The 288,358-nt window shown below is 39.4% G+C and overlaps 3 protein-coding genes across 5 annotated transcripts in view; all 3 read left to right on the forward strand.

Annotated features, from left to right (window-relative positions):
- Positions 1 to 2,127: 2,127 nt before the first annotated feature.
- On the forward strand, positions 2,128 to 30,409 carry TRDMT1 (tRNA aspartic acid methyltransferase 1). 2 transcript variants are annotated; one of them, XM_066552742.1, is made up of 11 exons: positions 2,128 to 2,222; positions 10,239 to 10,348; positions 11,985 to 12,061; positions 13,543 to 13,614; positions 16,981 to 17,046; positions 18,487 to 18,556; positions 19,852 to 19,935; positions 20,438 to 20,805; positions 24,751 to 24,808; positions 25,829 to 25,958; positions 29,775 to 30,409. In XM_066552742.1, exons 1-11 carry the CDS (start codon positions 2,159 to 2,161, stop codon positions 29,873 to 29,875), a joined length of 1,200 nt encoding a protein of 399 aa, XP_066408839.1. In that variant the 5' UTR covers positions 2,128 to 2,158; the 3' UTR covers positions 29,876 to 30,409. The 2 variants fall into 2 exon arrangements, with proteins under 2 accessions (XP_066408839.1, XP_066408848.1); XM_066552751.1 differs by lacking the exon at positions 2,128 to 2,222 and adding an exon at positions 9,619 to 9,722.
- Positions 30,410 to 38,478: 8,069 nt separating this feature from the next.
- On the forward strand, positions 38,479 to 182,784 carry CUBN (cubilin). The gene is made up of 67 exons (XM_066562336.1): positions 38,479 to 38,612; positions 38,763 to 38,892; positions 39,220 to 39,312; positions 40,302 to 40,340; positions 41,111 to 41,212; positions 42,101 to 42,204; positions 45,753 to 45,879; positions 47,339 to 47,507; positions 48,239 to 48,370; positions 49,722 to 49,817; positions 50,345 to 50,466; positions 52,616 to 52,802; positions 54,525 to 54,643; positions 56,139 to 56,370; positions 57,587 to 57,768; positions 58,569 to 58,731; positions 58,923 to 59,113; positions 62,104 to 62,260; positions 63,029 to 63,207; positions 63,674 to 63,836; positions 64,118 to 64,334; positions 65,346 to 65,476; positions 73,443 to 73,629; positions 77,196 to 77,356; positions 77,881 to 78,062; positions 78,736 to 78,892; positions 81,409 to 81,596; positions 94,632 to 94,791; positions 102,788 to 102,969; positions 109,371 to 109,545; positions 111,131 to 111,312; positions 116,584 to 116,740; positions 118,431 to 118,547; positions 120,808 to 120,921; positions 122,522 to 122,650; positions 122,933 to 123,065; positions 125,943 to 126,148; positions 127,060 to 127,241; positions 128,940 to 129,129; positions 129,668 to 129,865; positions 130,198 to 130,344; positions 131,197 to 131,387; positions 131,676 to 131,859; positions 133,182 to 133,356; positions 134,380 to 134,558; positions 136,399 to 136,608; positions 136,910 to 137,050; positions 137,453 to 137,634; positions 140,368 to 140,539; positions 141,464 to 141,670; positions 144,717 to 144,866; positions 145,714 to 145,835; positions 147,510 to 147,735; positions 149,705 to 149,892; positions 152,113 to 152,269; positions 153,500 to 153,649; positions 160,601 to 160,801; positions 163,062 to 163,191; positions 164,096 to 164,313; positions 174,392 to 174,606; positions 175,599 to 175,761; positions 176,200 to 176,408; positions 177,054 to 177,201; positions 177,319 to 177,500; positions 178,597 to 178,762; positions 180,558 to 180,793; positions 182,508 to 182,784. The coding sequence occupies exons 1-67, from the start codon at positions 38,494 to 38,496 to the stop codon at positions 182,613 to 182,615; spliced, it is 10,911 nt and encodes a 3,636-aa protein (XP_066418433.1). The 5' UTR covers positions 38,479 to 38,493; the 3' UTR covers positions 182,616 to 182,784.
- Positions 182,785 to 189,205: 6,421 nt separating this feature from the next.
- Positions 189,206 to 288,358, forward strand: part of RSU1 (Ras suppressor protein 1) — a 102,168-nt gene continuing 3,015 nt past the window's right edge. Inside the window, exons 1-8 of one of the 2 annotated variants that reach the window (XM_066562457.1) lie at positions 189,206 to 189,312; positions 189,639 to 189,750; positions 196,627 to 196,677; positions 210,945 to 211,065; positions 214,510 to 214,628; positions 216,111 to 216,193; positions 216,461 to 216,575; positions 229,525 to 229,657. In XM_066562457.1, coding sequence (XP_066418554.1) covers positions 189,642 to 189,750; positions 196,627 to 196,677; positions 210,945 to 211,065; positions 214,510 to 214,628; positions 216,111 to 216,193; positions 216,461 to 216,575; positions 229,525 to 229,657 — 731 coding nt within the window. In that variant the 5' untranslated portion in view covers positions 189,206 to 189,312; positions 189,639 to 189,641. Of the gene's footprint in view, positions 189,347 to 189,638; positions 189,751 to 196,626; positions 196,678 to 210,944; positions 211,066 to 214,509; positions 214,629 to 216,110; positions 216,194 to 216,460; positions 216,576 to 229,524; positions 229,658 to 288,358 lie in introns of both variants that reach the window. The other variant, XM_066562538.1, reaches the window with a different exon arrangement.

A 288,358-nucleotide genomic window follows, 5' to 3' on the forward strand; every position in this document is an offset into this window, starting at 1 on the left:
AAAAATGAGCACTGCTGTTAAAAAATGAACACTAGGGAAGTTTCGGTGTTCCCCTTCTTTACAAGAGGAAGCCAATAAAATCCCAATCTAGATTATTAATTTATTTGTTGCCAGAAAGGAGGTATGTTGATCATATTCTCCAGTTTACTATGCTGGAAGAGGAAGTAGGTGGAGGATTTCCCCTGAGCTGGGAATATTCTACTGCCACCAACCAGCACTGCAGAGACATCTCTGCTGCTTTTTCTGTCTGACTCCACTTTTCCTATGTATGAATGGCAAAAATACCTTGGAGTCAGGGAAAGAAGGAGGAAAAGCAGGTCTCAGCCCTGTCTTCCTGTCTGCTATTAATCACTCCAGGTACTGGGCAGCTCCAGATACATGAACTGTTTCTGGCTGACTACAGCTCTCACTCTTCACAGTACCTAGCATTGCTGTCATCTGTAGCTTATGGGAATAGTAAAACAAGAAACTCAAACTCATTCATCAGCTTTACTGATTTCAATAGTCTAAAAGTTGCTTTTTTTTTTTTTAATTTTCATCTTGCATCTATATTTTGAAGGGGTTCTACTAAAGTGTATCTTCTTAGCTGATAACAGCCTTGCTCTTTGTAACCCATCTTCAACATCTGGCGAAGGGGCTATGGGAGAAAAGGGGCCACCTTCAACATCTTGATCAATTTTCTTCATGGCCTTCAGCATCTTTGTCCCATGACTCATTTCTCCAGCAAGCACATTTCTAGTTTTGTTGTGCCATGCAATTCCATTTTCTCAGTTCTCCATCAACCTCCAATGCAGGAAACCTGCATGCAGCTGGTTGCATTGCCTGCTGCTCTCCTCTGGTGTCTCAGCTGCTGCACTTCCTTTCATGTGACAGACTTGGACTTCTTGTTTTAGTCACCTTCCATGTTTGACAATTACAGCAGCAGCCCCAGACTCTGATAATGAAGATCCACAAATGAATGACAGGTGAATGACAGCACTCTTTTGAAAAAACTGGCAGGGACTGATATTTTTACTTTGAAATTTTGTTTCTAATTCCACTGTTTTCCCCAGGTCATGCATCCTGTATTTTGGAGGAGTGCATTGAAAGGCAGCAGATTTACCTCTTTTTGCCCTCCAGTTTCTGCTAAAAATTCTTCCTCCACTGTAAGTCAAGAGGTGGGAGCTACTATGACATGCTGTATGAGGCAGCTTCTAAGGAAAAAAGAACTATTCCTTAAACCCACCTTGTTTTTGACAGATTTCTTACAACAATATAATTAAATCAAGAAACTAGTGGAGAAACATGTTCAGCTTTGGTTTGGTTGATTTTTAATTTTTTTTTAAGTGTTTCATCTTCAATTTACAATCTGAATCTGCAAACTGAGGCATAGGTGAATGTCTGCTTGACTGTGGTGGGTAACCCATGTAACAGTCTGTGACGTATTTACTCTGGTTTATATATACATATATACATATATATATATACATACATGTATATATGTATATATACATATATATACACATAGGCATATGCACACACACATACACACACACACATACACACACACACACACACACACACACACACATAACATATATATATATATATATATATAAATATATATGAACTATTTGTTTAAAAAACCGGACACTTTATGGGGCAACAGTGTCATTGAGTAGTCTCTTCCTTCTCAGTTTAGCAAGAAGCGTTGGGGCGAATAAGAGCAGTTTCATCAGTTATTTCCTTCTTTCCTGTGCGAGCTTTGAAAGGGCTTCTCGAAAACGGGCCAGCACACATATCCCCCCTCATGAGGAGCAGGCCCGCTGCCACCCCGCACAGCCACCCTCTGCCTGCGCCGCCCGCACCTCTCTGGCCTGACCGACCCCCGCGGGGTCGCGGCGGACAGCGGGTCCCTCTCCCGCCCCTCACTGCCAGGAGGGCGCAGGTGGCAGAGCCGCCCCAAGGACACCTCAGGGGGCGGCAGGGCCGGCTGAGCCGGGGGCGGCCTCGTTCTACGGGGCCGATCCCGCCCGTGGTTCCCCGAGCGACCGCCAAGCCCAAGCCGCCGCCGCCACCGCCGCTCCGGGGCGGCGCAGGCCGGGGCGGGGGGAACAAAAGAGCGGCGGAACGGGCGGGCGGCGCTCGGGGAGGCGCCGGGCGGGCCGGCGGGCCGAGCATGGCGTCGCTGCGGGTGCTGGAGCTGTACAGCGGCATCGGGGGCATGCACCAGGCCCTCAGAGGTACCAGCGCGTCCCGCGGGGCTACGTGCTGCCCGCCCCGCCCGGGACACCCCGCCCTCGGGGGCTCCGGCTTCTCCGGGGGGGTGGCAGTGCAGGGTGCCCCTCTGCTCGATAGGGCGGGCGAAGGTGGCTCCTTTTCTCCCATTGCCCCTTCGCCAGCCCGGCGTGTGGCACCAGGAGCACGTTGGGACAGAAATTAGGGATCCCTGCTCCTTGTTGGGCCCAGGCAGCCGCTTCTGGAGAGGCCGTGATTTTGTGTTTGTTGTTCTGTGCTCTGTGTAATACAGAGGCACCCCTGCTGCAGACGGGATGGGGATCGCTGGGATGCCCAGGACGATAACCACATGAGCCAAGGTTTCCCACTGGCATGCACGTGGACTTGGTTTTCATAGGCCATAGTTAGGTGAACAGCTGAGCCATCCTCCAAAATGGGCGAGCCTGACCATCTGAGGCTGGTGTAGCATTTTATAAACATGAACATGAAATGTGGAATTTGAGCTGATATAGAGAGTTCACACCAGCCCATGCTCCCAGGTGAGTTTTTGATCAGGCACAAGGAACCCTGGAGCTCAATTTGCTGAATTGTTGAGGCACGGCCTGGGTGACCTTCAGCAGGTCCTGTAGACTCTGTGAATTGGCTTCCCCAAATTAAAAATTGAGTTTGGGCTATTGATTTCCGTTGTAAAGTACCCTGGACCTTATTACTTTGAAGTCCATGTTTCAACACACATTAGTATAACTTATGATAATCACCATAATAATTTTAACTGTAGCTACAATCCTTGACATCTTTCAGTCTTCAGGAGCATTTGCAGAGAGCATTGTCATAAAAACATCACGTGGAAACTTGCCTTATCTTGCTATTTTTCCAGGGAGCTATGGAATATTAAGAGTATGCTTACAGAGTGAAATCTGTTTAGCATCATTTATTTACTTAAAACACAGAGTTGTCAGAGTGGGATTTTTCCTCCTATCTCTTTTTTGCTTGAATGTGTCTAAGTGCTTTATTTATGAGCATAAATATATAAAATGTATTTTAATGTATTTATTATGTATGTATAAATACACAACAAAATAGATTCCTACATTGTTCATAACTACCTGTTTTGAGGATGTATTTTCCTTATTTCCAGACACATTCTTAGAATATTAAGAGGCAAGTATAGCTTTGTCTGGAACTGCACATTTTTGAGTTTTTGTAGAGTGAAAATAGTGTTTTATGCCTTGTGTATAGTGTACACACTAATGGTAACATTACTTTTCTGGTAGCCAGATTCCTGAAGTGTTGGCAAACTATCCATGTTTGTTGTATTGTAGACAATTTCCAGATTTTCCACTTTCCATAGAAAGTGGACTGGTTCCTGAAAGTTAGCCTCCACCATGGTTCCTTCACTCTTTACTGAATTACCTAGCTGTGTTCTTGCCATAATAATGGATGTCTTGGGGCAGTTCAGCAGTGTGCTGCAATGTTGAGTAAATTATAATGCTAGATGTGATCCTGTGTTTCCACCTGTGAAAACATCACTTGCAACTCAGTAAATACTTAGAAGGGTGGGAATGTTGGGAATGCCTCATTAGATTATCAGAAGACTGTAAACTTTTATCCAAAAGATACCCAGAATTAGTGATGCCCCAGTGGATAGTTACTACAGATATGAAGCCTTGAAATCATGTCACCCAGTGGCGTAGTTTGGAGGCTGAAGGACTTAACTAAACCCGTTGTATTTTTTCCTGAAAAGGTGAATTTACTTCCATGTTTACTGTTTCTGAGCTTGCTGAACACAACTGATTCAGTGTCAGTCTTTGGTGTAATTTCTGTTCTTATGGGTTTGCATTTGACTGAAGAAATTTCAGTAGGTATGAACAGTGAGACTGAGATTTTTCTGTAGTGGTGTCAGCCAAAGCAGATAAAGGGACTGTAAGTAAGGACGTTTAATTTATTGTTTGTTTAAATGACCCTAATTAGTTCAAAATGGTCAGGTACCAATTGAAATTTGCAAAGTGGATAGACACAAAGCTATTTGCATTACAGTTGGTGTAATAGTTTTCAGTCTGGGTGCTTATGTTTCTGGGAGGCATATGGGAGTTCAGCCCATAAGCATCATGTTGTCTCAGGAAATGTCCAAACCATTCACTTCTAGATGCAAATCTTGTTTAAGAGTCTTGTTAAAGTAACAGTCAGGCAATTTGATTAAAAGGTGTCCTACAAAATTTGCACTAAGTATTTAATAACAGGTTATTATATAAAACTGTTTTGATGAATTGGATTTCATTTGGGAGCAGAGATATACTTGGCCATTTGATAATTTCCACTGGCTTTTAAAGTCCTTTGGACATCTGGATTCAGTTTTCTTACACAGTTTATGAAGGAACAAAGTCAAGGGGCATTGAAGTGTTTGCTTTTACATGCAAATAAAAGAGAAAAGAAGTGAATGTTCCTCTGTAAGTACTTTAATAATGTGTTTCTTATATGTTTTTGGCCTATATGTGTACATGAAACCATGCTGTTTGAAAAAGTCTCTGATCCTATCCTCCATTTAGCCAGTGGCAGATTGTTCAGCATCTTCTTTTAAATTGTGTATAGAAATATTAGAAGGGTTGTGGGGTTTTTTTCCATATAAATATGAAGTTTGAAAGAAAGGCCTCTATTGTTCCAGTGTTTCCATAAACCAGATGCACAACAGATGAGGATTATGTATAATAACATGTTATCTTAGTATGGTTTCCAGTGAATCTATAAGCTAAGAAAAATAGGAATATGTAGAAAACAGAGGGAGCATGTGGTATTTCATTGGCCGCATCCTGGGAAAGCCTTTTTCTACAAAAGGGATTCTGCAATTCTTGCAGGCTAGTTCCTGGCCATGTAATGGGTCAATTATGGTTAACTCAGCTGGTCCAACTTTTCTGTGAAATTGCCAGTGTTTCAATTGGCAAATAGGTATTTCTCAGGAAATCTGATGCTGACTTTTGTACCTTGATGCCCTTCTTGGCTGTGATCTTTCAAAAACTTTGTTATAGGATAGCTTGCAGGATGAAGATGGTTGTTGTTGGCAGCTGTCATTAACGTAGAATGCATTTGGTATCAAATAGAATGCAATTGGTTTTGAGATTGTCTTTGCCTACAGTAAAAAATAATTGAATTTTCAATATTGATGGAAGTTTATAGTCTCTTGTGTTTCTCTGTAAAGATTACATAGAAGTGTTGAGTATATAGTTTCATAATTGAATCGCATTCTTTTTGACAATAGAGAGAAGGCTGTTTCTGAACTTAGGTTTCAGTCTAAAGCTGAAAAAGAAAAATCTTGGGGATTGCCTAGCTCTGTGTTGGTACTTCAGCTGTAGATATATCAGCACATGTAGAATTTCTGGTTTTAGGTTTTGAATGCTTTATAATAATATTTTAACACCAAAGACCTTTTGATATCTATATCTTTTGATAAAGATACCATCAAAAGATGGTAAAGTTGAGCTTAGTTAAAGCCAGAAATCAGGGAGTCTCTTCATATTCACACTCTTGTAAGATTGAGACAGCTAGGGGATGAAAGGGCATTTCTTTCTTCTTCCCACTCTGTAACCTGAGCCTTTTGGGATTTATAAAGATTGATATTTAAGTCAAATATGTGTAAATCTATGATACTTTTTGTGTGTGTGAGTGAGTGAGTGAATTTGTTCTTTATAAAGTGCAGAGTTTCTGCAGTGAAAAATAGTGTTTTATTTTTAGAAAATCTATGGCTACATATTCATTTCCTTAGCAACTTTCCATGAAACAAACAACCTGCTTTCCTCCTTCCCAACCAAAACAAACCTAAACTGGCTTGTTAATTTAGGCAGTTTTCCCATGAAAACTGGTTTCCATGTCTCTGCCACAAGCATTTGTAATCTGCCTGGTCCCTGAAAAAAAATCCTCTTGCATGAAACACTAAAGGACATATTCTAAAAAATACCATAAATTTGCAGTGATGAAGTTGGTGATATTTTTCCTCTGCAATTGTTATATTTCAATTTTGCAGAGTAACAACTTTTGTCTCTTGTTCTCTGTTATGCATGTCCATTCACTTTATTTGATTGGCTCTGTGAATTGCACAGCTCAGTAAACTGGTGTGTGTATTTACACTGGGCAGAACTATCCCACCAGGAGAGGCAAAGGAGACAAAACTGGCTTTGACATTCAGCACAATGCAAAACAAAAATATTGCTGGTTTGAGCGAGTTTTTACACCTAAACTCAATTTAATGCTTCTCCAAAATATAGCTCTTTGTAGCACGGGATGGTACCAGTTGTGGCATAGTGTAAGTTTATAAAGTTTCTATGGCTTAACATGATTGAATCCTTTACAAATAGCGCAGTGAAAAGAGTTGCTAAGTGTCCTGCAGGAACCCAGTATCAAGTTTACTGATAGTTGTGTTCACTGTAGCCATGGACAGTTCAGCCTAATCATTTCAGCCAAGAGCTGACACTCAGAAATTAAGTCTTTGCTCTCTGTTTTAAAAGGAAACAGGACTGACAAAACTTGTGACTAATCTTCCCTTTTCCATCTGTTTCCACATACCTGTCAGAAAAGATAATTGTTCTGGCTCCTATTTTCCAATATACTGAAATCCACCAAACTGCCCTTGCTGTAACACAGTGTATTTCATGTGTTCTGTTGACATTGATGACTCTATTGCAAAAGTACAGGAGTGAATATAAACAGATCTATGTTAATTTTAAGGTCTGCAGAAACACATGACAAAGGAATCAATTCTAAAGAGGAAAAGGACAGATATTGTAATGTCAGAAATTTTATTTCTGGCATTTGAAGGTGACATTCTTTGGGTTTACTTTTTCAAATCAGAAGCTAATGCACACATCCTGTCTTTCTTTGTTTCGAATGCATCTCCTTCCAATCCTTACAGCAGTGTCCCTTTCCCTCAAAAATGACAACTCCATACTGAAAGGGATTGTAAGCATTGTATATTCAATAAAGGAGAGAACAGGGACTCAAAGTTTGATTGCTGCCTCTTTAGGCAATTTAAGTAACAGTTAAAGAGTTTCTGCTATCTGGGTCCAAGAGGTTTGAAGCTTTAAGTGTGAAATCAGTACATTACTAATAGGATGATACAAATTTGATTTCACCTGCTTTCAGCCAAGAGAAAATATTGCAATCTAGTCTGCCTAAAAATAAGTCATAACACCTCCCTCAGTAACTTCCTCACCATATCTGTAGCTTCCATTTGAACTATGTCATCTGCTCAGAAATGAAAAGTGTCAGTTCAAAAACTGGTGTTGAGGAATCCTGCAAATCATGTATTCCAGCAGCCAGTTAGTTTCACTTAGGAAATGTGTATTATTTTTTCTTTAGTCTGAATAAAATGATGCTGTTTCCTGCATTGTCATAATTCTCTTAAATATCTGTGTTTTGGAGATTGGATGTACTTATTTAAGGGGGATAAAAAAAATCTCCAGAGCTGTGTCTGTTTCTGTATTGAAGCTTTGCTATGTATTTTGGGGAGTTGATTTAACATCCCACCAAGTCAGCGATTCCTGAGTTGGTTTTGTGCCTTTTGTCAGTGGGGATAGTTAAACACAGTCTTGATTCTGTTTTTCTCAGATTCTGCTTTCAGGCTTTTTTTATGATGCATTCCTTATAGTAATTTTCAGGTAGTAAATGTAATTGCTATAGGAAAGCAGAATATCACAGTTTGACATAAAGTTATTTAACTTTCAGGAGAAGTTCTTTAAAAATGTTGCATTTTCACATTGTTTGAAATTTAGACAAGCTTTTCTTTGTTAGGTTAGATGTGTGAGAGCTGCTTGTCTGCTCGAGCTCCTTCATGCGTTTTCAGGGCATATCCACACAAATATGCTTAATCAGCTTTTAGGGGGAGTCTGTTCTCTAACAGGAATTCCCAAGTGAGCTGCAACTTTTAAATGAAAAGGAGGAGAAGCTTTGAAAAAGTTATCAGGTCTTTGAATTAGGAAGAGGGGATCTCAGGTGGAATACTTCAGAAAAAGTTCCTGTCCTTTTTCCATGCTGGTTTACATCTCTGGTTTAGACTGAACATTGTATTGCAAGGGGATTCTATAGGTTACTATTAGCTGTGTGCTCTCTTCCATATCTCCGGGCTTTTGGGCCTGTCTTTTCTTGTATGTATGCAGGGAGATATTGAATGGATGGCAGTAAAAAAACAAGTGTCTGAATCATGAGTTGTGAGAGAAAGCACACAGCTTGCCTTCCCAATTGCCCTTTTAAAACTATGTATTAATTTAGATAATAATTTGAGGGTCTTGATTTTGTTAATTTTATTTTTCTTCTGCAGTACCTGGAAAACACAGTAAGAGTTAGCTTGTTAGGACAATGTGTTTAAGGAGTGAGTGAGAAAAGTGATCTCTTTAACAGTATTGGAAGTTTGCTCCTGTTACTTAGATGCTGCAGCTTTGTTTTAGGAAGATGGAAGTGTTGGTTCTTGAGCACATTTTTAAATTGAGATATTCATCCAGCTTTATTTTCACGCTAGGTGTCAGTGTTAACTTACCTGTTCTGTAATCTCAGGTGTAGTCACGCTATTGTCCTTGTGGATACACCTGTATTTAGTTCTCAGTTACAACTTTTGGTCAAAAGGTCAAGACAGTAATGGCAAACAATGATTTGTATGCTGACCCTTAATGGTCTGTAAGTATTTATCTTGTGAAAAACCTTATCTTTTTGCCCTTGATTGCATCAAGTAAACCTGGAACAACCAGCTTGGGCCTTGTTAAAATGTCTGCTACAATCTTTTCAATACCCAGATTTCTCTTTCATCTTAGTTTTGACTAAGACAGCCTTGAAAACCCAAAAGATAGTAGATGGATGGTAACTGCATTATTCAAAATTAAATCCACTGGGATCATCCCAGTTGGGCTTTCATCCTCTCAAACTGTAAATAATTAGCTGACTAGCAGTAATTCATGCAGTATCTCATAAGGTCATTTGTTAATGTGTTACTTGAGTATATTGTGAGATTATTCAAAGGCATGTGGCTATTTGCCTTGTTTCTTTTGGTTTAGAAAAGTTTTTTTAAAGTTGCCTGTGTTTCATCTGAGGCTTTGTAATGCTGACCATAATGTAAATATCCTGATGGTTGATATTGATCTTGGGTATCAGGAGGTAGGGTCAGTTCTCTCCCTGCAGCTGTGACAGTGACCACAGCCTGTTGTCTTGGATAAAAAGCCTCAGTGAAGGTATTGTGTTTAGTAATAATAAATAGTGTGACATGATGAGCAATGGCGTAAACACTGCTCTTTTTATCTCTTTAGCTTCTGTAGAACCTATTACTCTCTTACTTTATAAATTAGCAGTTGTTTATTTATATTCTTTTTAGTGTATTTTTATTTCAGGGTTTTAGCTGTGAGTTTGTTACACTGTCCTCTCTTCAATAACACCTCTGTCCAAGAGAGGAGAAGCTGCCAAGTTTGGTATTTTCGGACCTTTAACTCAAAGGAGGCAGCTGTTGAGTTTGAGGCCTAAGGCTTTACTGAAATGTAAGCATAAATGTTTTTCAGACAGCTTAAATTTTTATTGGAAGAGTAGACATATATCAAATATATTTGTGCTATTTTTTCATAATGAGAAGTAGTACACCTCTAAAATAACACACTTATTTCTTGTAACTTGTCAGAGGATAAGGCAGTGGCAGTGGGGCTTGGCAGGATTGACTTAGGATTCCTGTAGCCAGGAACTTGCTGCCACAGTGACCTGCACAGAGGTGGAAATGTTGTAGAGGTGCACCCTATTTGGAATTTTTTAATCTACTTTAATTATCTACTTTTTTATCTACTTTAGCTTCCATTTTTGGATATGTAAAGAAGGGAAGTATTGCCCATATGATTAGAAAAACAGTATGTTTTTATACAAAGTTTCAAAGACAACACAGCAGAATTTGATTGTGTAATTTGCCTTTTGTTTTTTAGCGATGCTGTAACACAGCTGAGCAAATATATTTTTCTAAGAGTAGTAAAGAGAAGCTAGAGTTTTGAAATTATTTTTTTTAATTTTAGAAAGCTGCACATATGCAGAAGTTGTAGCTGCTGTTGATGTGAATACTCTTGCCAATGATGTTTATAAGCACAACTTTCCCAGCACACCGTTATGGGCAAAGACTATTGAGGTGAGTAATTAAGGTGTTTTTTACTGTAGTCTGGCATTTTTAAGATGTGAGTTGCTTTCACTGTCTTTATTAGTAACAAGAGAAACAGAAATATTTATGTTATTATGAATAAAGCAGTTTTACAATAACTATGATTGCTTGTGCTGTTTGGTTGTTGAAGTAAACGGGATTTCATACTGCAGGCTTTTCTAGAAAGTCTTGCCTACTGCATGAAGAAAGGTTATATAAATGTCAAGAGGAATGCTTACCATCAATAAAGGAATGTCAAAAATCATATTTTTAGATTAAAAAATATTTTCATGTACTTCGAAAAAATTTAATTAAATTACTTGGGGGCATGCCTTTGTTTTGAAGTTATAGTTGGGCTCAGAGAAACACAACAAAATATATTGAACTGAACACTCTTGAATCTTTTTTAATGGGCTCAGTAGATGAAATGTTTTAGGAATTCTGTCACTTGCCAAATTATTTGAAAAATAACTAAGTAAAATTGGATTAAAGTTGTCTGTTTTAATAGATGAGAGGCAAGCTAGGCATGGAGTTTTGCTTGGATTGAGTTAGAAATTACTGTATACTTCTTAATCTTCTTTTACAGTTTTACAACATGACAGTAAAAGATACTGTGTCTGTTTTAAGACAGCAGCTTAAGTAAGAGTTAATTAGGTGGCTAAAGGTTAAATGCTTATTCAGCACTCAGTAATAACTGGCTAAGTGATAGTTTTGTAATGGAAAAAGAAGATTAATCTTTGCCTGTATCATTTTATAGGAGACAAGAGCAGATTATTAGTCGGTGACACCTTTTTCAAATATAATGGAAAAAACCAGCAGCTTTTGTCTAGTTTTCTGAGGGTAGCTACATTACATTTGCTGTATAGGTATCCCTCAAAATATGTAAGGAGTGATTTCTTTGTCCAAGTCATAGTTACTTGATCATTGTCCTTCTTTACTCCTGGCCCCTTAATGTGTTGATCTTCTAGTGTTGGTGAAAACTTAGTTTAGATGAATTTCTACCTGTGTAATTAATTCCTACCACAGACCTAATTCTTTCTTTTCTAAGCAGGATTGTCTTTGTAGAGAGTTTCAGCCATACAATATCTTTGACTAATTTGTATAGGGGAAAAACTATGAAATAAACTTTTTAAGGTGCATTGCCAATGAGCCCCTAAGAACTAAACCCCATAGTTTGGATCCATAAAAATTATCATATTTACACTTGAGCTACTTTTCTTCTCGGATGTTTTTACACATATTTTGAGTATGTGAACACTGGTTTTGATGCACTAAGACTTCATATCTGAGTAATGATACTTTATTTTCAGGAGAAATAACAGGTGAGTATCTACTGAAAGAACCACTGCACACCTCAAAGAATGAGCAGATAAAAACCTCAAGATTATGTATAGATGCTAACCTTATTAGTGTTTTGTTTCATATGAAGCAGTGAATGCATATTTACGTTTTATGGTTTGCCAAGGTAGAAAAGATTTTGAAATTACTAGGTCAAATGAGAGATTAGGTAGTTTTTTGCTAAATGAAACATACTGGAAGTAAGAGGGCTAGTTTGATCTGAGAGATGGCTTGGGAATTTCATACAATTCACAGCACTCAACATTCTTCTATTTTTTTCTGTTTTCAGGGCATAACACTGAAAGAATTTGACAGATTATCTTTTGATATGATTTTGATGAGTCCTCCCTGTCAGCCTTTTACAAGGTAGGTACAGCACACTTGGGAAAAAAAAATGCAGTTATTGCTGTATATGGCACTTTTATACTCTATGTGGTCAAAGGAGAAATGTTATCAAGACATAGTGACACTGTGTGGGTGATCTGTGTATCTTTCTCTTCCTAAGCAAATGTTTTGTAGCTCTGTTCACCATGGTGTTTACTGAAGTGAAAGAAAAGCAGCAATTTGCATCTTAATTGTTGATCACATTTCTTGCATATGTATATATTAATTCAGTTTAAGTTTATTAAGCTTCTTACAGCACCAATTTTGTGAACTGTATTATTCCTCTACTAGTGAAATTTAGTGTTTGGGAGTCCTGCCTTTCCTTTTAGATTTCAATCTAATATTTTCCTGGGGCATGTCCAGAAGGAGGATTGGAATTTCTCAGTTCTGCCTGAGACTTAAGAGTATAATCTGATTTTATTTGTACTTTGAAAATTGCACATGCACACAGACAGCTTATTCTGAAGAATATTTCTATTTTAGCCAAGACCAGAAGGATAATGGCTTTGAAATGATTTTGTGGATGATAAAGAGAAATATCTTGCTGATTAAGGACTGAATTTACTGACATGTTATTTGTAAGATTAATTTGTAATTCATCTCATTTGACAGCAGTGACCAGTGGGATAAGATTCTAGTAACTGCACTCATGCAAAGTAGTAGCTTCATGAAAAAAGTCTGTTGATGGTGATAATAATGATTGTGTAAGAAAGTATATCTCGCTAAATGTTCTAAGACTGAGAAGAAAGTGGTGCTGATCTGTACAAATGAATAAGTGCAAACCTATGATGTATATAGGAAACATTTCAGATTTTTTTTTCTTTATAATATGATGAAAAGAAAAATCTGTGTATGACTGATTAATTTAGATACATGTTAAAGCTCTTCTACAAAGCTTTTATTCTTTTTTTATGAGCTAATACAAGTATAAGCTAGGGAAACACAGGCCTGGAATCATTATCATTTTTGTAACCTACATAATCTTTCCAGTTTAGTGTTACAAAATTGATTCCAAAGTTATTCATGTGGGGCTCCATCCTGCTAAATGGTGAACAATGAGGCTTTAATTCATAGAAATAATTTAATATATTCAGTGCAAAGTAGCAGGGTATTCCCAGAAACCCAGTGGGGGTTTTTTGTTCATTCAGAGCCAAGTATGTTCAAAGGCTTTGCTGGACAAGACTAGAATGCTAAAGCCTTTGCAGACTGGGGAGTGGATTTCATTACTTAATGCTTCAATTTTAACTTTGCAGTGAGCTGATGGATTCCAGGGGCAGACTTTCATTCCTTAGAGCATCTCTCAGGACACTGCCTCTGTGAGCACGTCCTCCTGTCTGGATGTGATGCCTTTACAGAATTCTCTTTCAAAACTTAAAGCAAAGTGTCGGCATTCAGTAGAAAAATGTAACTCAAATGTCAGCATGCTCTGAGTAATACACCAGTGTTTCTTTATTCTTTTTTAGAATTGGCCTGCAAGGTGATGTGTCTGATCCACGGACCAAGAGCTTTCTCTATATCCTTGATATTCTCCCAAGGTATAAATGAACTTCTACCTCCATGGTAAAGCCCCTTTTGTAAATAGGCTTTGTTGTAACTAGGTCTTCTCTATTTCCATGAGACAAGATATCTGTAATGTTTTAGAGGGATACTGTTGGTGTTGTGTTGTATTCTGTATTTCTTTTCACATGATCATATGTAACTTACATATACTTGTATTTACTAATGCTGTGATCACTTCATTGGTGCTGTATATGCTTTCATTGTCTGGTTTCCTTTTCATTGCATGTCTGTTTAAACTGTGCCTACACAATAAATGAAAAGAAAGAGTTCTTTTCAGTTCAACATCACATTTGTATTGATTTCACATAGAAACAGGAGTAAGTAATATAGTAGTTTGTCTATTGGTCTCATGGAAACATGAAAGGTTTTTAAAATATTGGGTTACAAAAGCTTAGATTCAACATATAGTCATCTTTTGAAGAGGTACCATTTGAAAATTGGTTTAAGTGTGCTATTGACTGTACAATGCAATGCATCTTGCAGCCATTTCTTTCTTAAAGTCTCTGTTCTTTTTGGTGCTGCCTCTAGATATCTTGGGGCAGATTGTGTATTTTTGGTTTGTAGTACAATCTCTTGTTTGGAGTAGTAGTACTAAAGAATTTGAATAGCACTGCATTGTCTGGACAGTGTCCTTGAATTCATCTGTCATTTTTTGCCTGGTCAGATCCCAGTTCCTAATAAAACAGCCATAATTATTTGTTTTATTGGCAGTCTTGCTTCACCCGGAGACTAGGACAGTTGTTACCTATATATTCTTCCATTAGTTCATCTTGCTATCAGGGTTGGAGAAGGACAGATGAATGTTTGGTGTCTCTTTTACTCTTCTTTTTTTTTTTTTTATGAATGCTTTCAACCCAGAAGGAAGCCAGTTCCAAAAAGCCTTTCTTTCAAACTGCTGTTAGCACTGGGAGAAAAGAGTGTTAATCCTTGTTCTGGAAACTTTATGCAGCCAACAACATTGAATGGAACTGTTTCTTTGCCCTTGTCATGAGCAGAGAGAGAGCGATGACACCGAAGGGCTGAGTGGCTTGGCAGGGCCATACTACATAAGAAATCTGTGGCAGACAACACAGAACAAAACACAGATTCTGTAGCCCAGTAAGTTAGACAATTCCTAGGTAAAAAAGAATGGGTATTACTACTCCCCTGCTTCTGTCAGAGACACAAAATTAGGGAGAAAATATGGGTTGTTTAGAAGTTGCAAAGGATGTCTTTTGTGGTACAAGAAATGTAACACAGGTTTCAAACTGATCTGTTAAAATGAAAATGAAACTAGGCAAATACTGAGTAAGTTAATAATTTGTCAGAATAACAGTATCTTCCATATCCTTAAAGGCATCGTGACCTGGGGATTCCTTTCCATTAAACTGAAATATGGTTAAGAGGCTGGCTGCTTTGGGACATAATAGTGCATTAATATGGAAATACTGCTTCCCAATTGGTGTGGACATAGCTGGATAAACAGCAGGTTTTCCTTCTCAAAACCAAAGCTTTAGACACTCCAGGACCTATATTTTTATCATGACGATGCAAAGGACCTGGGCTTGGCTGTCTCACTTTTATCTCAACACCCCAGGAGACACTGCTAATGTCCCTTATCTCCCTGGGGAGGGTTCTTGAAACAGCACCTACTCTAAGTAGTCACTAGAAGGTTCAACATGATGGCTTCTGTAGAGTTTCTCAATTCCGGTGGATTTGTGTTTTGCTAAGATAGCACCTATGTGTTTTTTTTATATGATACATTTCTGAGACATTGAGTGTAGAGTACTTCAGCCTCAAAAAAGGAAATTCTTAATGTAGAAATTATCCCTTTACATTCTAAATTGCTATGGCACGCATGCAGTTTATGAAAAGTGTAAAATAATTTCTCATACCTTAGATGTACTTACCTTTGTTCAGTCTTTTAGAATGAAATATTGATGAAATGAGACTCAGAGGTAGCCTGGGATGGCAAGTATTAGAAATGGAAAGGACAATTTCAAGATCAGGAAAGACATGGGGAATCCTTGGAGCACCCAGCCAGCAAAGTCCAACCCAAATGGTCCAGATACTATTTGTTTATTGTGTCCAAGCCATAACCTGGCAAAATCCAATGCTAAAACATCAAAGTGCTGCTTTTACAGAAACATTTTTAATGTTAATACCTATCAAATACTTAACACTTCCTTTTTGTACAGTGATTACTTGCCTTGTGATCTGTCCATCCCCTATGAGTGCTTGCATTTCAGGCTGTGTTCTGGATTCATTGATGAAAAAGAAGTTTCATAGTAGTCAATGATGGAGAGTGTGGGTAGACATATCAGCAGATATATTCTCCATTCCTCTGCAAGGCTGATGCTGCTTTTGTCAGTTTAGTATTAGTTTTTCACTATTATCTTTAGTATTGTTAAGTTTGGCATAGTTTCTTGTGAGATGCATTGGTTCTTTTACTTCATATGATGTTTTTAATTGGTGGTAATTAAAAATGTGCTGAAACAAATTCTGCTGTGATTTGTTCCAATGGAAGTCCAAAGTCACTAACTTCAATAAGCATGAAGCTGCTGTCTGGGGGCATTAATATTCTACTTCTGTGTGTTCTGAGATCCCAGTGTGTGACAGACATTGTGTGTCTACATTAGCCGTATTAGAGAATTAATCAGTGCTACAGAATGTTCCCAGAGACTTGAATCTGAATCATCTATGCTTCTAAATTGCTGGAAGAGTCCCTGGCACAGTTTGGGCATGCTCATTTCTCCAGAGATTTAATATGCTGTTTTTGGAATGTGCCTATTTACAGACCTTTGCACTGATCCTGCTAAAGCTGAGACACCTCCTCCCCCCATCAAAAGGAAAAAGTCAAGTTTAGAAAATAGAGAATATCTGAAGTTTGAACTCTAAATATGTTGTGTTTCTTAAATCAGTTAAATAAATACTGGTTCTGATGTGTTATCATTAAGGTTTATGTGACATTTTGACATTGATTTCAGGTACAAGCACTTGAAAACAGCATTTTTATGGCTAAGTAGCAATTGGTTTTCCCCCAACAATTATATTTCCTATTATACACTGAATCTGTTTAATAAAATTACTGTGTTTTAGGAAATGAAGAGTGACAAACATTTTCAAAAGTACATGCATGGAGTACAAGAGGGTACAGCTGTTCATCCCCCATAGGTGGGGTTTGTGGTTTTTACCAGCAGTCCACATTTTTTAATTCAGTTGATTTTTTAAGGATGCTGAACTTTAACAGCTAGCATGATGTGGAAATACTTTGATCTTTCTGCTAGCTAACCAGATCTGTGGATGAATATAATGTACTTTATGTCTTGTTACACTGATTTGCTTTTTTTTTTTCCTTGTAGGCTTCAGAAGCTTCCAAAATACCTACTTTTAGAAAATGTTAAAGGATTTGAATCCTCTTCTGCAAGGTAAACTGTAATTTATATATGCAGTTTTTAGTTTGCAAAAAGGATTTATTCTTTAGAAGGAGGACGGATTTATTTTTTAGAAGGGATTTTTATTTCCTAGAATTGGAGTTAACAAAATAGCTTGAGATGGGACAGGAATTAAAATCTTAGGTTGTGAAAAAAACTTGATAGATAACTGGTTATGTCTCTAAGTAGATAAAATACAACAGTATTTTATTTTTAATTTTATTTGATGAGTATTTGATTTGATTTTATTTGATGATCATGTTTGCTTTAGAAAAGATCAGAATTACTTTTCAAAGAAAACTAATAATAGGGGTAATAACTAATAATAAGGGGTTCATTCATGGCAGGATCCCATGGTATCTTGTGTTATGGTCACAGAATAGTCCAGGGGCTTTCTTGAGTGCCTTTGTTGATAGTAGATTATCCCTGGTTCAGGGCTGCCATCGAATGGTCCAGAGATGCAGTAAGAAGGTCGTATTTGGTTGTGGTATGAAATGTGAAAGAGGAAAGGTGTCACTGCAATTATCTAATGACAGGAGCACTCTCTCTTGTGATCAAAGCAAGAGGGAGTTGCTATCCTCCTCCTCAGTTCTCACTGGATCTCTCTGTGTGCTCCTTTAAGCACCAGCTGCCACCCTGCATATCATGCTCCTAATCAATATGGCAGGCAGCTGGGAGACATGCTCAGCTCTCTCACTGGTCTTCTCTTGTAGCCCCTGGGATTCCGTAGGCTGTGCCTTGCTGGCCAGGGCTTGGGACAAGCTGTACTTCAGAAAACACCCCAGTTAGGACATTTGTTTTCTCTTACGACACCTGAGATGCAGTCTGACATACAATGCTGGGTACAGGTCACAGCTCCTGCCTTTTGTATAGTTCTAGCCTAGCTCAGTCTGCGTGGAATACAGAAGAAAAGTATTTTTAAGATTATTTCCCTTACAGTCTCTTTCCATTGTTTATAAAGCACAGTCCCACCTCACTTTTATAATCAAAGCCACTGATTTTTGTCATCCCTCGATTTAGCCTCTTTGTTAGGCTTAGCCGGTGCTGGGTATGTGAGCAGAAGGAAGTAGTGAGCTATTTGTAGTGGTTTTAATCTCCTGTTTTATGATTCCCAATAAAGAGAGTATCTTGCCCTCTAATTAGTTTCCCTGTTGACACACCACAATTACTTTCCTAGAGATGGGATGTTTTTTGAAGAGGCATTTGCACTGTAGTAAGAGTGAGGTGCATTTGAATGTATAATAGTCTCTAACACTGAACTTCGTATGTTGTCTCTCAAATTCAGTAATGGATGACAGATCAATAATTTGCTGTCCAATTATTTCAATGAATGTTTTGGGAAATATGATGTTGAATTTAATTTATGTTTATTTAGGATTAAAGAAGGGGCTAAAGACTATGTGAAGGGAGTAATTGCTTTTTGATTCCTTTCAGAAATGAACTTTTGCAAACACTAGCAACATGTGGATTTAAATATCAGGAATTTCTCTTGTCTCCAACATGTGTGAGTACTAAAATTGCTCTAATATTGTTTAATCGTTAAAAGTGCACTGAGTCCAAGAACATTTGAAAATTCTGTTCTGTATTAGAAAAGATTGTCATGCCCGAAGCTGAAGATACACTTGAATGAGAAAACCAACTGACATGACTTCTGATTTCTCATACTGATATAATTGTATTGCTGTTTGTGTTCAGATCCTAGTCCCATATTGCTTTGCTGCCATTTGATATTTTTAAGAAGGCATGAATTTCCACTGTAACCAGGAAGGTGGTTTTCCCTGCAGGAGCCCCATTGCTTCAGAAGTGCTGTGCCTCTGGATTTCCCAGCACAGAAAATGTGACTGTTTCTTGTGGGAGAAGGAGCTTTGTTTCCGTGTTACCCTGGCAACTGAAAAAAGTTTGAGAGAGATTTCAGATTGTGCAACACTAACTGGAATCAGTGAAGTACCATAAATATTTGAGAAAAGCTACTAGAATGTAGCTTGAAAACCAATTGTGGTGGATTTATTTAATTGTTAGGTGTCTATAATTCCTTGTTTAAAAAGGCAAAAGAGACTTTTTTGCTTTTAACAGAAAACAGATAGTACCTGTCCCAAGAAATCGTGAGGCATGTAAATTTTTCTTCTTGCATCACATAAAATTTTGTTTACATTCATATTCATTTACAGAGAAGGTCAAAACTATGAGATACAGAGAATAATTGCTCACTTGGATCTTTGGAAGTGCCTAGGTATGGAAGTTACGAGTGTGTAGGTATTGTCAACTAATACATAGGGAATAGCCTGGAAAAAAGGAGGCTTCAGAGTGACCTAATTGCAGCCTTCCAGTACCTGATGGGAGACTACAAGAAAGACAGAGAGGGACTTTTTACAAGAGTCTGCAGTGACAGGACAAGTGGGAATGGATTTAAACTTAGGGGTAGTATTAGAGTAGAATCAGGAGGAAGTTCTTTGTGATGAGGATGGTGCGGCACTGAAGGTTGTGCAGAGAAGCTGTGGATGCCCCATCCCTGGAAGTGTTCAAGGCTAGGTTGGATGAGGCTCTGAGCAACCTGGTCTAGTGGAAGGTGTCCTTGCCCACAGCAGGGGGCTTGGAGCTAGATGACCTTTGAGGTTCCTTCCAACACAAACCATTTTATGAATCTTTGATTCCGTAAATACTGATATCTCTGAAGTCATAAAATTTATTAGTGTGTCATAGTTCTGTTACTGCATGTAATGGCAGACAACTTGTATGATGCTATAGACCACTTTTTCTCTACTATCACATGGACTAAAGACTTCTGAATTTTGATTACAGCTTGGCATTCCCAATTCTAGGCTGCGGTATTTTCTAATTGCAAAGCTTCACCAAGAACCATTTTCCTTTCAAGCTCCTGGTCAAGTGAGTCTATGCATATTACTTGAATTTGCTTCATTTCATGAAGATTGAGGGTTAAATTTTCAGTTTAGTGGTGTATGTTGATAAATGGAGAAGAATGAGTGATTCCAACAGAAAAGTTAAATTCTGTCTTCTTTTTTGAGCCTGGATATTGAGCTTTGTAAGGACGGATGTGAATGTCTGTGGCTTAGATGGCTTTACATAGTTGGGAGATGTGTTTTCTAGCCTGATAGTAGGCTAGAAAATATGTCATACTGCTATATTTGTTACACACTTGGAAAGGACTTTTTGCAAAGGCAATTATTTGAAGCTATTCTGACATCATTGCCAATAGGTCAACTAATCTTGATGCTACTACTTTTGAAGTCTTCATGAAAATAACATTTAAATGGTATTGTGAGCATCTCAGAAGGAATTCTTACTCTCTGTATGGTTGTTTAGTCTTACTCTCCGTCAACTTGTTTATTAAATACAGTTCTTTAATTTTGTCATAATTTCCTCTTAGATATTGACAAGATTCCCAGATCAGGATCCAGAAGATTTACTTAAGGAAAAAGTTGCTGACAAAGTGGGTGAAACCAGTTCTTTGTCCTCTGAGGAGAAGAATGTGGATCCAAACATTGGTCCAGATTGCAGCAGCAAGAAGAGTTTACCAAAAGGGGCCTTTCTGTTTAAGCTTGAAACAGTAGAAGAGATGGAAAGAAAACATAATCAGGATAATGATTCCTCTATTCAAATGCTACAAGACTTCTTGGAAGAGGAAAATGAAGAAATGAGTCAATATTTCTTACCACCAAAGTCCTTACTGCGCTATGCTCTCTTGTTAGACATTGTTAAACCCACCTGCCGGAGATCCACGTGCTTTACAAAAGGGTAAGGTGCCAAGAAAATATCTTGCTAAATCCTGTCCTGAAATTTTAAGTGTATTTTCTTGCTTGTGTCCTGTAAAATCACAGAGAGGTGTTTTATCCAAAAATCCTAGGCCTTTGAAAGAAATCTCCTTATATAGTGTGCTTGCTGGTGCAGTGGAATGCCTGCATGAGAATCTGTCTGGCAGAACATCATGTGCCCACTCCAAAAAGGCATTCACAAAAGACAGTTGCCATTTGTTGTTGACCTTCATAGAAGCTTAATTACCCCTGCGGAAATATGGTTCCAGTAGACTGGTATAGTGCTGATTCATTAATGAATTGCTTTATATTGCTCAATGAAGTCACAAAGTGTCATGCATGACAGATCCATTCCTCATTAAATCTGTCTCTAGTGTACATTTTATTGATTTCTTGGATTTTTCAGCTATGTAGATCAGAATAGCTGGGGATTGTCATGAAACCAGTTAGGTTGCTGCGTTACAAATCATATTTGATGGAGCAGAACATCGGTGCTTCTCTGTCTAGTAGTTTTCTGATTTGTACTTTGCAATTTTAAGTTTGACTTCTAGAAGTTGGTGAGTGTTCTGAAACACTGTGGACAACTGGTCAGGAGCTTTTCCACTGAATGCATTTGTATTGAAGCATTCCAGTTGGAGCGGAGCCTGCAAATTTGTGGGAATTTTTAATATTGATAATTTTTTCTTATTGGATTGGTTTTTTGAGTTTGCTGAGTGTTTCAATAAAATGTCTTGGATGATGAGTTAAAGCTAATTGTAACTTTTTTTTTAATTAGGAGAAATTAGACTGCCAGATTGACAGAATTCCTGCAATTTTTTTTTTATTTTGAAGGCTTAGACAATAAAGAAGAAAAAGAATTTCAAAAGTTTGAAGTTTGTGCAATGGGAAAGGGCTTCCCTCAGCTCACATATGTATGTGCTTTTTCTGCCCTTGCTCTTTTGAGCTGGGGGGAGGGGAGGTCAGCAACTCATGAAATATCTTTCTTAACTAGAATAGTCAAAAAAACCTTAGCCAGAATGGTGTCTGATGTGTTTTCTGTATGCCTTAAGTGTCAAGGAAAGTAATTGGCCACTTGTGGTTTCTCTAGCATATGTCATAGTAGTTTGTGATCATGTTTATCAAAATCACACTGCAGGAGGCTCCTGAGTAGTTAAAATCAAGTCTCTGTACATAGTGGTGGGAAATCTGACACCGGAGGAAGGTGTGTCTTAGCCTTCTGCTGATATGGAGGTAGTTGTGGGGATAGTTGTGCCTCATTTACCATCTTAGTTCTGTTTTTCAAGAGCCTTTGGGAAGGAAGGTTGCCAACATGTTTCTCAACATAATCATCTCATTTACAGCTCTGCATTAAGAGAAGGTTTATAATTACATCTCATTAAAGTCACTTTCTGAGGCCAGAAATAAGTCCCTGCTGTATCTGTTCCAGAAGTTCTGGTTTTATATTTCTCTGAAGCATGAGATCTAGGAAAAAGACCCCTGAATGGGGTGGAGCAGCACTCTGGGTAGTACAGAGAATCCCTCTGCTGCTGTGCCTGTCTGGTGTCTTTCTTGTAAGTTGCACTGACCATCAGCTTTGAGAGTGGGAGAAAAATTTCCCTCTTTTCTCTTTGGTTTTCAGGTATTTCTGGCAAGGTATTTCTATCATGTGATAGAAATAATCTGGGTATGCCTTCTCTAGTCCTTTCTAATTCAGGGACCTCAAACACAGATAGTTCATCAGTGATTTTTGCCATACCAGTATGTCTTTTGAAAAGCTTTGGTGGAGTATACAGCAAAATGTAATGACCTGTAATGCTTGAGAGATCAAGCAGGTAATTCTATGTGCCCTTCTGACACTGACTTCCTGGGCACTTAGTGAATGATTGCTGAGGTCCGTGAGGCTACCAACACCATGGTTTCTATTTGGAGTGTGTTTGTGGTGGCTGAAGTTGAGTATTTTAAAGGACAGAGGAAATGAAAATCATATCTGACTTCTCTAGATGTAGTCGTTCTGGACATACTTTAAATTTTTGCTATGCTATTGACAAGAGAAGTGATACCTTTCAAAATTGTGCAAATATCAATCACAGAAGAGTTTTCATGCTTTGTGGAAATTACTTTTTGTCAGTCATAATATATGACACAATATACCCATGAAATGAAAAGAGCTTTTTTTAAAAGCTTACAGAAATAAAAGAGGCAGGGAATCTTGAATCAGATGAAAATCGAAGACTGTAATTTCTTAAGCCAACTTCTTTCATTGTGACTTGTAATGAAACTTGTAATGAATCTTGTCAGAAAATCAATACATCATTTTTTTACTGTGACAAAATTTAATTATGTTCCAGGTCTAAGGTAGGAATGCTAACTTTTCTGTAGTCAGCACTTTCAATAATAATAAATAACAATCCAGCTAATATTACATTAGCCATATGCCCACATTTGTAATAAAAAGCCAACACGCACACTCACACACACACATGGCCTTCTATGCACACAGACACCAACTGGATTTTGTTTTGGGGGGGAGGAATTCTGTACTCTAGTTATTTAGACAGGAATATTTATTTTTGCCAATAGAACACTTCAATACCACTCTAAATTTTACCCCTAAATTTGTTGATTTTGGCTCAGTTATATTAAACTGAAATATTACCAGATGCTATAGAAGAGGAAGAGGATGAGGATTCCTCAGTGCCGTGTGTGTTACATCGTTAAACTTTGTGTTAGGGAATTTGCAGAATTAAAGTTTAAACCAATTAAAGATGATGTATTTACAAAACAGATTCCACATGTATTTAATCTGTAACAGTGTTCAGGTGTTCTGATTCTGAGGATGATTTGTAACCACTTTGTTTTAAAACGAGCGCTGCTCTGGCTGTTATTGGCAGAACTAATTGTAGCTTTTTCAGCTGAGGATGAAATACTCAAGATTGAGTCATTCTGGGTCATTGTGCTGAAGAGAGAGTATTCTTTTATTCACTGTGGAATTAGAGAGGCTTGAAACATAACTTGTGCCATGCTTTAGGAATGGGTCCCAAGTGGAACAAAAGACCTCTATTGTTGTTACCAATTGTCTTTACAGTTGTACAGATAAAACTAGAGAAGAGTGTCTGTTAACAATTGATGCAGACCACATCTCTCCAATGCTGGGGATCTTCTGAAGTTCCTCTGCAGGGCAAAGCCATCTGTTGCCTTGACTCACTCTCTTTCTGTTCAGAATGTTCAAACTGCCATAGTTAGACCAACAGAGCATGTTTCTGAAAGCCCATAATTATATTTAAATGATAGCCTTGAAGAGACAGCAGAGTAAACATGTTAAGCAATCAACCACAAAGCATGCAGAATAGCTATCAGTGGTTTCAGAATGCAAGTTTACTTACTGTTTACTTGGATTTAAATTTCTTTCTTTCTTTCTTTCTTTCTTTGCTCTGCATAGATGCCTGGCCATCACCCTTCCTTCAGTGGAAAATTCACAAGCAACCAGAAGTTAAACCTGACTGAACCACTTTGTTTCTAATGCTTTCACATGAAAGCTGGAGGCTCACACTAGTGGTCTTCCTTTTAATAAGGAGAGCTAATTTGAACCTCTGGGATCATTTGACCTATAACACATTTTCCCCTAATGTAAAATTGGTTTAGGCAATGTAGATGGTTTTTTTGGTGGTCCTGTGCTTGAATTCCTTGGCTTTGTTCCCACATATAAGACACTAGTGTTGATAAACCCTTGAGCACTGAGGGTGGACTCATCCCCAGAGAGCACATTCAGAGGGTACTGCACTCCAGGGGTTAGCAGAGTTTATAAGAAGGCTTTCTGTTTTATCTATCCAGGAGCCTGTTTGTTCGTCAAGGGAAAGAAACATAAGTAACCTACCTGCACCTTTGCAATTGTCAATGCTATGAAATACAGTGAAAATATTAATTTAAGATTGTTATTGTTGTTGTTAAGGTATGGACACTATGTAGAAGGGACTGGCTCTGTTCTGCAGACAGCAGTAGATGTACAGGTAAGTGTGTAGTCTGACATATTAGAATGACTTGTTTTAAAACTTGAGACTTGTTTCAAAGCTTGGGGTTTTTTCTGACTTCTCCTTTGTTATTCTGAATATTATAAGAAAAAAATCGTTTAAATGTACATTTTATGGCAACTGAGTTTCCAGTTTGTGTTCCTAGACAGAAGTTTGTTTAGACCAAAATTATATCAGTGTCTCTCTGCGAGCAGAATATGAGTTGCTATTATTTTTATCTGTCATGTCATACAGAATTTTCACAGAGGTATGTGAAAACGTTAAAAATTACTAGTTCTATGGAGAACCTACAGTACAGTGTTATGAATCAAGGGCTGGTTTTTATATGCATATAATTCAGTAAATATTGTCAGATGTTTAACATTTTTGAATTTCAAAATTATTTATCTGTGAAGAGTATTTTGGAAAGTTCTACTATTGATAGACTTGTAGAATAGGTTCATGACAAGTAGTATTTGGGCCTTGGGGAAGGTAATAAATGTACTGGTTAATCAGCATTCAAAGATACTTTTCACAAAGCCTGTGTTGTACACAAGCCTTTCCTCCTGCACTTCTGTGCTGTTCACTAATATTATAGGGCATTTCTAAGCATAAGAGGAATGCAGCTCTGGAATTCAGGATAATCTCAAAGTGGGAGTATTAAAACAGCTGCATCCACACAGCTTAATTTGTATGAGTGGTCTGTTACTGAGTTATACTGAGTCACTGTCCTTTGTCATTAACAAATGTTTGCTCTTTGATTGCCCCATTAAGTATTGGTATAGCTTGGAACTGGAGGAAGAAATTACGAATATCCTCATGGCAACATTGATTTCTTTCTTGCGAGTCCATGTGTTGAGATGTTGGCTGCAAAACCAGAATGCAAATGACACTTTCAAGCAAAATATGCTTTGTCTTTGTCACTTTGATAATTAAGGAAATATTCTATTAAGATGTGACTGTAAATTTTATATATTTTGCCTGCATCAGTCAGATTTCTTGGTTTTATATTCTTCATAGCTTGAATCAGTGTTTAAACACATTGATGAGTTACCAGAAGAAGAGAAGCTTATGAAATTGTCAACATTAAAACTGAGGTACTTTACCCCAAGAGAAATAGCAAATCTTCATGGATTCCCTTTGGAATTTGGTATGTGCTACAAAATACACACTTCTACATTGTTCTTCAGAAATGTCAATGTATTTTTTTTACTGGGACTAATCTAATCTTTTTATTTTGCATATTTTTCAGACCGCTTAGTTCTTATGATTAATTGATTCTTGTTGTTTGGTTAACTTTGAATTTCTCTAAATTTCCACTAGTTTTTTCATGTATTGTAAGAGCCAGCTTCTGTGATGAGGTTTATCTTCATAAGCTAATAAGAAGCTTTTGGCATGCAGCATGCTCTGTTAGTGAAGCGCAATGAAGGAATACCTTTGTTTAAAGCTGGAACTATTTATTCAGCAGCCAGTGTTACTCACAACTGTGGTAAATCAACATATCCTGCTAGCTTAGGAAGTCTGTTTGTGGTTCTCAGTGTTTGAGCTGCTTGCTTTCTCTCTTCCACACATTTACAGCTGCTGACAGGGAATTTCAGATGATATAGATAGTTCTCTGTTGAGGAGGAACCAATCTATGAAGCCATCTCTATTTTCTAGAAAGGGCAGCCCTTGGTGAGGCACATAATTTTCTAAGTGGTTGTTTTTTTGAAGGATTCAAGGAACAAGACTCAGCAGTATCAGTACACTGGATACACATCAACAAGAATTAAATCTGAAGTAAATTCATCAGTATTCTCCTTGTAAAAAAGAGCAAGCATGAAAGTGTAGCTGTTACTATCTGCTAAGAAACTGTCCTGCTGACATCACATCAGATCAATTTATTGTCACTCAGCAAGAAAAGCATCCATGGAATCATGGAGGGGTTTGTGTTTGATGAGACCTTAAAGATCATTTATTTCCAGCCCCCTTCCACTAGACCAGATTGCTCGAAGAATAAGACAGCACTGACCTTGTTATATTTTGCTTTGACTTCCTCAGTGACTGAGAAATGTGACTTGTTTCTATGTATTTCTTTCTTTCAAAATTCTAGTTTATTTTTTCATTTATTGCTTGTTACATTCAAAATTGCTACATTTGGAGAACATGATCAAGGTTTCACAGTGAAACTAGAGTTGCCAGCACTAAGCTTACATGTTTATGAGTATTTGCAAGTGTGTGCTGTGTTGTTACATACCAACATGCCATGTTTTTTCGTAGCCTCTCTTCTTAAATGGATCTGTTCTATTTGCCTTTTAGCCCAGCTCTGTTTCATATTTATGTAGGCTGATGTCAAGATACTTGAACTTAACAGAGCTAGATTGGGCTTGTATAGGCTTATCATGCTGCTCAAGGTCTCTTTTGAGCATAAAATTGCCCATTTTCTCTTTTTTAAAATGGAGCTGGAGTTTTTCCACTGTTAAATCAGTCTCTGTGACATAACTGAGAGGTGCAATAGGGTTAATGTTGCTTGTATTTTACAAAGGGAGAACTGAGACAATGGAGAGATTTGTATTTGGAAGACTCCATTACAAGCTCTGGATTTTTTTTTGAAAGTGGATATATTTATGGCTGCAGCAAAGGGTGTTGCCCTCACAGCATTTGTCCCATGCTAAACTTCAAGTAATTATTGTGAAATATGGTATTTTCAGAGCAAAATGTGTTACAAGTTCTGTGCTACTGTGTTCTGTAGTGACAGCAACATTTAGGCTGAAATGTTCAAAACCAGGGAGCTTAGAATTGTACCCACTGTAAATATGCTATTGGTCCAAGAAACTGAGGGAACTCAAAGCTGAAAACTATGTGAACAGACTGTCAGCAGCTTTGTAACAGATGCTGTTACTAGTGCAGCTACAGTATCATCAGAAGAAACATGATTGTCTAAATGGTTCTGCATTTTAAGAAGTTGATGGCATTTTCTAATATGTGAGGTCCAGAGTTAAAGTCATTGTTCGTTCTTAACATGACCAGATTTATTTGTGCTTTTAACATCAAAATGGATAAATAGTAATTGCACTATAGTTCAGTGAAATACTGCAGTCATTTGTCTTAGTCACTCTGGTGGGTCCCACAGCAATATCATTAAAAGTGAACAGAGCGTTCTTGCACCTGTGACCTGCTTTCATGAGAGTGATGTCAGGATGTGTTTTCCATTTTTCTTATTAGCAATGCATGCAAGCTTTTAGGAAACAAAAGCCAGCATGGTGGGGAAGTATGTGCTGTTAAGACCTCAATGTCCTCAGGTTCTGTGTGTGACATAAATGCTACAGTGAGAGCTGTGCAGCAAGTGCCAGCGTACTGGAAGTTGTTGAATCTGACCTTCTGATGTGGCCACTCTGGAGCCAAGAAAGTAGAAAATGCAAGAAAATGTTAACAGTCAGAGGGAGGAGGCTTGGGATAAAGGAAACCACAAGTTCTGGAAATTAATTTTTGGCTTTGGGTTGCCAAAAGGTAGTAGGAGAAATTCTGACATTTTCAAGATTCAGATAGTTTTCTTGAGCTCTAAGTGCATGTGTGTGTGTGGATAAATACAAATTTATTTCCATGTATGCTTTTAAAATGCCTTTATTCTGTACCTTATCCATCAATGGAATGGGAAAACTCCAACTAAGGAAGTGTGTGTGGGAGTGCAAGTGATTGCTCCAAAGACAGAAGAACAGTTGCCCAAATGTGAGTGCCAGGAAGCTGGGCAGAGTGGATGGAGCTGGCAGAAGATGTGTTTATCAAAGCAGTCCACATTTGAGGCATTAGTAACTGGCAGAGAAGGATGGAACAACTCCTCCCAGACACCACCTCCTCCTCAGAGCCTCCTTTGGCTCAATAACTGTACAACCACATTCTCTCCTCAGCTCTCTCTGGAACAGATTTTTTTCTGAAGAGCTGTGAAACTTCAGAGCATACATATCACTACTTGCACTCACAGTGTGCTTGTGCATCTGAGCTAATTGGGGTGGTGATGACCTCTGAGTCAAAGTTAGGTGTTTCTTCTTAGCGAATGATGAAATAATTGAATGTGGCCAGGTTTCAGCAGTTTACTATATGACCCTAACAGTTAAGTCACTACTGCTGTTCATCTTTTACTCAGGTTGAAGCAAATGTACTTTACCTCACAGTTGGAGTAAGGTAAGAGTGCAAACAAGGACAGAGCAGACCAACTGGCTGCTTGAAACTGCTTCACTCTCAGAAGCCTGGTAGTCAGTACACAGCACAGCCCTTTCACAATACCTGGGCTGGTGTCATTTTTGCTGGCTCTTCCTTCTTTCTGCCAGGCCATGCATTTACTAGGGGAAGGACATTTCTGATGCTGTCTGTATTTCTGAGAGTGTTTAATGGGGTCAGCATTGAATTACATGGAAAATTGTTCAACTGCTTGATCACTCACTGAATAAGCCTTGCTCATTGTTTAATCTGTATGGGTGGTATATTGCACTGAGAGATGGGATTTGCCTGAGCTGTTCAAGGGGATCATGTGGGAAGAACAATATAAAGCTTATTGAGATGTAGTTTAGTCCATCTGCAGAATTGTTGCATTTTCTTTCTGATATGGTCATGTTCTTCTGTGGATGTTATCTAGAGTAGCAGTTGTGCAGGGATTTAGTGCCACTGCCCCTCCCTGAGACTGCTGGATGTTTTGAGCTCACTGAAGGGAAGGCAGATCAGCAATAGTTACACAACAGAGGAATGTTTTGAAGCTTCTTGTGAAACCTTAGAGATGGCAGTATTGATAATAGAGGAACTGATACAAATCCAGTGAATTGCTTGTGAATTGGTTTTGTAACCTTGTGAATTTTTAGGGGGCTGGAGGGAGGGTGAATCCGCTGCAATCTGTGATAACTGCACTAAGAAATGTTCCCAGAAAAGAAAAATTAGACTAAAAAGTAGGAGCAAGCCCAGACTAGTGATATTGCACTATATGTTTTTGTTTTAGGTTTTCCTGAAAAGGTAACATTAAAGCAACGCTATCGTCTTCTTGGAAACAGCCTCAACGTACATGTGGTGGCAAAATTGATCTCCATTCTACTTGAATAATTTAGAACCTGAAACTGATGCATATGGACTGGTGACAGAGAATACTTCCATCTTTTAGGAGAAAGCTGATGGAACCTGGACAAATACCAGAGCTTACCAAGATACTTGTCCAGACATTTTGCTGAATGATTTTTATATATTTTTAATAACTTGCATTCATGATGGATTTAAACTGTATAGGTGTTTTATTTAAAAGGCAGTTTACAGGACTTACTTGCTTTATTTAAATGTTCTTTTTAGTTTGCAGAATGAAAAATAGTGCACCTGCAAATACTTCAATGGGAAAGGATAAAATTATTTTATTTTACTATATTTTATTTTTTATCTTAAAACCATTTTCTCAGTACTGTGTGAAACTGTGTCAAAGCTGTTTCAATTAGGTGCAGAGATCAAGTTCTATGTGTAAAATGTCTTCATCTTTAAATGTAAGTAATCCATTCTGAAAAGATTTACTGTATATATGATCTGAAATTTTGATGTGATTTTTTTAGCTCATGAAACTAATAAATTCAGTATTTTATATACAAATTTTAAGATGTAGTATTGTTCTTTATGGTTGTCTCACCTTCTTTAAATACTTGCAGGATTCTGGAACCCAACTGTGTTTGTCTGGAATGATTTGTTTTGTTGCAGCTGAATGAAAATATTTCAATATTTTCACATGCCTGACAATAACTTCGCTGTTTCTCTTCTCATATAATTCAGGATAAGATCATTGCTCCTTACCAAAGACCTACATGTAAAAGACATTAAAAAAAAATTAAAGTTCCATGTTTAGGTTCCTGTGACATAAGAACTGGAGAAAAACTATATGGGCTTCTTCTGAAAATTTCTTCACAAATCTTGGTGGTAGTGCTGGGGTTAGGAGTGTGTGTTGAGGTGAAACCACTGCATGTGGCCATCCCGAGTGCCACTGCTGCACAGTGCCTCGTAGAGCTGGACTCTGGGTTTGTAATCAACCTTGTGAGTTCAGAACCTCTGAAATTATAGAGAAAATGATGGGAAAACTGAAAGCCTTCTAAAGAATCATGTTGTTATCTTGGGATTTTCCCATTGCTATCTAGATTAAAAACAGCTTGAATGAGGAAGAGTTGAGATGATACTTAGCAAGCATCCTTAGGGAGATTATGTGCCCGAAGACAGAAGGATTTTGTAGTTGATCGTAGTTCCTGCGCACCTAAACAGTGAGCTAAAGTTGCCAGTCCTGAAAATGTATGAGTTTTCTTCCCCCTCTTCCCCCCACCCATGGGATGACACAGGAACAGTCTTGGTATGTTCCATTTGGGTTTGGTAGTGCAGGACAAAGTGAAGACCACAGAGAGATACTGTAGCTATTTTCATTTGCTGTAGTCCTGAAAACAATTTAAAAATAAATTTATGTAGATAAATTCACACAGCTTTATCTTGTGCTGGGTCCTGCATGTCTTCTTCAGTCTTGATTTGCATGTTGCTTGTGGACTGTTAAACCAGGAAAAGCTTGGGTTGACCTACTTCAGCCTGTCTGATTCTCCAGGAGCATATTGACCACTTGGGCTGTTCCAGCTGTAAAAGAGAAATGGAAATGGTTTCTCCTGAAAGTGCTCTGGACAAAGCCCTAGAGAGGGTGAGGTTGGCCTTTGTCCTCACCTGGTCACTTGTACTACTGAAATGGCAAAAAAGCACTGCTGTGCTGGCTACTAAACTGCAAAGAGCAGGTGTGGTTTTGACAGTGAACCTTGGTTACCTGTACCCACAATGTTTAGTGTGTAGATTTATCAGCCAGATCAATAACTAGTATCTGTATGGTCTTGTTCTTGGGAGAAATGTGGTGGTATGAAGACCTATTGCCATCCAATATGTTCCAAATATTGGTATGAAAACAAAGGATACCTATTTGATATATAAATTGGAATTTCCTTCTGCTAATTCATGTAAATAGTTTATTCATTCTGCTTCACTGTAGTAATACTTGGAAAAATATTACTATTAACAATTAATCTTCAATTCCTTTATGTGCAGAACAGAAATTAATGCTTTATATGTCACTTGTAAATTAGCAATGTTGAAATGTAAGTTGAAATGTACCTAGCTGCACCTAAAACTGATACAGTAATACAGAGCCTGTTACATATGGACAGTGAATTTTAATTCAATTTGATTGTGAAGACTGAATCTGTTTGCTAACTTGAGCTATTTCTGAAGGGAAAAAAAAAAGAACTAATTCAGAGTTGTTTATTCATATTTGTGTATTTTACCCCTGCTAACCCTGTAATACTGGTGCAGCTAAATTGAGTGACTGCTGCTTATCCCCTTGGTTTGTTATTAATAGCCTGGTTTACTGAGTGCTGTTGGGTTGTACCTGCTTGACCTGACTTGATGATCATGTTGCTTCCTTTTCCAAGCAGTCTCCTAATCCTAAGTGCTTTGCAGCGTACATCATGGCTGTACTTTGCAACTTCAGCTTAAGCATTTTCACAGCAATGAAATGTGATTACAAAAGCAGCTGAAAGGTGAAGAAGTAAAATCTGGAAAACAGCTTTGGAAAGGGAGGGAGATTCCCAGAATCTGATTTTTTAATTTGTACCTCATTCATTTGCACATCTTAATTACATTTCATTATCTGAGTGAGCTTATGTGGTTGTGTTCCCTTAAATTTGAGAATTTCCACTGAGAAAAAGGCTGTCATATTTGGTGGTATTATATTTATGTAGTCATTTTTGAAGCTTGCAGATTGACTTACAAAAATCTTCCCTATACCAGCTTGTTTTTATCTGAGTTAGTCTGGTGTTTCCCTATACTCATGAAGAAACCTGTTTAGTGGCAAAATTACTGAAATACCATTTTTTAATACAGTGAGTTTGAGTAGTTTTTGATGCTTGCAGTGGAGGTGCATCCTTCCATGGAGTGAATGTGAGGCTCCTGCCCAGAGCCTTTATCTCACATTTGACTGATAGGAGACTTATAAGGATTTGCTGGAATCTCTGTGTTACAGTCTGGGAGAACATTGATTGGTGATGGCTATTTCTTAAATTTAAACTAGGGAAAGACCATTTTGGTTTTGACAGAGACATTTCAATAGAAACCTGAACAGGCCCAAGGCTTCAGTGACTATACAATTTGTTTTAGCAGTTGTCACACATTTCTGAAATCAGTGGAAAATTTAGAAAATATTTGTTGCATCTCAAGGATGAATTATTCAATTCTCAGCTCCTCCTTTGGCTCCTCTTATTGCTGTTCATACTAAAGTTTAACACTTGAATTCTTGTATAAGTACTGAATTATATTTATTTTCCTTAGCAGTTTAATATATTTTGTTTCCTATGTGTTTACAACCACTTAAGTGTTGTATTTTTTCTGCATATTTTTTAAAGAATATGACATATTAGTGAGGATTTAGAGGAGATTAAGTAATAATTGCTTCAGAGCACTAGCATTTCTGAACAGTCTTATGTAAATATTGTATAAAATTGGACTGATCAAAGAAATACTCAAGGAAAAATAATGTGAAACCATGAAAAAGTAGACATAGAGCCCAAAATTAATTCCAGTAGCTATTTTCTCTTTGCCTGTACAAATATGAGTAGTGTAGTGTTACAACCTCATTAGGGGAAGTTTATGAAATACTGAGTAGTGATAGTATGTCAATTTAAATATTATTGTGAAGAGCAGGACAAGATTTGTGTTACTTTTGTCTTTAGTAAATTGTAAGGTTTGGGGAATTTATATAGCCATTAAAGAAAAGAAATAGGGGCCCAAGAGGGCCAGGCAGCCATCTGTGAAGGAAAGACAACTGGATTGTTCTCTTTGACTTTCTTCCACCTGCTCCTGTTGACAGTGAGAGGAAGCTGGATGAGGAACCTTCTCAGGTAAGATCTCTGGTGAAACAAGAAGCAGAGTTGGAAGGGTTTAAATCAACTGGAACACAACATTTTTAGTGAGAGAGTTGCTGGATGTCAGATGGCCATGCCGGTTGGATGCCCTTCACTGGGATTTGGGAAATTGCAGCAAAAAAGTTCCTGAAATCTCCTCCAGGGATGAATGTGTCTGATTTTAGATGCAGGAATCCCAGCTTCAGTGAGAGCATGTTTGTCTTGTGCTTTTGTCCATGCACTGGGCTGTTTTAATTCAAATAGTTCTAAATTGCCACCTGGCACTTGGAAGCAAAGGATGTTGATGGTACTGATACAGTTTCTCACATGTGGATAGCAATAAATAGTTTTGATTAGTTCAAATGTTTGCTTATTTTGCATGGTGACAGAATGGCCAGTACTTGTAACCACAGCCTCAAGGCCCAGCAAACGTTTTACAGACATAGCTCAGACTGAGCTTCTTGGTGAGAGCCAGCAGTACAGAACAGAATGAATCTGAGGGAGATTGTGCAGCCAGGTCCATTCATGGCTTATGGGTTATTTAGTGGAGAAGGGTTGCTATGCAAATGGAAGTCCCTAAAACTAACTGCAGTGTATGTTAAAAGGACTGGAATAATCGATAGAAAAGAATAAAGCCAATACAACCTAGTGGGAGCTTTTCAATAACTTAATTGCAAAAAAGAATGAAATGGAGAATAGGAAGCATCAAAGTGGTTTATAGAAACAACAATGTGTAGGAAGAAAAACCAGAAAGACAGAAGAACTAAAATAAAAGTCTCATATGGGAATTAAAAAACGAATGTGTTAAATCTTACTTGCAATAAAGGAATCCAGGGAGAATTTGGACAGTAGATCAATTTCAGCTTAAGTAGTTGACTAAATCAAGACTCTTATCTTTGTCATTTGCTATTAAAAACTGAAAAACTCAATTTCCTGGCCAGGTAGTTTAACTTAATTAGCAGGTAAATTATGAACGTCATCAACTGTGTTGAGGAAGCAGAATTTTAAACAGGTGGCAGAGGGCAGAATGCTGAAAAGAAAAAGAAATCCTTAAGGAGGGGTGTGAGAAATGGCTTGCAGCAGCTGCAGCTCCTGGGGAAGGTGCTGTGGCCGTAAAACTCTCAAGGCACTCATGAAGAGAGGGAAAGACTGATGATAGGTGCTTATGGATAAGGAACAGCAAGGGGAATGTTACTTTTCAGAGTCACCCATGTTTGATGTAAACCCCATGGTTGCTGGTCCATTTCGCAGGGTCTGCTGCTAACTTAGTGCTTGGTTGTTCTCAGAGCTGTTAGGACACATGGGAAATGCTGAGTTCAATATGGAGCTGGCTTTACACCATGAATTTCCACAGTTATAAGGAGGTAACAGTTTGACTTCATATGTTGTGTGTCACTTTTGAACTCTAGAGTATTATTAGAAGGAGGAAAGATGAAGGAGGATCCAGGGAAGTGAAATAGAAGTACAGGGAGATATGAGCACAGCTGAGGGAAAACTTCTGTAAATGTGTTCTACTTGGTATCCAGAAATTGACTGGATTTTGAATTATTTGCAAATATTTAAGTGATAACATTGAATAGCAGGGATTATTTAATTTTTTTTTCATCTTAAGGGGGAAAAAAAGATTATTTTTTAATCTTCCATTAAAAACTAACCAGGTTTGAATTCACTCCAGTGGCTGCTCTTCCTCCATTTAAACAGGTAACATTGTCAAAAACTCTCATCATGTCCATGCATTTGAGTAACTTCCTAGGAGTAATTAATGTGTATTGAATTTTTGTGTCATGATTTGAATCAACTCTTGTCTTCTACACCAGCATCTTTGCATTGTAGGCGCATACTGCTGGAGAAATAGAGGAATGCCACTATTTCATTTCACAGTGCTACATGAGATGGTGGTAAATTGTAGTCCCTGCTAGTACAGGATGAACTTCAACCAGAATTAGAGACAAACACTCCATTACTCTTGCCAAATCTGCACAAAACCTATGCTCTTTAGAGCTGTTTTTTGAGCCTTCATCTTAGGGAGGTAATGAATGACCTGTCCCAGGAGGAGAGGTTCATGCCAGCTCTTCTTGTTAGAAAGAACAGCCCCTATTCTTGTGCCAGAAATTTGTATGTTTTCCATTATGTTCCTCCAAAAATTATGTCTCAATTCAATATATTACAGTAAAATTAGAAGGTGTGGACCTACTTCTGTCCTTAAGAAGGTTTATAGATTTCTCAATTTGGCCAGCCTGAGGTGCATTCACTAGGAATAAAGACTAAATTAACTAAAATCTGGAAGGTCTAATGAAATGGAAAATAGTGTGTCATGCAAATAGGTGGGTGTCCAACCCTCTCTTTCCATCCTATAATCAGTGCATAGTCAAAATCAGCTGGTCCTCAGGCCAACCATTTTCTAAGCTATAAAGCCTGCGGGAAGAGAAGGTGAATTTCTTCTTGTTCCTTGCATTACCAGCCTTGTCTTCATCCTTAATGGTTTATTGCTCACTGATTATTGGTTTATTGGATTTAATTAGTTGGAAAGGGAAGCCTGAATTGAAGGCTGACAGGCAGCAGAGAGGGGCAGTGCACACTCAGCATGCAAAAGAAATGCAGAGGGGAAAGGATGGATTTTGTGGGCCACAGCCAAAGGCCAGGATGGAAGCTGTAAGCATACAATGGACTTTGTGAAATTAAGTTCCTGGAGTACACAGACATTCAGCCAGCCTGCTATGGAGTGTGGGTGTAGTTGGCCTGGAGTTTATTCAAGTTGACATCCAACTGACAGCTACACAAACTCAGTAAACTGTTAAAACAAAAGGAAAATCAAAACAAAAAGAGAAAAAATCCCCACCAGACAGACTTCAAAATCAACAGGAAGAATGTTAATGAGCAGCAGTTTAATGGACAGTGCCGGGATACCCAGAGGCAGAAGGTGTCTGATCAACTAGACAGAAATATTGATAATTTGTCCATGCTGTCCTATTCCTGCCCAGAGGTTCCAGAGCAAAAAGCATAATAGTAAATATAAAAACTGTGGAGGGACAGATTCTCCGTTGATATATAAAAACATAGCTCACTCATGTGGATTGAATGGAGCAGTCATATGTCCTACAACACAATTCTGTATTTTTATGGAAATATTGTCCCTCATGTTGGTAAAGGACATCACATGGAAAATTTTCCTTATGTTTCTCTGTTCTGGCAGGAACAGCTGATAGACTCCCTGCTGCAGAGCAGGTGAATATACCCAGAGCTGTCCTTGTCCTTCCTCACCAGTAGGCACATGGGATGGGCTCAGGAGGAGCTTCACTGCTGCCCTTCCAGGTCCCTCAGCAGCAGCAGTGACTGTTGGGTTACCTCCATCACAGCCAGTGGGAGCACAGGGAACGTGGTCAGCAGGCTGGTGCTGCTCTGAATTCCAAGGTAAGTTCATGATAACACTGAAAATAAAATATAATGCAAATCTAGTTTTTGGGGAAATGGTGGGATACACAGCTGATACAGCCTAAACATTATGGTGTTCACAGTGAAGATCAGGTGATCTGCGGCAGCACCACAAATATTAGCTGTCCTGATTTCACATCCATGTCCTCAGTGTGCTTCTGTCTCTTTTTGAGATGACATTAGTATTTTTTGTCACTGCATTCAATTTCTTCCCAGGTTGTTTTGAGCTCATAATGCTTCCATCTGTGAAAGCTGTAGAGTTCATTCAATCCCCCAGCTCCAGGGAAGGTTCCACATATCTGTGGGACATCTGTAGGTGACAAGTACAAACTGGAGCAGAAAGAAAGACTGGGTAGGGTTAGGAAGTGCAGGAGCTCCATGGCTTCCAGGAAGGTCTGGTGCTTAAAGGATGCTGGTGTTACCTACAAGCAAGAGCAGCTACAACTTTTGCTACTCTTCTTAGTAGAGTTTTGAAATGTGAGCAACCTGAATAAGATGTCTACTAAGCAAAAACGAAAATCAAAACCAATAGTGGTGGACCTGGATGTCAGGAAGCTCCTAGCATGAGGAAAGAAAACACACAGAGAGCTCCTCTAAGCAGGAAGAACAAAGCACAGCAAAGTCTTGTGTAAGGGAAATATGGAGACTGGCAAAAGCAGAGGGGAGATGGGACACGGAATGTCTCATGGCTTTCAGCAGCAGCAGCCTGAGCCTCAGCATCTGGGGACTGAGTCACCCTTGAGTCAGAGCAGCCGTATTCGGTTAAAATTGTACTTTGCTGTTGTAATCCATGGCGTGCTGCTCAGTACTGCTGACTTGTTTGTGTCATCTGCCCAGTAAATTACTGACTGGAACCTTCTCTTTCAATACAAATATTCCTTGCCAGCCACTATGGGTTTTACATTTGGGGTAGGGGATTTTTTTGGTAACAATTTAGGTCCTTTAGTGCTGCCAAATAATCTTTCCTTCGCTCTTGTGATGCAGCACGTGGGAGAGCACTTTCTGCAGATTACAAGGTGCTCAGGGACACAGGGGTGCTCAGCTGTACAAAGGGCAAAGACATAGTGATAAAATACAGGCAGATTCCATTTAATGATCTCTCAAAGCTCCTGAACCCAAAAGACAAAAGGAGAAACATGCATTTAATGTCTAGGGGATTTACATGTTGTCAATCTTTAATTAAGGTGTCTGAGATAAAGTTCACCCTTGCAAGACAAGGCAGCAGAATGGGCACCTTGTGAACCAGGAGCTGTGTGAGAGCAAAGGGCACCTGGGCTCACAACAGCCCAGTCTAGCACTGAGGTTTCACTTCAAGCTCAGGAGGGCTGGAGGAGAGCAATGCCTTGGGCTCCTGCTGCTCCTCAGCTTGCGGTTGTGCTGCTATTGCTTACTGGATTGAGCTGTGACCCAAACCACCATGAAAACAAGAGGCAGAAAAGAGCCACTTATGATGAGCAGTAAGTACCATTGCTTGCAAATGCATTTGTTGGGATGTGGCCTGTAAGTGCTGGTAATGGGGGCAGAGTGGCTTTACTACAGCTCTATTTTACTTACTCTTTGGCAGATATGTGTGACTAATTTTTATTTTTTTTCCCAATACACAACAGGCCTCGTTTATCCTCCGAGCAGGGTAATTTAGTGTTCTATGCTGGCTCCAGCAAAAATATTGAATTTAGAACTGGACCACTGGGGAAAGTAAAAATTAATGAAGAAGACCTTACAGAACTTTTTAGTCAGGTGATATAGTTATCTTATATATATTTTCTCTTAATATATTTTCATTTTCAGTTCTACATAATAATGGTTAAATTGTTTTTACAAGTGTTTTATGTGTTCTGTATTTTATTTTATATTATCTATATCAGCAGTCTAATATGAAAGTAAACCATTGCAGACTTGTAATCATGTCATCACAAAAGATAATGAAAAGATTAAATTGTGTATGTATAAGAGCTCTCTGTATTTAAGTAGACTTTATAATAGTAAAGTTATGCAAGGACTAAACTTTCCTAAGCTTTGAAAAGTCAAAGTTTGTTTCACATTATCTCTGTTGTTTAACTTTAGGTTAGAGAGAGTAGCACAGAGATTCAAGAACTTAAAAAAGGCAGTGGTGCTTTGCAGAATGTATCCCAGCAGATTACTCTGCTGACCTCCAAGGTGAGCCAAACCTTCATGTTATACTCCTCCAGCATTCCCACGTTTCTATTCCTCACACTAATATTAAACAATCTGTTTCATTTTAGTATTTCTGCACCCAGTTTAGGGAACTGGAGCAGAGTCCCTATTTAATATCAGCCTGGAGTGTTTAATTTTGAGATACTTATTCAGTAGCTATGTAGACAATTGAAATATTTCTGTAAATCTCCCCAAAATTTCCAGTTACTGTGATTCTTCTTTGTTCATTGTCAGCATCTGTATTGACTATGTCCTCTAATATTTGTGAATAAATTCTGGAAATTAACCATATATGTTTTCATAGTTGCTACACAGACATCCCATTCCATAGATAAATTGGGCTATAGGGGTTTGCAGTGGAAAGATAAGACCAGCACAATAGTTTTGTCATTTCCCTAATCCTGAATTCTTTTTTTTTCCATGAAAAAAATGTTAAAAGATTGCCTGATTTAAGTGTCTTTTGTTACAGTGTTTCCACAAGTTCCTTATAGGAAAATATTTTTAGAGTGTAAGAGACCTTCCTCTAGGGAAATTGGGCTAATATGAATCCATCACATTCTCTGATTCAGAGTCAGTTTGCTGTTTGTGGTTACAACCCACTGAGATGTGGAGATCTTTTCCTGGCTTTCAGTGCTCTGTCCCAGACCTCTGTCCTTGTCACACATGTGAGGACCAGAGCATTCCCACAGAAATATTCACATTCTTGATTTTCAGCACCTGAATAAATCTTTGCAAGACAGAGTCTTGCCTTGTGGATCCAAGCTGGGACATATTTGAGCTGTCATTTTCTGAACAGCCAAACCCACCAAAATCTCAGTGAATGGGGCCTCATTTGGATCTGTCACCTGGTTTCACGTACCAGTTATTCTCTTTTTTCAGAGAAAAGTATTTTGTGAGTTTACCAGTGTCTAGCAAGTACCTCTGTGGTCAGTCTCATACTAAGCACAATGTAATTCACATTTCTTTTGCAGATCCTGAGTCTCGATAACAAACTTCAAAGCTTTCAGCAGGTAAGTAAATGGGAAGCAAACTAGAGATCAGAAAGAAAATCTCAGCCCCAAGTGAATAAAGTGAGGTTTCAATGATTAAACAGCTAAATGATTTCTTTCTTCTCATGCATTCCTCAGGAAAACTTTTTTTGGTAACAGAAGGTAAAAAAAAGCACCAAGATTTGTGGAGGAGGTGATATGCCTTCTTACAAAATATAAACTGTGTAGGAGACTGCATTTCTTAACAGAAAAACATTCTCTTGTACATTCAAGAGCAACAAGCTGATACCAAGGAGAAGTAAACTTTCCCTTCACTGGTCTGTCAAGATAAAGACCAGAAACTCAAACTGGATTTTTATTGTACTGGAACTAACTAAGTTTCAGCTGTCGCCTGCTTCTCCAGTGAGCTTGTGACAAGCCTCACCGTCAGGTGCCAGTAAAAGCAATTGTCAGATTAGATACCCATGGAATCAAAAAGACAAGATAACCTTCCATCTAGACTCCCAGTCTGCTGCTGAAGAACAGTCTCTATTAATATTTAATTTTTACAGGTCTTTTCTCATCCTAGTGCTTGGCCATTCTGTGCATGAGCAATCACAGCAACATTATTTTGTACAGGGATAAGCAAAATAGCTCAAAACTTTTACAAATCAGCCTTGCTGAAAAAAATGGAGGGCAGTTAAAGAAAGAATTTGGGGGAAGAGAAAAAAGAATGTTTGTCTTGAAAATAAATGCTAATGGAACATGAGCTAAGCAGAAACCTCATTTTCTGCTATTTTCTGGCATTTCAGGACATCCAGAGGAGAGCCTGCAGTAGTAACCCCTGTAAGAACTCAGGGACCTGTGTAAACTCATTGGATGGCTTCTTTTGCCTCTGTCCCAGCAACTGGCAGGTGAGTCTTTACCCTCCTCAACTACAGAGTGTGTATTTCATCTGTAAGGCTGCATCTAGCTCAGGGTGATTGCCATGCAGCACAGCATTTTGGTTTGTTCAGGGTAGAGTGAGCAACACTGAAAGCAGAGCAGCAGTGTCACTCATTGGTTGTTTGCTTCTCAACAATATCAACATATATGTGTAACAAAAGAAGCCCAAAGCATTGGGCCAGACCCTGCACTGTTACATGCAGGCAGTGGCCCATGAAGTCAGTGATTCTTGGCAGTTCCCACAGCAGAGAATTAGTCTGGTTTTTGCTGAGCACTGAACTGAACTGCATGCCTTGCTGTTGACCTTACACAAGGCTAGAGAGAGGCTGGGGGAAGGGATGGGTAGTTATTCAGTCTTAAACAAGTAAGACAAACTGGGGGTGTAAGTAATCAGTGCCATTCTGGATTTTTTAAATCCAGAGACTTTTTACTAGGAAATGCTTTAATGGTGCTATTATGTGCACCAGAGATGGGAATGTTATATTGTCTCCTCAAAGGATTTAAACTTAAAAGTTATCCCAGCAAGATTTGGGTCAAAATTTATGGGCTTTCCTGATAGAAACAGTTTATAAGAAAATTTTCTGAGTCTTTTTCTAGTTGGAAAGTGAGGGGTTGACAAAAATGTGCTGTTCATATGCTTTCTACATTTGAGATATTTTATCCCCATCTGACTGATAGCAAGGGTCACAGAAACACAGCTGAAAAATAAACTTTTGTTATTGTGTTTCATAAGAGAATCCGTGTTGATAACAGCCCATGGTTTGTATATCTTTGAAAACTATATTAAACATTGGGTCCATGGTTTGCTTCATTTCTCAGTTATTTGGAAAATAAACTGGTTTTCCATTTCATCTTAGGGCCCCCTGTGCGCAGTGGATGTTAATGAATGCCAGATTTTTGCTGGAACAGCATTAGGCTGCCAGAATGGAGCCACTTGTGTGAACACGCCAGGCAGCTACAGGTAACTTCTCAAAACTAGACACAAATATCCCGTGTAGAATACTCTGCTGGTTTTGTACCCCATATCATGTCTGCAGCACAAGTTCTAGAATTAAGTCTGTTTAATATCTGTGCACTATAATTCTTTGCAGTCTGGGAACAGATAAAATCCTTACTGCACTGTACACTGAGCCCACTGCAGACGCAGAAAGGCCTCCACAGCCATTGCCTGCTGTGACACAAGAGGAGCAGCAGGAGCCAGATCCATCACACAGCCACGCTCGGGGGAAGGCTGCAAACTGAGGACTGGCTCCAGTGACCCAGCCCCCTGTTGTAGGGGCAGCTGCTTTAATGGAAATTTCCTGCACCATGGGGTGTAGCTGGGGCCGTGAGAGGCCCATGCTGGGCTGTGACCAGCACTCACCAACATGCCCACAGAGTACAGCCATGTTACCATCCCTCTGCTATCACCCACCTCTTGAGATCAAAGGGAGATGAAGGAGGTGATCACCCTTGATCACTGGTGTTCCCAGCATGCTCGTTTGGTCAGAGCAGGGTGCTAATAACATCAAGATAATGGGTGCAATCCCCATGCAGCCCATTCACTAAGGCTTGGACTGGATGATCCCTGTGGGTCCTTTCCTACTCAGAATATTCTGAAAATCAGAAACAGTTTTGTGAAATGCCTTCATCCCCCCCAAAAACAAAGGCACTGGTGAGACAGCAGCAGAGCAAGGAATGCACAGTGCTGCCAGGCAGAAAGGGAGGAGAAATGCTGTCTGCAACCAAGGGGGTGCCTGGGCTGCCTCTCTGCTGGGCCCCACACACGAGGCCTCTGGAGCATATTCTTCTCTGGCTGTGCCCAGCTCCTTAGGAAACATGTTCTTGCTTACAGGGCAAGCCAGCCTGAACATTTTGTGTCTCATTCTCCAAAATGTCAAATAATCTGCCAAATAAATAACTCTCACATATAATACAAAGCTCCCCTGTGCAATGGGAACACGCACGCTGGAGAGCACGCCTCAGCTTTCTGCAAAGTATTCTGTCTCCTGCTTCAGCATAGAAATCTTAGCCCCCACAAATATTTGCTTGATGTAACACTGGCTTATAGTGCTTTGTCAGTTCTTGGAGGAACCTCAAACAAAGGAAGTTCTCCTGTAGTGCTCCTCATGCTTGAACATTAACACACAGTCTGCTGAGGTGTCACTTCTGCGTGATGCCTCCTGTAAGCTTTAATTTTATTTTAAAGGATGTTTCTAGCTTGTCCGCAACAAATATTTGTCAAGAAAACAACAAAGCAATCTGCCTTTATTTGTTTCCTATTGTGCTCAGAGAAGTACAGGTGTGTGACTAAATTCTGCTGTTCTCACAAGTGTTGTCATTGTGTTAATACAGTCATGATTCCCTAGGTTCTTCCCTGGTGTACTGCTTGCCCTCCTTGGTATTTGCTGAATCAATGCTTCATGGAATGAACTAAGACCTCTTCATAAGTCATTGAAACCTTAATATTACTGCTTTTACATCACACACTCAGGATTATTACATAGTCCCTTCCCAAGTCCATTGTACTATCTTTAGTGTCCCTTATTGGCTTACTTCTGAGTGCTCCACAAATGCTAAATCCATCCCCAGGCAGAGCATGACATCTCTTTTCTGCAGTTGGGAGGACATTGCTGCTAAGATTTCTGGGACTCAACAGCCCGGGTCACCCTACTAATGCTCTGGCATAGTCCACCATTGTGGACTGCAGAGAAAGAAAAGGGTAATATCTGACTTTCCATAGCCTGCAGAAATAATACCAGGTGATTGGAAGTACTGGATTAGGTACCATGAAATGGAGCATAATGCAATCTTCATCCTTTGTTCATTTTCTTTATCTGCATGGTTTTCCTGTAACTCAGGAAAGCTGAAATACGAGGGAAAAAAGCAGGTATCCAGAAACACCTTCCTCAATCAAAATTTCAAGGGGACACTGGATCAGTTGGATCAAAGGCTGTGAAAGTCCCCAAGTCTATCAGACTTCTGTGTCACAACCAAAATAACAGAGGCCTCATCACGACATGCCATGGCTCATGTGATGGAACCACAGCAGTGCCAAGCAGCAGTGCATCACAATTTGGCTGAAGTGCCTTGAGTGTGACCTACTTCTGGAAGCTCTTCTCTGAGAAACTTCAGATGGGTAGCAGATTAATCTTTGCCAGAGTAGACAGGAGACAGTGCCATTGTTCTCCTCCTTTGGAGACAGTTGGATTGCCTTCTGTGTCCTTTGAAGTTGAACATGAAGTTCTGAATGTACTTTAGACGTATAAAAGTCATCTGGTTCCCTGACCTGCTGCCTCTGTGCTTGCCCATGCTGAGCTGCTGCACTGATGGGAAGGTGCTGTTCTGCTTGCTGTCTCTTACAATAATGAACATGCTGTCTTGCACTGCAGACTGCAGTTAAGCATTAAGCTGTTGTGGGGTTTTGAAGCCTAAGTTCATGTGGGTTGCTTGTCCTGGGTGCACTCTTTAGTTACCTGCAATTGACTTATCAAACTGCAATTTCAGCTGAGCATGTGACAGGGTGGAAGGGACAGCAGCAGCTTATTTTATATAAATTGCTTCAAGGTCCAGGTCAGCTGCACTAGAATACCCTGATTTCAGTTCCAGACAAATGCTTTTACAGAGCACTTTTCCTTAGGCAGCTGAAAAGCAATCCAAGAAGGGTGCATACCTACCATATGTCTCTGCAAGCCGCAGACATTGCAGCACATAACTTGAATGCAAATAAGAGTCTCACTGTCATTTTATTGAGAAGATAGTGATCTGAGAGGAGGTTTTCTGTGAATTTATATCTCTTTCAGCTGTATTTCAGAGCCTCACATTTTGTCTATGTGGAAATAAAGAGCCAGTGAAAAGGGAAACATTATCTGACGGCTCAGAAGTTCCCAGTTTCAGTTCCACCACATATGTATAATGCTGTAGCTAAGCTCTGCCCTATAAATAACAATGTGATGCATGTGGCAGCTTTCAAACCAGATCCTCCCAGTAGAATGCCTTCTTTCAACCCACTGCTTTGTTCTTCCCACCCCACCAACCCCAAATGCCACCTCTTGCCCACTACATCCCTAAAAGCTGAGGTGCTGCTGAGACAGCAGCTGCCCATTGTTGCGGTGTGGGGATGAAAGTACCAGTCATGGCATTTCTGCACATGGCATCATATGATGGTCTTGACTGAAAAAGGAAGTTTAGGTGCTCTTTGAGTGAAGTGGGGTTTCCATGCTCATATTCTATTTAAGTCTTATGTTAGACTTTTCTTTTTTTCTGGATTTGTGCTTATGAATGTAAAAAAAGGTGGTAGATTTTTCCATAGGGCCAGACAGTCATGAATATACACGAGTCTCAAATGGTTCTTGAGTCTCTGCTGAACGGGAGATTTGCCTCTCTGCATGATTATTAGCAGGATTGTCATAGTAAGTAAATAGATGTATCTTGTAAGGAACACCCCATAAAGTGGAGAATGGAAATGAACAATCTTTAACAGTGGTAGAAAGACAAAATGTTGATTTTTCTTTCCACTTTCACTATTAGCTGCTCCTGTACTCCAGAAACCTATGGGCGTCACTGTGACTTGAAATTTGATGACTGCCAGGAAGGATCTGAGAGCCTCTGTGAGCATGGCCTCTGCGTGGATGAAGAAAGGGATCAGCCCAACAGGGTAAGGAAGAATGTATAAACCTCAGCACTCAGCACACAGCACAGCATGAATAAGCAGCAAATTCTGCTGAGTTTGACAAAACTGCATAGCATGGACTGCTGCTGAAAACAACAAGAAAGGCCACTGTACAACATAACAGCCTCTCTGTTGTACCAAGGGTGGCAGAAAGAATCAGAAATGTCTGATGTCTTGTTAGAGGTACTTGTCACAGTATTAGATCTACTAATACGTCCATAGCAAGTTAGGAATATTTTTTTTATAAGCTGAAGTCTTATTTGAAATACAATATTCTTACTGTTCATTATTTTGGGAGTTCTAAGTTGCTACAGTATTTTACTGCTTAAATGACTGAGAAGGACTAATACCATGAATCTTATTTTTCCTGGGAAAAGTGGCACATTTGTAGCACATTAGTGCCAGGGGCCTGGAAGCTGCCAGGGCTGCATGGTGACTGTGTGGCTGCTGCTCATCCTTGGTGCTCCTCAGTGTCAGCTGGATGTGGGTCTGACTCCAGGCCCAATCTTTCCAAGCATCTGCACTGGATGGATGCTAGCACACACTTGAATGCTCTTCTGGAGCAAGCCAGCTCATTCCATTTAGGTGAGAATCTGGGTACAGGGTGTTCACTCCAAAGGGACAGATGGACCATGCCAGCTTTGGCTCTTTCCACTCAGAGCAGCCCTCCAAAACCACCCAGCCAAGCTTGTGCTCCTTAATACTCCTATATGCCCATGCACCATTCCAGTCACAGCACTTTTTTTTTTGAGCTTTGCTATAAATTATTTCTTTGCTTAATTTTTAGAAGTTTCAAAATTCATCACTTATTTTCTGCCCATTTTTTGTTGAGAAAGCTTTTCAAAAGGGTTCAATGTTGGCTTAACAGTGTCCGTTCCTGTGACAATCAACAATAAAGCTCCCATTAACTTTAATTGGACGAAAGCTAGATAAATGCTGAAATCTGACCATTAGTAAAGTTTACTAGAGAGAAAACTGTTTTCCTAAAAGAAATCATGTATTTGCATTTTAATGTCAGTGCTGCACATTGCATAGACTACTGAATAATTTGATTAAAAGAAAACAGCCAAGATGATTTCAGGTTGCTTACAATGATCTCTTTGCCCTGGTTAAAAAGAAAGTTGATGACTTTTAATTATGGTTTTGTAGAGCTCATAATTAATCTTATTTTTCTCTGGGAGCTTTGGGGTAAATTACAGATGTCTTTTATGAACATAATGAATGAGCCTGAGTTGCTTCCATAATCTGAAAAAGCAAATTCAGAGGAAGAAATAGACTGGGAAAACTACTGAAGCAACTTACAAAACAAAACATACAAGCCATGTAATGCTCTGAAAGCTTTCTTGTTATAGTTTGAAAGTCATTTTATGAAATTAACTCCTCTTGCCTTTTTCTTGACTACTGCAAATGCCTTAAACATGCACTGTGGTGTTTTCTGTGGCAGCCCAAGTACCACTGTATCTGTGATGCTGGCTGGATGTCCCCTCCTGGCAGCCCTGCCTGCAGCGCTGATATAAATGAGTGCAACCTCCCCAATCCTCCGTGTTCACAGGATCCACCTGTGCAGTGCTACAACACTCCAGGCTCCTACAGATGTGGTCCCTGCCCCACAGGTATCTCGTCCTTCCATGCTCTCAGGTTGGATGGGGTGGCAGAGGTGCTACTGCCCGTGTATCATAAGCACAGACACAGGATGCAGCTCTATGAAATGCTTTGATCTGTGTTCTAGGGAATAAATGCAAGTTGTGTTTTATATAGGTAACACAGGCAGTGGAGTCTAATGCATGATTTATCTCATCCTAAACTGAGCATCTAAATAGGTCTCATGTCCACAGGTACCTTCATGTCCATCACGTCCTGTCACCTTCACATAATTTGTCTGCAGTACTTTTATGTCTGTATGTTTCCTGCCCTAAGGCAATATAAAAATCTGATTGTTCCCTCAGACCATATAACCTATGATTACTCTTCCTGAGCTGGGCAGGTGGTGTCTATAGGAAAAGTTTTTAAAGTATTTAAGTGAAGTTGCAATAAAGCTTTGCTGCAAAATGTATGTATACATGCACCTCACTGGAACTGCACCCTCTTTAGGTAAAAGTGTGTTTGAATCTGAAATATCCAGAATACAGTTAAAATAAAACATTCTTGTACTCATCTCCACTCTGTTGTGTTTGAAACCTAATTTTCAGACTGGTATGAATTTTAATCAGTTATGAGAGAGACAGGTCTACCCTTGTGCTAATGAAGTGCAATTCAGTTGTATTCTATGAAAAGATTTGGTGAAAGAGGAAACCAAAAAGGCCAGGCATTTTCTTTCTGATGTCTTTTCTGTGCTGCTTTTTAGGCTGGCAAGGAAATGGCTACACTTGCCAAGACATTGATGAATGTGCAAGTAATAATGGAGGCTGCTCAACTGTACCTATGGTCCAATGCATCAACACAGTTGGATCATTCCGCTGTGGGCTCTGTCCTCCAGGTAAAATGGGTTTCTTGCTGATAATACTATGGAAGGGCTTAAAAGATGAAGATTCAACACATACAAGCCTGTTTTGGTGTAGATTTAAGAAGCTGAAAATTGGTTTTATAGAAATATCACATACACAATACTGTAATACAGAATGCAGAGTCCAAATATATTCAAATTGCTTCAAATAGTTCAGCTATTAATGAACTTTGTATAGAGTATGCCTCTACAGAGGATCCTCTGAAATGGGTTTCTCTTGTACTAGGAAGCTGTTTTCAGTATTATAGCCTTGATTTGGTGAAGTACCTCCTTTACAAGATCATTAATGGGAAACAAGGATTGCATAATTATGGTAGTAATTTCATTGTCTGTATTAATTGAAGGAGTATCCTGTGTGCCATAAATCACAGACTGTATTGTCTGCAGTAAAAAAGCCTTGATAATTGTCACGCTCTGAATGCTGTCTGAGGAGGCAGCGTTTCCACTGCAGTACAGCTCAAGCAGTGGAAGTTGCAACTTAAGTCTTTATAATCTATGCTTTATGATTTAAAATGCTTTCTGAAATGTATGGGATCAATACTAGAAATATAGCAGGAAAAAGTCTTTCTAAGTGACTTTTTGATTGCTATTTAAATGGCAGGTAGGGAAGACTCCCAGTTACTGAGTGCTGAAGGGATATCACCATGCTGGAAATGTGGCCTCAGACAAGTTTTGGTGACGTCAGCTCTGGCCATAAGGAGCTGTGCTGCAGGGCTTTGGTCCTCCTGAACGTCCTGAGAGGATCTGGGTGTTGTGTTTGAGATTCAAGTGCTGTTCTGGTGTGCAGGAGGAAAAAGTCTGGATGTGGTTAGGGCTGACTGGGTGCAGATGTGTTGGGAGGGCAACACATGGTAGCTGAGAGACACAGGCTTCTATGGCCTCACTGACTTTACCTATATTTAAAATACACTAATATATCTTTTTTTTCTGCAACTGTGGAAGGATTTATTTACAGTCAGAATCCATCCCTGCCTGCAATGAAGGAGGCACAATAAATATGCAGGTTTTACTTCAGCAGCTATCTCAATTCTTTCTTTTTAACTGCAGAAGACTGATTTTACACCATGAATTAGTATTATATGCTAATTAGTATTAGTATTTGCTAATAAGTATTAGTAATTAGTATTAGTATTATTAATTAGTATTACTAATACTAATTAGTATTAGTATATGCTAATTAGTATTATATGCTAATTAGTATTATATGCTAGTATATAGTATTATAGTATTATATAGTATATCATGCTCACCAGTTGATTATTTTACTGTCAATTCTCAAAGAAAATGGTTTTTTACAGACTAACTGAGATTTACCTCTGAACAGGTTATGAGGGAGATGGACAAACATGTACCCAGGTTGATATCTGCTCAATAAATAATGGAGGGTGCCATCCTTTGGCTACTTGTACCTCAGCTCCAGGTATGATGTTTTCTTAAAGACTGTGAGGTAATATCAGCGTGAATATAATATCTCATGGAGGACCTGGTTAGGATAAACCCACTTTATAGAAACATATCTAGATTGCAGCCCCTTTGCCATAGTCAGCTTTGCCTCATGCGAATGATTTATATACAGGCAGGTTAGCTAAAGCCAGCAGACTTTTTCACAAACACTGACAGAAGTAGATTTAGGCTCCACCAAAAAGAAGACTTTATGCTAAAACTGTAGAGATGTTCACCGTTTCTCTTTGATGCAGTTTTCCGATTATAGAGCTGCTTTTAATATTCCCCTTCCCACAAAATACCCTACAACTACCCCACCAAGGGTGACCTTGGGCTCTCAGGTACCCATAGCAAGACAACACTAAAAACAATTTCCATGTTCAAACTGGGCACTGACCAGGGAAAGTGTCAAAAGATCAATTTAGAATAATATTAAGATTCTCCTTCAAAATGTCAAGGACATTTACAGACATTGGTATTATGTTCTATGTCTTATCTCCCAAGGGCCCATGGCATTGTGTTCCTGCACATCTGGGTTCACTGGAAGTGGATATGGGCCGAATGGGTGCTCTCCTCTCAGTGACATCTGTCAGCTGCAAAACCCCTGTGCCAATGGGCAGTGCCTGGTAAGTGCTGGGCTCCTCACACGCAGTGACAGCACTGTGCAGTTAGAACAAGCCAGGGAGCCTTGCTGAGGCTGAAGGCTGAGTGCACACATACTGCTGGGAATGAGGCAAAGTCAGTGGGGACTGCAAGGTCAAAGGATATACCTGAGGAAAGCAAAGTGAGTTTCAGGGCACATAAGCCATTTCCTTGTGTGTGAAGTAGAGGTAGCAATCTTGGCACTAATGGCCTGAGAAATTGTGTTTGGTAGCCCACACTAACCAATGGAATGCTTGTGCTGATGGGAGAGAACTGTTCTTGGTGGCACAGGAAAGTAATTTACCACCCTGGATCATGGAGAATTACCCATGATAAAGGCACCAGTACCTCTGCTGCCCTTCAGACTGTTAATATCCAGCAGAGTTAGTTAGGAGTTCCTAGTCTGATTTTGTGAGAGCACTCCTAGAGTCTCAGGCTGTTTATATGAATGTGGAAAGGGTGTTTCAAAGGAATTGGTTGCACTGATGGTAACCAAGTCTTTTTGACCTAAACTGATTGGTGGGATGAATTCATTCTCATGCACAGTGAACATTTAGTTTATCCTCATGGACCCTATGAAGGCTTTTTTGGCTTCCTGAGTGAGGTGTGCTGTGCCCTGGAAAGTCCATGCTGCACACCTGGGGGTTTTGTTGTGGAAGATATTTAGGATGGTGATTTTGCCAAAATATTTACAAATGCTAATTCTTTTATTCCAGTAGAGTTTTTTCCCATTTATCCCCATTAGGCTGCAGATGTCCTCACTTTGGTTGTCCCTGAAGGCACAGAGAAAATGAGACATAAAATATGGATTTGGCAATGTTAGGTTAATAACTGGATTTGATGATCTTAAGGCTCTTTTCCAAGCTAAATGTTTCTACGATTCCATGGTGTATTACCTCTTGCTTTTTCAATTTTCTGTGTGAACTGTGACAGTCCTCTCACACTCCACTCCTGACCAGCATTCCTTGCTCCCTATTCTGTAGGTATCTACTGAATACTGTCTTCACTCATATTTAGAGATTTATAGCCCTATTTATAGGGCTTGTTTTGCCCAGATCTTATGTACTTTTTCTGACTCTTTAGTTCATTTTAGTCAGTTTATTAAAAGGTATGACATCTTCCCCTAAATATTCTAACATACAACAGTGGGCAATCATGGCTACAAAGTACCTGAAGATAATAAAACAGATATTTAAGTAATATGACTACAGAAGCATCTAATAAAATAGAGAAACAGCAGAGCTATATTTGGCCAGCATCATGATAGAGGAAATAAGTAATTAAGTATCAGGCAATGCAGATCAGAAAACACCTTCTAAAATAATATTCAGAGCCCTAAATACACATCAAAACCCTCTTCCATTATACTGAAAATCTCTTTGGGACACAGAGGACATGAATAGATAACAGAAAAACAAATAGAGAATGCAATACACTGATTGCATGTCATCAGAGATGGGATTGTAGCTCGTACCTGGGACCATTGCTGATACATTGTGTCTATAAAACAAGAGATACAAGGATTGTGTCTATAAAACAAGAGATATAAGGAAAGAGAACATATGAAATTAAACCAGTTACAGATATGGAAAGACTTGATTATATGGAGTAGTACAGGTTGTGACAATGGAAATAGAAAAGAGACATACAGAAAAAGGAATAAAGCTGAAAAGGTGATGAAATTGTTCCCCTTTAACATTCCTCAGGATGAAAATGAAAGTTAACAGCGCACATAACTGCAGCACAGACTTCCTGGAGAAAGGTCTTGAGAGAAATTACTCATAAACCAGTTATCTTGCCTTGCTATTTATAAGGTTTAGGTAATTTGATTGACTTGATTCTAGCATGATCAAACAGTTTTCTGAATGGCTAAAAGGGATTTTAGCCATTCAGATTTGGATCTTCAAGAAAGTAATTTGAAAGAGCTCTGCTAAGAAATAACTTAAAAACCCAAAGAGATAATCTAATTAGGCTTTATGCTTATTTTGGTATTCACTAGTGACCATCAAGATTTTATTTCTTTACTCCAATATTTCCTCACAAAATAAGTGTAAACTTCAGTCTTTCTCCTGACTCCATTGATTTCATTAGGTATTCATGCTCATTGTTTATTTGATTTCTTTGTATCCGTAGGCAATGATCTCTGGCTATTTCTGCCTGTGTAATGCAGGCTGGACAGGCCCTAATTGTACAGAGAACATTGATGAATGTATCAGCAACCCGTGTCAGAATGGGGGCACCTGCACTGATGGGGTCAATGGCTACTCCTGCGAGTGCACCAGCGCCTGGACAGGACCGCAGTGCCAGACTGCCCAGCAAGGTACAGCCAGAGCCTCCCCCTCCTTCCCTGGGAAATGGGACAGCAGGCTTCAGCCAGTGGGTGCTTGGTGCATGGCATTGACATGTGAATAACCACTGAGTTATGATGTGAAAAACAGCCCTGTGTTTGGTAGATTAGAGGTCCCAACCAAATTCCCTCCATGTCAGAGTTTTCCATGAGCTTTGTTTACAGCTGTTTTGTTCAGCAGTAGGAATGCAACAAGCTGATCTGCAGGCCCACTGGCCTTGGCTAGATGCCAGACATCCTAAAATCAGATCTCTGTTCCCGAAAAAGTTGTCTGGAAAGCTGGTTGGGAAAGAGGATCCAGTATAAGGAGAACAAAAGAATATATTGATGATTCTCTTTTGTGCATATTATTTCAACTGTTATGAAGCCGAAAGGTCCTGACGTTGTTAGTCAAGAGGAAAAGCCAGAAAAGGTTTTCAAACAGAAATGTAATGAAAGAAATGCTAGGCATGAAAATGGGGGAATCTCAGTTTTATACTGACTGCAAGGTTTTCCCTTTTCCTCCTAATATAATTTCTTCTGTTTGTTTGACAACCTTTTTTGCCCTTAATTTTAATTAAACAAGCTCAGGATAGCATTCCAGTGAGTCCAGTGTCCCTGTGACAAGAGTGGCTCATTTTTACTCTAGACTGCTAAGAAGAAAGCAAATTACATTTTAATGTAATACAGTATGTAAAACTTCCACTGATGCCCTGTGAAATCTTTTAGAACTATTTTAGGCTTTTTTCTATTTTCCTGAAGTATCTAACTAGTATTTTTTATTATGATTAATTATTAATATTTTATTATTAAGTCCACAGGGGGAAAAATTTATTTTTAGCCATTCATAATGAAGGGACAGAAGCCCAGTTTTTTATGCAGTAAGGAATCATACTGTACCACCTGTTCTTTTAGTTTTTAATGAAGGAAAAAATAATGTATTTTCTTTCATGATCATTTTGAATCAGGTTGAAAAAAGGTGAGATATTTTAGACAGACATTTCAAATAAAATTATATTATTTTTACCACTTCTTGAAACAAAATAGTTTGGTGAGAATTGGCTATTTCTTTAGAATCAGTTCAATGTTAGTCTACGAGTGCTTGGTGCACACTAGCTGTATATGCCTTGCATTTTGGCTGCTTTACATATTTTTCTGTAACTGTTTGGGGTTCTCAGTTCCCATGCATTGAATGGTTCAGTGAGAGAAGAGACCATGGTGTGTCATGAGAGGGATTATCAGGCCCAGAAATCTGGGCAAAAAGAATAAATGGAACAATAAAACCTCCTGAGGATAACTTCTATGATGTACCACTTCTGAGAAAGACAATCTTACATCATGTTAACTTCAAAATGCAAAATGTTATTTCATTGAAGGGGAAAAATCGAGAGATTCAATCTGGAGGTATCCTTCTGGAAGCAAAGCATTTTATGGACACTATCGTGAGACAGAATCAATATCTTTTGGCACTATCCACATGTTCCAACTGACATTCTTTGCTCTTTTTCCAAGAACTATTTTTCTTTTGGGGAATTTGTGCTTTTCGGAGATGTCATTCCACTTGAGAGGAAGTCCTAAAGATCCTTTTATAGAAGTATTTAACAACATTGCTTTAAATGTTTAAGAGGAAAAATCTATGCAAAAAAAAGCTAGGTTTTGCCTTAGTCTGTAGAGTAATAGCACAAAATCTGTTTAATTTTCTCTCTCTTTTTGCAGTTTGTGGAGGATACCTCTCAGGCTTGACGGGGACTTTCCATTACCCCAACAACCCAAACAGCCAGTGGTACAGCAGTGGGGTCAGCTGTGCTTGGGTTGTTCAAACTACTCCCAACAAGGTAAAGTAGAGTTCAGGTTAAAGAAAGCCTCAGTCTGTAGGATCTCTGATTGCTTATCAGAGCAAACATGACTATCTTCATGCTACATGTGTTCCTATGCTATGATCCAATGCCCTCAGAATAAATAGTTTTTCAAAAGAATAAATTTTAGATCCTTACAACCCTTCAGGCTCCTTAGCCTAAGGATTTGCTTGGGTTAGATTTTCCAAGCTTTCCTAAGCAGATGAGAGTTATAGTTTATTAACCTATTCCAGGTACAATGTTCTTCATTGCTTTAGAATGCGATCTGTGAATGGATGCATGAGAAAAGCTCTGCTCTGATGGGCTCCTCAGGTGGATCCTGAGCTGAGTGAGTTGGTCAGAGCCTGGTGCTGACAACACCAAGGCTGTGGCTTTGATCCCCACGTGGGCCAACTCTTCACTTATGAGCATGGCTTGATGATCCTTCTTGGTCCCTTCCAGCTCAGACTATTCTGTGATTCTGCGACCCCAAAACAATTTCATGTTTCTGATATCTGAGTACAGAAATGTAGAATGCTTAACTCATATTGTCAATGCCTTTGTGTAATAACAGCATCTGATTTTTTTTTAAAGATTGATTTTTAACTGTTGCACACAAATGTATATTCTGATCTGCAACTAACAATTCCACTTGTGTTATAAATAACAGCTACAAAATATGCTACTCCATAATTTAGCATTAAATTTCTTACCTGGGATCTAAATATTTGATATATTTTTGACATTTTCTGGAATGAATTAAGTCATTTTATAAACCAGTACTTAACAGTGGTTTATACAGCATTACATATATATATATATATATATATATATATATATATATATATATATATATATATATATATATATATATATATATATGTGACATATCCTCAGCCTAAAGCTGGGGAGCCACTACTGTCTTCAGCAGAGCATATTACAGCACATCAGTGAAAAATCTGAAACTTAAAGCTGTGCATGTCACTAAGTATCCAGAATGGGCTTTAGAGACACTGATTTTATTTGTGCAAAACAAGATCATTGAGCCTTTTAACTCCCATTACAACATTTTTAAACATAGCAAGGGTGAAAAATACTAATTATCTAATGAAAAAAACTGCCTAGGGAAACCTGGAATAAGATATTTTATGTTGTGTTTCAAGCTTTTCACATGGCTTGAAATTTACACATATAGATATTTTGCACATATAACACACACAGGCAAATGGTCTCAATTATTAGTTTATAGAAATGATGCTCTTTCCAGAAAACTTTACTGACTAAATTCTTATCTGTCTGTCTATCTTCTCTCTTTCCTTTTGACCCTTAAAATTCTTTGATATTCTTTTTTGTCATGGAACATTTCAGGAAATGACATAAAAGCTCATAGATTCTCACAGTTGCATGGACACACATATCAGCTCCATAAAGTTTCTGCATTGATAGTGTCTCAGCAATGGGGAAAAGAGATATTTTGTTTTCTCTCTTCTATTAGATTCTGCGTGTTACTTTCCCATTCTTCCAACTGGAGACAAGTAATCAGTGTAACTCTGAATTCCTTCAAATCCATGATGGTCCTTCAGCATCAATGCACATTCTTGGAAAATACTGTGGCTTCCAAGGTCCTACAGAGCTTCTCAGTTCCCACAACTCTCTGTATTTCTGGTTATACTCAAACCACACCATTACTGGAGGTGTTACTGTTCATTGGGAATCTCAGGATCCTGGTAAGTTGATCAAATGTAAAGCATCTTCATGGCTTTGGAGTAAAATGAATTCCTTATTTCCTTTGGTTAGGAAACATTAGAAGCAAAAGGACAGTATTTTTCAAGGGAGTGAGCCTGAAATATTTATCACTTGAAGATACTTTCAAACTCTACTTCTAGGTCTCTGCATGAATAGCTTTCTGCTGTTTTTTAGGGCTGCTTTACACTTCCTGTGAGGAATCCCCCAATGAGCATGTGTTTCTGGGGATAGCATTCATTTAGTCAGTTCTCTTTTGTCACAGAAATATCTGGTACATCGAGCAAGCAAGTTAATGGTTTGGTTTGCCACTGACAATTTACAACATCCTAAATGTTCCAAACATGATAGATTATAGGGAACTGGATTTTAAAGAATGTGTGAGGGTTTTTCCTGTGATTTGTTGTACATTTCTGTCTGAATTCTTGATAATGGTAATTGGGTGATTGTTCCAGATGGTTTGGCAATGCATTCCCAGAGATAAATTTCAAATCATCTCACATAACATTAAGGTCACTTCCGTGTTCTGTGTATTATCTAGAAGCAAAAAGTGCATTGGGTTGTGTCTTAAATGAACCATAGAGTAAAAATGCCATTTCCTTTTTTCTAGAAATATTTCTTGAAATGCTTTTAATATGATTTTTGGTGGGTTTTTTCTTTCAATTGTCATTATTGGATCGATAATTACTAATTGACAAATACTGAATTAATACTTTGAGTACTGAAAAGTGAAAGCAGATATTTTGGAGGAAAAAGTAGCACTAACAGAAAAAAAGCAAAGAGAGCAGTATAGATGAGATTAAACTAGCTATTTCTTTTTTTTTCTTTTTAATGGAACTAGTCTTGTGATAGGATAAAAAATTGAGACTATTTACAAAGTACAGAAATTCAGATTAATTTTGTAAATCCTATCCAAACACAGTGCTTCTGATTATTCTTCTTAAAGCATGTTAATCATGACTGGGTAAGAATCTTTTACTGGGCAAATCAGGAAATATTTGGAGTTCTCCTTTTAAAATTGCAGAATTAACTGCAAAATTTAAAGCAAGAAGAAGCTTGCTGGTTTGTTTGGCTTGGTGTTTGTTTTTTAATTTATTCTGACCTCAAAGTTGTAGGTGGGTTTGACACTACAGGACAGTTCATCTTCTGACCCAACATGTGGTGAGAAATACTCTGTTGTTCCATGTCTCTTTCTGTTAGAATGTGGTGGTGAGCTGACAGGTACTTACGGCTCGATAACCTCCCCAGGATATCCTGGTAACTATCCTGTAAACAGAAATTGTTTCTGGACCATCTCAACCAGTCCTGGCCTCCTCATCACATTTGCTTTTGGCACACTGAGCCTGGAACACCATGACAACTGCAATTATGACTATTTAGAGGTAAAGTGTAATTGTGAATGATGACAACATTTTGTGGATATGTTATTGCAAAACGAGGTATTTCAAAACTTTTTTATGTACAGAAGGGGACTGTTTGAAAATTTAATCCTCCTGGGTTGCAATGCTTTTTTAAATTTACATATCCCAGCCATCCATGCACAATCAGAGACAATAGGACAGAAAGGGGATGAGAAGCTGCTTCACTGAAGTCTGTGGAAGTCCTGTGACAACAAGGATGGGATTCAGGCCAAATACTTGATGGGAAACTTTCACTTTCGTACAAAGTTCAGTCTCCAAACTCCTTGTCAAATGTCAACCCACAGAGAATTCATGAGCCTATGGGAAACTGTTCAGGAAAGGGATCTAAGACTAATAGATTCATATCCTGGCTCACACAGCCATCCACCACTTGATGTATGAGCTGAGGGCTTTTTGTTGAGTGTGACCTAATGCTTACAGAATTCAGCAATACCTTCTCATGGAAATGAGAAGCCAGTTTGGAATAGCATGTTGTGTCCAATGCAGAGCATGATTTCAAGAAAGCAATTCAACAGTAGATCTCTTGATACTTTCTTTCCCTTTCACAAAACCCTTGATGACTCCTGGCAGCAGCACCACAGCTATGCTGGTGGATCTGTTTCTTGGTTCCTCTGTGTTTGGAGGAAACTTCCTATGAGCTTTCCCTCTACCCACCATCCGTAATACCTCTGGGGCCACAGAGATAACTTAAGGAGGGTTGGTACTGTTCACAACTGGCACACACATGACAATCCTAAATGTTGATCTCTCATTCTGTCTAGATTCGAGATGGTCTCCTTCCACAAGACCCTGTCCTTGGTAAATACTGTAGCACTGGATCTCCACCCCCACTCCAAACCACTGGTCCATATGCATTTATTCACTTTCACTCTGATGACTCAATTACTGATAAAGGCTTCCATATTGTGTATACAACATCTCCTGGTAAGTAAAATACTCAGGATTAAAGGTCGGTCTGTGACATTCTCGAGCTAGAGACAACACATGAATGGATGTAATTAACACTTGCTCTTTAATAATAAGAAATTCTTTTTGATTTGCAGTCATTGTACAGAGGCAGCCTCAAAAGGAGTTACTGTACTTATGAATAGCTCTTTTTTTTTTTCTTGCTATAGCAGAACCAAGTTGTGGAGGAAATTTCACAGAGAGTGAAGGGGTTATCACATCTCCTTTCTGGCCTAACCCTTACATCAACAACCGACAATGTGTCTACATTATCCGACAGCCAGAGGATGAAAAAATATTCGTCAACTTTACCCATATGGAACTGGAGAATCATAGTGATTGTTCAGCAAATTATATAGAGGTGATTCTCTTAATAGGTTGATATGAAAATTTGAATGCATATGTGTACAAGAGCACGTATAACTTCTGTCCCAAGGGCCACTGCAGAAATAGGTGTTAATCAAACAACTAAGTAGATGAGTTTACTAGGGCCCAAAAGTCACAGGGGCTGAAAGATGGTGCAGGATGGTGCATTTGGATGAAGCAAGGATAAGAGAATGAGGAAATCTGTCTAACTTAACACTAATTCTTAATAGTCTGTACATGATTAAGGGGGAGTTTGAACATTTGGTAAATTAATGTCAACTGCAAGAAAAAAAAATAATGCCATAGCTGCTATGCAGCATTTTCTGGAGTCAAAGTGTTATATGGAAGATTTTGATCTGACACTAAAAGGAAACACCATATAAATATTTATACACACATTCCCAGGGAAGTGATTCAATTACCATTCGTGGAGGTATTTACAAGAAGTGTAGAAGTGGCACTTAGGGCCATGATTCAGTGGTGGGCTTGGCCAAGCTCGGTTTGCAGTTTTACTCTAAGATTTAGAGATCCTTTCCAACCTTAATGATTCTATGATTCTATATACATATGTAAAGCTGGGAGTTTATTGTTGCCATAACTGAAATCTTTAATTCAAGAATTCTTCTTAGTCTAAATCTCACTGGCAAAGACAACAAAATGGTATAGTTGGAATGTTTTTATATATATATGGAAAATGTAGTAATAATGCAAAACTAATATCAGTACTTAGTGCGTTCCACTTGAGGTGACTTTCACTTCTAGCTCTCTCTTCATTGGTTTGCAATGTTGTGTTACACATAAATTTACAGCTCTAGGGTGCCAAATTTACAGCTGTAGGTGCAGGGAGCCATCCCTGCAGCCCCAGAGCCGGGTCCAGCACTGCCAGCCATGCAGCTCAGTGGCAGCACAGGTTGGGTTTTGTATTTAATCTCTTCTTGACCAGTGAGGAACAGGCCTCTGTGCTGTTGGTCTATTTTTAAAAGATGTTTTTTTGTTGTCATCGTTCCCTTCTCTCCTCCTGTAATTCAAAGACCTAGGTTGGAATGAAGTGTAATTAGTTTCTGAAATGAGAGGGGAAGTGTGTTTAATGAAAACAGACAGCTTTTGTTTGTTTGGCCTGCTACTCCTCTTGCCTAATTGCTGGCAAAACAGCAGCTAAATTCACAACAGCCACAGAAACAAAACCATTTCTGTTGAACACCATCGGTTTGTATTAGTTCAGCAAGGCATTTACCTCACTGTTTGCTGATCAGTCACAAGCCCTTCAGTTTCCATGTGCTTCTGCCCTCCTCTTCTTCCTGCCCCCTCACTCTGTGGCTCAGCCCAGAGCAGAGCAATCAGACTGACGTTTTCTGGCTGGGACAGTCAGTAAAAACAAAGTACTGTGCTCTGTTATTAAGACCTGATTTTTTTCACATGTGCTTTTGTAAAATACTCTCCCACTGGTTCATCTAGGGAGATAACTTTTGGGTGTTGAAGTTACCTTAAAAGTCACTCTCCAACAACTTTTTTTGTCACTTTGGAAAAGTGTAGATTATTCCATTCCCTGGCTCTATCAGGAAATCTGTAGACTTTGCACAGGGACCAGACACAGCTCACAGCACTTGCTCAGGGAGGGGTGTTTAGTTCCTTTTAAGGATGGAATCTGCCATAAGAAAACAGACAATAAAATTTATTTGAGAAAGGCTGTGACACGATGATGCAGAGGTAAGATGCTACCCAAGGCAGCCCCTTTTACATGCTGTCCTTCTAATTGGGAAGAGGAGACATTACTCATATAAATGGTTTAGATAACCTATTAATTTTATCACTACTCACTGGACTATATAAATAAAAAAAAATAAATAAAAATAAATAAAATAAAAAAATTGGTGTTGAGAGGGGACCTGAAAGCTGGATGTCCCTGGTTTGCCAGTGAACTCACTGGAATGATTTTTTGGCTTTGACAGCATGTACATGCATTTAAAAGCAGTTCCATTTACATGAACTATCACCACTTTTACAGCAGAAAAAAGGCATTTTGTTTTGGGAGAATCTTTGGGACAAAAATTGCATTTTTTTTTGCTTGGGCAGAGAGCAAAGGACCCATTTTTTGGACCTCAGGTTATTGTTACCCACTTGAAATGAGGTGGGCTCCTCAGAGATATACCAGGGCTCTGCCTGGATCCCTGGATGTAGCTATTCTTACTCATGGAATATGGACTCAGAGTCTGAAGTCTTGAGGTACAAATAAGTCTTTCCCATCAACTCCCCTTGATAATCAGGATTTATAATCAACTTTAAGGAAATTCTATAAGATACATTTCTCCTTTGATTAGCAAATTGATTGAGGTCAGTAGAAAGGAAGTGGAAGGTAAAAGCTGGATTCTCTGATGTAGCCTCATTGCCATTATCATGCACTGAACCCTTCAGCTAAAAGAGTGAAAAGGTGTCAGTGTGCCTCTTTACTGCTTTAGGGACTTGGAGTTGCATCTCCTCTTAGTGAGCTGTCTGCTTGCATCATGTATGGATGCAGATGCTTGTTCTGGATAAGTGCCATACAAAAATCACTGGAAACTTAATGGCCAGAGCAAGAAAATAAAAAATACCATTTTCTTTCCCTAGCAGATTTTAATGCTGGCAAATATTTCACAGCTATCACTGGTGAGCACCCTACCTGTCTCTTTCATCCTAAAGGTGTCATCTTTGGAAACATAGGCCCAAATAGTGCTAAAACTGTGGTTCATAGAGAAGATCATTTAATCCTGATGTCCTGTGACAGCAGCATGTGTTTGTGTCTTCTGTGCTCATCATCTGATTGTTCCTTTGAGGTCTCATAAGTCCTGTGCTTGTGCCAGTTACAGTGATGGCTCTGTGCCCCTCTCATAAATACATAAAACAGCTACTCCTTTTGTTCTGTAGCAGCTCTTGGGAGATGATAGTTTTATCTGGATATCAGATACCAGTGATTTTATGATCTAACACTTTCCTCTTTTTGGTGACTAGGTTCGAGATGGTGACAGTGAGATGTCTCCTCTCATTAGAAAAATCTGTCATAATACAATCATGTCTGCAATCACTTCTACCAGCAATGCTCTCTGGATCAAATTCAAGTCTGATACTTCTGTGCAGAGATCTAGCTTCAGGGCTGTTTATCAAGTTGGTAAGTGGAACTGGTGATTTGCACAGTGAACTTCTTGTATTTGGACACTTTCAGTCATTTCCATAATACAGTATTCATATAATAGGTTAAACACAAACTTCAAAAGAAGTCAATTTATTTATTTAAAAATATGTCTGCAGTATGTTTGCTGTAGGCACTCCTAGCATGCTTGGAAACAGGCCCTTTGTTGCTCCTGACCTTGAGATTATCTCAGATGATTAGAGCATGGTGCTAAAACAGAAAGGTTGTGGGTTTGATCCTCATACGGGCCATTCATTTAAGAGTTGGACTCAATAATCCTTGTGGGTCCCTTCCAGCACAGAATATTCTGATATGATATTAATGATTCTATGATATGGTACTAATGATTTATCACTTGATGTTGAAATACCAAAGATATTATAGCTTCAATTCTGCCTAAATTTTTTTACTTTCATTTTGCCTGTCTTTAAGTTCTTAACCACCTACAAGCCTGTGTCTGTGAAACAAGTCAGTCAAATCCATTCATTTTCATGGGCACAATTTGGTCTTCTGTATAAGCATGTTTATGCTATACCTATAGCATTTTTTTAAAAATATGTTCACTTTAAATTTGTTCTTTTAATTATGTTCACTTGTGTGATCTGTAGTAGCTGCTGTAATAAGATAATTTAAAGTTGGTTTCCTTCTAATTTCATAGTGTTACTTGATACATATCATACATCATCATTATGATACATTCCTTGAAATCATTCATCACAAGTACTGATTCTTGGTGTCTCTTGGCAGCCTGTGGAGGTTCCTTGTCTGGAGAAGGCACAATCCATTCACCTTATTACCCCAGGATGTCCCCTCACCCAAAGACCTGTGAGTGGATCATCTCCCAGCCAGCTACCAAAGCAGTGATTCTTAACTTCACTGACTTTGACATTCGAGATACAGCCACTTGTGATTCGGACTACATCGAGGTAAGGAGCCACACACATGCACTTTGAATGTAGATACATATCTGCAAGTTCCTTCTAATCCTCATCTCCACCTAAGTGGAAGTTCTTGACAGGTGAGCACTCCTTCCAGCAGTCACAAAAGCTTTTCCAGGTTCATAATGGGATCCCAAAGCTTTTCTTGGCTCTCCAAAGATGTTACGACTGTTTTGATAATCAAAGACAAGTATCGGGTTTCTTTAAACAGATAGACCCAATTTGGAAGGTTTTTGTGCCATTTACTGCTGAGGGTGTAAGATCTCATATTTTCTCTACTCCTCTGATAGGCATAAGGTTTTATTTTCTGTGCCTGTAGAAGAAACCACATGAAGAAAGGGTAGGGTTGACTTCCTAAGGATCTCTTTTATGTAGTTCTTATGATTTACTTTATGCATAATACTTGAATGTAATAAAAAATTCTATAGGATATTTTGAATACACTGTTCTTCAGGTCAGAGATGGCAACAACGCAGACTCTCCTGTTTTGGAGAAGTACTGTGGTACAGCTGTACCCTCTAGAGTGCAATCCACACGGAACAATCTCTATATCAAATTCAGAGCTTCCTCACTTACCAACCTTGGCTTCAGAGCTCAGTACTGGCCATTAGATACAGGTAAGAACTGTTTTGCTGTTCTCTGTGTAGACTGTTGGGACTTTCCAAATTTTCCCACAAACTGAAAACAACTATATAAATAAACTATAAATATAGGAAAACAACTGTCAATCAAGTTTTAGGATGGTGTGACAGGAGATAAATTCTGAATCAGTTACCATGTAGTATGCATCAAGAAAGAAAGACTATGAAATTTCAGAAAGAAAAGTAACCAATTTTATAAGTGTCTAACTGGTTTTTTATAAACATATAATTTAACCTGATGTTTTAAATCTCTGCAGTATGTGGAGAGACACTCACTGGATCTTCAGGAACCATTACAAGTCCTGGTTATCCAGATGTGTACCCACATGGGATTAACTGTACCTGGACTATCAACGTTCAACCCGGCTACTTTATCCGCCTGACGTTCACTTCATTTAACTTGGCATTTGATTATAGCTGCAGAAAGGATTATCTTGAAATATATGACAACAGCACTGTGCAAAAATTGGGAAGGTAAATATGTCCATTAGCCTACAGACCTGTGTTACTGTGGAGGGAGCACTGCTCTCTAGGTCTTGACATTCAATTTGCTTCCTTAAATTTTGTGTATAGAATTTTTTCTTTTCATCACAGAAACAATAGCAGCAATTTCTCTGCTAGGCTAGCAAAGGCAGCTTGCCACTTGACCATGGAATGAGAAGCACATTTAATAAATAATATATTGGGAGAAACTAATTTGTGTCTAAAGGATAGTTCTTTTAAGGACAGGTTTCAATAGCTAGCTTTGTCCCACTCCATTAACATTTTGATTCATGGAAAATAAATGGAAAGTATTTATATATCTTTGCCCATAAAAGACAGAATTTAAAAAACTTTCAGAAGTGAAAGAAAGATTACTTAAAAGGCTGTACATTTGAATATCTGCAAAAACTAGACCACAACCTGCATTTTATGTGATTTCGTTTTCATTTTCTTCTGAGATAGGATTTTATGTTAGGGAAGAATATTTTCTTTTATTTCGCTTCTCGAATTGGTGGATACACAAGGTTTTCTTGCTGCCCTAGAATTCAAGAACATTTGAATTACTTGGGAACAGTATCCAGCTGCAGCTATAGACTGTAAAACAGTTGGCTGACATGGCAGTATTTGGGAAATAAGGAGCAAATGACTCTCATAATGAAGAACATTTTGCAATCTTAGTGTTTGGCCAGCCACACTGACTCCTACAAAAGAGCAGAGTATTTTGTAGGTACAGCACAGTATAAATTCAATAAGAATTTGACAATTTTATGTAAGTCAGAGTTTCTTCTCTGATTTTGCCACACTTCAGATTTGTACCTTTGTACATGTAGTGTGCTATTTAGTCCCATGATACAGGGTATATGCCTGGGATCTGTATCATCCAAAGGAGAGAATTGTGTGTGTGTAACTATTCAAACGTCACAGGAAAGCCGAATTCTCTTCCAGTGATACAGATGCTTTACAAAGTACTGCCATTCAATTTGGGGTATCTTTTTGCTGCAGATACTGTGGAAGATCAATTCCACCATCTCTCACTAGTGGTGGCAATATGATGACGTTGTCCTTCGTGACAGATCACAGCATTGCATCTGAAGGTTTCTCAGCTAATTATATCTCCCTGGATGCATCCAAAGGTAAAATGTCAGTCTGTTCATTATGCAAATTAAATGTTTTCAGCTGTCACTATAAATAACCACTACAAGAAACAGAAACATTATTTTCTGTGTTGCCAGAAGACTTCCTGGTGCCTCTTCTACTCCTTCTTATTCATTCTGCTTTATTCAGAAGCTTTTTTTACTCCCTAGGAAAGCGGAAAGCAATTTCTGTTAGCAGCATTGTTGCTTTCTTTAAAAAGTCAGTAAGAGCTGACATGGCAGAACTGCATGAATTATTTAGGAAAAGTATTTTCTGAATTTTCTTTCTCCACTCTGAACTGAGTATGTGTGATCTAGGAAACAGTGATCATGGACAACTCACTTGAATGGGAGACTCTTGGGTGCCATAAAAAATTAATTCAGTCTCTGTAAGGTTCAATATTGATGGTGGGTAGAGAAAGGTCAATTAGGATGAAATTTGATAAAGCACCAAAATAACCTGAAAGCACAAGAGATTTTTTTCATTACAGTGCAACATTTCTGTCTCCACTAGAGTTCAAGGCTCCTGTTATGCATTAAATCCCTTCTTAAAGTATCTTCTAAAGGGCCAACACTTACATCAGTGAGGTAAAGGAAGAATTCTCTCTGTTCTCTTCTCTTTTGGACATTAGGAGGAATTTTTTCACAGAAAGGGTGGTTAAACATTGGAATGGACTGGCCAGGGAGGTGGTGGAGTCACCACCCCTGGATGTGTTCAAGAAACGACTGCACATGGCACTTAGTGCTACGGAAGGTAGAGGGACAGGGTCTGCCTGGCAGAATTAAACCACAGAAGAGGCAGAGTGGCACAAAGAAGAAAAAAGTAAAAATGAGAACGTATTTTTAGCTGGGATGTTTGTTATCCATCACTAACCAGTTTATATGTGGTTTCTGTGTGTGAGTGCAGACTACAAGGGATTTGTTAGATGAACACCAGAAATTCACAGTACTCATCTATGCAGCCATAAACTACTGTTCATTGTTTGATCTTAGTTTCTTTATTTTTCCTAATTCCTAAATTTATTCAACCGGTTTAAAAGCAGCAAATTTTCCAATTCCTAACAGCTTTCTTGGTGACATCTTGGGAAAATTGGCTATTTTGTCTCTCAACATGTGTTTAGGTGAGACCAGTACAGATTTTGCTGCTGTGGTTTTATTCACTACAAGATAACTTACAAATCCAAAGAAACCATTTTCTCAGCTGCCTTCATTTGTATTTGAGTTATCTGGCAATGAAACCAAAAGCCAGTACAAACAATTAAGATTTAATGACAACTATTGCAAGGAGGACATTTCTGTTTCTTAGAAAGTAATAGGCAATAAAACAAGTTCTACTTTTAAAAATCTTTCCAGGAAAATCTACTTTCTCTGTAGTTTGAAATCTGAATTCTTACTAGTAAGAAATTGGGAAATTCTCATCCATATAAAGTCTTTTTTTAGCCTTTGTTTGCAACTGCAAACTAAACCTTCTGTAAATATCATGGTTGCTTTTTAATCTGGTATTTTTTTCTTTTTAACTCACCTCAGATTACTCTTTCATGGGTGGATTGATTCCTTCCTAAATATTCTTATAGCAACTTTTCTCAGAGTTCATCAAGTATTCTTTACTCAACACTGATCTGTGTTTCTGTCTCTGTTGTAGCCATATCTGTTTCTGTCATTTCAATGCTGTCCAGTTTCACAGTTCTGCCTCTGCCTCCTCTCTCCTGTATTCCCCTCCTTTACCACCACCATGTGATTGGCTTTTCTCACTTTTCATCCAAAGCACTGCAATATGTGTCATGTGGAGTTCCAACTGCATCAATGTTTTCAATGTTTTCAAACAATGCTTTAAAAATGCACATCTGCCGTCTCTTCAATGCTTTTAACAACTATATAATATGTTTATATGAAATGAGTGTTATGTAGTATCTTAATCCAAATTCTGTATAACACCTAGAATTTTATTTTCTTATAATGAACACAAATATCTTTGCTACTCTCCAGACAATCTGCACTAATTCTCAATTTATTCTCACTCTTGGAACAATCACTAGAATAAACACTTTTTATTTCAGCCACTACAGCTGGTATAAATATGGCAAAGTGGGAGATAGCTGCTGAAACTGAGAGTAAATAAACTTACAGAGAGGCTGAAACTATGATTTTTTTTTTTTACAAAGATTTGTTTCCTTTGGTCCAGTACAAGTATAGCAGTACCATAAAGTTTTCATAAATACCAGAGAGCTAAAATTCATTTTTATTAAGAGTAAAGTGTTTTGAAATTTCTGTGGCCTGAGAGAAGGCAAACACATATGAGCGTGTGGATTTTGCTGTGAGAAGCAACTCCTCACTTCCCTGCAAACATATAAAGTTTAGTGTTCCCACTGTGAGATGTTTAGGTCTGATCTTCATCTCATGTATATCCAGTTACACTAAAGTAGCAAATTGCTAAGCATAATAATGTCTGAGAAATATACTAAAACTATGATTTTTTTCTTTACATCTGCTGCGAATTTGGATTTTTTTTCTGCTGAAGAAAATATGGTTCTAATAATGTTTCTTGTGCAATAAGAATTCTTCATATTTTTCAGTTGTGTTTTCTTAGCCAGCTAGAGCATAACCAGTATCAGAACTTGTCAAAGATGTTCTGGTTCATATTACACATTTCAATAGTCTTTTGCCTGGAGTTATTTCAGAGAGAATGAGCTATTGAAAACATGGACAAGATTGTCTCTCTTCCCCCTGCCAAATAAATTTGAGTTAAAAAAAGAAGGATATGTAGGAGTGATTTCTTTTAAATGCAAAATTTAATTATTTTCTTCTCCATGCATCTTGGTAAACAATATTTTTGTTAGCGTGGCTTATCTGTGATATATTAAATACTTGAAAAGGAGCCTGAAAAGAATAAAAGGCAAAGCTATATTTCCTGTCAAAAAAAAAAAAAATTGAATGGCACAAGATGCAGCCATTGCCCATAAAGTGCAAACAATTGTTTTAGCAGTCTGCCAGCCAGTAGCTGTGAATAGCTCATGTAGCAGCAATACAGATGGAAATCCTTCAGTCAGAGAAGCCCTCATTGTACTCATTTTAAAATGGGTATCACCCACTTCAACTAGAGCTACTCTTAGTTCTTTGCCATCCTTCTGTCATTTAAAAGGGAAGGTCACATGGAATGCAAGGTAATATTTTGATTTGTTTCAAAGAGTCCAGCTCTCAACTACCGAATAGATGAATGTCACAAAAGCCGTGTAAGTGTTATGGTAGATTTTAGGGGTTTCTTCTACCAGTTTTGGCTGACCACATCACAAATAACCCATATAAAAATATAAAAAAATCTTTGAAAGACTTTAGTCCTTCCTGGAACTTTTGCGCAGGGTCTTGATAGACACAGGCCACAGTTTTCCCATAGGATTAGTAGTGAAGTCAGTGCTATTATTTTTTCCCCCCTGAAACTTCTTCACAAATAAGTGGAAATTCATCTGTTTTACTTTGAATTGGGGTTTTGGCAGTGTGTTTGGTTGGTTTGTTAGTTGGTTTTCGGTTTGTTTGGGGTTTTTAAAATTTGTTTATTTCCTTAGAGATGCTTCATTTCAGTCTTTTTGCTGGGAAAAGTTAACCATAATAAGATTTTTAGCAGATTGCCTTCCTGGTATATTTTTTGTTCCTGGTCTTTCTCTGGCTTTCGTGAAAGATAATTCTCCTCATTATCATCCTGAATTGTGAATAGTATTTATCAGTATATGTAATCTAGTTTTAAAACGCTTCATTGTGGATTATATGTTACTTACAATGACTATTTGGAGTTTGAGAAGGATGAGGAAAGAGAAAAACATCTGTGAATCCATGAACTTAAAAGTGTTCCTGAAAGTATAGTATGGATTTGTGTGTCTTCTCCCTTGATAGCTGAGTACAAGTTGAGGTCTTCATTCCCCTCTTCCTGACTGAACCCAGTAATTGTTAGGAGTGTGATGCCTGGCTCTGGTTTTCAGCTGAATGAGCAATGATGAGAATGGAAAGTAATGTCTGACAAAGGGGGGTCTGGAGAGATGTGCAGAGGATGGTTGAATAAGGTTGACCTAAGCCAGAAAATAAAGCTAATGTCCTATATGTGTCTTGGGCATCTGCTCAGCTCACCCCAAGTCTCAGGAAAAAGGCTCAACTGGCTGGCACCTGTCAACTTTTTTAGGCTGCTGTAACTTGGCAGTGTTTGATCAGGGTGTTAGTCTGCCTATAAAAGCCAAAATATGTCAGTAGAACTCCACAGTGTTTAGGTGTAAAGCAGCAGAAGGCAGACAGAGATTCTATTTGAACCATCATACCCAGTATTCTGAGGGAGTTTGGGTCTAACATGTTACAAAAGACCTTTGTGTGCCTGCTAGGTAAAAATCCACTCCTCCCTTCCCTGCATCTGCCAGCAGCAGTAACAGAAGGCCCTGAAATGCAGATGTGCTTTCACATTGCCTGTGGAGAGGCATATACTTCATGTGATAGTTTCTTCTTTTTTTTTTTTTCCTAATCATGCATGGTACTACATGAAGAGTGAATATTTAGGGATCTCAGTTTTCCTTTGGTACAGTGAGATTGAAAGAAAAATCCCATGTTACTTACTGCACTATTGCTTGATTTTTGATTAATTAGGATTGTGGCAACTGATTGGTATCTCTTTAGGGGAAAAAACCTGGATATAATTTTCTACATTATGCATGATTGCACAAATGAGTAGTACAAAAGCTGGCATTTTTCTCTGCTATTGGCTATTACAGTGGGGTACTGCCATTTATGGCATTTTTTCCAGAAAAGCTAACATATTCAATACTAAAATCAGAAGGCAGATTGAATAGCTTTCAAAACCTCACACACTGGGCAAAGCAAGATGTGTGATTGTCCTCAACAATTGCCTCCTGTTTTTCATGAGCTGTAATAAGTGTCTTCCAACTAAACTGAATTCATGGTTTTTTCCAGACATATAATAATCACATATACTATTAGACTGCATTCTAAACTTTGGCAAGGAGTCAAAGTACTTTCTTTTCCTGCTAACCTTGCTAAGTTTTCACAGAAAGGTCTGTTATTGCCCAAGCACACCCCCAAATGTTAGTGAAGTGAGTGCTAAAGGGGAATTCCAGCTCTCCTGCTGAAAGTAGAACACCATGAATTAATCCAGTTACCAGAAAAGAGTTGGCTGTCAGAAAACATGGGTTCATCTAAGCTTTTCTAAATCCTCATAGCAGCCAGCATATCCCATCTATACTTGGATTTATTTCACTGTAGCCAGAAGTCTAACATTTATAAGGCAGTCACTGTTCCATCTTCTGTATTTATTATCCCTTAGCTCATAAAGAAGATTGTTAAGTGAAATATAAAGCAGTGCAGAGCATCCAGTTTAGAACAGCACACTTGGGATATGAGTTTCTGTCTGGGTTCCTCCCAGGAAGAAAAACTTTGATGAGGGAGGGAACCTGGACAATTCTGTGGAAATTATTATAAGGGCTGATAAAAAAAGGCTTCTGTAGTGCTAATTTTACTGTAAGGGTTCTTATCTAGTACATCAGTTTTAATATTCTACAGGTTGAAAGCTGGTAGTCTCAGTCTCTGAGAGAGTTAGTAATGGCAGTACTGCAAGAGCTCTAATCATCAAGTATACACATTTCAGACATCTATCCCTCCAAAAGCAGGAGGAAATAATTAGTTAAAAATAAGTAACCTAATAAATATACACACTTTTTTCCTTTTAATGTTTTTTACTGCTTTTTCTCTAGTGGTCTGTTAGAAAAACTTGGGTCACATTTCTAAGTCAGATTTCTAACCCAGCATCCTCAAGAAAACATATGACTTGAGGATCTGGGGTTTGATGATAAGCCCTACATATGACAAAACACCATGGGAGCTGGCAGCACAGCCAACAATCCATTAGAAGGGTTTACAAAGCAGCACAAAGCTCTTGTGGTGACCAGGACTAAGCTGTTTGTTATGTGCATACATTAAAACATAGCAGTGATGGAACACATAAATGGCTCAAATTCTAAATAAAGACTTTCATAGATAATGATTTTAGGTAAACTAGTGCATGAAACCTTTTTGATTTGTCAATACCAAGCCAATGGCAGAAAATTATTGACCTTTTTCTGTGTCCTGTTTCTCTGTTCTCCCCATAATGAATTAGGAACAGGAGTCTGGGAGCTAGCTTTGGGAGTATTTATCCCACAGAAAATGTTTGGAACAGAGGCCTTCCAGGTGACCCAGAATGCAAAAAATAAATAAAAAAAAACCACTTTAAAAAATGCACAATTAAAAGCAAAAGTGTTTTAGTAGTTAGAATGGCTTTGAACAGACATGGAAATGACCTACCTTAGACATGAAGGGCCTAAAGTGTAGCTCCATCCCTTCCCCCTAAATTGTTATGCAATTAAAGAGTTAAGCATAGACATTGCTACACTGCAGCTGTGCTAGAAAGCAGATGTCAGAGATCTGTGGCAACCAGGTTAAATGATTATTTTGCTTGCTCTCTCAGTTCTATTTATAATTAGTCTAAACCTGCCTAATTGGTAGGAACTATTTAATTTCTTACATTTGCAACCTCTAGGACCTGAAATGGGGAAATGGAGGACCAGAATGCTTCCCCAGGCTCATCAAATCCAGTCCACAAATTTGTGTCACCCCCCCTTTTTTATCCCCATGTCCTTTTTTTTTTTTTTTAGCTAAAAGCTACATAATGTGGACTCCTCCTTAAATTAATCAAACTGTATCTTAAGAACCAGTGGAATGTTTCCTCCTTTCTGAATCTGTTATGCTGATAGGATCATTGCTCTAGAAACTCACTTCCTAATAAAAATTCTTCCTAATTTCCATGTATTTGTATTCATGGACATTTTTTAACTTCTGAATTTGTCCTGTCATTGAGAATGTGTTCTACTTTTCCTTTCTGTACTTGCTAAGCCAAACAAGTGAAGCTCTTCTTGTGTCACTTGCCTACTAATCTACTAATTTCCTGCTATCTCCACAATCTCTGTCTTACTTGTTCCCATTTGATTTTCAGAACCTCAGGGCCCATGGTTATCCACATTTTCCCAGGTGACATGTCACCATTGCCTTATGCAGTGGCATCAGGATTTCCTGTTTTGCCTGAAAACACCTGGCACAGTTCACATTTCCTCTTGCCCTTTTTGCAGCCATATCACAAAATTTACTCATTGATTGTGATCAACTAATAGACAGCAAATCTTCTTTCCAAATAAAGTTCCATACTATTTTGTAGCAAATATTTTAATTCCTAGGCTTTGAAAGAGCTTATTTTTAATTATTGCTTAGATTCTACCTCAGCATTATTCACACTATTTTCTTCTTCCCAGCTTATACATTGCTCACAAAAAAAAAAAAAAAAAAAAAAAAAAAAATTTAAAAATAAGACCTTAAGTAAGACTCTTGTATCCTCAAATTCTAAGGATTATACCACTTTCTAACTTATTGTCAGTTATAGCCCAGAAAATGGGAAAAGAAATTTAGATATACAATCCCCTCTAACAGGTTTGACCATAGGGAATGCTTGAAAATAAATGTAGGTTCTCCTCATTCTCCTCATAGCTAGAAACTGTATTTACTTTCCATCACCACTGATTCTCAGAAATTCAGGAATCCTACCTTTCATTTTCAGCAAGACATCCCTTTCAGTTTCCATTCTCTGCTTACTTGGGCTTTAGGACAAAGCCATCTAGGCAGGTGAAACTGCTTTTATGTTGCCTATTTATTACAGACAGTGTTCTGGTAAAAACTGAACAAATCAACTCAAATGTAAGAAATCCCATGAAACAGCTGGATCCTGGTTTTAGTTTATACTGTTGACATTCAGCAGTGAGATGTGTCCAGGAAGAGTTATAATGCACAGGAACACAGGATGTTTGCTCCTCTGCCTGTTGAAAATAGAAATTTCCTGTTAATTTAGCAGACATATGACATTAATTTATCTTTGTTTCTTTTCTTTTTAAAGTTTGCTCGCACAACTACACAGCTGACACTGGTGTGCTGACATCTCCCAACTACCCCAACAACTACCCAGTCCGCACGGAGTGCACCTACACCATCGCCGTGGGGATCAACAGGCGCATCGCGCTCAGCTTCACCAACTTCACCCTGGAGGGCAACAAACGCTGCACAGAGGATTATGTAGAAATCAGGCAAGGCTCATCATTTCCCTTGTCCTGGGTACTGGTTTGTGTGTTGTCCAAACCCACTTAAGCATGTTCAGAATCTTTATTCTTAACTGTACATCCTGCTGTCAATGTGGGAAATGGACTTACCAGAGAGCTTTAAAGGTGACCTTTTCCTGCTCTGTTATCAGCTTTCCCACTTGATAAATTCCAGTTCTGAGAGCAAGTGGAGTGTGTGGACTATGTTCCCATGCACTGCATTTGGGTTGTTTTCCTTAGTGCAGAAACAAGGAGTTTTATTGTCTGTTTTGTGACATATTCTCCATGATATTTGTAAAGCCGTGGTAGTCAGGAGAAGTTCCAGGTGACTGGAAGAGGAGAAACCCATTCTTAAAAAGGGTAGAATAGAGGATCCTGAGAACAATTGACCTGTCTGCCTCACCTCTGTGCCTGGGAATATAATGGAACAGATCCTCCTAGAAGCTCTGCTAAGGCACATGGAAGACAAGGAGGTGGCTGTGGACAGCCAGCACGACTTCACCAAGGGCATTCTTGACCAACCCAGTGGCCTCCTGTGATGGAATGACTGCATCAGTGGATGAATAAGCAGCAACAGATGTCATCTGTGCAGACTTCTGTAAAGCCTTTGACACAGTCCCCCACACATTCTTCTCACTAAATTGGAGAGAGATAGATTGGATGGGTGGATGGTTTGGAAGATGAAGAGTTGATTGGATTGTCACATCCAGAGGGCACATATGAGATTTCTGGCAAGTGATCCCTCAGAGGTCTATTATGGGATCAGAGTTATTTAATATCTTCATTAATGACATAGACAGTGGGATCAAGTCAGATGACATAAGCTGAGTGGTGCAGCTGACACACCTGAAGGACAGGATGCCATCCAGAGGGACCTAGATAAGCTTGACCAGTTGGCCCATGTGAACCTCATGAGCTTCAACAAGGCCAAGTACAAGGTCCTGCTCCTGGTTTGGAGCAACTCTCAGTATCAATACAGGCTGGGGAGTGAACAGATCAAGAGCAGCCCAGGGGAGAAGTACTTGGGGGTGCAGGTGGATGAAAATCAGACAGGATCTGGCAATGTGTCCTTGCAGCCCAGAAAGCCAACTGTATCCTAGGCTGCATCAAAAGCAGCATGGACAGCAAGCCAAAGGAGGTGATTCTGCCCCTCTGCTCTGCCCTGGTGAGAGAAACCCCACCTGGAATGCTGCATCCATCTCTGGGGCCACCAGCATAAGGACACAGGTCTTAAAGCAAGTTCAAAGGAGGACCATGAGGACAATCAGAGGGCTGGAGCACTCTCATATGAAGACAGGCTGAATTTGGATTATTCAGAAGAAACTTTTTAGAATGAGGGTAGTAAGGCACTGGAACAGGTTGCCCACAGAAGTAGCTAATGCCCTATCCTTGGAAATGTTCAAGGTCAGGCTGGACAAGGCTCTGAGCAACCTCATCTATTTGAAAATGTCCCTCTTCCTTTCAGAGTTGGGTGGCATAGATGACCCTTAATGCCCCTTCCAACTCAAACTATTGTATATTCTATATTCTATATCCTGTATTCTATATTCTATATTCTGTTTTATGTTTATAGTCTTTAGATAGTAGCTACTCTAGGAGGTAACAAGAAGAGCATATAAATAATCTGCTATATTTTTCTATACTGGCATCACCATTAAACTTAGGATACTAACCTAGTGATTTCTAGGAAATTTTGCAGGACAGGGACAAGTAGAAGAAAGGACTATTTGCAGGAAGGTTACCTGCTCACAGTTCAGCAGCACCAAGTGCATATCCTTTCTGCTGTGTGGCTGCAGATGGATTTGCAGTTTGCAGTGTTGGTGCACCCATTCCTGTCCTCATGAGCCAGCTCTCTGGGTGAACCATATCTGAGGAGTGCAGTGTGTTTTTTCAGTCTGAGCATGCTAAGAGTTTCCATTACCTCACTGAGCACCATGATAAAGCTCATCCGGAATGTTATACCAGATATTCTGTATGGGTTATTCCTTCCTAAATAGTATCTTCTTTTAAAAAACCAAACAAAAATCTGCTTGCTGAAGTTGAAGTATTGAGATTCTGAATTCCACCTGAATTAGCTGGGTTTTTTCAGCTGTACATACAAACTGGAGAAAGTTATGAAAACCTGAAAAGCTTTCTCAGTATTTTCTAAGTGAAGCATTTATTTTTTTTTCTTTTTAGAAAAACAATCTGAGATTTAATTCAATCTAACTTTATTTTTTAACAATTAACACTTTAATTTGGGGTGACCCAAAAGTAATTTTTTTTCCACTTTTTCACCTTAGGAACTGAAAACATTTTTTATAGCATAAATCTAACTTAGTTTTCACTGTGAAGAGTTCAGCAGCATTAAACAGCTTCTAAGATATGGGCAGAACATTCTAAGTGCAACTCAGCACATTGCTACTGCCATAAGTGGATTTTTAGAATGCCTCTTCAAAGGCATTCTAATACTTTACATACTGATACTGTTAAATGGGGTGGCTACACAAGTCTTAGGTGAAGTGCCACTCTCATTTCTTGTCCTGAGGTGTCCTCTGATAAACTGCATTCAGTCAACTAAGAAAATTGTTCATCTGACCACAGCTGCAGAGGCCAAGATGCAAGTGAGGTGCCAGTGTAATGAGATGCAAGTGTTCTGGCACATTTCTCCAACTGCCAGCAACATGAGACAGCAGCAAGCAGTTTAAGCTAGGAGGATGACAAGAAAACAGAGTGGCAAAGGCTAAGTAGAAATTTTTCTCAAAAGCAGCTGTAAACCTGTGAATATGCAATTGAAGGTCTTACTGTCCACTTAAAAAGCATCATAGGAAGATCACACCATATATAGGTATAAATTATCTGTCATTGTCCTACTGGCCTGTAGGTTGATTGTAGTATGAAAGTACTTAAAGAAAAGGTAAGGAAGCAATTGATAAGCAGGTTGTCACCCTCTTTTTTATTCCCAGGAGGCAAACCAGAACATTAGCTGTGAATCCTGATTACAGAATGAAAAAAATGTTACTGGAAATATTACTTAATTTAAAAACAGGAATATAAGTGGCTTTAGAACCAATTCTGAAGACTAAGAAAATATTTCAAAACATGCATCACATCAGTGAAATTAATTCAGGAATGAATTCCCATTTGTATGGTGGCAAATAAAAACATGCTTCAAACATGTTTTTTTTTTAAATAAGTCAGCTCATCTAGGTTTGCACCAGGCTAAAGTGTGAGGAATGAGGAAATTATTACTTCAAATTTAAAGATTACCTTTGGTTGCCCCAGTGATTGTCACCTTGTAGAATATAGGGAATATAGTCTACCTGAGACACTTCTCAAGCTTGCCATTGTGTTGACACACTCAGGCTGCTGAGATGAGAGAGTGACATGCCCAGCAATGGTAGGGCTTGTTACTGCAAGCAGCAAGACTCAGTATTTGGTAGCAATATTTCTGTTGAAGATGAAGAGCCAGGATCATCTTTCCCAGGCCTGAAAGAATCACAAGATTTTTGATTTGCTAGCATTTCTCATGATGTCTCTCTTTGACCAAAGGTTTTTCTTCTCTACCATTCTAGAGATGGAGGCTATGAAACTTCTCCTCCTCTTGGAAAATTCTGTGGTACAGACCTGCCTCCTGTAATAATCTCTCATGGTAACAAGCTGTGGATAAAGTTTGTAAGTGACATATTTGGCACAAGAAGTGGATTTTCAGCAGAGTGGGATGGTACCTCAGCAGGTAAAATGATTGCATCAAGTATAGAACTATTTTACACATCTTATTTTTCATCTTTACTTTGTATTTAATTTCTCACCTTTTCCCCCTCAATTTTTCTGCTTCCAATATTCTAAAGTCTGTCTGCTAATTATATAGTGACATATATGCATGTTGTTAAGAACAAAGATATTTCTTAATCCTTAGGCTTTCTTTTTTACCTCAGAAAAGAGCACACTATTCCCAAGATATAAAGTAGCTTCAACTTCCTCTTATGTTTAGGAAAGCAGTAATTAAGAATATAATAAAGAGGTTTCTAATTTCTAATACTTCTAATATCAGAAGCACTCTTCAAGTTAGTTAATATTTCTATTTGCTACGGGCTGTCTTCTGCTTACAACAATGATGGCTGGATGCAGATTTTTGGGGCATTACTGAAGAAGTTCGGGGCATGTGAAGGAGGTCACCAGTGAGAATCACACACTCCAGGTTTAATTTTCCCCTCTTCTAGTTGTTAAATGTTGCTTTGCTTTCTCTGCTATTTTCAGGTTGTGGTGGGACTTTTACAACATCTTCTGGCATCCTCATGTCTCCCAACTACCCTATGCCATATTACCAAAATTCAGAGTGCTACTGGCTGCTCAAAGGAAGCCGAGGAAGCCCATTTGAGATCCAGTTTGAGCAGTTCCACCTGGAGCATCACCAGAAGTGCAGCTTTGATTACCTTGCGGTAGGTGCCCTGGGGCATTCTGCTCCACAGGAGGCAGATGAGGGTGCTGAGTACAAAGGCAGGAAAAACACAGGGCCTTGGCTTTCAAATGGTCCTAAGTGACCAGACTCAGAATAGGAAAGCTCCCTGTTGATGTGCTCCCTTCATCTCACGGAGCCATGAGAGGCAAGGCAGCAGTGTCTGTGTAGATGCTGGTAAGAAAAGCATTTATGTCTAGATAGAAAGAATTTGATAGATAGAAATAAGAATCTGTCTATATCTTTGAAATTTTCTGTGTTTTGAACCAAGGCCTTAGCATGATTTCTTAGTAAATTATGGGGAACAAAGCAAAATGCTGTCAATAACCATATTGTTAATACCAAATTTAATATCTGAATTGTTCCATAAATTATTTGAATATTTCAAATGAAATTGAAATGGAGTGCTGTGTTCCCCTCTTGGTGACTAAGCCCCTAAAAACCCACTAGTATTCAGTTACTGGCTTCCTGTTTTTGCTTGTTTCTGAAATGCCTGCCAGGCTTCCTCTGAGCAGAAATGGAATTTAACCTCTTGTATACCCAGCAACATTTCCCTAAGCAGACATTTGTCAGGGGCAAATTAATCAGACTTGTAATGTCATCAGCTTTATTATCTTTTCATTTTTCTTTTTTGTTTTTGTTTTAATTTTTTTTAGATATATGATGGCAACAGCAGCAATGCTAAACCACTAGGTAAATTTTGTGGGGATCAGATACCACAAACCATCCATTCCAGTGGAGACAGTGTGTACATAAAACTAAGGACAGACAACAGTCTGCAAGGTGGAGGTTTCTTAGCCAAATACAAACAGGGTAAGTAAAGGAAGAGGAGATGTTTCTACAGCTCATGTTGTCTGTGAAGCTGCTTGCAGCCCATGATCTTACGTATTTATCAGCACAGTAAAATCTGTAGAGCATACCAATGACCCAGATTTTCTATTCTGGTACAGTTACAGAACACAGAGACCTAAAAATTATCTGCCCATCTACCTGTGAAGGAGATTATCTCCTCCTCAGGAGAAAGCTAGTAAGGTGGCTCTGTTTCTATTACCTGCACCAGTGGCATATGCCGCTCCAGGTTTACTCAGAATAACAAATGCTGGAAGGCCGTAACAGGGTAGATTTGATAGTTTTTGCTCTTCTGCTCCTTCAGGCTCCTGAATTTTTAAAAGAGAAGGCAGATACAGCAAGATTATCTGATCTTAGAGCTGCTTTTGAGAAAGATTAACAAAGGATAATTGAGTTTCTGTCAGCCAGACTGCCTCATTGTGGGTGCTTGGGATAATTTAGCCTATCGGGAACATTTTAAAAAGCTTAATTTTTAATATCTTGTGGTAAGGGTAATACTTTTCTTGCAAACATATTTTTGTAAAACAGTACTACCCCAGAAATATCAGAATAATAGCATGTGGAGAAAAATACAAGAAGACACATGACAAAGTTATTTTATTCCCAGTCATAATCTGAATACAGTCCTGGTGTTTACTTTTCTCTTTATACACTTTATATTTTTTTAACAGTTAAATGCATATTGGAAAATATGTAATTTCATCACATACAAAGTGATTTGCAAGCATCTTTGTGTCCTCTAAATATGATATACCCAAGTGACAAGGACTGTTGTAAGTTTATAAGATGTGAAGTTTTCCTGGGTTTGGACAATAGTAAATGGATTACAAAAAACCAGAGCTATTCATCCACACATGACACATGCAGTAATTAGGAGAGGGAGGAAACCTTGGCTCCCTCATTCCTTACAGATATCACTACCATGTACTTTTTACAGACTGCAATGTCAAGAGGATATATTAGAAAAGATTCCCCCTGCCTTTCATTAATTAAACAGAAAGAGCACTTTCAAAGCACTCAGATGTAGAACCTGAGCTATCAGATAATGTGATTTACATTCATATTTAATTCCTGAAGATGCATCAGAGAAAGCTTTTAATGGCTTGCCCAAAAGCTAAAATTATGTAGGCAGTATGTTGTAAAATAAGGATGCTCAGATACCAGATACATTTACATGTACATGAAAGAGATGCAATGATTAATTGGAAAATGTTGCAAAGGAAAACATGGTATCAAGTTACCATTCAAAGGCACCTCTGTGCCTGATATGTTTCTAATAAAATCCCTTTGGCAGGGGGTAGCAGATTTTACCTGTCTTGCATTCTTCAAAACCCATTTTGTGCTCTTTGTCCTGCCCTTTCAAAAAGTCATAAGCTTCAGAGTAGCTCTGCAGTCAAGCTCCACACCACTCCACCTGACCCTGACCCTGACCCTGCAGCTGTATCCCAAGCATTTTGAAATACTGAAAACACAGACCTTTAAATCCTTTGGACAGAATAAAAAAATGTGCAGGAGGTGGGTGTACTGTCTGTGGTGACAGACAATAGAGCAGTCATGCAAGTGAATCTCAGCTATTTCTGCTGTTCAAACTCTGCAGATTTGCTGCACAAACCAAGCAGCCTGGTCTGCTCCCTGCCTCCTGCCCACTCCCCTGGGCATTAATTACACTGCTCTGCTCCCAGTACACATTCTGTGCTCTCTCCAGACAAGGGATTGCCCACACTGATATTTTTTGTCTTTAGGGAAAGGTGGATACAGCAAAATGAGACTCACTGACCTAATACCATAATTGTATTTTTTTCTCTATCTAGTTTAGTTTATTTTTATTTTCTCTGCACTTCAAGGAAAGCTCTTATTATTCCAGGTGAGTGTCCAGTTCTTATGCTAGGATGCTATTGAATGTCTCACAAGGAAAATTATGTCTCCTTTTTAAAAAAATCCATTATCACATTCTCTTCCTGGGGCTAGAAAGCCCAATAATAGAAGTGTACTTTCCATTAGTTGTTTTAGCCAGTGATCATAATTTTTCCTAATCAGCAGAAATAAATCACTTTTATCTATTTGTCAATATTTGTTGAGCACCTCCCCAATTTTTTTCAAATGACAGGGTACATTTCTACAATTAGTTAAAAAAAAAAAAAAAGAAAGAAAATGTGTTTCATGAATACCCATGTATTTAGACTTAAAGAAGACTGCCCAAAAATATGTATGTTCAAAAATATATACTGATGGGTCTGCAACTGTCAGAAAAGAAGGTCATAATAATGCTGATAGATGCAAGTTGGAATAGCTAGAGTTTTGGTTGAAACATACAGACTATGTTGTTCAAGAGGTCACCATTCTCTTTCTGCATGGCTCCTCTAATCTGAAAAAAATATTTCTCACCTTGTAATGCTATGAGTAACTTCAACTAGTAATTTTTGAGATACTGGATTAATAACACTGAACAAAAATGATTTATAATCACTTTTTTTTCACAGTTTGCCATGCAGTCCTGACTGTTAATCGTAGCCATGGCATATTGGAAAGCTTAAATTATCCAAATAATTACCCATTAAATGAGCACTGCAAGTGGACTATCCAAGCCACCAAGGGCAACACTCTCAACTACAGCTTCACAGCCTTTGATGTAGAAGATGGATCTGACTGTGACCGTGACTTTGTGAAGGTATGTGCCCAGATTCTAGAAACAAGAAAAATCAAGTCTTTAACAAAAAAGAAAAAATAATAAGATTGCAGAAGAGCAAGGGGAATCTATCTTAATTTATAATTTATCTTATCTAAATTTAACCATTAAAGCTCAAGTGTTAAATCCAGATTATTTAACCCTGTTTCCTCAGTGATCAGTAGGGAGTGAAGCATTGCTGCCTCAAGGCAGGTGTGAGCCTCTGAGAGGAGAATCACTCTGCAGGTGCCCAGGCTGCTACAGTCTAACTTCCACCTTAGGTTGGATGCACTGGCTTTTATGGGCAAAGGGAGATGTTGTGATTCCAGCTTCATGCAAAGAAGGGGGAATCCTGAGATTAGCAAATGGGTAGCAAAAAGGCAGTGAGCTCAATTATTTTCCTCTTGTTTTTATCTGAGAAGGAATGAGGAATATTCAAAAACTGATAAATGTGTACATTTTTACAGGGAGAGTTCCCTTGTCTCTTGTTTATACTTTACATAATTCATCTGCATCTTTAAAGGGACTAAAAGAAAATGAATGCACCACAAACAAAATGTGACATTTTTAGGCAAATGAAACCATAGAGTCAATCTAAAACCAAGTAGCCTTTATTTTAATTTCCTCAAAAAAAAAAAAAAATTCAAGGAAAAGAAAAGTTTTCTCAAAATTTTCTAGGAAAACTGAAAAGTTACTTCCTCTAAATTTTGTACTTAGTACTGTAGGATATAAAAGGTAGGCATGATCACTCTATACTGTGGATGATAATCTCCTGCCTACAATTTTGCTGTTTTGCTGGACTAATTCATCCTTCAGATCTCACCCTTGTACAGGATGCCAGCATCCAGCCCCTGTGCTCTACTTAGGGTTTTGCACAAGAGGAACTGAAATTTAGAGAAATCTTAGAGAAGACTGCTTACAGGCAGGGAGAGGACTATGGAATAGTACCTGTATTTCTGGGGATATTTACACCCAGGTATTGCAGAAGGTTCAGCAACAGACTGGTTGATGGCCTAATCTGCTCCTTGTAGATGTCCTCCCTCACTCCCTCAGCCTCGTTACTATGGCAGCTTTCCCAGCTCAGAATTGGTAGTAAATTGACAAAAGTGATGTTCTTCCAGCTTTCTGCTCTTTGTGGCCAGGAATGGAAAGAAAGAATAGACATGTGAAGAAAATAAACAAGGGAGCACTGTATTGAGAACTAACCATTAAGCCCTGGTTTGTTTTTGTGAGGAGGCTGAAAAAGAAACATTGGAGCCAAGTGGAGAGGCCAGTGTTAGTCTCAAGATGCCTAAAGCCTTGACCCATGGAAAGCAGGAGCCCTGCACACAGTAGCCAGCCTGTGAGGAGCAAGAAACTTGCCAGATTCACTATTGTAGACATAAGTCAAGGGTGGAGGAATAGTGCCAGGGGCAAGGATCTGATCCAAGGCACTTAAAAGAACAGAAAGAAACATATTGGAGAGAATGAGGAGACAGAAGCACTCTTTGCTTAACAATTTTTCAGTGCTTTCAGTCAAAGAAAATACAGGCTGAAAGAGGTATAAAAAAGAGAAAACAAGGGGAAAATAAAGTCATGGAAGTGTGTTAAGGAGGCTTTTATTCACAATTCATGTAATGTTACTTACAAATCTTTCTCCAAATGCCATTAAGAAATACCCCTTGGAAAAGATGTCCTCATTTGGTTGTTGCATGCTGCACAAATATGTGCCATAGTGTAAAAAGAGAAGGAGGTTGAACCAGCCGGGGAATTCAATGGTGTTTGCTCCCACCCTGCCTCTTGTGAAAGGGGAGGAATTGGCAAGGCTGGGAATGTGCTGTGGTGTAGGGGAAAGGGGGAATCATCTGCAACAAGCATGCAGTTCACTTTTGAACCAGGCTGCAGATATTTGGGACTTTTCTGTTTGAAATCCTTATGGAGGCTGACACTGCTGCAAATAGGAAAAAAAAAGGATAATTAAAAGAAACCTCATAGCCATTCAGCTAAAAGGAATTACTTTTCTGCCACATATCAGTTTTGAGATTCCTTTATTTCAGTGAGGTCTAAGAGGGGAAAGATCTAATGATCTCACTGGGTATAATAGAGACATAAACTGTTCACTGCAGTCTAAGTAGGTGATGCAGGGACCATACACCAGAGTCCCTCACCGTTTTCTTGGAAGAAATAGGAACCTGCTGCTCAGACACTTTCCATGTAGCTATGCTCATGAACCAGGGTGGCCATGGGTGCTGATCAAGTGCTCTTTTCCCTGGGAGCTTTTAAGGGTCCCTTCCCCCATCTTGTTTTGGGTTTGTGGCAGCAGCTCTCCCACCTCAGGCACTTACCTGAGCAGACAGCAACACTCTCTTTGTCTTCTTAGCTCTGTGGCAGCTCTGACAGTAGCAGCAAGCTGCTCCATGGTAACAATATCTGCTCCTGCTTGCTGGGAGGCTGGGGACAGGAAGGACAAGAGTTAGCTGTTAGGGTGGATTAGCTGATCTCACAGCTGTAGTGGCAGAAGGAGTGGTATATGATGCAAGGACAAGACAAAATGTTGCAGAGGTGTTATGGCAGAAACATGACCTGCCTTAGCAAACTACAGTCAAGAAATGGCAGTTGCAAAAAACCCCAGAAGTAGTAAAGCAGTTTTTAAAAGTTAGTGTGAGAAACAGATTTATGGACATGTGGACATATTTTTATAGTCTCAAACTAAAGCTCTAATTTTTTTTGAAATCTTGCTGAATTCTGAAGAGGAAAATTATGGTGCTTGGTGGGGTGGGGACAGCTAGACTGAGCAAGCTGTTTTCCTGAGTACTGCTGAACCTTGCTTGCTGAACAAAATGCTTTTGGTACCAGTCTTTATACTGGAAAAGGGCCTGTTCTTCAGCTTTGTGTTTAATTATGACTGAAACTCTGACCCAAACCCACATAAAAAGAGCATTTTGCCTCATGACTAAGTCAGATATACACAGTTAGCTATTTGCTCCCTGGCTTAATCCACATGTGAGTCAGAAGTTATATGTGTAATGTCAAAACCAAAAATTTCTACACATGGGTATTCCTAGTGATTTTCAGTTACCAAAGATATTATCATGCCATAGAGCAAATAACTGTTTCACATTTGGGGCAGGAAAAATATAGTCAGCTGGCCAGTGAGTACAAGTACAGTGCATGGTTCTTCCAGACTGAAATTCAGTCACATCTCTACAATGAGAAGTCAGCTGTGTATTGGATTACCTATTTCCTTTTCTCCTTTGATCATGGGAGGCTTCCTGTCAGCTGGGTCACCATTCCACCAGCTGACAGGGCTACTCATGATGAGCAGCATTTTCTTTCTGCAGGGAGCATTGGGTGACTCCAGCTTGGTCTGATCTGGGCAGGACCTGCATCTCCACCACTTTAGCATATACAAATATTTATACTTGTGTCAAGTAGGAAGGGAAAAACTCTGTTCTTCTGACTTTGGGGCAATTCTCTCCCTCTGTGTGTAGGTGCCAGAAACTGAGAAGGGGCAACGTGGGAGGGAAGCAAAACTGCATTTTTTTATGATGTCAGTCTCTAGGATGAATCTCATATGAGCACCTAGCCAGAAAATGAGCACTGTGCAGTGAGTGTTTCATGTCCTTTCAGAGGATGTTGGCTCATCACTAGTAATGCTCATAGGATGTGTGACATTTTGGAAGGAGTTTTGCAGTGAAGTTGCAAGAATATGAGATTAATAACTTCTGATAAAGACATGTACAGAAGTGACAATAATAAGATAGAGGACATATCAAATAGAAGAATGTTTACTGGTGATGCTACACTGGCTATAATTAGATTGGATGGTCTTTAACTTATATTGCTTGCTGTGCCTTGGCTAAATAACCTGACATTAGTCTTTCTAGAGGAGTCATGGGGTTGTAAGTAGTGAGATATTGCAGGCAATGACATAGAAATGTCATTCTTTCCTCTACATTCATCAGATTATTAGCTGAGCAAGCATATATTTAACTCCCCATCTTTAATGATAAATTACCTTCTTATTTGGTATGGCAGAACATAATCTCTGGGGAGGCAAACTAGGAAGAATATCATGGTTTTGCCCTGAAGATCAGAGTCCTGCTGTAGAACTGACATATACTCCTTCCTTATACAAGAAAAATATTATTTGAAAACCACTTATCATTCTGTCTTTCAGTGACAGTGTCCCTCTGTGCTCTTCTGCTGAGAAAGTACAACTGTCCCTTGATGTCCAGTCTGTTTAGCATCTGCTTTTATTAATTACAGGGATGTCATGGATTAGGAATGATCTTCTCCAATTTAGTACTCCCACAAAAACCATGCACTGCTCCCCTCTCCCCCTCCAACCAGAGGCACAAAAGGCAAAGATCAAGGTTGACATAAGAAAATTAACAGTATCAGCAATAAGATTAATGACAGAGGGTATAGGAAAAGAAATTAGTCATACAGGCAAAAAAGACCCCAAACTGTAACAGACAATCCCAGACAGTTCCCTCTGCCAGGTTTTCTAGGCCAGAGGGAGCCTCTTCTTCCTGGCCCTGTCCCTTGCCCTGGCAATGAAATGATGGTACAGAACAATCCCTGGGTCCTGGCCATGCCCCCTCCCACCTACTGCAAAAAATTAACCCTGTCCTGGCCAGAACCAGGACAAGGGCAGACCTTGCCCAGCCTTTGCAAGATGCCAGCAGCCTGACAAACAGATAGCAAAATTGTGTCAGGCAGCAAGACAAATTTCAGAGCTCTCTGTGCAAGTTTCACCCCTTTAGTCTGTGTATCTACTGTCAGTGTTGGAATTATCATTGGGTTAATGCAAAAGAACATCCTGTGAGGGCAAACAACTGCCTGATAACAACAAATGCCTTTCTTCTGCTGCAAGCCAGGACAGAGGTCCACTTTGGAGCAGAGCACTGCCTTGCTTGCTTACTGTCAGTGTGCTTGAACAGCCCAGACTCTTTCAGCAACTGGGCTCACAGTGGTTAAATACCATTGCACGATTATATGAGGAATATTATTGAATGAATACAGTAATTAATATGGCATCTGCTCCTGAGAACTGTTTCATTTCCTTCTGGTGGTAGCAGGATATGTCTTTTTTTCCCTCCTTTTTTAAACTACAGTAGCATTCCAGGGATGTACCATAATATCCTTTTTCTCCATCTGGGAATACTGCATTAGGTAATTGTTGCTCACACTCATCTGGTCATGCTCTTTTTTATTAGCTTAACATAAAAATACTTTACCCTGTTTCTAGTTTTACTCCCTCTTGCAATTAGAAAATATGCTTAAACTATATTAGGAGATTACCATTATTGCATTTTATTTATGAGTGTGTCTTTCTAAAGTGCTGCAGGAATTCTTCAAGCACAGGGAATGGCTCTTCTTATGGCCATGCATTGATTTACAAAATGTCACTGGTAGTACATGTCCCTGGAGAAGCAGATGATGAATGAAATAAACCCACCCAGGTCCTGTACCCAGACATCAAATCACAGCCTGCTGGCCATGCCGCAGTGGAATCCATTAACATATTATCATGCAAGCTGGCAGCATAACAGCACATCCCTGAATTCCTTCAGGGGGTTATGGGCCTCCAGAAGAAATCCTTCAGTGTAAGACTGTAAGGATAAAAGTGACAATTCTCAGGTTTCTGTGCCAGGCTTCATATACCACTGGTATACAACGAAATCTTAGCCCATGCACTGATTTTCAGTGAGAGATCTGGATATTTAAAAGGAGAGTATCAGGCCCAAAAGCTGTCCACCCTAAACAGGACCACCTCAGCACTTTGATTTTTTTGTTTTTCTAACTGCCTGCATTGCCAGAATCAAAGTACACTTTGGCTCTGCTGTTTGAAAGGTTACGTAGAGACAAAATTACAAATGCACACAAAACCCCCGACCCCTCACACCAGCTAAATCTGTAGTGATGCCAGGGCTGCCTGGTGCCTACAGAAACCTCAGATGACGAGAAGCACAAGTGAAGCCAGCACAGACTCCTCTTTTGGACTCTCAAAATGAGTCAGACCTTCATGGACTTAGCGTTTTCCACACCCTGCCAGCTCACAGCAATGTGACTTAGCCTGTTTCTTCAGAAAAAAAGCATGCTGCAGTGAAATGCCTGTGAAACAACACCACATGATGATGGTGTGCACGCCCCTTGTTGGAGAAAGAATATTCGGGACTCATCTAGTTGCAGCTGGATTCTTGTTTCCTTTGTTCTTCTTCTGTACTCTAGATTTTGCTGGAAAGCCTGGCCATTATCTGTGAGTCTGTCTGCTTATCACACTCAGCACAGGCATTGCATTAAAAAAGTTAGGTTGTGGCTGGAGAAACTTCATTTAAGTCAGCCAAAGATTCCCCTCATCAAAGGGGAGACCCCAGCCAGCTCAGAAAAAACCACACTGAATTTTGTGGAAGGTCATGTGCACCCCCTGCACTGTTCCCATAAGCCAGCCTGGAAGCCTAAGAGGCAGGAATATTTCCCTTTTTTCTGTCTCCATTTGCTGACACCAAGCTGCGACTCTCCATGGTGTCCATAGACCTGCATGATGCAAATTTTCTCAAATAAGGGGGGATTCCCAGAGCCCTTCCTGCCCTCTCTGGCCCTTTATGGTGTCAGTGTGATGTTCCGTCCCCTTACAGTTCAGTTCATCTGGGCTGGCAAAGCCCGGACAGAAGCACAGCCCTGGCACAAGTCAGCAGCGCTGCAAACTGCTCAGGCCACCCTGGGCTTTTCAGGGCAGGCACATTCTCCACCCCCTTAGGCACAGCCCCTCCCTTTGTAGGCAGCTTTTCACACAGATTTCTGCTGAAGAGTAACTTTGGAAATATTGTTGTCCCAAGCTCAAAAGCAGTCCTGTTCCCTCCACCATGAGTGGATTCCCGCTGCAGAGGAACCGCCTCAATTTCTGCTTTGAGGACAGCAGTCACTCAACCAAAATAGCAACAGCCTCATCACCAGGAGTGTGATCCCACTGCCACAAAGGCGTGGATCCCCAGGCAGTCCTTGGTCAGCAAAAGCTGCAGAGACACTTCAGGGACCCATCTGGATTCTGTCCACCACAGCATGCTGATTGGGAGGAGGTGCCTTCCCAATAGAGCTTTGGAGATTTAGGATGGTATGCTGAACAAATAAGGTTTTGAGTGCAGATTTTGGGATGTATTGGCTAGGTGGATGTCTCCTAGGCATTCCTTTCTTCAGGAGCAGTTATTTCCTACTCCTGTTCTAAAACAATTTTAAAATTTAATCCAAAGCTACACCCTGCATTTCTTACATTCTTATAATTCATTAATTGCTAAAAAAATACTGGTTTCATAAAATTTCAAGAAATAAACCTTCCCTAGAAACGACAGGAATGTGCATATATGACTGTAGTTAAAAATCTTTGTTTTCTTTGAGAAGGAAGGAAATGCTAATGCAATAGGTGAAAAACTATTTTTTAAAAAATCACTCCAGTCTAATGGGGACTTCAACATTGCTCAAAATTTTAAGAGGGCTCTGATTATTTTAGGCTCAGGTTACAAGACAAAACATAGACTCAGATAAAAATGTTACTATTAAAAAAATAGACATTAATTAATTTATTTATTTCCATATGTTAGATAAATCCCAGCAAGATTAACTAGTATGCCTCCATGTCTAAGTGATGCTTGATGTCAAATTCAATTGTCCTATAGAATAAAATGGTTCATTAGTGAAAGTGTGTCATTGTGTGGAGATAAGAAAGGTGCATATGGTGGTCAGAGCATGAACTTTCATCATAGGGCATAAACATATTTAAATAATCACATTAAATAATCATATTAAAATATTAGTTAGAACGAGTTCTTAAGGAAGGCCTTTTTCTAGCGGCAATTGCAAATTCTTATCATCCAAGCACAAACATAATCTTATTTTGTTCTCCTGTTTGTGCAGAAGTGTCAAGGCTCCATGTAGTCAGTCAAAGTATTAAGCTGCCTTTGTTTCAGTGAAACAATGTCATTGTGGTGCTCAGCTAGCACATTGGGCCACATCCTGGAAATTTAATTTGTTTGGATTTTCCTCTGGCTGACAGACCTGCAGGTTCTTAAGTTTGCACTTTACCCTACTGGAAGGAAATGTGTTGCTTGGAAATTAATTATTTTTGGTTTTGTTAATTCTTGTTTTAACCATTAATGGTGATGTCTCTTTAGAGTGCATTCTCTTACTTGGATGAGGATTATTTTTGTTTTTTGCTTCTTTTTGTTTTCTGGTAATATATTTGTGGCAATGCCATCAAAATTTCCTTTCCAGAATTTCTTTTCCTTTCATTTCCTTTCAGGAAGAGCTATTCAGAAACCTGTAATCACTGCCTCTGGTGTTTAGATCCAAACAATCCCATATCAGCTTTCCCAGTTCTAAGAGGAAAGGGATACTTGCATGTGTCACAGTGCCCTGGAGGCTCCGAGCATGGGTGGGACACTCATGGCTCTGTTGGTTTGATCCAGGGCAGTGCCTCCTTTCCTGAGCTCTGCAAATACAGCCCAGGACTGCTGCTGCTGGTCCCTGTATTGAGGTTTTCTGACAGCAAATAGTTTGTTTCAAGCCTCAGTTGGAGACAATTATTACTATAATTGCTCATTATTATGATGAATTCGTGACATCTGATGACAGTATTATTTACAGTACAATGAAAGAGAACTGTCAGTATTCATAGGATAGATTTCCCCCTCATATAAAACTGAAAGTTTGTTTTTGAAGACTGTCACCTCTAGATCAAGACTATATGTTATTACTAACTAGTGTACATAAGCAGCTTTTTTCCACAGCTGATGAGGCATGGGCTTTCCCTCTGCAATATTTTTCCTGGTGAAAAAACCCCCCATGCCTATAGAAATAACATTCTCCAGGAGAAAACTGATATTTTGCCTTAACAATCCCTTCCCCCCACCTCCCTGCTCCCCACCCCCTAGTTTTCTGCCAGGAAAACTGAACAGATGGAGTCTTACTACCAGTCTGAAAGGCTCCCTTTTGCAAGACAGAGTAAGCTTGACAAGGCAGTCGGCTAGAAAATTGTCCCTACCTCGAGTATGTCCAAATGGAACACATTCCATGGTTATTTTCCCCATTTTTTTATAGATCTTTATTTCTTCCAAGTAGAGGAAACCTCATTTTCCAGCCAGCTCAGTCCTTGAGCCCCTGCTCCAGTTCTGGTAATGAGCTTTTCTGTGACACAGGTCATGCCCTTTTGCTTTGCTCCTCCAAAGAGAAGCGAACAGCTGTGGCCTCCAGGACACCATTATTGGTGTTAGTGACATATTTCCAGGCTGAAGAGTCAGAAGAGCCAAAATGCAATACTGGTGGCCATGGTGTCCCCCAGGAGAGCTGCCCAAGCCAAGCCCTTCCTGCAGCTTTTGCTAGTCCTGCTCTCCCAACCCTGTTCTAATGTACAGCAGATGGTTTTCAGCTGCCACTTGGCTGTGGGGCAGTCACACAGCTTGATTTACCCCTTAGAGAGCTGGTACCTCCCCTTTTTACCTTCATGTCAACCTATACACTTGCTCCTAGGGAGACTGGTAAGGAGTTTCTTCTAGCAGTTATTGAGCCATGCCCAATAATTCATTTGAACATAACCCATCCCCCCTGGACCCAGGGCTGCAGGCTGCTGCAATGATGTGTTCTCCTTGCTGCAGAGGGCAAATGCTCCTTTTTAAGGAGAGGCTAAGGATCTGAATATGTGTTGCAGGTGTCTGCCTGTTTTGCTGGTTGAATTGTCTGCCAAAATTATTATGAAGTGCTTGGATTTTCTGGTGGAGGCTAAAAGGTCTGAACAAATAAATATATTACAAAACCAATATATACACAAAAAGGGAACAAGCACTTTCTTCCCAATGGGGAGCTGGAAGAGAGTCCAATTACCAGTTCCTGGAGTCAGTATGGTGCAGGAGTGACTAATACACTGCCCCAAAATCCAATTGTCTTGCACAATCATAAGGAGAATCTTGCCTCATATAGACTGCAGAAGAACCTTCCCTCAATTTGCAGCAGTTTAAGATAACACAGCTGACAAAGCAGGACCTGACACAGGAAACATTATCTCAGATATCAGGAGAGAAATTATGGCTCATGAGAGCTGTGTGCAGCTTCAGTTTCCCTTGCCTGTGTTTGTGTGAGAGCAAAAGGTGGTTTGAGAAGTTCAAAATGCCCTGTGAAAACACACAGCTGTTCCCTTCATTTAGAAATGAAAGACAGCTCAAAAAAGCCAGCTGTAATTCTAGCAGTCGTGGTTCTGCCTCTCTCAATGAGTTACAGCTGGCCAGGCACTCAAATTCCCTGTGAAATGCTGCTCTGAACTCAAACCCACGGGGCAGCACGGCATGAAGGCATTGCCATAGTAACCATGCTTTGTGGCTAGAAAAACTGATGGACTGTTTTCAGAGGAGATGACATAGAAATGTGGCATTCTCTGACTTAGATAAAAATAATACACTCTTGATGAATCAAATTGCAGGAGATGCATGAAGCTTTTTTTTGTTGCTGTTTGGAAGTTTCTGGGTATGATTCAGTCCATAGTTCTTTAGAATGGGTTTGCATTTGTAATCACTAGAATTAACAGTACATTGTAAATATCTACCTTGACATAGTTTTAGCTACTCTTCAGAGTGATCTTCACATTGATTCATTCTTCACCATTCATATTTTTCTGGTGTAAGATTTCCATGGCTTGAAGCCACAGAAATATGAGTAGTATACACCACAAATTGATCAAAGGAAATACTATTAAAAAATCTAATTAGATCTGACTTGATTTCATTTTTCTGAACTTATGCCTTGAAAGAATGTGTAAAGCTCTCGTGCTGGCTTGGAAGAAGGTCATACCTGTATTGCTGGGCATGGGACAGCTCATCTGTCTATCAGGTGGTCCTTCAAATTTTATATGTGGAAAGAATACAGATTGATATTTAACATATTGCCATCTAATCTTTAGGACAATTTCATATTTATTTTCAAACACATCTGATCACTACCAGCAATGTGTCTGCAATTAGAAACTTTCAATCTTTTCTGATTTCACCAAGAGAAACCAAATAGAGTGATAGTTCTCAATTTGCAATGCACTTAGCTTGCTTTGAGCTTCTCATTGTATTAGACTGATGGTCACCAGTCATTAAATAGGCCACAGAATATTATCATAGAATTATTCCTGCAATTTAACCCTAACTTCTGGCAGAATTACATGGTTTTTTTTTTTTTAATTAAAAAATCCCCAACATTTAAACTGGACTGTCTGCTAGAGAATTTGATGCCATTCAAGTTGATTTTTTGGTCCCAACTCTGTTTTAAATGAGTAACAAGATTTCTGAAGATTCTGCAAGATCAGCATCTTCAGCAGAAAGGCTGGGGGAGCAGAAAGGCTGGGGATTAATGACTTATTCTTATATGAAAGTCTGCCAGAAAATATGCATGAAAATTAGCAGCTAGCATGGTCAATCAATATTTGCTGAAATGTATTTCCACAGTATGACTTATACAGTACTGAACATAGCAGAATTCTTTGTGGAATCAAAGATATTTGGAAAAGAGATTTGAATGGAGAGCAAAGATAAATAAACCTTTGCTGTTTTTCTAGAGATCATAGATTTTATTCTTTGCACAGAGACAACTTTACGGTAATGGCTTCAGAAAAGAGAAAAGTTTTTGTTGAAATTCTGTAAGGAAACATGCCAAAAGTGCACAATGAGAATGTTCAGACATGGTTTCTGTGCCAGTAATTTGTTGGCTTGTGTTAGGAAGATATGCTTTGTAAGACAAAAGATCAGATGAACTGTCACAAAGTGATAATAAAGGACAAGGATTGCTGTTTTCCTAAACTTTAAGAATTGTAGTAACCAAGGTAGAAATAATAAAGCAAGTCCTAACTTGAAAATAACCAGCAATCTGATATTGTAAATCAAAGGCAATCTAGCTAAAATGTTTCATTTTTACTAGCTTTGCAAAAATTACATTCCTCATGCCTGAAAAATGACACTGAGGTATGGGGTATTTGGAGATAACACAGAGGTATGTTCAGTGTGATTTGCTGGATTGAAAAGACTTCCAAAACTAGAATTTGAAATACCATTTAAACCTGTCTGGAGACAACAAATGTAAAGAAGTTAAAAAGTTCTAAGCATCTACTATCACACCATCACATTCATTTAATTGTGAGTATATGACTACCTTCAGACATCATTTAAATATTTAAATACAGAAATATTTTCCTAGCATTTTGTTGCTTTGATTGTTTGGTAGATTTTGGATTTTTTTTAAGAGTGGCAATGTTTTGAGAGTGGCATGGAGGATTCCTCAGCTGTGTTTACAGAACAGAAAGGTTTTCAGGCTGGCTATATCTGACTGATCACTGATTGTCAAAATAGCAGCACATAGGGTATGACAAGGAAATCAAATTTCAGTAGCATGGCTCAGTACAGTTTTCCTCCAAATCAAGACTTTAGCATGAGATTATGAAAACATAAATAAACACATATGAAATCTCCTTGTGTTTTTGAAGATTTACTTTCTTCTGGTTTTCAGTTTGTCCTCACCACTCTGGGAAGCCATTGTGATGTTGACTGCTTGGTTTTCTCCATCAGAAGCCCAGGCAGTTCACTTGGCTGCAGCCTTAAACAGATAGAGATGTAAACAGATGAGTTGTCACCAAGGGGTTTGGAGGCACTCAGCCTGTTGGGTGCATGGGCAAATCAGACCCACGACATCCTCTTTTTCTTTCTATTTCAGTTCACTGCCACTTGCCCTTTATCTTTTTCCCCAGCAACCCCCAATACACACCAAAACAGAAACAGCAAACCCTTCCCACTGCACACAGTGTGCAGCCAGGTTTAAAGACATATTGGCGTTGTATTTACTCATCATTTTACTCAAATCTTTCCACACTCCCCAGGCTCATATTGCTGTACAAGGGTGGCCAGTGGGACAAGTGTCACTATTTTGGGTTTGTTTTTTTTTTTTTTAAATCCTGTACAAAACATTGGGAAGCTGCTTAATTGCGGAGCTTCTTTTTATTCACTGGCTTTTTTTTTTTTTTTAATTTCATTTCAGCTCTATGATGGGCCTGATGCACAATCCAGCCTGATAGGCACTTTCTGTGGACAGTCTCTTCCACTGGCAGGGAGCACTACAGGGACCAGCCTTCATGTGGAGTTTTACTCTGATGGACTGAATGCGAGAAGTGGGTTCCAGATGCTATGGCATGTTGATGGTAAGTGAGCCAGGCTTCCTCTGGGAAGGTTTCCTTCCCTGAATGTGTAAAGGAGTTCCAGCTTATGCCACGCTATGCCATCTAAATAGAAATAACCCATTGCAGCTCTAAATCCATTGCATTTCCTCATAATTGTACACATACTTTCCCAGTGGATGTTTCTGCACATGCACACCATCACAGATCAGCTGATTGGAGACTGAGAGCTGTTAGTGAAATGTGCTTCCATTTCCAGGAGTAGGCACAGGGATGAGGGGCGTGTCCAGAATTTCTGTAATGAACAGGAGATAGATGCTGTCATGGGTAACTGTGAGTGACTTGAGCTTTTTAATGGGAACATTCAGCCCTCAGTTTTCCCCATTCTATAGACTTCTGTTTTCTGTGCAGGCTTCTCTCTAGTTCAATTGAGTGGTACTTGTTTCCTGTGGTAGTGTCCACTTCCAGCTGCCCCCGCCCCATTTTTCTGCATGAAATAACATTGGCCAGGATGTGCATTGGGTGTCTGTTCTTTTGTTCTTGCATGTCATGAAAACTGTCACAGGCCTTATTAAACAGGCAAGCATGCAAGCCAACTATAAACAAATCTGTTAATGATTTTAAAACAGCAAACTATGTTTGCAGTTTCTTCATAAGTGAGGTTACAAATTTAGTAATTTTTGCTCTGCTTACTTAACAGCAGTTGTGTGCTGTAACAAGGTTAAATCGTGTGCCATTGTACATCCCACCAAAGGGGTTCCAGCCTTGAAAATAATTGAGTTGCCCCAGTTCCCTGTCTGTCTCATCAGTCAGCAGCATTCAGGTTTGACTGCATTTGAAGCAGATGAAGAGGGCAGCAGAGGCCCCACTGCACGTTGCTGAGGCTGCTGAACACGGTTTGGATGGAAGCTCCTTGCCCTAGCACAGACTGCTGGAGCTTGAAGGCTCCCAAAGGGCTCTGCCAGCTCCCCAGAGGTGCCTTGCATTCAGCAGGGGAATGAGGGAGCGTTTCTGGGTAGGGGAGGGACACAGGCTGGGAGTGGGATGTGTAGCAGGAGCCAGCAGGGGAAGGGCCCCAGCACAAAGGTACCTTCTTGTGCTTCGGGGTGATGTCATCCTGGAGCTGCACAAAAGAAGAAAAAGCAGAGGCTTTTATGCACAGCCAGATGACATCAGTTCCATACAGTAGCCATGGTGCTGGGTTAACTTGCTTTTCTAAAGCTCTCAAAGCTTCCCAGAATCTGCCTGCATGGTAAACACTCTGGTGCTTTCTCTCCTTTCCCAGCCCTCTGCCGTCCTTTGCTGCACTGCCATTCATTTCTCTGTCAGGCAGTTCTGCCCTTCTGTTCATTCCCGTACACTGAGCTCCACCCTGATGCTGCACAGGGCTCAGGCTGCTAATGTGGGGCTGTGTCTAAGCCCAGACCAGGACCTGTGGGGTCAGATAGGCCTGGCTCTTAGGGAATGTCATTGCTGGCTCAGAACGTCACAGCTGTGACTTCTGACAGCTTGCAATGTGAGTGCAAGTTCCTCCAGAGCTGACCACAGTTGTTATCTTTTTGTTCATTCCAAAAATTTCCCTTCCATTTCTCTGTTGGTGTCATGCACAAATACAGCTATTCCTCTTACTCTTGGTGGCTACATTGCCTGGTTGCCCTAGAGTAAATAAATTAGATATGTCTCTGTGGCTGGGGTATTATATTTACCTCTCCCTTCTGAAAATCTTTCAAGTTCGTAAAAAAAAATTCACTGGAAAAAGTTTCCTTGTCTAGGGGAACTGATCAGGAGATGCAGCCTTTTAGTGGGTATTTCAGAGTGAAGCATTTGGGTCCTTTCTTCCCTGAGTGCAAATTCCTAGGGCAATCTACATCCAGATCTGGTAACATCTCACCTGACAAGAAAATAACAGAGCTACATATATTGCTGAGAGAAGGGCTTTTATTTCTGCTCAAGTGACAAATGTGTGCTCTAGAGTTCAAGCTGCTGTGAACTATTTCTCAGGCTGTCCATGTGCTCCTTAACTGGCAGTTGTGAAGCCTCTATGAGATATATATCAAGGACATTCACATGTTTTGATGGTAAAGAGAGCAGCACTTATGTTTTCCATGTGCCTGATAGATTTTGACACTCTTCCCAGAAACTTTTTTGCAGTTGTGAGGTGGTCAAAAAAAGACAAAAGCTTACTTCATTGATAGCTGATCTGAATAGCCCCTCCTGCCATAGATGAAGCAAAACTGTTTTGATTTAAAATATTTGCGTCTGATCTTTCCAGCTGCTGAGGAAACCTGCTTTAAAAAGTGGCTTCTTTGAAAACCTAAAGGCTTTTACAAGGACAGAATTTGTAACTGCTCTTAAGAGAATGCTTTTATTTATGCTTAAAAGTATCCTATGTAATTGTAACTTGAAAAAAAAAAGAAATAGAAATAGAAAGATTAGAAATAGAAAGAATAGAAATAGAAATAATAGAAATAGAAAAAAATGGAACTAGAAAGAAACAGAATAGACAGTTCTAGTGCAGAGAAGTAAATTTAAAAATTACTTTGTGAAATAACATTGTTCTTCTAAGGGAGTTTCATTGATGAGGATGGATTTTAAAATGATTTGGCTAAATCACTAATGTTTTATTCTGCAGTCAAGGCCTCAAAAGGATTATTTGCCAGTGGAAAGCTTGAATCTGCAAGGTGCTTATTCTACTTTCACTCTGTTTTAGGAAGTTTAATATTGGCAAATATATATGGGACATATATTGGCCCTTTGAGAAAGAACAAACTTGTGGTAACAGTCTGGATATTGCAAAGATAGAATGCCAATCAAATTGCTTTCCCTAAAAAAAAGTCAGGAGGCCAAGAGGGCAAAGGTCTCTGAGTGCAAAATTACACCAGTGCCAACTGTCATATCTGAGGAGACACATATTTCCTGCACACATCACTTACCTTATTAAGCAATGTGCATGTAGGGCCTCACTGCTTTATATTTACATCTGCATTGCATTGCAAGCTCTCTCATTTGGCTGCTTCATGGTCAATAGACCTTTTCAATTTCATTGTCTCTTCTCAGCATTTCTCAGTCCAAATTTGCACCAATGATTCTGCTTTCTGTTTCACATTGTCAGATATATGTGTCAGGTCAAATGCTAAAGTTTGTTGGTTCTTCAGAGAAGCCCTTCAGAAACAGAGGCTAGATGAAGATGCAGAAGCCATTCACTGGAGACATTTTTCAGGCATCCATTAGGATTGCTGAACAGAATATTACCCTTCAGGTCAGCAAGGGAGCTGAGGTCCAGATTTTCTAAGCCTGAATCATAGCTCTGTTGTTTATTTCTTGGGTAAGCTTTGGCAAATTGCCATTTTTTCAGTTTCTGAAAATGACTATTCCTTTTCAGTGTCTTTCTGTCACATTAAGTCTAAGGATGAACAAGGTCTGATATTAACAAATCAGAAAGCAAAGAAAAACCTGAAACAGATCTCCCTTGAATTTTTACTCTCTTGCATAAATTATTATATTATATATTATTATATATATAAAAATTATATATATTATATATATATTATATAAATTATCATGTAAATTATTCTACTTCATCCATTGGATAATATTCTGTAACCAAACCTACCCAAGAAAGCAAAAGTTTTCAGAATCAAATCCAAATTATACTTCACACAGTATTATTGTAGTACAGGCACATGTTTATAGTACATGCTCCTTGCAGTTAGAGTGAGCTTATGTTTACTGAAATGATTCACCCTGAGCACCACAACTGGAAAACTCTGTTCCTTTCATTTCCCTAACTTTGGTTTATGCAGGAGCAGTGCAAGCTCTCTTTAACCTTTATGGATGGGATTTTTCTAGCATGTGGCTAAAAACATACCCCTGAATAAATCTGAAAACCTAGCAAATAATAACGTTTTCCACAGATTACAACATTTCTGTTCAGCTATAATTATTTTTGAGAATAGGGATTCTTCTTTGGTTAATGAACACCATCTGCTAACCAGACAGGCAGTAATATGGAAAGATCTATAAATCATTGCTTTCACAATCTTCAATGAATACGTAAATTTTAGTCAGAGGAAAGCAAAACCACCAAATATATGTTTCCTAAGCTTTCTGTTTATTGTCTGATTTCCTAGCAACTAACACCAGAGTAGGTAGTAGTTGTCAGTATTTTCAGGGGAATTCCAGGACCTTTACACTACTAAAAGAGTACCTCCCCTTTCTTATTTTTTTTCTCTGTTTAACTGCAGGGCTGAAATGTTCAAAATTACTGCAAGGAGGTTGGCACAAACTGGTCATATGCTGTATGCAGTTCAGCTGCAAGCAACTTTTCCACAGTGCAGCTGTCTGCATGTCACAGCACAGAGCAAGACTGTGTATTTCTGTGCTGAGAAAAACTTTTAAAAATGTTTCACTAGGAGCAGAATGGCTTGGTATTAATCACTATTATTTCAGTGAAAGATGAAGTAATGGTGCTTTTTTTTTTTTTTACTCCTAAAGATCAACATTTTTTACTTTGTTGCTATAAACAGCAAAAATTCCATTTTTTTTCAATAGAATCAAAATTTTATTTGATGTTTGCAGACAAATACAAACATTGGGAGAAGGTTTGTACTCATGTAACTTTGTAATCAAAGTTTCATAAGCATTTCAAAAAGTTCATTATTTGAGTTTTGTAATTTTGGCATTGTAGAGCAATCCTGCAAGTGAGTTTAAATTGGGAACACATGTTTTAATCTCTTAAGTATTTATGTAAATATTTTTTAAAAATCAACCAGCATCTATATTTTCGGCAAAGTGCAACAGAATTGACTCTCACCTCATCCTTATAAAGAACAGAAACGCCATGCACAGACTTCCTGGCAGTTGGCCAGAGTTCAGAGATAGTGCTTCTACTCTGATGTGGAGGTTTCTTGTGGCATACGCTGGTCAGTCAAAATAATTCAGGTGTGAAGTTCATATTTGCAAAGATCAGTGAGCTCTTTTTTCTGCTATTAGTCAGTGAATGCTTAGGCATAAACTCAAGTAATTCAGATCTTTTTTGCAAAAAGCTTATAGGAAATTAGTCTCAGAGACCTAAACTTTACCTTCATTTTGCTGAAGCACTTAAAAGGAATCGCTCCATTAAAAAAAAAAAAGGCAAAAAAAAAAAAAAAAAAGCCTTTTCTGGGAACATTTTTAATTAGAAGAAAAGAAATGAGACATTAAAAGCAGTTTGACCTTCTTACTCATGTGCTTCCAGAGAATGTTGATTGAGCTCAGAGGAAATAAAATATAAACCTCTCTGGAGAGGGAGTGTGAGTAATCTGAATGCTACCTACAAGGGTTGCATGGAAGAAAGGTCTGTGCCTCAAAGACCTGCACACAGGCTTTCCTTTCCTCTGAGCCATTTCAGGTTTAAATATAAAACGTCTTTTGTGGCTATCGGGAAACCCTGAGTAGGAGAAGCTGAGTCATAAATGCCTGTTAGGTTTTAAAATGTTCCCAGCTTTCTTTGAGCTGAGATAAATAGCAATTGTCTATTTCAGCAGGCAGTTTTGCCTGCTGAAACTCCCCTGACCCTGTTCCCACCCCCTCAGGAGCTGAGATTAAGTCTGGTTGTTGAGAAATCTTTCTGTTTCCCAAGCTGGAAAGCAGCTTTTTCCTCCTGAGCAAAGCTCTGTCCTTTGGCTGTGTAATTCCAGCTGCTGAGGGGAAAGAAAGGCTGCAAATTCCACTGAGAGGCTTCCCCAACGATGACACCTTTTTTTTCTCCAGTTGTAAAACCTCAGTAACCTGGTTTCTTTAGAGGAAAACCAGGCCATCTTCTAAAGGCACTGGGAGGAAAAAGGGATGGTGCTTTACACTGAAGCCTTCTTCCTCTCCATCTCACTGAATGAAACATGCATGGATATCAAAGTTTCAGGGGATTTAACTTTTACCTGTGCTGACAGCCTCAGGGGAGGAAGTGCACTGCCTTTTTCTCCATAGAGATCAAAGGCAATATTGGTTTAAAATACGCTTAAAATCTTCTTCAGTTCCTAAACTGAGATGCCCAGTAGCTTGACAGTGTAGCTTTGTGACTGCAGGGCAAGCCACCTCTGGCTGCCCCATGTGCAGCAAGGTGGGCAAAAGGGAGAAGAGCTAAGCCTGTGCCAATTCACCTGTGAGACAACTTCAGCTATGGAAAGGTTCATCTGGATCAGTGGGAATTCTTTTGCTTAAAAGGTGCTTTGCTGGTGGATACTGTGTGATGGACTGAGAGAGATCAGTGTTACATAGCTGGCATGGCCTCACAACTGTATTTAGATATCTCCTTTTTTAGCTTAAAATAGATTCTTATAGCTTTGCTCCCTTTCAGATCTGCTGCTCTTACCCCTCATAGATTTGTGTTTTGCAGTCCTAGAAGTGCTATAGCCAACTATGAGTAAGTCAAAGTCAGGTTTTCTGTGTGAAGCTGAAAAACTCAATGGTAGAAATGATGGTAAATGCTTCTGAGACTTAGCAGCCACAAGTTTGGCATGAAAGACATTGAGGAAAATATTTGTACTTAGTTGAAGATCTTGATCTACAGCTTCCTGAAATATGGTGCAAAGCAGAGCAATGGTCAGACACCTTATTCAAATTGCGAATTATTCTTAGATTTAATAGAGATTAAAGGAGTTTTACACATCTGTGTGTATATGTTGAGCAGATCAAAGGAGTGTTTTATTTGGTTTATGTTATGAAATACCCCCTATAAATAAAGGCTCTGATAGAGATGCTATTTATCACTTCTGACATACCACAGTATTTGCCTCAGGGAATATAGAGCTCATGGTTTGTGAGATGGTTTTCTTAAGTATTTTGGGGCTTTTCAATGTGACAGAACCTTTCCTCTGGAGATGAAGCCAAAGAAATTGATGGAGTGTGGGTATTACAAAGCTCAAGTGAACCTATAAATTTTGTGTAAGCAAAATATCAGCGCCTAAATGAAACACTTGGGGGGCTTGTAATGTAAAGAGCAAAAGAAAATTGCTGCTGGAAAGCAGAATGGCACACACAAAAGATCAAACACAGAATCCTTTTTCTTTCTGCATGTGACAGGTACATAGCCACCCTACTGGCATTTCTAAAGGCAAGGTTTCACTATGAATGTAGCTGATCTAAATCTGCCCTGATACTGGGAGTGCTGCTGTGCCTTCCTGCCCTATTTATGCCTGAACTTGTGGGCCGAGGCAGGAATAGCATCTTCCCAGGAATTCATTAAAGAGAGGCTAGTGCTGCACTTAGCACATCTCCATAAAGCAATGATAAAACTAGTCTCAGATGTTCAGCTGCTTTGTCCTGGTAAACCAGGGCCTGCATTTCATCTGAAAAAAGACTGGTGTCTTTTTTCAGTCTAGCTCACAGTATGTAAGAACTTAGTCACCCCAGGGTCTGGGGAGTGGTGTTAGAACAATGCTTTCTTATCTGAAAAAAAACAAACCATAACCTTTCAAACACAGCTTGTTTTACAATTGCAGTGTTACAATTGAATAAAGAAAAGAACATTAAACACACCAAGTGTCAGAAAGTTGGTTTATCCAGTGTGATCTGGCAGCTTGTAATCATGCTCAGTAGGCTGAGGCAAATTGCGTTGTCTTTAATTTCATGATTTTTAAAGCAGTGGGAAAAGGTATTTTTACAATAGAAAGACCTCCCTATGATAACTTAGCTTGTGCATTATTTGAAGTCAGTAAGAGCTGAGAATGGATCTGATTTAGCTTTTTTGAACTGATAAAGTTAGAAGCCAATAAAAAAAATTCACTTTTTTTCTCTATCTCAGCAGTCAGAGCAGATGCTGAGGTTTGGTACCAAATGCACCAAAACAGGAGGTGAAGTACTTCCTGCACAGGCAGTGCAAACTGCTCCAGCCTGCCATTCTCTTCCTGGGTTCCCTGTGGCAGAGCAGACCTTCCAGCCCAGAGTACACATTTGTCAATGAAATGGACAGGCAGTGGCCTTATCAGAGCTGTCAGAGAGTTTTTCCAGACCTCCTCACCAGACTGCTTTGCTTTGTTGTTAGGTTGTGGAGAAGAGCTCTCTGGCCCTTCTGGTTCATTTCACAGCCCTGGCTACCCCAACAGATACCCAAGCAATAGGGAATGCATCTGGTACATCCACACAGCCCCTGGCACCAGCATTCAACTCACCATCCAGGAATTCGACATTGAGTACCACCCAAACTGCAGCTATGATGTCTTGGAGGTAAGAGCATTTACTCCTCTAAAATGCACAAGTTATATTAATTTCTGTCTGGAACAGATAATCCCAAGAACTGCAGATGCAGAACAATTCTACCACAATTTCCTGTTTCTGCTGAGGCTACAGTTATGTTCAACAGGTATTGTCACAGAAGCCCTAATGTTCTTATTATATTTTGCTTTTATACCTTTGGTGACTGTATACCTTAATTATGATGTTATGCACTGTATGCTTCCTAACAAAAGACAAAACTCCTTTGAAAAACTTAGTCTTAAAAACTCCACCTTTTATAAAGAACTAACTGTAGAGTATGTGCTGCATGAAGCATATTTCCAGATGCAAAGGAAGATGATGGATCACTGTGGGGCATAACTCAGGTGAGATCTTGTGTAGGGCCCTCCAAGGATGTGGAGAGATTTATAACCCTGAGTGATGAAATTTAGGAAGAATCTTTGCACACAACAACAACAACAACAACAACAACAAAGAGGCAATATCCTAGTCACCTTAGGGTGGTGGAAAAAGGAGAAAAGGAGCCCCTCTAAGGATGTTCTGACCTCCTTGAAGAGACCCATTAGACTGGATGATCCTGTTATAGATGATATCTTTTCACTCATGTTGGTAAGCAACCAAGTGATCAATCTCAGCTAACAGAGTTGAATAGGCTTCCAGTACAGGAAGAAGGGACAGGAAATAATTTCAGGAAGAACTTTAGAGTTATAGACTTTCTAACCTGCTCTCACTAGACACATTTGAGATCACCAATGGAGGTACATTTGTTGTGACTTTTTGTCAGTGTTGATACATGGGCGACTTTTCAATGTTTTTGAAATGAATGCAAAAGACTGATTAAGAGAACTTGTACCACTCTGCTGCAGCCTTTCTTCTCCTCTTCTGGGTGATGTGATACAGCATACAGTCAGACAACTGTCTGTCCAGCACCCACACTTATGCTCTGCTTCCCATTCCCACATTCTGACTTCTGCAGGATCTGGGTGTAAGGAAGCTGTTCCATGAATTCTCCATCAGTAGCATTGGCAAGTACACCTGTATGTCACATTGCTGACACCAGCGACTTTGAGTAGGTGACCTGTAAAGAAAAACTGGCTGGTTTGGCTGTTGATGAAGCCTGTTGTTTTGCATCTTCCTTGTTCTTTGTGCCCAGAATTACCAGACTGAAGGTTATCTGCCTATAAACTTCCATTATGCCTCTCTTGCTTAGAGGAATCCATTAAACAGCCTCCAAATCTAAATTTGCTGTGGATGACCATTTCTTGAATAGTCCAAGGACAATACCTCCATCTGCAGATGGTTGCTCAGGAGCTATCATGATCCAGTAAGAGTACAGATGGCTGGCAACCATTTGGTTGGGAACTTTTGACTGGGAAGGTAGCTGGGCTAAAACCAATTGAGTGACTTGCCAGACACCAATTGCCTAAAGACATAATTTAACAGGACCCTGCAGTTTGCTGCTCTGTGTTCCTGAGCAAGGTATTCACCTTAGATTTCAGGTTTCCTTTTTTTTTGCCTTTTGCAGCTTAGTTGCTATGTTTTGCTTCATTCCAACCATACTGATTCATCTGCACAGATGCTCACCTTGCTGCCTGAACTCCCTTGCCTTCCTGCCCTCAGAATTGGCATGCTTTGAGTTACTTGTCTCCTGATCTTGGTTTATCCAGTTCCCAACACCTGGCTCTGATCTGCTGGCAGATAATCTAACATAAATCAACTTACAGGGGAAAATTGGTTCATGTCTTAGTGCATGATCAAAGGTCTTGTGTGGCAGCATAGAGCTTCCCCTGCCAAGCTGCAGACAAGCAGTGGAGCTTCATGTACCTTGCCACATACCTATTTTCTTTCTTTTGTTATAAAATTAATTCATTCCATGATTGACATAGTCTGAGCAGAACAAGTGATGATTCAGATTTAGTAGGGGGGAAAAAAGAACATGGCTAGCCAATTTCAGAAGCTGCTTTATCTTGCCACCCTCTTTCCTGTAGTTTCTATGTATGTCCAAGCAGAAAACCCCACTTACATTTAAGTTTGTAGAGTGTTAAAAAAAAGGCCACTGGTGTGCTTTTGATACTGTGTGTTTCAGTGATCACTAAGGTTCAAAGGATCTTTAACTCTCATATTATCTTCCCAAAAGTATCCTGTCTAAGTATCTTTGGGGTTTGAAGTCTAATTTTTCTCATGGTTATTCTCCTGATTTCACATTTTCCTTATCTCTGAGTAGTAAGTTCTACTGCTTCCTGCTTTCTTTGACACCAAACAATTTTCCAGTTTAAATAGGAAGTCAAAATCAGTACTAAAGTAGGTCTGCACTCTGCTGTCCCTCTATGTCCCATTCAGTCTGGTGCCTGAAATAAGATGTCCTGTAATGAATATTTTCCAGCAGTCACAAAACTTGCTCTCCTGGATGCATTTATCTTTTGCTTAGGAACACCCTCATCCCTTTGACCTGGCAGTGAATTTAGGAAAATTTGAAGAGATATTTCTCATTGCAACATCTTTGTTGCTAAGTTCATTTTTATACCATAGTTTCTTGAATATTTCACCCTTGCACATTTGTCTGAAGCATACTTGTTTTTGTAAGAGGCAGCATCTCCCTTCCCTTTCCTTTGCCTCTTAAACAAGCTGTCATTTCCATGTCAGTATCCGAGGACTGCCATATGTTTCACCAAAACTGTGCAATAATAGTTAATTTTTTTAATGTGAAATCCTCAGGTTATCAACATGGCTCAAGTGTTTGATGCATTCTCCTTTAATCTTTCTCCCTGTTTCTTTTATGGCACTGTTGCAGTCTGTCTTCCACATGAAATTCTGTTCCTTTTATAAACATCCAGAAAGGAAATTTAAGTTGTTCTTAAAGATATTTTCTAGAAATGTTTCATGGAAATAGAAGACATTATTTTGGACACAATGAAATAATTTAAATAGTTTTTAAATGGCTTCTATTGAAATTACATTCATAGAGGAAAACTACCATGCCTGCTTTGAATAAATTATGACACATAAATGATGACATCTTCTCCTTTAGCATGGACCAGATTTTTACAAACTATAAATATATTCTGCCTCAGCAAGATGTAGCCCTGAGCAGAAAAGGAAGGAAGACTGTCAATCTATTTCACTTCCAAGTCAGATGCTCTGGTCTTCTCATTTAAATAGAAAAAACCATCAGGTATTACCACAATTCTTATTTCTCTGCCAAAGCCAGGCTCTCTCTTTGCTGAAAGTTATATCTGGGCAGGGATCAGTGTTATTCCCAGAAAATGTGTCATGAGGGTGACCAACTGCATAAAACCAGCTTTCTGTTCCTCATAACTCTGGAATGCTGACTGTTAACATTAAATGGAGCTAACGGGGCAGAAGCAAATGATAAGAACAGATTAAAACCATGGGCTTTATTTCAATGTCCTGCAGCCCTGCTATGAGATCCAATACCACCTTATCTTGGGATCAGATACTCTGGTCAGACTAGATGTTTATTTACATTTTTTTCAGCTCAGATATCCTATCTTTATGAACCACACCCTTGAATTCATTCTTTCCATCCATTCTCTTTTCCCTCTTTTTTCATGTGGTAACTATTGGTTTTTCTCTTTGTAGCCAAATATAATATTTTATTGTTTTTTTGTCATGGAAACACTCAAACTTGTTTTTATTCCAGCCTTTATGAAAGCATCTGATTAATTGAACTGGCCTAAAGGGGAAAAGAAAATATACTCATAACTATAAGGAGTATGCCTCTGACTGCTTTTTATTTTGAAACTGTGCAGAAGGTGTTGCTGAACAGTTAACAATGTAAAGGAGACCCACAAACTTCAGATTTCCATCCATATTTCTCCCCCGTCCTTAATTCTTTCCCAATAGGTCAGTTTGAAGTGTTCAGCTTGGGCCAAGTGAATGTCTGAGGAGATGCTGCAGAAATCAGCAGGGTTTATGTCAGAGCTGGGTTTGGTTCCCTTGCCCAGGGGCAGACAGCCCCAGGGAGCACCAGGGATGATATGAGAGGCTGGTCCATATCATCTATATCTATATCCATATCTAATATGAGACTTATTAGATGCATATTAGAAACTCCTGCTGTTTCCTCTGCCACACAGCTTCCCTAGGCTGTTTTAGATGATTAAGAGCATGTGTTCCTGCCAGATCTCATGCTGTGGCTCTGACTCAGGGAATGTACCACAAACACATTTTAAAATTCATATTTGAACAGACTTCTGACAAATGCAGCAGTCACTGGGCCTCACAGGCAGCCAAGCAGTAGGATTTTTCTGAAGACACTGAGCTTCCAGCAGACAAACAGGCTTGTTCCCCAGACCCTGACAGCTTCATTACAGATTCTGAATCTGAGCTGTGATTTCATCCATACTCACTGCTTTTGAATGCCTTGAGACGATCGATTGGACAGAGGAGCCATTATCCATTCAAGTCATGCAGCCTCCCTGCAGAATGCAAAAAAGTTCTATCTCAGTCAAAATAAAAATGTTTAAGCTATTAAGCCTGTGTTATCAACCACCACAGCAAAATACTGTCTTTTGAACATCTAACTGACTATGATGTTTATAGAAAAATTCATTCCTTATTTCTTCTGGGGATGCAAGCCTCAATTCCTGAGGTCTCACATTAACCTGGAGTCACTGATTTTTTGGTTTTTTTTCCAGCTAAAAACAAATTATTTCTCTTATATCTCTAACATCAGAGCAGTGTCAGGCCCTCTGAGTAGTTAGTGAGCACACAATTAATCAAATTATGTAACAATGCAGTAACCTTAGCCCTGAATGTGGGGGGACTAGCTCAGCTCTTTGTTAGACTTGCTCAGATATTTAGCTTGGGCAGAACCCAAACTACTTCTGGGGTTTAAAGTTGTCTGACAGAGCTTATTAAAATATTAAATTTCCCCTCATCTTGAAGTGATCATAGGAAAAAAAGACACATATAAAGCTGTTTCTAACAGTACTCTTGTTTTCTGAGAAAGATGCATAGACTGTTTCTTTTAACTTTTTTTATGTTTACCAAACTATTAATTTTTGGAGTGGACTTGAGGTGCTACTGTTGGAAAATTCTGATGGGATTTGTTGCCTTATATTCCTATTCTCTGCTTTTGGGTGTTTTTGTTTGTTTTTGTTTTGTTGTTGTTTTGTGGTTGTTGGGGTTTTTCTGTTGTTAGAACTTGATGTTATCTAGGTTAATTTTGGGATTTATACATAATAATAAGCATACCTATAGAATTAGAATCTTTCTGTTAATTGTTTGGTTGCTGAAAGACAGCAGCACATTCTTTATTTGGTGTATCTCTTTCATAGTTTTCACATCCAAGGTTACTGCCAAGCTGACTTTTGCAGCTGCAGTCCTGCCAGGCACACACAGTGGAGGTGGCAGACTGTCAGTATCGGGTGCCATTTCATTAGCACGCAGGAAGCCAAGAAAATCCAATAATTGAGGGCTCTAGGCACCAAAATCATGGTGCCTAGAGCCATGTGTGTTTTCCTCAGCTTTGAGAGGGAAGACTAGGGAAGGTGAGCCAGTTTCACCAGTTACAAATGGGATCAAACTAAAATCCTATATCCTTTCTGGAAAACAAACAGGGTTAACAAGGCTTCACACTGCCACATAATTCACTGCACTTGGTTGAAAAATGCATTGTAAGTACATCATACTGCTGTGATGCTTAAGGGAGTGGTGGTTCTCTGGTTTATGACTGCCTGAGGCACACTCTGCTGAGTAGGAAACAATTACTCTTAAAAGCCAAAACGTGTATTTTGTGGCAAATATGTATTCTATATATCCTTGTTTCCAAAGGACATTATTAGCATTATGCAGCATAGGACATTATGTAGCTTACTTGACCCAAATCCAGTATTTTGGATATTTATGCTGCCCTTGAAGTAAATAAAGTTGCAAAGCTTTTTGTTTTAGCAGAAAGAATTATGAAATCTGTCCCCAATTTAAAAATCATCTTTAACTATGCCTCTAGGTATCAGTGGTGCAAATCATCAGAACAGGTTCCTGCAAAAAGAAGCCAGTTTTTTTGCACAAGGATGCAAAATAAAAAAAAAAATCTGGGTTTATATGTCCAGAGAAACAAGGTGCTAATTCTGGAGGGAAAGGGAAAAATAATCTGGCCAAGTCCCCATACAGAAAATTCTATTTAATGCAAGGCTGTTCTCAAATCATCTAGGATTCTAAACTTGGTTTCTACAGGTGGTTCAGGTACCAACAAAGTCTGCAGAGAAAGAGACTCTATTAGCTGCTTTACATTTTTAAAATGTTGAATCATTTTCAACACTTATAGATGGGTTGTTTTTTTTTCCTCCTAAAAACTAAACAGTTCTCATGTACTCTGTGTGACAGATACTCTCTTGGGAAAACTTTGACAATATTTCTTCCACTTCTAGGTCTTTGGTGGCCCAGATTTCCTCTCTCCTAGGCTAGCCCAGCTGTGTGTTTCAAGATCAGCACAGAACCCACTGCGAATCTCCACCACTGGCAATTCAGCCGTTGTCCGTTTCGAGACAGACGCAGCAGTGACAGGGAAAGGTTTCAATGCCTCCTGGCAAGAAATTCCAGGTGGTGAGTATACTGATTAATACCAGGAGAAATTAATACCAGGAAGCCTGAGAATTGAGGATCAGCCATGCAAGCATTTAAAGTAGTCAAACAGCAGAGGACTGAAAGGTGAAAGAGAATTTGGGTGATACTGAATTTGGTAGCACTAAGAGATGCTGGAAAACACACAGAGTTAAAAATTGTCTCATTATCTGAAATCTAGGCCTTTTAATGTATTTTGTTTCAGTTTCTTCTCTACATAATTAATGAAGACATTTCTGCAATGAGCAAAGGATTTTGCATGCTACCACTTCTTCCCACCCACTTACCCATACAGAGTCTTTTATTCACTGAATGGTGCTTTTGGTTTCAAATGGTAAACTGAAAAATAGCTGAGAACACTAGCTCGAAGAACTCAGTAGACTGGACCCCAAAAATATTTGGAATGATTAGTAAATACTTGATCTCTATAAGGTTTATCCATCTCCCAATGTAATTTTTTGTTCATAGCCTTACTGGTAATCACTAAAAGAGAGATTCTTAAAGACTCAACCATGTCTCTACATGGGAGTTCTAATAAAAAGGCCAATTATCAGAAAATAATTACAATGAAAAGCGATGAGAGGCAAATTTTAATTCTTGCAGTTTTGCTTGATTAAGCACACTGATTCATTAGTTTGTCAAGGTTTATACTTCTCCTCTCTCAGAAGTTTTATGAGAAAGGCACAAGATTTTTTTCTTAATAAAAGAAGTCTACAATAGTCCTTTGAATTAATCCCCTTTTGAGATCTGGCAGCTTATTTTTTCTACTTAGGCCCCCTGAAGCTTTCTTATCCCTTTACAATGTCTTGCCTGCTGTACTCCAACCCCCTCTAGCCTCTAAAATACCCACTCACCAGAATAAAATAACAGTATAGTTGTTTTATCCTTGTATTTCTTTTTCCCTCCTCCATCTCTTTTTAAGATGTAGAACTCTGTTCGTGTTAGTTCTGTTGAAATCCCTGGTACTTCCCACACAGAATTCATCATTCTGGGCTATTTAGATATTCATGAACACCAGATCTGTGCTGACCAGAAGTACCTGAGGGTGGAGTCCTCAGGAAGCCCTCAACTTCATGGGTAGAGAAGTAAAAATGTGAGGTTTGCAATTGCTGCTCTGCTCATGAGCAATGAGGAGTTCCAGCTCGCTCAGTAAAGAAGTCATTTTCTCACCCTAAGCTCAGCTAGGCCTAGTTATTACTTTCTCAGTATGCCAGGTCTCTGGCATTCATATGAACAGTATTTTGGATTGCTTTTACAATATCTAGGATAGAGGAATACCAGCACTAATGCTTCAGCCAGTTTGGGGCTACATTACTCTGAGCAGTGTTGTCACATATTCAGTTATAATGATAATGTTATACTTTCCAATTATAATGATAATGTTATACTTTTAAAGGAATTTCCATTGATTTATGTTGCACACTTCAACTGTTGTAGCACTCATCTTACAAAAGCTTAATGTAGGAAATATAAAAAAGGAGGTGTTCATAGTTTAAAAATAGAGCTGGATTCTCACTAAGTATGAAAGAAAAGAGCTTGTGATTAAAACTGATTGTGTCTTTTTCAGGCTGTGGTGGTATTTTCCAAGCTAACAGTGGGGAAATCCATTCTCCAAACTATCCTCAACCTTATAATAACAACACTGATTGCTCCTGGGTTATCCAAGTTGACCAGAGCCACAGAGTCCTATTGAATTTCACGGATTTTGACATTGAAAATCACCACTCATGTAACTATGACAATGTTGAAGTAAGTAACAAAAGAAATTTTAAAGGTTTCCTTGATTAGTCTGGTGAAATGCTTGAAAAATAACCTCATACATAACAGATAACTGTTATGATGACACCCTTTCCCATTTTTAGTGGAGTTTGCCACAGCTTGCTCCAAGCCATAGGATGAACTGCTGACATATATAGCAGATTGCCCACACTCTGCTACAAACTCAGGAGAGAGGGAGTCTGCATCCAGAGGGAATTGCTGCTGGCTGATTTTCTTTATGTATGCACTGTTTATTCAGGTGCTCTGCAGCTGTCTGTTTAATTGCTTCATTAGACCCTCTGCTCTCTTTAAAGCTTCACATTGCTGCTGGTTTGGGAACTTTTGTTGTCACAGAAACTCAAATTGCTGCTCAATCAGTGCACAACAACGAAAAACTCTCCAAGTCTCCTCTTGGCCTTTTGGGAGCATGGACATGAAATCCTGGCCCTCGATGTCAGATTGCACTTCACTCAGTACAAAGGCATGCGTGATCAGTACTAGTCAGATAAAGCACAGTGACTGTAGCCCAAAATCCAGCTTTCCTCTCCTTGATAAACTGTCATTCACAAAGAACTCAATTTGGCAGGAGCTGAGACTCTTTTGAAAACAGCATCAGTTTTAACAACATTGCCTCGTAAAGCTTTTTTGTACTGAACTAGAAAAAAAGGAAATGTGTCCCCATTTTGCTGAGCAGAACTGAAGATTTCATTTGCCCACAAAGCGTCTTTGTACAATGACTGTTCCTTTTTTTTTTTTTTCCCTTCTGGTTATGAAGCATGAGGAAATATGGCTATGTCTTTTTATTTAAATTATAAACTACATCAGGGGACCTTTGAAAAGGAGCTTTCAAATCTTCTGTGCTATGACACAGGAATGGAAAGTCAAAGTGCCTGACAGAAACACAGGCTATCTAAGATGGTTGTATTTGTATCAATGTAAACAAGCCATTCACAAATTAAGGGCTAAATTCTGAAAAGGCCTGATATACCTGTTTCTCTTCTAGACCTGATGCCAATGGATGCTTGCACAAATCCTTACACTTTGTGGAGTACTCAGTTCTACGAGTTCCTTGCAGCTACAAGCACAAGTCCCCTATTACCTTTACAGGCTGGATAGGACTGTTTTGAATCATTGAACTGTTTTGAGTCATTGACTGTTTTGAATCACTGAGTTTTGAATCATTGAAAAGAGTCATTCCTTCAGTGGCCAGAGGAGATGGCTCTGCCAGAGCTCTTTGTGTGAACAGAGTCTGCAGACCGTGTGCATTGACACCCCTTGTCTTCCAGAGCTATAGCAGTATCTGTGGTTTGCTTCTGCTTTTTGGTTTTTTGGTGGTGCTGAAGAAGGGAGTTGCCCATTATCCCCAACTGTCCCAACACAACTGGAGAGTCAAATTTGATGCAGACTTCAATCACTGCCCACAAAGTAGAGTGTGGCTTGAAAATGGATGAGGGGGAATGCTGGTTTGAAGCCAAGAGAAAATAAAGGGATCTGAGGCCTTGGTGTATGAGGTAGAGTTTTTCAGTGCTCATGTAAGGGAACCAGCAGGGCAAGAAAGAAGTAAATGAGTTTTCTTTCACTCCCGCCATGCCAATAATAGGAGAATCACTTGTTACAAACACCTAGATGTGATTTGAGTTCACCTTGTTTTGAGACCTGCTATATGCCTCACATGTGGGAGAGCAGAGTGAGGGGACAGAGAGTGCCTGGAAAATATAAGTAGATGTCTGACTGTGAATGGTTTAGGAATTGCATTCCAAAAGCTGTGGAAATGGAAAATACAGGCAGCTAAGGAAGCAGGTGGGTTGTTTTTCTCTCCCTAATATAGGAACAACTACCATGTACAAGTAGCACAGAGGTTCCACCCTTTTCTGTTTCTTGAATTTTTACTTATCTGTAGGGATTTTAGTTCCTCTGTGAGTTCTCTTGGGCTTCCCTCCACCCTCGAGTGCACCAATGGTCTTTTCCTTCACCCTCCCCCCTCTAGATCCACTCATTTTCCCCTGCATTATGACTCAAGTCGGTTTTTTTTTTTCCAAATATTTCTCCCATAAATTCCTTTCTATGGGGAACACATGAAAACATTTTCTCCTCTAAGGTTTTCCATTTCATGTGTGTTGTGTCAGCAAAGTGGGAGGAGGGAAAATACTTGTGTCTGCTGCTTCTTGGCTATGCTGCAACTCCATAAAGCCTGGTGCATTTTTCTGTTCAGCTCAGTGATTTCAGATGTGAACCTGAGCACAGATCTAGGTTCAGCCAAATGTATTCTGAGCCTGTAATGGTAAACCATGGGATAACTGCCCAGAGCTCCCTCTAGAGCCAATGGAGGGAATGCAGAGAGCACATACTTCATTTGTTTAGTTTTCTAAATTTAGTTGAGTCCTTTGCTGTATTTCAGTTTTCTTTCTTCTTTGTTCTGAGAACGGATGATCATGTCTTCATTGTTAAATGAGGATGTATAGCCTTTCTCTAAGCTCAAGTCTAACTCAGTTATATTATGCAGAAAGCATAAGATCTTTGAGAAGAGTTTTTTGTTGTCATTGTCACCATACTTGAGTAAATTTTCAATTCCTCCCTGTGTACCCACCCCTGTGTTCTTCTCTCGGGAGAGCATGACTCACAAAAATTTGTTTATTTGAAGGCAAATGGACAGAGAGAAATTGTGAATGTACCAATTGCTGCAGTTTTGGACTGTGTTTAACCAATAATGTATCTGATGCTATGCCAGGAGCTCAGGTCAGCAAGAGTTTCAAGAATTTGGAGACTGGAGGAGAACATGGCTCAGAAGGCAGTGCTTGTAGCACAAGGTCCTGAAAAGGGGAGTGAGGATTAGCTTATTCTGTCCAGTGAGTTTGATTAAGTAAATGTTTGTTTTGTTTTTTTTTTTTCTTTCCTGTTGCAGTATAACAAGTAAAACACAGGAATATAGAAATGTGAGCTTCTGGGAGATAGAGAGGAGGTATGACTTCATTTATTCCAGGTGCTAGTGAAGAGAATCTTTCAAGAGAGAACAGTTAGAAATATGTGGAGTTTTTTGGGCTCAGAAGACAAAAATTGACATCTTTTTGTCATGTGTTTGTGCAAAGTTCAGGACACATTTGAAGAAGGCAATGAGTCACCCAGTTATGTTCACTGTGGAAAGGGAATTGCTGCTATGCACAATGCAACTGAAAACTTGGCTTTTAATTGATCAGATGCATTTGCTTTCCTAGGCCTGCAGCCACAAAAATGCATTTCTCAAATGTTTTTACAATAACTTTAAGAAACTGCAGAGACTCAACTCTTTCCTGAGCTAGTGTGTGAATATTGTGGTTTCTGATCTAACTGCAAGCCTGAAATCCTCCTGGTTGTATCCTTAGCTGGGCAGAGGCATGCAGATCAAAGCCAGCATTTTACCAGGAGCAGTCAGGCCCTCTCTCTATGCCCTGTCAATGCAATGCTTCTTCTCAGACAAATCCTCTCACTACAGTCTAGGAAAAGACACTGCCTTAATTCCTAAGGGTTATTTTTTCCCCCCACATTCCATGGTTTGTGGTTTTTAACTCCAGGCTGTCTGATTTATATACAGAATATATGTGCGGAGGAAGAATAAACACTGCACACTGTGTATTAGAGGGTGATTGTGGCAGGCTGCCAAGAGAGAAGAAAAGGTTGAATGGATGGATGTTTTTGGGTGTCTTTACCAGGTACTCATTTTAACAGGCATTGCAGACTTAATGCTCCATCACCAGATCCCACACAGCTAGCTAGTGTTCACAGAATCACAGGCAAATGTTTAATTCATGAGTACAGCATTGACTATGTAGGGTATGTCAGGGGATTAAGGAAGAGTTTTGTCCCTTGTTTCTTAGCTCTGAGGTTTATTTGAGACAGGTCATCTTTCTCTCAGCTGCTGGTTTTTTGAGTTTTTTCACTAGTGTGTTCAAAAGCCCTTGAATACTGGAGGCAGAAACATTGCATTGTGTTACACAGTCTAGTTAAAAATTTCTAATTCATTGGTGCTGCCTTGCACAGACTTGCTAGGATGTGAGGCATTTTGAAGTAAAGGAAGATATTCTCAATAAAAAGTACATGTCTTCTAATCTGATGGCATTTGTATAGCTTTTATACAGCTTTTAGCCTCCTGACTCCATTTTTGGGTGCTCCTATGCATATTTTAGTCCATATTTTTCTCCATGATATTAATTGATGTGCCTATGGCAGGGCAGGATGTTAATGCTGCAACAGGAACTGAAATCAACTGCTGTTGCAGCCCAAAGGCTCCTCCTCTGTGATCATGCAACTGTGCTGGGAGCTCCAGTGCTCCTTACTGCTGCAGGGAGGCACTTCTGAGACTGTCCCAGGGCTCACAACACAGCAGCAACAAATCACTTCTGCTGGAGTGCTAGGGATGATTAATGGGGGACTGAGACTGTGGCCATTCTTCTCTCTCTGTACTTTCTCCTGTCAAAATCTTGATGTTGCTTAAATTATAAACTCATTGGTTTTAACTTCTCTGTCCTTCTCTTCCTGATTGTGAAACAGGAAGGAAACAAAATTATCAGCTGTAGGGGGGGAAAAAGAGAAGGAAGCCTTTTGTGGTAAAATGAAAAGTGATGAAAAGTGAAGTTTTGTAAACCTATCTACTTACTTTCTTCCTCTTTTTTTTTTTTTTTTTTTTTTTTTTTACTTTTCTTTACCCTCTGCTTAAATAGAACTTGATGTATATGTGTATAATTTGGCACTCTGAAGCTTTTATAAAACATAAATATAGGACTCTGATCCTTGATGCTGGATCTAAAAGCCTTAATCCTAGTGACCTTTTATCCAGAGTCATAGCTCCCACTGATGCACCAGTTGCATGTTAGGGCCAGTTTAGAAATCTGAGACAAGATTAGAAATTACTGAGACAAGATGTAGGGTTTAACTGAATGAAAGCTACACAGGAGCTCGTGTTAGCCATTAACAGAAAGCAGCTAATATATGGGGACATCTGGGTTGTTAAATGAGTGTTGCTTCAATACCCAATACACATGAAAGAAGATGTTTACTTGGAAAATTTTGTTTACATTTAGTTACAAGGGTCCCAGTAGCTTCTACCTGAAATATATGCATTTTTTTGGAAATTGCCACTTAAGATAGGCAATGTACAGCTTGTTTGCACTGCCCATAGCAGGACTACATAATGATCAAAAGTTATGAAACATAAGAGAGGGAATGAAATTAAAGTCTTCTCAGTACTCCCATTGAAACCAAATACTTTATTTGATATTTTCATAACAGGTATTTGATGGTCCTAACAATGAAGCACCACTTCTTAAAAGGCTCTGTGGAACAGAGCATCCTCCTCCCATCACATCCTCCAGGAACCTGATGTACATCAGACTGCACTCTGACACAACCATCCAGCACAGGGGCTTCAGTGCTCACTTCACAGAGGGTAATTGCACCATTTACATTAATGCATATTTATCTCATCACCACTTTCTATCTTACACAGTCTTTTAGCACAGCTGATAATGGAAAGTGTCATTTCTACCCATGCAGCACACCAGTGTGTATCTTTACCAGGAACAAATTTTTCCAAATTATAGACAAAAGACTTTAAAGTCCAAGGATCAACTTAGATTCTTCAACTGGGAAAAAAGAAATCATACTTTTTATAGCAAGGCATCTAGCACACATCAGCTACTCTTATTCTTTCTCCCTAGAGGGTTAGCTGTCCATAACTGTCCTGAGAAAAATGTGCAACTGGCAGTTTCCACAGACCTAGTGACAAAATAACATTTTATGTGGCCATCCATGCGCATGAATCTGAAAAGCTAGAAAAGAACTCTGTGGTGCTGTTGATGAAGCCCATGGATTCAGGCCTGCATACCCTGCCAAACATCAACTATCCAATTTGTGGCAGACTAATTGGTATTTTACATGGTTTCCTTTTTAATGAAAAATGACACCAACTGAGCAGAATATTTTTCATGAAGTTACATACTATTTGATTTGCTTTTACTTTTTCTCAGTAATTTGGGAAACAGCTTTTCCCCAAGATACAGACATTTAATTTTTGCAGACAAAATCAGTCTCTCTAATTGTCCTCTCAGGATTCTTTTCACTATTAATTATTGCTTTTCCCAGAAATGTTTCTTTCTCAAAAATATTGTGAAAAATTATAAAGAAAAGGAGGATCTTGTATGAACAAAAACCTCAGAAACCCCAGTTCCTGAGGTACTAGTTAGATACCTAATTAGGCATTTCTGGCTAACAGTGGTGAGAGCCTGAACTGTTCAGCTTTCTCAGAACACATTTACTGGGTTCAGTAGTGCACAAACCATGTCTGGTGAGTGAGTGCTCCCTGCCTAGGATGTTAGCAACCCAGCTTCCCTCTTCCTAAGAAAACTCAATTAACTAAGTCCCATCTTTTGTTAGGTGTTTGAGGCAGCACAGCACAATAAATGAGTCTCACTCTTTGGTACTCAGCTCCTCACCCTGCAGTTTAAAGCAGGTGTGTGTTAAACTCTGACCTGGGCAGTTTATGGGCTGCCAGTGAGCTTAGAGATGAGGCATGGCAGCACTCAGCACTGTCAGCCAAAGTTCTGCAGTCAGTCAAGCTCTGGAGTGTGTGTAACACCTCACACAATTGTAGTTTTGCTGGCACAGCTCACAAGAGGATCCTGCCAATGCAATGTGGGGCCACCCTTGGGTGCTGGAAAGTTGTGGACAGTTATTTATGACTTTTTTCTTCCTAGCTGCCAACATAAACAAATGGCCAGAGAAATGGGTGTTTTGCACTACCCTTAAACCAAGTTATTTTGGCCCCAGGGTATCTCTTCTGGGCTATGAAGAGATGAAAACTATCAGGTCTAAAGTCAGTCTGGCTTCTTACAGATGATCAGCCAGGTGCAGCATGGCATGTGGTCATGAAAGTGCAGCCAGTGCTGGGAACTAATCCTTAAGCCTCTTCTTCTGATTAAATACTATTGCAAATTTTATCCTCATTTCAATGTACCTTGTTACACTTGATGTACCTTGTTACATTTCATGCATTCATTTTCACTACAGAATCTAAGCAAGGTGATTTGTATATATAAATATTTATATATGTATCTATGTTTGTGTGTTTCATTCTAAAGCATGTGGAAGTTTCATAGAGTCAGATTCAGTTGGGGCAGCAATTTCCTCTCCTCTGTATCCTGCCAAATACCCAAACAATCAGAACTGCAGCTGGATTATTCAGGCTCAGGAACCATGTAAGTAAAAACATCTTTTGTAGTTAGTTGGGATGACTAATATCCTCATCTTCTTTTCTGAAATAACAATGCAAAATTCCTCCTTTATTTCTTTAGGAAGTTCTGCTTCCTGGTAGCTGTGAGTGTGTATCTCCCAATCTGTCACAAGTCAGATTTCACTGTAAAAGATTAAGTGCATAGTGAGGAAAACAATCCACAACTTTGTCATCCTAGCCAATTTACTGTGACCCAAGTGTTAAAATTATAAATGAGGTGTTGAATGCCATGTGAAGTTGGATTCATTTGTGAGAAAATCTAAGGGTTTACATATAATTAAAGCACTTGTATTTAGCTGAACTTATTTTGGTCTGGAGTTTTCAAGCTGGAGTTGTATTACATGAAAACTATGCTGTTGACATTAAAAAAATTAGATTGAATAATGAGAAAAGGTACACAGAAATTTCAGTTTCACATACAAACAAAAATGTATAAATAAGCTGTTCTTATGTGCATAGATACACTTTCAGCTATTCATAATTTTACACAGATTTATGATTAATCATAAAACACTGAATATTTTCCATCAAATACTGCTACTACTTTTAATACCCTCTATTACCTTTACATTCTATAAAATTCCTAAAAATAATTTGTATGTGTTAAATCCCATAATAATGTCCTGGTATTCTAATTTAAAATAGCAACTATTCTACTTCAGTTGTACATATTATATTTAGACATTGTTAAAATCTTAGAATGTTTCAATCATATTTATAAGTTTATTTTGCTAGTTTATACAACAAATATCAATTTGCCAAGAAAATATGAAAATATAAATTAGGAGATAAGCAATCTCTTTTTAAGCATAGTTACTGATACAAATAGGATGTCCATGAAAAGGACATCATCTGAGCAGTTCATCATCATCACTTATGTAATGTTTATTTTTAAAGACAAACTTTCCCCGGATTCGTATTGAAAATTCATACATGACTGCTGTCTCCTGAATTACATGAGTATGAGAGGCCATAAAAATGCTGTATGAGAAGCAGTGACTTCCTTCACTTACCAGCACCTCATGCCTCATGTTGCAGCTGCACGTGGTTTCATGCATTACGCTCTATGTAATGCCACTGTTTATGGCATTTCATAAATAAACAGCATGCATACATTGCATTGCATACCCGTGTCTGATAGATTCATCCCGTGGCAGGCCACAGCAGAGATCCTGCTCTGCTTTTACTGGGAAGGCCAACAAGTCTCCTGCTCTGGCCACCCACTGTGTTTTTCGTTTTTGCTGTGTATCCTGAGGACCTGCATTGACAGCTGTGATTGACTGAGCAGGAGGGACACAAAGGATGCAGCTGAATGCCAGCCAGGGCACCCTGCTGGATGCAGCCCGGGGTCTGTGGCTGTCATCTCAGCTTCTTCAAGCCAATTAAGTGGGGCCCAGGGAGAAGCAAAATATTTGTGTCAAATTCAGTTTGGTCAGTGTGGGAGAAAACTTAGTTATCATCTAAATCATGAGACTCTTTCTGACCCACTCAAACTGCATGGAACCCTAAGGCCAGTAATAACTACTGTCCCAGACTGGTGTCAAGACAGCCTCTTTTCTGCCAGCTGTGACTTCACCTTTGTTTATATCAGACAAGCAAGAGTAGTAGGAGAGTCAAAAATACCCTGAATCAGAAATTCACTTTTTCATGATATAGCCTGCAGTCCAAGAGCATGGAAAATCCAATGCTGTACAAGTACAGCTGAGGGTAGTTAATGATCCTTTGACCAGTCCAATTGATGAATATGGAGTGTTGCAATATGATGAAAGAAGCTGCTCTTTCTAAGCCTGGAGCAGGGCACATTTGTCCAGATCTATGATATAGATTGCAAAGGGACAGCAGGTCATGGGTGTATAGAAATAAGTACTGTTTCTGAAAGTCTGTAGGTTTTCCATGTTTTGTTTGCTATTTTTTTCAGTATATAATGAAGTTGCCCAGAAACAAGGACACTTAGATCCATGTATATATGCTAAATCCTCTCCTTCTAATGTTGATTGAACTAGAAAGTACTGAAAGGTACTGAAGGGATTTACCAGGACCTTTGCACTAAAGGTTAATGCACTTAAATCAAATTCATTCAGTATGTAATGAAAAAAAACTACTTCAGATATGCTTTATGGGGACTGATTGACTTCAGAGGAAAAAAAGAACATTTGTTTACATGTAAATATTTCTCTGTGAAATTACTAACTCGTTCCTAAATTTTTACTCTTTGCTCTTGCCAGTCAACCATGTCACACTTTCATTCACTGACTTTGATATTGAAAAAAATGGACAAAACTGTACAACGGATTTTGTGGAGATTTTGGATGGCAATAACTATGAGGCTCCTCTTCAAGGTATTGTACCTTTCCCTTGTGTATTTGATATATATAGAGCTACACCCAAGGTAAGCAGGAGAAGATTTTCTGTTCATGGTCTCCTGCTTCGTGGATTTTCTTTGATAACAGAATCTCCTTGGCCTCTCTGGCCAGAGGAAATTGAGAATGGAGAATAAGTCTTCAGTGTGAATGGCAGAGTTCTCCCAGGCTCTGACTCTGCTCCTGCTAACCAGCAGTTTGGTGTTGACTCCAGCTGCCTTTTCCTTCCTCCTCAGTGGAACAATATTGGGAACCAAGCAATTCAGTTTAAACCAAATTTCCATTTAACTGCTCAAAACCATAACATAACTCACAAGCACAGTAAATAAGCACAGTCCATGCTAAACAGGTAAGGAAGCTGAAGACTTCTGGGAGCAGAAAATGGTTTTTTGTCAAGCCATGGAAAGCCTAATTCTTCTGCTCTTTCCTGAGTTTTTGAAGCTTTCATCTGACTTCTCTGGACTGTACTATGCCTTCAAGTGCCAGGAGCAGCCTGAAGCAGCAAAATTCCCAGCCCTGGTCACAGGGTGGTCCCAACTCTCCTCATATCCCTAGGGCTGCCCCTAATTACTTTCTGGAAAATTCAGAATATCTCTGTCTTATTATGTTCTCCCTTAATCTGTTTTTGTACATGCTCCTTTGTTGGGAGTGGGGATGAAGTCAGTTTAAATGGGTTGTTACTAGGAGCAGGATCCATTTTTTTGTCTCCTATCCTTGGCTTTCACTTGCCAAAAGAACTTTTTAGTTCTTAAAGGGGACATGTAAGAAAGATGGGGAAAAACCTTTTAGAAAGGCATATTGAGATTGTCATGGTTTTAAGCTAAAAGAAAATAGATTTCAATTTCTATTTATTTTCTAGATATAAAGAAAACATTTTTTACAATGAGGGTGGTGAAATACTGCAACAAGTTGTTCAGAGAATTGGTAGATGCCCTGGAAACATTCAAGATCAGGCTGAATGAGGTTCTGAGCTACCAGATCTAGTTGAAGATGTCCCTGCATATTGCAAGGTGGTTGGACTAGATGATCTTTAAAGGTTCCTTCCAACTCAAAGTATTCCATGATTCCAAGATACTAACTGCTGTCTTTTTATTTACTGGAAGATGCCTTTTTGACAGATCATGACCCATATTCCTAATCCCCATGTTACAATCCATTACAGGAGAAATGGTCTGTTATTTTTCAGGTTGGTTTTTTTTCATCAGAAACCAATTGAGTGAAATGGAAACCGCTGTCAGATGTATTTGATAGGTTTTCTTGGGGTTTATTTCCAATTAGGCAGTAACTCCTCATTTTTTTCATTTTCATTGAGGGAACTCAGTGACAGAATAGCCAGCGACCAGGGTGTCTGGAGTGCCAGAGGTCCTTTTTCTGTTAAAAAAATTGCCACAAGAGTTGAGTTTTGGGCAAATGTGATGGAGTATTTCTTTTTTATGTAGATTGAATTGACAACTGCAATTGTGAGCAATGAACATTACTCCTGCTTGTTGTCAGGCATTAACTCCAAATGTTAAATTAGCAGCAGTAATTACATGCTGAACACTTGTGTTTTTTCCCTCCGTGTTCTGCTCTCTTTCAGGCCGTTACTGTGGCACTACTATGCCCCATCCTATCACTTCTTTTGGTAATGCCTTGGTGGTGAATTTCATCTCCAACAATGATATTACTGCCAGGGGCTTCCATGCCACCTATGCTGCATCTTCATCATGTAAGTCCATACAACAGGTGCTACTTCCTTATGCCACTGACTTTTAAGAAAAAGAACAGATCCTTTACCTCTTTTTCTCTCTGCCATTCAATTTTTGAACCTCCCCTGTTGCCCTTCCTCTTTTTGGGCAAGGTCTCAGCAAGTACATCAACAAGCTAAAGAACAAAGAGACAAGGAGAAATGCTTTCTTGATTAGCAAGTGCTCTGTCTCTGTCAAGTTTTTTGTTGGTTTTTTGTTTATGCCATCCTTTCCAAGCCTCTGCTGTCTCTTTCTTGTTGCAGCCTGCGGGGGTACTTTCCACACGGACAGAGGAGCTTTCAACAGCCCTGGCTATCCCGAGCCGTATCCGCCCAACAGCGAGTGTGTCTGGACAATCCTCAGCTCCCCTGGCAACCGGCTCCAGCTGTCCTTCATGTAAATCCATTGCCAGGGGTCATTATTCAGCCTTTGACAGACCTGAAGGAAGGATGCTCTGTGTTTGTTAGGAAATGTAATTACCCGGTGATAAAGCTGAAACATATTTTTAGAGTAACTTGGAAAGAGAACACAGCAGGGGTTAGTGGCAGCTTGCAATCAGTGTTTCCCTGTCTTAGTCCTTGCTTCTGTTAAGGGATATTCAGCATTATATAAATAGGTGGTTTATTATTTGAGCAGCATGAGATGGTGAAGCCAATTCTTACTCACCTATAAACAAGAAGAGGAAATTTAGCATCACTCTGCCTTTTCCTTACAAAGGAAATTCCCTCAATGTAAAGATTCATTTTAGTGTTTGTTATATAGCTGATTAATATAAAGGGCCTAGATATCCCACACATTGTAGGGTTATGCCTCTGGAGGGATTTTGGCACATTTATGAAGTGGGCTGAGGTAAACTTCATGAAATTCAACAAAAGCAAGTACCTAAACCTGGGTCAGGGCAGTCCCAGATGTGCCCACAGATTGGGCAGAGAAGGGATTGAGAGCAGCCCTATAGAGAAGGACTGGGGGTGATGGCTGATGAAAAACTCAACATGAGCCAGCAGTGTGCACTCACAGCCCAGGAAGCCAAAGGAATCCTGGGCTGCATCCAAAGCAGTGTGGCCAGCAGGTCAGGGGAGGATCCTGCCCCTGTCTTCTGCTCTCATGAGGTCCCACCTGGAGCACTGCATATGGTTGTGTTTGCCCCCATTGAAGAAAGACATGGAAGCCACAAAGCTGAAAAGGGAACTGGAGCATCTCCCTTGTGAAGATGGGCCGAGAAAGTTTGGACTGTTCAGGGAAGAGAGAGAGAAGAGAGTGAGAAGAGGAGGACTCTTCATCAGGAACTGCAGTGACAGGACAAGGGACAATAACTTCAAACTGATAATGGACAGGTTTGGATTAGATGTTAGAAGGAAATTCTTCACTGTGAGTGTGATGAGGCACTGGAACAGGTTGCCCAGAGAAGTTGTGGATGCCCCAAACCTGGCAGTGTTCAAGGCCAGATTGGATGGGGCTCTGGGCAATCTGGTCTAGTGGAAGGTGTCCCTGTCTATGGCAGAGGATTTGAAACTACTTGATCTTTAAGGTCCCTTCCAACTCAAAGCATTCTATGATTCTATTTTGAGATTCTAAAATTGATGTTAGATTTTTCAACATTTCTTCAACAGTTAAAGCAGAGGAGCTACAACAGGAATCAGAAGAATATGTGATGGAATCTTGTTTTCCCTTTAGTAAACTAACTTTCCTTTGAACACTTCTGACAAGAAAGTCATGTGGAGAAATATGTGAAGTCCTTTACCAGAGTTGTTAGGTTGTTCTTTACCCATGAGGTAGATTTCTGAGCCTCCTCGTTTCCGGGCATCAAACAGTGGCTGCTGCCAAGAAAGAGAGCACTGACCTTTAGCAAAGCTTATGAAGAATGAGCAGGAAAACAAAACTAACTCTGAAACCTGCATCTGCAATTAATCAGAGCAAAAGGAAAATTTTTCTGGTAACACACTGACTGCATAAGACACAACTTGTTAGGCATGTGCTGATTCACTAATGCAATAAAAAGGACATTCTATTCTTCCACTACTCACTGAAGCAGAGAAAAAGCACTACAGCCTGAAAACATTTTCCAAAATGTTTTCCAAAAGCCTGAGAACAAGTTTCAAAATGTCACAAAATAAGCAGTAACTTTTCAGAAACAACCCAAAATTCTACTGTGAAATAGAAACTTTCAGTGGAACATACATTCCCTTATATAAAGTGACACTGAGTAGATGTTAATTCTTTTTCTTCAGTTACAAATAGCTGAAAGACAAGCTGAAAATACTGAAAATTATTGAGTAATTATGTTAGAAAGCACTATTTTTTAATTTAATTTAGTCTTTGGGGGTTATAAAGTTTTTTTGGCATGAGGCATTAATTTTCTTCAATGTCTGTCTTCCAATGTGAGGGCTAGCTTTAAATTGTTCTGAAATATATCCAGATGAGTGGTTAGAACCATTTCACAGCATGATATGCTGAACACACATGGCTATATTCAAATCTGCAAGGGAGAGATTGTTACCAGACTATCAGAAAGCATGAATATCTAAGGCATTGGTTATTAGAGGCACTCTCTGGAATCTTTGCTATATATTCATAGCCTGCTTCTAAAAACCATGTTGGTTTGTATAAAAGCAATTCACTTAAAATAACAGACAATTTTTAGAATATATTTATCATTCAGCTTGGTGTAATAATTAAGAATTTATAATTTGATTACTATATCTCATTCCTTTTCTAGGGTAAAAAGTACTTTAGAAGAGTTGATAACAATTCTTGTTATTATTTTGCACACCCAGATATGTAAAAGTCAGAGAGGCCAGAGAAACCGTGATATTTTATAATTCTGGAGGAACTGCTAAGGGATTTCTGACCTCTGAGGTGTTAACTGCAACTAAATCAGCAATTGTTTTCTCACCACAGAATGTGCTGAAATAATAGACATATGAAGGGGCTAAAATATTCTCTGCACTCGACACTCACTGGATTTACACGAAAAATCTGGATTATACAGGGCTTTCATGGTTGTTCTTGGAGAACCAAGTAATTTTAAAAGCATTTGAGAACACTTTAAAATGTGTAACTCTGCTCACTGAAGCTCTGTTATAAAATAAGGGGCTGGAAAGTGAGTGCCCTGTATTGGTGGCCTTGGCAGGTGCTGGGGGTTTTGTTGCTGCCCTTTTCCTAAGCCTTACAGAAGGATACCATCTACAGTGGGAGGAATGGCCTGGCAGGCCACACTCTGAAGTATGTGCCAGTCCTGTGTGTGCTAATGCTCTTCTGCTGCTATTGAAACAGAGCATTTCAGCTGGAGGACAGCAATGGCTGCACCAAGGATTACCTGGAGATTCGGGAAGGGAGTGACACAGGGACACTGACAGGACGGTTCTGTGGGAGCTCCCTCCCTTCAAATTATACATCAACTTTTGGACATATCCTCTGGGTCAAATTTGTCTCAGACAGTTCAGGCACGGATGTTGGCTTCAGGGCCACCTTCTCTCACTGTAAGTAGATGTAATTTGATTGAAAACTATTGTTCTTTCATAGTACTTCTGAAATTATTCTAAAAAGGGATTGTTTGGCCCTCTAAAGTCTATTAGAAAATATTTGCTGATGTCAAAAGGTCTGTAAATTCACTTTAAAAATATTTTGTAAAATCTCTACTGAATGTAAAAGAGTGCTCTTAAACATGCCAGAAGTCTATAATATTTATTAGGCAATTGGCAAATTAAGAAAAAGTATTTATTTCTCAGCTTTCTTGTTGTTTTGGTTTTTTTGTTTGTTTTTTTTTTTTGGTGTGACAGTGTCCATCTTCTGGTTTGGATCTTGATGCCATCAACCAGGATTAGAATTAGAAAAAAGGAAATTATGCCAATTTATAGATCCAAAATTTCAATGGACTACTGCCAACATCAGTCTGACTTGCTGCGTGAACAGACTGCTCAAGCTAAACATCCACAGCCATTTTGATTATGCAAGCTAAACTTCTAATAATTTCCCTTCTTTTGAGATTCAACTCCTTTTCAAAATGAATTATCAATTGTTCACACCTCAATGGAGTCAGAACCATTTTTCATCAGAATGTGCACAGGCATTTAAAAAACATTCTTTAATGCTTTTGGGTGGAAATGAACATAAAGCAGTCAGAGTCAGGGGGGAGTTTAGGTGTGCTGTCTTCCTGCTTCCCATACGTATAGACCCATGTGGCTCAAATGGGTAATTTCTTTCAGGAAAGAGAACACTGCAACTCTCAAAACAAGATAATAATTGGAGGGTGCATCTTAGAGCTGTCTGAGATGTCTTACAGCCTTACAGCACTGTCTAGTCCTAAGCAAATTAAGTCAGATGGGTCCCCCAGCTCTTCTTTTACTGTACATAAATTAGAGGCATTAGTTGTCTCTTTCTTGTTTTTCAGTGTTTGGAAATGACATTGTGGGAGAGAGAGGACAAATAGCCTCCCCCCAGTGGCCCAGGAGTTATCCTCCCAATTCCAATTACCAGTGGCGGATAAGCGTTAACGCTTCCCAGGTTATCCACGGCCGGATCCTGCAGATGGATATTGAAAATCATCACAGGTGCCAGTATGACAATCTAAAGGTGATTTCCTTCTGACAAGTTATTTTATTTCCATCAACTTTAGTAAAATGGATGAATAGAGAAACCTACAGGATGAATGGGGAGCATTTCTGAGGGTGTGGTGTGGCTCACTGTTTTTGCTGTGTGGTCCTTTCAATAATTATTATGTATGGGAAGAGTATTATATATTCAATCATATATATTGAATATATTCAATAATATATTCAATTCTATATTCAATAATTATTTATTTATTTATACTCTTTGGCTCCCTAACAGATATTTCCAAGTTTGAAATTTACTGAAAATAAGTCCACAATGGTGCAATCCTGAATATTACTATTAAAGAATTTCAGGTCAGATACCAGACTGAAATTGGCTCCATGCTGGTTCAGTTAAGGACAACAGTGATAGTAACATCTCAATGCTTCTAAAAATAAAGTTATTTTAAAAACTTACAAGGAACAATTCTTGCACCTTCTTTGCACTCTGGATCAGTAATTTGGCTGCTGGTGGTAGAAAGGTGCCTCTTTCCTGCAATTTGATTGTTTCTCTGTACTCCCTCTGTAATATAGTCTAGCCAGGTTAAAAAATAGAATAGTGGAATAGTTTGGAGTTGGAAGGGGCCTTTTACAGCTTTTCTAGTCCAACCCCCCAGCAATAAGCGGGGGCATCTTCAACACATCACTCATAGTGCTAAGCAAAGTGAACAGTAGAGAATACAACTTCTTTCTGAACTTAGCCAACATAACCGCTTAAATAAGGTAAATCACTTCTCTCTTCTTTTTTTTTAAAGTAGGTAATTAATCAATTATAATTTTTTTCTATTTGAGAAAGTTAATACTAGTTCAGTATTTTCAGTTCATTATTAATTTACTGATATTCAAATGTAATATTAGCTCAAAAAGGAAATAAAACTTTTTCTTTCACCTCATGTCATATACTAGCAGCATTTTTTTCTCCTAACTCAGCCTGCCTTTCTTTGTCCCTGTGAAGGCAAAATGAGTTTCTTAAACCAGCTAGACATTTAGTAAGTGTAAATCAGCCTGGTCTTTAATCTCACTCAAGGATCAAATTATTAATGCAATGTTAATGTTTATTTAATAATTCCTAGCTTTCTCTACTGGACATTTTTACTGGGTGGTAGATGAGAAGAACAAAATAAGCTTAAAAGCTGGCAAAGGAGAAACACCTTGTAACCAGACACGATTTTGGGTTATAAATACATAAAATAAAGAAAATATTTCTGTATATTTATCTGATAGAATTCAAAATACATATGTTCCTCAGTGGGTAGAAAAAAGATAAATGAAAGAAAAGAAAATTAATCCTTTTTCTCTCCCCTGCATATCATGGTTTGTTGGTTTTTTTCCCATCAAGAGTAAAAATTGTACCTTTGGACTTTTTTTAAAGTTCTATGTCCCCAAAGAGAAGCCCTGTGATAGCGAATGAGGTGAATTTGATGACTTCCATTCAGATCCTTCTTCTGTGAAAGCTTCACTTTTAACTGCATATAAGTTAAGAGAGAGTTTAACTGCATATAAGTTAAGAAAGAGAGATTTTATTTCCTTTTTATAAGAGAGGTTTCTCTCTAACTTGGATATGTTCAAAGATCCCCCACTGATTGAAAGAGGGTAATTTTCTCCTTGGAAATTTGCTGAGTATGGGGCAGATGAAAATCTGGCTCTGTGAGCAACAGCACTGTTCTTCTCTCTGCAGGTGTATGATGGGTCCACAGTTCATGCTCGTCTTGTTGCAACATACTGTGGTGCAGACCCTGCCTCTTTTGCATCCTCTGGTAGTTCAATGACAATCCAGTTCCAGTCAGATTCCTCTGTGACTGGAAAAGGCTTTCTTTTGGAGTGGTATGCAGTGGATGCTTCTGCTGTTACACAGACCATTGCTAGAGGTGGGTTTTCAGTGAGTTCCACAGCTACAAGTGGTACAGCCAGTGATATACTCAGCTTTACTTAAAGAATTCCAAACAAACTTCCCCTCTAGAGAAAGCCCAAGTTATTAATGAGGGAAAGATTTCAGTGACATTTTAATGAAGCATTTTACTATCTTTTAAAAACAACTTCTAGAAACTCTTAGGTATACTAATTTACAGTGTTCTAAAAATGAGCATGTTGCTAGAGGATCATTTTTCTTTACACAGGTATTTAATTAAATCTAAACATTTGTTATGTTTTCATGGCAAACTATCCCTCTTGAAAAACCATTCTAAATCATTGGCTATTGTGATATGAAACAAGCACAATAGCTTATGTTAAACTGTGGTAGATGCTCTTAGGTATTTTGTTGAAGAATTCCTGCATTACTGTAGCTACACACATAATCACTGTGCCCTCATTGTGCTTTATTATAGGACTGTCATCTTATATTACATTAGGAGTGTATTCAGTCTAAAAAGAGGATGCTTTCTTTTTTTGTCTTATCCATGACAGGCGCATGTGGAGGGTCTGTAACAACTGAAGAAACACCTTCATTCCTCTTCTCACCGAGCTGGCCACTGAATTACAGAAATTTTGAGGACTGTATGTGGCTTATCAGAGCTCCTGGATCCACTGTGGAACTCAATATCCTGGCACTAGACATAGAATCTCACAGCACATGCAACTATGACAAACTTATTATCAAAGATGGTGAGAAGCCAATCTTGCCCTACCCTATCACGGTGCAGTACAGACCCAAGGTCCAAATACCTCAAATTCTCATCTCCACTGAGCTTAATTAATCTAGATAGCAACAGGAACATGCTCTAAAACAGTACTTTTCCTGTATTTTGAGACATTCTTCTAGTTAAAATAAAATTAGCAAAGTCTAGCAAAATATTTGGTGATCTATAAAAATATTTCTAAATCTGTAAGGGGTTAAAGGTCTTGAAAAGCACCTTCCTGAAAGTGTGAGCCACAGCAACAGGCAGGCACACGTGGACTAATTCAGTTTTAACACTAATGTGTTCCTTTCATCCCAGGAGACAATAGCCTTTCCCCAGTACTGGCTACTGTGTGTGGACGAGAACCTCCTGGGCCAATAAGATCAACTGGAGATGCAATGTTCATCCACTTCATGTCTGATGCAAGTGTCACTGGAGCTGGCTTTAATGCCTCTTATTACAAAAGTAAGACTCATTTCTCTTCTCCCCCAGATAAATGTCTGCCTTGCTGCTAGCAATGGCTTAAGAGAGTCTGGCATTGTTAAGAGCTGTCTACAATTTAATTAATTACACACACATATAATTATTCACCTCTCATGAATATGTGTTAATAAATTTCTGACTCTACAAAGCTAAAATTTGCTATTTTTCCAGCAATATAATGCAACAAAGCACGATTCAACCTGACCAGTCACTTCTCAGTAGGAAGAAAAGCATTTGCCTAAGTTTGTAACAGCTCAGATGAAGGGTGAAAGAATGCTTAGCTAAGAGAAAGAAATAAATGACTCAAAGCAGAAAGAGACAAATGCAGGAATCTGTATAAATTCTATCAGGAATGTCAGCAATTTCCAGCAACAGTCCTCCCACATGAACTCAGGAATGATGACAGATTCCTGAATGGGCTGAGGCACCAGGAAAGTATTCAGGCAACAGTGACAACTGGGCAAGTTTTTCTGACTGGCAGCTGGAGTAGATGGCAGTGCTTTGGTCCATGGCTAGGAGCAATCTCCTCAGACAGGGTAATGATAAACTCATGCTATGGGAGGTCTTTGACATTGCTGCCTGCTTATTCATCTGCTACGTCTGAGAACAGTCTCACGAATTTTGATGTCTTCTTGAAATCTATAAGCTTCTGATTTGGGAGATCATTCATCATGTGCATTGCTATATGCCCCTCAGCTCTTCATACACTCATTCCAAAATTTATTTTAACCCAGCACATCTTTTAGGAGACAGGGTTTTTCTCAAAATGAATAGGTGAATAGTTGACGCTTTTGGGTTTTTCTCTTTGCTTCAACTTTTATCTTTTTTTTTCAGGTTGTGGAGGCTATTTGCACACAAGCAGGGGTGTGATAACATCCCCCAACTACCCTCAAAACTATTCTCCTAATCTAAATTGTTCCTGGCACGTAGTGGTAGCCACTGGATCTATCATTGCTGTTCATTTTGAACAGCCTTTCCAGATTAAGAGTGAGGACACTTCCTGCATCCTTGGAGATTACATAGAGGTGAGGTTATTGGCTGGGTCACCAAACCCTCAAAGCTATTAAAGCTACTGAATCTTACAGATTTATGGGTCAGTAGAGCAGCTCAAAATGTCATGGTGTGCAACCACCAAAAGAGAAATACCAAAGATATTTCTCTCTATCTCTCTCTCTCTCTTTTTTTATTAATATGCATTAATTAATAACTAGTTTATTAATTTCCCCTGCGTCTGGAAGTATTAAGATGGTGTGTGCACAAAGTTTACATTCCAGGGCTGTTTGCTTGAGTAACATTAGCAATTTCTGTTTTAGCTGAAGAATGGGTTAGATAATGCTGCCCCACCTTTGGTGTCTGCAAGAGGGAATGGACGTTTTTGTGGAAGCAGCCCCATCTCCACCATGTACACCACAGATAATCAGCTGTTTGTCCACTTCACTTCTGACAGTAGCAATGAGGGTCAAGGATTCAAACTGAGATATGAAGCTAAGAGTCTAGGTAAGTCTAGGTAACAAACTTAAATACTTCAACTTATACATATGTAACTTATAGTTTGTCCTCTTGAAGGATATTTTTGTTCAAAGTCCCAACCCTGGTACAATCGGATGTCTGCAAAAATGTCCTGTACTGCATGACTTCTGATCTGACACTCAGATTTCTCCTTTTTAAAGAGTATTAGCTCAGGCCACAGAACCTGAAAATATTAAAGATAGATTAAGAAAAAAAGAAGAAGGAAAAAAAAAAGAGACCCTTTAGTAGGGAAGTAGCACCTACAGTTAGGAAGAGATGTAAAAATTCATACAGGAAAGGAAAATCTCCTGGAAACAAGAACTTTATTTTGAACATTTAGTACCCCATGCAAGCGCTCCATGAAGTCAGGAGCTTTTCAGGGTAGTGTGTCTAGAAAGGTGGCAACATTTCTCACAAGATTTACTCCCAGCTGAGAAAATAACATTAATTGCCAAAGCTAACTTCTTTGAAAGAATGAACAAAATAGAGACCAGGTCCCAAGAGGAAATCACAAACTTGGCATTTGCAGTTATCCCACTGTGTTCATAACAGATGCCGCTTGGCACACCTGGAGACCTGTTAAACAGAATATCTAAACAACTAAGGCAACCTGTCAATCAGCTCAAATCTTTAAGTGCTTGATTTCTGCCTATTTTCCCTGCTGCCTCAAAGAATTAGCATTACTTCAGAGAATTCATGAGGAGAATAGGTGAAGCTGTACAATAGCATTTCTACCACTTCAATTCATGGAGCCCGAGTAAAGCCCCAGGTTAACCAGCACTGCTAGAATGTAGAGGAGTTTAGGACAAAAAGGTTCTAGTCAAAATAAAGATATTTTTGTCAGGTAAAGGACCTGAACAAACATTCATGTTTGCTCTGACTGGCATTCCTCACACATTCATCATTATCTCAGACATTTCAGTTCTTGAAAAGTAGAAGTTGGGAATGATTCACAGATATATTGATGGGTCTGACTTGTGGGCTTCCTAGCTCTTGGGAATTGGCATAGGAACAAGGCAAGAAATATGTTTTTCGCTCATTTTATAAGCAATGCAAGGAAGAAGTAAGAGCAGTTCAATTCAGGACCCTGAACATTTGGGAATGAGAATGGGTAGGCAGGAGCACAGGAGTAGAGGATTCTACTGCATTAAAATGCTTTTCCACAGCAAGCAATAAAATGCATTTGTTTTTTTATGCGACTATATGACATCAAAAGGAAGCTCTGTTGGAATATAGTGATAAGTCATTTTTTGATGCCTCACCCATTTCCTTTTCATGTTGTTTTTTACTGGTGATCTTTTCTTTCCCAGCCTGTGGAGGGAACATTTATGTCAGTGATTTCAACCCCAGTGGATACATATCTTCCCCCAACTACCCGAGCAATTACCCTCCTCATGCTGACTGTGTCTGGACCATAACTGCTCCCAATGGACATGCAGTAGAGCTGCAATTTGAAGATCAGTTTTACATTGAACCTTCACCAAAGTATACATCCACATTGTTTTGCCTATTTTTCTTCAGACTCCATTCTGATTTTTCTTTCTCTGTTACTTTGTCTAATTCCTCCCAGAGAACAAACACTTCTATATTTAAAATCAAATGGTGTTAAGAAATTTTTGAGAGATCACTGAAGCTATCAGGTCATTGGCTTACATTCCTAGGACGTTGCTGTGCATAAAAGAAACTAGTATGACAGAAAAAGTGGAAACATCCATGATAGGAACGTGCTTTCGGTGAAGTCTATGCCCCATAGTTCTTTCATATTCAGGTTTTCAGTAATTTGAACTCTTGGGTGCTTTTAAAGCCACCATATCACTTTGCCTCCCTCCTCCATTGCCTGGCAGCTGGTTTGCCAGGTGTCTACACATTTTGCACTCCCTGTCTGGACCATAAGACAAGGTTATTTTCCAGCTGATGTAGCTTCATTTGTAGGGGCTGTAAGGCAAAGGTGAGCCTGTGAAACCATATCCAGGAAAAGTAGTGAAGGATGGAGAATCCCAAAGGTCTCCTTTCTGGTATCCAGGACACTGCACCATTCTGAAGGCAAAGCTTATAGTTAAGATATTTTGCGTCTTTGTATGCCCACATAATTAGACCCCAGAAATGCATTTTTATTCTCTTAATCTCTCTTCTTGTTGTCCCTTAATTCAACACTTCTCCATGAGACTAATAGGGAATATTTGCTGAATCTGAATCCTGCCAATAAAATGTATTTATGATCACAACTACTTCACCAGTGCTGCTCATATCCCTATCCAGAATTTGCTCCTGTCAGATCTGATCTGATCATAGACTGAGTTTTAGATGAGTCTTTCTCAATGTTTCTAGCACTTATTTTAATTCAATTATTACATAACTGCAATAAATTATGATCTTCTTGATTCTGTCCTGGTTACACTGCATGGAAACCAATCTAATTCACTACAGCTTCATGCTTTTGTGCACTTACTGGAATGATTTTGAACCACTACTGCCATACACTGAAAAGAAAATTGTCTCCTCTTCCAGCTGCACTTCCAGTTACCTCGAGCTGCGCAGCGGCGCTGACTCCAGTGCCCCCCTCATTGCCAAGCTCTGTGGAGGTTTGAGGCCAGGCTCACAGAGATCTTCAGGAGCTGTCATGTACCTGAGGTTCAGGTCTGACAACAGCGCCACACACGTGGGATTCAATGCTAAATACTCCATTGGTAATGCTTGCATTTGTCAGTTTCTATGATTTTAAAGAAGATTTTGGTTTCAAGTGTTAGACTTTTGTAATAGGGCTCAAATCAGACCTCTGGGATGGGCTGACAGGAACATGCCTCTTTCAGTTACTGTTAGAGCTAAGGCATCAGAAAATCAGCATGTTCTGCACCTGGCAAGAGCTGAAAATTAGGGGAATATTAATAAGAAAGAGCTCATAGACCAGCAGTAGCAGGAACAACCACTGGATAACCACTTGCCAAAGCCAGTTGTCAAAGGAGCAGTAGGAAAAAGGTCAGTGTGGATAAAATCATGTAACATGTTTGATTTTCAGCCTGCAAACTTAGTGTCACTTTCATGAGCAGGGTTCTGAAGGGGAATGTGAAGATCAGTTGAGAATTGGCAGTAGAATAACAAATTAGGAGCTTCTCTATGTAAATGTAAATAAATATATAATAAAGCTGCTAGATAAACAGGGGCAGCATAATAATGGACTGGAAAAGGAATGAGCTATGAAAACCATTATTTGCCATCTGGGAAAGAAATACTTTAGTTACTTGTTCTCAAGCTGCAAAGAGTTAGAAAGCAGTAGAAAAAAATTTAAATACAAGAAAAAATAGTTCTTGATCAGATTCAGAATTATGATACTTTTTTGGGTTTGATAATGTTAATGATCTTCAGAACATATCAGGACACTGCACTGGTATCATCAAAAGCACAGGCTATCCTGACCTTCATTATGTTAGTATCACTTATATAGGAAAGCTTAGGACTGTTAATTTCTCAAAGGCAAAGTAGTGAAATAAATTGTTTTAAACAGAATTTTGCTCATTGCATTAGATCTGAAACACTAAAGCCAAAATAGAGTGCTATCATATTTCTGAACTTAAAAACTGAAGAAGCTTGCATATATACATATATTTATTAGTATATGAAGCCATAATTTACATTTAACTGTAACAGATTTGCAGTATCTTAGCTGAATGCCAGTCATCCTGAAAGAAAGCACTAATGACTCACAGAACTGACCATATGAACACAATTGTTACTGCCATGGAAAGATTGTAACTAACAGACAGAATCCACTAAAAAAAAAATCCACCTGGGAATTAGTTTTTCATAGAGTCATAGAATATCCTGGTTTGGAAAGGAACCACAAGGATAATCAAGGTCCAGCTCCTGGACCTACACATGACCACCCCCAGAGTCACACCATATGCCTGTAAGCACATGTTTACTGTATGCCTTACTACTACAAACTTATGTTTGCAGGTAGTGCAAAGAAATGAGTGTTCAGAGAGAGACAATTAAAAATTATTAGCTGTTTTACACACTGTGCAGTGCTTACTCACTAAGGCATCAGAAGGAGTGAATGGGAAGGGATGAAAGGAAAAAGGAATCTGAACTACAACTGTTGACCCAAACCAGAAGTCAACTTGTGTCTGTCATAAAGAATTGAGATCCACACTTAGCAAATTTTATTTATTTTTAATTTACCTGTTACATGTTTGCAAGGTTTTCTGGTAAATATGGACATAGATAGAGATTAGATTGAAAACTGTGAGTTTATTCAAATTATAAGAGGTATGAAAGAGAGGAAGGGATGTCTGCAATGGCAGGGTGTATGTGGGTATGGGGAGGGGTGTGAAAAAAATAAAACATAACAGCAACCAGGACTGATTGTTAGATTGAGAACATGGAAGATTTTTAATTGGAAGGTAATTCCTGTCTTATTACCACAGTTAGAGAACAAGTCAGTTGTACCTTACCTGTAAGTTTTACTTAGGAGAAAGATCATCTCTGTGACGTTCTTTAGTCAACTAAATAATATTCTTCCTTTTGCAGCTCCCTGTGGTGGGACAGTGGTAGGACAAACAGGCATCATCGAAAGCACAGGGTATCCTGACCTTCATTATCAAGACAACCTGCTGTGTGAATGGTTTCTGCAGGGTCCCTGGGGCCACTATCTTACCATCAGACTAGAAGGCCTAGATATTCAAAGCTCTGCTGAGTGCACAAATGACTTCCTGGAGATCCGAGAATACAACGCTTCTGGTCTGAGAATTATTTCAGTGTTTGTCTTCCCCTCCCTAGTACTACTAGGAAACCTCACCTGAGGATCCTGAAAGCATTTCCCTTTGGGTATAAAGTGAGCCTTTTCAATGTGCAGTATTTGCTTGTGTCTGCCTTGCTTGATGGCGCAAAGTAAGGCAAACAAAACCCTTCTATTTGCCAGCAATAACTCAATTCCACTAGTTTACTTCTGCCTGTCCAGTTAAATTGGAAAGTGACCCTTCAATAGAAATATGAATAAAATATTGATATAAATTTCTCTTTCTCTATGTGATTTTTGCAGGAAATTTGTTGGGCAGGTACTGCGGTAATACTCTCCCTCATGCTGTGGACACCTCTGACAGTTTTGCCTATGTCAAGTTTGTCACTGATGGATCAGTCAATGCCCGGGGATTCAGACTGCGCTTTGATTCCAGTACTGAAGGTTGGATTTGTAGAGTTCAAATATACTCTCAGGGAGCAACTTATACCACAGACCATAGTCAGAAATGTCTCAGTTTTGCCACAATGAGAGGCTTCTATCATATGGCATCAAAGCCTGTGGGTCACCCAGGCTTCTGAAGCCTGGGATGAGCCCTTCAGAGAAGGAAATGTTAACAATTAGACTAAAAGGAGTTGCTGTGGTCAGTTAGTACTCGGCTGCTTTTATGACTGAGTGATAAAGACTGGCAGGAACTTGGCTGTTTAGACAAATACATGGACAGAGTAGGGGATCAAATCCTCTCAGGATCTCTTTTTCTCACAGTATTGTTTTGGGGGTTTTTTTGCTACAATTCTATAAGCAATGCTTTAGTCTGAGAAGTGTACCAATATTTGGATCTTTCAGAATGTGGTGGGGATCTTACTGCACCTGTTGGAACATTTACTTCACCCAACTATCCCAACTTATACCCACATAACCGAGTGTGTGAATGGAGGATCACAGTGGAAGAAGGCCGACGTGTCACCCTAACCTTTAATGACATGAAAACTGAAGAGCACTGGAGCTGCTCATCAGATTATGTGGCTGTGAGTATTGGGTGTAGAGTCAGAAACTGCTCCTCCTAATCCCTTTGTAGAGAATTAAGGAATGTAATAAAGCTGAAAAGTCACTTACAGGTCTATGTATGGTTTTTAGACAAATCGTAATTTAATCTGGGGAAAGCAGATAAATGAGAGAAAGTTATTTCTGTAGAGCATCTAAACTCATCTCCTTGTTTTGGAGTATGGAAATTTTGAAATTGTGGCCCAGGTAGAGTAGAAGGCTTAAAGGAATCATTGGAGTTGTCTTTTTATCAACAATTTAAAAAAACTCTTGGGTTTTTGAAAGCTTTCAATGTCTCTTTTCTGGGAAAACAAAATCCATCAATCAGTTCTATTGACTTAGCTGGTTTTATTGACTTAGGAAGTATCTACTGCTGTTTTTATTTTCTGCTGTCCACTAAAAAAAAGTAGAAAAAGACAGGGATTGCAACAAATGGGTGTATCATGGTTTGATGCTGGCACAATGCCAGTGTTCTTTATGAAAATCCACTCTTTCTGGTTTTTGCTGTGAGATGTGACTAGGAATAAGCAAAGCAGGCTCTCACTTAGAGATAAAGAAAACTTTATTAACTACACTACAACTATATGTAAAAAGGAACACACAAGAAAAATAAAACTTTACAAATACATTTCCTCCTCCCCACACCAAATTTCTAATATGTCTATCTTTCAAATTTCAACTCTCGGTCTAGCACTACCCTTCAGACAATCAGTTCTCAGTTCATCAAGAGGAGAGGAGTCTTTCTTGTGCTATAGGCTTTCCTTGGAAACACTGTTGAAACTTCGTGTGTTTCCATGTCACTTGTGGCACTGCTCAGAGAACATCTGCTATGGTGACCTCTGCTTTTCATGTCTAGTGCTCTCACTACTGAACATGGACCAGAGCTGCTTTTAGGTTCATCTTTTAAGGATGCTTTGTCCCGTTCCAAAAAGAGCGCAGCCACACTTTTGGGACAGCTGTCCCCCCCAAATTTCACCTCCTGGGGCCGAGGGGTACCAACACTGAACCCTCTCGGTTCTGAGCCATTGCCTCCCCCTGGATGCAGTCTCTGTGTCACAAGAAAAATGGTTCTGTCCATGGCTATAACAAGAAGAGTCCAGCTAAGCTACTCTATCATCTCTTCTCACCTAAGATTCTTCTCTCCCGACATCTTTCACTTGCTCAGACTTTCATCACAGTTGCCCATTTCCTTCTTTGTCTTCTACTCTATCTCTCTTCTAGGAAAGGTTAATGTTCTGTAAAGTTTTCATTGTCCAAAAAAGGGTTAAAAACTCGGGCTCTGCCTGCCTGGAGACTCCCACAAGCGGCCCCTCTCTCTGTGTGTCCTGGGGGGGCTGCCCAATGCCTCCTGGTGCTTCTCTCTCTTCCACCCTTCCACCCTCGGGGCCAGGCCTACCTCTCCCGGCCGCTTGGCTTTTCCCCTCCCTCGCCCAGCCAGCAGCTGCGCCGGGGGGAGGTCTGACCTGCTTCCCTCGCGGAAACCCAAGAGAACTTCCCCGGGTGTGCTCTGCTTTTTAACCCCTGTGTTCTCAGAGGCGTATCCATTGTCCGCAGTGGCCACACCAGGTGCTAATATTAAAATCTGAACACCTATTGGTGACCACAGCATATCCCAGAAAACCTACTTCCTGTCATACCACGACAGGTGCTCTGAACTAAAGATAGAGAAACTCCAGGAAACTTTACTTGTATTCTCAATCTTGAAAAAAAGGTAGATATTGGTTACATTACGATGTTTATTTTTGATTTCTGGTTATTTAGTGAAAAAAAATTCAAGCCTGGCACGCAGACCTGGCCCTGGTCAGATGTACAAATGCCTCAAAAATTTGATTCCTTTATGAATTTGCAGTAATGTGAGGTAGAGTTTAGCTTCCTACTTCCTCAGATAAGCAGTGCAAATACAGGAATTAACTGTAGGATGATCAGAAGCCTATCCAAGTACAAGCATGGGGGGCTGAAGTAGCTATTCATCCCTTGAGGTTTGTAGATGATGTTTCCCTTGTTCTTCTTCACAGATGCTTTACACAAACCTTTGGCAGCAGGCTTTTTATCAGATAATGATCTCTTAAAGGAAAATTTTTCCTGCTGGCTTTTATGCCTTCAATACTCTAATTTATTCCAAGTCTCAGTGGGAAACATCATTTTTGCCTTGCTTGCACTGCAGAGTCGAAAGAAGGAAATTAATTCCTAGGCTAAAGGGTGCATGAAGGAAATGGAGCAAAATATCCCTGGATCATCAAAAAGTGAAATGTTTGAAATAATCAGAAATGCACACCAGCACTCAGTATGTTGGAGAAGATTTTGATAAAGATCATGTTGGCTTTAAAAGATAATGATTTGAAATGAAATTTATATGATTAGTAGCTGGCATTATTAAGTGATTGAATATATAAATATTGAGCTAAACCACAGTATTCTTCTCAATAAAAAAATTCAATTTCTGTTTGAAAAAGGAGAGAGAGAGAGAGAGAGAGAGAAAGGGAGAGAATATGTTTGTATCTCACCAAAATAAGCAAGTTATTTTGATGTTTACTTCAGTGCCTCATCCACTCAAGGCAATGAAAGTTTCTTCCAAGGTTTGGGTAAATTTGACAGCTAACCCCTTGTGAGAGACATCAGTGAATTTTGTATTAAAGGGTGTAAACACTCTTAAATGGTACAGGAGATGCTCATAAGACTGTATATTTGTGTCATAAGAGTTTATTTTGACTCTACAGGTTTACAATGGCCTTCGGCAAAACTCTCCCCAGCTGGCCAAGCTGTGTGGGGAAGTAAACCCAGGCACTGAGGTGAAATCCACTGGAAACACAATGAAAGTCATTTTGGTGACAGATATGTCCCGTGCAGCCAGAGGCTTCAGTGTCTCATACACCTCTAGTGAAGATGCAGGTAGTGTATGTTTTTTACTTAAGTGATGATCTCTGGTAAGTCATTTCATAGCTAGAGTAGTAGAAAACAAAATTACCTAAACAGATAACAAATCTCTGATACCTTTTTTCTCTTTCATCTCTGGATGGGAATGGATATTTATCTTTAATTTGCTGAAAGAACTTGAAAAAAAATGGAGAATCTCTGTGAGCAATGGACTCCATGTGGCTTCGTATGGATGACAGTCCCTGCTGCCCCTACTGATTTATTTTTTTGTACAGAGTCTTGAATAAAAGATGGTCTGAAGTGGCCTTATTCCATGAAAAGTTTCAAAAAGCATAGTGCTATAGACAAATTGAATAATTCAAGTGCTTCCTTATTACTCAGGGGGGTAATTAATTTATTGTAGCTTGTGAAAGAGTGCAGCTAACCTACTTTTGCAAGCTCAGCCTCCAGAGAGGAGGCAGCTGGCACAGCCTTACTACTACAGCCTTGAGCCTTTTGAACTTATTTTCCAGCTCCCACCCTAGGCATCCTATTATGGCATTGAGGGCATCTTCCATGAATTTTATTCTCTTGAGCCTAGAATTGGGTAATGAGTAGGGCTGAACAATACCGAACTGAAGCTGTAGTGAGATTTTATCAAAATATCAAATAATGCCTGTTATATTGATAGTGCTGCTGAAACATTTTATTTGATCCTGTAAATAATTGTTCTTTGCTTTACATGTGTGTTTTTAAAGATTTGCCAATAAATTCCAGGGAAACAGGGAAGAAATCTCTTGTACAGAGCAGTAAGTTATACAAAAGTTAGAAGATGGAAAAGGTTTTGATCTAATCAGCACGCGCTTTCTGATGTGAGCTTATCTGAATGAAAAGGGGCAAGATTTCTCCTCATACAAGAATTAGTACCACTTTTAAATAAACCATATTTTGTTTCTGCAGTTTGTGGTGGAATCCTGATGGCACATACAGGTGGGGATTTCTCTTCTCCTGGTTATGATGGCATCGGAAATTACACAAGTAACCTGAGCTGTGAATGGATCATTGAAAATCCCTCTCACTACAATTCATCCATTTATATATCTTTTGAGGATTTCCACCTGGAACATCACCAGAACTGCCAGTATGACTACCTAGAGCTACGAATAGGTTTGTATGTTCAGCAGGGGAATGGATGAAGCCTATCAAGATTCTGGTTGTACAACTCTGTTTGTGCCAAATCTCATTCATATATATTTGCAGGGAGTGGCTGTTGTAGAATCTGTACATTTGAGAGTGTTCAAATCCTGCCTTCCATGTAGCATCCATGATAAGAAGTGGGATTTCACTACCAGAGGAATGGATGCATGGATTTGGTCACATGTTCTTTCAGGGGGAGAGAATGGAAAACTGGACAGACATCTTGGGAACATAACTAGTTTTGCTGTTTGCAATACTCACCTGACTCTCTCTTTACATGGGACAATATGAATTCCACTTCATTTGCTTGAGAGATGGCATTTGCAGTTATCAAAATAATTTATTTGGTCCACTCCCATTCTCTCTCGTCTTGAAGTATCTCCAGGGACAGCAGGAATGGAGTAAAGAATGTTTGAATTATTCATAGCCTCTGGAATGCATCCCATCCATCCTTTTTTATGTTCTATAAGATGACTCTTCAAAAATAAATACTTATTTCCTGTGAGGATACATTGCAAAACACAGACTAAAGCATTTTAAATGAAAAAAAAAAATCACAGGATTAACGCACCAGTGATATCCCTGCATATTTGAGCATCTTTATCCACAAGAGCAAGCAACTGGAAATGTCACATGAAAGTCTCTCAGCTAATGCCAAATGTAGAATGAAAGCTGCAGCTGTCTTCGTGGAAAAGCTGTACCTGTGAGTCCCAGAAACAGCAGGTTTTAATTGACCAGGAAATGTTTTCTGAAACATATGAAAAGACTGAGAGCAGGAATCTGTCCCATCCTTATCTGCACTCATTTGGGCAAGAGCTTTTGGTTGTATAGCATTGGTTTGCCCGGTGTAGAGCCAGACCCTGCAGAGCTGTGTAGCCTAACAGTTCTCTTCCATGTATGCACTGGAACTGGAAAATAATAGAAAAAAAACTCAGAGAAGAAACAGTAAAATATATTTGCTTTGTTACTCACCCATTCCTGCTGCTCTCACTTTATCATGAGCCTCAGGCCTCCAGGCAATACAATCAAGGAAAATTGAAAGAAAGAAATTGTAGTCTTGTTTTGTTCTACACAATTTTGTCATCTAAGTACCAGTGTCCATTTCAGCACTACTAATGGACCTCCAATTTCACAGCTAGCCTGGTGTCAAAAGCAGAGTGCCCTCATTCACCTGTGTATGCTGACAAGTAGCATTTAATGAGCACTGAGATGCAGTAGTGCAGAATGACACTAAAATCAGCAGACAGGTGATGTTTAAGACTCTTGACAAAGCAGATGCATAGTTAGGGAAAGTTTGCTTTAACTGACCCAAGAGACCCCAAATAGAACTGAGATGTGCAAAATTCTTTTGTGATGCCCGTACAACACACTTCATGGCACTCAAATAAAAAAAAAATTAAAAGCAGAATTGACTGTAATTCAATGACTAATATTTAAGCTAAATAGATAAAATAAGTATTTCAAATTTTTTAGGGTAAGGTATTAGGTTGTTAGATGATCATGCACGTGCATGTAGGTTGTACATGGTAATACAGCTGAGCTACATATTGCTACAGTGAAATATATTCCTAACTTTTGGCTTTTGTGGAAGACTCTTCATTTTGTCTTTCAGACCATTCCCTTCAGTTTGAATGAAATGTTACAGCAAAATATTTCTGTTTTCTTTTTCTGTTTATCAACAATCTAGATCTCTGGCCAGCTGGCCATTCATGAAAGCAATGATTGGTATCACTTTTCACACTGTAGAGACTGAGTAACCTGAGTGACATCTGTCACATAGTTAATCACATCATAAAATGTGCAAAAATGAAAACGCGTTTCATATATTAATGCTAAAAGTAGTTTTTACTACTTTTTCCTGAACACAATTTATCATTAATGTTTTCTGCTTGTACAGCTCAATATAATTTTTAGTGCATGTTATCAAGACAGTTTGTACCATTTCTCTGTGTAATTTGCATGATAGATTTTTATTATATGTCCCTTTTCCTCCTTGTGCTTCAAGGCATTTCAAATGGTGGCTGTGTCACTTGCATATGATGGAAATGTGAAGTTACTCAACCAACCCATGATTAGCAATAACTCTGAAAAGGCTTTGAAGAGCACCCAAAATTTTCCCCTCTTGCTCTACTGCCTTCTTCACAAGAATGGCCAGCCACTTAGTACAGAGCTAGGAGTTGGTTTTGAATGGATACTTTTAAGACCATCAAGCTGCTATTATTATTAGAGAAATGAACTTAGGAATGGCATTGCCTGGATGTCATGAGGAACGCTATTACCCTCACTTTCTTTCTCCTGGGAATTTATCAGTAATAAACAGAAACTGCTTTTAGCAATGTGATAGATAGGAGCTCACCAACTTGAGCAAAGATTCAAAAGACTCAGTGTCACTCAAGCACAGTGGCCTGTGTTTTGCTTTCCTTTTAGGCTTCAAGGATTTCAGCAAATGCTGCCTTTTTTTTTTTTCAAACAGGTTGAGTTCCCTGGGAAAATGATGCCCACTTTTAATACAGTGATGACAGTTTATTCATGAATGGTGCACATCCTAATACAGTAGAAAACTCAAAGTCCCTGTTTACTGTAATGAGGAGGTCACAAAAACAAAGGTTCAATAGGTGTCAATGTGATATGGTCCTTAAGCCATCTCTTTCCACTGTTCTGCCCCAAAAGGTCTGTCATTTTGAGGCAGAACAGTGAGGATTTTGTGTGTATGATATGACATATGAAAATGTGCAGGAAGGGTAGAAAAGGAGCCCAGGGTATTAAAAGGGTCATTGCTATAACTTTGGAGAGAACTTTCTTGTTGCCAAGATTTAGATCCCAACAATGAATTGCAACACTCTGCTTATATCCATAAGAAATAATCAGTTACTAAGTGTGATATGTATTCTTCTCCATTTTCTTGTCAAAACAGAATGACTTGCATGTTTGCACTATTCCTTTATATTATTGTAGCTCTTTCAGGACTCAAAAAGTGATATGGTTTTTGTTTCTTTTTTTTTTTCCCTTGGCTTAGGGAATGCTGATGGAGAGCTAATAGCCAGACTTTGTGGTCAGGCTGCACCATCTGTGCCACTAGTTATAGCTGCCCCCCAGGTCTGGGTACAATTTGTCAGTGATGCAAACACAGAAGATAAAGGATTCTCAGCCCATTACACGTTTGAAGGTAAATGGCTCAATAGACTGCTGCCTTGGCTGACTGAGGCACTTCTGGGGAGTGTTGCCAGTCATTTGGTGATATGGGGAATAGTCATGATGGGATCAACTCTCAAAGAGGTCCTCAAAAGTTACACAGTGCTAGCCACTATTTATATCTTCTAAAGCAAGCATGTGCTAGCAGTTGAACTCTGATTTTCTGCCTCACAGTTGGCATTCCCCAAACCACATTTGAGATTTTGCAACACTCAGAGCAGCTGGTTGCTCTTGGGAATGGGGATGTAACAGGTAATAGCAGCCAAGTTTGACTTACTTCAGATAGGTCTCTGGAGTGCTAGCAGAGCTGAAATGCATTCTGCTGCTTGAACCTTTGCACTCGTTTTGAAATCTACTTGAAGCCATATCAGTGCAAATTACACCACTCTGCCATTTGTGTGCCAGAACAGCTACTCTTCCTGTCACAGCTGATTTTAGCCTTGAGGCTTATCTAGACACATCAGAAACTTTTTTACTTCATTGTGTTGGTCCAAGGATGGCACTGCTTTGCTTGAGATAAACAAATGGACGATAAAGTGGAAGAGGCAGATGTGTCAGCTGGCAAAGGTTTTGCAGAGTTATATTAAGCATCAGAATAAATGCAAAGCTTCAAGGTCGTTGCATCCTTTTACTCAGCATTCAATGACTAAGATTTTAAAACTTGGAATTCCCCAGATAAATTGTTCACCTTTAACTCTATCTACACATCTTAAATATATTTTATTACTATTACAATCTGAATAATCTTCCACTAATTTGATTATAGTCTTGTGTTCTGAAAATGCATTGAAACATTAAACATTACATTTTTTTTCCTGCAGCCTGTGGTGGAGTACAGTCAGGGGAAGGGGGAGTTATCTCAAGCCCTAACTACCCACAGCCTTACAGCAGTCTGAATCGCTGCTCCTGGGTGTTGGAAGCCCCTGAAGGTGAAACCATCACTGTGAGTAACTTGTCACAATTGTATGCACAGCAGGCAGTGTGAGAAGTTCCTTCTGAGTTTTGTGGAACAGATTTGGGACAGTTTGGAAAATTGGGAATGTGGAATAATTAAATATCTTCCCATTGATTTTAACTAAAAGAGGGAATGAAGATAACGCAACAAAATATTTGAAGATTGTCCTTTCTGAAAAACAAAAGGATCCTTGTATTACTTGACTTCAAAACATAGCACTGACTTCTCCTTTAAACAGTGACTTGCTATGTTTACAAAACTGAAATAACTCATTGTATTAGATGTTCATGGATATTCTCACTATCATGGGAATAAACATGAGGCTGAAGGAAAGTTCGGGAAAGTTTTCTTCTCTGCAGGAAAGTTTCAAGCCACTACAAAGTTACTTTTGTGTCTTACTGGGTAGTCTGGAACATATATGATTTCTGGTACAAATTACATCAATGAAATGTCGCTCCAATTTCCCAATAGGTATTAAAAGTCTGCCTGAGGTGCTACTTTCTTGAGTCAAACTCCTGACAGACCAATTTAAGCACCTTTATGACCAAGGAGTGCAAAACTTAATTCACTGAACAGTCCTAATTCTTCCACTACTTGATATTCTGACCACTGCTTATGTACTTATTTCAGGGAATATAGGATTATTTTAGTAGATCACAAGATTTCTATTTTATCCACAAACTAGTTTAAAGCAGAACTAATTTTAATCAGATGAAAGCAGATTTCTGTTTTGAAAGGACTGAGTAGCAGCATGCTCAGTGAAGGCAGACTAATTTTTTCCAGTATAAGCTGCCAGTTTCAGTTGCTGGCAATGTTCTGAATTTAAACTATTACAGCTAAATTTGTATTTAGTCTTAGAGAGGTTCTTTTGGAAGTGAAGACAAAAGGTACAGGAAAAAATCCTGCATATTTGCTAAACTTTTCTACAAAGATCCTGCTCCTGAAACTTACTTTAAAAATCCCAAAAACTGATGGAAACAAGGCCAGGCAGTTACTAGTGTACATCAATATTTCAGCATGAACAAATGCTTGAGTCTACAGAACCAGCAGTCTAAATGTTTGAACTGGAAATCCCAGGTGTGAGCATATCTCTCCAAGGACAAATGGCATTGGTGTGGGAGGGAGACAGGGTCAGGAGCTGCCCAGTCTGTTTATGTGATGCATCCAGGCCCACAGGAATGAACCACAGAACTATTTCTCTTTTGGTGGAAACAAACATTATTTTTAGCAACTGTTAGTGTATTGATTCAAAATAATAGGAAGAAAAGAAAAATCCAAGGCCTTTTGCTTGCGTAGCTTGTTATATTTCATGAGCAGAAACTTTGCATGCAGGAAAGTGTTCAGCACCTGTACATATTCAGCACTGTTTCGAAGCACATACTTTGTTTCAAAATATGGTTAAGACACAATGATGCCAGTTTTGAACCTATGAATTCCTCTTCCACTTCTGTCTTCAAGCTAAGTAGCTGCTGTTACTTATAGTGGCAAGATTCCAATCAATAGTTCCAATCAATAGACCCTGACATGAAGTGAGGGTCAGATTTCTAAGTGTACCCAGAAATCATTGTGCCACGATTGCTACAGGATCTGTCTGGAATTGCTTTATACCCTCCCCGAGAGTGACTGGTTTTAGCTCCTCAATGTCACCTTTGTGTGTTGCAGCTTACTTTTACAGCCTTCCACATTGAAAACCATCCAGTTTGTAAGTGGGATTCTGTTACTATCCTGAACGGTGGCTCTCCAGGGTCTCCTGTCATAGGGAGGTATTGTGGAAACACCTCACCTGGGACTATTCGCTCTGGTTCCAACAAGCTTGTCGTCATCTTTAATTCTGATCACTCCCTTCAAGGAGGTGGCTTTTATGCAACATGGACAGCAGAATCTTTAGGTAAGTTTGCGTTAAAGAACAAAAGAAAGGCATGCCATCATCTTCAGGATCCTTGAAAGAAGCCAGTACTAAAAAAATTAAGTATTTATCCAGTGCTTTCTGATCTTACACAATGAATTCAAATTTGGATTGATTTTGTACTTTTTAAACCTCCTACTGGCAGTTTCTTGATGGCCGTAAATTGAAACCATTACCATTACCCTCCCAGCAGTGGTATCTATTGTCAAGGACTATGAGACATTTCACTTCATGAATAACAATTGTTCCACAGTTTGATTTGGTTTAAACACTTAAAACTAGGAAGAAGTGAATTCCAGAACAGAGAGGCAGACAGAACATCTCAAAGAGCAGATGTGACAGCAGCCTAGAACTCTTGCACTGTGATGGAGATGTTGGTACACTGCTGAAGGTGATATACACAAGGGTTGAATGGTACATTTCTCAAAGCTACCTTCCTTCTCTTGAAATTATCATCACTCTGTAGCTCACCATTTGTGCAGTGTACTTCAGGAAGTCATTAAAGGACTAAAGGTAGATGTGGCAGATGGTGGCAGGGCAGAAATTACAGCAGAAATTACAGCTGACAGAAATGCCAGCTCAGTACAGAGCTGGTACATGCTTCCTAGTGTTACCTCCAGCTGCAAACCTTCTGGCTGATCCCGATCATCTTTCTGTCCACTAATGATGCAGCTGTATTCACACAGTTAGTTGATGGAGTGCCTTCTTAAACATATCAATAGTCTATGCTTGCATAAATATACACTGTCATTTTAGCAAGTTTTTGACACTGTTCCCCAAGATTTCATGTGCAATGAAGCCCTCTCTTCAATGGTGTAGTAGACATTAGCCTACATGTGCCATGTGCATAGGCATATTCTCTCTGAGAGTTTTCATTTATATCTATATATCTATATATCTATATATCTATATATCTATATATCTATATATCTATATATCTATATATCTAGATCTCTAGTTTACTTTCTTCAACTTTCTTCTCATTTGTTCACTGAGAATCTCCAGGTCTGCATTCTGTATTGTGACCAAAACTTGGCTTCACATCCTTCTAAACACAATTGCCATTTCTAACAGAGAAGAATGAAAAATAACATCTTCCTATTGAAGCTATTATATATTTTTTAAACTAAGAGGAAAAAACTAGGATGTTACAAAACCTTTTTTTTTTGCCCTTTATTCATCCTTTTACTACACTGTATCTGAAATAATAGTACTGTACACATAATCCTAATAAATTATTCTTGGCATGGTATTTGCAAATATGTTTTAAATTAACTAAACTTATTCTGTGTAAAATCATGAGCTGCCACAGAGCCATGACCAGCGATTGGCCTTTATAAATGAATCTGTTAGCAATTTTTGAAGGCATGTTTTTCAGCCCATCCCATAATTCCACTGAAATCCACAGGGCTGCCTAGGCGGGGGAGGTCACCATTTTGCCCTGGGTAAACGGATGTAGCTTGAACAGATTCACATGTGGAACTGCAATATTTGCATGTTGCAGAGTGAGAAGAAAAAAGGACATGTCAATAGACTGTTTTTTGTCCCGAGAGTGCTTTTCTGAATGGCTCTCTGTCACAATGTGCATGCTGTGGGGTGTGGGGAACCTGCAGTCTCAGATGTACTCCAGACCCCTGCACTCTTCCAAAGCAATATTCACTTCAAATTGCCAGGAGTTTATAGATGGACCTTGTGAAAGGCTATGAAGTGGCGAGAATGAGCTTGTGGAGAAAATAAAGTGAAGTACAAAGAGACACCTCTCGAGTGTAACTACCTCCCTGCTGCAGGGGTGGGAGAAAGAAAATCAGGAGGGGTAAATGAAGTTGCAGTGAGTATCAGGGCTTTCCTCTCTCAGTTTTGCAGCCACAGAAGCAAACAACCATTCAAAGCTGAACACAACACCACTCAAAAATATTTAAATATTTCTCCCATCTGTTGCTATTCTTTCCAGGCTGTGGTGGAATCATTCACTCAGATAATGGTACAATCAAGTCGCCTCACTGGCCTCAAAACTTTCCCATGAACAGCAGATGCACATGGACCATCATTACACATGAAAGCAATCACTTGGAGGTGAACTTCCACAGCAACTTCCAGATTCCAGATAGCAATGGAAGCTGCCAGACCAGTTATGTGAAGGTAAAATGATTATTTCAGATCCCTGTTTTGCATTTGTTATGGTTTGAACTGTCAAGGCTCAAAATTTGGGAAATGTAAACTGAAGTCCTTGTATCATACAGTCCATTTTCTGCATGCTTTGTGAACTGGTCTGTATAAAGTTTTAATTTTCATTGGTTCTCGAGGTTCCACCTCCAGCAGGGAGGTGGAACCATCAGCCTACATGCATCCCCGAAAATGAAAAACATCAAAAAGGCATATATTATTTCAGAACCAGAAAATAATGAGAAAATAAAGCATGAAGATAAGTTATTTTCAATTACTCCAGTGAAGTAAAAAAAACCTATGAATTTTACACTATAATTCTACCAAACTCTTTTATAAGTACTTAGACTGTCCAGGCTGCACTTGTTTTTTTAATTTCCAGAAACAAAGATAGAAATCTGATCTTTCATATGTTGTCAAGACCCATTGTTTTCAAAGCAATAGAGTGGACATGTCTCGCATTTTTCAGTGTCATTTTTTTCTCAGGCATTTGGCATATGTTCAGTGGTTTTGTACTCATTTTCTCCCCAGCAATACAACTCCCACATGGAATAAAGGGCAAACATAATTTTACAACATGTAGGAAGGCTTGAGCAGCTGTACATCTGATCTATACCAACCAACTTACAGTTGCACTCATTTTTTAAGGCTCTTAAAAAACCCTCACAGGGATTAGATTTGTCTTTTCATAACCTGCTCCAGGAATTAATTGATTCAATGTTACAATACATTTCACTAATATGAAAGTCTTAGTGCTACTCAGTGAAAGTGTTTAATTTTAAATTCCTAAACTGCCTTGAATGACATAAGCAGAACTATGTCAATTGGAGATTTTCTCCATAGAGGAAGATCTGAAATTTTTGATGCCCACTTCCTTTTCCGAATGTGTAATTTGAAATGTCCGAAGGGTCTGAAAAGCTGTAGAGTGATGTAAGTTTCTTCCATTTATTCCAAACTGAGCAGCCAAAAGAGAGTGATCCAAAATCAATAGTGACTTTGCAAAACCTTGGCCAGGCTATAGACTGTATAAATTAATCCTTTGAGCATTCATTGCCTCAAACACCTGGTCACATGAATGAGGTGATTCATATGCTTACACTTACAGACTCACCCCTGGCTAACCCTTTCCTTTCTAGGATGGTTGCTTGGAGAAATCATAGTTTCATGTGGTTGTACTAGTTCCACTCAATTTCCTTCAAACACATTCTTTTAAAAATCAGATATTATATATTTTGGGGTGTAAACTACAGTAAAAAACTGTTCAAACTGTTCAAACACAGCAACAAAAATAATTTTATTATTAGAGTAAATAATTCATTATTTAAACAGACATTTTAAGTCCTGTGAATAAACACCCTGATTCAGGAAAATATTTAAATGTTAAGAAACATCAAACATTTGTACCTATGTTTCATTTTACATGTGTCTTGAAATTCAGCACTTAAACTGTGAACCTCCAGCACATATTTAAGTAAATACCTGAAGAGGATTTCCCTTAAATACCTACCCAAACTTGCATGTTCTTTTTAGGATGCATGGTTTGATTGAGCTTCAATTGGCTATTGGTGCAATTAAAGTAATACCTTAAAACATCATGCGTTTTTTTCTTTATTAGACAGAGTTATTATAGTAACTCTTTACTTGATTTGATACTTGTCATTGAAAAAGTGAATGCAAAATAAATTTAAAAAAAAATATTAGCAACACTAGGAATTATCTGATGCCTATGTATTAACCTATCATGAGAGCTTTGATTTTTATTTACTGAATAACATAAGGATTACCTGTAATAATTACTTGTATACACAGATATGCATATTCATAGGTTGTATGGAGTTAAGTAAGCAGAGCTAAAATGGAAGTAGTTAATGATATGCATAAAATATTTTTTCTCTTTTCCCTGGATCTGATCTATGTTTGCTCTGTTACCAGCAAGGGTTCAAGCAAATGGCCTCCAGATGCCCTTCAGAGGTCCCTGGCAACCTAAATTATTCACTGTGACTCACTCCTTGGAGGAACCTTTTTGTCTCCACTGACTGTAGTAATTAGCTCCAATTTAGAACTCTTAGATTCACTGTGAGATGAATCTTACCCTTAGTCTATGGAAAGAAAAACTGCATATGTAATTCCTGTTGGGTTCCCACAAACTGCTTAGACTTTGAAAGCACTAAACCATTTCCAATCTGTCCTTGCCAGGTGTGGAGAGGAAATAATGAAGAAGCAGCAGCTTTGTTAGCCACAGGATGTGGAAGTTCAGCTCCTGGTCCTGTTGTTGCTCCAAACAATGTGATAACTACAGTATTTCAGTCTCAGGATGCTCCTGCTCCAGGTTTCTCTGCATCTTTCACAAGCAGTAAGTAATATTAAAACCAGATGGCTGCTTAATTAGTCCATTTGGGATTAGTTTGACCTGTGTGTAGCAATTCAGACCCCAGTCCAACAAGGCATTGAGGCACCTGCCCAGATAAGTAAATCAAGAGTTTCCATACTGAGTGCAATGAACTCAAGTGTTGGACTTGCCCAAGATGCAGCTCTAATTTTGTAGTTATTCTCAGCCACCTTTGCCTTTTCAATGTGCTGAAAAGAATGAATAGGGTTTAAATTTTAAAAATTCATAGTTAAACTGCATGGAAATTAATGCTTTAATTTTCTTAAAAAGACTTTTTTTTTTTAACCATGGCATGTGCTTTGTGATGGTCAAACCCACCAGAAGCAGAAAAGGTACTGCTCAGCTGCTGTTGGTTGCTTGGCTTTTTTGTAGGATGCTGCCAAAGGAAACCACTTGCCCTTCAGATGAAAACAGCAAGAAACTAAGTGCTTTGAGGGAAACACCATTGAAGCTTTCAGACGTGTGAATTGAAACCACTTTTGCTTTTATAATGTTTGCACTAACATTGTCAGTAATATCTAACAATCTCTTAGTGGAGACAGTCACAGGCTTCATATGCCTGTTCCTAATCTTCTCCCAGCATTTCACTGTGCACTGCATTCTTTTAAGCTTTTGTCTTAAAATGAGAAACAAAAGCCATGCAAGTCATTAGGATCCAAAGGAGCTCCATGAAAACAAACAGTTCTGTGTGCCTGAAAACTTGTGGGTGATAAACCTTTCCTGCCTCTGCATACAGCAAAGCAATGCAGAGGTGGCCTTACATCCTTGCATTCCCCTGGAAGTCAGGCATGAAACAAGAATGGCACCACTTACACTAATGCGGGCATTTTCAAATAAGGCTCCTGTGCCCCAGTAACACCCCCTCCAATTCAGACACATTTGAATGTACTAAGGGATTTTGAAATGTGCAGGCTCCACACCCACAGGAACAGCAGTGCTGTGTCCTCCTGGTCAGGGCCGTGGGCCTATGGGCTGGTCTGGTGTGACTCTCTAGGTAGGACAGCCCTCTGCTTCCCAAAACCACTGCTCTGGCTACGTGTAAGACCTGCTTTTGCCATCATGGTATGTGATACTCTCCCTGTTTTTTTCACCAGGAGAGATGAGGTCCTTGTGTACATTACTGGGGTTTTTACTGCAAACCCAGAGTAGTATTATTACCAGGATTATAACTGTGCTTTATTTATTTGTTTGCAGGATGTGGAGTAAATTTCACCAGCCCTGAAGGTCGTATTGTCTCTCCAAACTACCCTAGTCAGTATGATAACAACCTGAACTGCAACTATATTATTGATCAGGGACCAGAGTCACTGGTGATCCTAGAATTTGAGACTTTTGACTTGGAAGGTAACTGGTTCTTCATAATTTCAGTATGCATTATGAAGTGTAATTTCTTTCTTGAAAACATACAAGTCTTCTATCACTGAAAATCACTGATGGTGTAAGTTGGTGGCCCATTCTGAAAATCTTTTACAGATGAACATTTATAGTTTTCAGGGTTAGGTTTTGAGTCACTGAAGTCTTCCAGAAGAATGAAGAGAGATTTCACCTGTTGAATATCTTGCAGCAATGATTTTGGGAATTTATCAGATTCTTGGAATATAAAAGTGATCATGGCTAATCTGGGTCTTTGTTCCTGCCTTTTTGTTTGTTTGTTTCTTTGTTTGCCATTGAGTCTTACAATCTTTTTGATCTTGGCCCGCTGTTTTGCTTTTCAGTGCATCTGTCTCTTAACTTATAAATATACTCGAATGTTTTACAAGGATGTAAGAACACAGAAATATGAAATTAGGCGAAAGACTACAGCAATGGGAAATGCATAAAAGTGATTACCTTGTGTATACCAGTAACAAAGTTCCCTCTTGTGATTATTAAATTTGGCAGCATTTAGCCAAGAAATAACAAGTATAGTATCCTGATCACATTGGTGTGAATGGTATAGCTTTCTCAACCTTGATAAAATCATATTTTTATGTGTGGATATGCCATGATAACACTCAGGAATCCAAACTACTTGAGTGGCATCATATATTTTGAGGCCATCTTAATCTGGTTCCCTTGAAGTGACCAGTCAAAGAGATGTGGAGTAATTTGATACTAAGTTGGGTTATGTGATTTGTATTTTTCTTCAGACCCAACAATAAAAACAGAACAGTATTATTTTCTTTTCTTTTTAAGTTTCCAGACTGTTTTGAATTCAAAAGTATTTTGGTTCAGATTTAATTTAGGTCTGAGATAAAAGTTTGTTTTGACTACAATTTTATCTGAAATTTTTTTTTCATCACCTAATAAAAACCACAACTTTAAGAATTTTTAAAAATAAAACATAAACTACTTTCTTCACATAGAAGAAACTTCTATTCAGCAAACATGCTAAACATTAGGCTGAATCAGATGGTGCCAATTTTGACAATTCTTTGAGTGCATTTACTAATCTGCATTCTGTCTGTGCATTCAGTTAATTTATAAATGGATCCAAGCTTTTATTATCAAGAGGGTTAAAGCAGAGAGGCAAGTGACACAGGCATAATAATAAACATAGATCTAAATAAATATTAAAAATATTCTGTTTCTTGCAGGGCAATTTGTTCCTTTATTTTTATAGGCTTCCTTAGGCAACACTGACTAAAAGTCCTTAGTCACATGAAAGAGCTGTGGATATGAGCTAATGGACATCTGGTTAGCAAAGAGGAAGTATGACACTCTCCAGCAGCTGGTTACTAATATTTTTCACTAAATCCTAAAATACAGCCCTGCAGTAAAGAAAAATCACCTGGGTTTAAATTGTAAAGAAGATTGAATCCACCATCTTGAAAACTATCGTTGCAGAAATGAAAAATTATTCAGCAGTCACACTTTCATATGCAAGGAAGCATTGCATCTACTTAGATTGCTGCTGAGAGTGGCCTTTAAAATTGTAACCATGATATTACAGATGTTCTAGACTGGGTTTTAAAGTTTAGCTGCATGTCTAATTAACATAATATATTAACTATTTGACCTCTCAAAAGAAATCTAATTTTTCCCTCATTTTTAGGTAAAGAAATGAAATATTTAAGATAATGCATGTAAAGGATGCCTATCTCATTGACATGAACAGGTTGAGATATCTTCTCCAGAGAATTAGAAGGCAGAAGTTAATAGTGTATAGTGCAGTGACACAGTGCTACAAAATGGAATGACTTAGTGGGTTAGTCACAGATCTCTGCCTCTGAAAACATAACAGTAGTTATGATGAGAAGGTCTTCTGATTGTAAAGAATGACTGAGGCTGGAAACCCACAGCAGTGGTATGGCATCTGTACCTGGAACCAAATGAATCTGACATGCGTGTACTAAGTATTAAATATGTATTAAGCACTAAATATAGGAACAAGCAGAGCAAGAGAGAACTTGGGGAAACTGCATTTGTTTCAAAATTTAATCTAAACTGTCTTCTTCTTGGTAGGTAGAACAATTTTTATCTCACTTTGAGCCCCTGAAAATATACCTCTAATTTAGACATTCACCCAGATTTGTCTCGTAGTGGTGGAGAAAAACTCAGAACCAACTATATTGTGCAGGTGGAGTGAATTACTTTCTGGAAACCTCTCTCACTCTCTTTACCTATTGACTATTGCAGGAAGCCATAAACAATAGCTTACACAAGATACTTGAGGTCTGGGCAGGAAAACATAGGCAAGATGAACCCCATGAATGGAGTTTGGCTTAGCTTCTGTGATTTCCTCGCAGTGTTCAGGATGTTTATTCCTGTGCCAAATTGAAAATGGTCATAGAACCTCTCTTTTGATTTGTCAGTTTCAGGAAGTTGCATAAGCTGCCATGTGCTTCTTGTACTACCACTTGCATTGTTGTGTTTGGTTCTTTTATAAAGAACCAAACAAATAAGGGTGAGTTTGTTATCCCAGCCAGCTTCTGCAGTGATGTCTTCCATATGCCCTCCCTCCTTGGATCAAAAGTTTACAAAAATCACACATTAGAATTAATAAAAACCCCCTATTTGTCTTTCTTGTTGGACTAAGAAGTAATTGATTTGGACAATTTACCCAAGTAATTTCGGCTTTCTTGTTGGACTAAGAAGTAATTAATCACATTCAATATCTTGTCCATTAGGTTTATTCAGATGAATATCCTGACAAATTCTCTTTTAGGACAGCTACAGTAATGTATTATTAAGTGGCTGTAATACTCTTCAAGTGTGAGTATAACGCACAATAAAGTCTGACTCCCAAATAATGGGAAAATAGGGAAAAGGGAAAATGGATGTAGGCTTCCTGTAGTATCTGCTTTTAGAATTCTGTAATATTTATACTCTGTCTATACAAGATAACTGCTTTCTGTTTATACAACATTGATCTAAAATGTTTTAATAACTTGTTTATTTCTCCTTTTTAAAAAAAACATATCTGCAATTTTGCAATCTGGGATAGGGTCACAGCTTTGTTTTGGAGTCTGCTCTATCTGCTTTCTCAACTGTTACTAGGCAATTCAGAAAATAGATAAATTTAGCAATAGAGTATTTTGAAATAGAATATATATGAGAAAGAATTTTAATTCCTTGCTTTCAAAACAATATTTTGTGCTACAGAGCTGGTTGATATATTGCACAGTGATATGTTTCTAGGTAATACTTCTACTTTAGTAATTCCTAGTTGTATTGCCATATATATCAGAAGCTGCTATAGTGAAAAAAGCCTTATAATTTTAAGTTTTACAGCCTTTAAACAAAAAGACAGGTTCTGCCTCAATACTAAATGAAACAGAATCTGTGGCTAAAGACAGAGAGATAGAAAGAGGACATTGATAATAGTGATCAGAAAGTCAGGGGCCCAGATTTGATCCAGGTTTTTGTGCTGGCATCATATCAAACAAATGATTTTATGAACAATAATGAGACTGGACAGAAATTTCTGCAAAGTGGAAAGGAGACAACCCAAAGGCATATTTCAAAATGTAATGTAAGGACAACTGAAGCTCTTATCATGTGAACTTTGGGTCAATGTATCAATGCTGAATGGTGCCAAGAAATGATAAATAGAGCACAGATAGATAACAAAGGGCCTTGAAAGTAAATGCATGCAGCAGTTCAAAGAAACATAATGTCAGGCCAAATAAATGATCTCTCCAGAAGTATTTGGAAGAAATATTGTCAAGGCTAGAGCAATGAATGGAAGGATAGGAAAGAGTTTATCTTAAAGATAGTAAATGGAAAATTATGGGGTCACCAAGACAGAGAGAGCAGTTGCATCCGTCCTCGCAAATGAGATTATACAGAGCTAATGTGGAGATAAGGAGGGCAAGACCGAAGATATCTCATTGAATCCTCACGGATGAATCAGAACAGAGGATACAGCAATACCAGAAGGATGAGCAAATGCTCTTAGTAGACAAAGTTTTATGAAGAAAAACAGTGCTGACTATGTGGAAAGTGCCTGTCAGCTCAAAGAGGATGTTGGTCTGACATCTGGCTAAGAACAGATCTCTGGAGACTCATGAAAGCAATTTCATTGTAGTGCAAGGGACAGAAACTGGTCTAGAAAAGATCTAAGATTATATGATCAGAGGAAATAAAACCACAGAGAAGAATTGTGTATGATGTGCTGAGTTTGTGTAGAGGCTGAAAGTATGATATAAGGAGAATCTGAATCTGGGGAATATTTACAGAATAATCCATTTAGATTGGTGAGAAATTAAAAAAAGTGTAAACAAGAGAATGAAGTACAGGATAGAGAATAAACAATGACTAGTCTTGCCAGAATTTATGAGTCATAAATCATATTGGCCCAAACAATAAGGATTCAAAACTAGAAGTTAAGACTTTTTCTCACAATCCTTTGTTAACCATCTCATTTTTTCCAAAGCAGCATTACAAATCAACTTGTGATAAATATTAGGGACCTTGGCTTTGCTGAGAAATTAGCTTCACTTCATGCCTTTCTCCAGTATTTTCTGAAAATTACCTAGGTTGCTTTCTTAAATCTTTCCCATCTTGAAAATACTCATCTCAATTTCTTTTTGTTTTATTTGAATTTTAAGATTTATTATTTCTAAAAATTTTATCACCTTATCAAATATTCCAAAACAGTATAGGAAATAAAGAATATTTTAAAACAATTATTTTATTAACAATGTAATCAGCTATCTGATGTGGCTGGTTGTTATCAGCTTAGTTACTCTCACTAGAGTCAGACAAGCACCATATTTCTGTATTGACATAATTGCAAAGCATGTTAGCATACATTTTCTTCATTGAGACAGAAGGAATTTTTAAAATTCAGCCTCCAGAGATTATCTAAGATACATCTGACTGCTGAGATCATTCTGTTGTTCTCATGAAACAGAACTATCACTCCACTCCTATTTGTCATCCTATTCAATACGAGCTATTTTGTTTCCTGCAACAACTGGAAGCAGCTTGTTTTGACTGGACAGTCTGCAGGAATAAATCTGCTACAACAGTAGGCTCAGTGTCTCTCCTGTTAAATTTAGGTAATTCCCCATTAATACTCGGACTGTCCCATTATTGCTTACAGTTCACTAAACACAATAACTTCATAAACATGTGGCAACCCAGCTTCCAGTAAGCTTACAAATTATGAAAAAGACAAAACATCAAGTTACCCTTTAGGTATAACAACTAATGAAACTCGTTTTTCAGTAGGTGTGTGCTGTGTTTTTCACTGACAGCATTAATTTAGCTTTCTTGTAAAACCCATATGGCTTTCTTCTTGCTGCCACCATATATCCCTTTGTGGTGCCAGCCTGGGTACCCACAACCTCTTCCCCTGCTTATGGCTCCCAGCTGGGCAGGGGGGTGGTGACATAGCTCTGGCTCTGAGGCTCTGAGCTCCCAGGGTGCTGCTGGCTGGTCCTTGGTAGGTCGCTCACACCCCCTGAAAGTGTAACTTGTCTTTTGGGAACATTCCTCTGGCACTCTTACTCAGCTATTGACCTTTTGGTCCCCTTAGTATAAGAAAGACTTTAGGCCATTAGAGAGCTTCCAAAGGAGAGCTATGAAAATAGTCAAGGGTCTAGAGGGGAAGCCACATGAGGAGTGGCTGAGATCCCTTGGTCTGTTCAGCCTGGGGGAGACCTCACTGCAGTTACGGCTCCATCATGAGGGGAAGGAGAGGGGCAGACACCGATCTCTGTGGTGCACAGTGACAGGAAACAAGGGAAGGGCCTGAGGCTGTGTCAGGAGAGGTTTAGGCTGGATGTCAGGAAAAGGTTCTTCCCCCAGACAGTGGTTGGGCACTGGCTGCCCAGGGAAGTGGTCACAGCACCAAGCCTGACAGAGATCAAGAAGTGTTTGGACAATGCTCCCAGGCACATGGTGTGACTCTTGGTGCTGTGCAGGACCAGGAGTTGGACTTGATATCTGGGTGGGTCCCTTTCAACTCAGCATACTCTGTCACTCTGTGAAACTGATATGACCCTCAAATTTTTGAGATCTTTCACCTTAGTCAAATCTGTTTGCAAACAGTGAGGTGACTAGAAAGTCATGAAGGTAGGGCAGGGAGTCAGAGAAAATGGCTCATTCCTCCAGAAACCTAAATGCAAATGAGAAGCTTAAAACAGTGGGAAAAAATAATAGAATGCTGAACTCCTATTTCTGTGTTCCTTTTTTTCCCACTCAGCTGAATATCTGCACTGATTTTCCCTCCTAAAACAGATTGCTTTAGAAAATCACTGCAAGATCAAATTTCCTTTTAATTTTTCCTTGAGTCAATCTGAAGACCCTGAGTTTAGGTAATCCAAAGTTTGAGGAAAATCAGAAAGAAATAAGTCAGCTCTGAAACACTCAGCGGGTGTATGGACTACTTTTTGATTTTTCAAAAATATCACTTTAAATGGTTTAAATTCCCTGCACTGAATGCTGAATTCTGCATTAGGGGAAAGAAATTCCAGGTAGCTAGTTGCCTGTAACAAAAAGTGCATTGCTTTTATCTGCAGAGGACATCTATGGTCTTCTTACCTCTTCATAGATAGTGTTCACTCAACTGTGAACTCCCACAAATTCAAGGGGGCTGGAGCCTTTTCCAGATCATAGGATGTGTTGAATGAGACAAATCTGATGTCTTACACAAATGTCTTACACCTTACCTTTTTCTGCCACAGTTTTACTGCATGTTAAAAATTGACCTTTGCTTCCTCAGCAAGCAAAGGAAATACTGAGATCCCTGGAATGGAAAGTACTATAAAATTTCATTCTTCTCCTGGATTAGGTCTATATAGTTGTTGCTCAGTAAATCACATGTAAAACATGCTGCTAACACTTCTGCACTCTATGTCCATGCAGCCCCAGCACTCCTGAGCAGAATTTGTCTTTATGACGGAGTGAGCATCTTCCGTGGGAAGAGCACAGCCGCACATCGCCTCATCACTCTGTGCGGCAAGGAGCTCCCTGCCCCAGTCAGCGTCTTTGGACCCATGCTGCTCAACTTCTACACTGACTCCCACATTGTGGGCTTTGGATTCCAGGCCAGATACAGAGCCATTGGTGAGCATACTCTGTTCTGTATTGGAGATGGTAGAAATATTCTGGATAATGGTTCCATGTAGGAAAGCTGTACCTCATTTTGGGAGTCCCTCAATGGGTGTACATGGTACATTTTCCCACTTCATTTGCTCAAAACAGTTCTCAGGACCAGAGAACCAGAACATGGCACTGTTTGGTGTGTATTAACATCCTGAATGATGTGTTACCTCATGATTCTCATTTCTAGACTTTCCATGGGACCAAGTCAGGAACTGAAATATTTTCCATCTCTGTAGAAAAGAAATGCAACCATTTTTGGCAGGTTTTGGTTGGTTGGTTGGTTGTTCTTTGCATTGTTTAAGGAGAAACATCACTAGTTTCTTTAATTGATTAATTTTTAAAGTTTTTATCACTTACAGGAGAATGGTCTAATTCTCAGTTATACTAAAATTACATGATACAATATGGGAAACAGAACAGGTAAATGGACACAGCTATATGCCTCCAATTGTAGACCCTCTTGCAGTGCCAGTAATGAATGTAAATAAAACTTGGGATATAGATTTATTTTTATAAAATAAAATAGTTTTAATAACTATTTTCACCAAAGCTCTTTTGTCATTCACAAGAGATCTCTTATGTTTTAAAGAGGAAATTTGAATTCAAAAAGAAATTTCCAACTGAGTTTAGAATTTGCATCTACACAAATATCCCAGAAGATTGATTTTATTTGCAAAACAAATTTTAATATTTTCTAGGTTTAACTGGTAGAGACCACTTTTATGTTTGAAAGTATTATTTTCTAACTTGCAAAGTGTGAGTTGTGTGAGTTTAACTTTGATATTTCCCTTAATGCATTCCTCATGTTCAATGCCACACCACAAAAGCATAAAGCTAAATTCTTTATGTGAAATGAATGGTCTGTTACAGATAAGAAAGAGGGACTGGCACTGAGAAATGACAATGTGCAGTTACTCATGGAAAAGACCTTCATAACTCACTCAAGTCAGTTGCTGGTATCTGACTTGTGACTTGTGACATTTGAGAAGGATAACTGGAGCTTTATTAGCTTGTTGTTGTATACAAAGCAGATTCTGCCAATTAACATTCCTCTTTCCCATAGTTGCATTGTTTGCTGCAGAAAAATGAAAAAGGCCCCCCCCCTCCTAGTGTAGAATAATGCTGATTCTTTATCTTCCAAACTCCTGTCCTTTATCTGCCAGGTTCTCCAGGCTGCCAGCCTGAGCTGTCAGGGGCTCTGCATCCAGCAGCACCCTGTATGGGACTGCCTTTGTTAAGGTGGTGGCCTGGGCAATGCCATCTGCTTTAAAACATGAAAAACTGTGCATGGCTCACAGTTCAGAAGCTCAGAAGCTTATCAACAGGATGCAGGGAGACTTGGGGAAGCTTTTTTTTTTTTTTCTCCTAAGTTTAAGATTATAAAATGAAGGCTGAAGCCAACAATGGAGATTAGCGGTTTTGTTCCCTGAAGCCCTGAAGCTGGGAACAAACATTAGCCACATCCTGGCCTCATTTGCATCCATGGTGAGAAACCCTGAGAAGCCAAGCAGTGCCTTGAGTTTAGAATTGCAGAGTTTAACTTGCTTTTCAGCCAGAAAGCAAATATTCCATCCTCCAGCTCAGCCACCCCACAGTGCTGGTGAGTCCCAGCCCAGGGTGAAGTGGGGAACACGATTCGTGATACCTGGAGACTCCTCTGTGCATTTCTGTGCAGAGCAAATGCTACAGCAATGCTCCTGCTCTGACAGGGTGTTGACAGATGATGAGGCTCTGCATATATTAATTCCAGAAATGTCAGAGATAGGGTTATGAGTGCAGTTGTGGCTAATAAGAGGTTTCCATGGGGCCAGGATCTGGATAAAGGAATGTCTTTGCCCACATATCAGCCAGGTTTATTTTGGCAAACTAGAATGAGTGCAGAGACATTCTCACTCATGCTGCTGCATGAGGCACCCATCCCTCCCTGCTGCTCCCTGGACCTCCTGCAGGACAAGCAGTGTCAGTCTTTTCCTGCACAGTGCCAGTGCCATTCAGTGTGGGTTAGTAGGAACCTGTTACTGCAGTGCTGGTTAGTCTTCCACTGCAGAGCACAGCCTGACAGACATCTCACATTTAACAGTTCTAGGCATGACAATGAACACTGCTCCACATTTATCAAGGGTCTTTCTTTCCTTGCAGGTAAACTCCTGAAAGAAATACGAGAATTAGGACCAAACTAGTATTCAGACACTAATTGCTCTTTTTTCTGTTTCCTCCACAGCTTGCGGTGGCATTTTCAATGGCTCTAATGGTGTTATCAGCAGTCCAGGCCATTCACATCTTGATTATCACAACAACATGAACTGCTCATACCACATCACAGTTGGAAATGGCAAAGTAGTGGCCCTGAAGTATGTAATCCTAGTTTGTCATTAAGGGAACTGGGAGGTCTCTGATTCCAGTTGAAGGAGCAATTACTGACAATATTTTCTGTGACTCTCCTTTTCCAAGGTCAAAGCCAAACTAAAATAAGAGATGGTTACTGAAGGCACTTTTATCAGCCTCAGGCTCCCTTCCATCTTTCTTTTTAACTTGTTAGGTAAAAAAATCACAATTTTAAGTTCTTTAAGTTTTAACTTTGGTTACTGACAAGACTAAGAAATTGTAAAAATGCAACTCATGCTTTTTAGTTAAATTCTGCCAGCGTTTGAGAAGTTTATACAAGAAAAATAATAATACTTGTAGAAGGGTAGTAATCATTTTATAGCCAAAGTAATAATACCCACCCAAAATAGTGTATTTTTGAGTGTATGCTGTCTTGCCTAAGAGAGGGAGATTATTGCCACAAAATCTTGCCACTGAGAAATTAAAAACTGATCCATTCTTCTATAATGTGGTTGTGAATTAGGAGAATATTTCCCAGCTAAGAGGAGGACTCACTGGCCTGCAGTCTGCGCCTGCATTTTTTAGGCCAATCACGTGCCCAAGGAAATTGCAATCTGAGCAATTGCAGAAGTGAGAGAGGGTGTGTTTGCACAGGAGAGACCTCCTGCTTCATGGAAAGCTGAGGTGTGCTCACAGCTTGCTTTGCAAGAGGCCCTGTGGGTGAGGGACCCAATTTCTTTGAGGCTTGTTGGCTGAAGGGTTTTGCCATGCATTCAATAGCTGCTTGGTTCATTCCTGAAGAGACGTGTTTGGCCTTTGTATGGCTTTGGCTACTGCAAGTACTTGGACCTTTCCTCAAGCACTAAAACACACATAGCACAGGGAAAGAACTGAAAATGTCATACCTAAGGCTCCACCTGTGTTTTACAGATTCAACAGCTTCCAGCTTGAACTATCTCCCTCCTGCTACAAAGATTATGTAGCCGTGTATGATGGCTCAGATACACATGCTCCTCTCCTTGGGAAATTCTGTGGCTCAGAATTGCCTCCAGATATTAAGAGCTCCAGTAGTAACTTGTTCCTGGTGTTTAGCACTGACTTCTATGGAGAAGACAGGGGATGGAAAGCATCCTTCAGAGAGGCTTTAGGTATGTGTATTATCAGACTCCTAATCTGCTGGTAAGTAATTTCTTTTGGTGAGGAGCAGTTGTGACCTCTCTTTCCAGGCGTGAGTGAAGCAGAAGAATGTTTCTGATTTGGTGAAAATTGAGTGAACTAAGCTAAATACTAGGCTTATGGGATCCCTGCATTCCAGTCTGATTCTGACCTGATCCCCTTCATTCTTCTCTACCCTTTCCCTGCCCCTCTAAAGGTAAAGGTGTTTCTTGGGTGACTGAAGACCTAGCAACACCAAAAGACCTCTCTTTTGGCAGAAATACAGCAATACCTTAGAATTCTTATTCTTCTGTAGTCAAAGGTTGGTGGTGTGCTAAAGATGCTTCCTTTCAACCTGTGCTCACTTTCCATTTCCTTTCAGTTTCCCTCACATCTTCTAAAGAATTAAAGTGTTGAGGTCAGTAAAGATTGTGGTTCCACACCAGGCACCACTGTGCTGATTTCTACTGATTTGTGGCATCATTCTGATTAGCTGGCCATAAAATAAATGGGATCACAGTAAGAAGGCACTGGATGCCCTTTGGTTTGATGGATGGAAGAATAAGGGGCAGAGTTTGATTATTACCTTAAAAAACCTTTTAAATTCAGTACTCTAAAGACCAAAGTGTAAAAGGAGATTTTTATCTCCTTATCTGAATTGTTTAGGTATGGTAAGCAACAAATTATTATTACATGCAAATTGATTTCATGTCATCTCTACTACTTTCCTGTATAATTAACTCCATGTCTTTGTGGTCTAGAAAGAAGTAATTGTCTGGTTTGCAAAGCTGGCCCTCAGACAGATGAGAATGAAAGGCCTTTGTGGCAGAACAAACATACTCTTCTGCTGAGTCACTGAATCCCCTCCCTCTTCCTAGCCAGTGACTTTCTCATTCGATAGTCTGAGAAAGTACTTACAGATAAGGAAAATAACTGCTTCTACAGGCCCTGCCAAGAAAAATATTCCCACAGAACCTCGTAGTTATTACTATTATTAACTCTTCCTTTGCTTCACTCAAAGTAATTGCTACAAGAATGCTTAAGACCTTGTAAATGGTCTTTAAATCTTGTGAATGGTATTCCAGGTAACTTAATGTTGCTTCACATGTTGCTGTCTTTAACCACTGAAGTATCAATTGTTATAGATCCACTGCAGCCTGGGTTAGTATTTCCAGGGTGAGATCATCAACTCCCTAAGCTCTTCCTCTTCCTGTTGGCATTTACTTAATTTTTTTAGCCACTGACTTTAGATTTAATTGTGCAACTTGCCAGATCTTCTCCTTAAGCACACAACAGAAAACAAGCCAATCTCTTCAAGTCAGTACCATGCCTGATAATTTCCTAAAGTGAGGAGAAGCCTTTTATGAATAAACTTTGACATCTCTCAGATGTTTTGGAGGGACATTTCTGGAGGCTCCCAAGGAAAACAAGGTTAAGATGTTGCATGGGTTACTCGGGAGCTGTGAGTTGCAAGTTATAAAAGATGCCCAGGAGGAGGTATGGGTTGTGTGACAAAGAGCCTGTGGTGGTGAGATGCTTAATGGTAGGTCTTCTCTCTTCATTGTGGGAAGCAAGCCACAGGGACTAAACCACATTGCCATTAGCAAGGATCTTGGCAGTCCCATGGTAACGCAGAATGGCCAAAAAGGAGAAAAGCATACTACAAAAGGAAAGCATGAGTCACATTCTATAAATGTTTCCAGCTTGGCTTGCCTAAAAAACAGAGCCAGGAAAAATCTGTGACACATCTTTGTACTATGAGGTCTGAGATTATGGTTCAAATAAAAGAGAAAAAAAACATGAAGATCTAAAAGCCTGTTATTCTACATGGTGCTTTAGAGAAGCTCCCTCATGTCTGCTAAAAGATAAAACCCATGTGGTTTTGTAAGAGTAAAAATGCAATCAGATGACAATTCATAATGATAAATCTCTTGAATAAGGAAGATGGTATCTGCAGAGAAACAAGAAACCTCATTCTCTGTTGGATGACAACAAGCACATTATTCTCTAGCTGCCCCAGGGAAACACAACTGGATAACGTAATTATTGCTCTCTGTTTCATGTTGTGAGTGACCCTGATTATGTATTGGAGAGAAACAACGTACTGTTTCTGTTTGTAGTAAACTAAACTATTTCCTTTCCCCACAAGCTCTTCCAATTTCTTTCTTGATCAGGCTCTTTAAGGAATACTGCCTACATCTAGGATTATCCAGGCACTCAAAGAGTTAAAAACTGAAATTTCTGCAGAAAACCTTCCCTGATTTTATTAAAACAATACGTTTCCATCACTGATCCTGCCTCCAACAGAATATTCAAGGTCCCTCCACTAGTCAGAAAAAGGACACTAAAAGAAAGTCTGAAATAGTGTTCATTTGGCCATTTAGCAACACGTCATCTTTCTCGTCAAATATCTTTCCTTTCCCTGTGCTACTCCATACACTGTGTGATAAAAAGTGCACAATTCACAGGCAGCATTCTTTGTCATAACTCTGTGAGATGATGTGCTTGAGGCAGGGGAACATATGGCCCTTGTGATGTGGTTCAGAGGGTTTATCTTTTCACTATTTCTGCTGCTAAGTTTGGGCACTTATCAGCCTCATATTGGGAATCACTTGGACATCCTTTCAGGCAGAGCTGGAAAGCTGGGCTGGCTGGAAGATACAGCCTGCTCCAAGTGTTAGATTTGTGGAAAGACAGACTTCTCTTACCTTAATTACCGCTGACCTTTTTTCTGCCTTTCTTTTCAGTCTTAAAATAAGAAATATAACTCTTTTCCACAGCAAGCATGTGCTCCTCTAGACAATCAATAAAAGGATGAGAAGAGAGAAATCAATATCAGCTTAAGGCATTTGGTTACATGAGATGTCTCTGTGAAGGAAGGAAAGATCTCTCCCCAAAGAATGAGATCGGCATGTACTGAGCTTGTGACTTGGCTAAAGATCTCCTGATTATCTCTTAAGCTCTAGGGGAAGATCTGAATTTTTTAACTGACCCTGGCTGGCAGGGACAGAACCTGCACATACCTCTGCCATCCCTGCTGAAATAGCACAAATAGCACTTTGGTGACAAATGGAGCCTATTCCCATTCAGTAATGGGGTGACCCTCTCACCTGAATTTTGGTCCCTTGAGGCATATAATACAAAAGCTAAGAAGACATAAAGATTTGGGTTTTTTTCTTGTTTTAAAGAGTCAGAAATCCCTATCAGGAGATACAGCTGTAACCTCATTAACAGGAAGTCATTTCTTCTTGAAAGCTCTCTGCTGATGTACCATTGTCATATTCCAATGTGCCAGTGATGAAAAATGCCTCTAAACCATCAGAGTAGGATAGAGAGGTCTTCTGAAATGCAGGTCTGCTCACTGAGGCTTTCTAAGGAATTCACATGGATGTACAAGAAGCAAAGTGTTGCACATGGTTAGATAAGTGAGTTGAGTCAGAAGGGTCTTCCGGATCTTTATTCACATAATACAGGTAGAACTGCAACAGCTGGGACCGTGGAGAAGGTGGGGTGCAGGAGGGGAGGAAGATTGCCTGCTTTTTCTCTACTCCCCTAAATTGTGCTTGACTTCAAGCTGTGACCAGCTTTTTTCCCTTCTCTTTTTTATACTCTCTTTTCTGAGCAGGCAGGAGAAATCCAAGTTTATGCATTGTGAAATATGAGCATTGTGTACTGGATAAATACCATTGTGGTCTCTTGTTTGCATTGTTTTAGGGCTTATGAGCTCATGGGCCACAATTCCACTGCACAAGGCACTGCACAGGCAGAATAAAGCAGCAATCTAATGTCACAAAAAGATTGTGATTTAAACACAGGATGAAGAAAACCCAATGGATATAGACAGGCAAGAAGAATAGGGTAGCCACAATGAGAAGACTAGTGTTGCTGGCTCTAGGGCAGGAGAAATGTCTCCTAAACCTTTGGCAACCATTAGGCTATTGGAATGCTAATTCCTGAAACACCCCGTCCTCTACATTGTCCTCAGTTTGCTCAATTTTTCCCTCTAGGATCTCTCTATTCTTTTTATACAAATCATCATTTCTATTGAATGAATATTAATCATTTTACGTGAGAAAAATAATCATAAGTGAGTTTAGAAGAAAAATAGCTGGAAAAAATTAATCTTCCCTGATATACCAGAAAACTGCATTCAAAGGTAATTTACATATATAATGTAGTTTGCATATAATAGAAATAGTTTATAATCTCCATGCTTTTCTTCTTGATAAGATGATCTGTAATTTACCTGATAAATCACCCAGAGGTATCTGCCTTCTCTTATTCTATTTGCTGTGTATTGAATTACTTACTTCCTGTGTGGAATTGAATACACTAAAAGCCTGTCACTAACAGGTTTACTGTTATGCTCTCCCCTAATGAAATTACAGTCTACTTTTAAAAGAATTGATCCAGTAGACTTTTCAAAGCATTTTTTATGCTATTTTATTGTATCAACAAAAAAAAAATTGCCTCATTTTGTTGTAGTTCATGTTCTGTCCTGTAAACTGAAACTATGGCTTACTCTATGTTTGGTTTCTAGGTACACTTTTTCAGCAGTGTTCAGCATGCATAGTTGCTGCAGAGTCTTTTTGGGTTGTTCAGAATTGCTGAAAAAGCCCACACAATTCTGAATGAGCAATATGAGGTGTAAAATACTGGTTTGGATATTCTGTTGCATAGGCCAGGGGTAGGTGTTATTTTGTGAGTCCTATTTTAATTCTCATACCACCAGAAAAGTTCATTGCACTGATTTATGTAGTTAATGTTGGTACCTGCTGTAGGTGGCACCAGGCGCCTGCACTGATAACAGCAGTTATGGCCTGTTGTGTGGAAGGCACATAACATTCAGCACAGCTGAATCCTGCCAAGTTTTCTTCCTGCACCAAAAAAAAAAAAATCTTAGAAGAATGTGTCCTTGACTGTGGCATGTGAATGTTGTTGTATTTTCTCATGTCTTTGGAAAAGCAGTGGTGACTTGCAGAGATTTCACATCCCATTAGGACTGGTTCCCAGGGCTGTATCTCAAGGTATTATCCAACCTGAACTTGGACACTGGTGCTGCAGAGGGTCTAGCTGAGAAGTAAATTGTTTGAATGTCACAAATCTTCAGGCAGAAATTTCTTTGGGCTTTCAGTTCATTCAATTTTTGCCAAATATATTACCCATTAGTATTACACATTTCATTGCACTGTCATGGATAACTTATGGTTAGTTTTATGTATTAAAATAAGTGAATAAATTGCAGCTAATCATACCTTTTCTTGATCTTATTATAGTCTAGGAAAATAAGAACATCTGTGACAAGATCAGAATACAGGATCATAAGTCACAATTCCCAGACTGTTTCTAAATGTATTTTGGGTCTCAAATATCCATCAGCTTGAAATCTCACTAAATTTAGAAAGCATTTGTGGTGTTGAAATACATCTCTTTGGTGTCTTTGAAAAGTATACAACTGTTGAGCTAGGGGATAGTCTACAAATGTCTCTCAGAAATGTCAGTTAATTAATCCCAGGGTCACAGAATGGGTGAGGTTGAAAGGGACCACAGTGGGTCATCTCTTCAACCTCCCTGCTCATCCCAGTTCACATTGCATAGGACTGCATCCAAACAGTGCTCGACTATCTTCAGTGAAGGATTTCTTCTTCCAAAGCAAAAGAAATAGGCTTGCATGTTCAAATTGGAAGATAAGAAGAAAAGCAGACATTAAAATAAGAAATTTTTGTCTGATCTGAAAAATTGAGGGGAAAACTTGTTTTCAGACACAGTAATTATATATATTTGTAGTGACTAAATGGTTGAAAGCTGATGGGATATTCAGATTAATGGCCCTTCACAAAACTGTGGGTGAACTCTGCTGGTATGAACTGTCTTAGTTTGACTGAAGTCAATGACTTCTTCAGCTGAAAATCTGTCCTCTGGTGCAAACAAAAAAGAGGTGAGGAGACATTTCTCATTCACAAGAGAGATCTGCAAAGGCTTAAGTAGCTGTGGTGCCAAATATGAACACTAATTCAGTATTAATAGGTATTGGAATTAGGCAAGACTGCTTGTCTGCCCCTGGTCTCCCATACAAGCATCAAGGAGATGGATAGAACAGTACATAAATCAGAGTTTTGCAGGCTTGCCACAGAGCATGTCTGAACTGTTATATTTGGTATCAGTCCAAAGAACCTTAAGGATACAAATTTCATCTGACTCCATTTGTGAAACCTGGCTGAAGCAGGATACTTGGGCTTTACAGTCTTAAATGTCACTGCTAGTACCACTGCCAGGCCATCAAACCAGTCAAAAAGCTTTTCTGCATAAAGGTTGGATAAGGACTCTAAAGGGCCTTGTGCTTTCAGAGGTCTCCTGAAATGTTGCAGGCACTGTGGAGAGGGCCTGCAGCCACACAAAATCACAATGTTGGTGCAATGATTGCCAAACATGGGAACAGCCCTTCTCACAGATTGAAAAGGTTCACCAACCTTCAGTATCAGCCATGAGACAAAGCAGAAGAATACAATTCCTCACTCCAGCCCTGTCCTACTGTTTGAAGCTATGATCCAGACAAGGTATGAGCTAATTGTTACAGCCACAGTAAGTCCAGCCACTCCCATGCACTGGAAATAAGACCCATCAAAAAAGAAGAATTAGTCTTAACTGAATTAATCTTAGCTTATACTCATCTTTAGTTCAGATCAGAGAGAAGTCTAGAGTTCCCAGGGATGCATCCAGGTGGAAACAAAAGAGAGTCAGAAGTCTTGGAGGGAATTTTTATTACTGTCAAGGAGAACTAGACAATTTCTTTAACTTTGCAGCCTTCTAGTAGTTGTTTAGGGTGCTCATTTTTAAAAGAAGGGAAAGACGCCAAAATCGCTTTGTGGTTTTTTGAAATGTCAGTGGTGTTGTTGATTCTGATAGATTTCAAACTATTCAGTAGGTTACCCTTTCATTGCACCCATACCTGTATAAATGAACCTTTCCCCTGGCTGTACTTCAAAGGCAGGAAGCTTCAAAGATTTATCTTCATCTTCATTCCATATCTAGAGGGTATAATTCTTAACAGAGAAACATGTGCTTGGTCTCTGCTGTAATGATTTTTATTTGCCATAGGGAACCTTCAATTCCTTCTTTTCTGAATGGTCCTGGAGCCTTTTAGTTTCAGTAATGCTGTCCACCAAAAGCAATTAGGGATGACAGTGGGTGCCCTAGTTCTGATAATTTGCATTCTCTGGCAAGCTGTTTATGAGAACAAGATTGCCATCTGATTTATGATGACCTTATGATTTTTATTTAAAATAAGAAAGCAAAGACTGAAACAAAAGTCAGCCATGAAGTTGCTCCATCTGCTGACATATAAATTGTTTTATGAGGTACATTTCTCATTATCTTAATCAAGTTTAGCTTTTAATATCTAAGAGTCTACTCTCAAATTAACAGAATTCTCAGTCCCAGATTTTGCCTGGATTTTTAGCTACATTTGCTTCTGGCTGTGTTGGCCTTTAATGAGTGTCTTTCCTTTAAAAATCCCCTGCAGGCTGGATGGCTGCTCTTTGGCCTTCTGTTCAGAAGTGGTGCTGATTTTTAAAGCAGTGTGTTGTGTCCTGGCTAAAACACACTGAGACAGTGTTTCTCTTAGTTCCCTCCTGTTAAGCAGTTGGTTCTTCATTTACTTGTGGGTGTTCCCCTCATCTACACAGTCAGTATTGTGTAACTTCTAGTGCCTGCAATCAGATGTAACATTGGTCAGCACTGAAAAGCACCAAGATAGATGGATTTCTCAACAAGGACTCCTCTTTATTTGGCTTGATGTAGGACTAGTTGACATCTGGTCAGCCTCCAGTTTATCTGTTATTTATAATGTACTGTCCTGTAAGCATCTGACTCTATCCCAGCTGAGCAGGCCGGGGATTGTGAAGCTTCATCTTTATTATCTATAAATCACATTTTCAGTTAATTACTAGAGTTACTCTATTTATCTCCCCTTAGATGATATTGCTGGTTATATTATACTAGCTGGAATTAATTTTCTGATAATGAGAATTTGGCCTGCTTCTCTCTCTGTCAGGTCCTTTTCATATGCTGTACACCCAGACCTTACCCACATGTGTATTTTTTGTCTTTGTATTACAGCTGTCTTTATAGCTGCACAGTTAGCAGTGAATTTCACTACTGCAAAAGTACAGACATTTATATTCAAAAACGGATGAAGCACTGAGAGCCTTCTTGTTGCATGGGTCTGTGGCAATTCCCTGACTCATGTTGCTATGGTCTGACTGGCATCTCTGCAATTTTATCCTCGAAAAAGGGAAGGGGAGCTTTGTTAGTGTCTGACCCATATACTCAATCCAGACTCAGTATTGCAGGGCTGGATGGTCTGACTATGATCTTGGATTGACATTTATATGCTTAATGTTATGTTTAAATGTTTGCAGGGGACAGCCCCAATAACATTGTTTCAGAGGAACAGAATAAATCATGCAGAAGGGTGAACACAGTGGAAAAATATAGGGAAACTGCACTCCTAGGGGCCAGGCACCCTCCTGGCTGACATTTTCCTCCTTCCCAGCCTATTTGTGAGAATGTGATTTATTGCTCACATTTCCCCTGCTGCTGTTCTCGCCTTCTGCAGTGGCACTGGAATGAATGCTACACTTTTACAAGTTTCTGACTTCTTTAAATGCCCACAAAACTGGACTATACTCTATTAATTTCTGGCTTTTTCACTTTGTAATAAGTTTCTTCTGGTCATTTTTAACTATAGAAAATCTGAAATCTGACGTTATGAGGATTTTGGTTTTAAGCAAACTGCTTTACAGGGTGGGGCTTTTCTGGCTTTGGTTGGTAGAGCAGGACAACTTTCAGCCTTAGTCACTCTGCTTTAACCACTACAGTCTCGCAAGCCCCGGGTTCCTGATGCAATCCTGATGATTGGATGCTGATTTCTGACCAGCATGATCTTTTGTGGCTCAAGTAAAGCACAGTTTTATGTGTCTGGAAATGCATCAGTGTGTCAAGGTGAAGTCACTGAGTGTGCCAGACAGGCATATTTTACACACAGATGAAATTCTGAAACTCTGCTTGTGTTGCTTAGCCACAGCTGTAGCTTCATCTGTTATTGAATGCTCATAAATGGATTTGCTGCAGGAGACAACAGGCTTGCACTTACTCCTCTGCTCTGTGCAGTTTACAAAAACTCTTTCCTCTGACCCCAAAGCAAGAGTAAAACAATATTTAATTGAAATTCCAGCGTTAAATGACTGGCCAGGAGACCTCATAGAGAATGGGGCAGGAAATAAATGAATTGATCACATTTATTAGCCCAGTCCAACCTCTGGAAATCAAACTATAAAAAAAAACCAAAAGCCTGCCAGATAATCTGTGGTTTTTACTTGTTTGGAATTCAATGTGATAAATAAATGCTTTTCCTCAAAGGTAATTTCTTTCAATGTGACTGACTTTATTGAGTTCAAATTTTCACAGTAAATAAGTCAAGGACTTAGTCCTGTCTGTGGGAACCAAATGAAAAGCAGCCTGCATTTCAGAGGGGCTGCAGGTTCCCACCAAGCAAAACACATCCAGAAGTCCCTTTTAGCTAGATTTGTGAATACAGTGTCAGGCTGCCAAATTCGGTCCCTCTAGGATGCGGCTGTATTGCCAAAAGAAGCAACTTGATTTTAAATCACATTTTCAAAGCCAACAGCTCAGTGCCCCCTACTGACTGAATATTCTCAGAGGCCAGCGAGGATCCCGTTCCAAGGCCCTCACACCAACGCTTTGCTGTTTCATTGCTGCCCTCTGTCTTCTCACAGTCCCTTTTAAAAACTTCTATTGAGATATTTTCAAAGTAAATACTGTTTTTATATTCAACAAAAGACATGAGCCTTTCTTAATTCACTTTGTGAAATCTAATTGTGATTCATGTCTCTCTTTGTGTTGAAAATCTTTGAATCACTCAGATAGTCCTTGCAAGACAGGATGGTAAAATACTGTAGCACAGATAAAAGCTGCTGGCTTAACAATAAAGAGTTAGAGATTAAATAAATGCCAGGAATTGCTGTTAAAAAGCTTCTGCTTCCTCAACAGGACCTCAGAATGGCTGTGGTGGTTACTTGTCAGCTTCAGCTTCTTCAGCTTCTACCTTTGGCCCTCCAGTCTCCAATGTGACCAGAAGATATGAGAAAAATCTGGACTGTGTATGGATCATAACTGCACCTGCAAACAAACGGATCAACCTCACCTTCTCTTCATTTGAGCTTGAAGCACAATCGGCTTGGATGTGCAGATATGATTATGTCAAAGTAAGACAGCTAAGTATGTTAACAAGAAAATATCAGTGAGATACAATCCATTAACTTCTCCACAAGGCTAACTTTATTAATACAAAATCATCCTAAGAAGAAATTAAATTCCTTAATATAATTAAACCTTTCCATTGGGTTAGATTACTACACCAGATGTCATTCTGCCTTTCTGGAAACCAGTAAGAGTTTTAACATTACACACACTTCTGGTCTTAGACTGCTCATTTAATGAGTATTTATTTCACAGAATAGAAACAAAACAAAACTCAAACACATGTAAATTAAACCTTCAGAGTATCAGGTTGAAGTTGAGCAAAACCAACTAAAGAGAAATCAAGAATTAAAAATTGAGGACAAGGCAGTGAGGAAGGGTGAATTAGTTTTGATAACATCTGGACAGGAGTGACATAGGCAGAGGGAAATTATGCATATACATGCACAATTGCTTGAAAGGACTAGAATTAATATGATTTTTCTCCTTTTTTCCATCAAAAATCTTGGTGCTTAGTGCTCACCTGTAAAGCTATTTTCTTGGAGATGAGCATACAAACCATCAGATTGCAGAATGTTGCTAAACAAACTCCACCAAGGAATGTTATAGATCCTGTTGAACATTGGAGATACTCAATGAAACAAGGAATTCATTCTACATTTTGATGAATAATATCAATCTTCTCACTGAAATGCACTTTGAGATCACATATAATAAAGAAATGAGAATGCCAAATTAAAATGTAATCATTTTTTTATATATTTGCTGAGACAGGACCAGAATGTTCCATAATGAGATTTACCCTGTCCAACAGAATTAGTTAATATGGCAGTGAATAATTATGGTAATCAAGAACATCCTGTTAAAGCACAAGAGAACACACTGCACTTTCAAGTAAACCAAATTGTAATGTAAGGCGGGGTCAGAGAATTTTATTTCTCTTTATTTGTTTGTTGTGCCTAAACTATTAGTGGCTTATATATTTTGCTTCTTTCAGCTTTATGATGGAGATAATGAAAATGCCAATTTAGTTGGCACATTCTGTGGATCTGCAGTGCCAGCTCCTTTTCTTTCTACCCGTAACTTCTTGACAGTGAAATTTGTCACAGACAGATATGTGGAAAGGAGGGGTTTCAATGCCACCTACACCGCAGTAGATCGTAAGTATACAAATATATATAGTTACAATTCCTTAATGGAAATTCTTGTACTTAAATACTATCTCAAAATTTGTTCTAGATATAAATCTCAGGAAGGGGCAAAGACAGTCAGTAGCACAGCATCTTTAGGCAAGATAACAACAGCTTGACCCCAGTACAATTCTCTTTGGTCTTAGCTGGTTGGGAGGAGGCTGTCAGTCTGAGAGTACAAAACAGAGATGCTCACAGATTGTTAACAAATAGGAAACAAACATTTATTTGAGTTTGATGATATATATTGACTCCACTAGCATGTATTTTGCTTTTTATTTTCCTTTTAGAAACTCAAAGGCAAATACAAAATTATACTGTCCAAAACTCAACTCCATTTGAGTTTTGCTCAAAGAATAGTTTTACCCAGTTTTCACTCTATGATGCATTTGTGACTGTTTTACACAGGCCTTTGTGGAGGAATCTATAATGCAACTTCTACATCTGTGACTGCAACATCTCCTAACTTTCCAAATGAATATCCACCCTTTACTCTCTGCTCTTGGGTCATTGACGCCCCTCCGCAAGAGCAAGTCAGGGTGGTGGTAGAGACCTTCCACCTCCATTCCAGCCAGGACTGCTCTCAGAACTACCTGGAGCTCCAGGATTCACCAACAGTAAGGAATTTACAGGGGATACCATTCCCCATTCCCATTCAGCTCCCTTCACTCTTTGGAAAGAGAGAAGAAACCTACTATTTGGTAATATATTCATTGATGATCCTCTGTGAAGGGCACATCCAAAGCATTACTGACTGTGCCCCAAGTGACATGTGGTAACTGTACACAGACCTCTCAGAAGCATTCTGTGCACACGTGGAGTTAGACCTGGGCAAGTGTTACACAGTTTTTCACAGCTGGACCAAGTATCACTGCTGCCAAACCTAACACACAGGAAAAACTGTCCCACAGCAAGTTTTCATTGTGCTTCCTCCTATCAACGAACCATCATAAAAATGAATACTCATGCCAGGAAGAGTGTTAAAAAACACCAGAAAAAAAACCCCAATATTTATGTCCCTCATATTCTAAACCTTCTTTCATCATTTCTCATTTTGGCATGAGAATAGCTCTTATATTCTATTTTTTCCTAATAATAATTCAACATGAAATGTTGAGATATTATTAAGTGATTTCCAGGATAACTTTAAAATACAATTTCATAGTTGGTATAGAAAGTGTTGAGAGATTTATTTACCTTATGTTCAATACATATAAAAATGAATTATATCATTAAGTAACTTGTGATGTATTAAATTCCAGCAGAGCCAAGGGTCAGTTCACAGATTTTGTGGCACTGAAAGTTTTCCAGTCCCTGAGTTTTATTCTTATGATCGCACTGCCATTGTGACTTTCAAGTCAGATGAATATATAATTAACAATGGATTCAGATTTTCCTATCAAGCTACAGGTAAGCTTGAAGAAATGTCCCAAAAAACCTATCTACTATTCTCTTTGTTTATTTCATACACTGAAATGCAATACAGAGATCTGAAATCCTTACATGTTTCTGGTTTTCCATCTCAAGGCTGCAGCAGAGAGTATAATCAGTCATTTGGTTACCTGAAGAGCCCTGGCTGGCCTGGTCTTCACCCCAATAATATGGATTGTTCTATCATTCTTCGAGCTCCCCCAAATCACACAATATCTCTCTTTTTCCACGCTTTCCGTTTGGAAGACAGCATCCACTGTTCACATGATTTCCTAGAGGTATTGTGCAAGTATACATATTTTGTGAGCCTATGTAAAAATCTGCTAAATTCAAAGGATATTAGTATGTTTGGATCAAGTGTGGATAAAGTCTGAGTTGAAGTGACTGAATTAGGGACTAATTATTGCCAGAGTTTTATGGTGAAACAATACACCCTAGTAAATCCAAACCCAGTGAATAAATAGTTTCATTATGTTACCCTTACCTAGCTCTTGTTGAGGTTACCCAGTAAACAGAGTCATCTGGAATAGTTTGTGTTTGATGCTGACATCCATGAATGAACAGAAAGCCATAAATCTGAGTGGTTTTGTTACAGCAGTAGATTCCATCTGCTTGAAATTTTTGTCAAGAAAGATTTTTTTCCTAAAAAGCAATTTAGAAAGCCCCAAAAAACAACAAAACAGAAACCAACAAACTCTAGTGACAACTGTAAGACACTTACAAAAGTACTTTGTGACAGTGAAAAGTGTATCTTCCTCTTACACAATCCTCATTCTTGCAGGTTTCCTGTTGTTCTCTGGTCAGATGACAAAAATCAGATGTCTGTGACAGAATCATAATTTAGCTCTATTTTCATATCCTCTTCACTGTCTCAAGAAATGGATCTAAGCAACAGCATTATTGGAGTGCAGAAAAAAATCAGATTAGATCTGAGCTATGTAATATGATCTGTGTCTTAATGTGACTGGGGAAAAGAGCAGTCTGAAGGGTAAAGAATTAATCTTTTCATCTGGAATATTAATATTTCTTATGAAAAGCAAAACATGGGCTTGAATTGCATAAGAACATCTTAGCTACTAGTCAAGCAATTTTTTCAGTCAGGAGATATTCACACTATAACATTTAGCTGCCTGTTTCTGATGATACTTGTTCTGTGCAATTATAAAACTCAGACCAGTTAATGGCCTCTTTTTCCTTCTACACAAGAATATGTAGTAGGAAATATAGCAGTATTAAAATTACAGCTATAGTAAGCATGCAAGTTACTGCCTAGTTTGTGCTGTGTTTGTATCTGTGAATAAGTGTGCTGGTGTATAAGTGCATAGGAATTTAACGTTGACAGTATTTTTTGTAAATTTTTTGTGTTCCCTGAAGGTCAGAAATGGAAGTGATGTGCAATCACCACTACTTGGCAGGTTCTGTGGAAACACTGTGCCCAGCCCCATCTTCCCCCAAAACCATGTTGTCTACCTCCGTTTCAAGAGTGATTTTTCAGTGGCTCATGATGGATATGAAATTACTTGGACTTCATCATCAAGTGGTAAGGCTGTAACTACAAAATAATTCTACATAGAAGGAAAATGCAGCAATGTGGAATTCAGCTCTTTATGGATCCTTCCTCATCACCTCTTTATACCTTCCCTAGAGCCCACAGTCCACCCTATTCAGTCACCAGAGAGGCAGTTGCTCCTCAAGGCCACTGGGGCAAGATTTATTTTACAAGATGGAAGCAATTCCCTCTCCTAATGTTGACTTTAGAAACCCCAGATGATGTCATCCTCTTAAGATAAAGATCTCCTTCTTTCAGTGAGAGGCTGGAAAAAATCAGGAACATCTGCCTCGGGATCCACAGAGTGGTGGTGCTGCTGGTGACTCAGTAGTCCTCTTGTGATGCCCCCGAGGAGCTAGGCATGGCTAAGCCTGAAGGGGACAGGAAGCTGCCCCAAGAAAATAAATTACCTATAATACTGTGTAGTGATTATATCATGGACACATTCATGAATGGCTTATGAAATGGCAGTGAACAGCTGAGTAATAGTTTCTTCATGACACTGACTTACTAGAGGTAGGAAAGCTCATGGCCAGATGAGGAGTACTGCAGAATAACCATACCGTACTGAGTGACCCAGTGATGGAAAGGCAGAGGAAGCTCAGTGTAGGAAAGTGTCAATATATAATGTGGTCAAAAAAAAGACAATCCTAACTTTACTTACAAAAATACAGGCACTGAGTTGACTATCAGTAGTCAAGAACAAGATCTTAGGGGTAAAATAGTTTCAAAAAACAAAAGTTTACTAAGAGTCAAGTAGACTGGCATAATGATAGAAATTGTTGGGAAAGGAAGAGAAAATAAATAGACAGCCACTGTATAAATCCATAGTTTACACACAAATTGAATGATGTGCACAGTTCTGATGTCTTCTTCTTATGAAAAAATCAGGATTAACAAAGGGCTCAACACTAAAAGTGGCTTCTGTATGAGGTATGCTGAGACTTTTTAATCTGGTTAAGAAACTACTGAATTCTATAAAATTGAGTGATACTGGATGATAAATAGAGATCCACTGTTCTTTGACTTTTCCCACAGAGAACTAGCAGTCATCATATAAAGCCAGGAGCTCATAGATTCATAACAAACTAGACAAACGAGTTCTTGATACAGCATGCAGTTAAGCTGTGGAGCCCCTTCCCATAGCTTACTACAAATTTACATGGATTCAAGGGCTACCCACACAAGTTCATCTGATAAACATTATTAAGGGGAAAGGTGCCCTCTCTGGGAACTGTAAACTGAAAATTCTTGGAGACTGTGAGGGTAATCTGGATCATGGCCTGCACATTCTTCCTCCATAAACTTGCATTTTTCATAGGTCATCTACTTCTGCCCACTGTTGAAGATTGAATTTTGGCATAGATGGACTTTGACTTAATATGCGTAATTCCTCTGAGTTGTTCACTGTATTTTTCTATCCCATGAGGATTGACTACTTTTCATGCCAAAGAACAGTCACAGCAAATTCACCTCCAGTTGAGTAGCTGGGAACTGAACTGACTAAGGCACAGACTTAAAACTTCAGTTCCTGTTTCAAAGAATTTGGAGGGGGGCAGTGTTGGTTTTAATATTCAGTGACGGTCTAATGCCCGTTGCATATTCTTAGGCTGCTGAAGCTAGAGCCTCCGTTTTATCTCTTATTAGTGTTCCTAGCCATGTTAGTTGTCCCAGCTCACAGTCTCTCTGGTTTCAGCACTGTTAGTGATACTGTGCTAATGTAGCACATCATGTATTGCCTTATGAAACGAAGCCTTCCAGGCCAATTAACAGGATCTCCTTCCAGGATGCGGCGGGACATTGTACGGCACCAGTGGCTCCTTTGCCAGCCCCAGGTACCCTGGGACTTACCCCAACAACACTGACTGTGAGTGGGCCATCACCACACCCCAGGGACGAATTGTCACAGTGAACTTTGATTTCATCAGCATCGATGACCCCGGGGACTGCAGCAGCAACTATCTGATCCTCTACGATGGGCCAGATGCCAGCCATGCCCCTGTCGGGCCCTACTGCGGAGCGGTGCGTGCTGCCTTCCCTCTGTACTGCCTTCCCTCCATGCTGCCTTCCCTCTGTACTGCCTTCCCTCCATGCTGCCTTCCCTCCCTACTGCCTTCCCTCCATGCTGCCTTCCCTCCGTACTGCCTTCCCTCCATGCTGCCTTCCCTCTGTACTGCCTTCCCTCCGTACTGCCTTCCCTCCATGCTGCCTTCCCTCCATGCTGCCTTCCCTCCGTGCTGCCTTCCCTCCGTACTGCCTTCCCTCCGTACTGCCTTCCCTCCATGCTGCCTTCCCTCCATGCTGCCTTCCCTCCATGCTGCCTTCCCTCCGTGCTGCCTTCCCTCCGTACTGCCTTCCCTCCATGCTGCCTTCCCTCCATGCTGCCTTCCCTCCGTACTGCCTTCCCTCCATGCTGCCTTCCCTCCGTACTGCCTTCCCTCCATGCTGCCTTCCCTCCGTACTGCCTTCCCTCCATGCTGCCTTCCCTCCGTACTGCCTTCCCTCCGTACTGCCTTCCCTCCATGCTGCCTTCCCTCCGTACTGCCTTCCCTCCGTACTGCCTTCCCTCCGTGCTGCCTTCCCTCCATACAGCCTTCCCTCCATGCTGCCTTCCCTCCATGCTGCCTTCCCTCTGTACTGCCTTCCCTCCGTACTGCCTTCCCTCCGTACTGCCTTCCCTCCGTGCTGCCTTCCCTCCATACAGCCTTCCCTCCATGCTGCCTTCCCTCCGTACTGCCTTCCCTCCATGCTGCCTTCCCTCCATGCTGCCTTCCCTCCATACAGCCTTCCCTCCATGCTGCCTTCTCTCCGTGCTGCCTTCCCTCCGTACTGCCTTCCCTCCGTACTGCCTTCCCTCCGTACTGCCTTCCCCCCTGTAAGCACAGGAGTGGTTACAAGGAGCTTTTACTGTTTCATGTACAGGACCATTTCCCTCATTCTGACATGAATTCCACACAGATGAGTGGAAGTGAAGGCAAAAGCCAACACCAACGATGAACGAACCCACAGCTGAATCCTCCTACTTACACGAGGCCTTCAGCCCCTTCTACCACTCATAACCACCTGATGACTCCTAGCTAACCTAACAAACATAGCCCTCCCTCCAACAACAAACCTCATAGCAGAACTAACTATTGTAATCGCACTTTTCAACTGATCCACCTTCACAGTTATCCTAACAGGAGCTGCAATGCTACTTACAGCCTCATACACCCTATACATGCTCATAATGACACAATGAGGCACTCTCCCATCTCACAGTACATCAGTCCAAAACTCCTCCACACGAGAACATCTTCTCATAGCCCTACATATAATCCCCATAATGCTCCTAATCCTCAAACCTGAACTAATCTCTGGTATCCCCATATGCAAGTATAGTTTCAACCAAAACATTAGGCCGTGACTCTAAAAATAGAAGTTAAACCCTTCTTACCTGCCAAGGAGAGGTAAAACCAGTGAGAACCTGTGTGCTGCCTTAGAAGCCTTCCAACTCAGACCGTACAGTGACATCTAGTGGGAGGCATCAAACAAGCTTGCTCCATACTTCGTTGTATTTGTGTTTTAAATATTTGCAATATCCTGAGGGAGAAACGCAGCAACGGTAACTAGAACAGTTACTGAGATCACTGTCAATCTGTGATACAATTTTTGCCTCAGTTCTAACTCTCTGACTGTCTCATCAAGGATCTTGATGTTCTATAAGGCTTTTAATTTTTCTTGTCTTTCATTTTAGGATACAAACATCGCTCCATTTACTGCTACATCTCATCAAGTCTACGTAAAATTTCATGCTGAATATGTGACTCTACCATCAGGATTCCAGTTAAGATGGACAAGCTAAAACATTGCTTATGAGAAATGTATTACCATTCCTTGCTATACTGAAAAGACTTTAGATGATAAAGGAGGTTTGAAGTCCAGTGATGACAATTGCAACTGAAGTAAGGCCTTTTAAAAGTTACTGTAAATGTAGCTGTTATGAACTTGGAATACTGTCAAAAAAACCATTGATCTGCCATTGTGCTGAAAATAAACTATTACCTACCCAAGTGGGAAAAGGAGGTTTTGCCACATGTTTTTATATTCTTCTACATAATTTCAAAATTGTACAATTAATGCTATAAAAATTTAATTACACATGAAGTTGATGAGAGGACGTAACACATGAAGCTGTCTTTAGTTTGTTCCCTAGAGTTATGTGGTTTTGCCCCAAGGATTTCTGAAAACATCAGCTTAAGTTTTATTCAAATTACCTAAAATCAGAAATTGCTAAAAAATGGTCTCTGTCCTATAACCACTTACATAGATAACTGTGCTGAAGAACTTGCAGTAATAGTGTGCATTGGGTATAATAACCCAGCGGAAATCAGTACTTGAGCATTCACTGAAGTTTAACACAGCAAGGACACGATGTGGTTCTAAATCTTAACCAGATTAAGAAGTAAGTTCAGTATCAGAGCCCTATGTCCAATATATACGTATATCTGTGGTTATACTTATTGAGTTATATTTTCAAGCTTCAAAGTCTATTTTACAACTGAATATAAAAAACTTCTGAGGCTTTCAGTAACCATGTCACCCTTCCAGTCAACCTTTCGGCAACTTTCTAGACATTTATGAAACAGCTATAACTTCATAATAGGGCAGACAGAAAAATATCAATTGACCTTTGACTCAATTAGTTTTTCCCTTCCCCAGGCTAACACACATCATACATAAAAGATTTGTTGACAGGGTGGACAGAGGACACTGATTCCCACCATGAAGCATTTTTTGTCACAATCCAGAACAAATGATCAATTAATTTCTTGAATGTCATCTGTGATGGACAGGCAAGAGAAATGTGCACTGCAAAAAAGGAAGAGGGGCCTTATCAGAAGTCTCATTTCACAACTATTACAAAGAGTGACTTACAGTGAAAGCAATTCCTTAATGTGATTATTGAAGCAATTAATTATGAAAAGATATTGAAGTGTAAGTGGCAGTTTTAACAAAATCAAGTAAATCTTTGCAGATTGCCCAGTGAATGCCAAAAAAGCCATAATTCCACAAACATACAAAACTTTATAACAGCTGAGCAGATATTCTGGTTTTGATAAAATGTAGAAAAAACAAAGCAGACAAAAGGGACAAGCTATAAAATACTACCCAAAATCCTTGGGTGACAACTTAGAAAAAGAGAAACTTGTGAAGTCCCACTGGCCAACAGAATGAGATGTAAGCCAGCATTTTACAACTCTCCAAGGACAAAGAAAAACTGAGCCTATGTGCCGGTGATACTCCTGCTAACATGCCTAGCTCTAACATGGAAAAACCAGAAATATCTGTATTTGGATGAAATTGTGAGGCAGCTGTGTCCTACTGAGCTGCCAGCAAAACAGAAAGTTCCTCTAATAAGGAAAGACATAAAAGACCATATAATCAAATTAAATATTTTCAGATTAATAGTCCAGAAAACTTTTGCTGAGAGTCCACTGAAACTGATGCTGTACTTGCAGTCAAAGGATGATGCAATCTTTGTCCATAGCGTTTATTAAAACTCCCTACATGGGATAGCAAGCAGTAAAGAAACATCTGAAATGTCTGAAGATAAAGCCACAAAATAAATTCTATAGACAGCAATGTGTAAGAGACTCCAAGGACAATCAAGCATGGATTGAGTGGTTTGCCTGCAGAGGTAAGGAGAACTGCATTTCTTCCCTGTGGAATGCTGCATCACAGGTTTCATGAATGTCCATTGTGGCTCTGACCTTCCTATGAATCACCATGGATTTGGTGCAGTTGGTGCAGCACTTCTGCACATGGCAGAGAATCTCCTCAAGATCTGGATGCTGTCACTTGCTGTGAGGTGGCTGGACATGGAAACATCGGATTTTAGGCAAGAATCAACTTGCAAGAATGTTGTCATTTTCTGCACTTCACCCAGCCCAGAGCACAGCTCAGCTGGAAGCCACACATGGAAGGGAAGGACACGTCCCTCCAAACAGCTCCATGGCACTGCAGGCAGTGTTCTGTGGTCTGTTCATTGCTCCTCTAAAAGTGGATCGGCGCTGTCAGAAATGAGTTCTCAGGTTAAACATTGGCCTTTTTGCAGGTGTGACAGAGCATAAACTGTCAAACAGAAACCTGTATGTGGTTTTAATGAATGAAGGTCATTCCTTGCTTCTGGAGGCTGGAGTCAGCACCACGTCACACAGTTTAAGGACACCAAGGTGCCCGAGGACACGGCAGGCACTGAGCTCACGGCACTGAGGTCTCCTGCTGACCTAGGGACAGGTACAGAGATGTGCTCTGGTGACCTGGCATGTGCCTGGGCCACTCTGGTAACAAAACCTTTGCCCTTAAGATCTTGAGGGGAACTCCAGCTAAACTGGTGAGTCTGCTGAAATCTATACTTCAGAAAGGCTGCTTTCACAAAGAGAAAAAACATGTTTCATTTTAAAGCAATTAAATGCTTTTGGACATTTTTTACATGATAAATACTTGCTGTTGGCAAGATCTGTCACATCATCAAATTTTATAAAATCATTGAAATTCTGCAGAAAATAAAAAGAATAAAGAGCACCATGAATGAGAGGAAGAGAATTTTTTAAGGTTTTTTTATATCTAACAATAACTAACTAATGCTTGGTGCATCTTTAAATGTTAGAAATATTCAATACCTATGCATAATTTTATTTAGAAATGAGAAAAATGCATAAGGCTATTTAGAGGGAAAAAAAAGCCCAGCAGAGAATTTGTGCTCATGAAGACTGTTGAATGAAGCTGCTGGTACAAGGCTGAATTGATCCAGCCCAAGTGACTCTTGCCAAAAATAGCCAAAGTCTAAAATTAAATTATCAAACCCATTCTTTAAAAAAACAAAGGAACAAAGTAACCCACTGCTGTCCTCTAACATTTTATATGAGGAACCACAACAAAAATATCAACTGCAGAAGTATTAAAGTGGAGGCCCTTAAAGGAGAGAGCTGATGCTAAGCCATGTCTCTGTCTTGGAAGGTAAGGAGCAATTTGAAACACTTGCTTTAAAATGAATGCACAGCAAACACAAAAAAGCAGAACGAAACAGTTAATCTGGAAATAATTATCCTATGAAACTTCTATGTGCTTTTTGCCGTGTACAATTCAAAAGACAAAATCTGTACTTAATAAGAAATATAGCTTCATCTCACAACACTGTCATGAAAACCTTTGCTTTTATGTCTGTGCACATTGCTATTTTATAATGTCACTGTTGTGAATGCTGCATGTCTGTATTGTAATACCTGCATGACTGCAACCTCCCTCTGTCAATGACAAAGCAGATAATGAAAGTGCAGGTTTTCACCTTCTAGAGCCTGCATGTTTTTATTTTACATGTAAAGCTTCTTCTGCATGTTGCTACAGATGTTTATTCTTATACAAAAGTAATTTTATGAGGCAGTTATATATGAATGGTAAGCCCTCCAAAGATCAGGATTTGAAGAATAAGCACTAAAATGTCCATAACAATGTTTTTAATTGCCCTTCCCACGTGGCAGGACTGTTCTTTATAAATGAGAAATAATACCACTGTGAGATGTTCTTACAATTATAGTCACATAAGTAAAGAAGACAGAAAATATAGAGCTAAAATGCTAGAAGTAATGGTGCTGGTCAATTTAAAAGAGTAGCTAATTTTAGTTAAATTTACAAAACAATTTTGATTAAAAAACAGTTTTTAATGGGTTCATAAAGCAAAGGAGGAGGTGTCTCAATTTCCCATAATAACACAGGATATGCGTCCTAGGCACCAGAATTAACATATTTGGTGCAATTATTTTTTGTCAACTGCCGAACTGAAACTGCAGAATTATTCTGCAGTCCTAATTAAAACGAAATGCAATAAAAATTCATGGGATTGACTATATTGACTATAATAGAAAGCAATTGGATTACTATGAAAGAATTTTTGAAAATATTTATTAAATGATAATAAAAATAGAGGCCAAATTCTAGGAGGCTTTTTTTTTACAACATTTGGAAAAATAAATATTGCATGCTGGTTATCACACTTAGTGAGATAACATTGATGGATGAATTTGTAGTGGCAGTGCCCAGCACTACACAACTGGTTTTGCAGGGGAGTGTTGCTGGTGCATCCTTTTGATGACATGCTATCCCTGCATTAATGTTGCTCTTTATCATAGCTTTTCTTGGAGGGAGAAAACAGAGATAAAAATAGAATAATAATGTAAAACATCATTTCCTTGGTTAGTAGAAGTACCTAGGACAGAAAAAAGGGAGGCATCAGAGCTACTCATTCCCTTGCTGAGCCCCAGCACAGTGAGAGGAGCCAGCAGGAGGCAGGTCCAGCCATCACTGCCTGGGCAGAGCAGCCAGGGAGCACCACTGCAAGGGCAACTTCTGCCTCCTCGACCACCACAGGGGGAACTGCAGCTCTGCCACACAGCCATGGCCATACATCTACTCACAGTCACCTGCTTTAGCCTGCAGGCCTAAGGACAGAAAGCATTTGCCAGCCTCTGCAATGAATTCAGGCATCTGCTCTACAAACATTTAAGCCAAGTGATGGATTTAGAACAGATCTGACAGATAGCAAAGATATTTCATAGTTGTTTCATTAGCAAAAAATCAGTAGCTGGAAGGTACAGCAAGACCTAAATTGGAAAAGTCTCTACTGTGAGCTCAAGCACTGTATGTTTGGGGAGGGCTCTACTGGCCAGACCCCACGAACAGGCTGGCCAGCCTCTAGCTGGGGGTATAGAGGGAACTAAGTATTTCTGGGGTCAAAGGGGTTTTGGAATGACTGCACATAACTGGGAAGAGGAGGGGGGCATAAGAGAGGGGAGAATGGGTGACTGCAGTGACACAGACCCACTGCAGGAAGTGGCTCTTCATGATTGCTGAAGGGACAATCTGAAAAAATCAGTTTTCACGATCAAAGACCTTTGGATAGAGTAGCTTCTGTATCTTCCTTCCCACTCCTTCTGAGACAATTATGTGCTCGATGAGGCACTGAGAAACTTTAAAAGGAAGGCTTGACAGCAACTCCCCTTTGCTAAATCCAATGCCAATACTCCTGACTGGGGCATGGATTTATGCTCAGACAAAAGGTTTGCTCAAGCAGGACCGAAAGAAGGTCACATAGAAGCTGTGAATGATAGATGAACTCTTTACACACAACAGGATAATGAAATTATATAAATGGCAAAAAACCCCCACAATCCTGATGAAAGGGAGTAATGACAATATGTTTATTAAGTGGGAAGTAATTAAATACTTCTATGGTAGGAGTATTATGTGGGTATCTAGGCTACATGCAATGTTTTGATCACTGCATAAACGAGGCAGAGAGAAGCCAGGTGAGCTTTGCATTAGCCATGAAGACTGTTTTGTAAATGTCTTGTTAGAGTCACGTGTGCTGTTAGCTGGAATAAGGGAGCAGGACCACACTGACAGACTGACAATCTGCCTGAGCCTTTGTTACTAAATGACACCTGCAATCATTTGCCATGAAATAAGAACAGCAGACATGGTAGCACTTAGGTCTTTGGGACAACTGATTGGTGGCAGTTAGGGCATTTTCTTAGACAGGAAAGGATCCAGATTCATGGTTCTGCAGACAAAATAAGAATTGTACATCATCTCCCTGTACATCTGAGTGACAGTGGGTTCTGCTGAGAAATCCAGCTAAAAGGAAGATACTCTTCCAGCAGTACCTTGTAAGGAAGTCTTGAAAACAGACAGTAGCTTCAGGAAGCACTCAAAGTAGGAAGCTCCAATTAGGAATAAACATGCTACAATTCTGCAGTCCAGTATTAAATCCTTTCATTCCTAAAAAAGGAAAAGTTGGAGTTGCGCCTCCAGGAAGTTTTTAATTTGATGTTTTAGGCAAACGCTCATCATCTTGAGTTCTGTGGATACCATTTTTAGGCTACTAAGTAACACCATGGAGTACATATGCAAAATTCAAAGCTGTGCTTCTCAGTGGGTAGCCTGGCCTTAGATAACTTAATAGATTTAGTCACTAATTGCTCTGAGCTTCCATATCTGTTGAATGACAGTAAGCAGGAGCACCCTAACTCCTGTGATAGAGGTTACATACATAACTACATTCTGGGCAGTAAGGTGTAACTCCAACGCCATGGCGTGTCGAGACCAGTTAAAAGTGCTCAGAACATGGACCCAGCCTTGTTTTGCTGTTAAGAGCTGACTGGAAAACCTATGAAGGCACCTGAAGAAATGGAAACCGCTGGTTAAATGCACCGGGGTGTTTTTTGGTGCGGCTCATTTTGGCGATAACATGTTTTGTCCCCAGCAGCCTTCCCAAAGCCCGGAGCGTTCCGGGAGTCCCGGCCCGGCCTGGCCCGACCCCTCAGGGCCGCTGGCGCCCCCGCCGGTCAGCGCGGGCGGGGCTGCGCTGCGCCTGCGCGCGGGGGCGAGGGGGGGCGGCGCGCTCGGGATCCGCCCGCCGGGTCCCGCCGCTTCCCATCGTGTCCCGCCCCTTCCCATCGTGTCCCGCCGCTTCCCGCCGTGTCCCGCTGCAGCCCCGCGCGGTGAGTGCCCTCGGGCAGGGCCGGGCCGGGTCAGGTCTGTCTGTCTGTCTGTCCGTTCGTTCGTCTGTCCGGCCGGGGCGGGAGTGCGGCCGGCATCCCGGGCAGTGCTCCGCTGGCACGGGCGGGCCCGGCGGGCGGGGCGGGGCGGGACGGGACGGGACTGGACGGGACTGGTTCCCCCGGCGGCACTGGGCAGGGGGGTTCTCTGCGCTCGGGCGCTGGGGGCCGGGACCCTCCCGGCGCTGCCCCGGCTGGGGGAGATGCGTGTTCCCTCGGCGAGTTTCCCCCGCCGCCCGGCTCACGGTGTCCGTTTCTCCTCCGCCTAGACCATGTCCAAGTCCCTGAAGAAGATCGTGGAGGAGAGCAGGGAGAAGAACCAGCCCGAGGTGGACATGTGCGACCGCGGCATCTCCAGCATGCTGGACGTGCCCGGCCTGTGTAGGTACCGCAGGCGGCGGGCGGGCACAGCGCGGAAACTTCCTTATTTGTCCCGGGCGAGCGGGGCCGGCCCTGGGCGTGGGGGGTCCGGGACACCCCGGCCCGGCCCGGGCGCCGAGTCCGAGACTCCGGTGCCGGGGGTGCCTTTGGGCACGGGGGCTTGGGGAGCGATCCGGGGCTGAGCGAAACGCCCCGCGCCAGGCTGCCGGAGCCGTGCGGGTGTGTGTGTGCAGGGGGCTCAGCGTTCCCTGTCGCACTGCTGGCATTCTGGCACTTGGCTGATGGGGAAACTTTCCCTCTTCTCCGTCCTCTCTGCTACAAAAACACCAGCCGAGCAGCATCTCCACTGGCTTTTGAAAGGGACAGGGTCACATCAGCCTGCAACTACGGGCGACTGGTCTCTGAAGGAGAGGGCAGTAATATTGTATCACAGATACAGCAACATTATGCTTTGGATATTACACGATTGCACATGCTTGCTGAACCATGGCAAGGTGCTGCTGTCGGTATGGTGCATTTGCTGTTGTTAAATTCTCAGTAAATATAGCCTATCCATAGCAACATGCTGTTATGGTTCTGGAGAGTACATAAATGAAGAGCAAGTTAGGTATCTTTGCCTTTTTAAAGTGCACGTGATGTTATGAAATTGCCAATACTCAGGGAGTTAAAGTTGTGACTGTCTGTAGTGTGCCACAGGCTGAAATTTTTCTGAATGCATGATCCAATGAAGGGGAAAAAAGCAAAATCTCAACCAACCAATGTACTTAAAACTCTTTACTGTATCCTGGATTAGCTCTTTACTGTGTTTTTTAAACTTGAGAGCAGCCATGAGCAAATATACATAACTCTTCTCACAAGACAGATATGAGCTCAGGGAAGGGTATGGCTCGCTACCAACTCGCTATTATCTGCAGAGTTGGGAGCACATCAAGGTATCTTCAATCACATCAGTAAAGGATGAAGTCTTGAGTACAGTTTTGCAGAGCTAGGTTCTGTGCTTAAGTCTTCATTCCTTACTACTGTTTTCCTGCTTCTGGGTGGTGCATGGGACTTTGGGAAGATGGTGTTGTAAGGACCGTAAATGTGAACTCACATTAAACAGAAAGTTTCACTGCATTTCTATAGGATGAGCAGTTATTTGAGACAAAGTGGTGTTTAGCTCACATTAATTACAGATCAGTTTTGAGAACTATACTTAGATCTGTCAGGTATATGAAGCAGCAACAGAGTACTGTTGCTTTTGTTAAGTAGACGTGGTGCCTGCTGTCAACTCTAGATACATAATTAATTAACTAGCTTTGATCTTTCAAGCATGGAAAAAGGATAATGATGAAGCACATTGATAATAGTAAAAAAAAGTGGCTTTTCTTGCACAGAGACTCTTTGAGGTTTGTTGTTCAGGAAGGGCTAGGGAGCAGGGTGGGGCACTGTGTCCCCAGATGCTCCCTGATACCAGGTTGCTAATTAAGCATCTGAAGTGTCTTTGGCAGGGAGCTCCCTGCATGAAGTATAGATGTGAGGTACCCTAGTTACACTGCATCAGAGGAGTCTCTGTGCAGATACTCTTGTTGCATGTTGTGTGACTTGATCTAGCATGGGGATCTGGGGCCTTCTTCATTGTGAGATGGAAGTTAGGGAAGGGGGAAATGATGACTGATTTCTGTTAAATTAATTGCTTTTTTCAGTTATTATGTTCACTGACAGAACACATAAGTTGTTTTGGGTTTGGTTGTTTTTGTTTTTTTTTTTTACCATGGAGGTATTTGCCTTCTGGAGAAGGAACACCTTTCACCAAATACTTCCGAATTTTTAGTAAAGGGTTGAGGAAGTGTTAAACTTGTTTTCAAAACCCTGTCACCTGACCCCAAATGGATGGTCTTCTCTAATGTAGATTGGATATTTTGGTGTTCTCTGGCTAAGCTCTCTGTAAGCTAAAGGAAACTTAGCTGGTACCTTTACTTCTCTATGTGTTGCATACCTTTCCAGGGCAGTGTTAAAGCTTTTCTTTTCAGCTATTTTTATTTTTTTCCTTCCATGAAGTAAAGATCTCTGTTAAAAGCAATCATCACTATTCATGCCCAGTTACTCTTCTTGGACAGCATTTTGTCTTTAAGGAGGGCCACTAGTAGATGCTGAGAGTTTAGGTAAGTTTAGATAAGGAGTGGAGGGAACCTTTTTGGCTGTTTAGGTTTTGTAGGTTGGAAGGTGTGCCTGAGTTACTGTGTTTGGTAGCCCCTGATCAGAATTTTGTCTCATGTAATTATTTACTGGTTGTGAATGCCCCCACCAGAGGTGCCAAGTACCCCTTACTCTAGTCCTAAATCTTCAAGGAAAGGACCAAGCCTTGTCTCACTGCACACTTCAGTACTTGCTGCAGAGTGGCTAATGAGCTTGTATTTAACCTTTCTTAACTTAATTCACATAGGGTTAATAGAGGCACAAGGAGTTGGAAGCAGCATGGAGCATCTGTTCAGTGTGCCAGTCCTTTTCCTTAGGTGTTGCCCTGTTCTTGTCATGTGTGTTTGGGAAAAAAAAAAAAGAAAAAAAACAAAAAATAAAGTAAGCGATAGAGAAAACTGGTGTTATGTGGGGGCAAAGAAGAGCAAAGGGGTATATATGCCTTGTCTTGGATACAATTCTCTTCTGGCTTCTCTTTTCAGTATAGTGAATGGCTTCCTGCAGTACAGGGCAGTCACTCATACTTTCTTTTGCATTGTCTTCCACCCTCTGCAATAGGCATGGGAGATACAAAGCAAAACGTGCAGTAAACAAGCAAAACTTGTTTCTGTCAAATACCAGTGTCTCTTTCCAATTAAGGATGAAATACTTCTATCTGGAAGGAGATTGGCAAGCTAGCTTAGACCCACAAGCTTGGCAACCTTTACATCTCTTCCCACTTTCATGTTTAGCAAAGAAGGAGTATAGTTACCAGCTTATATACAACGTGGTGTTCAGATTCACAACAAAAGGTTAAATAGTCCCTGAAGCACTTCTGACTCAGGAGCCCATTGATGTCATTAGAAGTAGAGTTCTATTTTTGGCATATTCCTCGAATCCAGGCACTTCTATGTTTTCTCCTAATGACTTAAAATACAAACTAGATTTGTGCTATACACCTTCAGAGCATCTGAATTTTTGATGCTTTCAGAGCTGTAATATGAGAACCCTTTTTCAGACATGTTCTGTAGAAAGGAGATTTCATTTGAGACAAAAAATACCCCTTGATCTAAGTGTTCTGTGCTTTACCTTGTCAGGCAAATACCATGTGACACAGTTTTAAGTGTTAAAGACTTTTTTATTATTCCAGCATATGATAAAACAAGTTACACCATTTGTGTGCACATCTCTACTATAGTTGTACATCCTCCATACATAAATAGTGTAAAAAATATCTTGTCCCATGGAAGCGTCCTATTGTGTTGGTTTGGGTATTTTGCCTTCATATTGTGAAGTAAATAGATTATATTTGTTTATAAAGCACCCACTATGGACAGGTAATGGTAGAGAGGATTAATAGACATCCGTAGGCTGAGCAAGCAGGTTCAGCCAACTCCAGCAAGAAGGGAGTAATGTTCCTTTCCCCTAGCCTAGCAAAGGATAAGGCATTTATTGAAGGGACTTTAAACAGCCATCAACAACCATGGAATTGTTCTTAGAGTATGGACCAGTGTCATTTATGTGCCTTTTAAGCAGTTGATATGGAGGAGGAGGTACGAGTAAAGGAATTATTTTGCCCAAATAACTTGCGACATCTGCTCTGTTGTCAGGGAAGGAATATTGGATGCAATCCTATTTATGTGTTAATTTGTTCTCATTATCATTCCATCTGTAAGCTATTCATATTTTGCATAAAGTACATAGTTGTGTGACTAGAATTCTTTATCAGAAAGTTGGTGTTGATAAAATTGTTCATTCCTAAAATAATGAAAGCACAGAAGATGGAGAGGCAGGCTACTTGTAACAGTACTGTAATGCTCATCCTGCTTTAACTTCCTCCAGTGGGACAGGCAGTGTCTTATCTTGGCTCAGCAAAGTCACTGGGGTCTTCCTGTTTTGTGGGTGTGGGGTTTTTTTTCCTAATTTATTTTACTTTGCTTTGGTTGTTTTGTCAGGTTGGTTGGTTGGGGGTTTTTTTGTGTGTTTTTTGTTTTGGCTTTTTTTTTAATTTGCTGATGGGCAGGGCTTTTATTTGTTTTATATTTTTCTTAATAATTAGGTTGAGTGTTGTCATCCAGATATTTTATGTGAAGCTAGCTTGCAGTGCAGGGCAGCACTATATGAAGAGATTTGATAATAGTGAAAAATGGAAGAACCTAAGTATTCTTCCCTTGACTCACTCTTTTTTGAAGTAATAGTGGGACTAGGACCATGATGAGAATTTGTGATTACTGTGCAAATAAATTGCTCTGGCAGTAGGTATTATAGAAAATAAGTATTATTCTGTGTGAATATTTGGTGCATTCATGAAACCACAGTAATGTATTGCCTGTATGCTGATGACTATACTGTTACCAAGGTAGTGTCCAGAAGCTCCTACAGTGGCATCACAGAGGGGTTACAGCAATTTCCAGTAGGAATCTCAGTGCCCTTCCATTCTCAGGGGACTGGTACACAGGCTGAGTCATCTGACCTGTTGTGTGTTGTGCTTACCTGGACTGTGTACATCCAAATCAAAACTGCCCCACCAGCCCACCTTTAGCCTTGTAGATCTTACCTGGGGACGTTAATTAGTTAAGACAGATGTCTTCCTTGCCAGACTTGATAGTTTAGTTGTCCTACAGAATGACTTTATGTATAGGATGAGGTAAATCTCAGTCAGCTGTTCCCACAACACAGCCCTTTTCACAGGAGTAGACATGTGGCAGGAACATAACATAAGGAAAACATGTTATTTCCAGAGGCTGGTTGTTTGACCCAGGTCTGTTTAGTGTAAGTGAGCAAATTTCTCTCTGTGTAAGGAGTGAGCAAATCCTGCTCTTATCTTTGTTCCCTTTCTTAAAATGCTTCTATACTTGCCTCTGAACTGGTAGTAGCTTTGGACGTTTCAAGACTGAAGAATCTCTTTGCCTTGGTATGTCTAAAATGCTGCTGGAAGTAGTCCAGAGCACAGACACGTAAACCTTTGCTCTTTTCAAAATAGCATTGGAGTGTAGCCTTTCTTGTTCCTTTGGGGATTGTCAACCTGCTGTTGCTGGTCAAAGATGCCGTGGGACTTTTTGTCATGCATCAGGATTGACTGAGATAGTGGACTTTCAGACAAGGTGTCTAGGCTTCAGTCAAATTTGGACAGTAAAATATAGATTCAAATGTCTTTTGCCTAGGGATTTTGGCCTTGAAATTTTTAACATGGACTTTGTTCTGCTCTGTATAGATGTGAGTGAAGAAGCCTTTCTGAAAATAGTATTGGTTGAATAATACTGTGATGAGACAAAAAAGGAGAGGGAGTAGTGAGAATAATGCTTCTAACCTTGTGTTGCTGAGAATTATGCTTCTAACTATGTGTTGCTAAAGGCCAGTGGTGCACATGGCTTGATGGGGTAGTCAAAAGGCTTACCTTTAAATATGCACTTATTATGGCATTTCAATTCATCAGGAGTTCAATGTTCAGACCAAAATCTGCAGCCCCAAAGCTTCATTGCCCTTTGATAAGGATCCATGCTTCCTTTGCACAGACATGATGACATTGTTTAATTTCTCTGCTTTAAAAGCAAAGTGAAATGGAAGCTCCTTTGTACAGTATCAAAACCAATTATTTTTCCCTTTTTAAAAAAAAAAAAGCAATTTTTTTTGTTGATGCTGTTGAGTCTAGGTAAAGCCTCAGAGCTCCAGAATTACTTATTTCTGAAGTGAAATGCAGGAAAAAAAAAGGGTTTTTTTTCCTGGGATTGACAATGTCAGATTTTATCTGGCTATAGTCTAGGTTCAGTTGCCTTGACACTGAAGATATCAGACTAGAGGACTTTTCATCTCAGTGGTAGAGCTGCTCTTCTGGTGGTTGTGTTCTTATTAGTCAGGCTTGAGTATCAAGGGCCCATGAAATATTGACTTTTACTGATTGTCCCAATTATTAAAATAGTTATACCAAGAGAAACAAATGTATAAAGCTTATTTAGGCATTTGTTCACAAGCTTGTGACTATCTCCAGAATCTTCTCTCATTTTGCTGTGTAAATTGCAATACTCTATTTATCTATATGGATAAGCACTCAGTAATGTTAAATGGTTGCTTATGGTTCAGGTACCTATGTGCCCTTTGTTTTAAAGACAGAGCTCTTTGTGGAGGCTGCTGCTCTTGTCTGCCCTTTAGTGATGATTTCCTACAATGCTCTTACAGACTTTCCATGGGCTTCTTTCCCTGTCCTCTTGTTCTGCACAGTAAGGCAGTGCAGGCAGTACTTTGAGTGCTCAGATTTTGGGAGAAATTCAGGGTGGGTGCACTGTTTGTTCTTTTCTCCTTCTTGCCTTTCTTTCCTTCACAACCTGCAATTGTGCAGTGAACTGTGGTGATGCTTTTTTTTTTTTTAAACACTGAACTGTCTGATCTGATGGCACCTTTCATTCTGCTAGCATATTGTGTTTGCCTTTTTTAAGTCATGAGCTTTTTCAAGGATTAGCTGAAACAGGTTGCTGTATCAGTGAGTAAAACTCCCCATGTTGTGTCTGATGCAGTAACAGAAATGTGAAATAAAAGTGCAGAGGAGTAGGTGGACTGACCCTTTACTCTTGAGCTTCTCTTGTTTATTTGTGACAATGCATGTGAATCAAGTTACTGGAGTGGAAAGAATAGCTTTCTTTTTTTTTTTTTTTTCAGCTGAGATAGATACAAGCTCTCAGTTGCCATGTCCATAAACTAACTTCTTTCTCTCTTCATTTGCAGTTACGCTGTCTCACATCACACAGCTGGTTCTGAGTCACAACAAGCTTACAAGTAAGTATTTTCTTGGGTTTGGACTTCACTGCAGGCAGTTGAGTAACACTGAAAAGCTGGCACTGCTAGTTTGATACAGAGTGCAATGACACTATTAGAGTGGTGCTTCTTGGTTAGTACTTCATTAAAAATAAAGAGATTGAGGATGCGACTTAGCAGCCATTTTCAACATGCCTTTCCAACTTCAATAGAGACCTGCAACGTACAGAAAGATCTGTAGTTCTCAGTCTTGTCAGCAGTTCAGCCAGAAATCTGAAACCATTTCCTACCATGGCTCTGAAGTCCTTATGTTAAGGTGAGGACTTTTGAAATTTTTAACTGTCTCAGAAACACCGCAGTTTTCCTTTCAGTGAATGGATAATGAATTTGACTGAAGCAAAGCAAATTACAACTTCAGTGCATTACATATATAATCAAACATATATGAGCAAGGCCAACTGAATGTAAGCATCAGGCATGGAAAAAAAAGTAGCCTCTTTCTGTCCAAAAAATGGTTTTCTCTTGGTCATACTGCTCACACCATCTTCAGGTTGTGGATCTTGCTTCCCTCAGTAAAGAAGTTCCTAGGTGAGGTGTTGGTGAATAGCATGTCAAGAACAACATAAATACAAGACTTAACTTGGTAGTGGGAGATACCAGACTGACTTTTGCAAGACAAAAGTTTTTGTGGGTTTGGGTTTTTTGTTTGTTTGTTTTTGTGGTTTATCTACCAGTGTTTTGTGCAAACATTCCTGCTTCTTGGTTGTTGAAATTCAAGCAGTGAATTTTGTCTCACCCCTGTTTCTGTGCATCTTCTAAAAAGAACTGTTGTTCTTGTTGATGTTCTTCTTTTTGTCTGCTCTCTGCATGTGCCAGTGGGTTTCTCTCTAAACCACTCCTCTTTTTGAAACTCACTGGAGAGATGGAATGGGGAGGGGAATGGAAGCAATAAAGTGGGTGTGTGTTGACAAGAGGTGTATTAGGGTGTTTGTGCTTTAGGGTGTATCTTTACAAATTGAGATGGGTCTTAAGAAACACAAACAAATTAATAAAACTCAGCCTGTTGAACTCTGCACTACTTGCTGCATGAGCTGTAAGGTAGCATGTGTTATTTAAAACATGTGAATTAATGCAAAAGTGTCACTGCAGTCTCTGAGCATTTGCAGAGGATTAAGCATGAAGAGAATATAAATATCCCTAGATTTTAGTGCATAAGCACTTCTCTGGATGCAGCTTATTGGGTACTAATGTGTAGCTTAAAGGGTTTGTAGTAAACAGATAAAATTATGGGCACTTACTGGCTGTGAGAACCATGAATTAGTTGTTCAGGACCCTTCTTTTGGTAGTGCAATGCCCTCTAGACTGCCATCTTGCTATTTGTTTTTATCCCATTGTAGTTTTCAAAGAAATCTCAATTTCATTACAAATGTAAACAACAGTTTCCAGCCATCTGGCATATAAATGATGACTGATGGGTAAATTAATGGGCCAGTTAAGGGAGGAAAAGTCCAAAGTGCATCACTGTTAAACATGCAGCTCTGTCCATGGTTTAGAAGGCCACGAAGTTACAAATAGCTTGAAGCTGAGAGAGTGATCCTTGGAGAAAGATTATGATGAATTTTCTTTGGGCATATTGCTGTCTGGCATCTGTTATCAGCCACTGGTGGAGCTGGGGCCACCCAGCTAGTGACTTTTGTGTGTTCCTCAGGCACTACAAGGAGATGGCTGTCCCTGAGCTTGAGCTGTTGAAAGTTAGGTAGTTCATTGTACTCAGCCACTGCAACTTTCTCTGCAGCCTTTGGAGGGTTGCAGGCACCTTGAGATAGCAGTTCATTCTGCACACCTCTGTCTGATTCTTGTGATCAGACAGCTCACCCAAGGCTGGGTACTTTAGTGCTGACAGGCAAGGCTTCTCTGGTGCTGATTATTTACTGTGGTATCTGTCTGAATGGCTGCTTACCTGCACAAGGATGAAATGAGTTGGAAATGTTACTCTTGGTAAATTTCACTATTCTTTGAGATTTGTAAAATTCTTAGAACTTTTGAAACCTGACAGTTTCAGATGGCCAGTGAATCAGCTTTTCTGCCTGGTGTCTTACAGATTTTAATGTAGCTAAAGGATGATCTCAGCTGAGCACACAACTGGCTGGGCAGGTAGCAGGTGTCTGCCTTGCTCTGAGGAAGAGGAGCTAGGCTGAAGCTCCTGCATGGAGACTTGAATGATGGTAAACTTGGCTGTCTCACATCTGAGCCTGGGGAGGGCATGTGCTTCAGCATGAGCTCCACACTGAAAAGCTGAGTAGCCAACCCTTGTCCTGGCTGAGTCTTAGCTGCAGACCTGACTGGGGGAGGAAAGATACAGTAATAAGAGGTGTCCAAGAATGATGTGTCCAGGTTGGCTTTAACTATTCAAGAAAAATACAGAGGTACCATTTGCTTAAAGCAGTTTTAGTTTTTAAAATAACAGTTTAAAGATTGCCATGACTGTAAGTTTGTGTTACATTACATTAAATATCACCCTTCAATTAACTGCTTTCTCCTAAAGTAGCTGTCAGATCAGCAGGCTGCAAGTACATGCCTTCTCTCAGCCAAGGGATTCTGTCAGCCTTTCTAATTGCTCTGTTTGGATTTCTTTCATGGCAGGAAAAGACCCTTGCTTGTCCTGAGAAGTAACTCATCAAGTCTGAAACTTACTCTTCTTTCACAAATGGATGTAGACACTTAAATAGACAGCACACATTTTTAAAAGGCTAAATTTCAAGTTCATATTCTCATATTTGACACTGTTGACCTAATCTTTTAAGCTATGTAATTAATTGTCTTAGCAGATTGTTCTTAAAATGAGTAGGAGGCTGATGGCAGTGACACTTGACATGCTACACTAAGGTCATATTAGCATCTTCTACTAGTTTCCTGCCATTTAAATGAGTGTTCTGCTAGCTTTTTTTTTTGGTGTTTAGAGTAAATATGTCTATCTGAAAGCATAAATAAATGTAAAACGTGGATATGCATATTTTTATGTAAATGTACATTGTATTTTTGCTAGAAAACTATTAAAACTAAGTAAAGTTTCATCAGCAAGTATGAGGACTGCTCAATTAAATCCATCATACTGCTCAGAATACTTTTGTGGCATGGATTTTAGAGTATTTCTAGTGTGCCATTTGTACTTCATTTACGTGTCTAAATCATTCATTATCAGAAGTACTCAAGTCCACATTGATTTTTCTGGCAGATATTAGGCTGAATTTTTTTTTCAGTTATCTGGTGCTGTGCTAGTGGAGGAGTCTTGAACTGGCTTTTTCTGCTCTAGGTGACTTCTGAAACAGTCACTACTTGTGCTTCAAAATGGGAAGCAAAACTCTCAGGGAAGCCAAATAGCTGTGATTCTGCAGTCTTGTTGAACCAGGTGCTGCATAAGTGACAAAGCTGGGATGATTCCTCTGTAGGGTCTCTGACAATCCAGTAGAAAGCAGAAGGAGAAAGTGAATATTTGTGGTTTTTCTTGGCATAATGTAGACATAAGGACCAGTGTCTCTATATGTTATACTGGGTGTTTTTCGTTCCATCATTTAGTAATTTTAAAGCCTTCTATCCACTATATAGCTGAGAAGCAAAATTCAAGATAGTCTTAGCCTGCATAGGTTGTCTGATCCTAACACAGGTGTCTTTTGAACCCATTGGCTACCATCAGAGTAAATGCAATAGAAGTTCTAACAAATGTTTTTTTAAATTGGCAGGAGTGGCTGACCATAGGTATCTGCCCTTCAGTGTGGTGGATTAATTCAGGTAGATGTGACCAAGTTGTTTTTGTTTATGTCACTTGATGCTGAGGGACATACAGATTCACCTCCTGCTCAGTAGGATCATTTATGAGTAGTGGTAGGGAATTAGGGCAGCTCTGCTAGAGGGGCAGAGAGGGAGTTTGAGCCACAGGACGTACTGTTGTAGAGACCACATTTGATCAGTTAGGTCAGCCACAAATACTGTTTCTGCATCATCTCTGCAACAGTAGTAATTTTTGTGGGTATTTATGCTTCTGTTTTGGGTGTTTCTAGGGCTGCTTCACTCAAGTTTAGGTGGAATGTCACTGAAAGTCTGCAGCAATCTTAGCCACTTGCTCATCTGGTGCCTCTGTGCAGGAGGAAAGAGACCTTCAGGTGTTGCTGTAGATCTGCCTGTTCTGCAGGGGCAGCTGCCACAATTCCTGTGACATTGCTGCTCTCTGGTTCATGCTGGGATAGCAGTGCCAGCCGTGTGTCAAGGAATTTGTCATAAAAGTTCTTGAAATCAAACTTAGAGCTATTTTGTTAGAGCCCTTCAGCTAGAGTTCACGTTTTAATAATGGTTCTGGGGAGCAGGCTGGAGTTGCAGAATACTGAGATTCTGAGAACCCAGGTCAGGGAGAGGAAGGGATATCTATCCCCAGGCTTGTTTGTTTTTAATCTGGGTCTTGCCCGAAGTCATTTCAAGCACAAGGTGGAGCTCTGGGACACAGAGTTAAATAGATCACCTTAGTCAGGGTCAGGATTTTTTCAGAGCTGATGGTAGGGTTTGTCTATCACATGTCTTGAGGGCTCATGGGGTTTTGGGGTTTTATTTCTTTATTTACTTTATTTGTAAATTGATTGTGCTGGTACAACAAATGGATGTCTTTGACTGGAAAAAAGTACCTTTGCAGGCTGAAGTCAGCAGTTAGGTTAGGTTTCATTTTTGGTCCCCTTGTGCCCCACTAGATCTGTAAGAATTGGTGTAGAACTAGCAACAGAAAAAACTCACTTTCATAAAGAATATGCTCTGTTAGAGCATAAAAATGTGGCTTAAGCCTTGTCTGCTTTTTCCTAGCAGAGCAGCTTTTGTGTACTATTTTGCCATGAAGTATGAAGGGATACTGAACCTTATGGAGTTTGATTAGGTCAGCTAGCTCAAGGTATTCTCCAGCCACTTAGAACATATAGAGAATTTCACATCCTAGTATAGGATGGGAAATCTTTACTTGGTATGCTGTTGAAGTTTTGACAATTAAAATCCATGTATTATATTGTGAATAGGAAATGTGTTGGAAGAGGTTTCAGATGCTCACTTTGTCTGTTATCACAGCCAAAAGGGCACAGAGGGGAAGATGTGACTGGAAAGCAGGCTGGAATACTAAAGGTTACTTCACCATTGGCAGCAGGTGTCATCAGTATGTGTACAACTATTATGCTGCCAACCCGTTTTATTTTCATTTATTTTGGGATGTGCAGTAAGTCTTTGACTTGTAACTGCTATGACAGTTATAGCTGCCAGTGGTGGTTAATTAACATTGCAAGCATTTGAAGAAATCAATTCAGAGATTGCATCTTCTGTGCCGTTGTCTGATGGTACCGGAGTGTTCCCGCTGCCGGTGCCGTGCCGCTGCTCTGTGCTTTGCCCAGTAGAGGTCACTCTTTGAGTACATTTAGCATTTTTTTCCCGGGAAGCTGCTGGTGTTCCTGGTAGCTGGCAGCTGTTCATCCCGCCTGCTCGCTGATGGTGCTCAGCAACTTCGTTTTGCTGTTCTCCTCAGTCTCCTTAACCTCAGGTGGTCCTGTGCTCACTGGCTTCACATATTCATGTGCTGTCTGTAAATGATCTCAGAATTTTCCTGCTATTCATAGCTCACTCCTGATGGTTTATATATCCTTTTGTTCTTGTGCTCTGATTCCTTATCCAGTATTATCAAATGATTAAATAATGAGAGATTGGGAGCAACTATTTTTTACTCAAACCTCTTCTGTGTTACCTGATGTCATGTTCTCTCTCCTCCTCTACCATTCTACTGATGTGCTGTCCTATACTGTTCTGTGATCTTTTCACTGCTTCTCCCTTGATTCTCGTGTAATCCTTTAGTCATCTTTGGTCCCTTCCTTTTTGTGGGGTGATCCATGAGTTTTTTGCTGCTGGTTCCCATTTCCAGACCTGAATTTTGTTCACTTTGTGCTTGTGTCAGAATGGCTGTGTCTCATTGATCATTGCTCTTTTGACAGCCATGTGGTCACCCTTTATCATCACTGTACATTTTGCTTTCTTTCAGCAGAGCAGTTCAAAACTTTTTTTTTTTCTGCTCACATGACTTACTGCTTCTTTGCTTTACCATCTCCTAAATTGTTTTTCTCTCTGTGTGTGACCTGCACAAAAGCTTGTCCTTTTGTTGCTGTTAACCCTCTTGACTGTGTCCTTGATCTTTTTTAGCATGCTGCTAAAATCTCCTGGTTTAATTTTTACATTAGGATGTCTCCTTTCTGAGTCACCTTTCTGGCTGTAGTCTATACCTGGATCTATTGGAGGTAGTCCAGAGCCATCAACACTGCATCTGCCTGTCCCGAATTCCTTCCCAGTCTGGCTGCTTTGTGTTCTCCAGTCTGCTGAAATGTGTGATGGTGTCTCCCACTGGTATTGTCTGATACTTTGCATCTTGCCTGGTATCAGGTTATTTATATAACAAATTTGCTGGCTTCTGGAAGGAATCAGATGACCTGTACTCTTTACTCTTTGTTGCTTCTTGTATTCTCCTCTACTCTGCTTCTGCCTCTGCTTCCTTCTGTAAGTCATTCCATGCTGTTGTCCTGACACAATACACCAATGGGACAGGTAATGTCTGCAGGGTATGACCAGGGCTGTGTCCAAAGCACAGGACTTGTGCCTGACAGTGTCTTATCAGCTGTGTGTGGGAGAGATGCTTTAAGCTAACTGTAAGCCTTTCATTTTTTTTGTATGTTTTGATTTGGCCTTACTTCCTATTTCTGATGCAGGGATCTGTAATGGGAAATATCTTACTGAATGCAGTACACAGGAGGATGTGAAAAGGAGGAAAAAGGGGATCCCTATACATATGCCTTACTAAATTTGTGAACATCTGGGCTCTACTCAAATGTGTTGATTAAATACCTTGTTAGCTTTTTCTTTTCTTCCTTAAAAAAACCCCAAACTTTTGGTTCTGAGAAAATACAGATGGTAGAGCATTTTAATTTTAAATGTATGTGATATCAAATTTGCTTCTTAGAAATTTTGGGGAAATGAAACAGAATAATGTGTGAAAGAGTTTTGTGCTGTAATGGTATAAGGATACATGCAGAAAGTGCCCAATTTATGCACAAATTAAATTGTCAAAGTTTGTGTTGTATGGCACCAAAGTCAGTTTTGCACCATAAGTAAAGCAACACTGGACACAAATCACTTGTCTTGAACATAATTCTTTGGATACTTTTGTTCTTCTCTTACTAAAAGACACCTGCAAACATACTAACTCCTTTTTTTAAATTCTCAGTGTTTTTCGACATGTTACTACAAATTACTTGTGTCTTCATTTAAGCCCAGTGTCAGAAAATAGCCCTAATTTTTTTGTGGAAGCCCCATATCATTCCTTCATGTTTATATACAGGTTGTAATGGGAACTTACTGTAAATCCTCTTGCCACATATAGACTATTTTGCAGTTGGCATTTTCAAAGTAAGTGAACTCACCTCATTAAAGACATTAATTTTGTATTACAGAATTTACTGTCTAACAAGCCAAGTAGAATTTTTTGGCTTCTAATATGGGAGGACTGAGACAAGAAGGTAGACTCGGTGTAGATTGAGGGGAAACTGGATTTAGTTTTGTGTACTTGTTTTTTTACTCTATTTTTTATGTGTTCTTTTATTAGTCAGGTGTGTTGAAGTGGATAACAGCACAGCATTTCCCTTCAGACTGCTCACCCTCGGTCCTCTTAACTTTTTCCATTCCTGTGGCATAACCTTTGGGGTGAAATCATTCCCTGATCTTGATGTGATGATGGCCAGGGTGGTAACTGGTTGCCACCAGTAATATCTCCCATAGCTGGAAATGAAAAGTACAGTCAGCTGAAGCCTGGGGTAAGCTAATGGAGAGGCACAGGGAGGACTCTGTGCCGTACAGACCTAAGGAGGTGGCTTTAAGTGCTGGGTATGGGGAGCTCAAACTAGGAGGGAGCTTAATTCATTCCTGGTTCTGAGAACTAGAGCAGAAACACATGTGCTGACTCTGCTTTTGAGCAGTGAGCTTTTTTACTGCAGCCTCTTCTGTGAGTGTGTTTAGAGGACAGGCTGGTGTCCCCACTAAGCAGTGTCAGCACAGCAGTCTGCAGTGCTGAATAGGGAAAGACTCCGTTGATCCAAGCTGCAGTGAGAACTAGTCCTATGTGTGTTTCTAAAAACATTTCAGTGCTGTAAAAAGTTTAAACTCCAAATATTGGCTAACAAGGCAAACTGAAATAATGAAAAAAATTTTGGACACACTGAAAGCAGAATTTTGTAAATAAGCACTGCTGGGCACACAGGTAGATGGACACTTCTGAGTAAGAGGCTGAAGTGATCTTCACCTTTGAGGGTGATTTGTAGTAATTGTTCAAGGCCTTGTGTGCAGGACATCTTTGGTTAGTTCCTTTTGTAAACTGCAGAAAACATGTTGAATAGACTGAAGTAAAGAGAATATTGAGGAAGGGAAGGGTGAGCTTACTGAACGAACTTCAGACAGGTTGATTTATCTAAAGCCAGCAACTGTGCAGTAGTGGGAAACTCTGAAGAGATCATGCTTAAACAGTTCAAACACCTGAAGGAGACTCACTGGCATTTAGTGCTACTGTTTGCATTTGGTGGAACCTAATATAAAATCTCAATACTATCAACTAAAGTTCTTTTGTCCTGCAGAAGTTATTTCTCTTAGCCATTTGCTATATCAACACACACAGATGATCTGACTTGTAATAAGGGTACGTAGCCTACATTCTTCAACTTTGTACATGGTGTACCTCATGGGTTTTTTTCCTCCTGACTTAAATATAAGACAGCAAGTGTCTTGGCTGAACTGTGCACTTCTCACAAAGCAATTATTGAAGATGAAGATGCTGTGGTTGACCACAGTAATTTGAAAAGCTTGGCTAATACTTTGTTCTCTTGAAAATTATTTGCAGAAGTTAAGTACTTGTTTATATCCACATTTTTATACATATCCTTATTTACTCCATTCTCTAATACTGTTAAAAATGCTAAAAAGCATCAGATTTTTGTGAGCTATTTTGGTGTGGTTTCAGTTCTTTGCAGTTAGGTGATGTGTTTTCAACACAGTAATCCCTTCCTAACCTCAGCCCCTGGCTTCTAGGATTTCTCTCCAAACTCTGACATTCTAAGCTCTCTTCTCAGAGAAGAACAGATTTGTTCTTTCTCTTCACTAGATGTCACTTGATTCCCAGTGTCTTCTCAGTCTTTCTTGTGCTCACTGCTCTTCTCCTTAGACTCTAGCTTCTAAATGAATACTGTTTATTGACAAATTGAGCTATAGTGTAATTTAAACATGTTCATAAGAACAGTTTAATATCTGAAGTTCTTCTGTGGATAATTGAAATAAAAAATCCCTGCTGGTTTCTGGAAAGAGCTGAAGATTAAGGAGACAAGTTTGTTTTTAATGTTTTCAGTGTGAGGAAGATTAATATCCATCTTTGGAAGAGTGAAGGGAGGGCAAAAGGGGAAACTTGAACTACATAGTGTGTAAATTAAGTACTGTATGCTTCAGTTGGGATCAGGATTCTCTCCAGTTAGCTGCCAAATATGATATCAGCATGCCTATGAATATTTAAAATGAAAACTGTTGTGTTCTCCCTCTGCTAATTCCTCTTTCATTTTGGTGAAGCTGATTGCTTCTCTTTCTGTATAACAGAACCCTTGTCAAATTAATCTAAACATGACTCTAGCTCTGTGAGTGCAGTTATATTGGATGCACAGAATGTATTATATATTTAGTATTCTAAATTCTTCCTCTCCCATGAAATGTGAGTAACATTTCATGTCTTTATGACCTTTACACTAAGGGATCCTTACTCATGAAAGCTTCCTGTTGATGCTAACTGGATCAGCAAGTCCACAGAACTGGGTTTATTATATTGCAGAGCCCACAGGTTTTACTTCAGTCTTAAAAAGTGGGTTCTTGCTCTTGGCAAGAGATTTCTGCTTGGGATCCACAATGGACTGAATGGACTCTGAAGGGTCTGCATTGAGTTCTCTTTATCCTGTATGACTCTTGACCAGCTTTCCAATGGTTTAATGAGAAACTGGCATAGTTGCATAAATCTCTCTTCTGTCAGCTACTGCTATTTTAATAGCTCTTTTGGATAAATATTCCCTTAGAACCTGTAAAGGTTTGGAGTACTACTGAACATCATGTTCCTAGGTACTGCAAAATTACTTCATTAAGTAAAGAAACATTCTGAAAAAGCTAGGGATTCTGCAGCTAATCACATTCTAAGGATGTGATTGCCAAAGAAATTAATCTTACTTAAAAAAATTAACATTCTTATTTCTCATGATGTCTGATTCAAAAAACATTGACTTCAGTTGGAGGCTTTCTGTAGCCTTTGGGGTCATATTTATTGAGGAGATTGCAAGCCTATTCATGCACAATTTTATGCATAATCAGGTATTACAGATAGCACTTTCCAAGCAGCTGTGGGACAATGTTTATTTTGGATATTCAGTGTTAGGGGTTAAAGGAACTGAAATGTTTAATGCAGTTTCTGTACTGTGTGTTCTTCTCATGGAGACTTATATTTTTACTAAATAATTTCACTTAGTCAGTTGGGTAGTTTATTGACCCTTCTAGTTTGGTTTTTTTTTTCATCTGAAGTTCCTTATTTAAAATGTTTTTCATTTTAGTTTCAAAGTGTAAAGAAAATTTTGATACAGATCTTTTTTACCAAGAGTGTCTTCAGAAATGTTTAATTTAGTGTCTTTACTAAACAAACAGAAAAAAAAGCAGACTAGATTTCATCTTTTAGGTAAAAGGGAGTGGAGACTTAATTTTGCAAACACCTGAGTTTGTTTTCTTTTGAAGTTGTGAGGATTGCTGTTGTTTCTCAGGGCTTCACCAAGAGAAATAATCTCAGTGACCATTTTCAGAAATAATGATTTTTTGAAGGCTGTGCATTTTCAGCTGTTTGAAGGGCTCTGCCACCACAGAAGGAATTGTGTTGAGACCTGTGTGAATGGCAAAAGAGTTACTGAATGGAATTAGAGGGAGAGTAATGAACTTTTTCTTCTTTTCTGCTTCCTGTGCTCTTCATCCTTGTCAGAGGTTGGGTACAGAAAAGGAGCTGGATTTGCATGTCAGTTCTAGGTAGTGGTGTGAGAACCTCTTGCATTCCTGCTTTATGGGAAAGGGGTGCATCTGAGACAGGTGATTCCAGGCTGCTGTCACTGATCTGGATGTTTTTAGTGAGTTTCTCTGCAGGATCCAACTGTCCTGGATGAAAGGTCCTCTTCTAACCCAGTGCCTGCTCTCCAGCTGAGGGCAACATCAGACCTCTAGTAAAGATCATGTCTGGTGTTGGCTTCTGGTTCTCAATGCTGAAAGAAGGTTAAGGCTCAGATCCAGGATACTCTAAGTGTGGAGTTACATAGTCATTGAATAGTAGCATTTAATCTTTCTTTATCTGTAATTTGGAAATAATTTTGTTAACTTTTAAACAGCTGCTGGTTATATAGGAATAAAATGTAATAATTTGCCTCTAGTAGACTTGACGAGAGCTTGATGTTTTAGTGCCTAAAGAATCCCCACTGACTTCAGGGCAAAAAGAGCATAAATGCTTTGAAGCATAACAAGTTGCCAGTCCTTATTTCCAGAAACATGAACAAAGTCCTCTAAATCCTTGTGGGCAGCCTATAGACCCTGTCTTTCACTGTCAACCAACCCTTGAAATCAAGGTGAAGTCTACAGCTGTCATAGTGAATCACTGTATGCAGTTTCCAGGGTTGAACAAGGGGAAGCTGTTCCTGGTCTTGTTAAGTGAAACTTCATATGAATGGGGCTTCATGATGTGACTGAAGCTTCACAGGAGAACGCAAAGGCACTGGGCTGCCAAATTTTCCTAGTGTTTGCTGAGGGGGAGTTGTTAATGACACTGGGCAGCAGATGGTCTCAGGAGAGTTGTTAAGACACCGCAGATCGTACTGTAAACACGTGGGTGAACAGAACCAGGATGCTGACAGTTCACTCTCACAGCTCATCGTGACAAGGAGACTCGAGTGGAATTCAGCGTTGCCAGAACATGAATGTCTCGGGACTTGGCAGTCAAAGGGCTGCCAAATGTATCTGGGAAGAGTTTTGCAACATAGTAGTGGAATGGTAGTCAGGTCATGTGAAGTTCAAAACAGAGAGCACGATAAGCCTCGTCAGCCTTGCTTCACCACCAGTGGTCTTTGGACCTGAAGCTACTGATCCTGTGCTGTTTAGCTACAAGATCAGTACAGGAGTTAAATTCAGTCTTCTAATTTTCGTTGAACACAAGAGAGCATTTATTTATATTAAAAATGTATTTGAATTGTTGAACCAGAAAATAAACTATTAGAGGAAAAAGTCCTCTCTTCCCTACCACAAGCCTGGTGTTGACCTACTCTTCTCTTCTTCCTTCTCACAAAATACCTCCAGGCATTCCATCCAAACCAAAAAGTACAGTTGTGGACTGGGGCTTTTCATTTTGATTTAACAGGGTAAGACACAAAAGCATTTCATTTAAATCCTTTGCTAAATATTTTGCCTTTTTCTCATCTCAGGCTGCTTACCAATGCAGCTTTTAGTATATCTTGAAGAAAACAATGACATAAAGTATCCTAAGTGTCATTCACAACATGAAATACAGTATGTGGGGATTAAACAGATATATCAGAAGACAGTGTTATATCTGTATTGGTCTTTCTATTATTAAAGCTTTGACTAAACTAAAACCCATATTTTCTAGTACTTTTGATTCCTAGTCTTCATAAATGCAGTATCTGAGAAGATCAGAAACATGATTTGCCTGTCTGTTGCATCTCATCAAAGTCAAATTATGAAGTCTAATTTCTGAAAGGAAAATATTTTAATACCAGTAATTACTTTTCTGGTGAAATATTGAGGCTGGTAACAGCTGAATGATGCCAATTAAAGCCCTCAGTTAACTTCTGTTAGGGAATAATTTAAAATAACAGTAGTAGTGAAATACCCTTTAGTTTGTGAACACACATAATTCTCACGATCATTGAATGACAGATAAGTAAGGACCAGTTGGAAAATACCTCTAAGGGAGGTCTTCTAAATGCTCAGATTTGCCTTAATGACTTTTATATAAAAGTCTGCTAAAAACCTCCTGCAATGAATATGGCCCTCAACAGTAATATTTATGTAGTGTAATTAGAGTCTTTGTTAGGGATCCCATTATTGTTCACATTGTAATTAGACTTATAATCTAGTAAATGTGACATACTGCAATGTTCCGCTTTGTAAACATTATTGACTCCATTTTAAGACTGAGATTGCCTCATACCAACAAATAAAAAAAAATCATGGCCTCATAAAACCTTCTAATTATTTAGATGAGCACTTTGTGGATTCCTGATGCAAAGTTGAGACTGAACCAAGGTGAATATTGAGCACAGGTGCAAGGTTCAGTGCAGGTGACTTGCCAACCTCCTTTATACCTCAGCTGGCTGCTTAAATCTCACTCAGTTTAAGGAGAGAAGAGATGCAAATCTGAATAGCTTTTTAACCTCATTAGCACAGTCGTTCATGTTGTGTTTCTGCCTTATAGTTCATGTTTCTAGGTAGTAACAAGCAGCTATTGATCTGTTGGTAATCCACTGTAGCTATGTATGTGTATTGATCAGTTAGTTTATCACTCATGGGAGGTAACTGAAAATGGGCTTGGCTAAACAGTTCTTTTAGGGCTGAATTTATTTTTTTGTAAACTATGTTGTCTCTTGAATGACCAAGAATTTGGATACTGAATTGTTTAAGCAGTAAGCAGATAGGGCCATAGCTGAAAATGAGGGATTATTTTATGTTTGTTGTTAAGGTCCTTCAGTACAACTGCTGTCTTGGTGTAACTACTTGTATCAATTGTTTTCTCCACTCAAATAATGTCATGATCCAAGTCTCTCAGGCTCTGCTCTTTTGAGACCTCTGTGTGCTACATGAATTGAGAGGACAGCCTGCTTCTCTTAGTCTGTAAGAGTGCTTGTCCTTGTCTCTCTCTCTGCAGTGGTCTTTGTTAGTCCAAATATCTCACAGTTCTGGTAGTAATTTTTGCAGAGTACAAAATGAGTGCTCTCAGCATTGAGAACAGGAGGCTTTTTGGATATAAACTGTGCTTTTATTGGAATAATGGGATGCTTTCTGTGCTGCAGCCACTGTACAAACAGTGCAAACACCAGGTGCTGGTAAAGCATTTGTAGTCTGGGTAGCTTGCCCTAATTGCAGTCTCTCACTGTGAAAACTTTCCACAGCTGTGCCAGCAAACATCGCGGACCTGAGAAACATAGAAGTGCTCAACTTTTTCAACAACCAGATTGAGGAGCTGCCTACACAGATAAGCAGCCTTCAGAAGCTCAAACACCTGAACCTTGGGTGCGTATCTTAATGCAATACTTTGCTGTAATAGAGGTGCTACCAAATATCATCACAACTGAACCTGTAACTTCTTATTTTTTGATAGTAAAGTTTGTTAGTGGAAGTGGTTTTGAGGCTGACCTGGGAATTACAGCTCCAGAGTGTTCAGATAATGTCCTGGATAAACAGAAATGTAAATGATCGAGCACTTACTCTGGTATACTGATAACCATTTAAGGACAGCAGCAACAAATATTTATCAATTTGACTGAAGTCAAACTGAACAATTACTGAGTTTTACTTCTGTAGCAACTGCCTCTTAATTCTGTGGTTACTGCATAAGAATCAAGCTCTGTTTCATGTTCTAATTAAAAAAACCATCCATGTTAATTTAGGACTTCAATTCCAAATGTTTGAATTTGTGTTTATAGACATTTCTGTTTGTATTAAACCTGTAAAAGAAGCAGCATGTATTAGGTGTGGTGTGCATTTAGTTCAAAGAGCTGGTATTGACTGAATTTGTGCCAGGGGTGTTTATATTAAGTGTTCAGATTCTATATTGTGGTAGAACTGGTGATACTTTATAATAACTACAGTTGCAGAGGGCTTTCTTGAATTATTAAGAAAACAAATGTGAAGCATAAGACCTTCTTAAAATTAAATAGGCATATTAAAGTGTAACAATGGAGGAAAGCAGTGGTAGGCCTAAGCTTTAGAATTACAGGCTTCTCGTAGAAAGAATGTCTGTATTTTATAAATTCAACTTCTGAACCCCTTAAACTGACTATTTTTTACTCTTGCAAATACCAGATGATTTTGGCTAAGCTCTGTGTATTCTGCTTTAGATACTTTCATGAAGTGCTGATAATTGAATTGCATCTTGAAGTGCTGGAATGCCAATAGAGGTTTTAATGATGATCTGTCTTCCGTGTCTCTTTTTTGGTCACAGTAGATCTCTAGCTTTCCTTAATATCTGTTTCAACCTCTGAATTACTTTTCAGAGCAAATATTAATTAAGAATCCCGATTCCTTGTATTTTGAGGGTTAGAGACATGTTTTTGGAATGGCATATAGAAGTGTTGCAGTATATGAAGGAAGAAGTTGGGCACTTCCTATGGATTAAAGTAGCAACCATTGTTAATATAGATCAAATGCTAGTCTGCATTAATGAAAAAATGTCATGCAAAAGACCACTTGGTGTTTGGAACAACAGACATTCAGGTCTGGAACCACATTTGCCACCTTTATGTATCATGTGGCCTAAAATCTTAGAGATTAAACACTCTTCCATTTTAATCCCCTCTTTACACATGGTCTACAGGCACAGGATTCACCACCCAGTCTTAGCTTTGCAAAATGGGTTCTGCTTTAGAGATCCACGGAGTCAGTGACAAGGAAACGTTTTTGCTCTGGTAACTTTCTCAGGAGACAGCCTAGAAACCCACTTGTCATCTGCAGAGTGTGTGTTAGAGGGCTTCAGAAAGCCCCTTAGGAGAGAGGGGCTTGAATAAGAACAGAGATTATTTTTGGGAGGGCTTTGGCATGGAAGGGTCAAGTGATGTGGAAAGAGAAAAGGTGTACTGCTGCACAGAAAGCTTAAAATGTAACATTTGGAAGGTAGGTGAGGCACAAGCTCAGTGTTTGAACTTCTGCAGGGATGAATAGTGCTGGGCAGCAACTTTGAGCTGGTTCTCTGTCCTTGCCAAAGAATAGATACCATTCTGCCTCTTGTCAGTAGGGAGAGCATTCTTTCCCTCTCTCTCCCTTACTTGCAAAAGGCAAGGCCATTATGGCAGCTTGGTAAAAATCCCTTTTCACCAGTGGAAAACAAGCTGCTTTCTTTAGTCCTGTTTTATATAAAGACCAGTTTTTAAAACAGTGACAATTCTGCAGTAGCAATAGTGGAGAATGCCTTTCTGTGTTTTAATTGCTAATACTACAGCAGCAATATGAGTTGTATGCCCATAATGGAACTCCTTACTGGGGATGAGGAGGAAGAAGGATTTTGTCTAGATTTAGCTACAGAGAGCTGATCTCTACAGGTTCTTGTTTTGTTGGGACTGGCTTATGCAAAAGGGGTAAGGAAAGGTGAGGTTATTCCCTGAGTTTGTGAAAGAAATGGTATATGTGCTTCTCCTGACCTTGCTCACATGCTTATATGATCTTTCTTATTTTTGGTTGTGCAGCTTTGTCAGTACTTTGACTAGAGTTTTTATAGTTTCAAGTGTCAGATATTCATACATTCGCATAACATCTCCTCTTGACTTCAGTGACTGTTGCTTATCACTTTTGCATCAAAAGAGAATCAAATTCAGAATATGTTTAGGGACAACATCTGAAAGGTCTTGTTTGTTTCCAGTCTTCACATAAGAAAAAAATCCTGTTCTTGACAATAGCTACCTGTTCAGGCTCTTTCTGAAGATGCCTCTCTTCTCTGTTCTGCTTTCAAACCTGGATGACAACTGAAGCAAGATCCATACAGACCAGGTATATATTTACTCTACATGCAATAGGAACAGTATGAATAAGAAGCTGGTCGGTAGTTTTTTTTTCTGTTCATGAGATAAATAGCCATACATGAACAGTTCATACACAGTTTCTGTGAAGATATCTCCTGCCATTTGCCTGCCTTCATTGTTGCAGCAGCTCAAGAGATTCCCTGGATCACCCTGTTCAAGCTCTTGGAGTCAGAGAAAAGTTACCTTTCTCTACCTTGTCTGATTCAGGTTATCAGAGAAATCTCCTCCTTCTGTTACATGTCCTCATGTTGTTTTGTCTGTTACCAGTGGGAACTGCTGTCTAAACCCTCTGAAGACTGGCTGATTGAGCTATATTTAAATTAAGCTTTATCAGTCACAGGACTGACATTTTATTTACTTCATGCTCCTTGTGCATCAAAAGTTCTGGAGTGACACAGATTTGCTGTTCTTAGGAAGATGTTTGAGCAGCAGTTATCAATGAACATAAATACTGTGCACTTGAGGTATTCCCCTTTGTGTTTGGCATCATGGAACTACGTGGCAGAATGAAAAATGGTCAACATGATGTGCAAAAGGGTAATTTGTAGTTTAGCTGGAAGTCATCTACCAAGGACCAGCTTTCTCCATGGAATGCTGTTAAAGCTGAGCATGGCCTTGTGACACCTCTCTCCCTTGTGCTTCATGTTTCAGGTGTGGCTGCTGATTGACATAACAGACAGGATTCCTTGAGAGTGCATAAGTTTATAAGTTTTGAGTATATTTATGGGAATGAGAGGTTATAAAAAGGTGTGCATTGCAAAAGGCTTGCTCAGTATCTTGGAGCATCAAAGTCTTTTCAAAACAAGAGGAAATCTTGGCATATATTAAATTTTTTAAGGAAAAAAAAAGGGAAAAAACCAAACAAAAACCTTGTGACCTGTATTATTCCTGTTAGGTGAAGTGAATACTGATGTCATATTCTTTTTTTTCCTTTTACTTACAGCATGAACAGGTTAAACACCTTGCCAAGGGGATTTGGCTCTCTACCAGCACTAGAAGTTCTTGATTTGACTTACAACAACTTAAATGAAAATTCCCTACCAGGAAACTTCTTCTATCTGAGTAAGAAACTTTTCTAAAAACTCTACAGATCTTCAGGATATGGTGCTTTGCTCTTTGCAGTTGAAATTTATTTGATGCAGACCAAAATAAAAATACAGTTTTTTTCCCCCAATATTTATGTTTTTATTTTAATATTTCTTGAATATTTCTGCATAGCATGGCAATATTTATCACTGATATATATTGTTGTCTGACACCTTTGGACATGAGCAGACTTGCTTAGTAATGGTGTATTAGTTTTCTTCTCAGTAATACTTCCTTGGGTCCCATACTCAGTTAAAACATCATGGAGGGTTGCAAGCCTCAGGGGAAAATAAACCATTCTGCCACACAACTATTGTTTGTTGGTTCTGAAAAAAAAATGTATTCTTGATAGATCATTACCAAAGTAGTTTTAATAGCATGTGGGTGTTGAGGTGTCCAATACATTAAAACATATGCTAGGGTTACAAAGCTTGGCAGAGGAATGCTAGAGCTAAGCTGACCTTTGCATATGTTGAAAATACATACCCAGAGGGTTGACAGAAAGGTATTGTAATGCATATGTGCAAAAAGGCTGCATTATGGTTGCCTAAGCAACTTGAATTCTGGCACTTTCTGGATTTCAGTGATTCTGCTTTTCCATGTACTGTGCTTAAGTGGCTTCAGGATCAGTGCATTCAGCATCAAAGTGACAGGCAAGGGGAGAGGAGGAGTGCTGCTCTCTGAGGGATGTTGTGATTGTAACCTGGCACAGGGAAGTCTTTAAGTCAGCATTATTAAAAATGGTCACATTTAGTGAAACGAGAAGAGGAGGAGTGAACTACGTAAGACAAATGGGATCTCCTCTGGTGGGAAGGAGAGGTTTTGCTGATCTGACCACCTTCTCTCCTGCTGCACCTGACAGTTCTTTGTGAGTCTCCATTTTAATTCCTTTTTCCAACTGTCATGTATGCTTGTTCAGTAATAGCAAGCTGCATAGTAGTTTTTTTTTTTTTATTAATTTCATTGAGACTTGGCATGGAAATTACGAATTATACCATTGGAGTCTTCTGTATTTCATTTCAGATCTCTTTCCCAGTGTGGTTTCTATAGAGCTTAACATAGCTGTATATTTGTTGAAAAAAACTCAGAGATTTTTTAATGTCTGTTTAGGATGCAAATTGATGGCATAAATAAGAATCAGGGGTAATAAAGAGTAATGACTGTATTCTCATATCTGAGCATTCAGGCTGTTTGCCAGAATCTGCCAGAGCCTACTGTTGCAGAAATTGTTAATTGTGCTAGTCCTTTTGAATATAGATGTTTTCCTGAACTCACCAACAATATAATAAGCCAGTAAATCTAAGTTTGACCTGCTTGTTATTATTGTGAGCCCTGGGTATGTCAAAGGCTTTTCACCAAGTCAGGGTTATTAATCAAACCTGACTCCTTTTTATTGATTAGACCTCAAATGGTTGGGTTATATGCCACCCTGTTTATATATTGCTATTTAATTTGCAGCCACCCTTCGTGCACTCTATCTAAGTGACAACGATTTTGAAATGCTGCCGCCAGATATTGGGAAGATCACAAAGTTGCAGATAGTAAGTAATTTATCTAAATTCTTGGAAAATCAATTCACTTTTGCAACACTTGTAGGAATGGAATCCAGTCAATTTGAGGAGTAGTAGGGTAGGTTTGCAGGAATAGTTCCACCTGGAACTGTTTCTTGTTTACCAGAAGACACTTGTAAATAAATTGGAAGAATTGAGCATTCAGGAGAAAGTTGGGGGCAGAGGGAGTAGAGCTCTCTTTGGGGCTGCTTTATGGTAACCGAAAATCGTTCTGACTGAATTTATATTTGCTCTTAGCTGAGTCTTAGAGACAATGACCTGGTATCACTACCTAAAGAAATTGGTGAGCTCACCCAGCTTAAGGAGCTGCATATCCAGGGAAATCGTCTTACTGTGCTGCCCCCAGAACTGGGTAAGGTTATGGATGATCATTTATTTATTTGACTAATAATAATGATGATGATGAACTGTATTTCCTCTGAAATGATTATGCTTAAGTCATCAAATATGCTAATATTTACTTTCCCCTGAGAAAAACTCACTTTTACACTCCTCCAGTGCACTCCTGGATATGCAGGAGGGGCCAGATGATGACATATGTTTTATTTTATTATTTTATTACATGTTGCATTTTTCTTGTGTATTAGTACACCTGATTGCCAATTTGTATATACCACCTTACTTTATATAATGTATCATAAATACTGGGTCAGCAAACCCATTCTTGTCTTTCACTGGGTTTTGATAACACTGTTTAGATTAGCCAAAATTATATTAAGCAAAAGTGACAATAGCATAAGTGGTTTCTTAGTGATTGTGCCTATACAAAGGGGAAGTTTGATCAACTAGAGTGAAATATAGCTAAATGGGAGGATTTTTTTGTTTTTCAATTTGATAGCTTTTCTTAGGGAGCTGACAGGTCTTTAACTTAAAGCAATGGAGCTGGTTGATGTAATTTGAATTTGTGATACTATACATTTGAATACTGTGAAGTAGGAGTTCTTCTTTGAAACTTAAATATTGATTTTGCTGAATTTGCATTGCAGTACTCCATTTTATGTGAGGAGCATGGTTCCTGTTTGCCCCAAGCCAGAAACTGGTTTCTAATCTTAAAATTTAAAAAAATATTTTCATTGGTAATAATGTAATTGTGTCAATTACGTCTTTTTTGAAAGCTGTTGGGGAAACTTCTTTGTTTCTACTGGTACTTTCCATGTAATACTTCCCAAAACTCAGAAAGATAGGGACAGAAATTAGCATGATAAAGTAAAATTATTCATTTTCATAAGAACTTGCTTTGACCCATTGACCCTTTGCTTTAATGTACTTTAATGTTACAGTATGCAATGAATGCTTTTTGTTTTATAGAGCTTTTCTTCTGTGAATTGGGGAAGGTATTTGTTTGACTCTTATTTGTTTGCCCAGTATGGGGTTTTTTGACTTTTTCCTATACCACTAATGGACTAGTAGATGAAAGTTGCTCTCTTTTTTTCAATTTCAGATGTTTATCCCTTGACCCAGGTATACTTTCCTTAGGTTTTGGTCAAAGTCGTATTTATTTATCAATTCTTGCAACAGCAACATTCAGAAGCATGTAGTGTCTGTAAATGTACTTTTCTGTAGCTTGCTAAATTACAGCTTTTGGGTTTTTTCAGAACGTGGAAGATGAATAGTGCACTGAGTCTAACCACCTTCTTTGGCTAATTAAATATTCTAAACATGCTACTGCCTTACAAGCATAGCAACAAATCCCCATTAAATGGGTTTACTATCAAAATCCATCCAATATGGAAATGTTTGAAATAAAATTCTCAATATTTATTTCTGTATTACCTGCAAAATTCAGGATGGCTAAGGGAAATTTTTTCCTCTGAGCATTTCTTTGCATTTTAGAACAATATCAGAATCTGGTTAAAAAAGGACTTGTAATTCTGCCCCAGTTGATAAAGGTGAGGTTCACTGACACAGCTAAGTCCTGTTCTGTATTACTCAAAAGATTTTGTAAATTCTACTATTCTTTTCGTGTGTTAATTGATCAGTGTTTCATTTTGCACTCCTACTCAAATCCTCATTTGTGATCAGTTGCCATAATTTCTGTTGTGATCTATGCCATGGATAATGGTAGAACCATCTCAAATTTTTAAAATAGATTTTGGCATAAATTTCCAGAGAACATTACACTGAAGTCTACATTTGTAATTTGTGCAACTTGCAGGCATATTTACTGTGGAAAACAATGTTCTGCTTGTTTATTAAACATCTGGGCACACGTTAGGGACTGGAACACCAGACTAGGGTTTAGAAGGCTTGTTTGAGGTCACAGAACAGGCCATAGGCAAGAGTGAATCTCTGCAGTCCTGGTTTCCCTTCTGTAAGCCAGGCTGGTTTGGAGAAACACCCCTTTGGAGACGATTTTAAAGTCTGCCAGTGAAAGGTGGCATGAGAGGGTTACAACCTACTGCATGGACTGCTAATGCCATAGTCACCATCTGAGGGAGAATGAACTTTGTCTGCTGTCCGAGTTCTCCCTCCTAAATTTTTAAAATTGAATTATAATGTACTCAGAACTATCCAAATACTTCTTGGTGTGCGTTTTGGATAAATAGCTTTTCAGTGAGCTGGTCCTATTTGCATTAATTGGAGCTGCTCCTGTTCCATTCAAAGTAAACAATCTTTTCTCTCTCATTATCACTTTCATAATTAAAGGTGCTGAAGGCTTTTGACTGGCTTAGTTCAGGCTCTGGTGGACAGCAGTGAGTCATTGGATTTTCATTTACCATGGAGATGGGCACAATTGAATGATGAGAAGGATGTATGTGTTACATTAAACTGTTTTTTAAAGGTGATGTAAATAAGTGCAGAAGAAGGAATGAAGAATAGGGTATGAAAAAGGCCACAGACAGGCCTTGAGGTCACAACTTTGGAGTGGAGATAACCATAAATAACCTCCTACAGTCAGCCTGTAATGTCACCTGATGTGATTGAGGTGACACCAGTACAGGGCTGGGGGAGATCACTATTATTCTCCATTGTGTTTAGCAGAGAATTCCTACTGCTAATTTAAGAAAAATATTCCTGCCCAGGAGGACATGAAAGGATGAAAGGACTGAAAGACTGCATTGGTCCCTGGGTGAGGTGCTTTTCTGTAAATACAGTACATGTGAGTGATGAACACAGGAAATGGCCCGGAGTAGGTGGGTGGAATTTGCAGCATGTTTTTATCATTTGTCTCTCAAAACCCCATTCATGAGAAATGGTGGTGGGCAGTCATATATAAACTTTAAAGAGGCGCTGGCATTTTTTTCCCCAGCATTTAAAAGGTTATGTGCTGCATTGCAAGACAAATAAATCATGATTCACTGCAACAACAGAGTTGCAGTCAGTTATATAAATTGCCAAGGAGGCACTAAATCTGTCGCTTTGTGTGTTCTGACCATTTAACAATAAGAACGGTTTGGAAAGAAAGTAAACTAGAAACAAGAACCATATAAAATGGTAGATGCAATTAGTCACATCCGTGATGGTGTTTTAAGTTCACTGTTTGTTCATCTGGGTGGACCCATATGTGCCACATAAAAGATTTTCTTAGGAGAATCAGGAGTGTAAGAGGAGTATATGATGCAGAGTACTCACCAAGATGTAGCTAAATAACCACCCAGAGAATGTAACTAGCTTATCTGTATGTTTGCATTTCTGATGTGAAAACAAATTTTATGATTTTTAACGCCCAGATTCTAATGTTGCCTGGGTGCACTACCCTGCTGCTAACACATGCATGCACACATGTGGTTTGGTCCTGTTTATGCTTATGGAAGAACAGCGATTTCTAAGAATACATTCCCAATTACCATCCTCCTTTTGCAAAATTGAATTTGGCATCAGTGGCTCACAAGTTGCTGTTCAATACTGTTCTAGTTTAGCAAATAATTTCCTCAGGTAACGAGAGGCACTATTAAAATTATAATGTTAGTCATACTGGAAAAGTAGAAAATTCAAGCCTTGTTAAAAAAAAATCTTAAAGGTCTAAGTAGTCATATTCCTTTTTAGGGAGAATGAAACATTTTGTAAATTTAATTTGTGTATCAGAATAACCAAGTAATTCTTTTTAAATTTTTGGTTTTCAACAGCTAAATTATCTTCTGTGGATAAAGGATTGGCTTTAAATGCAAAGATCAAGGAATTGTGCTAAAAGCCTCAATATTTCCATCACAGGAAGACCTTTTAAAATTTAGGCTTTTGAAATTACTCTAGAATTTGTGAATTAATATTATATTATGCAAAGTAGTAGCTGCAGTTGTTTGTTCAAGTAAATATTAATTGAAATAGCCATTTACTCAGGTAATTATAACAGGCATGTGCAAACATAAGAATCACTTACTTTACAAAAGATATTTCTTTTCCAAATGTTGGAAACTTCCACTAGTTGATGTAAATGCCAAACTTTTCTTATTTAGTATAAACTGTTACTGCACCCTGCCTGTGTCACAACACAGCACTGCTCACACCTGCAGTACAGGTCATTTATTGGTGCTTGTTGAAAGCCAGAACACTGGGGCCCTCTGGACAACAGATCTGAGCACTGGAACAACTAATTGATACCTTACCATTTCAAGAAAAGATAGGTTTCTGATTTTGAAACTAAGGTAAAGGTGGATAAACAAAATAATTTGTTTTCTGGGACTGCTGATGTAGCAGTTATCAGTCAAGAAACAATAAAAAACATATAAGTAACAAGATAGGTTATGGAGAGATTATTTATATAGAAAAGCTTCTCTGAAAATCTGTGCATATTCTAATTGTGTTACTCATTTTTAAGGTTTAAGTCAAAAAAAAAAAAGAAAAAAAAAAGCCCAAAACCACTACACCCTATACCCCACCCCTTGTTATGTAGTTAGAAACCAGGCTGAATGCAAAGTATTTGATGGATGCTGCCGTAATTCTTGCCAAACTTTCCAAGATTGAGATTTGATCCTGCATTAGTTTTTAAAATATGTAAGTTCCACAGTCACTTCTCAGATAACTACAGTGTGTGGGGAGGTTCTCCTCGTGTTGACTGTACTCTGATTATAAGTACCATCAACATAATAATGATGTTTCTGTCAGCAGACACTTCATCTGTTGTGTCAGAGCTGTAGTAGGCAAGAGTACTGTAATTAGAGCCAATCTGAGCAAATGTTACATTTGTTGTTATATTTGGTTCATTTTATGTGTCTCATAGTACTTGAAGGTGGTTTCGCTCTTCTGAGTACTTGGCAACCTGTGTTTGAATGGGAGTTTCAAAGGTGCAGGGCAAAAGCAATACAGGGAGTCTTTTTTGAAGTCATTTTTTTAAATTAACTAGATTTTGGTCTGATAGGGACCCTTCAAAGAGAGAATGCTCTGTTGAATTCCCATGTAATTGAGAATCTCAGGGGAGTTTCTGATGCTGGAAAAAATGTGCAGTATATTTCAAAATAAATTGGGATGCTGATCCTCTAAGCCTGTAATACTTCCTGTGCCATTAAAGTGTCTTTGATGTTAAACTACTTTGACATCACGTTAATTTCCTTTGTTCCAAAAGCCATCTGCTGTGTACTGTGTTTCTTGGGTTTCTTCACTGGGAACACTTAGTGGTGACTGTAGGTCTGCCCCTTGGGATCCCAGTCAGCACTGGACATTTGTTACACATAGCAGTGAAGGAAATGGTGTTTCCAGCACAACATGTCACCTTTCAAAGAAAGAAATCAGTGAAACTTAGCTGTACTTGTAGGTCTTCCAGTAAATGGTCTTGCTCTTGCCTGAGGAATGTGGGAGAAATTAATTTAATCAAGTTGTAAGTAAGAAATAAATGATTTTAGAATGTATTTTTAAAAATACATTTTGAAAGTACATTTTGAAGTAATTTCTTGGATTTTTGTTAAAGTGCTCATCCTTCTGCCCTTCCTCTTAGCTACCAAGACATTGGCACCAGCTGGGCTGGTGCTCTGGTACCTGAGAGCTGTGTGTGGTGGAGTTGTTGAAACAGCCTGATTTGTCATGTGGCAGTACAAGCCATTAGCAGAGTGGTGTTAGGTGAGGAGTACCTCGTGTGCTGCATTGAATAAGTTCCTGTTTTATGGCTCTCATATGTGAATGTTATTATTATTTACTCTTTCTGCTAGTTCTCCTGGTAAGGTCTGCTGTGTTGTGTGTTGTGATGGTAGGAGTTTCCAAGGCTTTCTCCTTGTTCCCAGAGAGTTAACCTCTCCTCCTATGTGGAAATGTGAATGTGGAAATGTGAGTTTGCCCAGCCAGGTTAGAGCTATAATCTGTCTGTATTTAATACCTGAAGTGTGGTTTAAGGTGGTAGTTCAGCATTTCATCCATCCTCTTCTCTTTCCCAGGGTTCATCTTCAGTCCTGGCACATTCTGAAGTGTCAGACTTTCCATTACACTTTGGTATAAAGATTCTGGCTGACCTTTTCTTTGATGCTGGAATTTTGTATAAACGTCTCAGGACTACATTCACTTTGTTTTAAACTCTCCCCTATGAAACATGCTGGAGGGCAAAATTCTCTTCCCATACAATTATAATAGCTGTAGCTGAGGCAATACCAGTTTACCCTGTAACACTTCACATTTACATCAGGGGTAAAGAATTCAAGACTTAGTTGGCCTGTTTTTACTTGATTTATTTCAGCTATGTTCCTCCTACTAAGAGTTGAAGCAAATGGAGTAGCTACTATGGTATCACAGTATGATCAGACTATTTAACCTATCAAAGTAAAGAGTGAGAGAACACTTGGCTGCTGATCCTCACTCACTCCATGAGAAGACAGCACTGGTGGTCTTTCTCCCTTGTAGATGGGCAGAGGGAGCAGCAGTGTTTCAGAAATAAGTCAGCTTAGTTCAGCTCGGGAGTAAAGAATGTATTTTGACAGTGATGAACCATTAGAACAAGACACAACTGGCAGAATCTCCATCTCCAGATGTTTTTCAGACCAGATGTTTTTCTGTTTGAAATGTGTTTGGAAGCTCTTCAGTTACTGAACTGACACAGATTTAATGTTCCGTGTATTCAGGTCAGTGCTGAAGTTGGGGTCTCATCTCCAAACTCGTCATTGGAAATCTTCATGTACATCTAAGAAGTTGTAAGAATAACATGTGATGTTGTTTTAACCTGTTTTAACTCCCTGAAAGTTATTGTAAAACTGAGGATGGACTTTGGCCTCAGTGTTTGACTTTCAGATTGCTCCCTCAGCCTTCTCTTACCTTGGGGCTTCCTATCTAACACTCACAGGGGAGATTGCAGGCATTCCCATCTGTGTGGTTCGGAGAGGAGCCAGGGGAAGACTTCCAGCCTGCTTCTGTGGGATGCATGCTCTGGGTTATCTTGTTTATTTGCATGTGCTGAAACTGATTTCTTGTTATCTGAGACTTGAACCTTTTTCCCATATTATGTAGAACCGCCACAAATGCTATTTCAGGGTTCTCAGAAGAGCTGGTGACTTGAAGTGTTAGACCTTCTTCAGTATTAGGTTGTAGGGGTGAGAGGGCAGAAGTGTTGCTGGGATTGATCTTTTGGAGGCATTTCAGTCTAGTTTTAGATTTACTAAACTTAGTTGTTCTCTCTCAGGAGCTCATCAGTAAGCAAATTAGTATTTTTGACATATGCTGTGGAGATGTAGATTTCTTTATCATACTGAATATTGACGTGAATATTTCTGCCAGTTCCAAAGAGATTGAGTCACACTGCACTTAGGTACAAGAAGACTTTGCTCTTTGTTGTCTCACTGCTCCTTTATAAATATTGTTCAAATCTTCTGTCTTCTGTTATTAATCCTTCAAAAGTGCTATGTCTTCAAAGCAGAAATTATCTTATCTGTTTATAGGAATGGTATGAGTTGCTGGTGTGCAGCCTTACGTGTGCTTAAGATTGAGGTAAAAATCATTGTCTTTTGATAATACTTTGTGGCATAGAAATGAGTATATATTTTCTTTTTTTTACATAGGTATAAAAACATCATTCACAATTAATTGCTTTAGTATCTTTTTCATGACATAATAGTCATTATATTTCTTCTACCCCCACACTTTAAACAATCTCTCTCTCTTTTGAGACAAAGCAAATGCCACAAAAGTAATAAAAATTATAAGCCCTGTAGTGTAAAGCAAATCTAAAACAAGCCAGGACGGACATATTTTTACATACAGCCTAAGTTAAAATTTAGTGCAGTGGATTGATCCCTTACTTAGCATTTAATAAAACAGGATTCAAAGGTATTTATATCTAAATAAATTACTAAAACTAATTTTGTTCCTTCTGTTACATGTACGACAGAGAGTAAGACCTTTGCATTGTAAAGGGAAAGAATGTTTGAATTGCAGTCTTAAGAGGAATTGCTAAAAGGGATGTGTCACAGCTTGAAGACTCTCCTTGAGGTCAGTGAAGAAGAAGAGTCTAGGCTGGGAGGGGAGTTAGAGTATCAACAGGGCACAGATATGAAACTCAACAGTATACAAGCTAAAAATTATATCCATTGATTTTAATGAAGCTCCACTGGGGATGAATCTAAACCATTCCAAAGAAGCGTTGATCTGGCATTTTACTGCTAGGATCATGTTTCTTATGCTGAATGCCAATGTTCAGTTCTCAAATGTCAGAGTTGTTTAATTACTTAATTTCACCTTTTAATTTTTGGAAGTATTTAAAGTGTTACCAGGGGGCATTCAAGCGAAAAGGACAAGCCAGGTGTGTGTTTCCTTTTGTATGTATTGAAGTAATGCCTATCTACACTAGTCACACCTTACTGTACCTCCAATATACATCCACTGGGTAAATATTACACACTCTGTATATCATCCATCACAAGAGGATGGGGTGCCTGTAGCTGTGTATGTCAGGGGTGCTTGCAGGCTAGGTCTAATGGACAGAAGTAGCTTGGGAGGTCTGAAGGCACCCTTGGCCAAAGTGATGGGGAGCATTATTACTGGCTCTGACACTCTCTGTAAACACCACTGTGGGAGGCAGCATTTGATTTTCTATTCTAAGCTCTTTTCTGACCGTTGGAGGCATTTGAGCAAAACATGGATGTTCTAACAAACCACTTTTTATTTCAACAGAACTGCAGGAAAATAAGAAACATTAATGATAACGTTTAGCTCAAGTGCAGGATAGATCCATTAAGACAGGAAAGTGTAGGTGCCTTCTTATCCTTTAAATATCTCTCAGGATGAAGTGTGCCCACTGTCATATGAGGTGGCCCTTCTGCCCACCCATTACTGTAGATGCTCTGAGTTCAGGAGGTGAAAAATGGCACTTTTTGTTAATGGATGGCCTAAGTTAGAACACGTTAAAAATAAAAAAATGCACACTTTGATTTTGCACTTGAATTCTCAAGAGTTTGGTATAGATTATTTACTATAGCTCCCTGGTGGTAGCTAACAAGAGATTTGGGCAATAGATAGTTTTTAGGTCTGCACAGCTGAGTGGTTGGGCATTAGGAGCAATTTGGTTTTGAGGTGGGGTAAACAAAGAAGTTAAATCACAAGGATCCAATCAAACTTAAAAGTTCAAGATCATCTTTAGATACAATGAGTACTGAGACAGAAATAAAAATGCCAAGATCAGGCATTTCTAAGATGACACAGATGGCTTCTCTTAAAAGGCTTTTGGTCATTCTGTGCAGGTCATCCACAGCAGTCAGCTGTTAGATCTCTGCTCTTCCCTTTTCCAGATTCTGTTCTCTTTTCAGTGTCCACTTTGCAGTCTTCCTACTTGGAAATCTATATTTACTCAAGAAAGAGTAAAAAAAGTACCTGTTGGACTTAGAAGGTTGTTTAAGCATGTTAAACCTGGGTTCTGGGATGTATAGTTTTGATGATTTATTAGAATAATTTTAGAAGCAATCAGAAATAATTTAAATATAACATTTCTGTGCCCTAGGAGAGGGGCTGTGCTGACTAGCCTTGAAGGTGGCCTCCTTGCTTACCAGAGGCATATGACTGTGATGCCTTTCAGTGGAGCTGATCTCTTTCAGTATGACAAAATAACAAGAACTTTAAGTTCATAATGAAGAAATACAATTTTAGTGAAATGATTATGCCAAATTACAGAAATGATAAGTATTTTTAATAGGTAGTTGTGCATGTAGAACAAAACATCAATGACCAATGTAGTCTCCTATCCTAATATATTTTGTGATTGAATCTTCAGTACTGGAATGTTACTAGAGGTAATTCTGTATTTTGCTTACCAAAAGTATCTGAGGGATTTGATGTGATCTATGTAGCAGAACAGTATATAAATTTCTGAAAGCCCTTGGGACAGTGTTCTGCTGATGCTGCTGTCAGACAATAGGCATGAAGGTGCATCTGCCATGGCTTTTTCCCTGGCTCTAGTGCTGCAGGGGTGGAATAACAGCATTTTCTAATACGGTGTTGCCATAAAAAAATCACCTAGGCAAGGAGGCTTTTGGGGTTGGGGGATAGGGACACATGTGTGAGGTGACCAGTTGCTGAGCCACTCCTGTGGGGAGCCTGGTGCCAGAGCCATTGCTTCAGGCAAGTGTGATGGTCTCTTCCACACTGCTGGATTTATCTTGTGCACTGCAGCAGGAGGGTCCCTGCAGTGCTCCTGAGTGTTTGGCAGCCCCAGCACACACTGTTCCTGAGATGTTACTGAGACTTTGGCCTTGTGCTTGGGACTCCTGGCTGTCCTGCAGCCAGTGTGGAATTAGGTACATATGCCCTTGATTCATGGATTTTTTAGCTGTAAGCACAGAAGGGACCCCACGCTATGGCCCCAAGCACTGTATGGTGATGCAGGAGAGATACGTTTCCGTTCTGTCTCATTTTTAGTTATGTGGCTTCTTTGTGCTCAAATGGCTTGCCTTGCATCAGGAGGGTTAGACTTCATTTCCTATTTAGTTCTGATGAGGTGGGGCACTCTCCCTGTAACTTCTTATCCTGCTTATTTTTCTGCCTCTTTCTATCCTTCATTTCCAGATGGAAATTTTGGTATCCAACAGCAAGATTTTTAAAGCCCTGGTTGCCCTGTCCCTCCTGTCTTCTGTAGGGCAGCCCTCCTTCACTCACCTGCAGAGAACATGGTGCTTGCTATGAGGACAGACAAGTTGTTCCCTTTCTCACTACCACGCTTGATTAAATTCTTCACTTCAAGTCCCTAGGCTCTCACTCCAGCTCTAGGTGGCTGGTGGGATGGGCTGCCAGGCCAGCTGCTGCTGGCAAGGCTCCCAGAAGGACGTCCTGGGCAGGGAGGGCTGGATTTTGGTGCGGATGCTCAATTTTTGTGCACCCCAGTTTCCTCTGTAATTAGATTAATTAGGGCCTCAGCTTCCCTCTGAAGGTGAAAAGAAATATTTGTACCTGCCTCCAGTGTGTTTTAGGAAAAAAGAGAAGACACAGAGATAAATAAAACTATTACATTGGCATGAGGGCCTACAGGTTATTCTGCTTGAGCAGTCTTGGTTTTGCTGTAAGATTCCTTTAGCTGTAGTAGAGTAGTAATTATTACAATTAATTATGTTGAAATGGGCCATGTGGTATTTGAAATGGAAGTGGGCACGCTATACTGTAGGAATGGAAACATGCAGCAGCCTTCCCTGGATGGTAAATTTCTGACACAGCTTGGGACAAGAGGATTCAGCTGAGACCCCAGATACTGAGATTTTGGACACATGTGACTTATTCCTTTAAGCAGCATTGAACTTGACCTGTGATGGGGCCAATCTTGCCTCCCCAAATCTAACTGGTTTTTTTATAGTATACACAGATTGATCATTTTACCTTGATGCCTCACCTAGAGAGTGCTTGCAGTGTTGGTAGTTTTGGAGAGCAGCATACAGGATTTTTTCAGGTAATAAAATGGGAAATCCAATTTGCAATTGCAAAGCAAGCCCCTGAGTGATGCATAATGTTCCCAGCAGCCCCGGTCAGAAGGTTAGGGCTAATTGCCACTCTGGCTGGCTTCCCCAGCAGCCTCCGCATGAGATCTGGATGCTGAGAGCGCCGGCCCGCGCCTTCAGCCAGCACAGATTTAGACATACCACCTTCTAGCTTATTAGGTCCTCTTTGTCACAGTACTTAATCCTTTTTCCTGATCCCTGTTAGAACAGGGCTGCTGAGCCCCCTAATAAAGCAGAGAGGCGCACTGAAGCGTGCGGCGGGCGCTGCCGCCTGACTGACGGCTGTGGGGGATGCTCCTGCTGCACCAGCCTGCCACAGACAGCTGGCAGATGAGCTTGTTAAGGTAACAGTGACTCCTGACTCCCTCATAGGCTGGTATGAGATGCTTGGCATCTTTTCACACCGTTTAATGGCCTGTCTTTAATTGTGTTAACCCCTTTTACAAAGAGGAATACACCAAGGATTAGCTGTCACACAGAATGTGTAGCCAAAGTGAGCAGTGAGCAGCACGGGGCTTGAAGCAGCTCCCCTTGCCTGCATTTGCACAGACCCTTTCATTTTGGAAAGGTGTCAGGTTTCAGATTTCACCAACAGCTTGGCTCAGTCAGTCTTCAAAATTCTGTAAATATTTTTTGTTTTGTTCCCCATACTTAAAGTTTATTTTAGCTTATTGTGATTTAGTTATTGTTGATTTATGGGGGAGTGGTAGGCCTCTCTTCATTGTAAAATTCACCAAAAAAAAATTGAAAATACACTACAGATTTCTTAATTTGAAGAATACAAGAAAATATTTCAGTGGCTGGGCTATCCTGGAATTCAGCCCTTTGTATCCATAGTCATGAGGGGTTTGAGTGGAGCACGTGCAGTTTTTGGGCTCGGTAAACTTTTACAAAATGAACAAAAAAGCCCCGAGCAAGCCCATGACAGATCTCTTACATCTCTGTCAGGAATCAGTAAAACTGCCATGTTACAAGAATGGCATTGTCTGTCTGCTGTTGTGAGTGTGTCACTCTAACCACAGATCAGAGTGGGATCTTGGTGTAGACAATGTTCTGGGCACTGGGAATGCAAAAAGCCCCTGGAGAAGGGATTGAGGAATGCTGTGCAATGCTAAGCTTCAGCAGAGCAGACTTCTACCAGAGAATCATTCTCCTTTCATTCCTGCAGATCATAGTGGAGCTAGTGAACAGATGCATTATCAAGTCACACTTTAAAATAATTTAATAAATAAGTGGGCAGAGTTCAACCCTGCTTTGCAGTGCATAGCAGCACTGAAACAGAGTGGAACTGCATCTATCATGGTGGGAACTACTATGTCCTTCTGTTTCTCCTTGCTGAGACTGAAATATTTGCTATTATTATAGTTGCACTCTCTAAAACAAATAAAAAGTTTTTACATTCACAGCAAGGTATTTCTTTCAAATTTTTCATGTTTCAAATAGTTTTCATCTGATGTTTTGTTTAATCTCTTTCAGGTAATTTGGATTTGACTGGTCAGAAACAAGTCTTCAAAGCAGAGAACAATCCCTGGGTTACCCCTATTGCTGATCAGTTTCAGCTGGGAGTATCTCATGTTTTTGAATACATTCGTTCAGAAACGTATAAATAGTAAGTATTACATTATATATTGTAGCTGTGTTGTTTCCCTGTAGTGTGTTGGGCAAAGTGTTACCAGCCACGCACATCTTTCATAATACATGCAGTAACTTGGTATTCAGGACAAATATGCAAGCCAGTACATTTATATTAAGGAATTTTGCCAAGAAGAAGGTAACTGTCATGTAGACAAGTTAGAAAAGCACAAAGACTGTTTGATACTGTCCTGCATTTTTTGTTTATTTCAAAGAACTGTTATGTAACATGAGGAATGTGAAAGAACAAGTGTTACAAGTCTTTTGAGAAGTTCTAATTTTAAGTATGTTCAGTATGGCTTTATAGATTGAAATAGATATTTGTTAATGCTTTTGGATGCAGGTTGTCATGTTGTGAGAGATAACCAGACTTTGAACGTGGTTTGATCTGGACTAATTTGTGAAAGTCTACAATCTTAGTAATTCAAGTACAGGTACTAGTGTTTTCTTCAACAGTGTAAATGTGTGTGCTGGGCTTCTTCATTTTAATGCAAGATTCCATGTACAAATGCTGACCATTCGTTTAGAAAATATTGTCTTTAATCATTCACTAAATTGTAATATTTGTTTTAAGTAAAGATCTCCATGTTATTCTTTAGATGGAAAGTTATTTTTCAGTGTCTAGCAACTATCTTGATGCTGTTTCCTTAGGAGCAGTGGGTAGTACAACCTGGATTGGAAGGTTAATTTTTGCATTTTGCCTTTATTTAAAAACTGTATTTTAATAATTCAGAAGCATTTCTGACAATCTTTTATATGGTTGCTGTCTGAACAAAATTACCGGAGAAGGGTATTCACAAGTGACAGTTGTGGGATTCCAATTAAGTAACTGAGATGCAAATTTCTGTAGGAACTAAATGACCCAACAATGGCTTTTGTAGGCTATTGCTCTTCATTTACAGAATTTTAAATGAAAAGAATCACAGATGGAAGAGTGGTTGCAAGAATTGCGTGTCTCAGAAGGGTGCTGATATTTATGCTGTGATTCGTGTTCTCAAGACAGATTTATTCATAGATTTAAGTAGGCTGCAACACCCTTCTTGCAGTAGTACTCTGTAGTACAGATATGGTGTAGGGAAGCAGCTGCCTGTCTCCTTGGACCATCCCTCCCACTGTTCATTGTGTACCTGCATCTCAGCTTCTTGATAATGCTTGGTAATTTTGTTTTGTATTGTCAGTTTTATATTTCTCTTTGCTGAGCAGTGTAGTTTAGGGACCCTCATGCACTTCTCTCAGGGACCACTCTAGGCATTGTGAAGACAGCGAAATTTTAAGGACTAAAGTGCAGTTTTTACAATTTGACTCACATTCGGTTTCTGGGGAGGGGCATGGGGGAAGCTGTTATTATGTATCTATAATTCTTTTAAAAAATTTAAAATGTCTAACTCTGGGTGTATTAAACTGCCCTGGCAACTTTCCTGGTGTAATCAAAATTGACAAGAAGGTTCTGTATTTCATCAGTTACCTCAGCTGTTGTTCTTTGTTCTAAGTTAGCCATATTAGGTTTGTTGTCTTACTCTTTGCAGGTGTCTTATTGGCTAATACTCTATGCAGTGCCTTATTGGCTAATGGGCCAATTTTGATTTTGTTCTCATTAAATAATTAAAACCTGTATAGTTAATGGTGTAAGCAGAATCAGACTCTGGTCATTCATAGGGAGAAAAATCAAAATCAGATAATCTTTCTGTGGCTCATTCATGATTTCTACTTTGATCTTAGAAATTTATTTCATTAATGTGCCATATTTTTTAAGGTTTAGTGACGGAAACCAAATGCATGGAGATAATTATGTGTCAATTTTAGATTTTCAGCATATGACCATTTTATATTAAAATTATAAATAAAAAGTATCAGTATGATTTCTTAGAAAACTAGTAGTAACTTGTTTTGAGTCTTGATTTTCCTTGTTTGCCCTGCCAAAAAGAGAGTTCATGGATTTTCCTCCTGAAAAAAGATTGTCCTTTTTATTTCCGGTTTCCTCTAAATATGTGATTGAGAATTACTGGGATGCCATGTCCTAAAGACATTCCTCTGCTTTCATTTGGTTTTAGGAGTTAAAACTCAAAAGCAGTGGCATGGTCTAGGTAACAGGTCTGGTAACATTGTTGTGCACAAAAGCAGATAGGCTGTACACTCAGAAGAAATTAAACTGGTTTTGTGGTAGAATTTTGATCTTTTCCTACTAATGACCATACAGCTTCTTCAACTGCCTTTTTCTTTCAGAGCCCTTGAACAGGTAGTGTGTCTTTTTCTTATTAAGCAAAACACAAGGTTGATAAGTGAACTTAGTATTTTTCCCTGTGGGTATCTAAATAAGGAAAGTCAAGTTCTTGAGTTTCATGTGTTTTATTGCTCATTCTGCCAAAATTAAAAAAAAATCTTCCAACATTTGATAGATCAAGACAGATAAACTTCCTGTGAGGCAAAGCAGTAGGCTTTTCATTAAATGAATGATTGGAAAGGTTGCTGCTCAGCTAACCTCGCTTGTCACACTGAGAAGATAGAACATAGATCAGCAGCTGACCATCAGACCAGTAAGTTTGCTTTCAGGTACTGGAACATGTAGACTCTCATAAAGCAGATCTGTGCTTCTGTGTGGCAGATGAATTTTGAACTCCAGAGAGAGAGATTTGTTTCCCTGTGCCCATTGTTTTTGCTAGCTGATTGGAAATACTGACTTTCCTTTTTTTACAAGTTTCACATTGTCTAGACTGGCTAAGACAGTGAGGGTAGACTTGCTCATACAGTCTCAAGTGCCAGGTTTCAGAGGCTCACCAGGTTACATTTTCACTAAGGGGGTTTTATTTTGTGTTTGCAATGGCTACAACTTTGTTTGCTCAGTTGCTCTTAACTTAGCCAGAAATCAGTAACTCATTAGGTCCTGGCAGTGCACTCACTTGCAGTCATGTAAATAAACCTTGAGATTTCTGTTGATGACTGGCACAAGCCATCACTGCAGTCAGTGTCAGGGATCTCCATTCAGATTCTGTGAGGTTGAACGTGGGAAGCAGCTACCAAGTAGATCACAAACCTCTTCTTTTCCTTTGTGAAATGTACTGGCTGTTTCAAGCATATTTAGTGAAAAATTACATCCCATTTTTAGCCTTGTCTTGGGATATTCATGCTCTAGTGATTAATTGATAAGTAGGGATGACACCCATGAGGGATGATTATGTCTAAAGATAAAATGTCATTTGTCTTGCATACTTTTACATTTCCACACTCCTGTTTTACATGGTACTCATGCACCAAGTATAAAACTGGTATTGCACTTTACTTCAGAAGCATGTTAACCATTGAGACCCTCAGATCAGCTCATCTTACTTTGTAGCTTCTTTCATTTCCTTTAATTTCCTTACCTTTCATGAGAAATGGTGCTCGGTGATTTTTTTTCAACCCTAATTTTTCAAGGAAGACTTGTGCTGACAAAAAGATGGGCCATATATTGTACTGGAAAATGTGTGTATAGGGGCTCTTAATTCTTAACAGGAAATTCAGCAGCTCTTGGCACTTTGCTAGCTTTTGTTGGCTAAAATACGCCCACTGCACATTTCATCTGGTGACAGCATCGTTTGGAAATAGGTCAGTTTGCCAAGTGTGTAATGATTCTTAATCTCTCACTGCTGTGTAACTTTCTGAAACTTTAGTAAGCTGAATTTTGGCTTTGATTCTGTATATACTCAGGAACTGCCATTAAACTCGCTGTCTGATGTCATGATAGTGTTGAAAAGCAGTTGAAGAGCTTGCTTAAACAGTGAGGGATAATGGCAACCTTGTCTCCTCAAAGGGCTTAACTAAATGTTTTATTTTTTATTCATGCCTTTAGTCAACTTTCAGAGTGACCTTTATTTTGCAAGCATATTCTCAGAGGATCTTGTCTGTCTAGGATACTGACAAAGAGATGATGTATTGTGTGATTTAGTGGTCACAATGTAGTTAGATAAGTGCAGACAGACTTAAATGTTTGAATGTTTGAAAGAAAACAATGAATTAAGCTCCTATGAAGAATAAAATTCTAGTTCCTTAGGATGTTCCTTAGGATTTATATAAGATAATTATTGATTTGATTAAGAAGAGATAAAACTGAGATGTGCAATTGGTGCCAGTGGGTGGATTTGGTTGCTGGCATTTACAGCAAAGTTAGTCCAGAAAGCTGATTTTTGGGTACATTTCTGGAATTATTCATGTGCTCTTGATCCATCTTCATGTGGAACTTATTCTTTGCATGTTTGTGACAGAAGGAACAGTAATTTTGATTTTTATCACAGCAGAATCTATTGCAGACATCAACAGCTGATAGTGTAATTCCAGCTAAAACAAAAGAAATTGCTGGGTCCTGAGTGCATTTTTAAAATGTCCTTAAATCCAGCAATCTCCTTTTAACACTTTATCTAAAACTGTTGTTTCCCTGTTTGACCTCCATATTCCAGTGAGGCAGAATTACGATAGAACAGTCACACCATTTTTAAGTCTCTAGAAAGCAGATTTTCCCCACAAGGCAGTCAGTTTGGAGTCAAGAGGCTCAACAAGAAGTTGTGTGAAAGGAAGCAAGTTGCACTTTTCACAATTCCATCAGGAAAGGTAGTAGAAGAGCAAGCCATTTTCAAGACTGACACATGAACTCTTAGTGGAGGAAATGGTTTGACAAATGCAGTGCTGAGCATACATCACTGGACAGCATTGGAACAGAGGCTTCCCTGGGCAGATTGCTGAGCATTGTAATTGAAAACCCCATTTCATCAGCAGTGACAGTGTGGAAAAATCCACTCTTGATTCAGTCCTCTGTGCAGAGACAATCTCCTCAGCTTCTTGGGAATGAGTTGTTGTTCTGAACCCCACTATCATGCAGCAGCTGCTTCCAGGGCAACAGACACAGGTCGTGAAGCAGCAGATTCTTCTTCTGGATTACATTAATGAAGAGTATTTCAGGATTTATTTTTAACAACTCAAGGAGACTGGCAAGATACTCAGAGTAGTGCACTAAAATACAAATAGTATCTTGAGATAACTGGTGATCTTACTCCACAGTTGTTAAGCCTGTATAAGTCAAGTTAAGCCAGCTTCGTGGTTGGTGCTGTCCAATAATGTAAAGATGATAATCAGTAAAACCACCTATTGAGGAGTGGAAAAGAGGTCAAAGAAGTGAAGAATCCATATGTTGGTTCTTGGGAAGTACATTGGTAAAGTGGGAATTGGCAGCAGTTGATATGGAGGCATCATCAAGTTGAACTGATATGAAGGGAGATAGTCCTGAAATGGTGTTACTTGTGCAGCACAGCCTAGGACCTCCAAGAATCTGATTTTTTTATGCTGGCACAAAAAGCAGGAGTATTTAAACTAGGTTTGCTGATGGTGCAAAGCTAGCAGCATAGAAAAGAATCAGCATCAAAAGAAACACAGTAAGAATTAGCAAACAAAGAGGAAGGCTTTGCTGTATCAGTTACAGGCGAGCCACCAGTGTGATATGCTGGAGTGAGGGGGAGAGAAGGATAAGCACAGTCCCCAGAGCTTGGCTAAAAGAGTGGAAATTTTCCAGTACAGAAAAGGAAATATTTCGCAGTTGTGGTCATCATGTTCATAAAAGGTGAATTCAGGCAGGTACAGACAAAGTGTGAAAACATAATAGGATAGTGAAATGAACAGATATTTATTTAGCAAAGTCAAGCCTGATAACAGAGCTTATGGCTGTCATTGGAGGGGAGAGGAGAAAGAAGAAATTTTATTTAAGGCATTAAAAATTAGTGGACATAGGAACAAATATGAATAAGCTGGTCAGGTGTATATTTGATTGGAGGTCTCTAATTATTAAGGGAGCAAGGTAATAAATAACCTTCTGATAGAAATAGTCTTCCAAAAGAAGAAATGAAGGCCAAAATCTTGTTTCAGTGAGCCCCAGTCAGTTGGGCAGGAGTACATGACGTGATTACTTGTGGCAGGGGACAGCGTCTCTGTGATGTAGGCAGACCTTGCATTCACATCTCCTGATAGTTGAGTGAAAAATTCTGATGACACCCCATATATATTCAGATAACTGCAGAGTGCCACTGATATTAAATTAAAGGAGGCAAAGCTCTTTTTTATGTTACTATGAAGAAGAATAATTATGCATATTCCTCCATTTAATAACTTGTTTAAGTAAACATGTATGGCAGTTTTGTACAGTAATTTATAATTACTGACAATTTTTCATAGCTTAAGAATTGCTGTTATATAAGTTATATATTCATTAGGAAAAAATCATTTGGGGTTATGAAAATCTTACTGACTTTTTTTTGCACTTAGGCTGTAGAGATACCTAGAGAGAATGCTTTTCTTTGGCTAAGTAAAATGAAATTACCCAGTCATTGCTTTTCTTTGGCTCAGTAAAATGAAATTACCCAGTCATTGTCTTATCTTATGATGGTACCAAAAAGAACTGGGCACAGTTGATTTCAGGTGTAATATCAAATTATTTGTATTCTGTACTTCTTGGGGGAATAAAGATCATATAGAAGAACACAGACCAGTCGCTTGAAACATCTGTCGGTCAGATTCAGCAGAGCTCAGTCAGACACCTCAGCTGTTTGTGTGATCCTCAGAGGTCAGTAAAGACCTAAAGAACTTGGAGAGTTTCAGTCTACCCTGCCTTGCTAAGAAAGACAGGCCATAATAAATGCATTTTACCTTCTTTATTTTTCTTTGATTTTGTCTCTAGTATTCTTTGGTAGTTTGTGGATGCAGTGGTTAAACCCCAGACAGCAATTCAGAAGCACACAGCTGTTCACTCCTTCCTCTACACCCCATGGGATGGAGAGGAGAATCAGGAACAGAAGAAGCTTGAGTTAAGAGCAATTCAATAATTTAAACAAAGTACATACAAAAATATTACTGAAATTAAAATATAATAATAATAGTAATGAAAAAAAGAGAAGAATAAACCCCAACACAATTGTTGCACAACACAATTGCTCACTACCCACTGACCAAGGCTGAGCCCATTCCTGATCAGCAGTCAGTCCCTTTTGGCCAGTTCCTCCCAGTTTCTACCCTGGGCATGGATGTTCTGTGGTGTGGAATATCCCTTTGGCCAGTTTGGTCAGCTGTCCCAGAGGTGTTCCCCCCCTTTCCCCAGATTCTTGTGCAGCTCCTCGTGTTCAGAGCATGAGACACTGAAAAGACCTTGGCTCAGGGCAAGCACTACTCAGCAACAACCAAAACACCAGTGTTACCAACATTATTCTCATCCTGCATCCAAAACACTGCACTGCACAGGTACTAGAGAGAAAATTAACTATACCCCAGACAAAATCAGGGCAATGGAATAGAAGTTTCATGCATTAGTTTTCTCTTAGATGCAGCTCTACAAATACTTCTAGAACCAGTATTCTCACTGTTCCTAGAGGGATTGCTCATGTTCATACACTCACAGCAGGCACCATTAGTGAGCACCTCTTTTCCCTCCTCATTTGCACTCTGATTGTCCTGGGCCTGTACAAGAATTAAGGTGGTGTTGTGTGTCCAACATTCCATTACTGGAGCTCACTTAAATATTTCAGTGACTTTTTAGCCTGGCATCTTCACCATTTGACCCCTGACATGGATGTAACATCTGTGCCAGTGGTAGTTGTGACCTCATTTATTTGAGCATGGTTTCAAAGACTGGGTAAAGGTAGTGGAAGAAAGATGACCTCAAATGATCTACATTAGGTGGGAATTTCTGAGATGCCACATCTCCTGTGAAGATGAGCTCATGACAAATTGAGCTTCTCTCAAAGGATGGCAAGAAGCAAGATCCATCATAGCTGAGAAGTAAACAAGTGTTAATAGTCCTGATTCACATATTTTGATCACGTACCAGTAAAAAAATTTAAATTTACCAATAAAAATCTATTCTCAACCTGATGTGGGGAAATATAAAAATGTCATCTATGTTTGCTTCTGTTGTATTGAAGACATGGTACTGTATATTTTATATGAAAATGCTGATTTGTATTCCAACCACATGTTATATTTATTGGCTGTATTTTAAAAATTGATAAATATATTAGTACATTTTTTTCAATAGAGAAAATAGATGACTCAGAGTCCTGACATCTTTAGACAACATTTACATGCAAATCTGTAACTCTTCCCTAAAGAAGAGCTAACTGGAACCCATGTTGAAAGATAAACAATAAAACCACTGTCTGTATATTTTTGTTTATATATTGCTAAGATGGATATGTAATAAAACCAAAGCTATCACTGTTGTATCTGACAGATATAGATACTGCACATATAAATATTGGTGTAACTACTGATTCTGCCGTTCCCTTTGATATGAACTTTATATAAAGTTTAGAATATTATGCAGTAATCCATTTGCCATGTCAAGGATGATAATCTAGAGTTTGTCACAGGGGCAGACATCTGGAGCTGTGTTAGAAGTGAAATTGGAATGAAGTGAGTGAAGTGCAGAAGCTGAAACCAAAGCTAGGGAAACGGTAGTAGGGTACGTGGTTTGCATAGGGAAACAATGCAAAGTTGCATCAAACTATAGGGCAAGGCAAGATCAGTAGCTGAGTTAAAAATCAGTGGTTATTATGATAAATCCAAAATGAGTGATAATTAGAGGTGTACAAAAGAAACTGGAAAGCAGCGGAATCAAGGACCTGGCCTAGAGAACAGGCTCTTAGACCCCCTAGAACCTTGGGGTATAAGCAGGCAAGCAGAGTGAGATGTGCAGGTGCAGGCAAGTGGCACCTTGGGCAGGAAAAATGATAGAGGAGATTGAAACAAGTTTCTGCAGTGGGAAAAAGGGCCAACCCAACGTGGGATCTGTCTCTTACCCATTGGAGAGACTACTTATAAGTATCTGATTATGATAAATCTGGGAAACTAAATGGGCCCTTTTCTGAACTGTGATAGATTATTAATGACAAGGGAAGGAAAGTCATGTTCTGTTATGCTTCTGTTCAGTGCAAGCTGGGCAATAATTTAGGGAAGATGAGTTATTTCTCAGTCCCTCAAGTAAAAGCCTGACCAACATTTTGTTGTGAGAAATGGTTTTAAACATCCAAGCCTCTGGGCAAGCACCCAGAAGATTTAGAAGACTTGACTGACAGAGTCTGGACTCACCCAAGTTCTGTCTTAATTAAATTTCTGTGTCAATGAAAGACCCAAAAAGTGACAGAAGTACTAGTTAGTATCTTTACAGCATCAAGGAAGGTGAATAGACTAATTGGGTTATTATGGACTAGTTTACTCTGAAATTAATTTTGGGTTAAATAGTGAGGAAGAGACATGGGATTCTACTAGTGATGATACAAAGAAAGTGACTGTAATATGAATGTCATTAATGCTGTTTAAAGTACGACTATGATTTTGAGAATTTTTTCCTAAAGAAATACTAAATATTATAAATATTGTATGTTTGGTTGGTCAAGGCAACTCTCTAACCATAGAATTTTATGAGGCATTTAGCTTGTACAGCTGCACAACATTGTCACTAGAAAATGAGCACTGCATAATTTCAATAAAACATTAGGAAGAATTATCAACACCCTCATAGATCCTGGGAGACAATAACCAAAGAGAATGTTTCTGGTGAGGTACACAGAGATCTGACCTGGAGTCATTAAATGTTCTCTTTGGGTATTTGGAAGCAAATACACAGTTGTTTTTGATGACCTGGAAGTTGGTGAAAGATAGCAGTGAAGGCATGGGCTGTCCTGTGTGATTTAATGAACTGTGCCTATACACAGTGTATTTTAAAGCAGCTTAATGAAGAATTGTTTATCTGTGTATATGTATATTGTGTGGTTAGGATTACAGGAAGAGATAAAAGCAAGCGGATACATCTTCCCAGAATGCAGTCAGCCCTGAAAAACATTTTAAGAGATATAGCCAAAGTGCACTATCAGCTCACAGTTCAGTGTTATATCTGAAAGGTTTGACTGAATTCAGTATCAGCCCCAGCTGACGTGGTAAGTAGTAAGTTCTTATTCCCATACTCACTAATCTGACATCAGCTGGGGTTGATGCTGAATTCATTCTGGTATCAGTAGTTTTAAAGGGATGTTAAAAATGTGTTTAAATATGGACACCTTGATTATTTGAGAGCAGAAGTAAAGCAGATAAGGAAAGGAAAGCAAAGTACAGCTTTAGGGCAAGCTTCCAGGGAAAGTAACGGATTCATTTTTCTTTTATTGTGCTCCAGTTGCCTCAGGATGCTTTCTGGGAAGTTGTGTTTTAGAGCAACATCTCAGTGTGAAGGTTATTGTATGATCCATGATGGATTTTAAGTCACTCTGTGTAGTATCCAAAGGTAATGATCTCCTGCCTGATTTTAGACTTTACCAGAACTGCCACAGTTCTGGTGGCCTTGTCTCCAATAGTGTGTTCTGCTGCCCTGACTGCTGTGGGCATGGTGAGTCCATCATCTCCAATGGATTCAGGGGGTTCTCTCAACATTTCTGGGGGGGCTTGTTGCCAGCCAAAGGCAGTATGTTCAAAATAGATGCACTTCAGAAATTCGGCTGATACCCTTTGAGGGTAATACACGTAATCTTGTTTGGGTTTTGTTTTGGTTTTTTGGGTTTGTTCTTTCTGTTTGTTTGGGTTTTCTGTTTTTTTTTTTGTTGGGTTGTTTGGGTTTTTTTTTTTTTTTTTTTGGTATGTGTTTTTGGTTTTAGTTTCTTTGGTTTTGTTTTGTTCTGTTCTGGGGTTTTTTTTATGTTGGAGAGGATATTGCAGGGACCAGAATTTGGACTTTACAGTAGGTAAAAAAGAATAGAGCATTTTAAAGGAAATCCTTGAGACAGCAAGAGGACGAAGAATAGATTGGAACTGGCAGACAGAACAATACTAGTTGAGGCCTAATACCACTTAATAAGGTGTTTCTGGTAAAACGGTGCAGCTGACAGTAAATAGTGGTCTCTTAACCCTTTGTAATCTTCAAAATTCAGTTGATTTGCTTTCTTGTTTTCTTCTTCAGATTGGTTCTTTATAACCAAACAAGAAGAGTTACTGCACACATTTGCTGGTTTTATTTGAGAAATAAATTTAAAAGTGGCGCTTTTATAATCAAGCAGATCTGTCTGCAATTTCTATTCTCTACGCAGTCGTATCTGTTTTATTGCATGCTGGTTTTTATTGAACTCCAGTTTCTTCCTTTGGTTTCACATTATTTCAGGGTTTTGTGTGATCTTTAGCAATTTTTTAGCCTTCTGGTGAGGGCTATCAGCTAGATGGAGAGGCGTCCCTAATTTTATGATTGCCTTTATCAACCATTTATCCAGTGGAAGGCTGAGGTTGGAATTATTCTGGTATAATTTGCTGTAGCCGCTTATAATACAAGCTCTGATAAACTTCTTAAAAGCCATGATTTTATTTTAACAGTTATCGCTGTCATCCTGTTCATATGCACTTTTACAGCCCTGTACACCTAAAACATTCCACAGTGTGGAAAATGGTTATGATCAGATTTCATTTTAAATTCATGTCATTAAAATTAACTTCTTTTTGAAAAGTATAAGCTGAAAAGCAAGAACTTCTGCTGGATGTGACACAGGATTTCTCAGTCCTGCATTTCCTCTGACCAAACAAGAAATGCCCCACTGTTAAAGCTGGGAGTAGTCAAATTAAGGTCCTGTGTAGGCAACACCTTTTGACTACAGCTTTGGATACCTCTCTTTGTATTCTGTACCCAACCACTTTAATTACTGAATCCTAAAAATCTGTTATACTGAAATTCAGTATCAAATATGCCAGGAAAAAATACCTTGTAATTTTTCTTCTATATTACACTTGATTGGAAAAAGAAGTTGAAGTCTAAAGTGAAGTGTGCAGGAGCATGAACAGTAAATAGGATCACATAGTATACTGACCATTTCACTTGCTCCATCTCCACCACAGCAATAATAATTAATGCAGGAGTATTAGCCCTCTTCATAGTTTTGCCACATGTTTTAAGAAGCTGTCTCCAGTGCTGAATGTAAATAGTAGCATTTGTTTCACTGAATGTGGAACAGTGATTCCCTAAATCCTTTTGGTTATGTGTAGTAATCTTTGATCAGGTAGGTTTTCAATCCTATGAAAATACATCTTGTACAAAATTGCTGTCACAGGATGGTAAATACATGCAGAAGCAAATGGAGGAAATCCTCTATACAGTGCTGTAAGTATGGTTCCTCTTGGTAGGAAAAGGATATGCTTGCTCTGTATTCACATGTGTACCCAGATTGCCACCTCTCATCTGCTTCAGTGTCTACTTCTGGGGTACTTTCTGCACATTAAATGTTTTGGGAATCATCCAAGGTAGGAGAGCAGGATCCAGAACTCTTCAAAGATGTATTGCAAGAACCTGCTACCTACAAAGACTCCAAGGAAGGAAGATCACAGTTCTAGAAGAATAGAATTTAGGCATGAATATATGTGTGTCAGTTTTGATTCTTAATGTAAAAGGGATTTTGCTTAAAAAAGCTGCAGCTCTTAGAACATGTGTTTTAGTCACCTTTCAACTGGATATCATTTCCAAGCTAAATTCCAAATGTGAGTTTTGGGTATTGGGATGTTCTGTCTCCTGTTCATTTCTCCAAAATTCAGATTTACACTATTGTTGACTTTTAAAAAAGAAAAGGTATGCAAGGAATGACAGTGCTGATCCTAAATATAAATTATATCAAGCAAATTGATGGAAGAGAAAATTACCAAATCAACCTTTTTTAGTCTGTATTTTATGGAATATCTAAATCTATGTTTGGCAGTAATTTACTCTTGCCCATGAATTTCTGACAGTTTCGATTCTTTGGTCTTATTAATCAAAGTAGTCAGCACCAAAGCAATTTTTATGAGACTCACTAGTCATAAAAAATTTATTATCAGATAAATCAAAGAAACAACTAGCATCTTAATAGGGTGAACAAAGTGGCATGTAAAAGATCATTCAAGACTACATGCTTTTGACACTTGTGTATTGCATTTAGTGCTGGAGTCAGATGTTCTGCTTGCATTTTCATTAAAATACTCATGACCATGACACAATTGCTGCCCTTAGTACAGGATGTTTCTTCTTTTTTATATATACGTACATACATTCATATATATATATATATATATATATATATATATATATATACATATATATATATATATATATATATATATGTGAGTGAAGCAGTCATGAGAACAGAGAGTCACTTTAGGCTGTCCCTGTAGTGAACTGAGCACCTCAGGAACTGAGACAGTTCACCAAATAACTAAGCCATGCTCTTGAGGCCCAGAGGGGACAGGCTGGGTCCGTGGGCACCACTCTTGCTGATGCCAGGCTCCTGTGTCCTCCAGCTGGTGCTGTCTCTTATGTGACCATGAAGCAAGGGTTTTCAGGGGCTGATAGGGTGGGAAAGTTATTTTGGCAGTTCTAGTCTGAATTACCTCCTTGAGCTCAGTGCCTGGCAGCCAGCACTAGCCCAGAGAGCAGCGGTGCAGCCACAGCAGAGGTGGCCCAGCTGAAGCAGGTTTAAGCTCCAGGGGCTGGTGTAAGCTAATTGGAAGTCTGTATTTTTCTTGTGTGCAGAAAATAGGAGAGGGAGGAAGTTCCAACAGCCTGTGTTTCACATGTATCTGGTGATGCTGAAAATACACAAGTCTCATTAATGGAATTCTTGTAGGTAGCTTTCATATGTTTTGTGTAATAAAAAAATAACTGAAGGGAGATTGAATTTATTCTGTGTTAATAACAAGAAAGGATGTTTCTGGATGGCTACCAAGTGATGCAGAACTGTGAACAATACAAAAGAAACCCTACTGTTCCCTATTCCACTCAATGCATGCTTTCCCAGCAGAAACATATTTAACTTCAGCATTATGTTTTCCTGTGTTTGTGGTCCTAAGTGTGACTGAAAATAAGGCTGCCTCTGGGATGACCTGCTTACAGAAATGCTCTTGTCTTGTAGCCTTTAATGTTTGCCTCACTGGTCTGATTCCAGTTAAGTGAGTTATGGCTGAAAATAGTTGCTGTGGGTTCTTCACTTTGCTGTGTGTGCAAGGTGTCAGGGAACTAGATAGAGTTCTCTTATTTCTCTTCCAGATATAGCTTTAAAAATGTGGCTTTAAAACATACTGGTAACATCCAGTAGTCAATGCTAACATCTAACTGCAGCTGCACATTTTCTTTCTTTGTTGGCCTACTTACAGTTTAATCTGTGTGAATCTTTCTTGAAGAGTAGAATTTTATCTTCTTTTTTATTCTTGGGACAAATCGATAATGAGACGTGGAATTTCTAACATGTTGTATTTGTCATTAGCATGTCAAAATAACAAACCATCTCTGTGTACTTTTATGTGGCTGCTAATCAGTAGTATTTGCATTCAGAATAGAAAGGACTAATCTTCTCTAGTCTTGATTTTAAGACAGACTGGGGTTTAGACTGGTCCATGTTTGGGACAGCTTTTTGGTAGAAAATAGAAAACTACATTAAATTCCGTGGATTAAAGGCTGTGATTTGAACAGTGACTTAGGAGACTTGCTTGAAATACATGTATGGTATGAGTAGATTTTTCCTAGAGTAAGCTTGGACGCATCCACTGGATGAATAGTTGAGTGGGCATTTGAGTTTCAAGTCCTTCTTTAAACTGGAGAGGTATCCAGAAGCTGACAAGGTGTGGGATAGAATCCTAGTTCCATGTCTGTCACAGATCTCATGTAAATTTAGTGACTTTACAAAGATCTCAAAACAAACTGTCTTCACCTCAGGGCCATAACCTCCCAAAAACTGTACCAGTAGACAAAGATGTGCATGGATTTGCAGTGGAGAATTGGCAGGTCAGATGGCTGCTAAGAAATCAGCCAGTCAGTGCAGACCAGCGTTGGAGCACACAGTTCTGTTTGTTCTCTTCACTGGGAACCCTATTCACTTCATTCCCAGTGTGAAATCTGCCTAGCCAGGGCTTTGTTCTCTATAACTTCACCAGGGTTTTCTCAAGTGCCATAGACAGGACAAAGGCATAAAGATCTACTCTTCAGCACACAGAGGTCAAACAGAGTTTAGGTCCAAGATCCCACAGCCCCTTCCATGGGACTGACCACTGATGGAAAGAGTCAAGAGCTGCTCTAATGTGGAGAACTTGAGGGACAGATGGTGTTTTCATTTTCATGAAGTTGTCTCTTGTACCTTGCATTTTTATTGGAGGCTGTTGAGGGTGGAATGTGTTTGGCATATTTGGATACTTGCTCTGCCTGACCTGATGCATCTGAGGTGGCCTCTGGTGTGATACTTCTGCTATAACTAGGAGGCATGGTTCCAAAATAGTTGTACAAACTGGTACATCAAATTATGCTATATTGCCTACAAATTTCTTCACTGAGCCATTTTGCTTTTGTTTGTTTGTTTGTTTTTTAATTAGTAATGTTGACTCCCTTTTTTTTTTTTGTTGGTTGACTTTAATTTGCAGTTTCACTCAGGAATTGAAACAAAATAGTTCTTTCTGCAGGTGAAATTCTTGCAAATTCAGTCTGGCATTTCACAGTTTAGGTTTTGATTAATTTGTTTACTTTTTGCTTCAGTTTTGAGACTATTCTGTAGATGCATACTATAATGAGATTTTAATCTCTTCCAGAAAGGCTGATTTTTCCTACTTTCCTCTTTAAGTACAGTCCTATTCTCTTGATGAGATACTACCAACTAGATTGCTCTAGAGGTCAAAATCTGGCTGCTAATGGTGTATCAATTCGAAGTGATTGACTGCATAGATTCATAGCTTTGGATGGGGCTGATATGTGTTTAAGCATTGCAATAATCTGTACATCCCACATTGTTCTGTGGAGGAGAGTTTGCAGGTAAAGTTTGTTACCAACCAACCTGAAACCCACAAATGCATCTTATTAGACCAATGACAGTGACTTGAGCAATCATAAATATTTTGACGCTTCAGTTTGCAAAGATAAACAATAGCCTTTTACATGCTGGTGTTGTGTTGGGATGCCCATTGAGTTATGGCTGTACTGATCGTTGCTTCTTTTTTAAGTATTGCACTACTTTATTATTTTTTAGTAATATTTTCTTGTCAGCATATAAATGCCAGACATTAATTGAAACTTCATATTCCCTTTGCTTGGCAACTCCTGTATCCACTAATTCATACAATTATTCATCAACCTAGTTCATTGCTTCATTAAGCTTGATGTTTAGTTTTAATACTCTGAACCTTGGTTTGCTAGAGTTTCCCTGTGGTCACAAAGTAAGTAGTGTGAGTCATTTTCATTATTTCCTCACTGAAGAAGGTATTAGCATTTATGTGTAAGAAAATGAGACCCTCGTATCAAGGGGTGAACGTTAGTAATTCTGGTTTCCCTGTATAGGACTGATTTGTGATATTAGATAATACGAGGATGTATTTCACACCAAATCTTCCTCTCCGTATGTTTCACAGACAATGGAGCAGGGAATCAGAAAGGCTGCTTTCACTTAAACATTTGTATATTGGCATGGGAATATATACATGAGCACTGAAAGGAGTATGTATTCAAAAAGTAAGGATGGATTAAGATGAGGTGAAATACCTCCTGTGTTTCTGATAAAAGGATAGAGGTAGATTTCTAAAAGGTTTATGTGTTTGTGGTGTATGTATCTCCACACACTCACCTGTCTTTAGATATTCTCCCACTTTCCTGTATACATTTGGTTTAGTGCTGAAATTGCCTGTTGTTCAGTAAATGCATCCATTAAGTCAGTTCCAATTCATTCCTTACCAGGAGAAGGGTAGATTTAGAAAACAATGAGCATTGAAGTGCAGAAGTCTGTTTACATTAAAATTTTTAAAAAATGTGTTAAAAATAAATTTGTAAAAATAATAGTCATAGGTAAAATACTGAGATTAACAAAATTAATCATGGGATGAACTGATACAAAATGTAGATATTGCAGAATCCAAATTAGTATATTCATGAGGATCATCATAAGTTATGTAATTCTAGATACACACATACTATGGCCTAAAAATGCATTGTAGGTTTACAACTGACTAGCTGTTTGATGTGGCAGAATGTAGTCTTTGCATATTTATTAAAATTATTCATAACTGGTTGCAGTCTAGATGAACTGCTCTATTCTTATGTCTTGCTTCAATACCTTTTCTTACCCATTTTATCATGACATTATATTGGAAATCTTTCTAAATTTTAGAATGATCCATGGGGCATTTTCCAAAACCCCTATCAGCATCTGTTCAAAACATGTATTTGCAGTTTACATTTAAGAATACTTTCAAAAGGTTTAGTAGCAGTACATATTTTCTATATATAATTGTTTGCTGTTCTTTAAAAAAAATGTTTTATTTAGATGAAAAAGGGATATACATTGAAAAATTAGGGCTATGCATTTAATTAAATTCTATGCGCTTATCCATTCTTCAGCTTACAGCTATAAATTAGTTCTTTTAAAAATAAATGGTGGTGAAACATGTTTATAATGCATTTTTATGGCTTACCCACAGATGTCCTAGCAAAGTTACAAAAATCAATTATATACCTATAGAGTGTGTGATGTCTTACACCTCCCCCAAGCTTGCAACAAACTTGCTGAAGTAAAAGAAGCGGGATGGGGAGGCTTTCTACCAACATGATGGGCAATTAGAGTGACTTTAAGATAGTCACAGTTACCTTTGCTGGTGGCTGGTCTATATAAACATTGGTCTATATAAACATTGACTAATTTGTGTACACAGGCCAGACATCTTTTCTTCCAATAGAATTCAAATGAAAAAGTCTGCCTGTAGAAGTATGCATGCAGAAGAAAACTTAAGGTGATACATACTGTGTATCTTACTTTGCCAACCACATTGTTTTTTGGGATTTTCTTTTAATGTAATTTGCAAGAAGAAAAGGTTTGGCTTTCAGAAAGAAAAATACAGCTTAAAACATTCCCACATTTGCAGTGTGGAATAGTTGTAAGTTGGCTGGGTCTTGTTGTATGAAGCTGGAGGAGTCTGATGCTGTAGCTGAAATCTTTTGCTTTATGGTGAATAGTTTAGAAATGGGTTACTGTGCTACCATTTACATGGTGATGCAGATTGTTTTTTTTGTTTGCTGTCAAAAGCAATTAGAATCTAATGAAATTGGGTGCAAACCATGTGTTGAACACTTTGCATTTGATAAATGTCTTGGTGTTGAATAAAGGAACAGTCCCTTTTTAGGTGTTATTATTTCATGTCTTGCTGAAATACACTCAAGATTCCTGTTTATAATTAAACATAAGGCAGTTTAAGAAAAAAACAAACAGATCAGTGTAAAAATTAACCTTGACAAATCTGTCTGACAAACAGCTTTGTGACCACTGCTGCCATGACCATGGTTTGCCTGTAGAAGGCCTGAGGTATTGCAGTTGCTTTTCATTCTAACAAAAGACAGTCACAGCTGTTCACTCCCTGTTCCCAAAGAAGTGCAGCATCTTTGTGTTTATCAAAAGATTTTGCAAAGCATCAAAATTGTTTAGACTCCAAGTGATGCAGGAAATAATGCTGCAAGAGTGAAGTCTTCCACATAGGCTTAATTCTGCAAATAAAATGGGGGGAAATGAGAAATGAGGAAAGCCAGAAGAAATATGGTGCAATACATCTGGTTTACCTTATCTCTCTGGGGAGGTTTCTGGCTGAATTTGCTGGCCAAGTGTAAGTATCCATAAGGAGAAACCCAAAAAAAATTCTTTTTTGGCCAGCTTATTTATCTTCCTCCTGTCTGAGCTCATCCTTACATAAACTAAATAAAATATTTTTCCACACTGATGTTTATTCATCTAGTTCCTGTGCTCAAATGTTTAAGAGTGATGTACCAGGTTGGGGGGCTGCCTTCTCTTTTAACTTTTCAGCAGGACACTATGAAAGGTGTTTTTCCTTTACACAATGTGTAATACAGTGGTTCAGAACAGAAATTGGTTCATAACAGAAATTCACTGTTCAACTTCATTTTCTCTTGGGCAGAACAAAAGCTCCTCTCACAAGTTTACCCTGTGCCTCTTCCCAACTTTTCATAATGGTTTGTATGCCTGATGTGAAGTATGCCTTCTCTGAAGTGATGTTGTAACAGAGATCAGTGTTCATATGGTGGTTACTGGAAGATTTTGCTGTAGCAAAAGGTGGACAAGAAAAATACCTGAGGTGACTGGATTCTGAAACCTTAGAGCTCAGTAGCAGCGAATGTCAAACCGTGCATTGATTTGAGAGGGTTGACCTGCCTCAAACTGTCTGTGCAAGAGTGTTTGTCGATGGTTAGCAAAGGTATTTTCTTTGTGTGCAGTCCAACATTTTACACCTTTAGTTGGGTGGCAGTTTGAGAGAAGCATGGTTCTCCAAACAGCCTCTTCCATCTGTTCTGCCAGCACAAACGGTGTAGATAAAAGATATTTGATGAACTTTCTGGGAGTTTTGTAATTAGAAGGTGTCTCTTGATGGATATCCAGCACAAAAAGAAGCAGACTGGCTGGAAGCTACTGAGAGACCAGGATGGGTTTGCATTTACAGGCTAATAGCAAGCCAGTGGTATTAATTTCTTCATTAAGTCTCTGCAAGCAGTGACACTTGTTGCTACCTGTGAGTCTCCAGGAGGTGGCAGGCTCATGGTTTACTGTCAGCACAATTGTTTTGGGGATGAAAGATGGACCACTTGGAAAGCTTAACCTTTCCTTTCTCCTTCAGAGGGCAAACAGCCCTTTTCCCTCTCAGAACAACATGACATCAGTTTTACCAGGGAAGGCTGGAAGTTTTTCAGTCTTGTTTTTAACCAGCATAATGGACAATTTGGGCCAATAACTACCCTTGGTCAGTCCTTCTGTAATAGCAGCCAAGGAGATACTGTCATCAATTTTTGTATATCCTCTGGTTTCCTGTGAACCTACTCTGTTGAGGGGAAATGCTTAATACTCTTGCTACTGCAATCTCAAAAACTTTTAGAGTCAGTAAAGAGTAGCACTAGCTCAAACTTTGGACCTTGTTCCTGAACTTCAATTTAATGTAATTGTTATTTACAGCATTAGAGAGTGGTAAACAGCTGCTTGTGCCTGCTGTTTTTTTGTTTTGTGTTTTTTTTGCTGTCGGTTTGTTGGGTGTCTTGGAGGTTTTTTCCACCTAATGATGCCAACAAAAGTGACCTGGCGTTTTTCCTTTAATTAAAATGGGCCTTTGTGAATTAGTGTGTGAAAATCATGGGATACAGCACTAATTGGAGTTTAGGCAACTGTTCCCCTAACCTTTCACAGTGAAACTTCTAAATGAAATGTTTCAGCTAATTTAGTAGCTTGAGAGTTTTTTCATAGCTAGATATAAAATAATGATTCTTGACCTTTTTTGGACAAATAATATTGGGGTTTTTTTTCTGATAAAACCTTTACAGCATCATTCATTTGTGGCTAATCTTACCTGTGGTTTGACTGCTTCAGTTCCTATTTGACAGTAGGCGTCCTAAGGACATAGGAAAAGACTTCCTGTGGTAAACCTCTGATTCATTGAGCCCAGCAGCCTCCCCCAAGAGGCAGTGGGAGAGATACTGTTCAGGGAGAGCCATGCCCAACCTGACTTTAATCTTTCCAGGGATGGGGCATCTACCACCTCTCAGGATAACCTGTTCCAGCACTTTACCATCCTTATTGTAAAAAACTCCTTCCTTATGTCTAGTCTGAGTCTACCTTCTATTAGTTTAAAACCTTACTCCTTGTCCTATGAGGAGATATCCTCCTGAAAGGTCTGGTCTCATCTTACACATAGGCCACCTTCAAGAACTGAAAGGCTGCAGTATTTTTTCATAGGGTTGGTGCTCCTGCCTGCTGATCACTTTGTTGGCCCTCCTTTGGACTTGTTCCAGCAGGTCCATGTCCTTCCTGTGCTGAGGACCCTGGAGCTGGATGCTGTGCTCCAGGTGGTGCCTCACCAGAGCAGAGCAGAGGGGCAGAATCACCCCCATCGACCTGCCCACCATTTACTCACTTCACTGAAAAAATCCAGATCAAGAGTAAAGTCCCTGATAACATTTACAGTTTTCCTATATCTTTAGGCTATGATCATTTATATACTGGAAGTTCACAAATCAGATGTTTGTCAAGGGTGTATAGCAATAGCAGAAGCTTTTAATAATGTTAATGGGTTTTAAGTAGAAAATTCTAGGTGTCCTAATTGAACTAAGGAAAGAGCTGAAAGTTGCTGTTTTTTAGGGAAGCCTCTGCATAGATTTTGAACTCCAATTAGCAATCTACACTGCAGTAGACTAGATCAAAATCAATATTTCTGCCTGGAATTCACACAGCCTCTTTGAGAGACGAGATTAATATGGTTACTGTTCGACTCTGTGTTCTCAATCAGCTCAGTATGTGCACTTGTCATTCATATTTTGTTTTTGGCTTGTTATTCTGACAGAAGAGTCTCTGAGGAACGAGAGGAGAGCCGGTTTGAAGAGTAAAGCCATGTAACATTTACATATTTTCACACTGTTACGGAAGCCGGCTGTTAGGCTTTGAACATTATTTATTCATTTGATGCTGCTATTTGTTACAGACCTCTGAAATATGTTACTGACAGTAACTAAACCATCAGTCTCACTTTAGGATTTCCACTGATTGCTAATTTTGTTGACCAAGTGGTGGAAAAAGCTCAAAATATGTTAAAACTAAAAAGACATGGTTCTGTTAGGTTTTTCCTAATACCCTGCTCCCATACTGGGTTGCAAGAGAAGGTTTTTTTAATGTTGGCACATGCACTGACAAAAACATCATGTTGTAGGTCTTGCAAATCATGCAGATCACTTCAGTTTGTGCTGGTGTGTTCTAAAAACCATGCAAATGAGCTTTCCATCATGGTTGTTTACCCAGTGGGTGGAAATATAACCATCATATTCAAACGAGTTGAACCAACTGACTCTAAAAGCAATTACTGGCAACATTGATTTTTCCATTAATTGGCTGAACCCTCTGAAACATGAAGTCTCTAAGGACAGCATCTGAAATGTGTTACTGCTTTTATTGCTGTTATGATTATTAGATTTTGGATGCTTCCAAAATGTTCTGGACTCTATTCAAAATACAAGACAGTTCCTGATCTTGAGAACTGAGGAGTCTGAAAGACAAAATGTCAAAGGGAATAAACTCTTCCAAAGTGCTTTATAATTTCGTTATTACTTTTGATAACTGTTTAGATGCTTCACAATATTAATGGGGTCTTATTGAAAATGCTGAGTTATAATGTGATAATTCTTGCCATAGTATGTCAGAAGAGATCTGGATCAAATCCTGATTGCTCAAAAATTATTTCAGTTTCTGGTGGAAGAAATTTCAAGACTTTTCAAGAAAAATTAGTTCACTCAAGATCTTACTCACATTATCCAATCTATGTTCTATTAACAGCTTTATACTCGTTTTTGACTCCCTCTTTGTCATTTTTGTGCTTGTTGTACAGGTCCCATGAATAGAGGTGTTGTATAATTCATTTAATAGCTATAGATACCTACACCTGGCTGGCCTACTCCTGCTGGGTGTTAATTTTTGCACTTTACTGGATCAGAGCACAGGTGTCTTCATTGGAAAATAACTCTTCAGAATGACTGGGAATGTTTAAGAACATTTTCAAGTTGTCAGGCTTTTTCTTGAGCCAAAGGCAGTGGCTGATTTCCTAGAATAGCCAGTAGTGCAGTGGGAAGAACCAGATGTTTCAGTAAATCTCTAAAGCAGAGACTTCCTGGATGCTGTTTTTAACCCCATTTTGTAGTCCAGGTCTGACTGTCTTTCCCACACTCTTGCTTGTTTGGGAGAAGTATCTGCTCTACTGCACAAAAGGTGAAAGCACATTCCCTTCTACTGACGTTGCAATATAAGGAGTTGCTAGCTAAGAATAAAGGGAAAAAAATAGAAGGTGTATGAGACCATGAATAACAGAGACAAATTTATATCAGACATTGTTTTTCTTTTTCTTCTACTTGCTCTGTTGCTTGCCTAGTAACTTGTCTATATGTTTAGTCATACAGTGAATTTGTGTAGAAGGTTTTCCTCTGAAAAACTGGGAATGTACATTTTTGATAAGTATGTTTTCTGTAGGCATGACAGCATGATAAAGTGATTAGCAGAGTTGAAGAGAAGATAACAGAAAAAGAGACAGAGTTACAATTTAAAAAATCACCGTTTACGATTTTGGAAAAAAAAAAAAAGCATTTCAAATATAAATAGCACTGGGTCCTGAGAAGAGTAGCCTGCATTTCAGCAGAGCTGAGTGTAAAATACTGACTGAAGGAATACAGGGTAGGGAATGACTACTAAGCACTGCATCTGCAGAATGAGCTCTGGAATCACAGAGGGTCAGCATAAGGCACCACGTCACTGCAGAGGTGCCTCATGTGACACGGAAGAAGTAATGTGCCTGCTGTACTCAGTTCTGTCAGCCCCATTTTAGGGTGTGTATCCAGCTGCAAAAAACATGAGAGCCAAGGAACAAGCCAAGTCAAAGGTTAAAAAAGTTCACTTATTAGGAAAGATGGATGAAGTTGAGGGGTTTTCCCTGAAAAAGAACATTGAAATATTTTCAAGCAAGTCTTTGAAGAAGAAGGAAAAAAAGTATGAGTGAAAACAAGACAAAAAATATTCAGATTGTCAAATTGATTTCTTTCATCACTGGAGATCTCTAACAGTAGCCGTTCCTAAAGGAAACATGAAATCTGGAATGTAGGTTCAGTTTGCTTTCAGCTTTCTCAGCAGTGTTCATTGGAAGGTAATAATGTCCATTGTCTTAACCTTTGTCATGGATTTGTAGTCCTCTTATTTCACCCATCATGTCACTTCATAGCATATGTTTTGCTAGAGGGAGATGTGAACTACACATAAAACCCTACAAGTAAGTTATCTAATTTTTTAAAAAAATCTTCTGTCTCAATCCTGAAGACTCTTTAACATAGATGAGTAGAGAAGGGAAAGAACTTCATTTACAAGTAAATTAAAAGTTAAGTTACAAATAATGAAGTTAAATAAAAATAAAAGTTAAGAAATTTCAAAATATTCTCATGTAGCTGAAAGCACAACTTTATCAGGGAAGAATGCGAGCATTAAGCTCCCAATTTTCTTAGTAGCAATTTGCACTAGAGAAATGTGGCACAGCATACTTTGCCTACCTTATGAGGTTGTTTTCTACTCTTGTCAAGTTTGGCTTTCAAAAGGTTTCTTCTTTGGGGAATATTTGGAAGCATCACTGAAGCCTGAAAATTTGCCTTCTGTAATCATTTTTGGAAATTTCAGTGTGAAAAGATGAAATAAATAAAGTTTCAGTGTTTTGTTATTCAGCATTAGTTGTTGCTTTTTTTTTTCCCAGAGATGATCACTAGGAAAAGGAAAGAAAAAAATCTAAAATTGACACATCAAGCATATAACTTTAGGATTGTTGCTCTTGTTGAGGCAATTAAAGTGCATATTATAACAAAAGTAAAAAAATATTTTTCTGAAGAGTGATGTACTGACAATTAGCCTTACTAGAAATTCTTAACTTACTGGAGAGCAAAGTAGTGTGTGCTGTGCTTTGCTTGTGATGGGAGTTTTCACAGTGCAGTGACAGGAAAAAATATGCAAAAATGCTTAGTGTCAGCTGTGCAGAATGCAGACTTACTAATGCAGGTTTTCAAGCACAAGCATGTCTTCTGTTAGAGTAGAATACATGGGGAAAAAAATTCTCAGTGAAACAAGAGTAAAAAATAAGGGGAAATCTCTTAAGGAGTTAAATATACTGTCAGACTTGTTTGACTGTGCACAGTAGCCAGGGCAGGAGCACAGGACACTGCAGTCACAGAATAGTTACTCAGCATGTTCATTTATGATCTCGGGGCAGATGATTTTGTATTTCATTTCTGCCACTCAGTAAATCACGTTTTCTTGTGCCAGTATTCTTTGCTAATGGGAGGAGCACCTTAAGCTCCATCAGACAGGGGATGCTGCCCATCCACAGCCCTGTTTAGGTCCTTTGTGAGGTGAGGTCCAACATATTCTAGCTACCTCAGACTTCCTACAGGTGCAGGGGGTAGGCAGAGTGTGGGAACTGGGAAGTACAGTGATGCCAGATACCATAAATACCAAGTATTTCAGCTGTCTGCAACACAGTCTTTATCATGAAGTGGCAGCTATCATTTCCTTCCTTATCCTTCATACTGTCCCTTTTAACATTAATTTACAGGACATGCAGCCAGCCATTCAGTGTTTAATACCAGGAATGTATGGATCCTCAGCATCTCAGACAGCTACCTCACTGTTGTACAAAAGGTCTTAAAATTAATCAGATTGAGAGACCTGTGTGCTGAAATAAAGTATTTGATATGGTTATTGCAAAATAGATATAAACTTTTTGGGTGTTGAAAAGCTTCAGAGGTAATTGTTACATTTTATGGTGGCAGAAGAGAGGGGAGTGAGGCAGGAGAAATAACCATTTTAAGGACTGAAGCTGGAGAGGTGATAGACACCATCAAACATAAGCACAGCTTTAGTAAAGAAGAGCACCAGTATTCACAGCAAAGCCCACCAGTTCAATAAGGTATGCTTAGATATTCTGTACATTCTATCTTTTTGGTCTTCTTGTTCACTTATGCGTATGGTACCTGATTTTTTTTATATATAAGCCAAATTTAAAAGAGCTATTTCAAGATCCATAAACCTGATGATGTTGTATATGCACAATAAAAGCAGAAGTGTTACTCTGTATCATTATTGTTTGTGGAATTATTTAAAAATCTTAGTGTTTTGTTGCCACCTTTCCTCTATTTACACCTCTTAGATTTTTGGTTTATGAGCAGGAAAAGCAAACTGTCACTATTTGCTATAAATTGAAGCTTTTAATATCTATGTCTGTTCTACAACATTTGTCAGCTTTGAGTATTCTGTCGGTGGAAAATAAAAATAGCAGGAAATCTCAGCAATAGTGACACTGAAAATTTTTCTGCTTGTGCTTAAAAGGTGTAAAATGCAGGTTTCAAGAATAAGCAATTGTAGTTTTTCTTAAAAAATGCATTTGCTGTGGCTAACACTAAATTCTACATACATCACCACCAAAATAAATGACAGAGAATTTGTATGCAGTGTAGTTATCTACACAAAATGCTATTAAACCCTTTAAACATAAGAGATAGCCAAATAGCTATTGTTTGTCAGACTCCACGTTGGGTGCATTGTTTGACACAAAGATGAAGTTGTAGAAATGCTCTGAAGAGTAGTTCTGCTCAATAACAGAGGTGTTTTATCAGTAAAACTTGACTATCATGTCACAGTGTTTTAAAGTGAAAAGATATTTTAAATGTAAACTTTTTCCAATAGCATTGTTTTAGTTAATCTGTAAGTGTGCTTGGTAAAACTGGTATGTACAAAAAATGAAATTAAAAGTTTATATACGTTGTTATATTTTGTTGCTCTTATTTTTCAGTGTTGCTGAGGAAAATGCTCTTTTGATAATTTTCCTGAGTTTTTCTTTTGTTTAAGATTTTTCTTTATTCAGTAGTAATTTTGTCTCCTTGAGGAAAAAAAAACCCAACTAATTCATCAGCTTTAGTGGTTTTATTCATTAGTGAAGCCTGCTTAGAGCAACAGTACAAACTGTGAGGTTCAAATGTATTGTATTGTGGTGAATTACTTGTTACAGAACAGGACAATTTTGGGACAGCCGTGGCTGGATTTTTACTTGTCCTTAACTGAAGTGTTTTGCTTGCAATGGGACTAGTTCAGTTCTACCATCACAAGTTGTTATATCTAGCCTGAAACATGGTTTTCCACCTAAAACAATTTCTCCTTGAGATTGACTTTTCTCTCATGTTATTTGTGAAATGTCAAACCAGGTAGTTAGGGTTTTAGTCTTAGGAGATATTCTGGCAAATACTTCTTTCCTGTTGTCTTTCTGTTCAGTAGTGAATGGCTAATGTTTTAATTGTGTTCTTCTTTTCTGGCAGTCCAAAAGCCAGTAGCTATCATTTTCCCCTCCAATAAACCATCTTGTTTGCAGTCCTCCTTTGAAATTGTGAGGCTCATTTTGCCAGAAGATGAATGTGATTAAAAAAATACTTTCCATTTTAGGAGTGAGTCTACAAAAATTTTATCTGATCAAAAAGTAGTGTTACAAGATTGAATTCCTGTCCACTGCAGAAGTAATTTTTGTCTGACAGTGCCTTCAGTCTGCTGTCAGTGTCTTTCAAGAGTAATACAGGAATGTAAAGATGGAGGGGGGAGACTTAGCTAGAGAAGGATAAAATTATTCCTCTGGGAAATACTTTTTGTTTGTTTATTTCACAGCAAAGGCTTGAGTCTGTTCTTAAATGAAAGGGCAGCACAACCTAGATGGGCCCAGCAGGGAGAACGTGACACATAGGACTTGTGTAATTTAAATAAAGGCAAAAAGGTTCTTAATTCTGTCTTTTGGATTTTGTTGAGCATAAATTGTAAATAGCTGCACAGTCATGATAAAAATGATGGTTTTGTCTGTGAGTCCTTTGTGCAATTGAAGCCTGTAAAACAATTTTTCTTACTCTGTAACTTTCAAAATATTTATTAGTTTAAGATTATGTATCCCTGTAAAAGTACCTAAAAGTGACTTGTGTACTCCACATCTAAAAAAATATTAAAAAATTTCTTCAGCCTGGAATCATATTGAAAAAAATGTGAAAAATTAGTCTATTGAGTGACAAAACAAAATTTATTATTTTTGATTAGATGTACAGCAGAAATACTTGAGGAGTTGCAAACTCAGACCTTATAAGTTTTCAGGAAGGGAAGGCACTTAAATCACATAAAATAATTACTATTGGAAAACTTCATACAATAAAAAATACAAATCTGCAGAAACAGAACTGAACTCTCCACCCTGGGAAGGAAATGATCAACCATGATGTGTTAGAGTGCTGTTAAATAGTTAGTGGCATGATACAGTGGAAGAAGAAACTTTACTAAATGTTTCTCATAATCCAGGAATTTAGAGGGATGATCTGGGACAGAAGGAAGAAGGGAGGTGACTTGGGATTTTAGCATGTCATTCCTTTCCAGCCTCATTCTGCTTCTGTCTGAAGGCAAAATTGCTTCTTTCCATATTCCCCTCACCATTGTTCCCACAGAAAAGAAATTGAGCTGCATGGACCAGACCAAAATCTGCTCGGTAGTAGCAGCAGTGGTCCATAACACATGCCATCACCTAACCCAGGCACTACATCTGGCTACAGCATTACCCTCCAGATGGCAACTTTTGCCTTTGGAAGGAGCTGTATTTCCATCTCCTGGACATTCCTGGGATGCAGCTAGAGTACTCATTTTCAGGGAAAATGCATAATAGTCAGCTTATTGGAGATGGATCCACCTAAACCTCTATGAGCAGAAAAACTCATTATTCGGTGATACAGGCATGGGAGTTCAGAGAAGGTTATGCAGAAGTCACCTGTGGTTGACAGGAGGACAGAGTGACACATACCAAAGACAAATGCAATGAGACTTGGGTGGGCACCTCCTGTAATGCCAGCATCTGTTTGGCGTGGGCAGTGCAGCAGTGACTTGCAGAGGGTCACATATTTCAAGTGCCTTTAGCAGAAGAGCAGCTGAGGTGTTGAACTGTGCCGAGAGGTGTCCCAGAAAAGCGTCTCTGGCTGTGATGGGTTCAGTGCTGGCAAAACACCAGTGCACCCACTAGAATATACTTACACATTTCCTGCTGTGAGATGGGATTAGGAGGGAGGCAAAGCAGGCTCAAAACTTTAAAAGGGTATAAAGAAAAGTTTATTCACAGAACTAAAATAATAATAAGTATCAGAATAAAACCTTTAGAACACTCCTCCTTCCCCCCTACAACCCTTCTTTCCCACTGACAATGTACAGAAACAATGCAGTCAGTTTATCACCTCTAGAATAGTCTGTTCACTTAGGGAGAGGAGTCCCTCTTGTCAGTTTATGGAGACTTCTCCACAAGAAAACACTTCTCTCATTGCTTCTAATTTCCACTAATGGCAGCCGCCCAGGAATCTGCAATTGTGAAGTCCCTCCCATCTTTCACAGCTTTCCCACAGCGGCGTTTATGGGTCATGTCAACTTATGGTACTATTTTAAGTGTGAGCTGTTCAAGAGCAAAGGTTCTCTTTTTCTGTCTCTGAGATCATCTTCATCTCTGGGAACAGAGGCCTTCTTCTACTTTCCCTGGGGGTAAATGGTCTTCAGCACTCTTCTCTCTCTCTCTGTTCAAACTTCTCATGGGATCACAGCTACTTCAGCATCTGCTTGTTTTAGCAGCATGCCTTTGCTCATATCTACAATTTGAACACTTCCCTCCATACTTTTAATGAGTTACAGGGAAAGAAGAGTCTGATGTATCAATTATATCTTCTCCATAGCCTTACAAGAGGATTTCAGCCCAGGACTTGAGGCATCTCCTCAAACCTCCCATCTGGGACTTGACTTCTTCTTACTGACCTTCATGTCTCATGTTGTTCCTCTACATGTCTTCACTCTGTCCTTTTCTCTCACCAAGGGAGAACTGAAGGTCTGCAAGTCTTACCTGTGCACTGAAAGAGTCAATATCTCGCCCGGGGCCTGCAGATGGCCATGTGATCCCTGCCATGGGGGGAGGCCAAAGCAGTGGTGATGGATCTTCAGGCCCACAGGGGCTGTGTCAGGCCGCATGCCTGGTCTCTGGCCCTGCTGTGCTCAGTTCCAGCGCAGGGCCGCTCTCTGTGCGGGCTGTGGGGCCACCTCCAGGTTTTTTTCTGGCAGCCATGCTGTGGGAAGGGCCAGGATCTCCCCAGCCAGACGAGGCCTCAGCGGCTGATGGCCTCCCCCTGCCCCTGTCCAGCAGCCGCTGGGGCCCAGGCCACGAGGGCCATGGTGGAGCAGGCCTGGCCCGGGCCGCGCCGCGTTACCCCAGAAGGAAGAGAGCTTTTCCTGGGGTTTATTAATTTTTAATGTGTGTTCATAGAGGCGTTCAGCTATCTAGTGGTTTAACAAAGTGTCAGTATTCAAAACTAGTCAGTTTTGCTGGGCACAGAGGAAGCTCACAGCAGCTCCGCTCAGAAAAAATCACTTAAGTGGATGGCTCCAATGTAAAACCCGCACATTGGCACCTGCTGCCCACCAAGTTGCCATCTTGGAAGACTGGAGGTATAGTTTCCTGCACAGAGGACAGGTAAAAGGAGCCCTGTTTTCCTCTGAGAAAGAGTGTCTTCTGGTACCTGTTGGGTTTCTGTGATTTGAATACACATGGCATCTGACATGCCACTTGGGCATGTTTGAATACACATGGCATCTGACATGCCACTTGGGCATGTTTGAATACACATGGCATCTGACATGCCACTTGAGCAAGGTTGCTGACCCCTGCTGTACTGGCTGAGATGCTGTAATTGATTCAGGTCCATTCAGCTTTTGGGGCTGGAAGCTATTTTTAAGACCTCAGTTGCTACAAGGTTCCCTGCCCTTTCTTCAGTGCTGAGGCTCAGAGCGAGGGTGACATGCATGGTCACAGGGTCACATCACCTTCCAGCGTACCAGCTGAGACCCTGAGACCTACCAGAGCACATCTGCATGTCCTGAGGCAAAGGTGCTGTACCCCTCCAGTGGGGTCACTTGCCATTCCCTGGGTGGCTGGAGGACAAGTTCAGACAGCTCCTTCGGGAGCAGCTCCTCAGCTGTAACTCTGCAGCCCAGCATACAGATGGTGACTTGTTTGTCAAGTCATGCCATTTGTGAAACTGTAGTCTGCACCTTAGATAGTGTAGGGGATCTTTGTCCATCTCATTTTCACATATGGTCAGCATGCATATGGTTTAGGCAAGTTTTGAAATACGTAGAACTTTAAAAATATTTTTCTTGTACCCATGAAATATCTCACCTGCCTTTTGACAGAGTTATAGAAGCTTCAAAGCAACCATATAATGATATGAAATAGTCTTCTTTTAATAACATCTAGTGGTCCCACTTCTTATTTATGTTTCCTAGATTTGTAACTCCAACAACTGTATTTTTAAAAGTCAGATAAAGTGGTCTCATCTATCGGTTATATTTTTGATGCTTTGGAAGATCTGTTTAGTTTTTATGTTGGAAGCCAGCAGGCTGTTTTAGAACCTGATGAAAAACATTGAGAAGTAATCATAAAGCAAGGCTTTGGGAAATCACAGGAAGCAGAGTTCTTGGTAAATATATGAGATCTGTAGTACAATTTAAGGACAGTACTTTTAAGGAGAATGTGTTTTGCAGAAATAACATTTGTCATCAAGTCATTCTTTGCAGGTAAGCACCCTTCCTTTGGTGCATTGCAAGAACTCCTGGGCATGTAAATAATATCAGGAAGGTCCCTGGGAGCAGGGTCTAATGTGGAACAAATGCTTCTCTAGTGCTTCTGCTCCCAGAGAACTCTCCCTTTGTGCTTCATATAGCAGTCCAAGCTGATTGCTCAGATATTTTTAAGAAAGCTTTTCTTGCCATCTTCTGTCACCACATCTTTACACACTTCAAATTGTGAGCAATTATTTCTTCATTTTAGTCCAGCTGTTTCCTAGGCATTGCCAGTTGAAATGGTTTTCCTGTGCTCATTGGTTCAGTAGCTTTGGTGAATTGGTTCAGTGACAAATGCCTTTCAAAGTTGTCCCTCAGACCCGCAGAACAGTGCTCTGATGTGACAGGTAATCCCAGTGCCTTTGAAACAGGAACTCTCAATATAACTGCATTTTATTATTCACACTTGGGCAATGGTGATCTTTATTTTACTTTCTTGACAGGCTGTGTGCAAAAGAATATGTATGTGTGTGTAATTTAATGAATGAATCTGTTGTCCTTTTCACCTCACTACTTCCTCCCAATCCTAAAAACAAAAAGGAGAAAGAACCAACCTCTTTCTTAGAAGCAATTTTGATTAATGCATTGCTTCAAAATTCTGGCATTAGGAAATAGAAGAAACCTATTTTGGATAACTGAATTTTTCTGGAAGTCCTGCTTTTAAAAGTGGGTTTATATCTTTGCCTGGGTTAAGTGATACAGCAAATGCTTTTGATATAATATTTGTGTTTCATCTGAAGGCTGTAAATATTTCTTTTTAGATCTGCCTCTGATAACCCTGTGTCTAGCAGAAATTCTCCCTCTGACTGAAGCATATCCATCATTCTTCAGAGTATCCATCATTGCACATTCTGATTCAATAAGAGATTATATCTTATTATCTTTCCAGTGAGTCACCATATTTATGGATTTAACTGGTATTGTCCAGATGTATCATCTTTGATTCAGTGTTTTGGGTACTGTGGGACTTACTCCCCATACACCACATACTGGAGATTGCTGTTAGGTGGTGCTGAGCCATCCCAGGGCCCACTTTTATCTATGAGTGGTATGAACAGATAACAATTGAGTTTTTGTTAGTGCAGAATATATATATTCAGGTTTTTTGAAATGAAATCTTAAGGAAAACTTCTGTTTATCTTGTAATGCTGAAAAGTCTAATCTGATTTGGTAGTTAGGGGTTTTCACATAGTTTCTTTTTCACAGAGGACTGCACACATATTTACTGTTGTTTGGTTATTCAGTGTTATGCTAACTTTCCATAAATATTCACTGATTTTTATGTGGATATATCAACTCTTTTAAGAATTTAAAGGCATGAGCATATTCTGTTTGAAACTTCAAGAAGTCTTAATTGTGGTGGATTATGTGACTGTTGATAAGCTTTAGGATTTTTTTTTTAGGTGATGCTTCATACAGCTTTGCATGTTGTTCAGACATCTGTTTACCTCTATGCATAATTAGTTGAAATTTGGTTTGGTTTTCTGCTTTTTGTAATTACAGAAAATTACCTTCTAACCTTGTTAAACTCCTAAAAAAACCACTGCAAATGAAAACACAGGAAGAATGCACAACCAGGTATGCTTTTAATGATGACAAATACAGGACAAATACAGATTTCACAAGGTTAGAGGTCAGACAAGACATCTTTTCTTATTTCTACATTTTCAGAAAATAATTTTAGAAAATAATTGAGAAGATGTGTTTGCAAATAGAGCAGTTGACATGAGGAACTGTGCTTCTGTGGCAGTAGTAGTTGCCAGTAAGGCAGTAAGAGACAGAAGTTAATTACAGAATTTTAACAGTTTATAGATGTTTAAAAGATGCAACTACTAGTCAGAGTAATATTTTTCTATTGCTTATTACTAGTAGGATATGGACAGTTTTAACCTGCATGCCAAGGAAGACCTTTTCATAGCAGTATACAAGTAAATTAATTCTTAGATCATGCTGTTTCCTGAAATACTTGAAACCCATTGTTAGCAATATTTAATAAGAGGAAAGTCTTTCATTGCTCAGAGCATGGGCTGGATTCGGTTTCTAGCTGCTCTGGTGCTTAAAGCATTTTTCTTGAGGCCATCCAATTACAGCAATCTGTTAACCTCTTTGGAGAAGAAAACTGAAATCCATGTCCAGAGAGATGAATGAGATGGACCTGGGGGCAGACAGCTCACCGAATAGGCTTTTGATTAAAAAATTACCTTGTTCTTAAGTACTGATTGGGGAATTTCTGAGAAACAGAGGAGAACCTGATATAGAAAAATTCTTGCATTTCCTGCCAGAGAAGATTGTTCATGCAGGCTGCACATGGCCTAAATAACCAGCTTTTAGAAAATCATCTTTGCAGGAGTCAATAATTTCAGTGCATCTTTGAGACACAGTTGCTAGTTTTCCCAACAAATGTTTCTAATAGCTCCTGCATGCAGGTAGCAGCCAAGCAAAGAAGTAAAGTAATTCTCATGGAAGAAAAAATCCGTATTCTCAAGCAGCAAAGGCATGATCCGGATAATTTAGTAATTTTTTTAGTTTTTCAACATTTGGAGTCCCTTTACATAATGCCTTAGACTTGCCAAATTAAAGGGAGTGAGAACTTTAATGATGAAAAGTATCAGACAGAAATTATCCAAGTCAGTTCCAGGAGAATGTTCTGGGCACCCAGAGGAGGGGGGGCATGCTTAGTGAAGTTACTGGGGTGTTTTGGGGAGGGGCTGGCAGTAAGCAGATGTAATGCAGAGGAGAACATCTCTCCAAACTCTTAGGCACTCACAGGTCACTTAAATGGTAGATGTATTTGCACTCCAACATACTTTTGCATACTTTGTAAATCCAGTCTCAGAAGAATCCTTCCAGTGCCAAATCCTCTGACCTGGTGTGGCCTTCCCTGTCCCTTTTTTCTGAATTTTGGTTGGTGAGTTCCTATATTCTGGGCATGTATGACTAATTTTAAAAAGTTGTCTAGTGGCATCACTGTGAGTTAGTGGTGGATCTAATACTCAAGATCACACATGTCCAGTGGGGTCAGAGCTCATTTGATCTGTGTCTTGCAAAGTTGCTGACTCTTCCCGAATAGAGACTGATAAATCTGAGTTCTCCATTTTTTTTATTGTAGTATCCAAGCCACACCATTATGTCCCTTCTTAAAGCTGGAATTGGTTTTAAACTTCACAAAACTAGTTTCTTCCATTCTGGTGGGATTTCTGCAGATCCCATCAAGTTACCAATCAGCCATTCCCAGGAAAGAGTGAGAGCAGGTGTGGAGAAGAGTTGTCAGCTATGTGCCATTTCACTTGCAGATCCCTTTGGTGGTCCTGGCCATTCGGCTGCTGCTGCTGCTTGGTGTGACTTGTCTGCTGTGTCACCCTTCTGATTCTGAAACATACTGGCTGGCTGGCTTGGCAGGTTTCTTTGTACTGCCTTTGTATTCCTGGATAAAATTTCTTGCAAATGTAATGGCTCCTTTTCCTCTGCCTTGTTGATTTCCAGTATGTATGAGGCTGTGGTGCTTGTTGTCAAGATTTTGAAAGGGGTTTTCAGACTTCCTGAGAGGCAGTTGAAGTTGGTAGCTTGTTGAGTTAGCATATTCTCTGTCAAAGAAATCATGATTGTCAGAACAGAAAGTGTTGATTCACAGGTAAGTAAAAAAAAAAATTAGAAGTCCGTATTAATACATATACCAGTAAAATATCCATTACCTTTCTTCAGTTCTTTTCTGCTGTGTAAAGGAAGGACCTTCAAGGTTGTGTTTCATTTGTCTATTTTTGCCTTTGTGTTTCATTTGTCTGTTTTTGCTCTGTCCATCTGAATCTTGTATCCTGTTAATTAAATGTAAACCTCCTTGCAGATTTCAGTGGGTTTTAATCTACTCTGTTGGTGTCTTTGTGTACTGTTTGTGTTCCCAGTATGACTGCAAGGAGGTAACAATTCTGAGTCATTTGTGGGCTTGTTTGCTTATCACGCTAGCTGGTCCACCCACTGAATTTTTGAGTACAGTATTGACAGTGGTCTCAAAGTCTGGATCTTTTACCCTGGAATGTTAGAAAAGGGTAAAAGGTATATCTTGTAATCTCCTGACTTCTAAAAGTAAAATAGAGAGATTGTCCACTGACCTAAGAGGTCCATCATGCTGTTCCAGCTTACACCTAAGCAAGCCCCATGGGATGTAAAACAGCATGCTTACTGGCTGGCTTTTGTCTGTTTTTGAGAGGAAAGTCTGATAGCCAGCATGCCAGAAAGCATTGGAGCTGGCTTTAATGAGTATGAATAACAGTAAGGATACAACAACATACGGCTCAGCAGTCCTGTGCAGCTGAAACTCATAGCTCTGCTTCTTCACTGCTTCTGTTGTCTGTGCTGCCTTGGCTGGGAAATCACTTCTTCCCTTTCCATGCAGACCTGCAGCTAAGGAATGACTCATCCCTTTCTTGCACTGACATTGACCTTGGCAGTTCCTCCTTTTCTGTGTGAGAGCAAATGAGAGGAGAATCAAGCCTGCAATCCCGAAAAGAAGAATTGCTTAAATTCGATCTCATGAATAAGTACTAAATCCTAATTTCATACTATTTCTGGTCTTCAGATGGAGACAGCAATATATTAGGAATTAAATAATAGTTTTGAAGCAAGATTGAAAATGCAGCATCTGCAATTGCTCTGTTATGACCTTATCTGTGTAACTGCCCCCAGTGATGGGTCCCCAGCAAGGAGACGAGGCTTGATGTTGGCTCCTTCTGCCATCCAGCATTCTGGTTTTTTGCTTTCTTCTAAAACAGATCAGTAGGATAAGTTCTTACCAAGAGATTATGTGCACTGAGTGGTGACATACATTTCTGTTGAGTTACTGTAATGCTGCCCTGTTTTACAACTCAACAGTTGCATTTTAGGTGACTCTAATGCTTGTGCCCTAAAGCTTGTTATTGGGTGTTAAGTCCCTAGTAAAAGTCTTCTGACATCACTTTGAGATGCTGGGGTCCAGCTTCCTGAGCTGGAACAATGTTATCATGGTTTGGTCAGGTATTAATGTCTTCCTCTCAGAGAAGGCATGTTTGATTTATGCAGTGTCATTTCAGTGAAGTCGTGTTCAAAACTCAGACACATGCAGTGTTAGTGCCTGGTGTTTGACACTTTGGAAGAAAGATGTTTTCATGTTAGTAATTCTGAGTAGGGAAAGATAAGATCCTTGAGAAACAGCTTCCAAATTGTGAGGTAGACTTTCTACTGTCCAAAAGTTAATACATTCAAAATGAGAAATTATTTGTTAGTTATACATCCTGTGTCTGTTACTAAGGTACATAATAATTACTGTCTGAACAACTTTGGACTAATAGCAATGCTGTTCACAGCAAGAGTATTAAAACTTAATGGCTTAACTAGAAAAAAAATTGAAGTTTAGTTTTACCAGGTTAGATTGTAATGGTGAAGCATTTCTTAAAAAAACTGAAAAAGAAAAATCAAATCTTTCTCAGCTACCCCCTCCACTCAAACACTTTCTATCTCTAAGAGGAAATTGCTGTAGGGGCTCTGTAAGAAATTACTTGTTGCCCCATGCTAATAGCTGAACTGTTGTTTCTTGGGTTTTTGTTTTGTATCTGTTTATAGCAGGTCTTCTTGATCAAGCTATGTGTATCTAAACTTACATTTAGGAGAGAGTGAAAAGCAGCTTGTTTTTGTGGTAATGAGATGTCCCATGTTTTCTTTACATTTGCAGTTTGTCCATGTTCAGGTCAATACCTTAACTGCCTGTCTCAATACCTTAACCACTGTCTCCTGTTTGCCAGGGACAAAGACCAGCTGGAGTGAGACATTTGCCAAAAATTGCAGCCCAGTGGTGGGAAAGGACTTGAAGCAAAACTAGATCATGAGGTTAAAATCTTTAATAATGGTAGGTAACACAGGTAAAGCTGTGTGCAATGAAGGATCAGGGATGTGTCATTCCAGCATCCCAGACTGAAGGACTTTGCAGGCATCCTCTTGTCTCTCACTACAGCAGCTCCTGGTAGAGCTGTGTGATTTGAATGCAGTTTTGCAGAGTTCCATTCCCTCCTGAGCAGTGTTGCAGTAAGTGGGTCCTGAGGAAAGCTGTGCATTGATCTGACAGGGATGTTGAAAGATCATTACTGCTGAGCAAGCCAGGGCCTTGTAAAGCTGTCACGTTAACGCAGCAGTGCCTGTAACAAGCTGTGTTCATACGCTCTGCTAGGAAGGGAAAAGCACTTCCTCTCCCAGATGTGAGGTGAGGTGTTCAGTCAACCTGGCTTGTGCTCTCTGCTTTTTGGAGTGTAAGAACTTCAACATTGTTGTCTGGTTTATATTTATTTGTGTGCCCTTTGAACTGCAGGCTGTAACAAAACAAAGATAACAATATATAGTAGGGGGAAAAAAAATTTGTAAAGTGATCCACTAGGAAAGGATCAGCAGCATCAGATCAAGGATGCGGCTCAGAGGAGTCATTTCTACCTCTCATACCAAGGGTAAGTAAACGGGGTACTGGGCACCCCCCTGGATAGCCACTCCAGAAGCAACTCTGTGCTGGGGGCTTGTCCCTCATAAGAGGGGAACATCTGTCACTGAGACATGTGTTGATGGTCTCAGAGAGTATTAGGTGCCTTGCTCTTCTCTACAGAGTAATTTAGCCTGTAAAAGAGATCCACACACTTGTTTTTACTAAGCTGCTCGTGATGTAGGAATGTGCTGGAGTGGGGTTTTTTTTAATTTTGTTTGTTTCAGGAGGTTTTTTATGAAAAAAAAAAAAAACACAAAAAACCAAACAAACAAACAAAAAAACCCACCAAAAAATACAAAAAAGAACCAAAACAAAACAAAAAAAAAAAACAACCAAAAAAAACCAGGTGAAACAGCAGGTATGAAGAGTTGTGATTTTAAAGTCTCACCTCAAATCATTCAACTTTCATCCCTGCCAGAATTTATCTATAAACAAAGGGGATGATTTGTCTGAGGTGGAACTTGAGATAACAGTAGGTGACATAGAGAAACGTTTCATAAGAGATAACTGTTAAAGTATGTTCATAGCTTAAAAAAAGGTAAAGAAGGTAGTGGTAAACTTTTCGGACTATATTTCAGCCTGTTAGTTTTGCTTAGTATACATGTGGCTTGGTGTGAGCTTTTTTAAAGCATAATTCTATGTTTCCAAAGACCAGTGTAAGGAGGATGGGCAGCAGTGGAGGTTTGAGTGGATCCTGTGTTGATAGGAGTGCTGGAGATGGATGGTCAGTGCTGGATAAAAACCTTCTTTATTTTCCAGCTGACTGGCAGCTAGAACTTAACTCCTGATACCACATATTTTAAATTACTTGGTGGAACAACACCATTGGCAGATTGCTCAGGTAAAATGGCATTTATATACCTAAGGAAATTTCTCTGAGAAAAATTTTAATTATTCAGCTTAACTCCTCATTTTTACATACAGAAGTATCATTTAGGCTTAAAGGGTTTAAGCATAGAATCCAAAGGAGAAATTTACCCTTTTTGATGCAAGGGACTGGAGTTTTACCAGTAGTTTGAACTGAACCTGGGAGTTCCTTGCTGCTGATCTGCTGGGATGAAAGTATGCCTTGACTGCAGAGAAATAGTGGCACTCCTCATTTCCTCTACTCCATCACATGACAGGTAGTCTTAGCCCTCTTGTTTAGCCACTTATTGGGGGTTTTATGCTTATCTATGAATAAAGGAATTGTGCATACAATTTTATACATAAATCCTGACTGAGACTACTTTTGGATTTGTGATGTTTAGCCCACTGTGGACAGCTCAGCTGAGCCATTGAGGGCACCGAATGACTGTTCTCAACTGAGAAAATTTCACAGTAGGTCACTCTTCCTTCCATCTCAGTGAAAAATTGTGAGAATTTTGTTCAACACGGAAAATAATTAGAAGCTTCAAGCCAATCAACAGGACTCAGATTCATTTCTTGGGAGCAGCAGAAGTGTGAATATATTAACCCATGGTGTTCTGCTGGAACACCAGCATCTTACCTACCCTGATGGTGTAAAAGCAGCCTTTTGTTAGATTCAGTCCCCCCTCAGTTAAAAAAAAGGGAGGATGGGGGGAGGAGATAAAAGAGGTACTTGAGCACTTGAAAACAAGTATTGATTTGTAGCCCTGCAGGTGCTTGGTATAATGTCAGTTATTATGAAAGTACATGGATTTGGTATAAAAGTCCTCCAAAAAAGTATATTGGATAATTTATATATAGATAAAGAGATAAATATTGTTTTAAAACTAGAGCTTGTGAGCATATATTTTTTACATATTGTTGCCATGAAATGTGAAACACTTGTTCCTGTGTTTTAAGCTGGTCATCTGCATGAATTGCAGTGCTGCTGTAAATATTTCTCAACATGGACAGGTAGATGCTCTTGGAAAAACCAGAACAAATTCTTAAGTTGCCAATATTGTCACAAAGTGTCCCTGCAGAGTGAAGCTATTTGACAAAGTGTTTCCCTGGTGATTTGGCTGCAGATGAAAATGTCTCCCACAATAAAATTCTCTGCTCAGGTCTCAGTTCTCTGTGCTCGTCAATCAGCAAATAACATATCAAGGATTTTTCTGCTGGATTAGTTAATATGGTGGGGAAAATATGTGAGGCATTGATACTCCTATTTTTACACATAGGGGTTTTTTCACCCTTAAATATGCATTATTTTTAAATATATATATTTTGTTGTCTGGAGCTTCCTTTAGTAATCAGTAGTGCTGCAATAGAACTAATATAAAACTATCTTTTATGCACTTAGATTTTCTTGCCTGGAGATAATGCCTACTCTCTGAAAATCACTGTCAATCACAGAGAAGAGAGAGCTGGGGGAAGAGTGGAGAGATCTGCATTTAGTGACAGCATTTCTACCCTTAGTGCACTGTCCTTTATGGGTTAATATATTCATGTTTTGCCAATAAATGGCATTTTGTAGAATTTTTGTGGCCCTGTGTGTTGTAAATGCAGTTTTGCTGGGAATAATCATGTTCCACATCTGCTGATACTTTCATAAGGTATCATTAATGGCTTTAGAAAGTTCAATTACGTGGCTGCAAAGAAATAAATCACCTTATAGTTTAATTACCTCTAATATAACAGCAGCAAATATCTCCTGGGAAGCTGCCTCCTGTGTTACTAAATGACTGTCAATGATGAACTTGCTTTCCTTAAAGGATGCTCTGTTAGGGAGATTGTTTCACAGTGTTTTATGCTACATCTGTTTTATGCTGCCATTACTAAATTTTATAAAGGAATTTAAAATATGACAGATGTCAGTAATAACTTTTATTTCATGCCTGCTTTTTAAAGAAAAAAATGGAACTTACTGCAGTTCCCATAAAGCTTTATAAGAAATGTTTCATAGGAAATCCTCTTTAAGTACTTTTAAAATATTTTTGAATGATTATATGGGATCCAGGAAAAGATCTTAAAACACATTTTAGCAGATTCCCTCTATGCAGTTTGTGCCCATCTGCTGTGAAAAATACTAAGAAGGGACCTTCATTTTCCTACTTAATGTCTCAAAACAGTTACTCCTCTTCAGATCCAACCACCAGAGAGGCAAAAAGGGAGCACAGATGGAAAGATGAGTATCCTATATAAAATAAGAAGTGATAAAAGGATGAGAAACAAGGAAGGAAAAGGAAAGAAGAAAGCATAAAAGTGGTGCAGGAGGAAGACCAGAAAGAAGATGCAGGCTGACAAGCTGGAAACAGAAAAGAAATGGGAAGAACCAAAATCCTGAACAGGGAAGATCTATGAGAAAGATCAGCTGATTAGGCAAAGGGAAGAGATAGGAGGAAGTGAAATAGCAGAAACCTTGAGCATTTTGTAAAAGCAGAAATCAAGGACACAAATAATCAAAGGATAGGCTATAAAACAATATTTTCTGCCTTTCCTCCCATCACCAAATAGTAGTTGGGAGAGAGGTATGACAGACAAATGTGAAAAGCACAACCAACTTGTGTTGTCCTTTTCTTAGGACTCTGGTTTTCCTTTTTGTGATTTTGGTTCACCATGTTTACTCAGGGTCAGCTGCATTTCCTTTAGTACCACTAAATTGCTGAACTCAGTTACTGCTTTGAATTGCTTAAATCATACGATTTTGGGATCATAACTCAAACTAAGAGGCTTTAAAATTATTCCAAGCCATTTTGAATCATCTCTTCCTCTTGCTTCTAGAAAAGTGTAGGTTTCAGAACATCCCCTCCCCTGTTTTAATCCAATAACCAGCAAGTGTTGTGACTTGATAACTCAAGTGTATAAGGGTGTGCAGCCTTCAGTGTAAATACAATGGTGGTGCATAATCTCAAGCATCTTCCTGTCCCTGAGGTGGTGAGGTGGCTCCAGAGGAGCTCCCAGGATTTAGGCACTGTTCAGGATTCATGACTCTTTGCAGGGATGCAAATCCCATGGCTGTTCTGTGGCCCATCCTTTTATTTGCTGGCTAACAAAGGTTAGGTAGAGCAGGAGGATAGAAGAGCAAGGCTTTTTGTGTGATAAAGCCCTGGAACGTTTTGTCTCTTCAGTTCAGAGTGGACCAGGGACTTTACCCTGCTCTTTTCTTTGGGCAATTTCTTTACAGCAGGGGTGCATGCTTGTTAACACTTCACAGGGTAATAGGTAGGTTGCTAACTAATGGCTGTTTTCAGCCTCTAAGTTGTAGGCCATAAGAACAAGAATACATTCTATTTCAAAGGGGTTCTTTTTAAAGAAAAAAGAGGGGTTTTTGCTGAATTCAAGAGGTGGGAGTTAGGTAGCACTTAATGTATTGAACGCAGTGAGGGAAAATTTGAGCATAAGGTACGGAGACATGTAGGTTGGATTTGGATGAGCACATTTGTGTGTGGAAAATTATATACTGTCTCAACAAAAATTACTTTTTCCTTCTGAAAGAAAATGTTTTCTTCCATGCTCTGGGAGAAGTTACAGTTCTCCCATTGTAGCATGTGTGTTTTTTCCCCCTTACACGTAAACAGAAGTACCATTAAACTAATTTTTGCAAAAAGAATATAATTCCTTTAAGGAAGTTTCTTTCTTTCTTCAAAATGTTTTTATTTTCTCTGTTGATTATTTTATCTTAAAGCTGTGAACTCCTGGCCTGTTCTTCATTGTTCTGGCAGGAATAAAAAGTACACCATAGATACATCCCCCTCTTCCTAAAAATATTTTCCAAATTAGAAAAAAATGTTCAGAAAGGCTCTGAGAATATCTGATTGAAAGTTGTCGCTACTGAAATAACATCTTAAGATTACAGTAAAAGAAGAACAGAATCAAGTTAAATGAAACCTTCTTGATTCTCTGAAGCCAGAATTAAACTAAGTACAGAATGAGTGTAAAGTGAGGAATAATCACATATAACCTGGAAAAAATGCAGGTCAAAGTAAAGTCCTGTTCTTTTGTCCTTGCCTCCCTGGGTTTTTTTTGGCTATCTACAGGTGATCTTCAATGCCTTTACTTAGCAGGGATAGCTTTCAAAAGGCAAAGCTCTCACAACAACCAGGATTTTCAAGGGAATGTCCACACTCTGGCTCCAGTGATAGACAACATGTTTGGGTTTGATTTTGGCTCTTTTACTGAGTCTGGAGTAAGACCTCATTTGGGGCAGCTGTGATGGTTTGTGACACAGAGCAGTGGAACTGTGTCAGAGATGTGGGGACATCAGCAGGTAGTAAAACTCTGTTTTTAGAAACACTGTACAGGGAAAAGAGGAGATTCTTCAAACATCTGAGATGAATGAGTGCAGAGTGAGCCCCGAGCTGGCTCGTGCTGTTTGCAGGATGCTGGGTGTTGCCATAGAGACCAAGAAAGGGGGAACAGAGGAGTTTTGAAGAGAATATCAGCTGGGGCTTTAGTAATGCTAACTTAGCATGTGATGTCTGCCAAAGAACCCTGGTGGGGAGCCGGGCACTAATGTGGTATCAGAGCAGGAGAGCATTGAGGTCACCTGGCGTCTGCTAAGAACGACTGAAGTCACGTCTTGGACATGTGAGGCCGTGGTGGAAATAAACTCAACTTGCCTTCACATATGCAGGTTATTTCCAAGTTATCTATAGGTATGTTTCCTGACAGAGTAATTGCTTCTGGTTCCTCTCCCATTCCTGAAAATATTGAAATATTTGGTTTGCCCCCAACAGTGACTGCTTTGGAGATAATTGCCAAATCCTTAGTGGTTTGAGATCACCACCCACACATCCCAGAGGCTTCATAGGTTCTCCTGCTCTGACTGCCTAATTCTCTTGGCAAATAAAAAAAAAATTAGACTGACCTTTTCCTTGTGCATTGGCAGTCATATTGTGCTCTCTGTAGTTTTTTCTGTTGAGAAAATGTGGAGTTGATGTTGTGGTTGGTTTGTGTTAGTGGAACAGATTCAGGAAGGTGTGCTACCTGCACAGTTGTCTTCACTAGGGTCCTGAGCTCTTGGATCTTCAAAGACAGATATTGAGTGTACTCATAGGCAGCTGGCTGGACCTAGCATTGATCCCCTCAAGACTGAGGAGCCACCCACTCTTCATGGAGCTGCACATTTCTCCTAAAGCTGTTTGGGCTGACTGTTGTGTTTGGAGCTGTGTGTCTTCTCTCTTCACGCAGATAGTTTTAGCTGTATTGGGACTATACTTTACAGTAAGTCACTATCCAGGATTTGCACTAAAAAACTCATTCTTGCTTTAATACAAGTTACTGTCTTCTACTAAATGTATGAAGCCCATCAAGTGGGTACAGTACTAAAGATGTCAAGTAAATTAATCATGTACAGGAAGGAGAGTCAGGATAGAGTTTGTCTCTACAGCATGGAATCAGAATCTGGACAAGACTAAGAACTGATCAAGATATATGACTGCTCTGATACAAAGTAAATAGCATTTTTAAAATTAATGTCCTTGGCATTGGCTGTGTTAATACTTCCCTTTTGCAACATTTATTTTTTCATTAATGGAGCTAATGTGACTGAGAGATGGATGTGAAGAAGTGCCATGCACCATGTATGTTTAAACGGGAAATGGTCTGCTGCAGTGTGCTCGTGCTGACTGTGCTTGTTCTTGAAGTAATGCTACTGAAAATCATAGAATAAGGAGAACAGCATCTGGGGAGGGGTATGCTCCTTGCATCAGTCAAGAGCCCCCTGTACCATAAAGGCTTCATGAATTCAGATGGTCTGCATGCTCTTCTATTCCTTCATTCCTTCCATGCTCCCTTTCTTCACTGAAATGAGAGTTGCCTGCATGTTTCCTGCAATATATCAGTTTCATCTTCTTTTGCCAGGGCCAGTTGCTTTCCATACCTGAAGCTTTGTGTGTCTCTTATCCTTCTTTTGACCTCATAACTCTTCCTTCCTCTCTTCCATCTTTCCCCTGGCTTGGTTGTTTTTCCTCTCCCTGAGGCAATTTTTTTCTGGGTGTTAGCGTTCCTAAACTGTACTGCAAGTCCTTTAGGGAAAGGAAGGAAATGGGGGTCCTTTAGGGAAAGGAAGGAAATGGGGGTTCTTCTTTGTCAGACTCATTAACCTTGGCAAAGAAGGTGGTAACCATTCCATAGCTCTTTGGTCTATAGGCCATTAGTCCCAGACCTGGATGGCTGAAACAGCTGCATGTGCTAACCACTGCAAGAGGCCACAAATCCTGTGCCTAAATATACCTTTTCCCTTTCATTTTCTTGCTTTCATCAAAGTTAATAAAATGTTTTCCATTGCCTAGAACATTCCATGAAATGTTGGAATTTATCAAATAATCTAGCATCCTGAAATTATCTTGTAATAGACAAAAGTATGGAGAAATGCCATTTGACCAGGAATCATAATACCCAGGGATGAAAACTACCCTACTGTACAAATAGGTCAACAGTCCTTAAGCACAGTTTTTTTTCTGGGTTAAATCAGTTTTCTTAAAAAGCTTTTTCTACAGACTTGTCTTATAAGTCTTTGGCAGGAAATCAGGTTGCCCATTATTTTGTGTGTCTGTCCCTTTGGTCTCATTCCTCACCACTCTTTATGTCAGCATTGCACAGGCTTGTGGGCTTTGAGTGACAATGAAGTTTTCTCCACAGCATATATGCACATCCCACTGTGAGTTACAACTTACAGTTCCCACCATCTGACTTGTGAGGGGAGTTTGGAGTTTAAAAATTGATTGATCTGTTTTCTTCCCTTTTCCTTTTTTCCTCTGCCTAGGATTTCCCATGGCTTCACCATGTTAAATCTGGTAGTCTAAGAGCTGCATAGACACATTAACTTGCTGACCTGGCACAAAGCATGTACCCCAAAACAGAAACATTTTCTAGAGCAGGATAACTACAGTGCTGGGAAGTGGTCTGAACAAATGGTACCATGAGCATTCGACTAGGAAAAGAAGTGAAGTTTGTATGCTTTTGTCTTTGGTTAATGAAGTTTAGTTATGTTTATTTTGAATTTGCAGTGTGGTTTTGTATTTGTGACTTTAGCTCTGCTTTGGTTGGGGTTTTTTTGTTTGATTATTTTAATGAAAGGGTATGTGTGTTTTTTGTTAGGAAACTAATAAAACAGAACATGGAAATTTTCTTGAATTGAAAGAAATATGAGTGGTTCTGGAATTTGTTTCTTTTAAGATTCAGTGTAAAATATGTCAAAAGGACTTGTAGTTCAGAAGGTGACATGAAGCATAAAAAAATACTTGAGTGTACTAATATTTAACTTTTGAATTAAGTGTTTTTCATTAATCCATAAATATGTTGTATATCTTTTGGTTTGGAGTTCAATCTTGATCCAGTTTACTTGCTGTGATAAAGCCTGCAGTCCATTGAAGCCCAAAGAGATTCATAGAGAGCAGTTGTTCACCACAGAATCATTTCTCAAAGATAAATTATGCAGCAGTAAAGACAAGTTCATAAACTTTATTGTATTGCTTTAGTAGCAGTGCTTTAGGTTCTACTGGGAAGGCAAATTCAACACTAAGGCCTTCCCTAAGGTTTATTAAACTGTCCTAGAAGCTGCCAGTGTCATTTTTTTTCTTTTTTGAACGTTTTTCTGAGCTCAGTAGTGGGAGAGTGAAAAAGAGGATAGTCTTTTTTTCTTGGTCTTCAGTTAATCCTTCTGACTTTCTGCTTCCACTAGCATGGAGAAGAATCGTACTGTGAGAAGATGATGATTCTCTCTTTACTTGATTGACTCAAACACATGCAGCTTTTTATAGGCTCACCATTTTTCTTCAAGAGCATGCATCTTTGTCATGGTTTAAAAAATATCTAGAAATAGTAGTTACAGTTCTTGAAATTATGTGCAGCTATGAGCAATATGTACCATCCACATTTTCCATATGTCAAGACAGTGTTCTAGTTTTATGGGTATAGTAAAAAATTATAAGAAGTAAACAGTCAATTGAGTGGAACTTAATAAATACTGAAAAAAATCAGGATCAAAGTACTTTACATTAGTATTCAAAAGAATTTTAGGAGAAAATATTTTTCAAGCCCTTATGTGGTAATTCTGAAATATTAGGTCTTTCTGGCTGTTGCAAGCTGTACAAATGCAGTGTTGGGACCAGATTACTTGTGTATGTTTATCTTTGATTAATTTTTTCTTAAGAATTTCAGGAGATCTTTAAGCAGCTCTCATTTTTGCTATTTAAATCCGAGTTTTGTTTTAAGTAGAATGTAGGAATATTGAACTATTGCTGATCTAGCTGATGTTGGAGTCTTTTCAGAGATGTAGTTCAAACTGTAAGTTACAAGACAGAAAGATTTAAAGAAGGGTAAGAGGGAGAGGTTTTGTCCTCACTGCTTATGCAGGTATATCTTTTACGGCACAAGTGCATTTTTCATGTAAAATCCAAGGCACAGATTTATATTTTTTTTGGGAGCACAGTATCTCTGGGTGATTTGAGATCCAGGGAACTGCCTAGCTACATCATGGTAAATTCAGCTTTGTCCCTGTGAAGGTGTTACGGAGAGGAAGCAAACTAAAGCTACTTCTGTAGTAAAAGTCTCATTTTGGTAGTGATACATAGCCAAGCAGAGAGCTGCTACCTAGTCTTGGAGTCATTTTTTTAACTTCCACTGCCTTTAGATAAATCCTAAGAGGTGAACATGAGGAAATTAAGAGCAATCTCAAGAATACAAGCACAGTCATGGTGAAAGGATCCAGGTGTTACCTCTCTATGGGAGCAACAGTATGGATCTTGAACCTCATGTATCTCTTTTGTGAGTCCTGTTTTCTAGAGCATGTGCTAATCAAGAGGGAAGCTGTCTGGAAACACCATTAGAAAGCAGCCAGTCCACTGTGCAGTTTTTCAACTGAGGATGCATCCTTTCTATATCCAAAAACATCTGTTTGTCATCTTGGAGCACTGAGCAGTGAGCTGAAGGTCGCTGGGTGCTTCAGTGGAAACACAGCTCTGATGAGTGCTGGAAAATACATTACCTGAGACGAGACTAAGGGAAGCCAGCCATCCTCTGTGTGTGCTCTCCCTTTGGCCCCAAGCAGCTTTCTGACTTTTAGGGACTCAAATGTTTAATCTACATGAGCACTTCTCTATTGATGCTGCTCATTTTGATTTTCTCAATAGACCAGGAAAAAAGCAGGTGAAAACACAGTGCCAAATTCTCCAGGGCCTGAGTATCTGCATACAACTGTTGTGTCTAGGCAAAGTTGGTATTTATAATGGCTCTGGAGTGGTGAAGAAATGAGGCATGCTATGAGGGAGAAGATGTTTTAGGCCTTAAAGAGGGATTGATTTGTGGTTATTATTGCTGCTTTTGATCTGCCAACAGGGATCTGAAACTAATTCACCAGAGCAGCACAAGTCTGATATATAAAGCCAGATGGAGATGCCAGAATAGGTTATGCCTGCTGTCTTTGACACTGCCTTATCATGAAGTGATAAAACAGGTAGTACAAAGCAAAGCAGGCAAAGGATGGGAGTGCACTGCAGGAATGCTGCCAGTGGTGTGAAGTGACTGCCAGTTGTTAAAGCCACTGCAGGATCAATTAACCATTTGCAGCAATACCTTGCCCTGGTGAGAGGCTGAGGCATGCAGCTGCACAGAGCACTTGGTTGCCATACAGCATCTCTGGGTGCTTCCATGCTAAACTGAGGGAGTAGAAAATGCAGAGTCTCTGTATTTCAAAAGTAATCCCACAAGTACATATGGCCATAGAAATAAAAAACAGTGTTTGCATAAGGACTTCTACTTTATACCCACACCATACTTTTACCCCAGCTATGGAGTGTATCAAGGGAATCTCATTCTAAGATGTGCTGTAAGCAGTGAATATTGTCTAGCTGCTGAGATGTTGGTGGGATTTTATCACTTCTGGTTGCATTTTGTTTAGAAATTAGAGCAGTTTAGGGCTATTAATTCTCTATAGATCTCATCATCATCTGAGTCAGCTAACTCATTGCATAAGAAGAGCTTTATATAGATGTTGGATCAATTGACAGTAAGTTGTCAATAAATTTACCTCCTAGACACTGCAATTGACAGGCTAATGAAGTGCATTCTCAGTGACAGAGAGCTGTTGACAAATCTTTTGTCACTTTGCTTTTCCCACTCCTGCATTTCTCATAAATCTGCTCCATACCACAAGCTGAATGCTGGGATTAGAATCACAGAATCACAAAGGTTGAAAAAGACCTTTGAGATCATTGAGCCAACCATGAGCACAGCAGTGCTAGTCTACCACTAAACCATGCCTCTAAGCACCACATCTACATGTATTTTGAACACTTCCAGAGGTGGTGATTCCACCATTTCCCTGGGCAGTCAGTTCCAATGCTTGACCACCGTTCCAGTGAAGAAATTTCTTCTAATATCCAATCTAATATCTTCCACAAGTAAGGGGGTGCCTGTTTGCTACCTTGTGTGCATAGGCTGGGATTTGGAAAACTGTTGGTTGAGAAACCAGAAAGAAAGAACCAAGGACCATGTTTGCCCTCCTTGCAATGTATTCTCCAACATGTTTCAAAGAAGATGCAAAGTAGGTGAGGTGCAGTTTGTCCACCAAGACTGCAGCATTGTGTTGGGCTCCCTGTTGTTGCACTTTTTGTGCCTTTGTTGTTGCTGTGGCACTTACTTAGACTGATTCAGTGCAAGTGTTTTCAACTGCCTGTTCCTTTTCCTCTTTCCCAGAAGGAGGTGGAATCACTGGTTTATTTTACGTCATGCTTGAAGGTTCCTGTGGGTGCCTTTTGCAAATATCTGATGAGTAAACTAGTTCTTGTCCTTTGCAGTAAAGTTCCATGTTTTTTCCTTTAACTCATGAGCATTTGTAAGCACCAGCAATTTAGGATAAGTGCTGCCTACCTACAGCAAAAGGATGTTGAGCAAAACCAGATCAGTATGCATAATCCCACTTTCCTTGCTAAAGAAACTATTTTGGTCAGTGTGTGCATTAAAAAGTCACAGTGTGACTCATTGGCCTTAGCTATTGCTAGCACTTCATGAGAAAGCATAATTTTCACTCCACTGTTCATAGCCAGCCTAGATGTTGTTCATAACTTGTTGTACATAGTTTGGGGTTTGTGAGCCACACTGCAACTGCAGTTTGCCTTTTAAGCTTGCATGGATAATTGACCTTAAAGGCCAAACCTTGAACCCAATGAAATCAGAAGCAAAACTTGTATTGATTTTTTTGAAATCAAAATCAGGCTGATGCTGTATTGCCATTTCATCTTGACAGACACTGGGGGAGAAGAAAGTCTTTCAAAAGGCTTTATGTTTTTCACACTGTGGGCCCTGGAAGACAGTGAAAGTAACTTGGGAAGTCGTGTGGATTGGATGACATCAGAACTTAAATGATGTCAGTGTTACAGCTCTTTCCGAGCAGGTTGGTCAGCTTCTTGCTTTGTGAGAGGGAAGGCAGCCAGTGTAAAATCTGCCATAAATTAGGGATTCTTCAAAGGGTGAGGATTCACATAGTGGGTGAGACTTCTTATCTCACCCACTTCATCTAGCACTATGGAACACAAGTCTTGGAAAAACACTACTGTCAAGAAGACATGACTATATCACAGTTTGTTTCTGGTTGATGAAGGGAAGCCCAACCCTTTGCTCAAGGTGTTAATGGCATGGAAAAATACTATGTGATTTTCCTGTTGTTTTAGAACCGCCTCCAACTGTGGGCAAGTTTGTTTTACAGAACAGAGCTTTAAGAAAGAGGACAAACTAAAAAAGAAATGGTAAACATTCAAGCAAATGTTACTGTCTTGTGTTACTCAGGAGCTGGTTCAGTTTGCTGATTGCTCAGTTTCAGTGTGGTCTGAGTAATGAAGAGCTGACTAGTAAGCCTCATTTGGAGTAATTCCCTGAGTACTTTGAAGCATAGCAAAGCCAGGAAAACTCTAATGAAAAATAATGGAAAGGTAGCTGGGGGCTTAACTTATGATCTCTGCTCATTACAGTAAGCGACATTTTCATTGCAGTGTTGCCATAAAGATTATTGGCTGCCACATAGCATAGGTCCCTCCTGGAAAGATTCTGGAACAGCTTTGTTGGCACAGTAAAAGCCATGGAAAATCACCAAAGATTTGCTTAAAACCCAGTGATTGTTTGCCAATTATTAAGGTTGTGATGCTTTGTTCAAAACTGGCTGGAAAATTAGGTGAATAGTCTGTATAATTTTGTTATGTGGTTTCTGAGGGACCATCTTTGGTCTTCCACAGTAAAGTTGTATAATTGGAAAACCATTGTATTGATATGTTTTGTTTCCATATAGAACTACTCATTCTTTGGCTCTCAATATTTCAGCATTTTAGCATATATGATGGCAATGATTTTGAAATTGGCTTTGAATCACCTTTTTCCTTTGCACGTATGTTGGTTTCTCAGAGCACAACTTACCAGGTGTCTGTAAGATTGACATAATTGGCATGTTTGTGCCACGTTGGGCAGGGAGTAGGTGAAAGGGCTGTGTTTGGGAACTGGAAAGACCTGCACTGACCTGTTAAAGCGTGTTCAAAAACAGTCCAAGAACAGCTTTTCTGCAAAGTGTATCCATTATGAGTTAAACAAAGCCAATTCATATGGCCAAGTGAAATTGCAATGTCTGAGATGTAGCACTTTGTAGGTGATACTTTGTGTCAAAAAGTGACATTTTCATTGCAGTGTTGCCATAAAGTGAAGTGAGTTTCCTCTATTCTTCACCCTCTTCCTGGTAATGGTTTACGCAGCTAAATCCAGTGTCCTGGAGGAACCAAGTAAAGTCCTTCACTGATGGCAGTGAGTAACTGCTCCATATCCCTGTTCTCCTGTCCTGTCAGTAGCAAGGCTGCCCACAGTCTCAGAACACGTTTATACACATGGCCAGCCATTGGGAGATTAGCATAATGGGGGGACAGATGGACACATAAACACAGAGAAGACAAACAGCCAGACTGTATTCCTCAATACCTTTCCCTGCAATGCTCTGGGAAGACCCTGTGTCAGGGATCCCTCTGATACCTGGCTCCCCAATCTCGATGTTTCAGATATCAAGCCCCCAGACCCAGTCTCATCAGCCTACATCCCCTGAGTCTTTCTGGAGGCTGATCCTGGAGTCCCTTGGTCACTCCAGTATATGGGAATCAGTCCATGCTATTGACCAGCTGATCTGTCTTGAACTTGAACATGCTGATGGGACGACATGTATGCATGCTGCCAGAACAGAGGGCACACTCACGTAGAAAACAGCTAGAAACAGGATTTGGGGAGGACAAAGTCAAGGTGATTTGGCACAGAGTTCTGCCAGTCAAGTGTTCTGACCTCCTCCTGCTTGCACACTGTTGACCTCATTTATTCCCTGCCTCATCCTGTCTCTTTTTCCCTGCACTTGTTCTCTTCTGTCATCCTTGGTCACTCACTTTCACTCTTGCTCTGTCCTCATAAGAACCTCTAAGTCCTATATAATCCTTAAATACTCTTGTTCAGTCCCAAAACTCTGTCTGAGCATCCCACAGTAAATCCTGTGCTCCCTTCACACAGTGGTCCGCAGAGCTCACAGAGCCTGCCGGAGTTTCTTGTGTTGGGTCACACAGATGGAATGTGTGACAGGACTGGGACTTCCTCCTTCCCCTTTGAGGGTCTCAGAGGAGGTGATTCAGACGGGTTAGTTTGGTTGAGTTCCCCACCTTGTCACTGTGTCCCTTGTCACTGTTCAATCCTTATGTTTATTTTAAGGATCTGTTGGAGAGCTGGCCCCGCAGGCAGTTGGGATGGCAGAGGCAGACACCCTGGGAGAGGTGTGTGAGCCAGCCCAGCAGAGCAGGGCAGCTGATTAAACCCTGTGTGTGGGAATTGCAGTCTCCTGAATGTTCTCCATGCTACTGCCAGTGAAACTGGCCATCCTCAGTGTGCAGCAGAGCAGGCTCAGATTAACTCAGACACTGCAATTTTGCTTAAAAAAAAGAAAAAGAGACTCTCCGTATCAGTATTTCCCCAGGGTCCCTTCTATACATTTTATTGGTACACCTTGTCTAGTTACTGGAAAAGAAATACATACCTGCTGGACATATAATAACTTAAAGAAAGTTCCTTAGCTTGCACTTAGCTATTTTTTGCCCTCTGTTTTCCTTTTTTTTAAATGTTAATCAGGTACACAGCAAAATGCATGTAATAAATCAATAATAAAGATTATGTAAGGGCATTTATCTGAGCAGTAGTGTAGCATTCAGAAAGGAAAGTGAGCACTGTTTTACTGAAGCCCAAAGGACTCCACGCAGACAACAACATTAAAATAACATAAGAATGAAGAATACTGTGCTCAGCTGTCTCCAGGAGGATGTCTGTGCTGCATGTCAGTATGTTTTCTGTACTGTGTTTGCTGCCTAACTCCAGGGTTAGTTTGAGATCAGGCAAATGGCCTTGAATGTTGTCCCAGCAACGTGGTTTGGGGAAATAGAGCAGCTATTGATTTATCTAACTCATGCTCACAAATTACGAATACATGAAGATAAGAGTTGGGCTGATACAGATCACTTTAGTAAACTGAACACACTTCTTTCTCACTTGGCTTGTCTTTTTCCTTCTTAGTGGTGCATTTTTATTTGCATCTACCTGTGCTGGCATCTGCCAAAGAAGCTGAGCATGCCCCTGCAGTTTCTGTGGCTCCTGTTTGCTTCTGATGAATTAGATGTAGGATGCCATTTGTTCTAGTAGATACCTCAGCCCTCAGAGTTTAAACTGATGCCTGCATCTGGCATGAAATTGTTTTTTCTGGTCCTAAGTAAGAAAACACTATTTCATCTATGGAAGCAAGTAGGAAAATATTCCACTGCAGTCCATGGCAGTTCTTACCCTTAAGAACTTCAGTTTCTGGCCTATGCTGTTTTTTCATGCCTGGCATGAATTCAGGGACTGGTCTGCACATGTGGGCTGAACAACTCATTGCTCCATTCAAAATGGAGCATGAGAAACGAGATCAGGCCTCCTGAATGTACTTGAAGATCTGAGTCCCAGGGGAGAAATCATGCATAATTGAAATATTCTGGTAGGACTGTCCACATGCAGAAGCGAATTGTTCTCTCCCTCGTGCTCTCAAGCTGCTGTTTCATTATACTGGCCTAGTTGGGGGGTGTTTTATCAGCATAATAGATTCCCTAGATGAAATCTTAATTCCTGTTTGTCTCTGTTTTGAAAGAAATAAGAATGAGCATGCCCTGTCCTTTCTGTCTTTGTGACAGTTCCATAGAGGCCCCCCTTGTGTGTCTCTCTGGATTTGTAGCATGGCTGAAGATTTTCAGTGCTGGGGTCCCTGGGTATGGGGAGAGGTCTTTCAGAAACGAGATGTTAGTGTTCCTTGTGCTTTCAAAATTGTGTCTGCCAAAAGCCATGCTTCTTGTAAGATCATTCAGGTTGGGTATGCAAAGTCATTAGCCAGCTTTGCAAATCTTGGCCTCTACATTTTCTTTAAAAGAAATCTTTTTTCTTTCGCTAGGCTTCTATGAGCTTCCAGCTGTGCTTCCCTAACAAGCCTCACATTTAGAGTACTTGCTTCAAAAGGCTGCTAGCCTCAGAGAATATAAGGAGAAGGCTTTCTTTTATTACTGTGTATTAATTAAAGAAATACCTAACACCTATTTGGAATTCCTTTATGGGAAAAGAAGACATTAGTTCCCCATAACATGCAAGATGGTGAGTTCAAAGAAGCAAGGATTAAATTAACCATTTTAAGAGCAAATGTGTCTGGCAGAATTAAAATTATGCATCTGTTGCCAGCCCAGTAGTAGAGCAAGTGTTTGTGAATCATAGTTACCTCAGCTCAAATCTCCCCTCACTGACACATCAGGTCTGGGATCTCTGAGCTGAGGCCAGAGATTCCTCTGGTCAGGGTCTGTCTCTGACAGTAACCTGTAGGGATAGAGGGTGGGAAATGTGGCATGTAGAGGTTGAGCCTTTCTTTTCTTCAGGTATTCAGAGCAGCAAATAGACTGGGGTAGAGGGGTCCAGTAGAAGGGAGCCCTGTGGAAAACTGAATGGTGAAGTAGCCAGTAAGAGACACGTGGGATTTATTTTGGAGGTTGCACATTCTACGCAGATGCTGAAACAGTGAGCTCCAGAAAGTTTTGGCAGAGTACTTTTTTTTGCTTGTTGAGATTTGGAGTGTTTTTAGGCAGGAATTCTGAGTAAGTCAACTTTGGACTGCGTGACTCAGCAGTCTCTAATGTAAGATAGCTAACAGCTTGTGAGAGTGCAGAGTGGGAACACAGAGGGAGTGGTTGGGTGGACTCCATCTAGCATTTTAAAATAGCTAAAGATGAGTGTCTGTGTGTCAGCTAGCTACCCACTGTCCTCTGTAGCTGGTGAAAATCTTTAACAGAGCAGTGCAGCTAAGAATCTCCCTGCAGACACTTGTACTTGATCACCCAGAAAGCTCTTTACTCCACTGGCTTCATTAGCCAGATCTCCACTGACTGGGAGAAATGGGCTTGAATCCTTAGCTCTCCACCTGTGCTGAATCCTCTTCTTCTTACCTAATCTGTGCTCCAAAAAATGAAACTAGCTAAGAAAAAGAAGGAGCTAATCCAAGATGGGAAGAGATAATCAGTTCCCCTAACGAGTCCCTATGGGGTGAAGACCAAAAAAAAGCATTTGAGGATATTAGGGATTTCTGGTGTTGCAGAAAGTCTCTTTAAAAGGTGAAATGCAGGACTTAAGGGGAATTAGGAAGAATAGTGACAGGCAAAGTCTGCAGGAACTTTGGGTTATGGAAGATAATTGAGGGAGGTGGAAGGAACAGAAAAATAACACTGGTTGTTACACTTGGGAGTATCTCAGGGCTGGGCTCTGGTGTGTATGGATTTGGGGCTGTCTGAAGCATTAAGCATCCCAGAGTGGCAGTGGGCTATAGAGGAAGGCACCCAAACCTAAAAATAGTGGAGCAGTTTCACAGCACATTGAGAGCTGAGGTTCAGTGGCCCAGAGGCTCTGGCAGCACGTGGCACTGCCAGCACCTGGCACTGCCAGCACCTGCCCCCTTCATTGAGCCAGTGCTGACTCCATCGTGGAGCAGGAGAGAGCTGCACAGCCAGGGACAGGCCAGAACTGAGAGGCTCTGAAGAAACTTGCAAGAGCTTCAGATGATGGACATTGCTGGCATTGCTGCCATCTGCTCTCAGAGCACTTGAAAACAAAGGGAAAAAAATTAGCTGAATAAAATGAATCACTTGTGTCTGGTTTGCCTTATTAAGAATCCTAAAGCTGCAGTTTGCTATTTGGGTGTAAGGAAAACAGGTACTGGTTTCACTCTCCCATGCAGTGTTCCTCTTCACTGAGATCTTCTGAGTTACATCACAAAAACTAAAAACATTATTGGTGAACTACCAATATAATATGATACTTGCATAGCAATTTTTCTCTCACTGGTACATTACTGACCAGTTAAATCCCATTATCTGTCCCTTTCCTGGGAGAGAGAATATGTGGTTTGAGGGGATGACATGTTAGCAGCTCCCACATAGAAAAGATCAGTCCCAGTCACTCAGAGGGGACACCAGAGCAACAAATTAGCTGTGCAAAAACTGGTGTGGCAAAAGCTCTAAATGCACTTGCACTGTGACTAGTGCAGGGTAGCCAGCATGTATCAGTCATGCAAGCACTTCTTTCAGCTTTGGGTTTGTAGTGATACCACCACTGATTCAGCCTTCCCCTTCTCCTGCTTAATCAGCTGGGGCTTAGGACTGTTCTGTTGAGGTCCCTGTAAATACCCACTTTGAGGCTTGGTCTGAGCACTAAATATCTGCCTGACTCTGAACTTCACCTTTTGAAAAATCAAGCAGAGCTGGAATATTTCACCTTTGTTTCCCTGATTACAGTACATGGCTGGAGGGAGCATGTCTCCAGGACCATATTTAGCAGTGTTGTCCTCTTTATACTGCATACTCACCCTGCAGATCTGTTACAGACATAAAGTGAAATACCAGTGTATTTCTCATGGCTCAGTCTTGAAATCCTCTTTCAAAATGCTTAAACTCAAAAAAATCAATGTGTGCATCAAACACTTTGCAATAGTTCCCTAGCTTACACAAGTTCTCTAGCCCATGGCTAGTGAGCATTTTGTTGTACAAGAGAGAAAAATTGAGGTAGTTGTGCTGAATTTGTTTTTCAAAGTGACTCTTTTGACCTTTATGAATTTAAGAATTTTAACTATGGTTCTGTTTTTAAGTTCAGAGATTTTAGTAGCAAGACTATATGCTTTCAAGTTACAAGGTTCCATGCCTGATCTTATGCTGTAAATTGCAACATTTAGCAATTTGTGGTTTAATTTAAAAGGATCACCTACTTTCCTAAATGCTTAAGTAATGTGGGAAGCTGAGGTTATTGATTCTCTCTGAATTTATTACAAGAAAGCTGTATCCACTCTCGCCTCTTGGGAATGCCTCTCTTGAACTGCATGCTTGCTAGTGACAGCTTAGACCCCTGATACATAACCAGAGACCTTGCCTAATATCCTTGCAACTACTTTAGGGAATTTTTATTAAGTAAAAGCATCATTAAAGTAGACAGAATGATGAAGTTTAATGAGCATCTTTCTCACTTGATGTTCGTTTTGCTGCTGCAGCAGCCATGCTGCTGTCATTTGTTACTTCCAGTGGGGCAGGTGCAGAATTCAGGAAGATTTTGTTCATGTTTACATCTGCATACAAAGAAACTTTTTTTTCATGAAAGATACTTTTAAAAATATATACAAGGAAAGAAAGCTTCTCAGAGTCTCTGTCTGAGAGCTTTCTGCACTTTCAGTCTTGTATGTAATCTCCCCTTTAATTTTTATGTAATGAGAAGTCTGCCTACTATACTGTAGCTGCTCGGTCTACAAAGGTTCTGCAGTTTGTGAGCTGTGGTTATAGTAGCCAGCTTCTGACTTATCAAACTGCAAACATCACAAATATTTGTTTGCACTCCAGATTTTGTCCTTCAGCAGAGGTTTTAGCCTTGAAGCTGTGTGTAGTGTTCTGCTCAGAGCTGTACCAGCGCTGTGAACAGATGAAGTTTCAAAATATCTAGTGGGAAGGCACTGCCATGAACGTGTTATCAGCACTTATCTCACAAATCTGCCTTGAAACCATAGCCACAGTCTGTGTCAAAATTCTTTTGTGTGTTTATGGAGACAATCTGCCTTGGCTAAGGGTCTGGTCATGCAAACAGCTGTGTCAAGGTGCCATCCTCTAGCACATCACCATCCGTCAGCTGAGCAGCAGAATTGTCTGTGGGCATGTCTTCAGCTGACCTCTGCTGCCCAGGATGATGTGCAAGTGTCTCTGCCTAACACATGTGACTCTGCATTCATGCAGAACAAGAGCATGTACCTAGTTTGTACGGCTTGGCTACAGCTGTTTCTGGGTCTTTCTACTAAGTACTGAAATTATTGAAGACTTTATGCAAACTTCACATCTTTTAAAACTAAAGGGTTATAGGTTCTTGTGAAAGTCAGATAATTGCTTCTCTGTGCAGATAAGCTCCATTAGTGTTTTTATTTTCCTTTTTTTTTTTTTCCTGAAGCTTTTTTTTCCCCTGGGAGTTATAAACCTGGTGTTTGTTGTTGTACCAGGAGTTAATTGCGAATTGTGAATTCTCTTTTCCCTAGTGTAACAGAAGGCAAATTCTGTCCCAGAGGCATTATTACAGTCATTATTGTATTTAAATATTGTTGTGAGACCATATGTCTCCTCATATCTGATGTGTGTAGACAGGAGAGAGAGACCCCGTGTGTGAAGGCTTGTACCATCTAAATATATCTGATCCTTGCTCTTTGACTAGCAGACTCCATGAAAGATTGTAAAGCACTCATCTTCAGTTGGGATAGCCATGTGCATTGAAACTCCTGTCATTTTGCCAAGGAAACTGATTTGATTTTCTTATTTCAAACCCAGTAATTACTTTGCTGGATGAAACTTAGGTGCTCATGCTGATAGAAGTGGTTGGATGTGAAAATAGGTTAAAAGAATGTCAAAGCGCTGTAGATGCCTTCAACTCATGTACATCTATTACTACCTATGTAGTATTT

This window comes from Molothrus aeneus, chromosome 1, assembly GCF_037042795.1.
Source record: "Molothrus aeneus isolate 106 chromosome 1, BPBGC_Maene_1.0, whole genome shotgun sequence".
Lineage (NCBI taxonomy): Eukaryota > Metazoa > Chordata > Aves > Passeriformes > Icteridae > Molothrus > Molothrus aeneus.

What these genes read in the sequence shown, in the direction of transcription:
- TRDMT1 (XM_066552742.1), top strand. Translation starts at nt 2,159, where the DNA reads ATGGCGTCGCTGCGGGTGCTGGAGCTGTACAGCGGCATCGGGGGCATG. An exon ending in TATGGGCAAAGACTATTGAG is followed by an intron (nt 10,349 to 11,984) that starts GTGAGTAATTAA and finishes TTCTGTTTTCAG; the next exon opens with GGCATAACACTGAAAGAATT. An exon ending in AGACAGCAGTAGATGTACAG is followed by an intron (nt 24,809 to 25,828) that starts GTAAGTGTGTAG and finishes TATTCTTCATAG; the next exon opens with CTTGAATCAGTGTTTAAACA.
- CUBN (XM_066562336.1), top strand. Translation starts at nt 38,494, where the DNA reads ATGCCTTGGGCTCCTGCTGCTCCTCAGCTTGCGGTTGTGCTGCTATTG. An exon ending in TATTCAGGCTCAGGAACCAT is followed by an intron (nt 118,548 to 120,807) that starts GTAAGTAAAAAC and finishes TGCTCTTGCCAG; the next exon opens with TCAACCATGTCACACTTTCA. An exon ending in GGCAAAGTAGTGGCCCTGAA is followed by an intron (nt 163,192 to 164,095) that starts GTATGTAATCCT and finishes TGTGTTTTACAG; the next exon opens with ATTCAACAGCTTCCAGCTTG.